This window comes from Aricia agestis, chromosome 1 (genome assembly GCF_905147365.1).
Source record: "Aricia agestis chromosome 1, ilAriAges1.1, whole genome shotgun sequence".
Lineage (NCBI taxonomy): Eukaryota > Metazoa > Arthropoda > Insecta > Lepidoptera > Lycaenidae > Aricia > Aricia agestis.
Window position 1 is genome coordinate 9,444,819 of NC_056406.1, and position 288,358 is coordinate 9,733,176.

Here is a 288,358-nt window from a genome sequence, read left to right on the forward strand (position 1 = left end):
AGTCCGCGCCTACGCCTAGCGCAATAACGAATTGTCGGTTAGGTGTGAACGAAAAAGTGAATATGTAACTATGGAAATACAATAAACTTCGTAACGTTCGCTCACTTTCGGCGGCTGACAGTCAGTTTGGTTTGAACATAGTCTAATGATAAGTACTCACATGCGGTTTTGCTCGATAGTTTCATTCCAAATCAAGTAATAATTACTGTGTGGACCGGAAAACTCACAGCTCGAAGGCTCGCATCGAGCCGGCTCGATAGAATTAAATATTATACCGATTTAGAATAAAACTATCGAGCAATGGGCGATTCCGCTAGAGACGACCCTCAACACGAATTTTTAAAGTATAGCATTTGTTACATTTTTTTATTGAATTATAAATAAAAAGATGTATATTTACTAGCAAAAGAACTTTTATGAGTAAAAATTGTAATTTGAACGATTTAGAACATTTTGAAGTGATATCATCTAACGGCGCGAGAAAAACTGCTTATGCCACACATAATCATTTTTACTCTAAATCACTATCTCGAAGTTGAATTTCATTACATAATATTGACTGTATAACATAATTTTCTATTTCGGTGCAAAAAAAAACAACAATTTTGAAATAGTTTTTAAACATTATTAAAGGAAAATTGCCATGGTTGCACCCGCGATAAAAAAGGTACAGAAGTTTAGTTTTCTCGCTAAAATATGTTGTTAATAATTTAAAACTTTGTGAAAGTAAGGAGAAATGTGAGGGAAATTAGAATTAATCATTGGAATAAACTATTTTATTATTTTTAATAAAAAAACAGAACCTTTAAAGTGGTTGCGCCCGCGATCGAAGCAGTACAATTGGAAATGCAACAAATTATTTTTTGACTATTGTAGTGATTTTCGTCTTATTTCATATTATTAAGGTAAACAATAACGTTAGATTATATTTTTTATTAATACTTTACATGTAATTACAGGATTTATAAAAATTTGAATGGAGTCACATCGTGTTTTATATTTTTCGAAATATTTCATGTATTACTTGACAGATGTTTTAAAATGATGATTCATATTGTTTTATTTTTAAATATTTTAGAAGAAATGCTACAAATGACAGGAAAAATCATAAATATTTAATAATTTTCTTTGAAAATATATTTTTACTTAAAATTCTCCCCTATTCTTTTAAATTATACATATTAATTTTGAATTAAAGGTGTGTTGTAGTTCGGTTTTATAACAATACATCAAAAAAAGTTTGCTTAAGTTACATTATTTAATTGTTTTTAGTGATTTAGATGATTTCTTTTCTCAGATCGATAAATCACTGATAATTAAGAAATAATAAAATTTTAAATAGTATTATAACAATTTACTAATAATATTATGTATTGCATATCAAAAATGTAGAAATTATTCGCAGACTTATGAATAAATTCAATTACTTTAGACTCGTTGCGCCCGCGATATTCTGATGTTGCACCCGCGATCGTGAAAATTGTTAATAATTCCTAGTACTAATTACTTAAATTAATTGCATCTAATTAAATCATTTCTTTGTCTTATACACTTTTGAAATATGGGTTAATAAATTACTAAAAGTTCCACAATTAGCAGTATTCTCAAATAAACTCGTCCGAGTTCTTAATAGAGGACCAGTTTGGTTGCACCCGCGATAGTACTTCAAACATGTTTTGTGGCTTTTCTTAGATTTAATTTTAGTTTTCATTTACAATTTATGATTGAACTAGTTAAAATGTATCCCTTCAAAAGATAATTTATTAAAAAATGTGTTTTATTTTGTCAGTAGGATGCTTTAAGTGCGCCAAAATGTTGCACCCGCGATAATGGAATCGCCCCAATGCTGAATGTGTGGACGAAATCCCGAGCCGCGGGTTTTGCTCGACGTTATTGCTCGATCGAGCAAAACCGTACCGAACCGAGCACATTCAGCATTAAGTGATTTATGAATTCTTGCAATTAACAGGTGATTACTTACTAGCAAACCCGTGAGAAATAGCTTAATGTTTGCATATTTGAAGTGTGTTAAAATTATTTCATTTGATACCCCACAGGCCACACGACACCGTCAGGAAAAATATATTTTTTTGTTCTTTACTGTAAGTCCCCTAAATGGTGCTACAGCCAATTTAACGTGATGTCCTGTAGTCTATAAGCAGCGGACAATCAAGAGCCTTCTAATGACACCTCATTTGTCCATATAAGATAAATAGTTTTAAAGTTACGAGCGAACAGATAAACATCCATAGTCCATACCCACAAAGTACATACATACATACAGATCAAAATCATAACCCTCCTTTTTACTTCGCCGTAGTAGGGTAAAAATTGTAAATTGTGTTTTCGCCGTAATAATATGGAAACATGTTATCTCTCTTATTATTGAAACAGAATAAGTACAAGTAGTTTAAAGTTGAAATTAAATCTACAGTCTGTCAAAAAGTCATGAAATTAAAAAAAGTGGCAACATCGTAGAGTTGTCATCGCTTTCAAATTAATCTAAGAAGAAGTCGGTTAAAAAAGGGATGACACTACGATTTTGCCACTTTTTAATTTCATGACTTTTTTGACAGACTGTACTTTTATCAGGTAGTTTATTTTTAACCGACTTCCAAAAAGGAGGAGGTTATACGTTCGGCTGTATGTATCTTTTTTTTTTTTGTATGTTCAACGATAACTCAGCCGTTTGAGATCCAATTTTCTAAATTATTTTTGTGTTGTATAGGGTCTAACTCGAATTTGGTACCATGTTCAAAAAAGTGGTGATCTGATGATGGGATCCTGGAGGAATCGAGGGGACTCCTTGAAATTTGTATGGAAACATATAGTGATTTCAATTTTTTCTGAAGCATTCGAGGTAAATGCTACCAAAAAGTAAGACTTCGCACCAAGTTATACCCTGGATCCGAAGGTACCCAACAGAACATCTGAATCCTTATAGATACAGGTTCGGGGATTTCGACGTTGTTTAAACAACTGAAAGCATAAGCTTACACATCAATTTATTTAATCATCATCATCAAAATCATAATTATGCCATGGGTCATCACATTATGACCCAATTATTGATGCTTTTCGTGATATTTTGCATCGAAGCAAATGTTTTTGATGATTATTTCGCTGTTTGTGGACCGATTTTCTTGTGTACTTGTGTAGATCTTGATTTTGTATAATAATTACGAAAGTGGTGAGCTGATGATGGGATCTATGAGCAATCCAGGGAAATCCTTGAAATTTATCAAAAGACTCTTAGTGGTTAAAATGTTGTTTCTAGTAACTTAAACATATGTTACGAATATTAAGAGAAAGTTCATACGAAGGTATCTCTTGGTCCAAAGGCACTGAACAGAATTCCTGAACCTTTAAAGATAAAAGTTTTAAATTGCAGCATCGCATAGATAACTGCAAGCATTTACCACAATTTCGCTTACAGTAACATAACGTGAATAGTTAACATTCGTAGTGGTTATTTACGCATAAAGCCTTATCTTGTAGATAACTAAAAAGAGTGAAATTATTATTTTTAACAAAAAATTTAAACCGACTTTCAAGGTAAAAACAATAATAATATGAACTAAAAGGTATTAAATAACTATTACTCTATAATAGTGCCTTTATCAGAATTCGTCTAAATCTCAACTAAATATTTCTGTACATACAGTCTTCATTACTTTGAAGTCGGTACCAGTCCCAAAAGCTTCAGATATTCTGACATTGACTGAACTCACGATAAAATTAGCTGGTACCGACTTCAAAATATAATGAAGATTTTGAAAAAGGCACTATTATAGAGTAATAGTTATTTAATACCTTTTAGTTCATATTATTATTGTTTTTACCTTGGAAGTCGGTTTCGATTTTTTGTTAAAAATAATAATCTCTATGACTACTTAAAATCTAGATAATAAAAAAATACTTGGGGAGTATTGCTGGGTATACGAAAGAGTGACGTGTTTTTATATTATTTTCCTAAAATTGTGTTATTTCGGTTTTTAATGTGTAAAGTTGGTAGAATATTAACCATTAAAATATATTCGTGCATAAGTGTGGGCAATGATACAACTTCAAGAAACGTGCCATTTTGTGTTCCCTCCAAAACTCCGTCGAAAGTTTTAGTAAATAGTCTACCACTTTACTAAAACAACTGACTTGACTCGTTGACTTTACTATAATATATCCATGGACGCTTAACACCACATTAGTCTGGCCCCGTGCTAAGTACCTGAAGGACTTGTGTTACAGGTACCAGACAACGGAAATATATTTAATACTTTTATACTATACATATATTTAAGATTTTTATTATATCATACACATATTTAATACACATCCAGACCCGGGAACATTGAAAACTTTTTGTTCCGTCGGCGGGATGCGAACCCGCGACCCCCGGCTTGAGCTGCCACACACTCAACCAATTGGCCACAGAGGTCATCAAACTATTTTACTGACTACTTTTTTAGACTTTTACTAGACTTTCGACTTGACGATCAGCTAGAAAAATGACTTTAAATTTTGTAAACTTTTCACGATTTTTTTTTCCCGCCATATTTTACTTGACACTGGCCATTGTTAAAAAGCTGAGCGCCATATTATGAAAAAAAAAATACTTGACAGTTTACAATTTACATCATTTTTTATTTATTTTTATTTTATGAATCATATTCCAATATATACTAGTAATCTGTGATCATATTCAGAGTGAGCTCTATGGTGAACTCTTTATTTTATTTATTATTCTAGCTCAGCTGCACTGTTTGCACTTTGCACCAAAGTTTGCACAGTTATTTTGTTGATCATGAATAGTGATTTTTACTACAAACTTACTTATTGTATTGTAGGTATATAATAAGACTTTAGTCTTTACATTTATTAATGCCCATTTGTCAAGCAAGTAATAAGTTATGAAAAGTGATTTGAAGGTATCAGTGTCGACGTGAATTTTTTCACATCATTTCTCTTAAAGCGCGATGTATATAGAAACTTTTGTGTTCTTCGATATAGAAACAACAGGCTTGCCACATCATGAACGAAATCAAACAAAAATTACAGAACTGTCACTTGTGGCTGTATCCAGGAAGGACATGGAAGTGACTCTACAGGGCAGATTGCCATGTGTCAACAAATTATCCTTATTATTCAATCCTCAAAGAAGAATTCAAGCAGAAGTTGTGAAAATTACAGGATTATCAAACAGCACACTACAAAATCAACAAACCTTTAATTGTAGAATTAAAAGCATAAATTCATTTCTAGACAACCTTCCAAAGCCAGTATGCCTGGTGGCACATAATGGAAACATTTTTGACTATAAGATACTTAGAGCTGAGTATATTGATGCAAATGAAACTTTACCATCTAATATTTACTGTGTAGACTCATTGGTGGGTTTGAGAAAAATACTGAAAGAAACAAATATTTCCTACAATACATTATATTTTAAAGACAATATTGAAGAATATTTTACAGATGATGAGGATGAGTGGCCTGAACTCAATACAAGCATTGAGGAATGGCAGGAGATAGACGAACTTGTCTGCAAAATGAGTAATGTAAGTCAAAATGATTCTCACAATAAACAAAATATTAAAACTGACAAAGCTACAAGAGAAAAAGTATGTTGCACACTAGCCGCATTGTATAAAAGGCTACTTAACAAAGATGCGGTTGAAGCTCATAGAGCAGAAGTGGATTGTATCATGCTGCTGGAATGTGTCCTTGCTGTGAAATCATATTTTCTGGAATGGGCTGATAGCAATTGTAAACTTATTGATCAGATAAAGCCTTTAATAAGAAAGTAATTATTTTATATCAAACATTTTAAGACTGTTATAGGTTTGCTTTATTATTAAAATCATGTTTTTATATTATTATATAGTTGACATTAAGTATATTATAAACTTGTATAATTACTATTAAAAATTATTGCAAGTATTTACTCAGCGACCACATAACCCAAGTGGTCGCTGTATTTACTATAGATATTATATATAAACTTATATTATTACCATTAAAAACTTCATTATTATGGATAACATGTTGAAAAGTATTAAATAATACCTGACTGTGCCATATAAGGCACTCAAAAAATTAAGAGAAATGGATATTATTTCGAGCTATGTTTAACGAAATAAGTACATATTATAATTTCAAACAAAATAAAATGTTTTTTTTCATTCCCGACTTTAATGTTAATTGAAAACAACATGTCTTTGGTATTTTTTTATTAAATATTAATACAAATTAAATTATACATATATAAATACAGTTCCTATAGTAATTCTTACAAATCCTTAAATGTTTTAAAATAAGTAATAATAAATACTTTAATCATAAAAAAGCAAATAAAAGTAGTTCTAAAATCTCATAAATGTAATGACTAATGAATTAACTATTACATCAAATTGAGCAATTTAATGCTTTGGTCCCTCCCTCGAGTTTCAAAGTTTATTGATTACTGTAAAGTAAGAAATTAAATATGTATTATAATTCAATATGTTTTATGATAAGTGTTTACATATTAAGATTATTGCTAGTCAAAAAATTTATAAATTAAATCAGCCCCCTGGTATTATGTGCTATGTGCTAAACTCAAAAATTCTAAGGACAAAAGATTAATAAATCACACATTTATATATATTTATAGATTATTACGTAAAAAGCATTCCAATATTTTATAACAATAAACTTGCTTGTTAAACATAGAATATGTAGTACACAGATAAAGTTACTGTTATCATTATAGAAACAATAGGAACCCAATATTTTTGTATGATGTTTCTGTCATCAGTGTGCACCAGGACTCTTTTCTCTTTATACTTCTTCTTCCCACTCAGTTTCCACTCATATTCTGCCAACTCTTTGCGATTCCTTTCTTCTTCTAACTGTCTTAACCTTTTTTCCTCCTGCTCCTTTTCTATTATGGCTGCCAACTTTTTATCTTCGCAGGTTTGATCACAAACAATTTTGTATTCTGACTTTCTCACCACATTACAAGGTGCATCTTTCTTCAAATTGCCACAAGGACAAACCACCTTAGTTTTTTTGGTACATTCTTGATTCTGTCCACATTTACCGCTGTGACATAGATTTTTGCACCTATGACCACATTCTAGATTTTTTGGGCACTGCTGTTTACAGCTGAGAGTCTCCTCGGTTACAGTCAATAACTCGAAACAACGTAAATAATTCTCAGTAACACCGCAGTGACAAGGAATCTTTTCTAGAACTCTGCAAGGTGGACACGGTCCGGGATGACATCCTTGTTTGGGGCATTTGTGTGTACACTTTTCTGGACGGTTGACTGAGCACTCTTTATCGCAAGGTTTGCAAAAATAAGGCACATTTGGATAATCAGGATCATTTTCATACAAATGGCACAACTGCATGCAGTTGTGATTACCACATTCTAATGGTTTTCCACATTCCCGGCCACAGGGTCTTCTTGTAGCTGAATGACATGGTTGATTATCAGTTTCGTGTTCACCAAAGCATGTGACTGGTACGGGTGTTTCACATGGAGGACATTCCAATTTCACAATCTTTGTTTTTGGAGGTTGAGCCTCCCAGGGAGTTGCTGGTTTTTCTATCTGTTTAAATGTAGCCAAAACATATTCATGACATACTGCTTTGCAATTATGGCCACATTTGTCATAAACTTTATCACAAATTGCTTTACAAGGTGGACATTCACCAAAATGGCAATTATGTTTGTTTTCCTCAACATGTCCACATTTGTATTTAATTTTGCACAAAAGGTTGCATTTGGGTGGTTTCGTGTGTCTTTCTCTACCACATGGTACTGTTACATAGGTTTCTTTACAGCGGCAAGTTACTTTAGAATCTCTAGGACATGGATAACATGGTCCACGGTGACAGACAGATGTACACTTATGTCGGCCACATTGAAGTGGCTTGTCACAAATTTTCTCACATGGTGGACAGTGTCCACTGCAGCACTTGCGTCCACATCCATGTTTTCCACATGGTCTGATGCCCCTACATTTAGTTTCACATTTAAAGTCCTTACTGCATGGTAACAAGCGAGTATGTGTTAAGCAGTGACACATCTTCTCCACTAAAACTTGACATGGTGGACAATCACCCCTGTGACATTTTTCAGGACAAGTATGCTCACAACCTTCTTTTTTCTTACCACAAGTACTGACACATGTTTCAATTGTGTCGGGACATTTAATATAACGCTCATTGGCTCCACATGGACATGTCATCACACCCGAATTTGGACAGCTTCCACACTCGCCAAAATGACAAATTCTTTCACATTTATGATAACCACATGAAAATTCTCTTCCACATTTCTTTTCACAGTGCCAAACTAAGTCGTTACAAGGCCTTTTTTCTTTCTGGCTGCCGCATTGGCAGGACTGTTCGCTTGTGTAGTTGCACGGAGGACAATCACCTTCATGACAAATACTCTCACATCTGTGTGAATTACACTGTAATATTTTCTTACACTGACTACCGCAGGACCATTTGGAAGCACTGCATCTTACTCTTTCCTTTTCTTTTTCACAGAAACAAAGGCCATTCACAGTTTGAGGGCAGGGGGGACATGGCCCCGGGTGGCATAGCAATAGGCACTTGTGATTACAATTACTAGTTAAAGATAGACTCTTACCACAAACTTCACCACATGTGTGAGGCAGCAACCATGGGTGATATTGAGGGTCATCTGTCCTGCCGCAGAAACATCGGTACTTGCGAGGAATTTCTTCTTTAGAATACGAATGTCTGCATTTGGGGCAACACCATTCTATCTTTTTTTGCTTATATACGGCAATTGGGGCCTGAACTTCTTCACTTCTCAAGCTGACGCTATCGTTGGCCCACTTTTGAATACAAGACAGATGAAAGTAAGCGAAACAATGATCGCAAGCCCAAATAGCGTCCGATCGTTTTATAGATCCAATGCATATCAAGCAAGTTATAGATTTTCCACTTGAAGCTTCTTCTAGTAGAATTTTCGTACGATTCAGCATAAGGTTATCTCCTCCGCCCTTGCAATAGTTTTGAAATATTCCTGCCAGGACATTAGGTTCGAACGGCTCATCGTCTTCGGAAGAAGATAAATCTTTAGTAACTTGTAAGTGTTTTTGGACACTCTGCTGTAGTTTAGCAGCGGCGTCGCGATATCGTCTTGCCATTTTTATGATCTTGGTACATAAAGGAAAATATTACACACCGGTCCAAAACAAAATTTTACAGACTTGTTACCGCAATATAATATAAACTGACCCTGGATACTTTGGAAACATTTTAAATTCCAACAAAATGAAAATCGAAAATCGAAATCTTCCTGCGCCTGGAATGCTCAATGCGACAGGCGACAGCCACGGCGACAGCCGACAGCCGACATCCAGTGTTGCCTACTATTCAAAACGTTTTCCCCCTAAAGCAACTTCAAAACCACTAAATTTCAACCAAAACTCCCCAAAAAATCAAAATAATATTTAAATTTTCTTGGGATATGTTCTACTAAGCGCTCAAAACGCTGAAATACACCTTCAACAGGCCAAACAAACAAACAGGCCAGCAGTTTTTAAATTATGGAGTGTAGATGGAGGAGAACTATCTCTGTATGTAAAAAGTGTCCGCTGAAATGCGTTAAATTAGGGTGGCGCTACAGTAGCAACAGGGTAGATTTTAAATCATTTGGCAGCTTTTATTTCAGCTATTTTAGGTTATATTTTTCAAAGTATATAATTAAAATAAATTTAAATAATATATAGTACCTGGATGACCGAGCTTTGCTCGGTATAGCAAACACTCATTGACTTCGTGTTACTTAATAACGTCTGCTGGTCGTTAAAACAATTAGTTGCTCGTAAAATAGTATTATTATCGGCCAATAGATGTCAGGAAGAGTCATATTTTTCAGTAGACATTTCCTAGAAATGATTTCTAGCTAGATCAATTTATCGCCCTCGAACCCCCTATATACTAAATTTCATGAAAATCGTTGGAGCCGATTCCGAGTTTCCAATTATATATACACATATATATACATATTATATACACATATATATACAGTTTGTATGGGCAAGGGTCCGAGCGTCACAAGTTTCCCCATACAAAAGTGAAAAAAAATGTTGGTCTTTCAGCGCTGCTACTTTCACAGTGAACTCTATACAAGGAACACGTACACACCCTAAAGTATTATCACTTATTTTTGTTACACCCTGTATAATATACAGTATGTAACAAAAACTAGTGATACTTTAGGGTGTGTACATGTTCCTTGTAGAGAGTTCACTGTGAAAGTAGCAGCTCTGAAAGACGAATATTTTTTGTCACTTTTGTATGGGCAAGAGCCCGAGCGTCACGAGTTTCCCCATACAAAAGTGAAAAAAAATTTTGGTCTTTCAGCGCTGCTACTTTCACAGTGAACTCTCTACAAGGAACACGTACACACCCTAAAGTATTATCACTTGTTTTTGTTACAACCTGTATATACGAGAATTGCTCCTTTAAAGATATAAGATATATTATACAAGAATTGCTCGTATAAAGATATAAGATTTATATTTTGTCACCAACGGCTACATTCATTCCATACCCTTTGCTGCAGCTAGCGCCACTCTTGAAGGATTTTTCAACTGTTATTTACTGCGTACAGCTGGACACTTTTTCAAATATCCCTCATATAAGATAGTTCTCCTCCATCTACCCTCCATTTTTTTTTTTTTTTTTTTAATGAAATAAGTTGGCAAACGAGCAAACGGGTCACCTGATGGAAAGCAACTTCCGTCGCCCATGGACACTCGCAGCATCAGAAGAGCTGCAAGTGCGTTGCCGGCCTTTTCAGAGGAAATAGGGTAATAGGGGAGGGTAGGGAAGGGAAGGGAAGGGAATAGTTGAGGGTAGGGAAGGGAATAGGGTAGGGGTTAGGGGATTGGGCCTCCGGTAAACTCACTCACTCGGCGAAACACAGCGCAAGCGCTGTTTCACGCCGGTTTTCTGTGAGAACGTGGTATTTATCCGGTCGAGCCGGCCCATTCGTGCCGAAGCATGGCTCTCCCACGTACATATTTTAAATACATACTTCAATTTTTTTTTTATTACATGTATACAACGACAATAAACATGAGCTGGTACGACTCAAAAGACTATAGCGACATGTGCTTTATGCGGCAGTTCCATCTTAAAGGTGGCTTTCGGATCTATGCCGCGAGTGACCGCGACCGGTAAAAATTCAAATAAAATGCTACTTTATGACATAGAATATAGGTATCATTTTCTACCGACATATTTTGCGTGGCGACCCATGCTGTCGCCGGCGGCGCACACTGGTCCCAAAGTAAAATAAATGGGACATTAAGAATTTTCGGATCGAAGGTCAACGGATCAGGCTGATTTTTTTTTGTAGACAGCTGATGCAATTACAAGTCACTTTTATAGATGTCGTTTTTTTTTCAATATCTACAGAGATAAAAAATAATTAGTTATTTTTTGTATGGACGAAATCATAATTTTGTCATTTTATTCCAAGATTCAAACGTATTCAAAATAAATCATAGCACATCTTATAGAGGGACTCTTGTCGTACATTTTTGTCATAGACACTCAACTGCGATTTTTGCGCCTTTTAGAGCTACAGGTACTTTAATTTTTATTGAATAGCATAATTCATTTTTGAGTATTTGATATGGATTTTAATAAATATTGTTAAGAATAGACAAATAATAATGTTTTCTTTATTAATAAGTTTTTCAAATATGCCGTATATTTGAAAAAAACGACATCTATAAAAGTGACTTGTAATTGCATCAGCTATAAGCTGTGCTTGATTTATTTTAAATACGTTTGAATCTTGGAATAAAATGACAAAATTATGATTTCGTCCATACAAAAAATATCGTCATTAAAAATAAGAAATATCCCCAAAATATTTTACCCCCTAAAAACCCACAAAATTTATTTTTTCCCACTAAATTTGGTGGGAAATCCCCATAGTTGGCAACACTGCCGACAACTGACGTCTGACAAGTCACAAATGACAATTGACAAAATATGACAGAAGTCTTCCCCATCACGATGACGTTGACATGACACGACATCAATTTTTTAATCTGTGGGGATAACACTCTACGATATTGCCAATGATGAAAAACTCATAGCAGATATGTTACTACCGCGCGCGTTGTGAAGATTCAAATACGGCCCAATTGGGCCGTCTGTTGTTTAGTCTGCATTGAGCGCAGTCACGAACGTGCCGCGTCTTGTCTTACCTAAATATATTGAAAATGACGTCGTGCGTGTTTCGAAAATGTATCAATTATGACTCGAAAGAAAACAAAACACATGGAATCTTGATTGCAATAAATACCTCGATTATTTTACATTTTCAATTATTTTTTCGAACAATCTGGAAAAAATCGAATTATCGTCATAGCTCAGGCGAAGAAAGAGACAGCGATACGATTCGACGTTTAAAAATAGAACTGTCTCTTTTATGTAAATGGATTTTCGGATCTTTTGTTTCACTTATCTGTCAAATTTGTCAATGTTTGCAATTTTGAATTTGAAAATTGCTCGGAAAAGATTTAGGCCGGGAAATAGTATGGATGTAACAGATCTGTATAAGTATATCATTGGATAATGCCAATTTTTAATTTCATAACGTTTTTGACAGACTGTATTAAGTATAAAATGTTATCTTCATGTCTTCAAAGTAAAAATCAGCATGTTTTTTAAATTCTTTATTTTTATTAGTACATTCATCATATTTTATTGCATATTGACACGATAATAATATAATTATGACTTATGAGGTTATAGGTTATTTAAAAAATTATAAAAAGAAAATATTATAAATATAAAGCGGGGAATTCACTACCGGGCTGCCCGCGGGCCGCCCAGTCTGGCACAAGTCTGCCGCTTGCCCCTATTGAACACACACAGAACAGGCAAGTCAGTCGAATAGATAGAGGACTACAGCTCGGTCGTGGACTCATGGACTCAATCTTCTTTGTAACAAATGATAGATTAGCATCGTCATTGATTTCTTTGGCTTTTTCAATAAGTTCGCTGTATTAGCGGCATTACGTAGATCGGTGTTCATGTAATCCTTGCTTTTAACTTTCTACTAAACAAGGATAAAATTATTTTTGTTCTTTCATTCCGAAGTTTAGTGTTTGTATTGTTTACAATAATATGTTTTAAATTAATATTTTAAGTGCACTCCAGTCGCTCTCCAAGGCGCGAATGACGACGGGCCGCCCGTCGCGACCATTCATGTACAGCGGGGCTAAAATGGTCACATTTAGCAATTCCTCTCAATCAATTCAGCAAATGAATTGTCAAAACTGTCAAACTGACAAATGTCAAATCAGTACAAAAATACAGAAATGAATTGCAAGCAGAGTTGCATTTTGCAATTTTAGAAAAATGAATCATATTATAATTCATATCATGATTCTTCAAAGCGACCATTTTAGCCCTGCGGACTTGCCCGGGCCCGCGCGGGAAAAATGCGATCTCGCAGGCAGGCTGCGGGCACGGGCCAATGGGCATGTCTGTGCCCGTACCTAGGAATTGACGAACAGAGATGCGACAGACCTGCCCGTGACGGGCGACCCGGTAGTCAATTCCCCGCTTAAGCCGGCCCCTAAACGATCAATTTTATTGAACAAAGTTTATTTCACAATTAATTGAAGGTGCACGATGTTCAATATCAACCCTAGACGGTCAATAATATTACGCAATACTTACGTGATATTGCGCCTTAAAATGCTCGTCACGGGCCCGCTAACACTCGATCACTGCAAATCTGTTGAATCTTATTTTGTAAGGCAAAAGGTCCAAAATATACCTGATAATGTGGCAAACCACGTCTTAACTCCCAAGTCAACGGTTTCTAATGAATTCAGTTAGTTTCATACGATGCTTGTAATCCTTCGACCGGGGATTCTTGGAAATCACTGACATAATATAACTTTTATAAGTAGTAAGTACTACGTACCCCGCTCATGCCTCAAGTGCCACATGTTTTTGTTTGCAATAGCGGCTCTAGTACGTAGTAGCAATTAATTATTAATTTAATACAGTAAGAATTAAATAATCGTAATGTAGGAATTAAAATTGTATTTACAATATTATTATCTATACATTTGGTTGTACACCATTAATTAAACCTATATAGGTACGCCTCTAAATTTAAATGTTTTAGGTAGTTCCTACATAATATTATTTTTCCCCTTTCATTAATTCTTTATTGTTTGTAGAATATTGAGTATTGACATAATTGCGATTTGAGACAAAGCTTTTTGTTAATATAATGAGCGCTTAGACTTAATTATTGATTAAATATAACTGATAACCTCAGCGAGTGGTGACTAAATCTTAAACAGCTGCTAAATTCTAAATCAATATCTGTACGAGTCACTTTTTACAAACCCATTATGTCTTTTATAAGTAATAAACAATCATAGGGCAAAAATTGTAGCATTATTAGACTTAAAAAAAAAACAAGGAACAGCAATATGTATGCAATAGGATTTTCTGTATAGTACCTATTCACTTTTACCTCCTTACTAATATCGTGGGTGGGTCTTTCTGCCGCACTTAGAATGAAACATTAATTTTATCTACGTCTTAAATGTACCTAATTAACTTAAAATTTTGACATACTTAAGCCAGAGCTTAAGCGGTAAGCCCGATACATTATCTGTCAAACTCTTCATTCAATTGAAAGGTTAACTTAATCATAATTCAATGTCTCTGAGTACGGCGGTTAGTCTGTTAAGTATGCAACTGTGTCATTTTAAACGTCATAATAAAATAATAAACTCTTTATTTGCACATACTTAATAAAAATACAAAAAAAAGAGCGCAAACCAGACAACCATATTTATCTATTAGTGAGGAAGTAAAAAAAAGGCCGTTTACCCACTTACTTTTAAAATATAATATTATTGTTAACATATTGAAAAGTACGAAGAACATAAATATAGTAACTAACGGATGTGTGTATAAAATTAATATAATAATATATCTCATTTTGGCAGAGTGACTGTATCTTCGAAGCACTTATCCACTTAATGGAGGTCAGTACTTCGAAGTAATACAACAGGCGATTTTTTTTTACAATATCAGCTGTCAATCGCAACTTCGGTTCCGTAGTCAAATGGCACAAAAACTGAACCTCTATGGATTGGTCATGGCTATCTGTCCGTCCGTATGAATTGCTGTCTCAAAATGCATTACATATTATTTTATAGCGATATAAGGTTTATATTGTGACAAACCGCTCTACAGTTTTACACGTCCATTTCACATTGTTTACATAATTTTATATTAAATATGTTTTATACAAGTTGTAACTTACAAATTATTAACGATGATATTTATATTTTCGTTAGAGTCTAGACTCTAGAGCAGGGGTCACCAAATGGCGGACCGAGCAATTTCGAAGATGAACTAGGTAGGTACGTTAAAAATAAATTTCGGTCTCGACTTACTGATGAACATCTCCAGGATATAATATCAATAGCTTGGATGCCAAGTTTTGGCACCAGTTCCACTTCAAACATCAGATCTCTGTAATTTCAGTAATTACTTACTTTTCTTTAAAAAATATTTTTTTTATAAAATGTGTGGACCGCGAAGGTCAGGTTCATTCCTGAAAATGGACCCCGAGCGAAACTAATTCGTGATCCCTGCTCTAGAGGCTAAAAGCCTTGGATATGTTGTTACGACGCGTTATTAACATAATATTTTCAATTACACGCAAAATGTAAGAGCTCAGCACTTCTTTTCTTCGTAGTTTCGTACTAGATCGACGATTGAGTAGAGCCACTGCAGGGAGGTCCGGACAGTGTGCTCCTCGCTGGCCAAGTTGCGTCTCTCCGTCAACAGATGGCGGGCGCGGTCGGAGTCACGTGACGCCGCGCGCGTGATGTGAGCTGACTCCACCCGCAGCTGCGTGTTTCTCTTGTGGAGCTCTGCCATTTCTTTCTTGCGTGCTGCAATCAAATGTTAAATAGGTCTTGGATTATTAGCCATAACAACAACTTATCATGTTATATGTAAGAACTGCATAATAGATGATAATAGTAATAATAGTTGTGTCAGCATCGTGTTAGCAATGAATCTTGTTGGAGTCGTTGCATTTTCGTCATCATAGCTAGCACCAGTATTTGTAAGACGCACAATAATATTTGCATACTAGATGTCCCGCGCGGCTTCGCCCGCGTAAATTAGGAATTTTACAGAAACCGTACATTTTCCTATAAAAAATAGCTTATGTCCCTACTCCCTTCACTTGGTCTACTCTATATCTGTGCTTAATATTGCCATGAAAATTGCTCCATTATATTTCCTCCGTTTTTCCCACATTTTCCTGAGTTTCTTCGGCCGTATTAGTCTTAGCGTGATAATATTTAGCCTATAGTCTTACTCGATAAATGAGCTATCTAACACTTAAATAAGTTTTTAAATCGGACCTGTGGTTCCTGAGATTAACGCGTTCAAGCAAACATACTCTTCAGGTTTATAATATTAAGAAGGTATAGATTTTTTTTAATTATCGCTTGACAAACTCGAGTCTCGATCTAAAAGACTATGAAAAGTACCAATAACAGGGTCATTATAGGCTCATAAGTCATAACCATGGGACGATGCATGGTATAATATGAAAGTGATGATGATGATGATGATTAATGTAATTTGCATAGTAGCATATGCTTTCCGTTCTTAAAACAACGCCGAAACTCCCAAACTTGTATCTATAAAGAATCAGGAGTTCTCTCAGCACCTTCCGAACCACGGTATACCAGGTATATCTCGGTGCAAAATCTTACTTGTTGGTAGCATATGCTTAGAATACTTTTCACGAAACCGAAGTCACCACATGTTTCCCTATAAATTTTGAGGAGTTCCCTCGATTACTTATGAATCCTTCATCTGATCACCACTTTTGTAAATATAATACCAAATTGGGATGATACCCTATATACCAAAAGAAAAATTTAGAAAATTGGTTTGCAAACGGCGGAGTAATCGTTGAACATAAGAAAACGAACATAACACCTCCCCCATTTTGAAAGTCGGTTAAAATTGTAGCCTATGTGTTATTCTGATGTATAAGCTATATTACTGTAAAGTTTCATTAAAATCCGTTCAGTAGTTTTTGCGTGAAAGAGTAACAAACATCCATACATCCACACATCCATACATCCATACATCTATACATCCAAACAAACTTTCGCCTTTATAATAATTAGTAGATAGTAGATAGTATATAGTAGATTAGTAGATAGTAGATAGTAGATAGTAGGAAGAAGAAGAAGAAGAAGGAAGGATTTTATATGACTAGCTGATATTACTTCATTTAGGTACGGAGCTAGTGACAACAAAAATTACCTATGTCATGTTCTTTATACATTTTGACCAAAGCATCTACTCCTGGCCATGAAGCGGGCTCATCAACTTGGCATGCGAAGTCTTGTGTTCTCTGTAATTCTACGTGGGGTACGTCATCCACACCGGCAGCACAGTTACTGGGCTCGTCCATAGATGTCGCCGGCGCACTCAAAACTGTGCAAGTCGTTTGCTCAGACTTCAGTGATATTATTTTTGAAACATTTGGAATGTTTATGTCTGGATAAAATTTACAAGTGCCTTGAATGTTCTCACTATCGAAACCCGGATTTAGATCTCTTTTCTTTGTATCTTGTCCGCTAAATAGTTTGACGCTTCTATCGGCCATCTTCGAAAGGCGACTTAGCTCTGAAATATTCTTTTCTGCGAGAATTTTAATGCTTTCACCGTTGCAGCAAAATGAATCTATTCTTTTCTTTATCAAATTATTGTTATCGGTAACATGCTTCTTTATTTCTGTAAGGATTTGCAATTGATCGTTTGTATCTATTTCCGATAAGGACTTTTCAAGTTTCGGCAATTTCAACGATGAATTTGTTTTCATAGGATGCCCTCTTCTTTTCCGCTCTTTAACAATTTCTTCCCAAATAGCCTCGTAATCTGGAACACAAAAAACAGAATTTTATACCCTCTTCAAACGCCTTAACTAAAGTAAGTTAAACTTTTTAAAACTATTATTTAAAAAAATTTAATCAAGTTATTCAATAACTAGTTTCTTAAAAAGAAATTAAAATATTATTGTATTGTTTTAATACATACCTGCTTTACTTTTTTCTGTGACGCGTGTTAAATGCAAATTAGTTAAAAAACTTTGTTTTATCTTTTGGTTACTGGTGTTCTCTTCTAGAATAACCTTTCGTTCTTTGTAACTATAGTTATGGTTTTCTTTATTTTCCTTATTTTCTTTTGAAGGTTCTTCAATTGAGATACAATCTAATCGTCCAGCTGCAATATACGCTGACACTACAGCGTCCTTTCTTAATATTCTTTCTTGGCGATCCAATATTTTTTCTGAAACACATAAAAGCGTAAGTTATAAAAACCTATTTAATAACTTTTCAATCAACAAATACTGTTTTAAAAACGACAAAATCGAGTTTAAATATAAAAGTAGTTTGTTATAATAATATTACTAATTTACCTTTATATTGAGCCTGCGTCGCTAATTTAAATATTGCTAAAAATTCTGCTTTGTTAGAATTATCTTGTGCCTCTAGATTTCTAGTACATTTTCCATATTGCGTAATAATTGATTTATATTCTTCAATTTCATCTTCAGCATAGTCACTATCAGTGCCGCTACTTTCATCATCAATATTAACTTTAATCCTCGTTAGTTCTTTGTAAATTTCGGTTTTCATTTTATCCGGTGTAATAATGTTGCGGCCGCTATCTTGAACTTTCTTGACTTCAGTCTTAGGTGATACTGTACTTTTATTTTCACGATTTGTTAAATATTTTAAGCGTCGTAGTCGTTTACGTTTTTCATATATGTCCAAAGAGCTTATTTCTTCAATTTTTGCTATTTTGGGTCTTAAATTTGTTATAACTATCTTAGGTTGTAGCTTTGAATCCATTTGATAGGGACAAGCTATAAAAAGCTTTTCATTTTTGCTCTGCTCAAAGGGTTTTTGGAACTCCTTTTTACTCGGTGGGACTATTTTTGGAAAATCGTTATTTACAAAAGGAGGATTAATTTTGCTATCAGCATCCACAATCATGGGAACTTGATATACTATTTGAGGATTCATAATAACTTTTTGGTTAGTAGTTTGATACACAATGTCTTGTTTTGTATTTTTATTCGGAAATGACTGTAGAATATTATTGTTTGATTTAAGGACATGGATTTCCTTGTTTTGTGTTATGCTCTGGGACTGGGATATAGTGTTTCTCGTATTGCCATCACTAGGATTATTACATATTGTATCGTTTGCTTTATCGTTTGTGATAGTTCTATTTTTATTATTATCACTGCCCATTTTGTTGTTTTTTATCATCATCAAATTAGCTGGGAATTGTACATTACTTAAATATAAAAAATTTGGTTGCAAAACTACATTTTTAGGCTCTACTTGATTCATTTTATCAGTTTTATTCTTAGTTTTTAAACCTTGTTCTTGAGAGGTACCTTGTGATTTCTCCTTCACGACAATCTTATTACCATAAATTTGATTTTCTGTTATTAAATTCTCAAAATCATTCTCATCGCAATTCTCTTGGTGTAACCTTTTTAATGAAACTACTTTGGAAGATGTTCCGTTCTCGTTAACTAGTTCTTCCTTACATTTCTTAGTTTGGGTTGAAGGTCGTGAAGGAGCTTGCAAGTTTTTTGAATCGTAACAAGTTCTTTGTACTAAAACTTGCGGATTTTGTTGTTGAAACGTCAATAACATTTTTTGGTTCGGTGGATTTTTATTTTGTATAAATAATATTTGATTTTTTTGATCAGCAAATGAGCTATCAGTAGTTTTTGTTTCAAAAGTGGTCTTGCTCGTTTCTATATTCATAGGATTAAAAATAGGACGGTGGGATACACTACTAGCTGGAACTGTTACTGAAGAGTCTCTCAAGTCATTTGAAGGATCCGATGTAATTTCTGGTTTCTTAAAATCTGTATCATTTTTATTGATAGCTTCAGCCGCATTTATTAAAGTACTAATACTATTATGAGATACTCCCTTTTGAATTCCACTAACTTCCGACTCTTTTTGTGCACTTTTTATGACAATGTTGCTTTGTATTTCTACTTTGCTATTTATTTCTTTGATAGGAGTGTGGAAAGCTGGATTAAAAGGCTTTTTATTGGCATTGTTAAGAAATAAGGAATCTGTTGTATTGTTAACACATTTTATGTCAATTTTGCTTATAGGTATGCTCGTCTTAAGGCTAAATCTCTCAGGTGGTTTCTTTTTTATCAATTCTTTGTTACTACTTAAAGACGGCATGCTTGCAGAAAGTGACGTTTGAGGTAGAGGTGCTGTATTGATTTTCGGTTCAAATAGCGGTGCACTCGAAACATCTGTAGGAGGTTTCGGTATCGAAGAAATAACTTCCGAAACAAAACGATCTTCAAAGTCAGATTGCGATTTAGCTACAACATTCGGTGGGACATTTTCTGTGCTTTGTACATCCTGTGTTTTGTCATCCAATATTTTTAGGTTAACGTTATCTTTGATAGGCACATGGAGTACGCTACTGTCGGTGTTGGGACTATCTTTTTGAGGTAACGTTACTGATGTCGGCTGCACTATACCAGGATAAGCGACGGGTTGGAAGGCGGAATATCCTGGGACTGAATACATGAATCCACCATAGGTCGGGTAGCCCGGCTCCACTTGTTTTGTTGTGGTGACACTAGGATTTGGATTAGGTATAGAGGACGGTGAAATTTTTGGAGAATGAGAAATGGGTTTTGGCGGTATAAAAGTTGGTTTCTCTAAGATGTTAGCCGTTGAATAAATTGATTTTTCATCTGGTCTCGACGATTCTGAAGTTATTGGAATTACTACAGCTGGTTGTGAAGAAGTGGGAGGAGTCGCTTGCTTATCTTCTTCGCTTACAAGTACCGCTGCTGAAGACCTAGCTGTAAGAAGAATAAGTGTGAGTATTTCATTAAAAATACCTAGGTACTGTAATAAGTAAGAAAATATTTTTATTGCAATGTTTTCCTTTTTATCATCTTGAACAGTTTTGAACACTGGAAATATGAATCAAATCAATAGCGGACTTCAAAGAGTATCCTAAAAAATTTTTTTGCAAAATTAAAAACAGGGAAGTATATAGGCAGGTACAATTACCTATGTAAATAGCATAAAGTTAATAATACCTAGCGGAATAGAGAAACAAAGACCATTTCGGTTTCGTTTGACAGCTCGAGATTGTTCCTCTATTCCGCTAGGTATGTTAACTTTATGGTAAATACTAAATACATAAATTAATAAGACGTACATTATCAGAGCCAGCATGCGCGAAAATATTATAAAGCAAAAGCACAGTATTACATAGCATACTAGAATCTAGATAGAGCAGAAGTATAGACTATGGAGATGTGCAAGTTACTGTTATAGGTGTATCCATGGAGCAGCGATTCTATAAGTATGATCTGGATTCCTCTAAAATGTTTACTTTTGCCCGGTTTCTGAGGGTAAAACCTCCCACTATCTCCAAAAAATAGGTATTTATTCCAGTCAACAACACAACTAAATAGATAAACTACAGGTAAACAGTTTCGGAAACTGATCATAAATGAGTATTAACTAGGTATTTGCCGTTCTGAATAATACCACGGCTAGAAAAGTGTTTTATTCGTAGAAATATTACGTACATAGTTACGTAGTAAAGTACCTAACTACTTGGCTGAGCTACGTAGACTATCTCAAAGATATTTTTTAGGTTCATAACTCTAGCGCCAGTTTAGTACTTACTACCAATGCCCTGGGCGAAACTTTTTATTAGGCGCTATCGCCGTCACTGTCCATGACTGCCTATCGACGGAAAACATAATTTCTTACCTCCGGGCGACACTCTCGTCCCACGAAAACGTCACTTTCGTCTCGCTGCGCTTATTGCCATGGGCGTACCAGGGGGGCGGGGGGGAGGGGGATGTTGACCCCTGGATCATATTGACGTCCCTACTAAGTATATTATCTAGTACTTTTATCTATAAAAATTAAAAAAATGAATTTTGCCATTTGTTTGCAATACTCGTTTCGTTGATGCCTATAATTATACACCTTCTCTTATATTTTCGTAAACCCGAGTCCAGACGAAACTAAGTAGATCATTAATACTTACTATTTAACGTACTTACTTAGTACAGTTTACAAGGTAATGTCTCCCCATCGAGTATGCAGTAGATATACAGTATGTAACAAAAATAAGGGATAATACTTTAGGGTGTGTACGTGTTCCTTGTAGAGAGTTCATTGTGAAAGTAGCAGCGCTGAAAGACGAAAATTTTTTTTCACTTTTGTATGGGCAAGGGCCCGAGCGTCACACATTTTCCCATACAAAAGTGAAAAAAACTTTGGACTTTCAGCGCTGCTACTTTCACAGTAAACTCTCTACAAGGAACACGTACACACCCTAAAGTATTATCACTTGTTTTTTTTACACCCTGTATACAATTATTATACACGATCCATGTTGCTCCCACAGTCCACACCACGTATATATTCCGTGGTCCACACAAAATGTGACTGTGGCGGGTTTCATAGCAAATGTATTATTTTCATAATGTCTATCAGTTATCACTAATGGCCGCAGTCCGCACTCATTGCCGCACTCAGAAACATAATATGCATTAATTACTTACGTAACTGTAATTATAAAGGTGCCCATACACGGGACAATTTGTCGTTTCGATCGATCGTCAAGAAAATCGTCCAATCGATCTTTTGAACGAATCGTTTGCGATATTGCTACACACGTACAATTTGTCGTTCGATTTTAACATCGAGGAGATAATTCGTTACGATAATTGTCCCGTGTATGGCCACCTTAATATGTCAATAACTGTAATTAAATGAAAATTTTGACATGACATTATGATCTGTCAAACTCTTATGAAATTGAAGGTTAAACTTAATCATCATTAAATGTCTCAAAGTGCGGCAGTCAGAGACATATTTTAATGATGATAAACTTAAATTTAATAAGTAGGGCTCGGATTTATATATGTAAATCCATACTAATATTATAAATGCGAAAGTATCTCTGTCTGTCTGTCTGTCTCGCTTTCACGCCAAAACTACTGAACCGATTGCAATGAAATTTTGTACACAGTTATTCTAGAGTCTGAGAAAGGACATAGGCTACATTTTGATGTGGGAAAATATCTTATTTCCATGAAAATGTCGATGAAAATTAAGAGCCCGTACTCTCTTTTCTACTGCTCTCTTCACACTCACGCCCGTCTTTCATATGCCGGGTGAAAAAGGACGATCGCCAAGTTAGCGGGCAGTTATAGGTTTTCTGGTTTTTAAAGGGGTTTTTATATGAAAGTGGTAAAAAGTAATTCTAACATTGTATAGACGACTTTCTCAACAGTATATTGTTTTTTTTTTCATACCGTTAAGACGTCAATACAATCCATAAACAGGTGATATTCTAAACCTTTTACAGCAAAAGTCACAAAACTGTCGCGGGTTTGAGTTGGATTATTTAAAGATACTTAAAAAAAATAAAAAATCTAGCTGCAACATTAGATTATAATTGAAATGATCTTACATGTTGTGCATTAAAACTTATAGACATACTGTATTTTAACTGTTAAATCACGTCTGTAAAATGAGCGAAATCGGCAAAATTTCGCATACGGACTCTTAAGGTGGTGAAATCAAACACACATAAAACTAAGTTTTATAAAACTTAGTTCTCATTGAACGCGTTCATGCTGCGACGTAAATCTCGTTTTGTTTCGATTGGATTTCATAAACATCTTTTGATCGCGATTATTAAATCTAAGTTTACGCGACGTCACGCGATTACTTTACATGTTTTCATCATTTTAAAGCCTTTTCACGTTAATTTAACTACAAAATAGCAAAAAATAATACATAAACTAACAAACGCATGTGTCAAAACTGTCATCTTGACATTTCTTTTGTCTATGTTTTTCGTTCCGCCATGACAGGGCTTGAGCGGGTTTTATGACGTTAAGGGGCGATTTCACCAAACAAATGGAACGCGTTCAAAGCACTCTGAACCGGTTCAAAACGTATAAACGCGATTATAGCATCGAAATGCATTTCACCAGCATAAACTGAACGCGTTCACAGCAAATCCGAGTTTTATCTTTTGAACGCCCAAAATCCGAAGTTTAACATCATAAAACCTGAACGGGTTTCCTGTCATGGCGGAACGAAAAACATAGACAAAAGAAATGTCAAGATGACAGTTTTGACACATGCGTTTGTTAGTTTATGTATTGTTTCTTGCTATTTTGTGGTTAAATTAACGTGAAAAGGCTTTAAAATGATGAAAACATGTAAAATAATCGCGTGACGTCACGTAAACTTAGATTTAATAATCGCGATCAAAAGAAGTTTGTGAAATCCAATCGAAACAAAACGAGATTTACGTCGCAGCAGGAACGCGTTCAATGGGAACTAAGTTTTATAAAACTAAGTTTTATGTGTGTTTGGTGAAATCCCACCTAAAACTTCGGACTTTGGGCGTTCAAAAGATAAAACTCGGATTTGCTGTAAACGCGTTCAGTTTATGCTGGTGAAATGCATTTCGATGCTATAATCGCGTTTATACGTTTTGAACCGGTTCAGAGTGCTTTGAACGCGTTCCATTTGTTTGGTGAAATCGCCCCTTAGTGATGATTAACCTTCAATTTAATGAAGAGTTTCAAAGATAATGTATGGGGCTTATGTCAAAATTTTGAATTAATATAAATAAATTAATTATTAAATTAATTTTAAATTAATGTTCCACTCTAAGTGCGGCAGTAATGGCTGGTTTACACGTATTAAGTAGATAAGTAGTAACTAAATTCTAATTGTCATCTAGTTTAGTACTTACTTACTAAATTTTAACTTGCTACTTGCTACTAAATTGTGTGTATACATGCAATTAATAACTTAAAATTAAGTTAAAATTTAGTTAACTACTTATCAACTTAATACGTGTAAACCAGTCATAAGTGTGTTAAGACTTACCTAAGCCATCCTAAGCTGTAAGCAATTTACTTATACGCTCTCTCTCCTTTAACTTGTTCAGTGTTCTCGTTGCAATGATTGAGTAAGAAAATTTGGGATGATTAATGAATATTAAAGAAACGTAATTTTTATACGGCGCGTTTTTTTTATGAAATAAGGGGGCAAACGAGCAAACGGGTCACCTGATGGAAAGCACAACTTCCGTTGCCCATGGACACTCGCCGCATCAGAAGGCCGGCAACGCACCTGCACCTCGCAGGTGCGTTGCCGGCCTTTTAAGAGGGAATAGGGTAATAGAGGAGTATAGGGATGGGAAGGGAAGGGAATAGGGTGGGTAGGGAAGGGAATAGGGTAGGGGATTGGGCCTTCGGTAAAGTCACTCACTCGGCGAAACACAGCGCAAGCGCTGTTTCACGCCGGTTTTCTGTGAGTGTGTGTGAGAACGGGATATTTCTCCGGCGAGCCGGCCCATTCGTACCGAAGCATGGCTCTCCCACGTCTAATGCATGGTGCTCTAGCAGGCCCCTAGACATATCATAATATTGAACAATATCACGTAAGTAGGTATTGAGTATTAATATTGTTGACCGTAAGTTGATATTGAACATCGCGCGCCTTCAATCTAATTAATAGTCAAATAAACTGCTCAATAAAATTGAAGCGTGATATTGCACAATACGTGCATCATCGTACATCGTATCTCGTAGAATGTAGATATTTGCGACGCGATGCGAATTCGCAGTTATGTGTGGGAGCCCTAAGCTTGAGTCTTGATTTATCATAGCTAGACTACAAAACAACAACTAGACAACATTGATGTTGTTGGACGCGGGAGTCGAACCCACGACTTCGAGAATATCAAATATCAATCAAAGCTACCAGATTACAGTTCCTCGAAGTGTTCTTGTAAACTTGAGACTTGAGTTTAGGTTATAGTAGAATTCGATCTGGGAATAGCAGACACAATAGATTTTCAATTGTTATGCGACAGCCGGCTTTTTGATTGGTTAAAGTTGACGGGGATTGATGGGTTAATTGTAATAACGCCTCCGTGGTCTAGTGGTATAGAGCGCGGCTCTTGACTCGGAGGTCGTGGGTTCGATTCCCGCGTTGGAAACATGTTATTTCCAAGTTTGGTTAGGACAATGCAGGCTGATCACCTGATTGTCTGACAAGTAAGATGATCCATGCGTCGGATGGGCATGTAAAAAGTCGGTCCTGCGCCTGATCTCTCACCAGTCGAGTCGGTCGTCCGTCCCACTGGGTTATGAGGGTAAAGGAATAGAGAGTGCTCTTGTGTACTGCGCACACACTTGGTCACTATAGAAATTACTCCTGCGTAGCTGGCCTGGTTTCAATGAAACCGGCCACCGTCACCGAAACCGGTGTGGGAGCTATTATTATTATTTGTAATAACTTTATTATTCGGTACTTAGCATACCTGAAGAAGCATAGCAAGCACCAGATATCCTAACTGTAAGGATTTGGTTTCCCGATCAGTATTATTTAGTTTTAATTACATGGAAAACATTCGTTTACCTACCATAATATGTATCTACCTATACAAAAAACGCCGCTTAGTTACTTACTACAAAAACAGCTTTAATAAAAATACATACTTACCAATTCTTGGGAAAAGGCTTAAAAGCCACTTACAGCTGTTAATGTGATTAGCAATAGGCGACGATATCCCCCTTTTCTAAAGGGAGTTTGGCTGACGACTGCTACATTGGCTAGCAGTGGTTGTGCAGTGTGCTTGATACTTACCAATTTAGGTTTTGCTCTTGACAGGGCCCAGACACTTAAGATTTGGTTGGGTTGCACCAGAGGCGTGGTTATAGTTAAAGTTAAATATGGCGTCCAAACACCCCATATTCTCATACGACATCTGTCAATTTTTTCCGGTTATAGTTAAGGTTAAAGTCAAAGTTAGTTGGTGCAACCCAGTCTAAATTTTAAATAAGCCATGACATGCGTTCTGTGTATGCAGTCTACATTTTGTTACCTACTTGCAGAGTAGACAGAATGATACTTGTTGCGTAACCCTCAAAAAGAAATAACCAAGAGAATACCTAAATCTGACACAATATTTTAGTGTGTAGATACGTGCAGAATGTAGATACATAAATCATACCTACATGCCAGGAATTCGCAAAGTAGAAATTGTTTTATAAAATATTTAGTGAAGTACACACTTATGAAAACCACAATTATGTATTAATTACTTATGTATAAATCTTCTAAAATCATAATCTTCATATCATGGACATTCCGAAGAAGAATCCACCGACGAAACCAACTGAAAAGCAACTGTTTCTTCTAGCAAAATCGTGGACACTGTTTATTTTGTCCTGAGTGTGGCTTACAGCTTCCATGATGCGGTCCCAGTTTACTTTTATATAACCTAACTCACTGGCAAAGTACAGAAGAATAACGCCTCCACCCAGACCGAATGCAGAGATTTTGCTTAATTTCGTTACAACAACACCTGAAATCCAGCCACTGAATGCACCAAACAGCAAGTGTGTAGTGCTTTTCTTAGGCCTCCTGTTCACAGCCTCTATATCTAAGATATTGTCGTCCTTTGGCAAATCTCTAGCAGACAAATTTCGCAAGTCCAATTCTGGTATCGGTCTGGCCATAGCATGTTTTCTATCAAGTTTTTTCATAAAATATAAAAGTTTGTTATGTTTTCTGTAATTTGTAAATAGCTGTGGAAAATGTAAATATTTTTGACAGAAGAATAGTTTGAAAAAAAATGAAAGACAAGTCAAGTTTTATGTTACCAATTAATTAAAACTTTCATAGGTACTTCAATTTGACCTCTGATAAAATTCATTTTGAGCTAGGATCAACATATTTCCATAGCAGAAATGTGTACCTACTTAAATAATAGAGAAATAGAGGAGAATATACTGTAGAGTGTAGTCGTAAAACATGACTCGTCGCGATTTGCGACGATTCGACTGTGCGCCAGTGTGAGACGAGTGTTAAGGTTGGGTTACCTCCAAAAGCGGCGCCGTCATGCAGCGGCCGCAATACAGCGGTGAACGTTGTCCATAATATAAGCAATATGGCGCGGTTTCCTAGAGAACGGTAATTGACACCGTTCTCTAGGAAACCCCGCCAATCGCTATACCGCCCACATTGACAACATTCCAGTGACGTCATGCACCGCTGCATCATGGCCGCCACACGACGGCACCGCTTTTAGAGGAAACCAGAGCTTTACAGAATTTCTATTAAGCCGGCCCCTAGACGAGCAATTTTATTGTCAATATCATGTATAGCCTACGAATAATAAAAACTAAGGAATCGTAACTCCCATACTATTACCGTTTTAAATTTGGTTCCTTTTGATCTGTCATGTAACGTCAGCCTAGTACCGCTCAAAGTCACCTAAATATTGCAAATGTATTGAAATGTGTAAGGTACACTTTTTTGACAAGTATTGTGTAGCATGTTTTTGACGGAGTTACTTTTCCTTAGTTTTTATTATTCGTAGTGTATAGCGTAATATTATGTTCTTTTGACAGTCTAGGGTTGATATTGAAGTTTGAACATCGCGTGCCTTCAACTAAGGGCGTTTGTGCACTACACGGATTTTTTACCATCCGGCGCGGCGCGGCATCTCGATTTCCTACCTTATTTATATGGCAAACGTGAAAGTCATGAACGCCGGACGGTAAAATTCCGTGTAGTACACAAACGCCCTAAGGCTGCGTTTCCACTGGAGATGAGCTAAGCTGCGTTGCGAGGAATGTGTTTTATAAGAACCAATAGAATCGTTGCGCTGAACGTGGTCAGGCAAATGAAGCGTTTCTATTGGTTCTTAATTAACACATTCCTCGCAACGCAACTTAGCTCATTGTCAAATAAACTGTTAAATAAAATTGATGCGTGATATTGACAACAAAATTGCTCCTCTAGAGGCCGGCTACTAATATTAATTAGGTATATATTTAAATGTCTTGTAGATTATAAAGTGTAGACCGTACGGTACTACATCTCACTAGCCTGCGTGTTCTAATTTTCATATTATTATCGATGATATTTAAGTCTATATTATGTTGTTTTTTGGTGTTAGTCAATACTAGCATTTACAGCCGGCTTCGCTCGTTCTCTATACTTCTGCTCACTAAAATGGCACACAACACATACGCCATCTACATGCTAAATCAAAGCTATGTAAGGGAAGGAAGAGGTGAAAAAATAAAAAAAATGCCACCACAGAGCAGCAAGCTTCATTTCACTGAATGTATTTTCAATAAAATCATAATTTTTTCACTTGTTAGGTATTGTCCATATCATGTCTAACTATATGTAGTATTTACACATCGCCCGCTAATGATTTGCGCGACTTTAAAAAATGAAAAAAGTGAAAAATATTGAACACCTATTAAAAGCTAAAATTAATAATAACTATCTAAGTTAGACGTATAAAGAGGTTTCATATAATATATACTTTTTGTTATAAAACGACACTTCCAATGTTCAAAACGGCAGTCGATCGCCCGGAAACGCGGTAAGTCTTATCACAAATGCAGTAGTCGTGTTTCGCGAAGCGGATTGCACTCGCGGCCCCGGACGGGCCTCAATTAAAAGCCTACTTAAGTTACAAAAAGAAGTTCCGAGCGATCTTTACAATGTTAAAAGTTTCCGAACGAAACTCTTTTCGGTTGAGCAGGGGGCTCGCACCGAGAGCAGTTTCACTCGGAGTTCCTCCTATCGTAGTACTAATTAGTTCAGCCGACGTCCGCGAGCGCGGGCCGGTACTAGGAGCACAGCTTGGCAAAAGAGAGTAGAGAAAATTATGGCGTCACTATCACAATAATTATCGTGACCACCGATATGTCACATACAAATTATAACTATATAATACATATTGCATAATAATGCACCATTTAATTCTAAATAACGATTTGTTATCGTCTAAGCCTTTTCAGGCGTCGACGGAGCTCGAGTCGCGAACGATCACAAAAACTTCGATACAAAGAGCGATGACACATTACTCTGTTACGAATACTCTATTCCCGTAATCTTTTTTCCCAGGCTGTATGCACTATGCAGGCCGCCCGCGGCCACACCCGTACAGTTTAGTTTTAATTCCTATATTATAGTAGCATACAATAATTAATTTTATCAGCGATCAGAGACTTCGATATCGGGGCACCTACGCTCGAGGAGAAAATTCTAAAAAAGAAAATTCTCTCCTCGACTTATTCTCGAATGAAAGACTATCGAATTGGACAGTATTGAAGCGGCATATTATATCGACTTATCAGCTATCGACATCTCGTGGCCACGTATATAAACATCGATTGCACTCTTATCAACTATGTATTCGATTGGTGTTGCCGCTTTACACACAGTAGGAACTTCATCTCTATTGCACTCGAATGTATCGCCGGTTCGCTCTCACTCCGCGAGCTCGATAGAGACGGCGACAAATCGGTTCAGCCCAAGACAAACAGTGTACGATCACACTACATACTGTATAATATTCAAATGACAATCACTACTTAGAAGTACCCGCCGCTTTTTGTACTTACACACTAGAATCATAGAATCATTACACAAATAAACTGCATACCAATACATAACATAACATAAGGAAAACAATCCAATATAATGAATACTATAAGTATTTGAAAACAATTCAAAACGGTGGAATCGATAAGCAATATTTAGGGTAGAAATAAACATAACAACGCTACTAGTAACACTCGGTCTCCATGAACATTTTAGTAGTTAAAGTTTATTATAAATATAAGTGTTAATATAGTTAACGTAGAGAATTTACGGACTCATTTCGGGATAATGGACCCTAGTCGTCGTTGTACTTTTAGCACCCTGGTTAGCGAATAGTAGGAGTAGACCACGAGTGATGGAAGAGTACGGATTACAGATACGGGACTATTATTATCTTAGCAAGCGACGGAAACGGCAGATCTATATTATCATTGTAGCACACTTTTGATCTAAAACTAATAAATTTTTTGCTCGTGGTATATTCTACACAGATTTTTTGTTATAGGGTGATTATATTCCTATTTTTACAATGTACCTAATTTGTTTTCTATAATACTATAGTGAGATGAAAAATAGGAAGAACTCTAAGGTTGCATGTGCGGCGGCAGTCTTACTGTTCAAGAGTTTACATCGAACCGCCCTCGGAAGGAGCTTCGGCCTCCGACCCGCCTTGGAAAATAATAGATTAATTATCATCGCTTGTACGTTTAAGGTCGTTCGGGTCATCGGCGGGCGGGGCTCCGAGCGAGAGGCGCGCGACTACGTGGGGGTCAGACTTTGAGGGGGGGCGGCTAGAGCGGGCGGCGCGGTCAGGCGGGGGCGGGCTGCGGCGTGTGCGGCGCAGGCGGCGCGGCGGGGGCGGCGGGCGCGGGGGGCGCAGCCGGCGACGCGGGGGGCTCACCGCGGGGCTCGGCCTCCGCCTCGGGCTCGGGCTCCGGCGCTCGCGCCTCGTACGCGTACGGCCGATAGGGGCGGTACAGCAGCGGCGGCGGCAGCGCGCGCGGCAGGCCGTACGGCGCGGGCGCGGCGGCGGGCGGCGGCACCACTGCAGCCCCGTGCAGGCTTCTCTCCTTCTCTCTCGCCGCTCTCTCTCGCTCACGTTCACGTTGCTCCTTCTCGCGTTGCTCGCGCTCTCTGAAAAGTAAAGTAAGTAATCGTGTAAAAGTTACGTTGCTCAAATAATATTATGCTCATTACATCGGATAAAGAAAAAATATCTCACCTTTCTCTTTCCCTCTCCCGTTCTCTTTCCCGCTGGAGCGCTATCTCCTTCTCGCGGTCCTCGTGTATGGGGTGGGGCGGGTGGGCGTGCGAGTGCGCGTGAGGGGCGTGCGGCGCGTGCGGCGGGTGGGGGACGTGCGGGGCGTGTGGCGCATGCGCGTGGGGCGCGTGCGGCACGAGCGGCAGGGGCGGGGCCAGCGGCGGGTAGAGCGCGTACGGCGGCAGCCAGCCCACGCCCATGCCGACGCCGACGCCGCCCCGGAACACTCTTTCCAGGTACATTTGCTCTTCCGCCGCTAGTCTGAAGTAAACATAGTTTGTCAGTTTATATTATAATCTAATTCTGGTCGTCACAAAAAAAACATTGAATGTGATCGCTCGAAACAAATATACAAACCTGTATTGCAGCGCTGCGCTGGAGTAGAGCGAGGGATGCGCGTATGGGGAGTACGCAGCCGAGTCCAGCAACGGGAACGTAGCCGCGGGGTGGGATAATCTGAAGGATAAAAGGTGTTCATAGTTACTTAGAAAGTATTTTTTAATTTATTTCATGAATTATTTTATAAACAGACTCCTTTCTGAACACACTTATCGAGGTTACTCCCTAATTTCATCCAGCATAGCTGAAGGCTAATAAAATGGGTGTTAATAGTAACGGCAGGAGGGGACTCACCTATCGTCAGGTCTGTAGGGCTGGAAGCCGCTGGCGGGCAGGTGGTGGGGCGAGGCGCGCTTGGCGGGCGCGGGCGGCGGCTTGTCCTTGTCGCGCTCGGCGGGCGCGCTCGCGGCACCGCTCGTCGCACCTGCACACTCGCGCGGTCAGACCGAATGCTACGTCGTCACACCGACGACGCGAACCACGATATAGCGGCTGACACTACAGTCTCACACCTCAAACGTAGTGTGTTACGTTGCATCTCGCTCTATCGCTTTTACGCGGTTCGCGACGTCCGTGTGCGGTTAACGATATGATATTCACTGAGTACTGTGTAATACCGTATTTATAAAATACTAGGTATAACATTCGCCAAGGCGAAGCTATCGTTATTGCGACTTATCGTGAGACGTGAATCACAATTTTGTTACTCATTAGCAGTGGCGGATTTACAAATTTGCCGCCTGTAGGTTAATTTAATTTTTTGTCGCCCCTATAACTTTCGACCTTTGAAATTCAATACGTTAGTTTATAGTTCACAATCATATCCCACCAAAAACATTTTTTTTAATTTTTGCTGAGACGACCACACAAAGTTTCATAAGGTTTTACTAGTATGTAGAATTTGTTTAAGTTAGGGTCAGTAGAGTTAGGCCGTGTAGATTCAGAAGCTTGGCTCTACATGAGATCTCACATCTTTTTCACAGGATAAACCGTAAACCTTATGTGGTCGTCTCGGCAATATTTTACAAGAAATGTTTTGGTGGAATTTTTTATTTCTGTAAGATAAAAAATGGAGCTAAATTTTCCGCCACTCTAAATCTGCCGCCCTAGGCTCCAGCCTACTTAGCCTATTGGTAAATCCGCCACTTTTTCTACCTACTATTGACTAATGAGTCATTAACTCATTAGTCAATAGTAGGTAGAAAAAGGTAAGAAACTCAGTAACTGACTTTGGCCTTTTATTTGTAACTATTTAATAAAAATATTTAGGTGATAGATGCAAGAATGTAAATGTTGTTAGAAGTCGCGATGACGATATGCTTTTGCGCAAAAGGCATAGAAAGAAGACAATAATTATTAAATATTATTAAAAACAAGGAGTTCACATTAGTAGACAGTAGGTAAAGGTTAAAAAGACAATGGAAATATTATTTTTAACTCTTAAAATAACAATGTTTCATTTTCTATACAAAATCATAGGAGTGTAATAAAAATATACATTACTTATGTTAAGTTTAAAAACAACACAATAAAATTAATACAGAGCAATCTATAAAATAAGTTTTATCATATAATATCTGAAAATTAAAATCGTTAGACAATATCACAATCAAGTAAATAGGTACCTAAGTACAATCCATAGCTTACTATTGAATTTTGATATATATTTTTAACCCTAACCGACACGTAGATACGCAGTTTGTACGTAATATTCGCACTAACAATTAACTTTTTATGGACGGGATAACCCAACAAGTGTAGTTCGTCGTTTTAAAATGAAAACAAAATATTTGAGCAATGTTAAAATATCTAAAAACACCGGCATCTTATCTACGCGGCTGCAGGCAGCGCAGGACATTTACTTGGCACGCTAATTTAAAATGAATTTGGCACGCTATGACAGTAAGAGCCGGGACACAAAAACACGATACGACGTCGTGTCGTACCACGACGCGGCGTCGTTTCACGATGCGACGTCGTGTCGTAAGAATCTACGACGCGACGTCGTAACGTGCCACGATACACCGCACGACGTCGCGTCGTAGAAACTCACGTAGAAATTCAATGATAAGTTTCTACGACGCGACGTCGTACGACGTCGTAGAAGCTCATCATTGAATTGGCCGTGCTACAATTGTCTCCCTTGAGATGGAGACATTGGCATTACTGTTGACGGTGCAGTATCTTAGGTAGCACGAATATTAAATTTGGCGTTAGATTCAAAATATTAGTCATTTGCAATCTAACACAAACTCCTTAGCAACAGCTGTGCTGATGTCGTTTAGATCCGATGCCAGTCTAAGACCCACTTGCGCCAGACTGGGTCAAAGTAAACAGCAGATTGGATATCTCGAAATCCTCCTCATTTGCATTAATAAATGTATCATATTTATAAAAGAGAAGGTATCATAATATGATATTCCCTTTTGTAAATATTATTATTATTTTATAAAGGCTAAGGTTATTTCTACACTGTAACAACTCAGTCTGGCACATGTTGGCCTAGTATTTCAACATTGCTCTTGCGGAGGAGGGAAGGGGGAGGCAAGCGTCACTCACCGTCCTTGGCGTCCGGTCCGGCGTTCTTGGCCAGCGTGCGGAGCGCGGCCGCGAACGGACCGCCCTTGTTCGGGGCTATGTCCGTCCGCTTGGCGATCTTACTCGCGCTCACACCTGGAAAGATGGAGAAACAGACGTTAGTTTTCTAGTTAAGATACGACTTCTTAAAGTAGCTTAAATTACTAAAAAATGTAATTGCTTAGGAGGGGATTGGTTCCTGAGAAAAGTCTACAGAAACCTTACTTAAAGTATTCTTAAAATATCCGTTTGATTGTTTTAGAAGTGAAAACATTTTTATTTACACCTTTATATTATAACTTATACCAAGGGTACCTAGTTCTAGGTACAAAACTACAAACATACTTCGAATACTTCCTTCTAGAAGTTTAGCATTAATTACTGGCGCGGAGCAATCCCGCAGCTTGATGAATTGTGTCACGAAGTACTGAATACCCTCCGGTGGGGTCAGAGGCAATTGACTCCATTGCTATGTGTCGCACTAACTCATCCGACGGTACTCGGTGTAACGTTTCCTTTAGACGTTGACAGAGGGCGGTATTTGAAATTTGAAATCGATATACCTACTCCTAAAGGGCTCTCTCCACGTTAGTCTGTTATGGGCAACCATGATTGCAACACCGACTTATGGCATGCGAAAACGTAAACGATATTGGATAGTAGAGTCAGAAACGAATGTCACTTTTGTAATCGCTTTTCCTGGTTCATAATAATATGCCAAAGTACAGCAGCTGCATGGAATACACACAAAAGGTCTACTCGTGGGATACCCGGTAAAAAAAAACAATTACAAAATCTTCATTGTCTCTTACAAACGCTAAGCAAATTCAAGTGATTCTGAAACGGGTACTCCGGAAGCTTTGTCGCGCAACTCTTAATTGCGGGGTCAGGCGGGCCGGGTCCAATTGACCCCGGCACAATGGACCGCACTAATTCATTGGACCTCGCTAGCCGTCCCCACTCAACGAATGCCAATTTGTTGACACATCCACTCCGCAGTTTTATCAATACCGCCTCGCGCCGGTTTCGCGCAAACAATTCAACGATTGCGAAATTAATTCCATCATACTTTATAGGTACTGTTTGGACGCACAAGGCTCGATTCACAATATGCGTCCCCGCGCGAATGAGCGATTTAACTGTACACCACGAGATCACGAGTAATTATTGATGTGTGTAAATAGCGGCGCGTTCTAAATCGAGCCTGAGCAGATGGCGGTCCTGGAAGAAGGATAGTTTAGTCGGGCTATGTTAAAGACCAGCCGACAGATGATAGTAACATTAAATTGATATAACCCGGCCGAATCATAGAGTCATGCCATCTAATGGTACCATTCATGCATCGTTAACAACAAACGTGACTTTCAAGAAGTTAGTGAATATTCAAATGATTAAAAGCAAGTAATTATTTTCATGCAATTACTTTTTCGTAGCATCGCCGTAGCAGCTGTAGAGGCTCTACGACCTACGATAACACTTTCAAATAGTTCATAAATGTTTGTAATTTTTATTATAAACATTTCGAGCTTGGAACGCTTTCTACCAGATTATGGTGAAACCAAATGTAAGGGTTAGTTAGTGACTTTAACTTTTAAGACAATATTTGTATTAGTTTCATTATTCATATACATAACATAATGTTCAATTGTATCGTTTTACTACGAAAAGTAATGAAGTAAACGGCACCTCCATGATGATGAATACAACAAACAATATGTACGTACAAGTATGTTTAGATCGCATTTATTAATACGGCAGTTCAAACAGTGGTCAGAGCAGTTAACCTCCCGCTTGACTCCATTACGGGGCGCTCCGCACTCCCTAATGAGATGAGAGATATCGTTATGGTCTCCACTCTAATGAACAATTGTACTGATACCTATTGGTTAACCGCAATCAAAAGCCTAAGGAACCGTTTCATTACTTGCTGATAAAGTGCCGGGAGTGGTGGATAGCCTATCCGGCGCTTATCAGGAAGTGGTGAAACAGGCTTCAGAAATTTATAGGCAAAATTATCGATGTATTCTAGGGTTGCTGAGGATTCCTCTTCCTCTTCCTCATAATGAGGAAGTTCCGCAATATTTTGGGTTCCTCAACCGTTACCGCATCCTCATAAATAAAAATACAAAAATCCTCTTCCGCTATCGCTTCCTCAAAATTTAAGAGGAATTTATGAGGAATTTCACTGCGCATGCGCGTCGCGTATCCGATCGGCAACGCACACGCCAGAGCGCGATGCCGGACCGAACGGGCGAGCGAGACCTCCCCTCTCGCCACCCGCGCTGTTCCTTGCTTGTTTGTTTTAATTTGACATACCTATTAGCAAGCGTTGTTTTGTTTACGCATGTACGCAGCTACGCACGCATTGCGAATAATCCAATAATTTGATTTATTTTATCGAAAATCGAAATTAGACCGAAGTGTAGTGCTATATCAGGTGTCCCCAGCCTTTTTTCTCCACTGCCCACTTTGAGAACAAAATATGTTTTAGCGCCCCCATTGTTTCACGGTTCACCTACTCTATTTTCCTAATTTAAAGTAAAAGGCATTTGCCACAAATTTGTCGGTAATATTAGCCCCCCCAGCCTCTACAAAACGCCGCCATTTTTTCTGAGTCCCACACTACCCCCCTTTAGATTCAGCGCCCACAAGGGGGCGTTATTGCCTCTTGACGTACTTCCTCTTCCGCTTCCTCATCCGCATCCTCTAAATTTGCGCGTGACAATTCCTCTTCCTCCTCCTCTTCCTCATAATCACTTCCTCAACAACCCTAATGTATTCAAACTATACTTCAGAGTTCAGCATCTAGTGATAAGTAGTTTTTAATATATTGTATAATGTATTGTAAAATCTCTAAATTCGATTTTCGCAACACTAATCTCCGTTCAGTGAACTTGTTCAATGCGTAGATGTTATTACGAGCGCGCACGAGCAGGACAGCCTGAAAATTGCCCTCTTGTTATATTATGAAAATTTAATTACTCAGCAATCTTCTAATTTAATGCACAAAATTTTATTAAATAGTAATACAATTTTGTGCAGTAAATTAGAAGATTGCTGAGTCAACGCTTGTAAGTCTTAACGACTCTCTTTTTTTCAACACGGAAAACGAGAGGCAACATGATATTATTATATTGACTTTACCAGACGCACGTAAGCAACATAATATTTCGTACCGTAAAGTTTACATATAGGGCAGATTGCCACCGTTGAGTGGCCTCACGTCAATGCACTTCCACTTGCGTTACTTATTTACCTCTGAAAGGAACTTTATGGCAACTACATAAGGGTCATTTTCATAGAAACTGTGTTGAAAGAGCCCTGGACTGTATGAGGGGACGGGTCACGGGACCCATTTGACGCTGGACTGCACTATAAACATAGTATAAGCAGGCCTGTCCCACTCGCGCCTTTAGGTATCGAACTGCAAGTACCCCTTTAAAGGGGCAGATCACAAGGGACTCACAAGCGAGCGGTGACGCGCGCGCAAGATTTTTTCGTCGCATATATCTACGTACTGATTTAACCGCTGTGACAGAATCATTATTAATCTGATAAATATGAACAATTGAAAAAAGTCAAAGAAATATTTCAATAAAGTAATTTAAAACTTCAAAATACAAAAAAAATGTTAAAAAAATACACAAACATAGCAAATAAACCAATTTGTTACAAACAAACCGCATACTACACATTAGTATTTAAACATAGTAACACAAGTTACTATGTTTAAGTTGTAAAAAATTCCTGACCAGCTCCTACACTATAATCGAATATAAAACTATTATAAAATATACGTTGGGTTACTAAAATTTGATTATTACTATAAAAAAGTTTGCTATTAGTAGCTTTAGTAATTAAAAGAAGATTATTTTATTTTCTAAAAGGTGACAATCTTGATTTCGTCAGAAAGGGTACCTCTTACGCGATAGAAAGAGAGCGCACATGTAGGCAAATATAATTGTAGGCACCTAGCACTGCGCGGTCGGAATTTGAAATTTATAGTATCGCAACAAGAGTTGTTATTTTTTTAAACGGGTTTCACGAGTTGGACTTCTGTTGGTACTACTAATATATTATATTCTGTGGTATAAGTAAATATATACAGTAGAGTAACTCAGCCGCATCCTTAAAATCCAACTCGCTCAACATAGAGAGACAAATGACAATGTTAATGAGGTGTACAGCAAAATTGCAATATTTTCGTCATTCCAACGTCTGTATAAAGATGGTCTACTGTACATTATTTATATTGTGCAGTCCCACGCTGTACCAATCATTTGATTGCGGAAGCGAATGTCACTTATGAAGATTGCAATTTAACTTGAGTGTTGCTAACTTTGTTCGGTTTTGTGCCTATGACTACTAGACGTAGCCGATCTAAATGAATTTTGTGGTCACTTATTTAGTTCGCAGTAATTCTTTGCGTGTAACTTATTAATAAAGATAAAGCGAATTATCGCTTACTTGACATTTTATAGTAACGAATAAATAACTAATAATAGCCATTTGACATTCTATAGGACTTTCAACGACATAATATGTATATTTTAATAACAAGGCTACTTTTGCTTTAGCTTCTACCGTTCCTAAACCTATAAAGTCCGAAGTCGCTATATCATAATAAACGGAGTGAGCACGTCTGTACATATCTGTGAAGGGGTTGGAGGAGTAATTAATTCCGTCTGAAGCGCTAATTTCACTGGGAGCACCCTCTGCCCCCGTCTCGACTAACGCGATAACATTATAATATTGCCAGTTCGCGACACTCCACTTGTCATATTCCTGGCATATTATTCAATCTTTATGCCGTAAAAGGAAATGCATATTTTTATGTTTTATTTTAACACACAACCTATAAATAATAATCGGCACTATCAGACGAAATGTCCATAATACTCCATGCCCTACCCACCGATTTCACTAGAGATCACGAAAGTCTTATCTAACAGAGAGAAAAGTTGGAGAACAAATCTAAGTTAAACAATAATAATTAGAGCTACGCTTTTGTTTTTTCTTCATTATTTTCAGACCCAAAAACATCCTGAGCGATTAAGTCTCAAAATAAACAATCGGTAGTGGGAATATGAGCGGGTGTCGCATCTGAAAGCTATAATGTTTTAACAGCGCGCGCGCGGCGGTGAAATCTGTTTATGCGGCATTAGGAACCGCAGACGGCACCGATTTATAATCGGTGGCCCGCCGACAGATCCGCGCCGGGGCTGTTTCACATTGAACGCCTTTTAATACCGACACTGGATTATTCAGATGTTCTTAACTTTACTAAGAATGGTAGATTAAAAGTGTATAAATACTGAAAAATCAAAAGATAGAGATTTCACTCAGGCATTATTCACATACCTTGAAAGACAGGATCATTTAGACACTGCACTCTACTTAGGAGCGATTGAGTATTTAATAACTAAGAACGTAAAAAAACCTCACCATCGCTTGATAAGAGATTCAGATACTTAAACTATGAAACTATTCACATAATATTAGTAAGTATCGATATTTCGAGTGATTACTGATTTTATTTTTCCAGAAAATCCATCTCTCACAATCTCCGAATCGTTACTTATAAATCATCCTAACTGAAGCCACATTCCATCTGTTGTGAACCGCGTTTCATGTTTGGACGGTTGCCTGTAATTTGTCCGTATAACGAGCGCGCGAGTTTTTAACGTGCGCGGGCGCGGCAGTCGGCACTAAAATACTCCGCGACATCTGCTTCGCGTTGACGCCGCTGTCAATCAACCGCTCCTAACTCCATAAAATTCCGTCTCAACGCTGATTTAGAATTTTTTAATGTCCCTTCCAAAATAAAACTACGTGAGGGACGTTCAGTAGTCAGTATGAAACAAAATTAAGATATTTTTGGATTTGTGTGGTCTGTTTCTTGTTTATTATGAAGATGAATTAAATATGCCTGAATAAAATACTAGATAGTATGTAGATATATTACGTAGGTTTCTGACAAATTAAAGCCTTTCCTTTTTATGTAGCGTAAAACCAGTGTACCGCAATTTGTCGTGTCTCGTGAATATGACAAAAGGAAAGGCCCAAGTCTAGACTCGAGTCTGGAGTGCGATATTAAAAATGTTGATTGTAATACAAAACACGGCGAAGGGATGTAGACACACACACACAGCCCGGCACAACAAGTGTGCTGCGGCGGGCGGCCTGCGGGGCGGCGGCGGCTCGGGGTGCGAGCGAGTCGGCGCACGGACACTCTACATACACCGCGGTACGCGTCACGAGCGAAAAGCGGATCTATTTTTATTATTTTCGACTCCTAAAACTTCTCGGGACAATATTTTATTACTATAGCGATTTTGTCATGTAAAACTAGGGCAGAGCAGCCAAGCAGTCGCATGTCTAATCAAAGGTCAAATTGAAAGAACACGAATGACAATATTTGACATTTTCTAACCTAAATTAGGGCGTTTCGTGTTAAATGATACGCAACGCTGTAGTTGAATTCATCTTGTAGAAGACTAAAATAGAGGTTTAAATTAAGTACAAGAATTTTGTAATGGACCTAAACAAGCTAGATCTTAAATTTTCAAAAGAGCTTTTTTTAATCACTGGAAATATTGTGTACTGTAAACTGTGATGTAACATTTTACTATGTTACAGTAATCGCTACCGTTTGTATTTTGTACCACATAAAAGCGGCATCGTCTGCAAATTCCCATTACAAGCCAGCGGCGCACCACCCACCCCACTCGCCACCCGCACGCCAAACAAAAACTCAACAAATTGCTTACTTTTATGCCTACGCGATGAGCGCCTCTCAAATGCTGAATATGAATGGATAGCAAAATACCGTTACTTCATTAAGTCGTGAAAAGTGGTTTATGCTACAGTTTTTTTGCTGTCACGATGAGCGCATTTCCGTTTGTTAATTAGTCATTCAGTAGCGAGAAAAATCGGTCAACGGCAATTTGCGAGGCTCTTTTCAATTTATTATTTATATATGTCGTAGGATGATTTGATAAATCCGTGTTTTCGCGAAATCCCTAGAATTATCGCGAAAATTCTAGGGATTTCGCGAAAACACGGATTTATCAAATCATCCTACGACATATATATGTAAGTTATTTCAACTATCAAGTAATAAAAAACACAATCATGTAAACAGCTATAGGGTATGAAAAACGTTTATGTAAAATTTCGAATACTCTTGAGGCATAAACAGGCGATATAACGCTGCCAACTTCAGCGGGATCGAGTCGATTACAGTTCGTAATCGCCCACCCCCGCCACTTTTACGGAACAACATTTCATGAGCCCCGCAATAAAGTAAACGTCTAAACTACCGAGACCCCGCGCAAACCTCGCGGCCCCGCCGAGAGGGAGCCGAACGTAAACCGGCGCCGTATGCCGACAGCTCTCCCCGTGTTGGATGGGGTCATACGACCTTTCAGTTTGCACGGAATCAATTTCTCCATCGGCACCCTCTCGACGCGATGTCGGCTCTACGACCGCGCGATAGAGATCAATTTTCGTGTTCACGGATTTCTGTAAGATTATCTTTAACTTGTTAGGGTAATACATGATTTGCGGCGTCTATAGGATGAGATTTTGCGCTCGGGTTGAGAGAGGTTTATTTATTACGAGGTCTATTGTTCAGTGTGACGCTATATTTCGGCCGGGGTCAATTAAGCGAGGGTTACAATAGGGTCCGCGTTTCACACCGACAAACTTTAGTATTTTGTTAAAATTGGATCGTTGACAAATTTCTTACTGTTAAGTTAACGAGAAGTTTCGTGAAATGGTTTCCAATAAGGGACGTTTTATTTGTTAACGTCGGGAATTTCGGGCATTGTGATTTTCTCCTGAAACGTGCCGCGGAGGTAAGTAACCTCCTTGTATCACGGCGGTTACTTATCGCATACGGCGAGAGCATTCCCACCCCACCGGTCGGAGGCGAGGGTGGATTTTTTTATCGCCTCCGACGATCCACGGGATAAGGACATCCTTGCCGTTTTATACGGTTATCCGGTCGGGAGAAGGGTGACAACGCAATTTGAGAAAATTGGTATAGAGTGGGGTGAAGATAAAATCTCCACTTATTTCGGACGTCTACATAATAAATAGGTCGTTTTTCCTTTCATTTATTAGCACAAAAAACGACAAAGGACAATCACTGCTTTCGAGATGTTTTCAAGATCTGCTTTTTAAGTATTTCTAAGTAATGTAATCAGGAAAATCTTTTTTGTTTACAAGTGCATTACGCAATATACTCGTACCTTGGTTGTTAAATTGTACATACACGCTAGATTCTAGACTAAACTTTAGTGACAGGATATTTGTACAGTGAATTCAGGGTCATATTATCTAGACTTTTGGATTCTCATTACAACGTTTAGTAGCACAAACTTGATAACAATCTTATAAAAAAGGAATCTAATAAAAATCTCTTAATAAAAATGCGGCGTAACGGTATTAAGACAGAACAATATTAAAATACGAAGATTCCTTTATAAGCGAGGTTGGGGGTGAAACAGTTGACGTTATTAAGATAGACCGGCGTTGTTCGCAGATATTTTGCGGAGCGACTACAATTAACTCAGTTAGCTGAGACTAACGACGTTAGATAATTTAATTATGTTGCGGTATGTAACACGATCCAGAAGCTCGTAATATGATCCGCCTTGCGAGACAGCTGACGGCGTAAATAATTTGGGCGAGCATAATAGCTCGAAGTTAGTTTTTTTTTTATAAGACTAAATGAATCGATCTAAATTATGTACGGTTAAAAAGCTGTGAGTGGTGTGAAAACGCGTAGCGGCGGCAGGCGGGTGGTATAAATCAGCGAGCGGTAATTGGCGGTCGGAGTGCGAGGCGGCGCGCCGCGACAAATCTGACGGCCATTTCCGGCCGCTATCCCGTTACACCCCGCGCAACGTTCCGGCTGCACGAACTTCCGCTAGACAAAACGTAATACCGTGTTTATTGACAAATCGAGTCGATTAATATGTTGGTGTTATTTATATGATGAATATGGCGTAAGCATATTAAATAAGTTTCGTTCAATAAGTATCTATAAAATAATACCCAAAAAATATGTTTTAAGAGCACAGTTAAGTGACCTTTAAAATATTTATTAAAATTTTGTAACAAATATTCAAATTACATAACATTTTACTTCCTAATAACTACTATAAAATCTAAATGTTGTTTCATTTAGTTTTATCGTCGCTTTCCGCTACAAACCAAAACATTTAAAGCAGGAAATAAAAATCGCATACCACTTATGTCTTGTACCGCAGACAACAAAGAGTCGGGACGGTCGGGGCATGTCGGGGTGCGCGCGCACTCCGCTGGGTTACATATTTGTTTATCGTTAGCGGGGACTGTCCCGTCGAGTTTTGTTTTGTACTATACACAATACCGACATTTTTTGGCCTAGAGACAAAGTTTTTTACCGGAACAAAACTGAAAATTTTTTGTGTAAACTTTAATCATCAGCAGAATTTGTTAACGCTACTACGTTTAGGGCAGAGTGGATGAAGTTGTTATATTTGCCCTAAGAGGTCCACCTCTGCCTAGAGACATAATGGATAACCACCATCGCAACCATGATTACGAGAGCTTTTTGTCAACGAAGTTTAGCGAATACGTTTGTGATCGCCTGTACTTATTGGCCCACGGCAAGGGTATCTGAATACTCAACGACACCAAAATATGCCACACACACCAACCTCCGCTGTCACCCATAATCCCACGCTACTAAAAGCTTCCGTCTCTATCTCGATATCATTAATAAGAGTTAAGTTCAGGCGCGACACGTCACAAGCCGCACCGCATCAATCACGGCCGTGCTAATAGCGCTGTCTGCTGCTGCCATCCATCACGACATCTTCAGCCCGTCACACGCCGGCAGGTTCAATAGGTAACTAGATTTGATAAGGTCGATAGATGTAACTAGATTGCTTCCTTGTTTCTTCATTATTTAAAAAGGGAAACCGTTATATTAAGAGTCGTTTGGATGTGCTAATAGCGCTATCTACTGCTGCAATCATCTTCAGTCAGTTCAGCCCGTCACACACCGGTGGGTTCAAGTTGAGTCGCAGTTACAAGATTTGCCATCACTTCCTTCATAGGTGGAACTAGATTTATTTCTAAATTCTAGTAGAGATATACACTAGGTGTAACCATCATCATGAGAGACGCAATCACTATTGGGACAGCCATACATCACATCTTCAGCCTGTCAGACGTTTCGGTATGTTCAAATATTTGCCATCGCTTCTGGTACTTGGCATATCCAACGAGACTCTATCATCGATAATGTTAAGTTTAATCAGTGGAACTATATTTATCGTCATATCTGATGAATAAAAAAACGAAATAGTCATCGACTAGGATAGCTATTTTAGTGACCGCCAGTTTGAAAATGAATGATTTAATGCGGCAATCGTATCTTCTGTGGAATTACGCTTTAACCGAACCAACCAACGTTAGACAGCATTAAAAATGGTCGTATTTTACTCGTACTTAGGCAAATGCGTCTGGAATATTTATAGATGTAGGTGCAGTATTCCGAGTGGTGGGCCATCAATCACTCCGCTCCGGCGCGTCGAAGTCATCCCGCGATGCGCCAATTAACCCGTCTCTACCACACTAGGCATGTACTGGGAACGGTCAATATTATCGATGATAGTAAATGGTAAAATAACGAGGCTAGTCACAAAATTAATAACTTACATTAAAAAAATCATGTGAAGTTTTATGATTCGCCTCGGGCGTTTAGACGAATGTATATTCAGGAAGAGATTTTTCTGAAACGGCTTTTTCCATTTTGTGCATTTCTTTTGTAACAATACCTTTAATTCCTCGGTACGCGCGCGTGAAGTATACTTCTAAATGCATTATATTAGCCAGATCTCATTAATTAGTAAAGTAAATACTCTACTAACTTAATGAGCTGAGTCGTAGTTACAATTAATATGACGTCATTGACGTCCCCATACTCATATTTTTGCACCACGTATCCTGAATGATATGCACTACATAAAATCAATTTAAACATTTACCTGGGTGGGGGTAGTAGGGCGCCCCAGCGCTCATCATCGGATGCGGCGCCCGATAATCCATTTTGCACTAGTCGCACAAACACATCACCGACACTATCGATATACACACATCACTAAACTTTGTCATAGCAACTCAGATACCGTATTATGATGGTTCATTTACAAGACTGAAAACAGAACAACATGATTTTATCTAAATCCAGCTAAGCCCTAGCTGCCCTAACAAAATAAACTATAATTAATGTACGTATATATGTACGTTTTAATATCTTAAATTTATTATTATACATTTATTAAGCTAAGCCTACAAATATTTAAGAATCGAAAGAGTACCAAGTTATGAAATCTTTCCCCTAACTTTTATTTATTGTAGTGTAGTGGTATTTGCAATAAAGCATACCATGTTGAATTAGTGATGTCCCCGTGACGGATGAGAATATATCGATGTTCTCTTTGTGGCCACATTGAAACATTTCATCACGGTTTTGTGCTGTCAGTGTGTGATTTAACGGCGGTGTCTAGATACGAGCATTATTCTTCAGTCTAGTGCGGCATTTTTATCTTCGTGCGCAAATAAATAACCAAATATGTAGAAAATTTATATTTTAACTTTTTTATGGTGTCTTAATTTTTATTATATTATATAAAAATATATTTTATAATATTATCATGCTACATAAAACAAGGACATCGAAAGAAGAATGAACAATATTGTAAACAATAATCCAACTGTACACATTACACAATATGATTTTCGTCTGTATCGCACTGCAGAGCGTAATCCAGCTCCTAATTAATGCAAATCGCCTAATGAATTAGATTACACTGTACACGTTAAGGCTATTCAGCTCTACACACAGTATGTGCTTAGGAATATACAACAATGTAGACTTTACGGATCGTATCTTTGATTGGAAGATAAGATACCAAGAATGCCATAACTATAATAAAAAGCGGTATTGGATGAAATGTATGAGTACAGTTGGATTTTGCAAACAAAGATAATCCTGATTCAGGGATCGGCGCGGTCACCTCATTGTGCGGGTCGTTATCAGATCAAAGAGTTTACCATATCAAAGGTACCGTGTTTATAAATTATTGTGAGGGGATTTCTTTAATATTACTCCTGTATTTATTGTTACGGATCTTTTGTGGAGCTTATAAGGTTTGTTACAGACATTCAGATTTTATGCTGATGTTGTTCGTATTATAAGATTTGGAAACTAATTTTTATGTTACTTCAGCTATAGATGTATTTATCGTAGTTTAATTCTTCTCCCGCAAAAAAAATCCCACTTTGCATTCCCCTTTATTTTCTGCACATTATCAATCACGACTGGTGACACGTCTGTATCCTAATAACGAATGCTACAGAAGAGAGAAAAGCACAAATGGTTCTCCATCACATCTCCATAGTCTTATCGGTATAATTAGGTATTTTACCAAAATTTTCTTCCACTACTTGTTACTTGTCCGTAAGTGAAACAATTTGTAGTCAACGCGCCCCAAGTGTGCGACAGGGCGTCGTAGCTAATACCCCCATTATTAAAACATATACCCTGCCTGCTAGCACTCCACAACCCGACACGGCACAAGTCAAACACTGACGGTGATCGCTTTTACAACAACATCCTACTAGCCTATGTAATATCTATGAAATATAATTTTCTGTTTTAACTTTTTGTATATGACATTAATCATTATGCTTTATGGATAATTATTTTTAATTTATTTTCAAAAAATATTAAAATTTACGCTCGAAATTATTATCAAAATCGAAAATATAAAATTTAATTTGACACTAAACATACACACTCACTATCACATGGTTTTTATTCACTTGACAAAATAAGTTCGGTTACAACTCACAGTAAACTCGACATAATATCGACAAAATCACAACACTACTGCGATAACGCGGCCGAACATCGCAGTGTTTCAACCACGACTGTACAACGCGTCCGATGAAAGGCGCGTGCGCGTTTCGGCCCCCGCTCATCATTTAAATATAAACTCTACTGTAACGTACGAGAGTTCTAATTGGAGTGCGCGGCATTACAGACACCTGTACAAGTGTGCAGGGGTCGGAAGTCCGCGGTGCAGTGTCATTTCCACTCTTTCCACATTGCTTCCCTTAATAAAAATGAGATTTGCCCCGCGCCGGTGAAGCGATTACGTCGGCACGCGCTCGGGGCAGTATAAATAGCTCCCAGTCAAATCGACGCCGATGCCCGATGCACTTGTTTACGGACATTTTAAACGTTCAAATATTTTTATAGCTCTACATCTTTCCAACTACTGTTCGTTTGTTTTTTTATATAGCTCTCGAACGTTTTCTGGAAAGTGGAATCCCACCGTCTTCAATATCCCGATATTGTTTCCCTGTATTATAGAGAAACATTACCAGGATTATGCTAATCATATTGTTAGGAATAACTTCCTTATCTGTTTACTTAACTTAAGAGGGAGTAGAATAACGTATAATTAACCGACTTCCAAAAAGGAGGAGGTCATATGTTCGGCTGTAGAGATTTTTTTACGTTGTAAAAATAAAATTCGTAGTATATTAAACTATTATTGAATATTTTTTTACAAAAACATTTTCTAATCTGACTAAACCTTATTAAATTCATATTATAACAATTAAATCTTACTAAATATCACAGGACACAGATGCCATCCCAGTTGTCACATACCCTTAGCCATAGACGAGGACTATTTAACCGCATTAATTAGTAAAAAGTTAAATTGATACATTATGCCGTCGGAGAAACGTTAAATAACGCCGGAGGTATATCAGTGTGACGGGAGCCAATTTACACGGACGCTACCGGCTGTTGGGCAATTTCAGAAAAACGTGTACAGGGTATAAAATTTCATTTTAATTTTTATGTCAATTTTTTCTTTTTTTCTATAATTTTTTTCTTTAATGTAATAGGAAATATAGTTTATTAAACAAAAAAACAAAAAAGAACGCGGAATTTAAGGCATTTTCCTGATAATATCAAAAATGACCGTAGAAAAAGTCACCCAACGGAGGTCACGTAATGCTACCTGCTTGTTGTTTTAAATTGTTTAAAAATTAACCATCTTATTTAGCACAAATACATTTTTGGTATCAAATACTATACAAGTTTTGCAATGTGTAAACAATAACAATAATGAAAGAAAAGTGATTAATAACAGTAAAACTTGGTCACATACCTGAACAAAGAAATTGAAACACCTGCACTTCAACAACATTTCCGCGCTTTTCACTAGTTAGTTTGCCAGTAAAAACAAAAAGACGTACCTATCGATGAAGAACATACGTTGTTTTGCCAGATCGTGCCGAATAATTTCTAGTATTAGAAGAATATTTGCAAAAACGAGCGGTCACAAAGCGGAATCTTCCGGAAGACTAAAATTTTCGTTTTAAATTCAAATTAATTTTTAAAAGAAATTACATATAAAAATATATAATTGATACTTTCAGCTGATACATTTGACTTTTGAGATTTCAAATTATGTATAGAAATCACTTCAAATACTGGATATTTTTTAAAATCAATCATTATCTCATCTTAGTTGGGAAGGGGACAGGTATATTTGATGGTTTTCAATACTTTAAAACCTTCGTATTTTTTTTATTTAGTAAAGTAACAACAAGACGACAATTTATATATGTATTTAAACATATACTTTTTTCACTTAAATTAATATATTCTGTTAAAAGTTATTTATCTCAACAAAATAAATTAACAAAGTCGAGGGACAAGGCAAAATCAGGGGGTACACATTTTTTTGAAAATGCCCTGTTGCGTTCATCTGATAGGGATGTCACCTCAAATTATAATATATCGATATTCGATATTGATAAAAAAAACCTCCCTTTTTGTATATTTTATAAATAAAACTGTAATAAAATATATTTTTATTTAAAATAGGTATCATGAATACACTTTTTGAATGTCGTAGAAAGAAGGTCGAAACTAAGATGCCTACCACCGGTTCGGGAACTAACTGTACTGGACGGTTTGTCATATTTTATAATAAATATCTATACGTGGGAGAGCCATGCTTCGGCACGAATGGGCCGGCTCGACCAGAGAAATACCACGTTCTCACAGAAAACCGGCGTGAAACAGCGCTTACGCTGTGTTTCGCCGAGTGAGTGAGTTTACCGGACGCCTAATCCCCTACCCTATTCCCTTCCCTACCCTCCCCTATTCCCTTCCCTTGCCATCGCTACCCTCCCCTATTCCCTCTTAAAAGTCCGGCAACGCACCTGCAGCTCTTCTGATGCTGCGAGTGTCCATGGGCGACGGAAGTTGCTTTCCATCAGGTGACCCGTTGGCTCGTTTGCCCCCTTATTTCATAACAAAAAAAGTCTTTTTCAGCGCCCTTCCGTGTTGTCAATACATTTGATAAATTTGATAAATTCACCATTATATACTAATTAATATTATATAACACCAACATGTAACTAGAGAAAGAAAATAAAATTTAAACATAATTAATACTTGCGTATAATATATTTTATTTCTATGCAAATAAAGTCGATTTAATTATTAGCCGATTGTAATAGCTTGTTACCCGTATTCAAAATATAATATTTCAAACAGTCGATAAAAAGTATATATTCCCAACACTAGTGTATGCCATTTAATAATACATCCCGTCGGAACAACGGCAAGCCGAAACGTAGTCTGTTTACTGATATCGAGTGAATGCAGCAGTGCAGTCAAACTGAGAGAAGTCAGCGTTTATTATCTCCACCATTATGCCATTATATTTTAATCCGTAGCTATCGCTAGTAAATTACTGCAATTAAATAAATTGATTGTGATCTGCACGATTGGAATTGCGACTTTGAGTGATATTGTATTATGAAATGTTTAATTTTAGTTTTCCTCGGATTAATTATGAAACATCAATCCTGTCAACTATTTTCAATTGAATGCGTATATTAATACGCGGATTGTTAGAGCCCTTTCATATAATTTCCCCCATTTTTCCACATTTTCCTCTATTTCTTCGCTCCTATTAGTCTTAGCGTGATAAAATATAGCCTATAGCCTTCCTCGATCAATGGGCTATCCAACAGTAAAAGAATTTTTTAAATCAGACCAGTAGTTCCTGAGATTAGCGCGTTCAAACAAACAAACAAACAAACTCTGCAGAATTATAATATTAGTATAGATGAAAACTACATTGTAGCAGGACATAAATAAATCAGTGCGGAGTTCAAGTGAATTCACCTCACACAGGCGGGCCGAGACGGCCGACATATCGACATGTATAGCGAGACGAGTACACCCCTAGTACATACTCGGTAGCTGTTAGCTACGCCGTGTTATCCCTACTAACCACTCGGGTCAACGCATGCGCCTTCGATTTACATAGAGCTTGTAAATTTTTGAACACGACTTATCTTTTAGAGAAACCTTATAAATTTCATACAAGATACTACATAATATTTTGTCCCATCTTGATTTTGGTTATGTAATACAAATAACTACAGAATACTTTAAACATTCTAATTATTTTATAGGAGTGACGTTTATAAAGTGTATGCGCAGAAACTATAGGTTATAGAACTTGTCAAGTATTTACTTGACAATTAGAGTACAAGTTTTATATTGGTGACACCAGTTAGATCCATCTTCTTGGGTATATACCCACGGTCTTTACCTTATCGACAAGAAACAGCAGACCTACATACAGAAGTCTTTATCAACTAATATAATAAAAATACTCGACTCTAAATTTTGCTTTAAAATTTTCACGCCACATCTACCAGACTCATAACTCTATGTGAGGGTAGAGTATCGGTCGGGGTGCGATCGCATTAGCCGCTCGCCCTCCAACACTAATCATAGCGCGCCACCGCCGTCGCCGAGCGCCACCACCGCTACACAGTGGTTGGAAATAGCTTAATAATAGAGATTTGAAAATTTTGAATAACAGTATTAAAAAAAACCGACTTCAAAATTGTACGAAATTAAGAATTAAAATTCCCCATCTCAAAAACTACTGAACCGATTTTTATGAAATGAAATCGGACTTGTAGTTCCGGAGGTATGCGAACACAAACATAAAACATACATACACTTTTGAGACACATTTGTTCAGACGTTGATACTATTCGTATATGTTAGTTAGATGTTAGTCTATACTAACATATCCGAAAACTGGGCAGTTCTGTAAACAATACATACAAACGGGTCGAATTGATAACCTCCTTTTTTGAAGTGGGCTAAAAATAGTCAAGTGCTAAATTCAGTAGCTACTTTAACCCACTGTGCACCGCCGCCGTCAAGCGTCACCGCTGCGTATTTTCGTCGCAAACCCTCCCCACGGAGCGGTTAAACGCCACATTAATACGTCTTATCAACCAATCTCAGATTTGTTGGCTATTTGTCATGGAAATGAACGAAAAGCGTGGATGGCGCTGGTAAAATTTAACGAGTAGCGGATGATATTTATGCCTTAAATGTTGACGATGAGGAACAAATAGGAAATAATGAGAAAGGGAACGTAATGATAGCATTTTACTGACAGTCACTAGACATTAGGGGAGGAATTTAGAGACTTTGATTAAGCCTTGTATGAGATTATATTATTTGTTCTTCTGTATTCTACTTGCCTTTATTGTATTAGAGATAGAGGTACATTATTATGTTGAAATAGATCCTGATAATTCCAAGTACCCTGACAATACCCATTTCATCCATCGACAGTAGTTACCGAAGTAATCCGAGTCAATGCCGATCTTAATTCGAAACTATCGAAGTCGTCAAAGTTAAATAACTGAGCGTAGAAATCTTTTATATTGTTCGCATAGCCGGGTCGACCGCGGCCGGGGGAGACACTCACAGGCGCTGCCGGTGAAATTGTTTGTAGGGATGTGACTCATATTTCACGCGTCAATATTTTGACGATTGGAGTGTAACATAATGCTTTGGGGTGGCGATGGTTTAGTAAAAAGCAATAATCTTACCAGACCTAATTGTTTTGAAGTAGTGTAAGAAATTATTTTTGAAAAACCTGTTTTACTTGAAATTTTATATCATTTTTGAAATCTGACAATCAAACACAACCATATTTAGATCCATTCATATCTATTTTTTAGCAAATCATATTTTGATTTAAGCTTGTCCATAGCGATAATAATTTAAAACCTTTTTTATTTTATTACATTTATCGATAAAAAACTTATGAAAGTCCCAACACTATAGAGCACGAGTTCGTCTAGTTAGGTAGGTCGGCGGGAGCGACAGAGCGGGAACTGTAGTCTGCTAATCACGAGCTAACTTCTGCCTTCGCCCGGGGCGGAGTAGGGATGTGGAGTGTGGACAAATCCTACCGATTATTATTTTATTAAGGATCTAAATACCTTAACATGTTCGTTTTTTGTAACAGTTTATATTTCTAAATTACTTATCTAATTTACCATTTAAAATGGCACACGTTTAAATTGCGATGTAATATAAAATTAAATAGTTCATAATAAACGAATGCACGTGATCGTTTTTGTAATAGAACTTTTAAGATTATTTAGTACCTAAACATCAGTAAACGAGAGCCCATGCTCATACGACATTAAAATATTGTACAACAGAAAACCAAAGTATCGATAACTGATGCGCCATCCCTAGTCACAAGTAACAAGTATGCATTTGGCGAATACAGTCGACGTGAATAATTCCGGTGTAGCGTCTACAGAGTCGGCGCTCGTGGCCAACTTGAAAATAAATTATTTATGCCGCGGTTGCCTTCAAGTGGTATAAATGTAAAAACGTTGAAAAACTTTAACAATGCCCGTAGCCGTGGAAGATAAAAACGCTGCTTTGATAAACTGCAATGTTAATTTTACATGATATGAAAAAGCAATAACTTCTGAACAGTAATAAAACTGTGAGAATACATAACGTTAACATAACGTTACAATGAAATGTATTTTGTTTATAATTCATACTTTAAATGTTGAACCTATTTATTAAATAAAATAGTCTCTCTACACACTTCTTTAAGACAATCGTGGTTTGATATCTTACAGTACAAATATATTATGTATATTTTAAAAGTTTCCAACAGAAAAGATTCGATGTCGCATTTCTTTCGCATCTCTACTTTTGCAGTAAATTGTCGAAGTTTGCCAATTTTACATAAATCTAGCGCTGGCGGGCGGCCGCTTTAATTTATTTTCAATTTATAAGCTGTGTGTTCAGTAACGAGTACTCCATCTGCCAGATCTCGATTCTTTCTTGAAAGCATAGTGCGGTACTTTTATGCAATCTTTTTCTGCCATATAAAAACTTTACAATCTTTTTGTGTCGTATAATTAAAATGTTGGGCATCCATGTTTCGTATTTTCATTGTAATATTTACATAAAAAATCCCTATGGCCTATAGCTTGCAGCATCGAAAGCAATTCAGTGACGGAGGACTTTTCATTTGAGAAATGTGAGGACAGCACAAAGCGAGACCCATCGCCCTGAAGCACCGCGCGTCACAGCGCATGCGTCATGTATCAGCGTTTCCATTGCACGGCGTTACTGCGTCACGATAATTTGATAAATACTGCGTTGATTTTATCGTGAACATGATGGTGACCAAAAATTCTGACAGAATCAAGTTTTCGTGGTGAACAAGAGTTCGCACCAGAAGTCTTTTTCCCTATTGTTGTCAAGAGTGCTAAAAAGATAACTACAGCTACTACTTGTGCCAGTCTGTGGTATTGATATTGATAATTGATATTCTCATCGTTATGTCAATATGGGCTTTACCAGTTAAAAATATATCACAATTGTAAGACAATATTTATCACCGAGTACCGACAATGGAACCGCGCCCCCACGAACAACACCTAAAGATTAAACGCTCGTAAAGAGGCCAGCAGGCGTCTAAGCCAACACGGACACGGGGTCTCGATAGCGGTCACACTCACACCACGGAACCACGCGCCATGTGATCATAATAGGGTTGCGGAGTTACAGGGAAAATCCACGAACATTTTTAATTTGAACAGTTTTACTCGATGTATGTATACCAGTAAGTTTTTAAAACATGATAGAGTTAAATTGGAGATTTACTGTCCTTGGAAGGATCCGAGTCTAAAAGATTGACAAGTCGCTTGGCTTGTCTAAACAGTCTAAACAGCTGTTAGAAAGGTAGCTCTACAAAATACTGTAACTCCTACATAACCTATCAAGGATAGAAGGAACCTCGAACACCGTCATAACTTTTCAAAAAAGCAAATATCACACATACAAAACACAATCCCTTTTGTTGGCAACAGCTCTATTACCGTCCGCCCCCGCGCCCGCGTCCGCGTTGCCGTGCGATTTCCCTTCCGGGCGGGCACGTAAGCGTGCGTGAAGGTTGGCCCGCCCACGACCCCATTAGCCCGAGCCCCTCTAAATTATTCACGTCGCCCAATAAAACTGAACGCGAACCTGATGCTCGGGCGGCAAGGTGTGAGCGACTGGCGAAAATCTGCAAAAAATGGATTGCAGAATGCTTGGCCCTAAAAAGACTGTCATATTATTTTCAGCCAAATAAAATTGAACGTAAACCTCTAGTCGAATTCTATCCCAAAATCCCATCTCCTACAGCAAAAAGATTCAGAGCACCCTGATTTATCATAGTGTATTCACCGCTAATAAATCAACAGTAAATTTTGCCCATTACTCAGGAGCCAAATCTCTCATTTCTCAAAACCGCTACCGCCTGTGAATCGCCCCGCGCGCGAGGTTGGGTCGTAAAGCGAGCCGTCTAATGCATCTCCGTGAGACGTGATCTCCGCTGACACATCCCGTGCCCAAACTACACCGACCGTATTGTCTCCATTTCGCTGGTACTAAATATATTCTTTGTTTGTTTGTTATATAAACACGGCTCTTAGCAAATGTTATCGACAAATATAAGACGTACTCTTTAGACTTTGAAATTTAGAAAATGTTTGAAAAGTAATCTTAATTTATCGAACGAAGATAGATTGCAAAGTACGTCCAAAGTTAAGATGACAAGATGACATCCAATCTCGATGAAAAGCTAAATGTAATTTTTTTAAAGACGGGCTTTCCTCTCCTTTAATCTCCTGTGTCGCTAGGATCGACAACTAAATGTACATCGCAGCCACGGTTCACGGTCGATAAAATTTAATTTAAAATATTAAAGGGCCAGTTAAAATGTTATTAAAGCTACCGATATCCGGATCCGGAGTTAATTCGCATAAATCGAGTCCGCGCATAAGAGGCTTACGGCGGGCGAGGGCGGGGGATTGGCGGGGCGAGAGGGGGAGGGGCGAGGCGTGAGGAGGGGGGAGGCGGGGGTGTAAAAATAAACCTCTACACGCTATTGTCGGCAAATAATCCCGGCGCGGCCACTGCGCAGGCGCTACTGAGGTAAGGCTGTGGACATAACGGTAGGAAATTCGGTGTAAGAATTTTTTTTGTTTGTAAGTACAGCTCAAAATATAGTTATCTTCTTTTTGAGCGTTAATATATTGTTAGCATTAAGTGTCAAAGAAATTATCTGTACAATGCCTCGCACAAATATTATAATATATGCAATTTTATATTCATCACTCTGAAGATTTAACAATAAATAACAGAAAAATCGGATTTCAATTTCATCAAAAATCCATTAAAACCCACTCAACAACCCAACCGACCCGACATTCGCATTCACAATATATTTTGTACACAAGTCATAATAAAAAACAGTACTTAATACAACTTTGCTGCCACAAAGTGGTTAAAATAACGATGTCACAGTTTAAAAGCGAAACAAAAAGTCGGGGAGCCCTCGTCGCGGGATAAAATCTGGTACAGCGCTGTGGACGCTAAACAAAGACAAAGGGGAGTATCGCCGAACATCACTCCGCCACCAAACAAAGACGCTAGTGAGGGCCGCTGAGCCAAATAACAAGTGGTATCGATAAAATGTTTCTTAAACGTCGATATGAAATCTAGTTTTTTTTTTAATTTTATAAAAGTCAGCGTAGATCGCGTGTGCCTCGCTTCTCTTTATAATTTCAAGCTAAGTAGTAATTAATTTAGTCATTGAGATATTCACGACATCTTTCCTTTCAACCTCCCCGAGCCTGCATACAAAATTAATGATAGTAACCCCTGACGTCATACCAGCTTCATATTTTAGCTTAGTGGAATATTATAAATGAAGCTACATTTTCAATTGTTCACTGCACTTTCAATGCACATTTCGCATACTTAGTTTTCAAATTTCAAGCAATCGAAAACTGTTCAGCATAGTCATAATATTTTTTATTACTATATTCCTCGTTGTCATTGTTGTAATGAAAAATATTATTAAATTGACTGAACTTTTAAATACTTAACTTTTACCGTATTGTGTAATAAATTACACTGTTATGAAAGTGATCATGAAATTGTATTTCATAATCATGTTATCGACATCTTTCATCTTAGTGTAAATTATCGATACTCGTTAGTACCACTGCACGCTCATCACTACGGTAGAGCTGCACTCAAGTGGAGTGGCCGTCACAATCCGACTTCAGCGATACGGCTGAACAAACCCCGCTGCCACCCGCCAACCCAGCCTGTTTATACACCGCCCAATATTGCACTTTGATTTATTACTCTACAATCCTTCATGAAATACTGCGGTACATAGCAATACGTTACTATAATAAAATAAAAAGGAGATACTTATTTGAGCAAAATGTATATGTAGATAATATTATCCATAAAATCTAATCTGACCAAGCTAAATTGTTACGGCTAACGTTATATTCAAATAAATGCCTGTGAATCGCATTCTCTGATAGTAAGTACTTATTTACAATTACTAGTACTTGCTTTTCTCGGCGTTGATACAACATCCATCTTTTACACCTTTTTAAGCTATATACGTACTACTAGATGTTTTATTGCAGCACTAAGTGCACAACACGTAGTAAACTAAACGTTGCTGGCGCAAACTTTTAACACGCCAGCAGTCTTCCCCCCACGCTCCCGTAGCGTGGCAATTTAAAATTGTATTTACCTTTAAAAGTTTGTGCGGATAAAACGTAATTTATACGTGGGCTTAAAAGCGGCGACAAACTATAAACCTGCATCACGCCAACTTGCCAACTAAAAAAATATTTTACATTTTTTTTGTATCAAATTAAATTTAATGTCTTAAGCGAATATTATTATTGCTATAGCTATAGCCAAAACAGAATATGCGTAGAAAATTGCATGAGAGATTTTTGTAGCCGCAACTAAATACACTTCTATTATATTCGTAGACGTGCTACGAAGTGCTACGAGATGCTACGCAGTGCCTAGAGCGTAGATTAGTCTAACAAGAGTTACAAGATTGTAATATTAGTGATAAATAATTATTATTATAAAGACAAGAGTATTATATTCTGTTACAATGGTCTATTATGCTAAATACAAGACCAGACCAGAAATTTTAGCCAAACATTTTTAAAGGCGCGTAATACATTGAAGATTTACAAAACTAAGAAAGAATATTCTAATACATTGTCGCGCGTATTACGCAGCAAAATGCCGCTTATTGACCTCGAAGAGTTTGGTATATTGGTGTAACAACGTACGGGGAATACGTGAAATAGAATACATCTCGGCGTGGGAGCGCTACAGCGAATCAATTCACATATCGTACTTTACATTTGGCACAAGTAAGTAGCGTCGAGTGTCGTGTAAATTAAAAATAGTTGTGTGTCAAAAACTCCTGAAATCTATAAATTGATCATTTAAACATTTATAATAACCTATTGAGTCTACTTTTGTATAATATGTTGGAGGTAGGAATCTCGTCTCTATACATCAGACAGTCTCGCTAGTGCACGATCAATTTGTAAAGTATCATAATATTATAACCGATATTTGAGATAACGAATTCAGTTTCAAATTACTGTAAGGAAATAAGTAAAAAGCGAAAGAAGTAACTAACTGCATCTTTTTTAAACTATTATTAGTTTATCAAAAAAAATAACTTAACTTGTCTTCAAGTGGTTTAAATGTAAAAATAGGACAAATTCAATTCATACGTACACTGAGACGACAGCAAAGTAAAAAAATATATTTTTGCAAACTATTCCGCTTATCCCTTATACCGCACACCAAATATCTACGGAATACCAATATGTTGCGATATCCACCTCCCTTTAACCGCCCGCTTTGACGAGACACACAACACGTGCACGCCAATTCGTGTTCTATGTCGTATAGCTTAAGGCGTGTTATGTAAACCACTCGACACGTTCAACACTCGTCTCAAAAATGTTTTCACTTCTAAATTTAATAATAGCGCCTCAAGAAACAGGGCTGTTTTGACAGTTAGCATGTCTCTTCATTTGCTCTGATATGAAACGTACGAGTACATTATACAGCTTTTCATTTATCGAGATGTACGTCTTTTATGTTATATTGTCTTGATTAATTTAATTTATCAAGACAATATAACATAAAAATATTATCATAATATGATGCAAAACCCGTTAGAATAAAGCAATTACTGAATAACGCATGGCCTTAGACGAGTATGTTATCATTATCCGCCCTACTACGGTAGACCTTTAAAAGTCGTAGAGTGCGAAAGCAAAGAGAGACCTAATAAATATTTCTCTGTGGTCCTTTAGCGATACGAAATGGCAATACACAGACAAAATAATAAGTCAAATTGTCATACTAAAGAATCAGAACATGCCCTATTTTTGTTCACCCTTTGCATGAAATTGGCGCGAACCGCAAAAGGAAATTAAACGAAATTAGACATAGCAGTTATCACGTTAGGTTTGAAGGGACTTGACTGTCTTTTAACGCGAATAGACTATAGACAAATGTTATTGTAGTGTGTGCCTCATCTATACTAATATTATAAATGCGAAAGTATCTCTGTCTGTCTGTCTGTCTGTCTGTCTCGCTTTCACGCCAAAACTGCCAAACCGATTGTAATGAAATTTTGTATACAGATAGTCTAAAGCCTGAGAAAGGACATAGGCTACTTTTTTACTGGAAAAAAGCGTTGTAAGGGGGTGAAAATGCGTAAATTTGTTCAAATTAAGTTAGTTCCAAAAATTAAAAATAGATGTCGCCGTGCGTCTCCTACATCGCGCTAACGCTTGCCCAAAAGTCTTTCTATAAGAGTTGGTATTATCTTATATCTGATTTTCGATTTTTTTCGATTGTAATTTTTTTTTTTACGTTATTTAATAAAACAGTACTTTATCTATGCAGTGACGTAACCTTAAACCTATCAATGATAAATAGTTTATGGGTAAAGTTGTGTAATTGGGGGGCTAAATAAGCTTAAAAATTTGGCATAAAATATAAAGTTTAATTAAAAAAAATTAAATATTACGTGCACACTGCACAGCTGTTTTGATTTAAGAGGTACCAGGGTTTTTTTAATAAAAGCTTTTGACACCAATTTTGTTGACATCGCGCGCTATAAACTGAAGTCCACACGGACGAAGTCGCGGGCAACAGCTAGTCTTCTATAAATGTAATCCCATAAGTCAGTCAATAAACATTATTCGCGTACAACACATATTTTCTGGCGACCCTGCCAGGATTCTTAACTTTAAGGGCCGCGCTACACCGGAATAGCAGCAGCAGCGAGGCGAGCACTTTCAGTGTCATATGATTTTAAACTTTATCTTCATTAATGTAATACATAATATTATCGCTTGAGAAATCGCGGTCGCCGGCGGCCACGAGCGGCCACAGGCAGCCGTAGAATTTTCGCCGCTGCCATTCCGGTGTAGCGCGGCCCTAAGTCATTTTAACGCGAATCGACTATAGGCAAATGACATACCTGTATCCTTATCCGTTTTGGCGGGCAGTCTTCTGTCTGCGAGCGCGTTCTGTTTGGGGCTGTTCCGTTTCGTCGTACACCGCGACATCACCAGCGACTGAGGTATCTGCGTCAGATCGTACTACAATTTTATTCCAGCGATTATTCAACGTAAGATAGTGTGGATAGAAACATAAAACAACAACTTAGGTAAAAACCTGAAACCATGACTTAGGTAAGGCTGAAGTATTAAGTCACCACAGCTTAAGTCTTAAGCTATGGTTATCGCTTTTTGCCGTTCGGCAAGCCCTTGTACAATACACGAACAATTCGACTCGTTGCGTTGCATGATATTTCGTGTTGTGTTAATTGAATAGTATTTAATTCATACTTAAAGTACGATCACCAAACATGTAGAAATTCGTTATTTTCATTGGAGCACGAAAAAATTGTTATCGAGCTCTTATCACGTGCCTTATACGGAGCGAAAAAGAACATTTGCGACAGACTAGACAATTTCTACTTTCGCAATTCATGACCGGACCATGCTCTATAGTCTATACTGTATGCATAACGAACATCTTGTGTCGTGTCGCTTTTGATTGTATTACTACCTACTGAATAGATGAGTGTCACAATATCGTCAAACGCTCACCAGCTTGTCGGAGCGGTCGCCGGAGGGCAGCCGCGCGATGGTGACGTCGGCACTGTCCTCGGGCGGCGGCGGCTGCTGCAGCCAGTTGTACTCGCGCTTCTCCGCCGGCACGCCGCGTCGCTCGTAGTCCGCCGCCTGCGTTCTGTGCACACACATCGATATATTTGTACAGTCCCAATTTAAATATTAGCTACTAGTATTATGACGTCATATCTATAGATACCATCGAAGAAGTTGATTCATAGGCATATGGCGGACCTCCATATTTTGGTCGCGTTTTGTCAAACCTAGCGGTCAGATCACGACTTGTATTGAAGTGACATAACCCGACCAAATGACGTAGGTCCGTGAACTGCATAGGAGCCAATTTCTTCGAACGTACAATCATCGACACTACATTAGACTTGCATAGTCAGAATCAAAAGTCTACTAGTATGCGATCAAAAATAACTAGGCATAGCCAGCGCTTTTGGAACGTAGGTAGCGTTTCGTTCCGTTAACGCTTATTGCAGTCTTAATTCTATATTGATTTACATAAGAGAATATGTATATTTAATAATATGTACATTTAAATTATAATTTATATAAGAAAACAGGGTTTGCTCACCTTAAACTTTCATAACAATCTAAACATACTACGGCGTAATCGCCATTTTCTAATAATAATGAATTCTCCGTTCGCCTCTGCATTAAAAATGGAAATTCCTGTAACAAAATACATGCGTAAATTACCGTATCCACGTATAAACATGGGTTTAAAGTTATGGGTAAGACATGATAAAAGGTGTGGACATAACCACTAAAGCCTTATCCAAACCTACGCGACCAAAGCGGGAGCGTCTGCAACGCGGGGCGTTCACGTCAGCAGAGCGGTAATATAATCTAAGGTTTCGCACCGTAGTTGCGCAGGTGTGCACACAAGTTTCGCGTTGCAGACGCTCCCGTCCCGCGTCCCGCTCTCGTCCTGCGGTACTGACGCGTAGGTTTGGCCGAAGCCTTAAGAGTGGGAAGTCCAAAAGGCGAATCGAGGCATGTATGAATTTCGGTGCTCGTTATTTTAAATTATTAAAGTATAGGTATAATACACCCCATAAGGCTTCGATAATAATATACGGAGTTTGACCACAGAGCATAGGAGGTACAGTGCTCCAAAAGTTATAATGCGCATAGGAATTTTCGTCATTGTTCGGCAACGATCGTTTTTCCCGAGTGTCGGAAAAAAAAAGTCTTATTGCGCATGTCCAAATCATGTCATGCCATGATTACGCCAACTGTTTAAGTAACTTGTTGGTGGCGTTGCCATGACATGACATGATTTGGACATGTGCAATAAGAGGTTTTGTGGCGCATGCGCCAAAACTAGAGACTGTAAACATTTATATAAACTATACTTAGTTAAAAGAAAAGTTAGGTTATGTTACCTTAATAGGCAGCGCGCGCACTCTCTTGCGATAAGTCTTGATACCGCACAGATGGCAGTGGTAGTCGTGCGTGTTGTACACGCGCCGCTCCGCCGGGTACCCGCCCAGCGCTTCGTATCTACGTCACAAATATACATCATTAACAGAGTAGATAGAACTAAGGATTAACTCAACTTCAAACAAACGGGCGAATATACGCAAGTTGGGCGCGACTGTCACAGGTCACTTTCAACATGTTTCACAATGCTGAGTAACGCATTAGAACGGCGCGCGCCGGCCGATATGACATACTACGTCAAACGTATAAATACGAGATCTCTTCTGAGTCAGCCTACTCGTTAGCTCTGTTTACTCTGTCATTAATATTATCATCAAAATATCATTATCAAATATTACTAGCAAGGTGCGTTCAATTATCAAGCGAAGCAGGGATATGTTCACCGGTATTTCATATATAACAAAAACCTTAATTTGGGTAGCCAAATTAAGGTTTTTGTTTAAACAATTCGATTGTTACCTACTGCTAAACCAATTTGTTGTTGGCTATTGTGGGCTGTTGGCTACAAGTTGGCTATTAAAAACCAATCTAATAAAAGAAAAGTAAAAAAAATGTAACCGAATAATCCTCACCTTCTCCATTGGCTTAATAACGAGTGGTAACAAAATGTACAGACTAGAGCAGAACCATTTTCACGCAACTGTTCCGCGTTCGGATGACTCTGAAATAAAATAAATATGTTTATATTTCTAGCAATATTAGTAACAATAATTAATTGTATTTTAATCATTAGTTATTTGAGCATATTCGGATTCGATATTTGAAAATTTTTGATAAGTGTTGATTTACATTAACACAGTAATGAGAACGCTAGTAAAATTATATTCCAGCGCACGTTTTAATATTATATAAGCTTGACTTATCTATTCCAGCATCCAGTTGCAGAAGTCCGCTACTATATCAAAGTTAATCGATAACATAGTTATATTAAATTCTTATTTATTGCAAACTAGATGTTAAGACTTAAGCTGAAATGTTTATATAATAACTAGTTGTGCCCGCAACTCCGTTTCCCCAAAATTCATGTACATTTTTCCGGTATAAAATGTATCCTATGTCCTATCCCGGGACACAAAGTATATCCATATTCCATACCAAATTTCAGCAAAATCGGTTGAGCCGTTTGAGCATGAATAGGTAACAGACAGACAGACGCACTTTCGCATTTATAATATTATTTTGGATGGATGTTAGTATTACCTGATGCGTGAGTAGGCACGGGAAGTAGGGCGCGTTGCCCTGCGGCTGGCCGTACAGTATCCGCGCCAGCGTGAAGTCCGAGTGCAGACCGCACAGGAAGCAATATATCGACGTACACGCTATACAACAAAATAGTATGAATAAATTCATGGAAAATCAATCTATGGATACTAAAATATGGTGTCTACTAAAAAGTAAAGGTCGAAATGCGCCGTTATAACCCGAAATTACGACATTATGGGTTGGTCACTGATGTCATTTTTCTGGTTCTGGTTTGTTTATCATTCAGCTTGTCGACGGTAAGCGTCGACGGCAGTCAACTGCCGTCGACAAGTGCCGTTCGTCTGTAAGGCAGCCTAAGCGCTCTTTCCCGCAGTCCGAACTTTACTTGCGCTTATTACTTCTGTTGTAAAGAAGTTAGACGTGAATAAAATAGCAATAACATCTTATCTACTGCTATTCTATTTACATTAAACGTATCACAGTAATTACCACTATTGCTCGCTACAGTCCGGTCGGAGGTGGTGGAGGGTGGGGTGGGTATAACTCGGTCGCCGTTCATCGAAGAGTTCGACGGCAGTGGCGAAGGTATGTTATATCTGCAATACACAATAATATATTATAGCTTTATCGTGCTATAGCCAGTCTTATTTAAAGCCTTTGTCAAATATGGTGTCTTCTCTTTCATTTCAATATCAAAAAGGAAAAATACAACATGATGTTAACTACCGTTTAACTTTAAGCCAGACACAAGCCTTAGTAAGTTTTTGAGATAACGCAAAAAAACTTAAATTAGCTTTAACAGTGCGGTAGACAATTTTCCATTACTCCTTTTCCCGTTAGTCCATTTAGATAGCTCACCTACCGCACTCATAGAAAAATATAAATTACTTCATTGTAATTAAATGAAGATTTTGACATAAGCCTATGGGGCATTATCTGTCAAACTCTTCATTAAATTGAAGTTTAATCATCTTTATGTCTTTGAGTGCGACAGTTAGACACACAAATCTCACCTTCTATGTTCTAACGGCACTCGCTCAGCGTCTAACAGCTCCCACTGTCGCGCTAGATGTCGCACGCACCGCGAGCACGCCAGCACGCGGCCGCCGCGCGACGCGCCTGCACCCGCGCCCGCCAGACACGGGAAGTGCATGGCGTGCGAGTTCATGTACTCCGCCGTCGTCGACAGCCACTCCATGGACTGCTGCGGGAATAGACCCGCGCACACGTAGCACCTGATAAATGAATTAGAACTTAACGAACGGTATATTGATTGTGCTATCAGAGAAGTTGACTCCTAGGCAGATGGCGGACCTAAGTAATTTGGTCGCGTTAAGTCAAACCCATCCAACCGATTACAGCTAACATTGAATAGACACAAGCCGACCACATGATATTGGTCCGTCAACTGCCTAGGAATCAATTTCCTCGATGGTACTTAAAGTAATACACAGTTGCTTCCTACTTGAGAGTTACTTCCTACATCTTTGATGACATGTATGTATATTCATAGGCAGATGGCGGATCTACGTCATTTGGTCAGGTTATATGCCAATTCAATGTTAGTTGTATACAGTGCCACCAACTTATCTGTTCTTATCTGTACTTGAAATATCGGCCCACATTAATGTGTTAGCGGCTTTTTATTTGCATCTCTGTTTTATTGTTTACGTTGTAAGAAATGTAACAAGGAGAGAAACCATATAAGCTGGCTTATATTTTTTTGGCGCCTATTTTGGGCGCTTGACAGATGAGAGGTTATTGTGAATTGTATTCTATCGGCTGGGCTTGACATAACATAACGGATTTCATATTCACAATGCCTTCTACAGTCTGACGCTGCCACCACGATGTCGAAACTAAATAATACGATTTAAATGTGTCCTACATAAAATTATAAATCGTATTATGTTACCCTGCGCCTCGCTATATCGCTAGTTACTTCCTATATCTCAGTTTGTGAAATATATCTCCTTTTACCTATTATGTTTGTCAAAAGACCACGTTTAAGATAGCAAACACAATCCCGTTTCGATAACACTGTAGACGATATAGATATTATTTTAACGATTAGATCTAATACTATCGCTTAAACTCTTCGATATTCGATGAAACAATGTAGTAAACAGCATAATCTGCGTTCGACACGAGGAAAGTGTCCTGTTAAATGATGTAACCGACCTTGAGTGTTTTCCGGTAAATAATTTGCACACAATTTTTTTCGATAAGGGACAGCTTTGGTCATTGCAATGATTTTATACATACTATAATATTATAAATTCGAAAGTGTGTCTGACTGTCTGTTACCTCTTCACGCTCAAACCGCTGAACCGATTTGGCTGTTTGGAATGGAGATACTTGAAGTCCCGGGAAAGGACATAGGATAGTTTTTGTCCTGAAAAATGTATGGTTCCCGTGCGATAAACGAATTTTGGCGCAACGGAGTTGCAGGCGTCATCTAGTTTATCATAAATTCGGGTACTCTCTAACTATAGTCTAGTCGCAGAGCACGTAGAATTTCGTACATTATCTCGTGACTACCTCTTTCTTTCGTTGCGTATAAGGTAAGCGATAGAAGCAGTAGGTCAATGTCCTAATTTCTACGTGCTTCTCGACTGGAAATTTTAGAAAAACTAACATCTGAAGCATGGTCTTACCTATATAAGCCCATTCCGTTCTCTCCAGAAACTATTTGACTATGTGGACTGCTGGAGAGCGCATTGGACGGCCGCTTGGTCGCCTGACCCGACGGACTCTTCATATCATACGGCTTAAATCTGACACAACACATAACCTGATTATATGACAGTAAGTGAATTTATGTGTAATTACTCAAAATCCTATAGTTATCCTCACTACGTTCAATATATGTATACTACGGATACTTCAGAGTTATTTTGTGACTATATTATAAGAGTCCCTCGATTAAAAGTAAAAACTACAAGGTAAAAGAACTCTGAATGGACTAAAACAGTTTTATGACATGGTTTTATGATATAATACTTGTGCAACATTTTCGCATATTTTAAACTGAAGACCCATTTTTGATTCACAAATTTTTATGCTCTAATCAAGACGCCAGTCTTGATTAGTGCTAATCGTTTGAAAATATCACGTTTTCTCTTTCATAAACACGAAGAACGGGTACATGATATTCAAACCATGCTTATGGGTCAAATCAGACCGCAACGCGACACGTAGATTGATTTCTAAAGTACTGAATTGACAGATTTAAATTGCGTGAGACATCTTGCAAATCTGTCAAATCCATACAAATTTTGGAATGCATCTACGCTACGCTTCGCGTTGCAGTCTGAATTAACCCTTACTTAACCTAGACTAGTCCAACTGGGACGATGAAAAGTAAAAGTAAAATAATATACTGACCTAATATTATTATGCGAGTTATTGTGAGCCGGGTTGGGTTCACCATTTTCGCTGTAGGCGGGATACTTGTGGGGAATGCTCTTGTAGCACGACGCGCAGATCTGCACCATGCCTGTACAAAACAGATATGATGTCAGCAAATATTTATGTATTTTTAAAGGTCTATACCTCTCTGAAAGTTTGTAGCGGTACAATCGCATATAATTATTATAATTAGCTCAATTTTAGTAACAGTAATAATTATAATTAGATTTGAGCTACTTTCTGGCATCCTGTTAGCATTTCATTCAGTTTCCACTTGCTATTGTTGTAAATAAATGGGATCCAAAAATTTTTGTGACTTGCTAACAAACAATTAAAATTTGTATGATTTACTACCAATGTATGCCTTTGTATAATACGCTAGGCTTTTACATTAATTGAATCAATGATTTCTAAAACACCATAAGTAACTAAAAGTAAAATTTTCAGGAGACACAAAAACCTGGATAATTTTTGATAATGCAAGTAATTTATAATTATGTATATTATATTTTATATTTCTGTATATATAGCTCCTAATAATGTATTTTTATACATCTTTTTATTTTATTTTAGTATAAATAAATGGATAATAAAGTTTTTCACTTATGTGCTTTTGACATTAAATCTGTTACTTGTGTTGTTTTGATACCCAAGAAACTACTGTAACATAAAATAATAACTCAAATACTCATATTTATTCAACTTTATTAATCTTAAAATCATAACATAATGTTGCTATTGCCTATGCCTACTTTTATAGTTATGCATCATCTCCCACTTCATCTACAGTTTCTACTGTTGTGGTTGGCCAGTCCAAAATTTCATCATAGAAGTCTTTAAAGGTGTCAGGGACATAGGAAATTAATTTTTTGATTTTTTTTATATTTATCGGTACCAAAAGTTCGAAACGTAATGTTGGTCGAATTTATTGCTAATTTACGCCATTGAAGGTCAAACAAAGGTTAAACTTGGGTTAAACGTATTTGTTCAAAAATATAAGTAACTAATGGGTATTTTTTTCGTTTAAATACAGAAAAACGATCACTGACCTTATTCCTCGAAATGTTTTTGTAATGAGCAAAATTTAAAAAAATGGACAATCCCCATTGTATGCACTTGTGTTGTTCTAACAATCACCGAAGAGAAATGTCAGTCAGTTATGTTGTTCTAACACTAAGCGGTATTTTCAGTAGTTCAATTTACATAGAAAACGCAAAGCAATTGTGTTGTTTTAATGCACAATTTATTAATGGTCATAGACTAAATCCAAAATCGCTATAAACTCGATTTCGACAAAAATGTTAGTTATGTTGTTTTAGAAATCATCGATTCAATTGGACACTGAACAACTAATCAGTAACATATTTTATTTAAAGGTGTTTAAAATGTATTTCACATTGACACATGGCAGAGAACTTAATAGACAATTTGTTTATTAATATGAATTTATGCATGGTATACTTTTACAGTAAGACATTACTGTAAAAGTATACAGGGTGTAACAAAACAGTGATAATACTTTAAGATGGGTATGTGTTCCTTGACTATACAAAAGTGAAAAAAATATTGGTCTTTCAGCGCTGCTACTTTCACAGTGAACTCTCTATAAGGAACACGTACACACCCTAAAGTACGATCACTTAGTTTTGTTACACCCTGAATAATGTGTTTTTTTTTTTTGTAAGAAGTGTTGACTCACCCTGCGGGCTGATGGGGCTGGCGTCGGGGTGGGGTTTGAGCGAGGTGATGAAGGGGTAGTAGGGCTCGCGCTCGGGGTTCGCGCAGCAGTACACCAGCCGCAGCTGCGAGCTCGCCGCCGACACGCCGCACACGTAGCACACGAACGACGCCGTCGCCTGACAAACAATATTTCGTCCTTCAAGTTCTAACAACGCGTAAGTAAAAAATAACAACTTTTCAGGTGAGACAAAACAATTACATAATTTTGTATCGATACCATAATAAAGCAGTTTCATTTTAATTATTTTAGGAGTTTTTGTTAAGCGATACCTCCTGATTGGCTGATACGATGCGTCTTCCGGTTTTCTAGTGAATGGCATCAAAATTACAAAAAAGCCAAAAAGTGACTTACGCGGTGTTAGAACTTAACTGACGTTTTGTTTCATGTTTATCACTTCTCTAAAGCAGTCAGTGAAGTTCTAAACCCAGTGCAGTGGGAGTTCACCAAACTCATCATCAACATCACCGAAATTCGCCTTGCACGTTGCAACGTAAACTAACCTTCACACTGGGTTTTGGTATTATTTTGGCATTGTCTGACACCTTAATATTGATATTATCACTTCTCAATGTGCAGTTTAGCAACCATCACTGGTTTTTTTGGCTGTCGCGCCGCTTTACACCGTAAATACCAATTATTATCCCTTTTCCAATGGTCAGTGTAGCCCGATTAATTGATATGATCGATAGTTATATCACTTCACTTATCTGGAGACCCCGTGCAGTGCGGTTTCACAAACTAACTAACACTGGTAACATGTTTTTGGGATTGCTTTGCCGTCTCGGTATTATCGATAGATAAATTATCATATTTTATCACTTCCTCTATGTCTAGACAGCGCAGTGCGATTTCAGGAGCAATGCATTGAGCTCAACAGTGTAGTTATACAGGGTGTAACAAAAACAAGTGATAATACTTTAGGGTGTGTACGTGTTCCTTATAGAGAGCTCACTGTGAAAGTAGCAGCGCTGAAAGACCTTTTTTTTCACTTTTGTATGGGGAAACTGGTGACACTCGAGTCCTTGCCCATACAAAAGTGAAAAAAAATCGTCTTTCAGCGCTGCTACTTTCACAGTGAGCTCTCCACAAGGAACACGTACACACCCTAAAGTATTATCACTTACTAGCTGTTGCCCGCGACTTCGGCGCATGGACTTTAGTTTATAGTTGTTCCCGTACATCGATTTAATAGTTTACGCGCAAATCAGAAAGTATATTGTGTGGGAACCGCACATTTTTCCGGGACAAATGTATCCTATGTTCTTTTACGGGACTCAAAGTATCATTATACCAAATTTCAGCAAAATGGGTCCAGCCGTTTACGCGTGATGTCGTGACCACGCAAAATATAACGTTCCGCGCTTCGCCCGCGTAAATTAGATATTTCACGGACAAATTAGTCCACGAAAAATAGCCTATGATCCTTCACGTGGTCTACTTCTTATCTGTGCCAAATAACAGAAACATTGCTCCAGTAGTTCAAATAATTTCCCCCGTTTTTTCCACACTTTCCTCTATTTCTTCGCTCTTATTAGTCTTAGCGTGATAAAATATAGCCTATAGCCTTTCTCGATAAATTGGCTATCTAACATTGAAAGAATTTTTCAAATCGGACCAGTATTTCCTAAAATTAGCGCGTTCAAATAAGCCCTTTCATATAATTTCCCACGTTTTTTTCCACATTTACCTCTATTTCTTAGCTCCTATTAGTCTTAGCGGGATAAAATATAGCTTATAGCCTTTCTCGATAAATGGGCTATCTAACACTGAAATAATTTTTCAAATCGGACCAGTAGTTCCTGAGATTAGCGCGTTCAAATAAGCCCTTTCAAATAATTTCCCCCCGTTTTTTCCACACTTTCCTCTATTTCTTCGCTCCTATTAATCGTAGCGTGATAAAATATAGCCTATAGCCTTCCTCGATAAATGGGCTATCTAACACTGAAAGAATTTTTCAAATCGGACCAGTAGTTCCTGAGATTAGCGCGTTCAAACAAACAAACAAACTAACAAACTCTTCCGCTTTATAATATTAGTATAGATTTTTGTTACACACTGTATAACTAGAGCCTTTAGCCAAGTTGTTGTTGCTTACTACAACGAAGTTCGACAACCGACATTTTAATGGGATTTGACGTTAGGCGCCTCAATGGCACGTGAGTTGCAACGATGGCATTGTATTAAGATTTGAGATTCTATTTCTAATATTATTGTTTAAGATTCTTTGGTTAGTTATTAATTAAACATTCCGCTGTCGCTACCACATGTTATCTCAGTGATAATTTATATTTTCCCTAATGTCTAGACAGAACACCGATTTGAGGGAAAAACTAGAAATTTAATTTAAAACTAGCTTTAGATAAATGTAATAATTATTGCAATCAGTTGAACTAATCTATTTCTAGATCAACGTGTTAAGGGGATTTTCTTATCTTTTCAATTTCAACAATATTTAATAAAATTCTTTGCGCTAGTATTTAAAACTGATAATATTATGATAACTAAGCGACGATAAAACGTACATAAATACAATTTACACTAAAATCTAAAAGTGACAATAATTATGTTTAAATGACATACGAGAAAGCATTGACCTATGACCTCATAGTCCTCATAGGCACGACATAAGACGCGCACGCAAGATGTACGCTGACCGCTGACGTGAATGCAACATGTAGGCAAGCTTTCTTTTCAATTGCAGTACTAGAGCGTATTATGCTGAACGTTGTTGTTTTAACTACAGAAAAGCTTCGCACAATCAAACGCTCTCAAACGTTGTACGCCGTCCGGGAGCTGGGCGGCCGGAGAAGGCAAGACTGAGCAACGACGGTGGAAGCATCAACAATAGCCGTGTACGCAACGTGCACGCTCATACATGCAACAGCTAGGAAGTTCTGACTTGTGAGGGCGGTCCTAGGGGCAAATGCGGTCACGCAGCGTGGTCGGTGGAGGCGAGGCCTAGCAACGACAAACACTGCGTACGCAGCGCTCGTACCTGCGTGCAGTAGCTAGATAATTTTACCTGTGAGGGCGGCCGTTCTAGCGGCGAGTGCGCGGGCGCGGCGCGGTCAGAGGAGGCGAGGCTGAGCGGCGACGGCGGCAGCAGCGACGGCGGCCGCGTCCGCAGCGTGTACGCTCGCTCGTGCGGCGGTACGCCACGCATCTGAAACAATAAAGCAAATGAGTGAATATACATTTGCAAGAATTCAATTTTTTTTCTTTAAATGTTCAGAATAATTTGAATTTTTAAACTTGTTCATTACAGGTTTCTTTAGAGGTAGGTAGAGACATAGAGGGGCATACATCACTAAACTAATTAATAGAAAACCATCAATTATGTATAATGGTTTTATTTGACATTGCATTTAGTACTTACTGATTAATCTTAATTTTAATGAGTGCTGGAAATTCGCAATTCACAAAATATATTTATAATCAATTCGTTTTTCTTGTGTTTATGGTATATCTGACTGGCTTCGATTCAAAAACCGATAAACGGATTTAAATTAAATTTGTCACACAAGTCTACTCTCTAGATTTCCACATTTCATACCAAAGAAATGTTTTCTTGATTGGTAAGACATATTTATTTTGCCCAAGAGAAGACGCTAGCAACATCTACTTGGAAATTAACGAAATACATGCCACAGTTCCAAAAAGTTAGAGCTGTTCAAATACTTAGATATTTTTATGATAAGATATTAATATATTGTGATATATCAATATAGCGCTAGCGTTGATAAAACTTTTTATACAACACAAATATTGTGTAATGCAAATTGTAATTCACCTTCCATAACCTTAAAACGAAAATTGGTGATCACCGTGTAACTTTTTGCTAATTTTTTTTTAAAGTAAGTACATAATATAATTTTATTTTATAGGATTGTAAGCATAGATTATCGACAAATTATATTCCTCAAATATACATGATAATATTATAGACAAGTATTATCATGTATATCTGAGGAATCGAATACTATAGTCTGTTCGCGTTTAGAAACGACCAACCATTAGCTAACGCAATTACCAACGACGCGACACACCTTTCAAATTCACCAATTACAGTAAGCCATTCAAACATTACAACTAATATTTTGACATTCCACTGATGACGTCACGCTCCTAATTAGTGCTGGCTGCTCACGGCGCGTAATAATATCACGATTCACGAGCCGCGCCGCGCTAGCTCGAGCCACGCGCCGTGTGAAGGGGCTGGCACGAGCAGTCGAGTCCGATCCGATTGAAGTCGGCGCGGCTCGGGGCGGCTCGTTATATTACGCGCCGTGAGAACGGGTAGCGCGGACTCGCCTGTTGGCTCGTGCTCTCTCGTACAAATCGGCTCGGCTCGCGTAAGAAGCCAGTATAACGCGAACGGACTTTAATCTACGTATAGCTGAGCGGCATCTGTACTCTGTATATCTAGAACATTCACACGTGATAGACGGCGATGTGACGGACAAGCCACAGGCTATCTCGGGCCGCACGTTAAGATAAACATAATAATATAATGTAAGGTCAAATGCTGACACCGCGCCCTTTGCTTATTTATACGGCATTAAAAATATAAATATCACTTAATTTATATCCATAACAGCCAAGAGGAAAACTGGAATAAATATTGTTCTTATAAGCGGCGAGAGAGTTAATATTACGTCTTTATCTTGTATAATGTCAAAATGATTTATTCTGCTATCTGATGAATGATGTAAATATCTCTAGTTTAACGTAATATAGGTATTTAAAATTAAAATAAATAATATATTTTGAGCTTTTTCTGATAAAGAGAAAGGATCCTCATTTCCGTAAAGTGGGGTTTTGCTCCAGCACAGAAGAAACTATAAACGTGCCGGTTTTATTCTAGCATTACCAGAGCCTTGGGCGATGTTTCAGTAGCACCCTCTTTGTGTATAAGTTAGTGTCACTCGGTAAGCGAGGGGGCGGTCTCCCAATGTCGCGCCCTCTAACGCCCCTACTGGCACAAAAGACGTAGCTGTCCATAACCATTTCTATCCAAAACCTACCCTTTCTCTATGCATCACATCCATCTAGATCACAAACATTGTTAAATCATAAGTTTAGCAATAAATATAACATTTCAAAACAATCCGTTTTCCACTAACGTCACAGATGTTATGAACTTGTGCGTCTGATTGTACTTTCTTATGTATTTAATCCATATATCAGTTGCTCGTCTCAACCCCACCGGCCGGGTTATCGCGAGCTATCAGGGGTCGGGGGGACAACGAAGTAAACAAAATATAAATATCACGCATTCGCCTTACCATATTTATAATTATTACCATTCTCTTTAAATAGCTCCGTTTTATTATCATCAATAATGATATTGCTTGGTAGGTCTACTTTTTTTCTACTTACTAAAATGTTTATTTTTAGCTATAGCAAAAGTTAGTGTTGTTTAACTCAATTCATTTTATAGTAATCTATTGGTAGTAGCGGCCCACGGCAATCTCATTTTCCACATAATATATTTTTTTTATTAAAAGAAGTAATTTGTGGTAAAATATTGTTGGTAAGAAGTGTATACCTAAGTATGGATTGTATCAAAATATGATAAACGTATTAAAGAAAGATTTAATTCGGTAGGAGACGAAGAATACCGATAGAGAGATTCGGCCAATAATACGCTTAATCCGCTCGATATGTAGGTATACGATAACGTATCAAAATATTTTTCTGCCACATTCATCATTGATAACAAGCAACTCCGTTGATAGTGTAATAAAACTTAATACAATAATACCACTAATCTTATCTTGTCAAGAGTTATTACATGCAAAAATGTATTTATATAATTTATGTTACACATAGTGTACACATGGGCCAAATCGCGTAGGTACGTTAACGGGGAAAGCCGCTCGCCATTATCATGATCATCAATCAGAATTGTGATAATAGAATGTTTCATTACATATTTTTAGGGTTCCGTACCCAAAGTGTAAAAACTGGACGCTCTATAACGCATCTTCGTGGGCGAGTTCGATTCGCACTTGGCCGATTTTTAATTTTGGCAAGGACAGTGCAGGCCAGGCTGATTGTCTGACAAGAATGTCGGTTCTGCGACTGATCTCTTTTCAATAGTGCCAGTTTATCCGACCTACAGGAATATAGGGTTACCTTGTAAATTACACACTTGGGCACTATAAATAGTATATTTTTCATATATCAACCCTAAAAACATTAGGTATTAGCTCTAACTATCCAAAAAATGTTTAATGCGATTATACCAAAAAACATATAAACGTAACAATATAAAATTCAGTTAAAACCGGTCACATATTGACTATGATGAAATTCAAGAAACAGAAATGATAACTTTTATTGCCCGTACTATTTTTGACTGAAAAATACATTAGCTTTATGTTCTTAGTCTAATCTACAATGTTGCACAATTAAGTGAAGTGGTAATCGACAGTACTTATGATTTTAAGAAGAGGTTTTGTGATAAAATTGATAATATAGTAATTGGTTATTAAAGCTTTATATTGTAGCACTGACCTTTCTTATTTACTCTCCAGTATTTGTGTATGTGGAAAAATTTAATTGTTGATAAACTGGTTAAATAAATAACTTTAGTAATGGAGTTACAGAAACGACATAAGTCTCTACATGTATTGCAAGCAAAAGGCTTAAATATATTTTTTTAAATTTATTTTTATTTGCTTCCATTTAGAAGAATATAAAATAGCTATGGAAATATGGTTTAGCCTTTTGCATGGCAGTATGACTTTGGATTAACACATACTTTTATCCCGTTAGGTGTTTCTAATATTGGTATTAGAAGGTATATTATACTTTCTCCTAGATGAGTATATATTTGTTTATGACGTCACGTTCGTAGGGTCAACAAAGCGAATGGAATAATTTCATGTGATACCTTATCACTAATGTCAACTAAGCCGATTAGCTAACGTCTATCAAAATGACCACAATTATAATATCTTCCACTTGCCACAAAGCCCACAATAACATAATATTATATATGATACAGTTGACTATGTTCATAGACAATGAATTTTCTTGGGGCGCGTTTAATAGCATCTGCGTAAGTTTTGTTAAAAGAAGATGAATGTGTAACCAAGTCCTCTGAAATTAAAACAGTGGACAGACAAAAACTAATGGATTATACTTAATAATTATTATGATTCTCATAGTAATATAAAGGTATCTCATAGTAATATACTTATGGTTCTCATATTACTAAGTTTAGATCATAAGTTTTAGAAATATTAAAAACGCATGAAAATTGTGCAAAGTCTCAACCAGATTCATACAGTTTTCACACTACTGTCAAAATATACATTTTAATATTTAAACAAAAGTCTGTGTGACACATTATTTAGTTGTGACGCAAGTGCCTCCTAAATATTAGTACAGCGTTTAGTAAGGCACTACTGCGACGGTTAGTCTGTATGTGACCACCTATTTAAACAGCCTGAACATACACCATCTAGGCGAGAGCAAACAACTTGAATACACAGTTATTGTGGTCGAAAATAAATTTGATCAAATGGTTACATGCACACAGGAGAAATAATTGTCCCTATCACCCACTATTAGCATTTTGATAATCGACTTATGGGCCCTACGTCTCTGCAAAACATAATCGATTTCTGTCTGTTAATTAAAACATGAACAGTCCATTTTTGCGGTATAAACTATTTCTTTTACACACGGACAGTCCAATTTTGCGGATAAGTTGACTGTATCCTTCTCCGTTCGTCGATAATCTAGAATCTAATCTAAATGCAAGCAGGTGGACGAAGGTGACATTATGTCACCCGTCTGCGCAGCACTTTAGGTGAGACTATTTACAAATATACACAAGTATTTGAGCATCACAAGCTGTTGGGCAATCGCAGTTATTCACTGTTGACTTTACCTATATTTACTATCTCGGCTCCTACTTAACACTACTTGCGGCGTCAAATTTCTATTTTGTGACGACACATTTTATTATAGCTTAGGTGCTACAGATAAAAGTATTTTATGCAGGATGTTTGCTACAAAATTAGACGGTCCGCTTTGACTTGCAAAACAGTTTAATGAGAAAAGGTATATTAACAACTTTAAGTAGAGTAATAAAATGTATATCGCCTACGTTGCATATTATTTGCAATATGATATTCTAACTCTGCACAAACAAAGAAATAATCTACATACGGGTCAAAGTCCCTACTTAGATAGACACAAAATATCAAATGGGCTACCTTTCCGGCGACTGACAATTCCATTCCGCACATCCCCAGTTTCTCAACCTATAACATCCAACGGGTTAGATTTCACTCAAAACACACAAAAACCACAAAACACGGTAATTTCACACCATAATCACCTCTTGTCTCACAACATAATCACTTTTGCACTTCATTTTGTCTCATTATCACAAGAACACTTCACTGTGAATTAGTGGTATAATGTCGTGCGCGCACCGTGGCACTGCCGGGGCGAATGCGCGTCAAGATTACGCGTACACTAGTAAAGCGCGCTCGATAGCGCCGCTCCCGGGGTGAAAGTGATAACTGATACAATAACTAATTGCGACGATCAAAAATACTAAAACATTAATAATTTTTATGTAAAGTACTTACAAAAAAACCCCAAATCAATTTTTAGGTATTTTAAGCTATAGCATAGCTTTTATCGCAGGCTTCATGAAATTCCGTAACGAAAAAAAACTAACACCCCCCACTCCTACCGAAGCAGCGGTGTGGCGTTAACAGACTTCAGCACGGTTTTTCTGTACGTGCGACTAGACGTATGCGTATTATAATTGCATAAGTTGATAAAAAATGCTATGGTAAAGCTTTACCGCGGCAGTCCCTGAGTGCCACACGTATTTTTAGGTATTTCTAAATAATGAATAGGTACATAAGGAGAAGCAATAAACTGTCATAGAGATTATTTTTCATATTTACAACGCGATTAGTGCTTATTCCGCCGTTATGGTCTAGTTCTAGTACTATTTCTGACACTTAAAAAAGAGATCTCCAATTAAATTATAGGAAAAAAGGTGATTTTACAGCACGTATAATATATTTTAATGCATGTATTACATTTTTCAATAAATTTGGACAATATTAATTATTATTACATTGCAATTTGTATATTCAGTGATATGCAAATCGTCGATTCTTAATGAATGTATCCTTCACTTTCTTTTCCGTTCCAAATATTAATAGCGAGGTCTACTAATATGCAAAAAATCTCTAAAACTTAAATGGATACCAGTTCGTAGTAGACAAAAATATACATGAATTAATTAAATCTCAATATTCATAGTCATAAAAGAACTATATTTTATTCATAAGATTTTTGTCGGTGTGAACTTTGTAAAAATTAACATGTTTATAATTTAATAATAATTATTATTATTGATAATTATTATAAACATGTAAATTTTTATATATTATAAGTACATAACCTAATAAATATATTATACATACTTAACCTAATATTTATTGGATTATAATATTCTATTATTACCATGTTTGGAAAACAAAATAATAGTTAAAATATGTTTTTAATATAAGGGGGAAATGATAAATAATAATTTAGATAGATAGATACTTTATTATTCACATTAAATTAAATACAATCATGTTAATAGTACTAAAACTAAGCTTAAGAAAACATAAATGTGGGCAAGGGCGGCCGGAGTCTGATGATCAGCCACGAGTTTCTGGCGAAATTAAACACGAATCTAATGCAGATGTTTTGTAATTTTTCAAGTTTGTTGAGCTGTTCTTCGTTGAGATCTATTAAACAAACATCTGCATAGTCGAGGATAGGTAGAAGTAAAATCTGCGAAAGCTCGACTTTAGTCTTCATGGGGAGTAGATTTTTCCAGCAATTTAGTGAGCTCACCGCTGCAAAAAACTTTCCACTTCTTTCTGAGATGTGGTGGGACCATTTTAGGGTTGAGTCGACGTATTTGCCCAAGTTTTTTTGCCACATCGCTGCCAGGTCATACATTGTTAAACGTAATACTGGGCAGTGTATCATAATTTTATATGTATTTATATTAGTTAGTATAGGTTTATGAATGTTTGATTTTTTTTTGTCTCTTTGTGTACATGCCCCCTCTATTACAATACATCCACAAAATTATAAGGTTTGCTAGAAGAGATCTCTTTTAAGAGATAAGTACGCCGATGCATTATTACAAACGCTTAAATGTGTCTTTGTAACCTTGTGCATGAAGAATAAATAAATAAATAAAAAATAAATAATTAGGCCGGTTTATTTGTTTTGAATTACCAATTACAATAACTTGGGTCTTATTGGGATTGACTATCAAGCCATGGCCTTGGCTCCAACGAAATATAGGTGCAAGATCCTTATTGATAGCCATTATTGCAGACTTCAACTCATTGGCAGGTGCATGGGAATAGATTTGGAGATCGTCTGCATAAAGGTGAAAGTAGCAGGTGAGGAGACGGGTGAGGAAATTGATAAAAAGGGAAAAAAGGAGAGGGGATAGGACACCACCCTGAGGAACGCCAGCTAGTATATCACAAAATCCAGATATCTGATCGTTGATTCGTATACACTATACATTTCTGTCTACCAAAAAGATACGAAACCACTCTAACACAGAATCAGAGAATTGAAGCGCGCCTAGCACTGCAGTGAGGATGTCGTAGTCCACGGTACTAAAAGCATTACTGAAATCCAGCAATGCTAGAACAGTAAGTAGATTTTAGTTACAAGTAGGTATCTTATATTATCAATTTACGATGGTTATTAAAACTTTGGACATGTCACATGATAGTATCCAATTTATCGAGCGTTGCTCGATACCTGTAATTTAGGTAAGATAAGAAGCAATTATAAGACAATAAATTATTCTGCTTCTCTTTACAATGATGATGGGTTTGAATTTCAATTTTAGGGTTCCGTACCCAAAGGGTAAAAACGGGACCCAATGACTACAAATGTCTGCCGACAGACTGTCTCCAGGGTGTTCCTCAAGAAAGGTAACAGCTAGAGAGTTAAAATTTTCACGGATTATGTATTTCTGTTACCACTATAAGAAATACTAAAACAAAATAAATTAAATATTTAATACAACAAACGTGATTTTTTGCTCAAACAGGTAGGCACTTGAAATGCTCACAAAATACCCCATTGTGTCTATATACTTCAATGAAAAAACACATTTTTTGCCTATTACTGCTCTATAATGGTACTATAATGGTACGGAACCCTTGGTGCGCGAGTCCAACTCGCCCTTGGACGATTGTTTTTGGGTTATTAATTTATCTACTATCTTCAGTTCCAAATGATAAAATACTAAAATAATAATCATCATAGTCATAAGCGCAAGAATTGTAACCATAACAATTAATAAATTATATTATCTTTAACGTTAATTGCAGATAATTATTTTAAAATTTTTCGACGCTACGTTTTATGATAATATCGTGCAAAAATCGCTTATTATTTCTCGGTTTCTGAAGTTTTGACAGGAGTTTATCTATTCCAACCAATCAACAAATCTATTGGAAACAATTTGACTTGGTAACCTATAGAAGTAGAGGCTGCTTCGCTTTCCACCTTCTTTCTATCCTCGGTACCAGTGTTCCGCAACCATTTTATGTTCAAGGCACAGTTAGAAAAATGAAAAATTTTGGAGGCACGACCGGAATGCTCTGTTCTCAATTATTTTTCTTTTCGTCGATCGTCCTGAGATGTTGGCCTTTTTTGGTTCTTAGAAACTAGGAATCTATAATATATTAATACGTGAGCCAAAAACTTTGTATCCCTTTTGACGAAAAATGGGGAAACGTAGTTGAATGAAATTTTGCACAGTTATAGTTCATATGGTGAAGGAGTGCATCGAGCTAATTATTTTGAAATTATGCTTATATCATACATTTTTTTAACAAATAAAACATTACACACACTGCAACACCACACTAGGAAAAATGACAGATTTTTGAGTGACAAGCCTATACATACGAATTATACTCTTTTATTTATGGTTGTAGTCTGTTGACAACAAGGTGACAAATTTAAAATGGATTATAGTTTTTTTTTTATTGAATCTTAGATACTATTAGACAATGCTTACATGTCCAGTCTGAGATCAGCTGAGTCCCAGATACAAGAATTGAAAAAAATATGATAAAGATTTTTTTACAAAATATAGGTAGTAGTCCTAAGGTCGTTGAAACTAAGGTCGAATTTCGACCATGGGGCGATCTCTAGTATAGGTAAAAATATGTAATTTTTTATGGCACACGGCCACGGTGCCACAAAAAATGCTTGCCGTGGCACACCTTTTGCGGAACACTGCTCTATACCTCCATTCTCCTTCAGAAACTGCTCACAAGTTCCTCCACGTGCTAACACACGATACATTTACATAATTATAATGAATATATTGACAAAAAAATGCTTGTTCCATAAATGTGACATTATGGATCCACGTTTTAAATATTTAATAAGCCGGTTCGACGACTTGTAGACTGGCTTCGAGACATCAGGCTGCAACGTGATTACGATTTATCAATAAATACTATATTGTGGAGACAAATTTATATAATTTCTCTTACATATGGTAATGGTTTGTTGTCATTGTCTGTCGAGCGAGGTTTTAAATGTGTCCATCCGATAAGGACGAACAGAGAAAAACACGCCTTTTTAGGGTTCCGTACCCAAAGGGTAAAAACGAGACCCTATTACTAAGACTTCGATGTCTGTCCGTCTGTCTGTCTTCAGGCTGTAACTCAATAACATTATATTAACAAGTATTTCTGTTGCCGCTATAATAACAAATACTAAAAACAAAATAAAATTTAAATTTAATACCATACAAAAAAAGTTATTTTTTCGGCCTTTTTTGCTCGTAATCAATAATGGCAAGTGGCAACAGCTAGGCACTTGACATTTTCATAACGCCCTTAGTTATATGTCTACTTTAATAATAAAAATATTTAAATAAAATAAAAACTTAAGGGGGCTCCCATACAAAAATATAATTTTTGGCTTATTTTTCGTCTATAACGGTACGGAAACCTTCGCGCGCGAGTCCGACTCGCACTTGACCGATTATTTTAATTTTTTTTTTTTCAAACAGTTTGAACAAATTATTTCCATTGGTTCTTAATACACGGTATGCAAAGTTTCGAATTAATTAGACTACTGGAGATAGGTAAAAATCGTGCTCAAAGATTCCGTTACATACATACAGTCCAAGCTATTAAAAGCGTGTTAAAAATGGCCCACAATCCAAACTACTACTGTACCTACTAAGCCATCAAAATAAATCTAGAATAGTTTTCGTTAGTAATAAACATCCTATCATACTAACAAAAACCTCACAGCAAGGCTCTCTGTCCTTATTCATGCGTCACCGAAACAGCATCCATTAAAAATATAAGAGCCGTGTGCCTCGATAAATATTAAAATATTATAAAGGCCGAATTTAAATTATGAATAATACTTTACATAAAGATCTATGAATGTTATGCATATAGCATTAACCTGCACGCTTATGCATAGTAAGTTTTACAATATAGCATTTTAATTGCTAATTAATTCTTCTGATAATCTGGATTAAATTAGCAAAACGCAAAAATTTTAAAAGGTTAACAGTAACAACGGCCAATAGATCAAAAGACAACTGGGATAAAGATGTCGTTATTCACAATTTTTAAAACGTTGTCCACCTCTTAGTCACAAAGCAGTTTGGTATCATGTAAATTATTTTACCGCCATACATTTTTTAAATGACGTCACATATCGTACTCATACTTATTATAAAGTCAAATTATTTTTCTGTAATAATTTACAAATAAGTTTGAGTTTGTTTATATAATAATATGTTACAAATAGTCTAAAATATAAAAAAATGTTAAAATGTAAAAGAAACACACTTGTTTGAGAAATACCCAAGGTCGTCGTCGTAGACATAGTTATCTAAGAGCGGGCGGAGCGCACTTAGCGACCGCTGCATAATTTTTGCAACAACATCCAGCACACCTCTCACTCACGACTTAACCTCTTAGGTTTGAGCTACAGTGTCAAAGCGATAATATTGAAGCGATGGTTGTAGGTTCACAGTATTTATAACAACATCCACATAGTTGATAATTGATATGCAATAAACATTGGAAAAAGGTCCTTATTCTTGAAAATAGGTAAAGCCCAATTATATTTTAATCAAAAACCTTTTTATGAACTGATTATTATTATATTTACACCAATTTAAGATGCATACTGATATTACATCACTCAGTGTGACACAGTCTTTATCCTAATATTCACACATTTACGGTAACTTATTTACAGAACGAAAACGTAGAAGCAAACACACAAATGAGAGTAAACAAGTGAAACCGAGCTCCGAGAGTAGCAACACGCTAATAAAAGTAAATAGTTTTTTTGGAGGTTGGCTAATGTTCAACTACATATGTATGTATTTTGCCGACTAAATAGGTGAGTAGACAATATTTTGAGTTTGCAAGAACTATACTTTGACTTGAATAATACTTAAGTTTAATAATCAAGAGCCTATTACCACACAAAAATTTCATCAACATTCGCACAGTAACGAGTAGACAAACTCCATATTTTTAAAATAAATTCATCGACTATTTAAATTTCTAATTGTAGCGGGAATCAGGATATCGACAAGGTAAAAATGTGATTTAAAATTGAATTTTCTGTACATACAAAGATTAAGGCTTCTTAATTATTTATGGCCCCCAAGTCCTCAAAGCAATAAGGAAAATCCAATGATTTATTTAAAAAGTATAGCGGAAATATCAACGATATATTTATATAATGAATTCATCTCGGGTTACATGACACTTTAAATCACAAATTATTTTCTAATAATAGAAAATGTTGAAATACCAGTTGAATAATACTTGACCGAATACGGTTGAGAACATAATTAGTGACCTCTACATTTTAAGTAAAATATACCTTTGCAGAGTAAGCAAAGAAAAATGGGTTTCTTTAAAATAAAATATATTTAGTATATTAATTATCTGAAATATTATCATAAAATAGTGTTTAGTTTCAGGGCAACCCACACGTACCACAACCACACCACGTCGCAACGACGAAATGCCGTCAAGCAGTGGTTACGTGTGAATGGTGTCGCTGCAGCTTTTTGTAGTTGCGTTGTGGTACCGACAAAATGTCGACGTAGTACGATTACGAAAGTCAACGAAACGGAGGGGGGAAGAGCGCGGGCGGTGTACGCGCACTGTCATTGCATCGACGCTACGTTGTGGTTGCGATGTGGTCAGCCACTAGTTCCGAGTTCGCTTGTGGTTGCGATGTGGTAGGTATCACACAAGTGGTCGACGACGACTGTCCAGTCCAGTTCATTTACAATAGGAAATATACGTCCGACCACGTGGTGTGGTTGTGGTACGTGTGGGTTGGCCCTAAGAGTTCCGACGATATGAACCGCACCTCCCTACGTTGGTGTTTAGTATATCTTTATGTCCTACGATTCTATCATTTTACCTCCAGCGCTGTGACGCCTTGCTACGCAATATTATGTGGCTGGCCTTTTTCCAAGTTATTACCAACACAACGGAAGAGCTATTGGTACAAAGCTTATCCTTATCAACGTCAAATGGTAAAGTAAGTTCACGCGAGAGGAATGCTTTGACGATTGCTGAGGTGCGAACATGTTCAGAGTCAGGCTATCCTTATTTAAAAACTACTACCCTAAAAAGACTAAAACCCAATTTTACCAACGTCTGTCATTGTTAACAGCTTGTTAAAAAATAAAATGTCATGTCTTCTCTTTCATTCATATGAAAAACAAAAGAGGTAACGTGATACTAAAGGCCTGTTTCACCACTTTCTGATAAAGTGCCGAATATGCTATTCACAACTTTTTTGACAGATTCTCCATACTTCATCTATTAAGTTAATTGGTGGATAGCCTATTCGGCACTTATCAGGAAGTGGTGAAACAGGCCCTTAATCGAGCATTAACTTTAACAGTCGTTGGTGAAATTTTGTCTAATCCTCGGAAATCGACGCACGTAGTAAGGTATGGCACCTAGGTAACACTGAAAATGTTTAGAAAATAAAAAACGGCTTAATGTAGAAAGTTGACAATACTTTCATTGTTTTTAGAAGTAATCTCCGTTCCTCTCTACACATCGTCGCATTCGATGGAACCACCGAAAAAAGCAGTGGGCCCAGTCTTCCTTAGGGATCTCTTCTGTGGCATTTTCGTACGCTTTCATCGCATCTTCAGGGCTCGTAAAGCGAGTACTTCGAATTTTATCTTTATTTCTTGAGAGTAAATTAAAGCCGCAGGGCGCCAGGCCAGGGCTATATGGCGTATGACTCAATATCTCAACACGTGCCATATTGTGCGTGTATTCAACAGTCGGTCTCGCGGATTGCGCTGAAGCATTGTGGTGAAGGAGTGTCCTGCTTCGAGGGCGCTGCTGTCTTTTTTCCAAGACGACAGGCATACAGCGATTGACATACCATTCTGCAGTAACTGTCCTTTCATCTTCTAGCACAACTGTCGCAAAATTACATTTCCGACCAAAGAATGAGGCAATCATCTTTTTGCCTTGACTTCTTCCTTTCTTTACCTTAAATGGCCAAACCTCGAAAGGAAACACCTCTTGAGCTGATTGTCTTTTGGTTTCGGGTTCGTAGAAATATATCCAGCTTTCATCACCTGTGAGGTTGTCAAATACAGCATTTGAGTCACCGTCGTTGAACTTATCTAACATTTGGCGACACCAGTCCATGCGAAGGCGTTTCTGGTCCTCGATTGAAGTATGGGGAATGCATCTGGTACAAAGCTTCCTGACGCCTAAATGTTCATGTAATATTTGTTGAACTTGACTCATAGCAATGCCTAGGCTTGCCCGTATCTGCTGGTAGGTCACCCTTTTATCTTCCTCTATCATGCGTCGCACAACACTAATGTTAACTTCAGTAGTCGCTGTTAAAGGACGTCCCTCACGCGGATCATCAGTGAGATTGCTACGTCCACGTTTAAACTCGTTAAACCAATTGTAAATAGTGACACGAGATGAGGCTTCATTATGATATGGTAATAGCAGCCCATCAAAGATTTGTTAAAGTGTAAGCCCACAACGAAAGTCGTCAAAAATCATTAACTGAAAATTTTCTCGCGTTAAGTTCATTTTCACGTGTAACAAGAGTTTTAGATCTGCCGCCAATTCACCAAAACAAACGACAAATAAATGTAAGATACCAGATTATGTTACCAAAGAGTTCTAAAATTGTAATTTAAAACAAATTTTCATTAGTAATGTTTCTAACTGGCTAGTTCTAAACACTTTCAGTGTGACCCACGTATAACTCAGGACTCGTACCTGGTAGGTGTTCCACTGCTGCTGCAGATGGTGGTGGCAGGCGGCGCAGGCGCGCACGGTGCCCTGCGCGTCCTTCGGCCGAGAGCGCGGCGGCCGCGGGTGCTGCTCCCCGAATATCGGGAAGTACGGCTGCTTGTTCTGGAATTATATGGAATAATATTCTTAACTTTTTATTAATTAATTGTACCATCGAGGAAATTGATTCCTAGGCAGTTGACGACCTACGTCATTTGGTCGGCTCATTTTAATCCAATGTTAGCTGTGATCTGTCGGATGGGTTTGACTCAAATTACTTAGGTCCGCCATCTGCCTAGGAATCAACTTCTCCGATAGTACAGTGTATATCCGTTTGCTTTTCCGGGACTCAAAGTATATACCATAGTTTATTCGGTTAGATCGGTTAAGCGGTTTAAGCAATATTGCTTAAACCGCTCAAAGAGGTAAACAACACAATAATTATGACAGATAGACATAATAATATCTTATATCCTACGAATAATAAAAACTAAGGAATCGTAACTCCCATACTATTACCGTTTTAAATTTGGTTCCTTTTGATCTGTCATGTAACGTCAGCCTAGTACCGCTCAAGGTCACCTAAATATTGCAAATGTATTGAAATGTGTACCTAAGGTACACTTTTTTGACAAGTATTGTGGAGCACGTTTTTTGACTGAGTTACTTTTCCTTAGTTTTTATTATTCGTTGCTTATATCACTATAAAAGTATTCTCATTCCAATTTTGGATTTCCAAATGTGATAGTCGATAGAGTATACGACCTACTTCAAACCAAGAAACAGAGTAGATTAATAAGAAATTATACCGATGTCAAATTATCATTATGTTCCAGTTCGGCTCCTTTATAGAATCCCCAACTAAGATAATGATTAACATTTTGACAATATTGCATCACAATGTGAGATTAACATTTACTATAAATAGAGAGTTGATATAGAACACAAACGTTTGCTTGGTATTTCCTCTGTTTACTAATTTAAACTAGTTATCTTGTGCAGTCATATAAGTTGACGAATCGTTACTCGTTCATAAGCAGCAAGCCAGAAATTTACACGGATGTACTGTATTTATTTGTATAATTAGTAACTTTCAATACTGCCGGTGGCGTTAGTTTTAGACATCTAGAAACTTACTGTAAGCTATAGAATATAGGTTCAGGCTAGGTTACGTAAGTAGACAGTCGAGAAGGTCTCGGTATATATTATAGGTCGTACACTAACCGCATGTGTACAATATCTGTTCATCATATCAATCATTTACCAATAATGATCCGTTTGAGCACGGATTTACTAACAATTTGTCCCTGTGCGCGCACACCCGCCACACCAAAGGGACGCAATCGAACAATGCGCATTTTCCTTTCAGTTTCACTATCTAAAAGCTTATTGAACTTAAGGTTGTGCGTACCCACCCTGATAATAAATCTATTAATAATGTAATCGTGTATATCATTTATTTAACCACGTCTTTTCTTTAGGGCCGTTGAGTATGTAACATTGTAGAGGTGAGATGTGGGTTATAAATTATAACTTATATCTGTCCGACACAAATCAGTTTAAATTTTAATGTAACCTGAAATAGCAGCGCGCCAATTGCTGCGCACCCGCAACAGTATCAGCCAATTAGAGTGCAGCTAGAGCTGCAACGTTTTGACGAAATCTTCATACAACATAGCACAGCCCCGGATCTAGGCGGGGGGCAAGCCGGGGTCTGTGCCCCGGGCGGCAAATTCAGGGGGCGGCCAAATTCATACTTTGCCAATGGACAACTCATCATTGACCACGTAATAAAATATATAATAGCACAAGTACAGCAATTTCATGGTCATATCAACTAGACCGATACCCTGAGCGCGGACTGCGGAGTGAGACGTGCTGCACGAACATTTATTATTCGCGAGGCGCGTAGGCATAGTTCAAAATATTCGCCCGGCTCTCGCACGCTTTTAAACCCTACCCTGTTAATTATATTATACATATTATATCCTACATAATATTGATAGCTGAAATTATATGGATGATAAAGGTAAAAATAAAAATAAGTAGGTAGGGGGGGCGGCATGGGCGTATATAAGGGGGAGGGGGGGGGTCCTGGGGGTCTGTATATACGCCCGAGGGGGGTGCCATTTTTCAGTTTTTGCCCCGCCTGAAAAAAATTGAAGATCCGGGGCTGACATAGCATAATCGCTCTAATAGGTATGTTATTGATGTTTAAGACATTATTAAAATTGAGATGTATGAATATTATAACGGCGATTCACTAAAAATATAGATAACAAACCACCCAACAAAAAATACAGTGCCATCTTATCTCGACGATCGTACTGATTAATACAATGATTTAGATAAAGGGATTTATCACGTGATGTCTGCAATATCAATCATGGATATCGGTAAATAACATTTTCAAAGTGTTTTTCCATTTTAAAGGATTGGTTTCGTATCAGATTAAGCGGTTGTACTATAATCGGATTAGATTCGAGATAGGAATAACACAAAACCTGCATTTTATACAGTGTGTAACAAAAATAAGTGATAATACTTTAGGGTGTGTACGTGTTCCTTGTAAAGAGTTCACTGTGAAAATAGCGGCGCTGAAAGACCAATTTTTTTTTTCACTTTTGTATGGGCAAGAGCCCCAGCGCCACGAGTTTCCCCATACAAAAGTGAAAAAAAAAATTTGGTCTTTCAGCGCTGCTACTTTCACAGTGAACTCTTTACAAGGAACATGTACACACCCTAAAGTATTATCACTTATTTTTGTTACACCCTGTATATAACACGTGACTTTACATTCCGGTATTTAGGTTGTTGCTTTGTTAGTAAGTAAATGACTTATTATGTACCTGTGATTTTTGTATTGTGCAATATTATGCCACGAAACAATAAAACGTTTTTATTGCACAGAATGCCAACTAATACATCACTGAATATGTTGTGTAAACTCTTGCTTACTAATAAAATAAACATTTACAAAGCGCTACAACTATACAAGGACCAAGGTCTACCTGTCTTTGCCTGGCACATTGTAAATGTCACACGACAGACAAAAACGTTCATCACGTCTTTGCAAGTAAGAGTATTAAAAAATATATTTTTCTTAAAATTCACACAGAAACTATAATTTATTTTGCTTGTAGTATAAAATTGCTAAACGTTTTCCTAATGCAGTTTACATAGTAAATCCCCACTTGGCTTATTCACTTATCACGTCTATTGTCGAAATCCAAATATCATGTGGCCACACCTTTCGTCACGCGGCACGCCCACTACGCACGTAACAGCGATCATTGACATCACACAATTTTATATACTTGTATATTTGGTTAATACGTTGGATTATAATTGTCGGACATACGAATCCAAAAAACCCACGTCTTGTATTTATATAATATTTTTGATACCACTATAAAGATTTGTGTTAAGGCCATCCCCTGATGGAACGGGAGCCCTAGAACATTTTTTTTTATTACTATATAGGTAATTTTTGTAAGCAGCTTCGTTTTGATAAGACGAACAACATTTTTATCTGCGAAAAATCTTGAAAGTGGTAGCTAACAGAAATAGAAAGGATTTCATACTTTGACTTAAAATATAGATTGTTCTATTTGTAGGATTCTATTTGTAGGACAATGTTACTCTTGGCGTGTGTTTCAAATAACCGTAATTTGTAATTAATCTAAACTCTAAAAACGGTAAATTACGGCATCTCCGTAGAGCGTCTAAGTGAAACATCTATTAATTATTGAAAATTCTGACTTTCTCATTCTGGGTTTCGAGAAAATGGAGCGTACGGTGGTGCCACTTACTTTTACTGGACTTGTTGTTGAAACTTGACATGTTATCCTGCCGCGCAAGTGTTTATTGACACTGATGCGACGTGGCGTCAGGCGTGGTGTGCGCAAGCCGTATTTCTCGTTGATATTTAATCGAAAAATATTATAACTAAACATGTATCCAATGAATACCCTGTAAAATTTAAATAGTAATCGAACTGACAAAATTATTTTTTGATTGGCTCCCAAGTCCTAAAAAAATTAAAATGTTTTTCAAATCAAAGTTGTTTCGGATTTTTTTTATCGAGTAAAATTATCTGTATTGTATTTCTAACTAAAAAAGTCACAAGTAATTAAAAGATGTATCTTCACATGTACTTACATATTTTTCATTTTTTTAATGACGCTATTTACTTTACGCTTTGATAAAAGAGAACTTTGCCTCTCTCGTCTACTTAATTGGCTTATTAAATTCAAGTAGTTTTAAGTCACAACTGTGGAAAGTTATCATGTTTGACCTGGTGCACTGATAGGCCACCTCTGGCCTTGGACCTGCGTGATAGCCTGCTAACATTCATAATTAAGGTAATCTTATATCGTAACATGTACGACCTTAGAAGACTAATCAACCATATCACGAGAGATCCGGCCAAGAGGGAACTGGACATTCAGAGATTGAGGTCCTGTTTGTTAAAAAAAATCATGTAAAACTCTAAAAACGAACTGTCGCCAGCTGTATTTTCGGACCATTGCGCAAACTCTTAAGGCCCGTTTCTCCACCTAATTTTTTTTAATGTAGAATCTAGTCATTGACAGAAGAAACCTAGTTACTAAAGGGAAGGTGTTAAAATATTGTTTAAAACGGGACAGCAAACAATGGAGAAAGCAATTTTGCAGCATGTGGATTGTGGAATACGTTTATAAGACCCCTTATTTTGACGAAGCATATTCCATTCTAAGTAACTTTACATATAAGTTTCTACGACAGAGAACCCTATATGGTAGGTATAAGTCAGAAGTTTATTTTCGGAAAGTCACAGTAGACCACGCAGTCGATCGAACAAAAAGCTGATAATAATATGATGCATAGGGGCAACATATTATTATCAGCACTTTGTTTTATCTTAAGACAACACTAATTATTGTTAATACAACAAATATAACAAGTTGAGCGTTAATACTTAGAATGAGGCAAAAGTTGCTATTTTAAGTACTTTATACTTCACAAAATATATACCCCCCAAGCATCCTTAGGCTCTAATGATACTAAAGGGAGTAAGTAAAGCACTTTTGACTAAAATACCGCTAAGAGAAGCTTAGCGTTAGGGTCGGTTTAGTAAAAACAGACACTTTTTTTTAATTTATTTATTGATACTTACACAAAAATTAATATACAGTTAACAAATAACAGTGTTAAAAAGCCCATACTGGGCTTGTGCTAACACGGCCTCACGGGATATAATAAGTAACGACTAACGCTACAATGGAAAAATTAAGTAACCTACGACTAACATAATATCTTCTAGTACATATTTTATTACATAAGCATTCACTATTATGAGCTCTTAAATCCATTCACTTTACGTCCTTATACAGTCAGTATAAAGACGTAAAGAGAATGGATTTAAGAGCTCATGATAGAGGCCCTGTTCATCACACTGCATTGCCATTCAGAATACTTGTACCTTTTCCTATTCATACAACGCGTGCGCACGCTATGCGCCCGCAGTACCACTGTGCAGCTACGCGTGCTTACTTGCTATTTGGGTTATAATATATAAAGTTGAATCCTCGATTAAATATTATCAAGCTTTTTATAGCGTTCTACGTAATTATGAAAGATATATATTTATACGTGGGAGAGCCATGCTTCGGCACGAATGAGCCAGCTCGGCCGGAGAAATACCACGCTCTCACAGAAAACCGGCGTGAAACAGCGCTAGCGCTGTGTTTCGCCGAGTGAGTGAGTTTACCGGAGGCCCAATCCCCTACCCTATTCCCTTCCCTACCCTCCCCTATTCCCTTCCCATCCCTACCCTCCCCTATTACCCTATTCCCTCTTAAAAGGTCGGCAACGCACCTGCAGCTCTTCTGATGCTGCGAGTGTCCATGGGCGACGGAAGTTGCTTTCCATCAGGTGACCCGTTTGCTCGTTTGCCCCCTTATTTCATTAAAAAAAAAAAAGAGAAAACATATTGACAAACTATAAAAACATGTTATACGTAACATGCAACATGTACGTCTTATTTGTCTAAGGGCGCTTTTCCTGTCCTAAGTGTCTGGTAATCTTGTCCGCATGCGGATGTGTCCTGGCCGCGCGTGTTGCCCGCATGACAGGAAAAACCATCTATTAAATGAAAGGGTGTGGGCAACTTGCATGCGGATTGGATCCGCGCACGGGCGATGACACGCGTAATAGGAAATCGCCCTAAAACATAATATAAAAATATAAATATTAAACAACTTGTTTTACAATGCATAGTAGGTTTTATCAACAAATCACACCACAAGTTTTATTTCTTTCCCAAGGAGCAAAAAATCTATAATTCACCACCACAATCTAATGAGATTATTTTTTTAATTTATCAACAACTGATGAATGGTTAGTGGTCTTACAAAGTACGAAAAAATATTCGCAGTTTATGTTAACCTCGTATAAGATATAAGGTTATCAGACTTGATATAAAAGTCATACGCCTTAATAAGCCCAGTTTTTACAATGACATCATCGTGCGTGATTTTTGTATGTGAAAACTTATGTAGTGTTGTGAATTAGAGCTCCCACACAAAACTGCGAATTCGCATTGCATCGCAAAAATCTGCAAAAAAAAAAACTCATACTAAAAATGACATTGCGATGCGATACAAATTCGCAGTTTTGTGTGGGAGCCCTTACCTAAGGGCTCCCATATGAAGTATGGTAGTAATAGCTTCATGCGCTGCATATGGAGGCTAGTTTTTATGCTACAGTTTTAAAGCACTACGGAGGAAAATAGGTTTTTAGAGCAAAATCTCAAAGTTATTGTTTGAGAAAATCAGTCTTGAAGTTCAAACTATTAATTCTTATTATTCTTGCTTATTCAGAGAAATGATAATAGCTTAATTGCTTTGCTGTCGAGGACGCATTTAATTTATAGCACTAAGTACGGTACATATATTTCATAAGAAACAAGACACTACGACATTGCTTGTTCTGGGTTTTTAAAAGTCAAAGTAATCAAAGCTCTAGATTTTCCGTACAACAACTGATTTGAGTGACTATTAAAAAATCACTAAGTAGCAACGTTTACAAAACATGACTATTTTTTTTTACTACGACACTAAGAAACCTCAAAAGCATAGTTCAACCGAATGCCTGACAAATGGGCAAGCGGCCAAGCGTCATGACGTTTCCCATACAAAAGTTTAAGAAAGTTACTTTTTCAGCGTTGATACTTTCACAGTGTACTCGAAATAGTACTTATCCCTATAGACAGTCTAAAGTATAGTCACTCAGTTTTGTTACACCCTGTATAAATGTAAGTGCCTCTGTACTAAATTAGTGTAAAAAAAACAACATAACGGAAGTCACATTAACTAACATCGTTGTCCGGTGCGAGCTACGCACTGGCCGATAGCCCGCGGGTCGGGGGCCACCGCTGATATTGCCGATAAGTGCGCGCGTTGTAAGTGAATACGACGGCATTGAACCAAACTGGTATTTGGGTTAAGTCTAGATTTGACGCTACGAACTAAAGGCACTCGCACATTACAAGCCCACTCCAACTCACGGTATAGTATTGATATATTTGTCGCAGCCAACTAGTTAAAATAACCGTTCAATGAAACAGCTAGCCCTTTGACTAAACAGCGCCATTCAATAACACTATAATACTCAATAACACACAAGGCTATACGTCGTTTAGCCGACTTCTAGAATGCAACGTTCAACACTACAGCTAGACGACGCTTAGTCAACTGGTTAAATGGCAAATTAACTAAGGTGACCATTAGTTTAGTAGTTTGAAAGAATAGGAAAACTTTTTGTTATTTCTTGGAAGATTATTCTTGGATTGTTTAATTTATGGAATTGCAATAAATACCTTGGTGATGCATTTCGTAATTCCGTAATTTCTTCTTGAATATTTGTTTCAATTTTGATTCACACGTATAATATGTGCACCCATAATTATTTTTGTCTCTTTAATAACACTTGTAACGTATATTTACTACTTTAGTGGTTACCGGTTACAATATTCCCACAAGACAAGCCTCTATTAATATCAATAAACGAATTTAATCAAACAAATTACATAATTCGTTACGTCACTATTATTAAGCTAGGCAATCCCAATATTATATTTGCGTAACGTATAAACAATAATTAGAGTATCTCTGCTAATTAGCACTGTATCATCTATCTTTACATTCGGGTTAACAAGGACGTAGTAATAAGAATATAACGACTTAACATAATATATGATAAAGTAATTTAGATATTCTACGAGTATACCAATTGAATAAAGTTTGGCTTGAATAAAATTAGTCTCACAGAAAACCGGCGTGAAACAGCGCTTGCGCTGTGTTTCGCCGAGTGAGTGAGTTTACCGGAGGCCCAATCTCCTACCCTATTTCCTTCCCTACCCTCCCCTATTCCCTTCCCTTCCCTCCCCTATTACCCTATTCCCTCTTAAAAGGCCGGCAACGCACTTGCAGCTCTTCTGATGCTGCGAGTGTCCATGGGCGACGGAAGTTGCTTTCCATCAGGTGACCCGTTTGTTCGTTTGCACCCTTATTTCATAAAAAAATAGTCACTGTGGACAACTCTACATAATATTATGTATGTCAGAGTTTTCCTGTCATATACCCTTTTTTATGTGTGCATTCTGTACAACTGTACTTCTGTTGACGACCTCTGTGGCTCAGTGGTGAGCACGTTGGTAGCTCAAGCCAGGGGTCGCGGGTTCGAATCCCGCCGACGGAACAAAAAGTTTTCAATGTTCCCGGGTCTGGATGTATATTAAATATGTGTATGATATAATAAAAATCTTAAATATATGTATAGTATAAAAGTATTAAATATATTTCCGTTGTCTGGTACCTGCAACACAAGTCCTTTAGGTACTTAGCACAGGGCCAGATTGACGTGGTGTGAAGCGTCCATAGATATTATTATTATTATTAACTAGACACATTACTAAGAAACTATGACAAGGATGATATATTGGAGAAATAAACTACGTTATTTATTTTTATTTCGTAAATCTGTTTGAGAAAAAAGTATATGTATGCTAAAAATAAAAAAATGCAATAATTTATGTAGTATGAGTAGCCTTTAATCTTTTGTCTCACATCACAAACTTATTTTACCATATGTTATTCAAACATAATAATTAATAAAATAATAACAGATTAATCAGGATTTGATAATCTCAAAATACGTGGAAATACAATTTGGTATCTTTCAATAAATTGTATTTACCATTAATGATATTTTTATCGTATTAATGGATACGAGAATCTATGCTTAATGTCATGTGGTCATAATTCTTGTAATCGTAAGACGACAATTCGCGATATTTAACCAAAGGCACTCGCAAATATTATATTATCTGAGTTTATCGCCTACGCATTTTAAAAGATCTAATTAAGGGCCGAAACACATAACCTCAAATTCGGCTCGGCCGGCTCGGCTCAAATTCCATCGTCGCAATTGTTGACAATGATTCAGTTTGTTTCTGGGATTCCTAGTGTAATATCAATAAAAAGTAGTAAAATAAATATTTTACTTTACTTTATAGTCAAGCCCAGTATTTCCAAATCAGTACCTAACGGGTTTCCTTCAAATGGTGATATATACTCAAAAATTTTTTTTTCGTCTAAGTATCTTTATTTTTTTATTTGCTTTGTATTTTCGAGAAAAGTACTCGTATATTTAAAACCAAGTAATGTCTTCTTAATAACAAATATGCAATAAGTAAATATTAATTTACTTGTACACAAAATTAAATTCATAATAAAAAATTAAATTCAAAATAAAAGCAATATGTGCCAAATATTATTGTAAGGAAGTATTTATCACTTCCTTACAATAATATTTAGCACATTTTGCTGCCATGATGATATCATATAATTTTTGTCTAGTTACAGTTTTTCCGATTTACAGATTAATAAAGTAAGCATTATTTGACTATAATCATATAATTAGTCAGATAAGAATATCATATCTAAACATTATAATGTATAACCTACAAGTCTGAGCGATATCGACAGAAGATGATTCTCCGAATTGTAAGGTGTGGTGAAATCAACTGCGGATATTTTGAGAACATGATATTATTATTTATACAGTTTCTGTACCATCGAGGAAATTGATTCCTAGGCAGTCGTCATTTGGTCGGATCAATTCAATTCAATGTTAATTGTGATCTATCGGCTGGGTTTGTCGTACCGCGACAAAACTACGTAGGTCCCCCATCTGCCTAAGAATCAACTTCTCTGATAGTGCAGACGCTGTTATGCGAAAAATAATATTGCTAAATTAAAAACATCATATTATTAAAGCCGCGTTCGTCCGCGTTCGTTAAATTTGGTTTGGAGATACTTTGGAGTCCCGGGAAAGGACATAGGATACTTTTTATCCCGGAAAAATGTACGGTTCCCGTGCGATAAACGAATTTTGGCGCAATGGAGTTGCGGGCATCATCTAGTACGATACTAAAAACCTATAACAATAATATTTACTCCGCAGATACTAAACAGGTCATCACGATAGTTTGTGGGGATATTGTATATTTTAATTATACGTATCTAAGAAGATTATGCACGCGCTGTCGTTTTGTAACCATGGCCGATCACTTAGCACATTAAAAATATAATTATCAGTTCTATTCGTTTGATGATACTTATGTAAGCTTTCGCACGTGTATACTATAAGTCAAGAGCAGAGTCCATTTCAGAAAATACACTAGGTATATATGTGTCTCAGTCGACTGGTTAAAAAAGCCATTCAATCAAACAGCTAGCCCTTTGACTGAACAACGCCATTCAATCACATGGCTATACGTCGTTTAGCCGACCTGTTGACTGCAACGTTCAACACTACAGCTAGATGACGCTTAGCCAACTGATTAAATGGTAAATTAACTAAGGTGGCCATTAGTTTAGTGCTTATATATTATTACACAAGCGTAATGACAACAAGCAGATTAATTATAATCTAACTCATTTTGAACACAATTGCAATAAAAACCGTAATTTCATAATCCCGTAATTTCTCCACGAATATTAGTTTAAATTTTGATTCACTCGTACATGTGCCCTCATAATTGCTGACTCTTTAATAATACTTGTAACGTATATTTACGAAAAATATCTTAATACAACCACAAAACACCGGTTAGTTGACGCCATATTGTAAACAATACGCACCTAGCGCCGCGGTGGTGAGCGCTGAACTAATTCAATCAAACGGCGACTTTTGAATCAGCTGTAGTGTTGAACGTTTTGAGCGACTAAAATATTCAATTATAAAAAGCTAGACGTGTGATTGAATGGCGTTGTTCAGCCAAAGGGCTAGCTGTTTGATTGAACGGCTATTTAAACCAGTTGGCTGTGACATATGTAATCATTCTAAAATGTATTTAGTAAATAAATAATATGTTGGCTTTCGTGAGACTAGCTATCTGCTCTTTCATTCGCACACTATATTGCTATCGCATTTATGCAAAAGGAATATGATACCAATTAACTCGTTCGAATGAAATAGAAAGCAGCTAGTATTTTTACGCAAGCGTAGGACATTTTGCGTGCTCCACGACCGCGCTTTGACGCGGTTACAGTGCTGCAGTCCTAACTCGGTGTCAGTAAAATTCGTGCGGGAAGACCGAAACAACCTATATATATTTGTCTCTTTTAGTCACGCTATGAATAGGCTGCTTTCTCGTTGTAAAATTATCCCAAATATCCGCTTTGGAAAAGAGTAGGACTACTATGTAGGAGTTAGGACTACTTTCTGTTCGTATTAAAAAGTTATCTACTTTACGGCAATGCACTGTTTCCTGCTCAATTAAGACGTGATTAGGGTTTTTATGTTTCCAATAGCATTGTTGATTGCCAATTGGTTAACAGTTAGACTTGAACTTAACTCCTTGCAAAGACCTCAGAAACCGTATTTTTCATGTGTGAATTGCATCTCTGTTTTATTGTTTACGTTGTAAGAAATGTAACAAGGAGAGAAACAATATTACGAGCTAGCTTATATTTTTGGCGCCCATTTTGGGCGCTTGATAGATGAGAGGTTATGATAGGATCCAGACTTATTCGAAAAAGCGTCAATATTGGATTGATATACTACGATAGAGGTACTGACTATAGTTTGTGCGTTCTAAGATGATATGGGTGACAGTTCTCATATTTCTTGCAAAGGATTTTTTTTTCAAGAAAACAAAAAAAATATGTAAGTAATAAATTATATTCCATCTACAAAAACAAATGTTTTCTATAATTGTAAATGAATTAAAATGAAAAGTTGCTAAATGCTAACTTATTAATATAAAATTATATTATTATCTGTGAAATAGCGATGCACGCAACAATATCAGATGCATGAAACGGAACCTATGTCAATAGAGATTGACACTGTTGAATCGAAATCAAATCGATAAAAAAGGACGGCCATCTTAAATCGCCGGCACCACTGAAATGTCACTACGAAATCGATAATTTCGATTGCAATTCCTTTACGAAGTAATTCGATATTTTTAAATTATCAATTAATTTTTGTTAGGTAACTTCCCTACTATTGTCAATTATAATGTGTCATGCATGTCATCATAAAACGAACAAACTATAATAGAAGGGGAGCTCAGGGTGCTAATCATGTAGTCACTGCAGCGTCATGGAGACCTAGTGGATTTTTTAAATTAGGTAAAATAATTATAACAATAATAAGAGCGTTTTTTATTTTAGCGGTGAGTTCAGAAATTGCAGCAATTTTAAAGTTATAAAAAAGAAAATATATTCAGAAAATTGATTTTAGACAACAAGGGCTACATCATTTAGTTTAGTGCAACATAAAATATCTGCGAAGCCTAGTTAGGAAAATATGAATCTTTATTTTTTATATTTTAAAATGTTCCTACAGGCAGGCTTACCTAACCTTTGAATCACCTGTGCTTTATATATGGAAGCTTTTTTGGGGTATACTAAACATCCCCTATCTTAATCTGACAGATCCGATGACATATATGCGAAAATAACTTCTTTTTAACCCACCACGTGAGAAATCTGATTTCTTACTTACCATGATAACTAGACACATGTCGGAAGCCAATATAAGCTTAATCTGACACTCTCGAGCTTGTCGCGAAATCCCCTCTTCCCCATCCTAACTATAAAGTCTCACTTTGCAACACTAAGCCCGGGCGCGCACTAGCGGCCAAACCGCAGCGGCCAGGTCGCGACGGCCATCGAGATACTCACCTTAGTATGAAACCGCCATAGACCACGCGCACCTGGCCGCACGGCGGCCAGCGGCCACACCATACTTTCGATGGCTGCCGCGACCTGGCCGCTGCGACCTGGCCGCTAGTGCACGCGTTTTCTCATAAGGCTCCTCAGTGTGTAGGTTATAGAGCATACTGCGCTTGTAGTTGTGACAAAATCGGTCGTTTATCGTTTGTATATTAAATCCTTGGTTTATTTGAAGCTTACATGCTTTGAGAGAGGCCTCCTCTGTTTTCCGGTTATTCTTCCATCTCTTTCTAACGCTATATCTTCTATCCCTTTCCAATTCTACTCCCAACACCAGCAGGGCGCGAGATTGCAGGCTCGGCGCCATCCGCCATTGGCGTTCTGTTTTCCGAAGCGACAAGAACGTATTTAATAAGTGCTTAGTGAAATTTGTTTCTAAAAATAGATTCAAGTTCATTTGTTCGTTTGTGCTGCAACTTGTGAAATCCATTCACGTAAGTTCACACAATTATTTCCATGTTGATTTTAAATTATTTTAACGGTGCTACCGTTCGAATCTAAGCACACATTATTTCTAAATTATTCTAACGCTTTCTAGTTTTGAAATTTAGTTTTCATACTGTAGATAAGTTTAATTTTAACGGTTGTGAATATTCAATCATAATTTCTAAGCATTATTAGTGATTTAATATTTTTTTCGTTTTTCACAACTACCTTCAATTTTTGGTCCAGAAAAGAAAAATTTTTTCAGACAATGGACAACACGGCGGACAATATAGCGAACGATATTTCTGAATCAGGAATGATTCCTAGTTCGAATAAAGCCGATCACAGGCGTCGGATTAGTACTAGTAGCAGTTCTAGCAATAGTTCAAGCTCCTCAAGCTCGTCCGCGTCGTCGGGGTCCGATCGTAGGAAAAAACGATCCAAGCGACGTAGTAATCGTCATCGTCGTAAAAGTAAAAAGAGTAAACGAGATTTCGAGGATAAAAGAATCACTAACTTGACAAATGAAATAATTGAGTTACGTAATCAAATTTCATATCATGGCGGCTTGTCTAACAATTTGTGTGAAATATTGCCGCAGCCGCCCGCACCACCGCGTGGCGAGGCTTATGATAGCGATGTTTTAGACGATAGTGTAAGCGGAATTATTTATAAAGATGTTGACGGAGTTAGTTTGTTACCAGATAATGAACAGCAACAATTTAAATTTGACCTTGAAATAAAATTAAAGGAACCCGCCGTTCCGAAAGCGCCTGATAGTTACATAAATAATTTAAATGAAATACAGTATTTTAATAGGAGCGAATGGAGTGAGGTTAGGTATGCTGAAGTGCAAAAATTATACAATCACACCCCTGGTTTCATAGACCTTGACTGTAATGACGAAGTTAAGGAATATGACCAGTTGAAACACCTAACGTATGCGGACAAAGCATACGCAGCCATTACCTTTTGTGCTCTCAAACAAAGAGAAGCACTTGCTGCATCCTTAACGGACCTACTTGCATGGGCCCGCGAGGAACAAAATGTTAGCCCGTTGGGACTTCAGGAAAAGGTGACACAGCTCTTTTCTCAAGGTGAATTCCATAAGGTCTCGTCAGACCTGCTGCAACTGGTGTGTGGACATAGAGCTGAAGTGATTCAGATGCGACGAGATGGCATCACTAATTATGTCCGTGACCCTCTAGTAAAAGTTGCCCTCCGTAAGATTCCGCCATCGGATCGTCATCTGTTTGGCGCTGAAAACTTTACATCGGCACTTGAGAAGTTTGGGGGTATAAAAAAGGCATTTCGGCCTCTCACCAGGCCTAGTTCGGGTTCTGCTTCGCAAGCAGGACCTAGTAAGGCTTTGCGCCTCCCCTCGCAGGGGCCGGCTTATTTTACAGGGCCCTCGCAGGGTACCAATAAAACCTGTTGTAGTGGATCTTCACATCAACAATACCAGCCCTCGCAGGGCGCATATTACCACCAGTCTTCGCAAGGCTATACTCACGGTTGTTCTTCTAAAGGAAAAAATTTTCATAATGCCGACCGCCGCATGGGAGGCTATAAAAATCCCTTTCGTTCGACTGGAAACAATCAGAACAAGCCCAGTCAAGGTAAAACCAACCGTAAACGAGCTGGAGGCCAGCCTGATTATAACTCCTCGTCAAAAAAACGAAAATTCTGACTCTCGAATCTTCAAGGCAGGGAGGTTGCGGCAGTATCGTCATCGTTGGGCGAAACTAGGTGCCCCTCAGTCCCTGCTTCGTATAATAAAAGGTTACCGTATACCTTTCCATCAAAAACCACCGCTAATGACACCCCAGTTGTTAGGCAACACTTTTGTGACCAGAGAGTCCGAATCAATGACTGCTATAATAAGCACAATGAAAAACCAGGGTGTACTAGAAGTGGCAAAGCCATCGCCGAGCTTCCTGTCCACGATGTTTCTTGTGCCCAAGAGCGACGGATCCGATCGTCCGATATTCAACCTAAAAGCTCTCAACGACTACGTAATTACAAAGCCGTTCAAGCTTATAAACATGTTTCGTGTGCCGGGATTTCTACAGCCAAACGATTGGCTGTGCAAAGTAGACATCTCGCAGGCGTACTTTCACCTTCCAATTGCCACGGGTCACAGAAGATTTTTACGTCTAATCTATCGAGGACAGCTTTTGGAAATGACTTGTCTTCCTTTCGGCCTCAGCACTGCGCCCAGAGTTTTCACATCTCTGACGAATTGGATCGCGGAGACTCTTCGGGACCAAAACCTGAGAGTAATCGTTTATTGCGACGATTTTCTCATTGCACACCAAGACAAACTCATTCTTCAGGGCCACTGCCAAGTGTTAATCAACCGTCTCCAGTACCTAGGCTGGCAGATAAATCAGGAAAAATCTATGACTCAACCCCTGAAAGCTCTAGATTTCCTGGGCATCACGTGGAATCCTTGGAACAATACAAAATGTCTTCCTGTAGACAAAATTCGAACCATCAAACAGAAAATTTCATGTGTATTATCCCTGGGCGAAACATGTTTGGAAGACCTACAAAGCCTAATAGGAATATTAAACTTTGCGACGTTCGTCGTACCCAGAGGCAAGTTACACCTTCGAGCGTTACTCAGGTTCCTCAAACCGTTACTACGCGCACCAGCCAGACGAATGGTGCACATTCCAAGCGAAGTGTCATCAGAACTAAGATGGTGGTTTCAGGAATGTCATCGCACGACTCCAATTCATCTCCCACCACCAACCCACTTCGTGACAACAGATGCTTCCGACGTAGCGTGGGGTGCGCAAGTAGACAACCAGTCGTTGTCAGGAAGCTGGAGTGTTGCAGAACAACATCTTCACTGCAACATAAAAGAAATGCTAGCGATTTTAAAGGTCCTCGAGAGCCACGGTCACTCATTAGCTCAAACAACAACACTCTTCCAGTGCGACAACAAAACAGTTGTAGCTTATCTGCGAAACGAGGGGGGGATGAAATCATTTCCACTGATGACGACGACTTACAGAGTGTTCGAACTTCTGGATCGCTTTCAAATAAATCTGACAGCTCAGTACCTTCCCGGCATGTTCAACAGCACGGCCGATCACCTATCGCGACACAAGATGCCATCCGAGTGGCATCTGGTACAGACATGCACAGAGAAAATTTTCACCAAATTCGGGACACCGATAATAGACCTACTAGCATCGAGTCGAGCCCACGTGGTCTCCAATTACGTATCTCTGGACCTGAACGACAATCAGGCAGTATTCCACGATGCATTCTCCCGGCGGTGGAATTATCACCTTGCGTGGCTATTTCCACCCCCATATCTGATACCGAAGGTGCTATCCCATCTCAACTCAGCGCGGGGATTATATCTGATCGTAGCCCCACGATGGAATCGTGTATTTTGGAGAGCAGATTTGAAGAGCCGTGCGGTAGCGGCTCCATACACAATCAAAAATCTTGCTCAGAACCTGATAGATACTGCGACGGGTCTGCCACCAACCAGATGTCAGGAAATGACTCTAGAGGTCTGGATATGTGGGGGTGGTCTACGAGCTTAAATGATTGGTCTAAGAACCAGGTACATTTACTCAGGTCTTCTTGGAGGTCTTCGACTCTTAAAACCTATGAGGTAGCTTGGAGGAGGTGGATTGACTGGGCAAGCAGTCATAATATTGATCCTCAACACCCTAGCGGACCAGTATTAGCAAGATATCTCGCAGACCTGCACATTGTTAACAAATTGTCATACAGCACAATCTTAGTGCACAAATCTGTGGTATCGACCTTATGCAGCATTGAAGACAATAGTAAACTTAGTTCGCACGTCCTGGTCAAACACATACTAAAATCGATTGCCTTATCTAAGCCTATTCTTCGCAATCGCTTTGTTTGGGATATTGACAAATTGGCAACCTTTCTTTCCAATGTTAGTATAGACAAAAGAAGTGCTTTCTCTGTTTCGAGACATACTGCAACCTTGCTTCTTTTATGTTCGGGTAGACGTGTGCACGATTTGACCTTATTGGCTGTAGATTCAGACCATTTGGTTGAGGATAGTGACAGCTTAATATTATGGCCTCTATTTGGTTCAAAGACCGACAGTGCTAATTACAGACAATCTGGCTGGAGGCTATTATCAAACGCTAATAACCATAATTTAAATCCAGTTTTTTGGGTAAAGACGTTGGTAAATTTGCATCATGAGAAACGAGCATTAAGTAATTGCTCAAATCTATTTCTTACGATTAGGGGCCAAGTTAAAGCAGCCAGCAGAACTGTTATTGCGGGCTGGATTAAGTCTGTGCTAGCTGATGCGGGCATTAGTGCTCCCCCTGGCAGCATACGGTCAGCTGTTGCATCCAAAAACTGGGCTAACAACTTGCCCTTAGATGAAATTCTGGCTAGGGGTAATTGGCGTTCTAGCAACACATTTGCACGCTTTTACAAGAGAGAGATAATGTTAGCATCTGCTAGCAATGATACTAATGTCACTAACAATTTCAATTCTGTAAATTAAAATCAATTAATATTTGTTATCTATTTAATAATAATACTTACCTAGTCCTATTATTGCAATAATATTAGGATCAGTTTTCGACACTGCATTGATTAATATTTTTATTATTGTTGTACCTATCCTAACTATCTTTGATTTAACCCCTAATTTTGTAATGTCTGTAAGTATATTATGGACACTACTACTATTAAATTGCATTTAGCATTATTTGTATAATATGTTTTTCTTTAACTATTGTTGTACCTGAGGTATTCAAACTACTTTAGTGTTGAATTTATTTTATATTTCATCATTAATATAGTTATTACTTTTTGATACCTTTATATTTTCATTTATTATTCTTATTTAACAGTGATTCCAATTCCACCTTAATTAAAGGTTCCTAGGCTCATTCTCAGCCTATGTTAGCATAATATTATAAATTATAATTTTATTTTTCCCCATTGGTAACCTATCACATATGGTTCCAAAATTCACATTGGCGTTCCCCAACACCAGGCGATAACAAACACGTCTCAAAGCATGTAAGCTTCAAATAAACCAAGGATTTAATAGACGCGTTTTTCCTGAAATAAAAACGCATATTAAATACTTACCTTATTTGAAGCTTACACAGTAATTTCTGCCTGGTGCTTTCGACCTCAATGGCGGATGGCGCCGAGCCTGCAATCTCGCGCCCTGCTGGTGTTGGGAGTAGAATTGGAAAGGGATAGAAGATATAGCGTTAGAAAGAGATGGAAGAATAACCGGAAAACAGAGGAGGCCTCTCTCAAAGCATGTAAGCTTCAAATAAGGTAAGTATTTAATATGCGTTTTTATTTCAGGAAAAACGCGTCTATTATGACAATACTACTTTGTTGTATGACAGGATCCAGCTATACCAAAAATGCATCAATACCGGATTAAAATATCAGAATAGGGATACTACTTATTCAGTAATATCATTGTATATTTTATATCATTGTATACTGTATAAGCATTTCCCAAAACCAAAATCAGGGCACTGCCGAAAGACCCAGAACATTCTACAAGGTGTAACAAAACTAAGTGATAATACTTTATGATGTGTATGTGGCCCTTAAGTAGAGTTGAGTGTTAAGGTTGCAGCCCTGAAAGAGCTATTTTTTGTGATTTCACATTTGTCCCATACAAAAGCGCCTGGCCGTCATGAATTTTTCCATAGAAGGGTGACAAAACAGTTACTCTTTCAGCGCTGCTACATTGCACAGTGAACTCTTTATAGCCCGGAAACCCATACAGTTACACCCTAAGATTAAATTCAGAAAGCATCGCGACGCGTAGATGCATTTCTAATTTTGTATGGATTTGACAGATTTAAATTGCGTGAGACGACTTGCAAATCCGACAAATCCATACAAATGAAATGCATCTACGAGTCGCGTTGCGGTCTGAATTAACCCTTAGGTCTATCAGTTATCACTTAGTTTTGTTACACCCTGTATAAACGTTCGACTAACCGTTTTCTCCTTAGGCTCCTTAGTGTGAAGGTTGTACAGCGTTCCGCGCTTGTACTCATCGCCGCACACGTAGCACACCTCCGTCATCGAGTTCTTGTCCGGCATCGACAGGTCCAGGATGTCGCGGTCGGAACTCGAGTTGGAGTTGCCCGAGTACACGGACACTGTTGATCTGGAACATGGTGATGAGGATGTTAGAGGCTAAAATAACACCATTGTATATGCAGTCCAACAGTAAACACATTTTTGTGTAATTAGTGCAACGGTTTAGAGGTCTATTTAAATATTTTATATTTTTTTCAATAAAAGCAAGATAACGAGCATTATATATCTAGTTGAACTAATAATTATCGGCACCTGTGGACTCGCAACAGCTTTACACTTGTAATTTGCAAATTCTCTGGTATTGCGTTCATGACGTGTTCTTAATCCTTTCACACCCTACCTATTTGGCCCTTCCCCACTCCCCAGTCCCCACATGCACTCCACGTAGTTTCCGCCTCTGCTAGTATTGTTAAGCTAAATATAGCTAGGGGACCAGTAACGCTAAGTGCTCGAAAATGCCAGAAGCACTCCGGAGCCTCCGAGCCAATGGTCATTGAGATAATGGAAAGGAATCCCTAACTCTCCCCGCCAGATTTATACCGCTGGAGACGAACATACCTCACAGCACCCAGATATCCTATGGACTCAGAGATGACCCCTTCCTACGTCAGGATTGTTCCACTGGACACCGACATACCTCACAGCGTCCAGGTATCCCACGGGCTCGGAGACACCGGAGTGCTGCGAGCCTACAGGGATGACGGATGGTTCACGCGCGTACAGGGCCATCACGCTTTCCTCCCTTCCTACGCCAGGATTGTTCCACTGGACACCAACATACCTTGCAGCGTCCAGATATCCCACGGGCTCAGAGACGCCGGAGTGCTGCGAGCCCACAGGGATGACGGATGGGTCACGCACGCACAGAGTCATCACGCTTCACTCCCTTCCTACGCCAGGGTTGTTCCACTGGACACCAACATACCTTACAGCGTCCAGGTATCCCACGGGCTCGGAGACACCGGAGTGCTGCGAGCCCACGGAGATGACGGAGGGGTCGCGCGCACGTAAGTCCAACACGCCTTCTTCCTCCGCGCCACCGCCGCCAGCAGCGTTGTTATACCGCTGGAAATTATTAGATTTTTGTTTTATTTCAATTTAACAACATATTTCTTTATCTCTTAATTTTATTACGCATCCTGATCAATGAGAATGCATTAAAACACCAACTATAACTTTCTTTTCATTAAAAGTTTTAATGTAAGATGATTCAATGATATTTTGAGGAGGATGTGAAATGTGAATGTTAAACAGCTGCTTTTCAAGTGCCACTTTACAAGACGTAACGTTAGTTTATTAGAAATAGAAATCCTTAGAAATTAAGTAAACAAAACAACTTTTTAGATTGTATATAAATAAAAAGAAGTGAATCGCACCAATTAATACACTTATCAGAGCTGGCTTGCATCACTTTCATCACCATATTCGACTTACATTATTAAACTTCCCGGTGTGATTGTTTTCCTTTTTCGGCGACGCAGTCCTCGCGGGCGCGTCGCTCGGTCGAGAGGCGGGGCGGGGCGTGGTCGGCGCGGGGAGGGGCGTGGTCTCCTCTCTGCTGGCGTTCGTCTCCGCGCCCAGCCCGAGCACCTGGGCAGCGTACTCACCCTGGAACGACATGTCCGCACCTGAAACATGGTGAGGAAAAGCTTTAATTTTGAAACGTAGAAGTTATGTTGTCAATAAAAATTTAATACCTCGATCGGGGGAATCTCAGACACAATAGATTTTCAATTGTTATGCGACAGCGGGGTGCCGCTTGGGGATTGATGGGTTAATAGTGATTGAAATTAACTAAAAGCTAACTAAAAACCCAACGTAGAAACACTGAGAAAGTAATAACCTCGTCGTTTTGCTAAGAAATAATATGGCAGGCCCAACCTGTGAATAGTAGAATCCTAATTTTAATTACTTTCAGGGTTCAGCGACACTTACCCGGTTCGCGTCTCAAAAGGGATTTATTACGCAAAGGGCAAAGGTTTTATGGCATAAACAAGAGCCTACTAACATTTCAAAGGCCAAAAAGGCTTGTAGGTTAAGCCTTCTGGTAGTGCGGGAATCAGTGGGCGCCGGAAATGACATTTACGTAAATTATGCCGCATAGTAGTACTTGCTCTCATGCTAGGTATTAGTTGTAGTGTCGAATTTTTTCCTTATGTTTATTTGTCCCAAGCCTATCCACACCAGGCAATGGCCATTTGAGCATATGGAGGCACGATATCGGATTGCATATCAGTGTTCCCATATCGGGCGCAGTCCCATCTAGCGGCTGAGTCACGTTCGGGTCGCGACCTCGACACGGTCAGGCGAAAGCGGCACACTTCCAGCGCAATCGGAACCGCTCCTCCACAATGTTTGTGACGCAACAAACCAGATTAGTACGCCGCAGCACAGCAGCTCGCGTCGAAATTGATCGCATAGTTCACACTTCACAGCTACGAGGCGTTTAGGGCCTTTGTTTTTATAAATCGATCGTTTTGATCCATCTCAAATTAAATGGTATGAACAGGCTTCTTCTTCTTCAGATTTACCTCTATAAAAACCTAGGTCCTAGTGTATTTACGATGAATCGAAACGATCAGTCGCAAGTGGATGGCAGCCCTTAGATTTCAGCCTAAAAAGGGAAAGCGTACCTTATTCGCGGAAAACTAGTCCTTTAAAGTTTGCAAAGAATACCTCATAAAAGAGACGCCAAAAAAGATATAAAAGCTACAATAATTGTCGCAAAAATGTCTCATCTTATTCATTTGGATGAATGCCTGTCTATCATCAATTCATCATTCATCAGGCAACAAACACCGGATGTGACGCTTTCGTGTTTGAGATGAAAATACATAAAGACATCCGGTATGATAAATGAAAGTTTTATTATTACAGCAGAGGCTTAAGTATCATCAAAGAAGCGAGATTTCCGGTCGCTTAAATCAAAACAAACATTATTTAAAGTTCTTCCATTCTCAGTTTTCATTTAGGCATCGGATTATAGACAAAGAGGCCTAGAGCCTACTTACTGTAAGTGTACATTAATCGCTATGATTATAGCTAAGAACTAAGAAGACTTTATGATAAGAAGATAATTGTATTAAAACGCGGATTACGGTTAAAAACAAAATATGATACGTATTAAGCGTGGTATTTGTGGGAAGCCCATCAGCACAGAGAGGCGGAAAATTTACTGTTAGGTGGACATTTTTAGATGTGTCTTTTGAAGAAAGTTAAAAATCTATTATATTTAAAGAGTGTTCGGTAGCCACACAATAGTAATGAAATTATCATTGTCTCGGTCACATATTTGATCACCTTAAATCAAAATTATCACCAATGAGCAATTAAAACGCTCATTAAAATTAAAATAGCCGTTAAACCACATTATAAAATCCGGAACCTTTACCACGAACTGTTATAGAACATGATGGTACGGAAATTAAACTGCCCTGTTTTTGATATTTGATACACAAACCTTTGGAAAAGGTTACAGCAGACAATCACAAATGTCGCGTAGCCTGTTCTGTCTATTATTCTGTCTGTGATTTATATTTTGTTGAATGTTTCAGTGAAATTAAAAATACTAATAATGAATATCAATAAAATTGCTGATAACTTGGACTAACCACAAGTCGCGACGTTTTGTTTTAGATCCATGATGATTTAGATTGTAAGCAGGAAACATGCTAGACATAATATTTAGAACCTAATGCTTGTTCAAACAATTTAGTTAGTCAGCCTAGTCTATTTCTTTGTAATAAGTTACTGTTACCCTTACTAACAAAGGCTTTGAAAGGTTCCTACAACTGCATTCCTTTTGGCTTCTCTTAATACCTCGATCGTGGGAATCGCAGACACAATATATTTTCAATCGTTATGCGACAGCCGGGTGCCGTGCCGACATCCATCTAAACAATATTATGCTGGAGCATACATAAAAATACGCGGAATTAGGGCCCGCTTCGGTTTCTTCGTCGCTCGAGAAGTATGCCTTCACGACGGTGCCGCGGTGGTGGAATGTCACGTTCTACATGTACATGACAGCGGGCACGTACGCTGGAGCACGCAGGATGTCACCTTTAGGTATAGCTCGCTTAATTGTCTCTCAAAATTATACAGGTGCAACTTTTATTAGCCTCTTTCTGTCGAAAGATACGGTATGTTTGCATCCAGATTCCAGATGCAATCTTTGTTTGGCATAGAATCATTTTCTTCAAATGTTTGCAGACTCCGTTTGGGAAATCCCCAATAATTTTCCATGTTGCATACAGTCTCAGCAGATTTTCCTACCAGAAAGAACAAAGGGCCAATCGCACGGAGGGGTCCCGTAAAAAGCGGCTAAAACCTTTTGTTGTTTAGGAGCTGGATTTTGTTATAGCGTCAACAGAAATTTAATAAATACAGCCTGGAAGCGGAGAGCGAAGTCTCACTTAACTTAAATAATATGCAACCCAAAAAATATACAACCCAAACTTGCAAAAATGCAGCGGCACCACTAAAGTTCAGTCATTACGAGCTGTTAGTTAAATTGGCTTACCCAACTGGCTCACAGACGTGTGGACACGTCGATAAACCAAAATGTCGGTGCCAATCTTAAAAATAAATGGACTGACACCTAGCACGCCCACGCCTATTAATTAATCGACTCAAGCGATTAAGCTCACGCGCTCATTCTTTAACTTTTTGACAGCTCTCTCTTATTTTAACCGACTCAAAAAAAGGAGATTATTTATTCTATCGCCTCCGTGTTCCAGTGGTTCAGAATGATGTTTTCTTGCGGAGTCTTACACTAGAAAACTGATCTGATCTGGGCCGATCACTTGTTTGTCTGATTATATTATTGTAACTCCAAAAGGCTACTAAAAATGTAACACCTACCTGCCACAACATGTAATTTCAATTTTGCATTATTTAAGCATTTTAATGTTTATTTTACTGAACATAAATCATTGCTTGTCATTCAAAATTTAATACCTTTTATTCATATTTCTGTAACAAATCAAATAACCTGTAACAATAGTATTACTTTCCCACTGTTTCAAAATATGAATAAGCAGTAATTTAATATTAAAGTATGTAAATAAGGCAAATAAATATTCACATTTTCATTCATTTAAAATTTATGTTCACTTGTTTATTGTTTAATTTTGTTTCAACTCAATATCTCAATTTTACGTGTAAAAACGTTTGATGCGAGGTAACCGACGAACCATTAAAACGAATGTTTAGTGTCGACTGTAAAATATAATTCATTTGAAGCTAAATAAGCTAGTAAATTCTCGTAACTCTATTATTTTACGGAAAATGTAATTGTAAAATAAAATTTATAGCCTCTTCGTGTTACATTTCACCGCCACGAGGATAAGGTTTGTAGATTACTACAACAGTTTGGTATTTAATATTCCATCTTCTGAAGTTAAACAAAGATTTGGTCAAATTAGAGTTATTTTGCTTTTAACCTTAGGCAACTATCGAAATATACTAAAAAAGGGTTTAACCCAATTATGACTCTACACTCTACAGTCTTAAACTGAATATATATATATATATATATATATATATATATATATATATATATATATATATATATATATATATATATATATATATATATATATATATATACACAAGAATTGCTCGTTTAAACATATAAGATTAATAATAATAAAATAAAAATGTAAGGGAGCTCCCATACAAAAAAACACAAAGCCTGGAGACACACAGAAAGACAGACGAACAGACATTGAAGTCTTAGTAATAGGGTATCCTTTTTACCCTTTGGGTACGGAACCCAAATAATGAATATCTAATATATTTACGTGTACGAATATCTACTTTTTTTTTTTTTATTAAATAAGGGGGCAAACGAGCAAACGGGTCACCTGATGGTAAGCAACTACCGTCGCCCATGGACACTCGCAACATCAGAAGAGCTGCAGGTGCGTTGCCGGCCTTTTAAGAGGGTATACGCTCTTTTCTTGAAGGTTTGCAGGTCGTATCGGTCCGGAAATACTGCTGGTGACAGTTCATTCCAGAGTTTTACAGTGCGCGGCAGAAAGTTACGCGAAAAACGCACTGTGGAAGACTGCCACTCAACAAGGTGATGAGGATGGTATGTTTTTCGCGTGGGACGATAGCGAAAAGTTGCAGGTGGTATGATTCCGAACAATTCCTCAGAGCACTCCCCGTGATACAACCGATAGAGGATGCAGAGTGAAGCAACATCTCGGCGTAATTCCAGGGGGTCCAAGCTGTTTGAAACACTATGGCAGTCAACAATTCGAGCAGCCCTTCGTTGGATACGATCCAGAGGGAGCAGTTGGTATTTTGGCGCCCCTGCCCAGAGATGAGAACAATATTCCATATGAGGCCGAACCTGCGCCTTGTAGAGTTGTAGGCGTTGGTCCGGACTGAAGTACTGTCTCGCTCTGTTAAGAACGCCAAGCTTCTTCGAGGCTAATTTGGCCTTACCCTCAAGATGATATCGGAACTGGACTTCGCTCGATATGTTGACGCCAAGTATCTCAATGCTAGGGGAGATGGTTAAAGATGTGCCCTCGAAACGAGGATAAACGACCATTGGTGACTTTTTAGTGGTGAACGCGCAGACTTGTGTCTTGGCGGGGTTGAACTGGACTAAGTTACGTCTACCCCATTCAGAGACCTTCTCCAATGAATTCTCCACCTTAGACACAAGTTCGTTTCGACTCTCAGTGACATTTTGCCGAGAAATATTAGGGGAGCCGGTATATAAAGCATCACCTGTACTATCATCCGCATAGCAATGAATGCCTTTGGTTTGTAACATGTCATTGATATGCAGTATGAATAGAGTAGGCGATAGCACACAGCCCTGAGGGACACCAGCATTAACAGACTGAGTTTCCGAGCATTCGCCGTCAACTACGTTCTTTATGCTTCTGTCTGCTAAGAAACTAGTGACCCACTTACATAATTTCTCGGGCAGCCCGTATGATGGAAGCTTTGATAGCAGCGCTTTATGCCAAACCCGATCGAAGGCCTTCGCAATGTCCAAACTAACAGCCAATGCCTCTCCCTTCGACTCAATTGCCTGAGCCCAACGATGAGTCAGGTATGCCAAGAGATCACCAGCCGAGCGACCCTTACGGAACCCGTATTGTTTGTCGCTTAGCAATCCCTGGCCGTCCAAGTATCGAAGAAGCTGGCTATTGATAATGGATTCCATTATCTTCGAGAAGAGAGAGGTTATAGCGATTGGTCTGTAGTTGGAAGGATTTGAGCGATCACCTTTTTTGGGGATCGGGTGCACCAAGGCTGTCTTCCAGGAAGCCGGGACTATGCCAGTGGAATAGGAGAGCCGAAAAAGACGCGTCAAGACCGGAGCCAACTCTGGAGCACACTTTTTCAACACAATAGGCGGGATTCCGTCAGGCCCACTCGACTTTTGGATATCAAGAGAACAGAGGGCTTTTCGCACTGAGCGCTGATGAAACCGTATATCCGACATGATGCTCGTGCATCGCGGTATGGTCGGCGGTTTCTGCCCCCCGTCATCCAGGGTCGAGTTTGACGCAAAGAGCTTGCCCAGAAGATCGGCTTTGTCTTTTGCGTCCTGGGCCAACGATCCATTTCCTACGTGTAGGGATGGTAGGGTTGGCTTGCAGAAATTTCCTTCAATAGCTTTGGCCAGAGACCAGAATGCACGGGTTCCCGAGGGGAGGCGCTCAAGTCTCTTGCCAATTCTATTGATGTGCTGTTGCTTTGCCCGAGTAATCTCTTTCTTGAGGGACCTAGAGGCAAGGTTGTACTCCTTTTTATATGTGCTGGTATTTAAATCCCGAGCAGACACTGCGTTGGCCCAGGATTGGTAAGCCTCCTGCTTCCGGCGAGAAGCTTTTTTGAGGGATGAACCAAACCAGGGACGAAATCTGCCGCCAGTTGGCACTACAGAGGTCGGAATGAAAAGTTCCATCCCCTGCATCACCACATCAGCAACAGAGTTGGCAGTGTTGTCGAGATCATCCGGCGAGAAGCACACGTGCCCCCAAGGATAGGATGCAAAAAACGACCGCATCCCATCCCAGTCTGCTGACTTGTAGTGCCACACACGACGGTATTTAACAGCGCGCTGTCTTAACACCGTCGTAAGTGGCACAGAACTCCTAACAAGGCAATGATCCGATGAACCAAGTGGTGCGGTTACGGATATTTGGTAGCCGTCAGGATTTGAAGTCAGTAGGAGGTCCAACAAGGAAGGATTCTGACCATCCACATCTGGGATTCGCGTAGGCGTAGTAACCAGTTGTGTCAAGTCGTTCGCAAGGGCAAAGTTGCAGACAGATCTCCCCGCGTGATCAGTTTTACTGGAATTGAGCCAGTCGGCGTGGTGGGCATTAAAGTCGCCAAGTATTATGATCTCTGCGGATGGGATCTGCTGCTGCACAAAATCTGAAGCAGCTTGTAGGTGCTCCAAGAGTCGGTCCGTCTCGGGGTCACCACTATGGGACCTATATAGGCACGCATAGACGCGAGGGTGGTCGTCGCAATCTATGCGGAGCCATAAGTTTGATAGGTCCATGACCTCAAGATTGCTGAGGCGGCGAGAGCTGATATCATCTCTGATATACACACACACTCCAGCTTTGGGTAGAAAGGAGTGCTCGAGGTAATACCCTGGGTAGGAAAGGTATGATGTGTCACTCGGAGATGATATCTGCGTCTCGGTTAAAAAGAGCAAAGCCGGCTTTTCCGTCTCAAGGTGGTAATGGACGGCATTAAGGTTGGAGTGTAATCCCCTGATATTACAAAAGTCCATGTTTAATATCGAGGGGGGTGCCTTTGTGTGTTTGCTCTTGCCCCGAGCAGATTGGAGCGCAGTTTTGCCCTCCCCAGAATACGAGGGGCAGCCTGGACGTCCACGTTCAGTTCCAGGGGTTCCTGAGCATGGACGTCCAGAGAGGGATTCTCCAACGCAGTTGGTACCCTCCTGGGGTAACAAATTGTTTTTCAACTGCGGCATTTCTAGGGGGGTAGGGGATCGGGCCTCCGGTAAACTCACTCACTCGGCGAAACACAGCGCAAGCGCTGTTTCACGCCGGTTTTCTGTGAGGCCGTGGTATTTCTCCGGTCGAGCCGGCCCATTCGTGCCGAAGCATGGCTCTCCCACGGACAACATAGGTCTAGTCACGCTGTAGTTGGCCAACGTGTCATTATTGATTTATTACAAACCGAATCAGCCATAGACCGAAATATATCTCACCATTTAACCCACTAACAGACGGCTGTAACTTTAGTTTGGAACTAAAGTAGATAGTTCCTAACTGAAATAATTGACACTTAAGTAGAAAAAGAAAGAAACTTGAAATAAGGAGGTACTTGATATATTTTTAGCTTAGGCACATTTTGGGCAATTTTCTTTTCTGTATCTTCTTAAGATACGATTGAGTGGAAAATGTATCTTCAATTCAGTAAAATGACGCTCATAAAGCAATAGCGAACAAAAAACCTTACCTTTGTTCTTACGATATTCCGCTTTTGTCGGAGCTCCCACAAAAGGTTTTTATCAAAAGCTACGAGAAACCAATTAAATGAAAGGCTTATTCTGTCATTCGATTAAATTATATCACATTAATTGAATATGAAATGAAATCAAAAGCATCACTAAGTAACTCTTAAATTCGTTGGAGGATTACTGCAGGTTATATTATTATATCCATAGTCTATACTCTATTCTATAAATATATAAATGTAATATTATAAATTAATGTGAAAATGTGTCTGTCTTCATGCGCGAATCGCTGTCTATACTCTATTCTATAAATATATAAATGTAATATTATAAATTAATGTGAAAATGTGTCTGTCTTCATGCGCGAATCGCTGTGCCGATTGTGCTGAAATTTGTTACGGAGATACTTTAAGAGTCCCGAGAAGGGACATAGCTGGATACATTTTATCTTGAATAAATGTACGGTTCCCGCGCGATAAGGAGATACTTTAAGAGTCCCGAGAAAGGTCATAGCTGGATACATTTTATCTTGAATAAATGTACGGTTCCCGCGCGATAAGGAGATACTTTAAGAGTCCCGAGAAAGGACATAGCTGGATACATTTTATCTTGAATAAATGTACGGTTCCCGCGCGATAAGGAGATACTTTAAGAGTCTCGAGAAAGGACATAGCTGGATACATTTTATCTTGAATAAATGTACGGTTCCCGCGCGATAAGGAGATACTTTAAGAGTCCCGAGAAAGGACATAGCTGGATACATTTTATCTTGAATAAATGTACGGTTCCCGCGCGATAAGGAGATACTTTAAGAGTCTCGAGAAAGGACATAGCTGGATACATTTTATCTTGAATAAATGTACGGTTCCCGCGCGATAAACGAATTTTGGCACAACGGAGTTGCGGGCGTCATCTTGTTAAAGTATGAAGGCCCCTCTTCACGTTGGATTATAATGGATAGTTATGATTGCCAACATGAGTGCGGAATGACTCTACAAATACTCTACAAGTTTGTTATATATTTGTCCATACTCCATCATGGACCAAAGTGGGGAAGCCACATAAAAGCGCTAGTAGGCGCCGAAAACGACGTAAAGAAAACATGCAACGTCAGGGACACGTCATACACACAAATAAGTCGTATTAAGAGTGTTGTATTTACACTTTACAACATATTACGCATATATCATATTACGCAACACGGAGAATACCGCTTATCATAAATTTACAAAAACATTAACGAGAATGGCAAATATCAAAATTAGCACTGGATCAGGCTGTCGCACACCGGAATATTTTCAGCGATACAGACGACATACACGCATAATATAGTATCTCATGTCTGTTAAAGTTGGACCAAATGGATGACGATGGGTCAAAAGCTTACGAACGTGAAGTGAGACATAAATATTGTCTATGCACTATGATTAGGTACTCACGATAGACGGTAATTGTGCATGTTAGACATCTTTGAAATCATGGTTAGAATCGCGATTATCCACCATGTCCTTTTTATATGGGGAAATGCTTTGCGCATCCCCGGCGGATTGGGGACATCGGCCGGGATATGTTGGACTCCCCGTAGGAGCTACCCACTAAAACCCCACGGTGCTCCACTCTCCGCTAATCTGCTACTTCCTGGGGCTATAGCAATCGAGATTATTCTCGGTTCTTTGTTCCTCGTGCATCGATAACATCCGACTTTTGTCAGATAAACTCATTCCCAAGAAAAGATTGAAGTTCAACGTCAAGTTTTCTGACGTGGGAGAGCCATGCTTCGGCACAAATGGGCCGGCTCGACCGGAGAAATACCACGTCCTCACAGAAAACCGGCGTGAAACAGCGCTTCCGCTGTGTTTCGCCGAGTGAGTGAGTTTACCGGAGGCCCAATCCTCTACTCTTTTCCCTTCCCTACCTTCCCCTATTTCCTTCCGTACCCTCCCCTATTCCCTTCCGTTTCCTTTTTTTTTTTTATTAAATAAGGGGGCAAACGAGCAAACGGGTCACCTGATGGTAAGCAACTACCGTCGCCCATGGACACTCGCAACATCAGAAGAGCTGCAGATGCGTTGCCGGCCTTTTAACAGGGAATACGCTCTTTTCTTGAAGGTTTGCAGGTCGTATCGGTCCGGAAATACTGCTGGTGACAGTTTCATTCCAGAGTTTTACAGTGCGCGGCAGAAAGTTACGCGAAAAACGCACTGTGGAAGACTGCCACTCATCAAGGTGATGAGGATGGTATGTTTTTCGCGTGGGACGATAGCGAAAAGTTGCAGGTGGTATGATTCCGAACAATTCCTCAGAGCACTCCCCGTGATACAACCAATAGAGTTGTGCTACATCTCGGCGTAATTCCAGGGGGTCCAAGCTGTTTGAAACACTATGGCAGTCAACAATTCGAGCAGCCCTTCGTTGGATACGATCCAGAGGGAGCAGTTGGTATTTTGGCGCCCCTGCCCAGAGATGAGAACAATATTCCATATGAGGCCGAATCTGCGCCTTGTAGAGTTGTAGGCGTTGGTCCGGGCTGAAGTACTGTCTCGCTCTGTTAAGAATACCAAGCTTCTTCGAGGCTAATTTGGCCTTACCCTCAAGATGATATCGGAACTGGACTTCGCTCGATATGTTGACGCCAAGTATCTCAATGCTAGGGGAGATGGTTAAAGATGTGCACTCGAAACGAGGATAAACGACCATTGGTGACTTTTTAGTGGTGAACGCGCAGACTTGTGTCTTGGTGGGGTTGAATTGGACTAAGTTACGTCTACCCCATTCAGAGACCTTCTCCTGAATGAATTCTCCACCTTAGACACAAGTTCGTTTCGACTCTCAGTGATATTTTGCCGAGAAATATTAGGGGAGCCGGTATATACAGCATCACCTGTACTATCATCCGCATAGCAATGAATGCCGTGGGTTTGTAACATGTCATTGATATGCAGTATGAATAGAGTAGGCGATAGCACACAGCCCTGAGGGACACCAGCATTAACAGACTGAGTTTCCGAGCATTCGCCGTCAACTACGACCTTTATGCTTCTGTCTGCTAAGAAACTAGTGACCCACTTACATAATTTCTCGGGCAGCCAATATGATGGAAGCTTTGATAGCAGCGCTTTATGCCAAACCCGATCAAAGGCCTTCGCAATGTCCAAACTAACAGCCAATGCCTCTCCCTTCGACTCAATTGCCTGAGCCCAACGATGAGTCAGGTACGCCAAGAGATCACCAGCCGAGCGACCCTTACGGAACCCGTATTGTTTCCTCCACTGTTCCCTTCCCTACCCTCCCCTAATACCCCTTAAAAGGCCGGCAACGCACCTGCAGCTCTTCTGATGCTGCGAGTGTCCATGGGCGACGGAAGTTTCTTTCCATCAGGTGACCCGTTTGCTCGTTTGCCCCCTTATTTCATTTAAAAAAACATACCCTATAGAACAAGTTATTTATAATCCTTACTTAATATTATAAACACGAAAGTGTGTCTGTTACTTCTTCACGCTTAAACGGCTAAACCGATTAAGACGAAATTTGTTGTGAAGATACTTTGAGGGACGGGAAAGGACATTGCATAATTTTGTTGGGAAAAAATGTACAGTTGCAACGACATTTCGGCGCAACGGAGCTGAGGGCGTCATATAACAGAAAATAATATAGTATTTGCCCCGATTTGGGTTCTAGAAACTCGTACGCAGCGAGTTTTTGCCGCAATACATCAGCGTTAATCATAGCCAGTAAGTAATAAAATAATAATAAGTTCCGCGCCCTGTCACACAACAATACGAGAGCGTAGGAGAGAAATCAAATTAACTCCCGTTGGGCACACGCAACGCGCGTTCCCACAATTGTGATAACTGTGGAATATTTTACAGGCAGTGTATACTGTATAATCAGAGGAAAATGTTAAATATACTAACGCTACCTTCTACCTGGTTGATATAAACCATAATATACCATAATCATAATGTAAAATTAAACAATAAACACACAATTTACATAATATTTTGTTCTGAAACTATCAAAACTTACAGTGTTACCAGCTAGATTCAGAAGGCAACTGGACATAATAGTTTTACACATACTATGAGGTTTCTCGGCATCGGCAGTATTTCTACGAAATTCAGTAAGTAGGTACAGTTATGAGTTATGGCGTAGAAAATAAAAAAAATGTTATTTTTATTTTGCCAGCTTTCAACTCCGAACGACGCTCGGTCTTCCGGGTACTAAAAATATTATAGGCACGTAAAACAATAAACGACACCTTCACAACAAAGTTACAGTAACAAGAATACGTGTTTCAGCTAAACTAAGAAACTGCCGCATAAAACGTTACTCGCTCGTTTCCATATAAACGGTCAGCTCTATATTATCAAAACAATAAAAACCCTACGAGTTACAATGTCATATTCCTGTACAAACTGTACGTTGATATATACCTACGTACTTTATTTATGAGACATGCATAATGTATAGCGTTCTCTGTAAAGTACAGTTCGATGGATAAATACATGAAAATCACATGAAATTTCAAGTATCCTTTGAATCTTCTAGAAAATTCACGTAATTTCTTCTGAATATCAATATTTGTAACTAGACAACAGCTAACTAAATAATTTCCCTCTGAGTTACAACTTACAACCTACTGTACATTTCAAAATAGTAAATACTCAAATTAATTTTGTATTAAGCTTTCAATCTACTATTATTCGTAGCTTTCAATAGTGTTTTATCTTTTATGTTCTCTTTAATTTTTATTCAAAAAAAAAAAATATAAAAAAGTTATAAAACACATTAATTAATATTAAGAAAACATTATTTTATTGAAGATTTTATTAGTGTTTTCATGATCCAAGTTCATAAAAAGTATTGCTATTCAAAATTTTTTATGCCCAGATAATATGCCAGTCTGCTTTTATTACTTCAACTCCCAATAGATAAGCTATTGCGTCTAATTTTTCCACAATCGAAGGATTAAAAATAAAACTTTCAATGGATTCCCTACTTACTCAAACTTAGCGGTACCCCAACACTACCTTGCCGAAGCCACGGGACCATTTAATTAAACGAACCGTTTACGTTTTTACTGTAACAACTGTACAGTCGATGGCATGACGGATTGATGTATAACTCGTCTCGCAACATTGCCATATTCGAGAGATATATCGATACTGGCCCAAATGTTATAATTTACTAGCAACACTACGTCACTGTCGAACCGAGCTGGCTGGAGCATGTCATAAATGGAGAGCTTTTTAAAAATATCAGCTTATATTTTGATGCTATCTCGTTTCGGTCCCACTCTCGAGTCACGACTGTTGCCTTACAAGTAAGCCTGAGAGAGCTCGTCTTAGAACTGTCGAAGTACGTAAATACTCGACCAAAGTTAGTTAGTTGCTACACTTTGGGTGTTACGTTACGAGTGTATCAAAGGTAGAGTTCAGTTCTGCGGTTCAGGCGTGAAGATGATACAGACTTACAGAAAAATAGACATACACATACAAATAGAGACACATAGACAGACACAACGCATTCCATTTATATATCAACAGTATTAATTGGATTCCTTCTAAATGCAAACGGTATCTACTAAATGCTACCTGATACATAAAAAGTAAAAACCTACCTCATAAACCTAACAGAAAAATACACTTCAAAAGCATAAATTATTTTTAAAATCTTCAACCATAATCGACAAGTAAAAAGCTTATCTAGTTTTAAGAACGCGGAACGCTCATAGAATTTTCTTCTATGAAAACAAATAAAATGTAATACATTTCCTTTTCTAGTTGCGAGCACAGAACGCCGGGTCGTCTATACTTGAATGGGACATTTCGAATGTCGCCATCAATAAAGTAGCTTTATAAAAATACAGCTGGAGATGTCCAGGCATATTGTATTTCGCGGACACAGGACATACCTGTCACCTGATTTTTACAATCAAATCATATCATCATCTATTTGAGTGCCGAAAACTGCAATAGGGAAAAATGTAATGCTCTATTATATTATAGTCTATCGGCTCAATTGTTTGTAATACCGTATTAATATTATATACATATATTTTTTTTTAATAAAATAAGGGGGCGAACCAGCAAATGGGTCACTTGATGGAAAGCAACTACTGTCGCCCATGGACCCTCGCAACATTAGAAGAGCTGCAGGTACGTCGCCTGCCTTTAAGGATATAGATTTTTTTACGCAGCAAGTACAGGTAAACTGATACCATAGAGCAGATTGTAGAGTATCTGTCACTATCTAGTATAATATCTACTATAAATGTAGCAACAGGAAATTGTGGTTTTCACTTTTACTAAAAACTATTTTAATGTCCACAAAATATGAAATTGTTGGTCACCTGTAAGGGATAAAACGTGAAGCATTCAATGGAATAGATAAAGGAACATCCCCGGGGAAGGCGTGTTTATTGAAGGAAAAGCACTGAACACTTTGTACCCCGTCAAAATCGAGACGGACTTTCTTCATATTTATAACAAAGTGACATCAAGATTAAAAAATCGGCCAAGTGCGATTCGGACTCGCGCACGAAGGGTTCCGTACCATTATAGAGAGAAAGTTGGCAAAACAGTTTTTTGTATGGGAGCCCCCTTAAATATTTATTATTAATTATTAAAGTACAAATATAATTAAGAATGTTATGAGTATTTCAAGTGCCTGCCTGCTACCATAAAATTCAAACAAAATCACGGTTGACTGTATGACAAAATTATTATAACATCAAGAGAACTAAAGTACATAACTGTAGGTCGTACCTTATCACTCATATTATGTTTAGATACATTAGCTAATATTTACCTAGCGATATAAGAAAACACGGCAATGTGACTTTTGTACAAATAACAATTTCTTTGAAAGCTATAATATAACTCGTACAACTTGGTACTCCTATAATAATAGGAACTAGAGATCGCCCAATGGTCGAAATTCGACCTCAGTTTCACCGACATTTTAGGACTACTACTTATATTTTGTAAAAAATATTGACTTTATAATATTTTTTTTCAACTCCTGTCTCTGGGACTCAGCTGATCTCAGACTGGCCGTGTAAGCATTGTCTAATAGTATCTAAGATTCAATAAAAAAAACAATAATCCATTTTCAATTTGTCAACTTGTTGTCAACAGACTTCAACCATAAATAAAAGAGTATTATTCGTATGTATAGGCTTGTCACTCAAAAATCTGTAATTTCTCATGTGTGTGTGTTGTAGTGTGTGTAATGTTTTATTTGTTAAAAAAATGTATGATAAAAGCATAATTTCAAAATAATATTAACTCGATGCACTCCTTCACCATATAAACTATAACTGTGTAAAATTTCATTCACCTACGTTTCCCCATTTTTCGTCAAAAGGGATACAAAGTTTTTGGCTCACGTATTAATATATAGATAGATTACTATTCGTGGAAAAAAAATCGCACCATTTAAAATTTCCATAGTTAAAATAATATTGTTAATCGTTTAACGGAGCTCCGATATAAATCATACTGTCTTCGATCACTAATATACAAGATACACAGTCCGCGGCAAAAAACGACCTCACTAAAAGAGCACCAAATGCAACATTCTGGTGGACTTTCGATTTAGTAGTGCTCGAACGCTCCGCTGGGAAACATGTCCCAGTGCTCGTTCAACAATTGTAAAAATCATACGTTTAAAACGCAAAAAAAGGATGGAATTTCATATTTCCGGTAAGTATTAATTTTATCCTCATATATTTCATACAATTGTATTATAAATATTGGTATTTCGTTAAGAAATCAACAAAAAACTGTTTTAAAATTAAGTTGTAAATAAATCAACACGAGGTATAAACCATCACAATTGCGAATACTCATACTAAAGGTACTTATCGTAGTTTATCATGCCCACTTGAAATGTTCGGGTTATACACTGTGTTTCTGTTCCATTTGGTGGAGTCGCTATTAATTATTATTTATTTTATTGAGGAATATATTTTTTTTTAGGTTTCCTCGAGATCCAGTTAGATGTGGAGATTGGATATCAGTTATAGCACGGCAAAGATGCGAACAATTTTTCAAGCCGACTTTAGCGAGCGTTGTATGTTCTAAGCATTTATATTCAATGTATACACGTATATTTTAGTTAACTATAAAATTAAACATATTAGAACAACATAATATTACAAGTAAAAATAATTACTCCACACTTTATACATTAAACTTTGGAAAAATTAAAAAACCGGCCAAGTGCGAGCTGGACACGCCCATGAAGGGTTCCGCAGCAGCAATAAGGTTTATTTTTATGAAATTAAGAGATTTTTGATTTATTTTCATATTTGAGTGGATTTAATGAAAGTTAAATTAGGGTTTACCATTTATGACGTATAAAAAAAACTACTGGCTAGATCTCGTTCGAACCAATTTTCGTTGGTAGTTTTTGTAGTAATGTACATCATATATTTTTTTAGACTTATCATGCCCCTACTTTAGAAGTTAGAGGGGGGGGGGGACGACACACATTTTACCACTTTGGAAGAGTCTCTCTCGCAAACTATTCAGGTAAGAAAAAAATGATATTAGAAACCTCAAAGAATTGGAAAAAATCCGTTGGCACGTATTAGGGTTGTGCGAGGTCCGAAGACAAGGGGAAGATACCATGACTCTGCCATCGGGTATCCTTTTCTACTTCCGAGAGGGAGATCATACATCCCGGGGCGGCGTGGGATTCCTCGTCAACAAATCTCTCGTTGACAACGTTGTCGAGATCTCGAGTGTGTCGGAGAGGGTAGCGTACCTTGTTTTGAGACTCACCGATAGGTATTCTCTCAAGATAGTACAAGTGTACGCACCAACCTCGACACATTCCGATGACGAAGTGGAGACCATGTACGAAGACATCTCCAAGGTCTTAAATACCACCCCTAAGACCCACTTCAATGTTGTCATGGAAGATTTTAACTCCAAAGTAGGAGTACGAGCTAGCGGCGAATCTTGCTTGGGACAGCACAGTGTTGGGATTTGAAACCGCAGGGGGCAAATGCTGGTCAACTTTCTCGAAAAAGAGGGGCTCTTCTTGATGAATTCCTTCTTCAAAAAGAAGCCCCAAAGGAAGTGGACATGGCAAAGCCCTGACTCTGTGGTAAGGAACGAGATAGATTTCATCATTACGGATCGGAAGTATATATTTAGGGATGTCTCTGTGATCAATAGGTTCAATACCGGTAGCGATCACCGACTACTGCGAGGATCCTTGAGTGTATGCTTCAAACTCGAAAGAGCCCATATGCTGAGGTCTACTCTCCGACCCAACTCCCAACAATCCGTCGCTGACACCCAGAAATTTCAGTTACAACTGAGAAATAGGTTCGACGCTATTAACATCTCGGAAACTACAATGGAAGTTGACGAGGCTTTAAATGCAATTGTGGAGAGCATACGGGTCGAAGGTGAAAGGTTTTGCAGGCCCAAGCATGCGGGCAGGAAATCCAAACTTTCGGATGAGACACTCAAACTTATGAGGGAACGGAGGGAAAACACGGACTCGGGTTCGTCAGATGTGAAACTTCTCTCGAGGCGAATACGGAAACTTATACGTAGAGATCTTCGCCGCTCGAATACGCTGGAAATCACGGAAGCGATTGAGCGGAATAGAGGGTCTAAAGTTTTCGTAAGGCGCCTCGGGAGGAGTCATCTGACGAAGGTGAAGAATAGCTGTGGCCAAATCGTTTCCTCACGAGGGGGGGTTCTGTCCGAGATCGAGGATTTCTATAGCCGCTTGTATACTTCACATGCTCATTCTCAGAGCGGGAGGCGAACCCGTCTTGAGAGAGCTTCGTAAAGTCTTTAATTTTGTCCTTCAACGGGGAGTTTCCCCCGAAGAGTGGCTTAAAAGCGAGGTGGTTCTCTTTTTTAAGAAGGGCGATAACACCCTTCTTAAAAATTATAGACCCATCTCGCTTTTGAGTCACATATATATGTTGTTTTCTAGGATCATTACGAATCGCCTATCCAATAAACTTGACGAATGCCAGCCACCGGAGCAGGCTGGGTTTCGCAGAGGCTTTAGCACTATAGACCATATTCACACCTTAAGGCAAGTTGTACAAAAGTCACATGAGTACAGGCAGCCATTGTGCCTTGCCTTTGTGGACTATGAGAAGGCTTTTGACTCTGTTGAGACCTGGGCTGTTCTGGAAGCCCGGCAACGATGTCAAGTCGATTGGCGTTACGTCGAAGTTTTGAAAGGTCTATATAATGCCGCGTTTATGTCCGTCCGAGTACAGGGGGCCACAACAAGGCCAATCTATTTGCATCGAGGAGTGAGACAGGGGGATATTATTTCCCCGAAACTGTTCACAAATGCGTTAGAGGACGCCTTCAAGACCCTAAACTGGAAAGGACGTGGCATAAACGTTAATGGCAAGTACCTCTCACACCTTCGTTTCGCTGACGATATCGTCATATTGGCAGAATCGTTGGAGGACTTGCAGGAAATGTTGAACGACCTAAATGAATCTTCCCGGCGGATCGGTCTCGGGATGAACTTGGACAAGACGAAAGTCATGTTCAACGAACATGTTCTCCCGAGACCGGTTGCAGTTAGCGGTGTCTTTTTCGAAGTCGTAACGGAATATGTCTATTTGGGGCACATACTGCAGGTAGGTAGACATAACTTCGAGAGAGAAACCGATAGGAGGATACAGTTGGGTTGGGCAGCATTCAGGAAGCTAAGCCACATTCTCACGTCGCATATTCCGCAGAGCTTGAAGACGAAAGTCTTCGATCAATGCGTGCTTCCCGTCCGACCGACGGGGCGGAAACCTGGCCTTTTACACCAGGGCTAGCTCGTAAGTTTTCCGTCGCTCAGCGTGCTATGGAACGCGCTATGCTCGGAGTTTCTTTGGCGGATAAGCTTCGAAATGAAACAATTCGTCAAAGAACTAAAGTCACCGACATAGTGCAGAGAATCAGTACGCTGAAGTGGAACTGGGCTGGTCACGTAGCTCGAAGAACAGACGATCGCTGGAGTAAACTTACTCTGGAATGGAGACCAAGGCTGGGAAATCGGGGTGTAGGTCGACCTCCAACTAGGTGGGACGACGATCTCCGCTTAGTTGCAGGCCCATGTTGGATGCGAGTAGCAGGAGACCGGTCATCTTGGCGTTCATTGAGAGAGGCCTATTGTCCAGCAGTGGACGACTATAGGCTGATATGATGATGAGAAACCTCAATATGATTTTTAACAATCCTCAATATGATCAAAAAACCTCAATATGATCTCAATATGACCTATCCATAGATATCCCACACGCATAGGTTAGATGAAAAAAAAAAATTTTTTGTTTCAGTTGTATCTATGGGGACCCCTAAATTTTTTAATAATTTTTCCATTTTTGTATGAAAATCTTAAAGCGGTTCACAGACTACATCTACTTACCAAGTTTCAATAGTATAGCTCTTATAGTTTCGGAGAAAAGTGGCTGTGACATACGGACGGACAGACAGACAGACAGACAGACATGACGAATCTATAAGGGTTCCGTTTTTGCCATTTGGCTACGGAACCCTAAAAATGGACTATTAAAATTATTACAATCAACAAAAAATTTTGAACAGTTCGACTCCACTCATACTTCACTTCACACTGTTCCAGCGGCGAAGTGCGGCCGTAAAATTATTGAAGTGCTTTTTTGGAATTGTAATAATTTAAACTTTAAGACATATGGACGATGGTTGAATTTAGTTTGAAGCGTGCGTCGTTCGTAAAAATTTATTGCTTTGTAAACACACATTGTACCTACATTGTTTTATAAAAAGATCTTTAATAACTTTTATTAAGGTTGATTTTAGATAAATGTATACTTTTTTAAACACTTTTACTCGGCGACAGATTTTCGAGAGGTTTTGTATGGGACTGTGTATCTTGTATAATATTAGTGATCGAAGCATACTGTGCTCATAATTATAAGACACTTGGAACCATTTCAGTAATGGATATTTAATTGTATTTTAACATCCTGCTGTGAATAATATTATGCTCGGATATTTTGGATTAAATACGTAACGCGACAAAATGAAGGAAAGCATAAGCACCGAACAGGATCTTTTAAAAAGAAACTCGTGTCCTACTTCCTACTGTATTATAGAGTGTACGAAACAGTTGACATCACAAGGAGTTCCGTATACTTAATAGACTTAACGAAATATAAATTAATAAAACATTGTTATTTAAAAATGTTAAAGTATTCAAGCATTCACGGAATCCTTTTTAAATAGTAAAGTAAATTCTTTCTCTGACAAACTTGGCATTGATCTACGGACAACTCGAAATCTGTACACAATATTTTTAACCCCCGACAGAAAAGAGGGGTGTTATAAGTTTGACGTGTCTGTCTGTCTGTTTGTCTGTCTTTGTGTGTATCTGTCCGTGGCATCGTAGCATCCAAACGGGTGGACCGATTTTAATCCAGTTTTCTTTTTGTTTGAAAGCTGACAGTCATGATCGAGAGTGTTCTTAGCTATAATTCATCATCATCAACCTGCTCAGTGCCGAAAAATCTGGGTTTATCTGGTTCGTGAAAGATCGTTAGCAACTTACAGTCATTTGTGAATATATACAGTATACATACACATATTAATGGAAAGTCAATAGGATATCCAACTCCTCGCCAACTTAGAGCAGAGGTTTCGTGTTTGGGCTCATTTTATTTGCGATAACCAGTGAGACGTGGATAAACAGTAAATATTTGCATGCTGCTGCTGCAGCTTCACCTGGATTCTACAGGAGCCGAGCTCCGTTTGAACCCAAAGTGGAGGTTTCGTGTTTGGGCTTATAATATTAACGGCCACATCGAAAAGGACAATTTATAAATGTAATCATGATGACATTATGATCCTGCTGATAGGAGTTATTCTGCACTAAAACTTTCACAAGTTTATAAAGCATGAAATAAAATTACTTAATTCTAATTCCAATAAAATGGAATAGCTATTTAGACGTTACAAGACTTACAAGTCATGACGTTGGACGGTAAGACGGTCTACAATTTCATATGATCACGCTGATTATTATTAAACCCCAAATATCTCGACTTACGCACTCCACCCGCCCGGAATACGATGCCAATAAAATGATTATATAATCCACATACAAATTAACCAATCAAAACAAAGTAATATTATTGAGACTCGATTTAACATTAAAACATTAATTAAAACGCGATCCGATAGCGAATGATATTAATTAATTAGTTTTACTCGTTCCTTTGGTATTACACAACCCTTCGCTTTAATTAATTATTTTTGTGAATCACGACTGTACTAAATTAAATTTACGATACGGCTTAAACGGTCATAATTTACAACACGTTTTTAGAATTAAATTGGCATTATACACGAAAAGCTACAATTTTTTCTGCGCCTTTTATGTTACGACTCGCGAGCGGCAGAATAAATACGTCCAAAACGTAAAAAAGAAATGAAACGTAAAAGGGCGAACCGAGTTCGCTATTAAAAACAAACAACTACCTTCGTTTACAGATAAAAACATAAAAATACCCGCAAAATATATAAATAAAGGATCGGAGGGACGATTTAAAAGTAGCCGTATCGTCGTTTATGCCATATTTATTGATTCTCGGATGAACATAAACGGAAAACGTCGGATTTACGATACAATGCCGCCGTAATAAACCGGAACGCGATACTTTATCGGCATCCGCCTTTGAGGATGTCGCGTTAGGGATGCGACGCACGCCGCACGCGACTTCCTAGTCCCTACACAAAACGACCAGAACGAACATATTATACGTAACCGGAGACCCGGAGTATGTTGGTTGAAACAAGCGATAAGGCAAACAAAAGGAAAAGAGAATAATGTGACGGTGAAAACCTAGTTGCCATATGAAATGTGAAAAATACGAAGCAAGCAATAAAAAGAAACGTAGCGTGATTACTGATTACTGGAGAAGATACATTCATATTTATAATATTATAATATGTGGCTATCTTTTAATCGGATTCCCTAAAACGCGATTAACTACTTCAAACGTTGGATTAATATTGCAGACATTTTATTTTCGTCGTGTAAGTTAGCTCGACTTTTTATGTGTAATTACGTTAAGTGGGTGTTCAACATTTTAAAGGTTTAGGGTTTTGAGCATATTTTAGGAAGGTTTCCTCTTTTTAAAAAAAGTAATGTTTTGCAAAAGTTCTTACGCCCTAAGGATGAACGTGACACACAAAAATTCGTGAAATCTTGAAGGATATGTACCCTTAATAGCCGCTAGGGGATCACTTAGCGTTAGGAGGTGGTTGGTGAAAACAGGCATGAGACTGTTTTCCAATATCAAGTAGGTTTTTTTTTCTGCTTTATAATCCTTACATATTATATTGCTCTCTCTGGGTTTAAGTTATTCGTGTTGCCATGTAATATCTCTGTAGTTCCTAGTGTTTTTGAAAGAGGAGGCATTATTCTCACTTTAGCGAAAAGCTGTAACCCAAACTGGCGCAAGACGCAAGTGTCTAAGTCATGTAAACGGTACATCACAATGTTTGCGATGCTAATTCGAGTGGATACACATATATGAAGTCATAAATAATACTAAATAGTTGGAAATATCGCTAATAAATATCTAACTAGGACAGAAACTGCAAATGATTTACAACTTCCGGCCTCGTTTTATTACTGGACTTGTGCGACATCATTTGCAAAAATTTTGCCAGGACAAAACGGTCTCCCCTTTTACCTCGACACGACATAAATAAGGTTAAATTCGACGAACTTAATGTGGGTTTGACTTTTATTCCATGTGAAACACAATAAATGCTTTAATCAATTCTATTTACAGGAATATTTTCTATTTACAGGAATACCTATTAAAAATTCGAAACGTCTATTGTTAAACGTTTCGAATATCATAATATTATTTTGTTAGACATGTTTAGGAAAATGAATTATTACGGCCAAAACTATTTGGAATTTTTTAAGTTCATACAATTTTCCGATTACGAGCTATCGCAGGTCACCAATTTCCAAGGCAAGACTCTCGTCGAGAGCATGACTGTGCACCACAGAAATAATTAATCATTGATATATATCTGTGCTGTGCACACTCGTTGATAACATTTGAACTGAAGACACACGCGACTATGGACGTGGAATTTGCAACCGCTATTTGTCTGTGTGCCGCGAGCTATTATAATTTTTTAAATATTTACTAGAGAAAGAAAATTTGTAAACCATGGAGAAAAGAGAGATGTGTATGAGAATATGAGAGACCACATAGTGAAACACGTTTCTTCATAACTACTGTCAGCGAGCAACTAATTGAACGAGTATACATACTCGCCCTCTTTTACCTCGCGAGAGCCAACGAGAGTCGAGACCCTTTGACTCGGGTGCAAAAAACCGACAAGTCATCGTGAAATATCGCGCGCGAGTAGCGACCGACAAGCCACCGAGAACGTCCGAGCGCTGGACCTGTCTCGGGGTATCCCGACGAGTGTGTACAGCCGCCATCAAAAATGTCGAATCCTGGTCAAATCACACATTTATCAAGCAACTCACCGATAAAAGGTTTCCCATCGAGCCTCTTCATCCAGTAGAACCGCTGGCTGTGGGGTTTGTTCTCGCGATCGTACTGCTCCCACTGGTGCCTGAGGAAGGTGTAGCAGACACAGCAGCACCGCACCGTGCCCTCCTCGTCGCCGTCTGCGCGGTAGCCCGTAGGCGGCGCGTGCGCACCCAGGAATGGAAAATATGGCTCCGAGCTCTGTAGAAAATGATACCAGAGCTAAGTATTGAAGCAAACCTTAACTAACAGCATAAAATAGCACACTTTTACGAAATTACAGCCAATATTTAGCTAATAATTGGCGAGATGTTGCCCGCTAATAACACGAAAGTTTTCTTTGAGTACAAACGGTGAAAAAATCATGTTTGTTTTAGGACACATTAGATAGGTAAATCCTGTTTTTAATTTTTGTTAAAAGAGCCTGTTACACTGTTAACTATTTTGTAATCTGTGCTGTTACCAACAAATTTGTTAAAACTAAAAGTTTAATCTCGACCTAATACGAACGATACGACTTTAGAGTCGTAACCTAATACGAAACTTTTTTAAGTAGGTACCTCAGGTAGGTACAGATAGTGACAATCTGAACGGAACCCTATAAGCCTGATAATAATCGCAATGAAATATTAAAATGTAGATTGTTGGCTGTAGGCGTTTCTTGGTATGTTCCCTTTGAAACATTCCTTCTTTCTCGGAAAAGATTTTACTGATCCGTATTTTATTATATTTAATGAAAAATGACATATTTTATCACTGTATACTTGGGAATAATCACCTTCGGGACGCAGCAATACATTTGAGATTACCATTTTTAAAAACCGATAAACAATGTTTTATTATCAACGTTTGTATTTTTTTTGTCTAAAACAATTATTACGTTTTTTCCGTGGCTAATTAAAAATCTGTATTGAGTTTACGTATCGTGCGATTGGTAATTACCACGTTATAAATTGTTACTGCAGAAGCCGTGTTAATCGATAAGGAAAACGTACAAGTTAATCGATCACGTTATGGATTTTAATAAGTTTAATTTTTCATAGAAAATCACGTACAAGAGAGGAAACGACCATAAGTTACTTAGGTAACTTGTGAGACATTAAGAGAAGGAAGTGTAGCTGCAAATCTGCACAAGATACCGCAAAACATCCTCGAAATATTTTCACGAAAACGGACGTATCTAAACTCTAAAGTAACATACAGTATATTTTTTTCGGGTTCCGTCTACAAAGCTATGTAACCTAAACAAGAACTGATCACCTACTTAAGTTCTGCATATCCTAAGCTAAGCTAGTTCCTTTATCTGTCTGTGGGCTAACTAAACCTTAAATGTCTAGAAATGAAAGTCAAATGACGTCGAAATACCTTTAGTAGTGTTACAGACTGTAAGGGATGTAAAGTTATTCAGTGCGGTCGACGAATACGCGGCATTTCCGAATAAAATTAGATTTTTAGACGACCCAATACAAAGAAGCCAAGTAAATAACTTACAATAGGATGTCTGTGTACCGAACACGGTTTTCAGTATTTACAAAGGCATTCCATTGTACCGAGACTCGTACGTAAAAAAAGGTTTATCATATTTATGAATAGATGTCGCAAACCCACGCACATTGTGTCGCTATATTTCGCACAATTCTTTAAAATTTTACACGACGTATGATGAAACCTTTTGTCGCGGGGTTTACCGTGCTTGCGCTGTTTTGTTTTTGTTGAATAAAGACATAGATAAAATGTTGTTTGTACCTAATCTACTAATGACTTGTCTAGGAACTCAATGAGCATGTAGTTGTTTTCAACTCTTGACCAAGGTCCAAGACCATTTTCGGCATCCGAAACCGCATCGGAAAGAGCAGCCACTAGGTGGAAAAGCAGTGTTCCAAAATTGTCAAATAGCTTTGTTCACAATGTGCCTTTTTCTGTTCGTCAAAGGCATGCGTTATAGCGCAGTCAACAGCGAACGTGAGGCATGCCCGCGACGCATGCTCTCTGACCGTATCCAAAACTTTGAAAATGACAATATTGGCGTTGCGTTCCTTGACGCATTCACTTATTGAATGCGCCAATATGAGCGTTGATGACGAAAATTGAAGATGAAAGTGCACAGTGTGGACATAGCTAATGCAACACAAAAGAAGAACTTTTAAAACAGTTTAGGGTGGGACTAATTGCGCTGGAATTCCCGGAGCTACACATATTCACTAAATCTCACTCACTTCCCGGAACTCCGAATTTCCGGTGCGTATAGTCCCGGCTTTAACCGCCCTGTAGAGCGCCACGGGGCTGCTGCTTCAGATGCCGAAAGCTTTACTCAGTCACGGGGATGATTCAGATGTCGAAAACTCTACAACTCTACCGTTCGCTTCACCTGAGCTGCCGGAGCTACGAAGCAGCTTCAAATGTCTGAAACTCAACAGTCCACACTCTATCCCTACCTGAGGGTCCGGTTTGACCCGCACTGTGTACTGGACGCTGTAGCTGGGTCCGTCGCACGTGAAGCACAGGCGCTATTCAGGATCGCGAGGCGGGGGCGGAGAGGGAAGGATCTTGGCGGCCGGCAACGAAGCATTCTATCCCTACACTCTATCCATATAGGAGCTACTCTACCTGGGGGTCCGGCTTGACGCACAAAGTGTACTGGTCGCTGTAGCTGGGTCCCCTGCACGCGAATCACAGGCGCTCTCTACCATCGCGGGGCGGGGACGAAGGCGAGCAGGGTCTTGGCGGCCAGGGTCTTGGCAGCCGACACCGCCGCACTCTATGCCTACAGTCTATACACCCTACAATCCATATAGGGCCACTCTCTACCTGAGGGTCCGGTTTGACCCGCACGTTGTGCTGGTCGCTGTAGCTGGGCCCGCCACACGCGAAGCACACCGCTCCTCAGCATTGTGGAGCGGGGAGGATAGGGTCTTGGCGGCCGGCAACACCGCATTCTATCCTTACAATTTCTATCTTTATAGGAGTCGCTCTACCTGAGGGTCCGGCTTGACCCGCACGGTGTACTGGTCGCTGTAGCTGGGCCCGCCGCACGCGAAGCACAGGCGCTCTTCACCATCGCGGGGCGGGGGCGGGGAGGGCGGTGTCTTGGCGGCCGGCACCGTCGCCGTGCCGTTCCCCGCCGGCGGCGGCGTCGCCGTAGCGCCCGCGTTCAGCGAACTCTTTATGTACGCCTTCGCCTTTTCCATTGCCGCAGAGCTGGAACAAGTGAGGGAAATTAAAGAAATTCTCCAGGCAAACATAACGGCCTCCTTCGGAATCCTCACGTCGTCGTCGAAAAAAAAATACAAAACTTTGGGATTTCCGGGAAGAGAGCAAGCTGCTGTTGATAGAGATAGATAATATAATAATACTTTCTAATAGGTCCCTTGCTTGATACTCAGATATAGTGGGTAGGTTGAATATAAAGTGTAATGAAACAACATAACAAGTCATGAAATCAACAATAATTCATATCAGCACTGTACCTACTTATTTTACGGCACATAATAATATTACTCAACGGTTCAATAAAGTGAAATGGAGTGAAAATAATTACGAGTTTTATTGTGTCAGGTATGTGTGATGTAATAAATTCTCAAATTAACAGTCCTTATGCAAAAACGACTAACATGTAAACACACGAAGCGTGTTTCACGTAGGTTTCACACAATTTCCAAGGAATTATTATATCGGCGCGTGTACATTTCGTTTTTGCCTTATTATACACACTTTACTTTATAAATATTAGTACCCGGATGACCGAGCTTTGCTCGGTGTAGCAAACACTTGTTTCGTGTTACTTAACAACACCATCTGCTGGATTAGCTTTAGCTGTTGTTGTGTCGTTAAAGTAATGAGTTGCTCACAAAATAGTTATTATTCGCCAATAGATGTCAGGAAGAGTCATATTTTTCAGTTTATCGATTATCGATAATACACGAATAAAAGACATTTTCTAAAAATAATTCCTAGTTAGATCGATTTATCGCCCCCGAAACCCTCTATATACTAAATTTCATGAAAATCGTTGGAGCCGATTCCGACGAGCAATTCTTGTATATATATATATATATATATATATATATATATATATATATATATATATATATATATATATATATATATATATATATATATATATATATATATATATATATATATATATATATATATATATATATATATATATATATATATATATACAAGAATTGCTCGTTTAAAGATATAAGATTTAAGTAAGCAATAAGATCTGAAAAACAAAACATTTGAGCAAAATTGATGCCAAATTTTACCCGAAGAAATCTTTAGACCACAATCTAATTATGCCTAATCGGTAAAAGCTACAAGTAAAATGCTACAAATATTATTTAGAGGATACATAATATTAACCAAGTAAAAATTTTAAAACTTTTAAAACTTGCCTGCGTGTCTTTACAAAATAAATTAGCTAGAATTTCGAAATTATGTATTTAGAGTTTAGAGCTTTAGACCATTCATAGAACTTCTCTGATAAGACGTGATAACATAACTTTAATCTGGCTCACATAACACATTACAATCTAAAGGTGGCTTTCCGATTCTTGCCGCAACCCTCAAGCGACCGCGACCGACAGAAATTGAAATGAAATGCCACTTCATGAACTAGGCTATAGGTACCATTTTGGTCTACGCCTGTACAAAGGAGGAGCAGCATGGGTCTCTAACTCGCTAGTACACTCGGGGTCGGTAAAAAATTAAACCCTAGTGGCCTAGTCTAATAAAATGGCAAATTTTTGGCGGTCGCGGTTGCTTGCCGCTTCGATCAAAATGGTACCTTTAGATACTATTTCCATTAATCATATTATCTAATCCGGCGTAATGCTTCGTAACACAAAACCTTTACCTCGATTAGTAGTATTTATTACATGTATAGTTTTATGACTAGTCTATAGGTACCACATATATTTACTACACTATGTGTCAGGGCAATGACACGTATCAAGGTATGATCGATTCGAACAAATCCGATAAGCAGTAAGCACACCATTATTGATTGTCTGATAACACTCCAGATACGGCCTTATCAGTATGACAACAATAAACCTATTTCTAGAAGCTACACGGGGCAACGGGGACCCGTCTGGCGGGTTTCAGTGGCGGATTTACCAATAGGCTGGAGCATAGGGCGGCAAATTTTCGGACCGTACATTTTAGGGGCGGCTAATTTGACTTCGTTTATTATTATCACAGAAAAAAATGTTACATATATATGTACAAATAAACGGTGACAAAACATAAATAGTAGCAATTTTAGATGAAAATAATGTTTGATTGTATCGATAGCCAACTTACTAGTGGCTAATAATATAAATCCGCTATAACTGTACTGCCGGACTCGAAACATTTGGAGGAGCAAATCATTACCGTGTTGCGGATCAAAGGGGCGGCCCGCGGCAGGCGCGAAATTGCTGACTCGGGGCATTCTCACCTGCAGCAACAGGCTCCTACCGTTTATATGTCACAACTCACAGTATTAAGGTATGTTCGTATATTCAAGGTATTGTTCGGTCGCTATACTGAGATTCGAAAAGTGATTGCTTATTACTTTTTCTTTTTACTAATAAACTTTACTCCAATCATATTTACAGAGCAAATTATTGATTAAGCGAACAGTAGATTTCGTACACACTATTTTTTTTTTAATGAAAGAAGGGGGCAAACGAGCAAACGGGTCACCTGATGGAAAGCAACTTCCGCCGCCCATGGACACTCGCAGCATCAGAAGAGCTGCAGGTGCGTTGCTGGCCTTTAGAAGAAGAGGGAATAGGGTAATAGGGGAGGGTAGGGATGGGAAGGGAAGGGAATAGGGGAGGATAGGGAAGGGAATTGGGCCTCCGGTAAACTCACTCACTCGGCGAAACACAGCGCAAGCGCTGTTTCACGCCGGTTTTCTGTGAGAACGTGGTATTTCTCCCTTCGAGCCGGCCCATTCGTGCCGAAGCATGGCTCTCCCACGTATAGAATTATATTTAGGCTGTAGGTTAGGTAGGTGCCAGGGGCGATTCCTAATGTCTTTAAAAAGCTGATAGGAATGGAGTTACAGTAACCTCGTCACTGGTCAGAATGAAACGTTTCTTTCAGACTGTTATATTATGGTGATTTGGGAGGAAATTTCATTAAAATCCATACGTATTCGGTATGTAGCGTACACGGTACAACTGGGTGACATATTTATGTCTACCACCTGTATAGTATCTGGTAACTTTTGTCCAGTGTTTACCCTAGCAAAATGGAATATACATGTGTAATTGTATTACGTACATACAAACGTACACCCGGACAATACAATCGATACGTGACCGTGCCTCCTCTAATTGCTGGCTTTGTTGGGGCATTACATATCTCACGCAACATCCCGCCCTGGTGCACAGAACACAAGCACCAATGTCGCCTGCGGTCGCCAGCGTTCGGAGCCCACGTTGATAGACAAGGGCTTTAGGGATTACTATCTGCGTATGTCGGGCCTAGGGACGATATTATTCCGTTTGTTTTAACGAAATGAATAATTATAATTTGGAGCTCAGACGAAAAACCCTATCTATTTGAAACGTTGAACGTGCCAACTGTTTTATCTGTGTTCAATGATATTCTATGTTACTAACGTAACTAGATTGGAAGTTTACGGTAGCAACGCGTTGCCACTTCGAAGATGCCTGCAGGCATATCTCACATACATAATGACATAACGAATATATGACTTGACATTGTCTTTTGAACAAAAAAGTGGTTACGCATTTCTGAGAATCTTTTGTAAGACATTGCTACTCTAGTATTTTAGAAACTCATTGTCTGTGTTGGTCAGAAATCATTTTAAGTGAATTACAGTTTTTAACTTCCCAGATTATTTAAATATTGTTGCGTATTGCATAATACTAGCTACAAGCCGAGCTTTGTGAGGGCTCGCGTCGTCACACCTTGACTGACTGATGACATTAATACATGATCTACATTATTTAAACACAAATCAATAGGCGTGATAGTCTTCTCCGTAAAATGTGACACAAAATGCAGAGTAGCAAAATGTACAGGTTGTGGGATATACTGACTAGACGAGACTATTAATTTATCAATGAGGTATATTCTATCTGCATTCTGCACTTTATCCGCGTTGAGACTCCTGCAATACGCAAGCATAAATGCTACGAATAGCAATTAAGATTGAACACTACGGCTACGAAGGTCTTTCATGAATCCAATGTATGTCTTTGAAATTCGAACGTAGCTCTATGCTCTATCGGTAGATTTTGAGAAGAGATTCCCAGTGCTGTTCAGCCAAATTTAGGTTACAATTATCACAATATGCAGAGCATCCAATATTAACATTAATAGTGCAAAAGTATGTCTAAATTAGCTCTTTGGGTCAAACCAGAAGGTAAATTTAATAATAAAAAGGAAATAAAAGATATTTCGACAAAATTCGGTAAGGTACTATGATCTCCGGGAAAGGACATAATAATATTATAATCATAGTTTTTGTCACAGGAAATTATACACGGTACCCACGCGATAAACTTAACATAAAAGCAGCACAGCACAAAGCACCGTTCCGCGGCTAAAGAATACTAAAGGTATACGATAATTATAGTACGTCTATGTTCTTACGTAACAAAGGTCAATGTGTCTGAACAAACTAATTATTTAAAGTGGGCCGGGCGGGCGGTCATGAATGAACCGAGTCCCCGGCCGAGAGTGAAACCGCCGCGAACCGGATTCGCATTATGCAACTAGAAATGGCCAAGTCTACCAGTGACATCTAAGGCTGGCCGCATATACACAACTTTTTCGTATTCGATTTACGAATTCGTTTGCCGTATTCGGTAATCCGAATGCATAGAATCAGTGGTAAAATACATTAACTGACGAACACTTTCGCTTATTTCCGAACAGGACGAATTCCGTACGTGCGTTTCGAGTGCAAGCCAGCGCCTTCACGTATGACGAAAAACGAACGTTTGCGCTAGTCTTACGGAATTCCAAATTAGAAAACCGAATACGGAATACGTGTGTGTGAGGCCAGGCTAAATGGCCAGGTCTACCAGTGTCGCGGTCGTCTAATTGACATACTTACTGGCCACTTAATTGTTTCGCTCTAACCTGTTATCGTAGGACGTTTACCTTTAACGATCGTTAAATGAGTTAACCTATCAACACGGTAGGTGGAAAACTGATTGAAAATAGATCTTGTACAAATTAAATTCTGTTCCTAAGGGTTATTGCCTTGGAAGGGTTTGAATTCCAAGCGATTGTTGATGTCCATAAGCAAATTCATCATTATTTATTATTATTATATATTTTATCCTACATATTATTTTAAAATAAATACCTCATAAAAACTATATTTTAAAATAATATGTTGTATTGGGTATAAAATTTAAAAACAAGTATATGAAAATATGTAGTAAATTTTAACGCGATAAATAATAAACATTGTAGATTATACAGCCAGGCAGTCTTAAAAAACAATTTCAAACAAAAAATACATCTGAGAGAAAATAATTTAATTACGAGAGCACATAATAAATAAAAAAGTGTTTTTATGCGTCCAATGAATATGCACGAGTAAATCAACATCGACGGGCCGGCTGATTGGTACAAAAGCGAGGGTGGTGTCGGCATTACCAATACCAAGTCGAACCGCCCATCGGCCGGCCAAGGCGCCTATTCTCATCATTCGAATGTCGATTTGAGCGTAAGCTGTCTCACTCAGCCGCACATAGGGCTCCCAGGCGTCCGAATAAAGCCAGACATAGTCAAGCTTTATGATTGCGTGTCCAGCCAACAAGAGCCCGGCCGGTGTATTTCTGAATACAAGATTGTGTAGCTTTGCATCTACAATTTTGTAAGAAATCCTAATAATGTTAGATTTCTGAATGCCGAACCTTTTGATATAATGAGAGTAGAGATGATAGATTAGGTTAGGCTATCTGGCACCCTTACGGCAGCACATTTGCCGTCTCTTGACGCTTGAGTGTGCCAGATTGCGACCGATGCGAAATTCGATGTACGAGGATCGGGCCCCCTGTCGTCGACGATAAATATGCGAACAGTAGCCGAGCAGAGCGCAAACATCGTCCATTTACGATTTCGCGAGAAACATTGCCACTTGAATAACAAACGACGCTACGGGAATAGTGCTCCCTTGGTCTTAACTCTTAGCAGGATTTTTCGAGTATCGATGCATAATAAACAACAAAAAAATTGATAGCATTTATCAATTAACTTTAGTCTGACAAAACATTAGAGTAATTAAAATTGATGATACAAATAAGAATTATTTTACAATTTACACCACATCAATGTTCAAATAATTAATCATTCATATAACCATGGCAACAAGCCAAAAACTACTTTTAATGATGCACAAAGTTATACACGGCCCTTCGCCTCATAAACTACGAGTAACACAGTTGGATATTTTCGATCCTCAAGCACAGAACATTCAACAAAAAGAAAATTACCCAAGAAGGTAAACCATAAATTCACAAAAAACCTTTACTCAGCCTTTAGGAAGTCTGTCTTAAATCAGATGGAAGAAGCGGAATTTTGTAAGTTAAGAGTTATCTATAAGACCTAACTGAAAGTTTATTGTCTCCAAATCAATAATCTGGATCATAATTAAGTAGAGTTAGGAAATATAAGGATGGTCCTTATCCTATCGAAAGCAGTTGTTATTAGCACATCAATTAGGACAACAAGAAGACATCCTATTTATAGAGTCGTCCTAGAAAACTACGTGCAAATATCGTAATGTTTACTTCGGTATCAAAGAATGCAGACAACTTACACACTAGCTGGTATTTACTATATTCTCTTCTCAACTGTTCTTCTATCTGATATAAGAACAGTTGAGAAGAGTAGAGAATATTTAAAAAGAGTTTGTCAGTAACTAACTCAGTAATATCCATGCTAGGTCATTAAAGTAGAGATAGAAATAGGTCGAAAGCACTTATTATAAGCATAGTAATTATGACAAATTACATAAGTTTTAGAGTTTTGGAACGAAGTCCTTATCGCGCGTTGCGGAAGGGGCCTAGATGGAAAAAGTTGTAACGACACATTTTTATTAGTTCCTGCGCTGTAGGGGCAGAGGGCGTTGATAGTATTCCTAGGCGTCAACTAGATGGCGTTTTTGAGAATAAACAGCGACATGACGGGACGTTTAAATAAATTTTATTACAATTCTACAAAAGTGTCGCAGTTAGTATTCCTGGACGTCAACTATATGGCGTTTTATAACTTCGCTCCATCTGGGTGTCCCTTGACACCTCTCAAGTTTTTCCTATTTTTTACTTCGGTATTCAACCATCTAACTTACACACTAAAAGTAGTTAGTTAAAACTTAAAAGAGTAGCATAGAAAAGTAGGGAGTACAGAAGAGTCAGTCATATTACTACTACCTGATTCCTCTGTTTGTGGAGCACTCTGTAGGTACGTTTCAATATTCGCGACACAGCCGCACGTAATAACATCGAAAACGCTCGTGGAATATTATTTTTGTCAATACGATTTTAATAAAGAGGGGTGGATTCAGACGAGAGAGCTCCGAATTACGTTACTAACAATCAATGAACCTGTTCATAAATTTCACGTTGTTTTATTGTAAGTTGGCATTTTGCAAATACGTAGCCTTTTGTGTCGAAATTTTCAGTTTAATTGAGTAAGTTTTCGATTTCATAGCAAGAAATGGGAATTTTCACAAATTTTCTGCGTCGCCAAAGATCAAAGCAATGTAGAGCTAAGAGTTTTCTAAAGAAACAACCGCAGCAGCGCATAAAGCAATAATTATAATAAAACCTAAGTAGTTAATAAAATGTAGGAGGTACCTGTAGAGTGGACATTTGAGCGTTTAACACCTCCACCGTGGGTATCGCAGACACAATAGATTTTCAATTGTTATGCGGAAGCCGGCTGCCGCTTGGGAATTAATGGGTTAAAATTTGGAGACGAAGATTTCCGATAAAGGTACAACCACTCTGAGAATCTGTCCAGTGTCGCAGGCCATGGAGCTATCTAGCCTGCTGGCTCAGATAAAAAGTTACTTACTTACGAGAGAGCCATTCTAAAATGTACCGTATTGCTATAGGCACAAGATAAAAAGCCCTTCCATTAGACTTCGACGAGTGTGCGCATAATTATTGCTAGGGCCGATTGACATTTGATCCTATACCCGCAGTGTCGAAGTTCAAATTCGTTTGATAGCATACAAATGTTCAATGAATCGCTTTTCAAGTCAAAATTAAAAACTTTTAATACATTTTTAAAAGTAATAACTATTAGCCACATTAACTTCCTAACGCGACGTAACTAGAGTAGACAGAATTATAGAGTACTAGCTGTTGCCCGCGACTTCGTCCGCGTGGACTTCAGTTTATAGCGCGCGATGTCAACAAAATTGGTGTCAAAAGCTTTTATAAAAAAACCCTGGTACCCCTTAAATCAATACAGCTGTGTAGTGTGCACACAATAAGTACTTTATTTTTTATATTAAACTATATTTTATGCCAAATTTCAAAGCATATTTAGCCCCCCAATTACACAACTTTACCCATAAACTATTTATCATTGATAGGTTTAGCCCCAATTTCACCAACGTCTGTTAGTGTTAACAGCTTGTTAAAATGTCCTGTCTTCTCTTTCATTCATATGAAAAACGAAACAGCTAACGTGATACTAATTCGATCATTAACTTTAACAGTCGTTGGTGAAATTTGGTCTTAAGGTTACGTCACTGCCTGCACAGATAAAGTATTGAGTTATTTAATACCGTAGAATAGATATAACAATCGAAAAAAATCGAGACTTAAATGTAAGATGATACCACCTCTTATAGAAAGACTTTTGAGCAAGCGTCAGCGCGATGTAGAAGACGCACGGCGCCATCTATTATGAATTTTTTGAACAAATTTACGACCCTTACAACCCTTTTTTCCAGTAAAAAAGTAGCCTATGTCCTTTCTCAGGCTTTAGACTATCTGTATACAAAATTTCATTACAATCGGTTCGGTAGTTTTGGCGTTTGGCGTGAAAGCGAGACTGACAGACAGACAGAGATACTTTCGCATTTATAATATTAGTATAGATTATGTGCACACTGCACAGCTGTTTTTGGGTATTTTGATTAATTAAGGGCCGCGCTACACCGGAATGGCAGCGGCGAGGCGAGCACTTTCAGCGCTGCCATTCTGGTGTAGCGCGGCCCTAAGAGGGGTACCACTTACCAGGGTTTTAAAAAGTTTTTAAATTTGACACAAATTTTGTTGACACCGCGCGCTATAAACTAAAGTCCACGCGGACGAAGTCGCGGGCAACAGCTAGTATATATATAATATTATTATTATTATAATATTATTAAACATCATATTCTAACGTATTAAAAACTATAAACAAAAACATACTAACTAATAAGTATGATTAGTTCTATGTTACAATAAAGTAAAAAATAAAACGCCATCTGTTGAATCGTATTAGAACTAAAATGTTCATTCCATTGATATATTTCTGGATTTTTTATAATATTATACATAAAATATGTTTAAGATTTTTGAAATTTTATTTTAATACACATCCAAGACCCAGGAAAATTGAAAACTTTTTGTTCCGCCTGCGGGACTCGAACCCAGGACCCCCGGGATGAGCGCTGGCCACGCGCAATGCGAATTCATTTTCATCGAAATTTTCATGGAAATAAGATATTTTCCCACATCAAAATGTAGCCTATGTCCTTTCTCAGACTCTAGAATAACTGTATACAAAATTTCATTGCAATCGGTTCAGTAGTTTTGGCGTGAAAGCAAGACAGACAGACAGACAGACAGACAGACAGACAGACAGACAGACAGACAGAGATACTTTCGCATTTATAATATTAGTATGGATACCGACATAGAATTGATGTTGAAATTTTTAAATTTGACGTATTATGACGAAAATCGTCGCTAGGGTTGTTAAATTGTTACCTACGAATTTAAAACTATGACATATTCGCTGGACGTGTTCCTCTTTGGTCGTTTTGTTGTTTGTGTTTTGGCACATATGCGATTAAAATTGTCAGAACCCAATTTTGAAATCTTTATTTTAAATATTTAAAAATAAATTATATCAGCCATTGCGAGGCACATTCCGTTCATAATCCTAGTGAAACCCGACGAATAGGGATGATGACAAGATCAAAGATTAGCGAATTTTGTTAATAAAATAAAGAAATCACGGTAAAAAATAAGTGTTCCCAAAATTTCAGCTTGATAGCATTTGTATTTTTTTTGTTAAGCGCCTTTAAAGTTGGATATTCAAGTCGAATTTTTTTTTCAATTAAATTTCTTAATATTTGTATACAATTCGATAACTTATGCAATTAAAAGCAACTTTTGTTATGAAACCACTTTCATAAACGCAATATTTAATATACCTGTCGAACAAAGTTGTCTCCCGATGTGTACAAACTACGAAAGACTGACATCATACTTTCGTAGCACTTTGTATGGAGCGTTTCGGGCAGGTCTTTTTTATGAGATATTTGAATTGTCATATCTTGGTGAATTTTTAAGCTATCAGAGTCATTCTTTCAACGATGATCTATTTTTTAAGTGTCTTTCAATTACCGATAAGAAAAAAAAATAGTCATCATGCCTATTTGACAGATATTGAAACCTATCCGTTTCTTTGCAGTCGAACTACTGGTAGTTATGTCTATTGTGACGTAACTGTCTAACATTTGTTAACATTCCAGTTAAAATTGTTTTTTTTTATTTCGTGCCACAATCAAGATTGCAGGTATGTCATGGTTATCTATTCGGCGTTTAGTTATTATTTAAATATTTAAGTAGGTAGTGTGTATACTGTGTGACCATAAATTGATAAAAATAATTCTTGTAATGAGATAAAAAAAACAATTCGAATCAAATTCGAAAAAAAAAGAAAGAGAACAATAGAAGTACAGCTAGATGTACAAAAGAAAGATAAAATGTAACAACGGAACAGGGAACATCACATAAATTTCCAGACGTCCTTTACAAACACCGACATAACAACTTGTTTGGTCTACAAATAGCAGACTCCGAAAGCAATAAATATAGAGATTTAATAAAACGCTCCAGGAATACAATAAACAACGGTTAAAAGCAATGAAATAAAAAAAGCAAAGCAATAAAACAAAATGTAGAATAGGGAATAAAAACGCTAGGCATCTAATACACAAATAAAACCAAACGTATCTTTCCATTCTGGCGAGTGAGCAATTTGCAAAAAACACACGACAATTTCGCGTTTCAGTCTAGCTACACAAATATATCTAGATATATAAACGGACGGTGAACTCAGCGAAAATCAATTGGGATATTGCCGGTGACCGTTTGGCCGCTACTACAGCGATCTCATTGCTTTGTTTAAATAAGTTATAACTTTGATAAGGATTGATGGTGGCCGCAGTCAGGTAAGCAAATAAAAGTTTAATTACCTAATAAAGGTACATTAGATCAAATTTAAGCGATACATATCTCTTAGTGCGAATATACCATTAATTTATAATTTTGTTTCAGTAATTTTATTAAAGTCTATATAAAGCACTAGGTTCGTGGCCCCAAAACGCGGCGTGGTACAACACATTTATTGTACAAATCTATGGATGTCTAGGGCGCCTACGTCATATTTAAAACATTGTATCTGCGTTTTGGAGTCCTTAGTACTATGGACTTTACTTTTTTAATGAGGATTTAAACCGGAGCAAATTAATGTGGTATGTCATATGTCCGAGTTCTGACCAATACCAACTTTACACGAGATAGGAGTCCTCCTAACTTCTCAGAAGGACTCCTATCGTGGGTAAAGTTGGTATTGACTATTGGTTTCCGATTCATCAAAAAAAATGTTTGTCATGAAGAGACAAACCATCAAAAATCGAGAAAACATGTAGAGTGAGATATCTCGTTGGCGTATGCTAGGTAGGCTGTGGTTACAATTTACACGTTTCATCGAAATCATATTATAATTGTAGGGCCCGTTTTACGACATGGTCAAACATAATGAAACTTTTAAGTAAACCATTTTGGACCAGCAGATTTTTGACGATGCACTGAAACACGGCGCACACGGCACATCACAGTATACACTGCCCCGAATAGTAAACGTTTGCCAACAGAGATTTCGTTTCCAGTTAAATGTTGGATCGTATTTAATGAAATAACACGAATGATTTTAGAACAGGTTGAGCGGATCGCACTAATCTTTGAGCAATCCGGCGGCTTTACAAATGTTATTTCAGACTTAAATCTATTTACGATTTGTGTTACGTTCCATGTTCAAGTTCCTAATTTATTTTATTGTTAAATAAAATAAATTAGGAACTTGAACATGGAAAATAAAAATGAGAAATATCATCATACGAGGGCTGCTATTTATGTATCCGGAACTGGCCACTTACAAGAACAATATTTAAAAAGTAATTACAACATTTGAAAATAGAACTCTTTGGTTGAAGAATATATTTTGTTTCATGTGACTGTCAATTATTTTTCCATTGTGGCGTCATTTTGAAAATTGCGTGTCTTCATTTGCCATGGATTTAACGCGTGAACATTTTCGTGCAATGATTTACTACGATTTTCGGCGTGGGCTAAATCAACAACAGTGCTTTATTCAACTCACCGCAACTTTTGGAGATGAAGCACCATCAAAAACCACTGTTTATCACTGGTACAGTGAGTTTAAGCGTGGGCGGTCTATGCTCACGGATGAAAATAAAGAAGGTCGCCCAAAAACAGCTGTTGTCCCACAAAATATAGATGCTGTGCGGGAACTAATAATGCGTGATCGTCATGTTACATATCGCGAGATAGAGGCGTCCTTAGGCATAAGTATGACGAGCATACATAAGATATTACACGAACATTTGGCTGTAAAAAAAATATGTTCGCGTTGGATTCCGCACAACTTGACAATCGATCAAAAACGGGCTCGTGTCGATTGGTGCAAAAAAATGATAAAAAAATACAACCGAGGTACGTCAAAAGCCGTTTATAATATCTACACAGGTGATGAATCTTGGATCTATGCATATGACCCCGAAACTAAACAACAGTCAACGGTGTGGGTGTTCCAAGATGAGCCGAAACCAACAAAAGTTACTCGTGCAAAAAGTACTTTGAAGCAAATGGTCGCCTGTTTTTTTGGAATTAATGGACATGTGGCTACAGTGCCATTAGAGAATCGTAAAACGGTTAATTCTGAATGGTATACGACCATTTGTTTACCAGAAGTCTTTGAAGAAATAAGAAAGGACAACCGACAACGCAGAATCATATTACATCACGACAATGCTAGCTGTCACACCTCAGCTGAAACAACTCAGTTTTTGGAGGGTGAAAAGATCGAATTGACTGGTCATCCGCCGTACAGCCCTGATTTGGCACCTAACGATTTCTTTTTATTTCCATACGCGAAGAACAAATTACGTGGTCAACGTTTTTCGAGCCGCGAAGAGGCTGTTGATGCGTTCAAAATGCACGTTTTGGAGATACCTCAATCAGAATGGAAAAAGTGCTATGAAAATTGGTTCCAGCGTATGCAAAAGTGTGTCGATCATCGCGGCGAATATTTTGAAAAGCAATAAAACCATATTAAATGATTTATGTTTGTTTCTTTTTTTAATTCCGGATACATAAATAGCAGCCCTCGTAATAAGTAGGCAAGACAAGGGACATAAAATCCTTGGTTTTAAACTTATTTTGACCAGTAAGTAGGTACCTACTTTTTTGGATTGAATTTCGTGCAACCTTACATTTGTTTTTAAAATCCCAAATTCTTCATGACGACCTCTGTGGCTCAGTTGGTGGCCTGTTGGTAGCTCAAGCCGGGAGTCACGGGTTCGAATCCCGCCGACGGAACAAAAAGCTTCAAAGTTTCTGGGTCATGGATGTGTATTAAATATGTGTATATATCTACGAAATATTATTGATTATTTTTCCGACCCAAATATCGACCAATAGAATTGCACCATTCGACGTCACGTGGTACAACCTACATGGTATTATACTGATATTTTTTTGAAAATTTTCTCTGGTAGTTGCTATATATAAAAAACCGGCCAAGTGCGAGTCGGACTCGCGCACCGAGGGTTCCGACAGCTTAAAGGTATTATAGACCTGAGTATTTGGTATGAATTTCAATTTAATACCTCTACGCGTTTATGAGGAAATGGGTAGTAAGTTTAAAATTATTTAAAAAATATATATTATGTGATGTAACTAAAAATTTATGGTTTTCGTAATTTTTCCTTTATCTATGCTATAAGACGTTGCTTCGTACCAAATTTCAAGATTCTGAGTTCACGGGAAGCACCCTGTAGGTTTTGATTCCCTTGCAAGTGTCGAAAATTTGCGGCATAAACGGCTGTATCTTTTGATTGCGTTGGCTTAGAAGTTTGATTTTTTCACAGCTTCAAGGGACAGTAGACCTGAGTAATTGATATAAATTTCAGCTTCATACCTCCACGCGTTCCTGAGAAAAAGGGTCTTGACAGACGGACGGACGGACAGACGGACAACAAAGTGATCCTATAAGGGTTCCGTTTTTTCCTTTTGAGGTACGGAACCCTAAAAACAAATTCTAATTCTATTGGCCGACATTTGGGACGGAAAAATAATCCCCCGAATACCACACGAGCTTCAAAATTATCTGGCATTTCCCTCAAGGTTCCCTGCAAACAAATAAAGTCGTCAAGTTTTTCAGGAAAAATCACGAGCGCGAAGCGTAAGTAATTTTGAAGCTCTTGTGGTATTATAAGTGACAATTGCCTGTAATTCAAGAATATGCGTAGAATAAAATAATATAGTAGACCAAGCGAATGATAATTATTATTAGACATCGGATTATATGCACGATCAAAGTGCCGAAATATGCATGCAAATATGCACGAAAAAAATAGCCGAAATATGCACAATATATGCACAATCAAAAGTGACTTATTGTTAAAATTTACGGATTTTTAAGATTTTTTCGGTGGTGCCGTTAATAAATGCGCCAAAATTCATGTGCCTGAAGTTCCGAACGTTCAAGTGAACGAATTAGCTACAAAACAAAAACAACTTATCTTGTGTATCAAAATATAATATGCATCATAGTGAGATAAGGGGACACTTTTAGAGGGTGCAAATGTTATTTCTAACTCAAAAAATAGTCACCCCTAAAACCCACCCTTATAATTCCAAGTCGATTTTCTTCCACCCCACAGTGATTGAAAATTCTAAAAAAATTCATGCTAAAAAAAATATTTATAGATCCTACATACGATGGTAATATTTTCAACTTGCGGACTCACCCCTAAAACTTACCCTTAAAATTCAAAGTTGATTTTCTCCCACACCACAGTGATTGAAAATTCTAAAAAAATTCATGCTAGTATACTTATAGATCCTACATACGATGGTAATATTTTCAACTTGCGGACTCACCCCTAAAACTTACCCTTAAAATTCAAAGTCGATTTTCTCCCACACCACAGTGATTGAAAATTCTAAAAAAATTCATGCTAGTATATTTTAAGATCCTACATACGATGGTAATATTTTCAACTTGCGGACTCACCCCTAAAACTTACCCTTAAAATTCAAAGTCGATTTTCTCCCACACCACAGTGATTGAAAATTCTAAAAAAATTCATGCTAGTATATTTTAAGATCCTACATACGATGGTAATATTTTCAACTTGCGGACTCACCCCTAAAACTTACCCTTAAAATTCAAAGTCGATTTTCTACCATACCACAGTGATTGAAAATTCTAAAAAAATTCATACTAGTATACTTATAGATCCTACATACGATGGTAATATTTTCAACTTGCGGACTCACCCCTAAAACTTACCCTTAAAATTCAAAGTCGATTTTCTCCCACACCACAGTGATTGAAAATTCTAAAAAAATTCATGCTAGTATATTTTAAGATCCTACATACGATGGTAATATTTTCAACTTGCGGACTCACCCCTAAAACTTACCCTTAAAATTCAAAGTCGATTTTCTACCATACCACAGTGATTGAAAATTCTAAAAAAATCATGCTAGTATACTTATAGATCCTACATACGATGGTAATATTTTCAACTTGCGGACTCACCCCTAAAAATTACCCTTAAAATTCAAAGTCGACTTTCTCCCACACCACAGTGATTGAAAATTCTAAAAAAATTCATGCTAGTATATTTTAAGATCTTACATACGATGGTAATATTTTCAACTTGCGGACTCACCCCTAAAACTTACCCTTAAAATTCAAAGTCGATTTTCTACCATACCACAGTGATTGAAAATTCTAAAAAAAATCATGCTAGTATACTTATAGATCCTACATACGATGGTAATATTTTCAACTTGCGGACTCACCCCTAAAACTTACCCTTAAAATTCAAAGTCGATTTTCTACCATACCACAGTGATTGAAAATTCTAAAAAAATTCATGCTAGTATACTTATAGATCCTACATACGATGGTAATATTTTCAACTTGCGGACTCACCCCTAAAAATTACCCTTAAAATTCAAAGTCGATTTTCTCCCACACCACAGTGATTGAAAATTCTAAAAAAATTCATGCTAGTAGACTTACAGATTCTACATACCATGGTAATATTTTCAACTTGCGGACTCACCCCTAAAACTTACCCTTAAAATTCAAAGTCGATTTTCTCCCACACCACAGTGATTGAAAATTCTAAAAAAATTCATGCTAGTATACTTATAGATCCTACATACGATGGTAATATTTTCAACTTGCGGACTCACCCCTAAAACTTACCCTTAAAATTCAAAGTCGATTTTCTCCCACACCACAGTGATTGAAAATTCTAAAAAAATTCATGCTAGTATATTTTAAGATCCTACATACGATGGTAATATTTTCAACTTGCGGACTCACCCCTAAAACTTACCCTTAAAATTCAAAGTCGATTTTCTACCATACCACAGTGATTGAAAATTCTAAAAAAATTCATACTAGTATACTTATAGATCCTACATGCGATGGTAATATTTTCAACTTGCGGACTCACCCCTAAAAATTACCCTTAAAATTCAAAGTCGATTTTCTCCCACACCACAGTGATTGAAAATTCTAAAAAAATTCATGCTAGTATATTTTAAGATCCTACATACGATGGTAATATTTTCAACTTGCGGACTCACCCCTAAAACTGACCCTTAAAATTCAAAGTCGATTTTCTACCATACCACAGTGATTGAAAATTCTAAAAAAATTCATGCTAGTATACTTATAGATCCTACATACGATGGTAATATTTTCTACTTGCGGACTCACCCCTAAAAATTACCCTTAAAATTCAAAGTCGACTTTCTCCCACACCACAGTGATTGAAAATTCTAAAAAATTTCATGCTAGTATATTTTAAGATCCTACATACGATGGTAATATTTTCAACTTGCGGACTCACCCCTAAAACTTACCCTTAAAATTCAAAGTCGATTTTCTACCATACCACAGTGATTGAAAATTCTAAAAAAAATCATGCTAGTATACTTATAGATCCTACATACGATGGTAATATTTTCAACTTGAGGACTCACCCCTAAAACTTACCCTTAAAATTCAAAGTCGATTTTCTACCATACCACAGTGATTGAAAATTCTAAAAAAATTCATGCTAGTATATTTATAGATCCTACATACGATGGTAATATTTTCAACTTGCGGACTCACCCCTAAAAATTACCCTTAAAATTCAAAGTCGATTTTCTCCCACACCACAGTGATTGAAAATTCTAAAAAAATTCATGCTAGTATATTTTAAGATCCTACATACGATGGTAATATTTTCAACTTGCGGACTCACCCCTAAAAATTACCCTTAAAATTCAAAGTCGATTTTCTCCCACACCACAGTGATTGAAAATTCTAAAAAAATTCATGCTAGTATATTTTAAGATCCTACATACGATGGTAATATTTTCAACTTGCGGACTCACCCCTAAAACTTACCCTTAAAATTCAAAGTCGATTTTCTACCATACCACAGTGATTGAAAATTCTAAAAAAATTCATGCTAGTATACTTATAGATCCTACATACGATGGTAATATTTTCAACTTGCGGACTCACCCCTAAAAATTACCCTTAAAATTCAAAGTCGATTTTCTCCCACACCACAGTGATTGAAAATTCTAAAAAAATTCATGCTAGTAGACTTACAGATTCTACATACCATGGTAATATTTTCAACTTGCGGACTCACCCCTAAAACTTACCCTTAAAATTCAAAGTCGATTTTCTACCATACCACAGTGATTGAAAATTCTAAAAAAATTCATGCTAGTATATTTATAGATCCTACATACGATGGTAATATTTTCAACTTGCGGACTCACCCCTAAAAATTACCCTTAAAATTCAAAGTCGATTTTCTCCCACACCACAGTGATTGAAAATTCTAAAAAAATTCATGCTAGTATATTTTAAGATCCTACATACGATGGTAATATTTTCAACTTGCGGACTCACCCCTAAAACTTACCCTTAAAATTCAAAGTCGATTTTCTACCATACCACAGTGATTGAAAATTCTAAAAAAATCATGCTAGTATACTTATAGATCCTACATACGATGGTAATATTTTCAACTTGCGGACTCACCCCTAAAAATTACCCTTAAAATTCAAAGTCGATTTTCTCCCACACCACAGTGATTGAAAATTCTAAAAAAATTCATGCTAGTAGACTTACAGATTCTACATACCATGGTAATATTTTCAACTTGCGGACTCACCCCTAAAACTTACCCTTAAAATTCAAAGTGTGTTGTGGGAGAAAATCGACTTTGAATTTTAAGGGTAAGTTTTAGGGGTGAGTCCGCAAGTTGAAAATATTACCATGGTATGTAGAATCTGTAAGTCTACTAGCATGAATTTTTTTAGAATTTTCAATCACTGTGGTGTGGGAGAAAATCGACTTTGAATTTTAAGGGTAAGTTTTAGGGGTGAGTCCGCAAGTTGAAAATATTACCATGGTATGTAGAATCTGTAAGTCTACTAGCATGAATTTTTTTAGAATTTTCAATCACTGTGGTGTGGGAGAAAATCGACTTTGAATTTTAAGGGTAAGTTTTAGGGGTGAGTCCGCAAGTTGAAAATATTACCATCGTATGTAGGATCTATAAGTATACTAGCATGAATTTTTTTAGAATTTTCAATCACTGTGGTATGGTAGAAAATCGACTTTGAATTTTAAGGGTAAGTTTTAGGGGTGAGTCCGCAAGTTGAAAATATTACCATCGTATGTAGGATCTATAAGTATACTAGCATGAATTTTTTTAGAATTTTCAATCACTGTGGTGTGGGAGAAAATCGACTTTGAATTTTAAGGGTAAGTTTTAGGGGTGAGTCCGCAAGTTGAAAATATTACCATGGTATGTAGAATCTGTAAGTCTACTAGCATGAATTTTTTTAGAATTTTCAATCACTGTGGTGTGGGAGAAAATCGACTTTGAATTTTAAGGGTAATTTTTAGGGGTGAGTCCGCAAGTTGAAAATATTACCATCGTATGTAGGATCTATAAGTATACTAGCATGAATTTTTTTAGAATTTTCAATCACTGTGGTATGGTAGAAAATCGACTTTGAATTTTAAGGGTAAGTTTAAGGGGTGAGTCCGCAAGTTGAAAATATTACCATCGTATGTAGGATCTATAAGTATACTAGTATGAATTTTTTTAGAATTTTCAATCACTGTGGTATGGTAGAAAATCGACTTTGAATTTTAAGGGTAAGTTTTAGGGGTGAGTCCGCAAGTTGAAAATATTACCATCGTATGTAGGATCTATAAGTATACTAGCATGAATTTTTTTAGAATTTTCAATCACTGTGGTGTGGGAGAAAATCGACTTTGAATTTTAAGGGTAAGTTTTAGGGGTGAGTCCGCAAGTTGAAAATATTACCATCGTATGTAGGATCTTAAAATATACTAGCATGAATTTTTTTAGAATTTTCAATCACTGTGGTGTGGGAGAAAGTCGACTTTGAATTTTAAGGGTAATTTTTAGGGGTGAGTCCGCAAGTTGAAAATATTACCATCGTATGTAGGATCTATAAGTATACTAGCATGAATTTTTTTAGAATTTTCAATCACTGTGGTATGGTAGAAAATCGACTTTGAATTTTAAGGGTAAGTTTTAGGGGTGAGTCCGCAAGTTGAAAATATTACCATCGTATGTAGGATCTTAAAATATACTAGCATGAATTTTTTTAGAATTTTCAATCACTGTGGTGTGGGAGAAAATCGACTTTGAATTTTAAGGGTAAGTTTTAGGGGTGAGTCCGCAAGTTGAAAATATTACCATCGTATGTAGGATCTATAAGTATACTAGCATGAATTTTTTTAGAATTTTCAATCACTGTGGGGTGGAAGAAAATCGACTTGGAATTATAAGGGTGGGTTTTAGGGGTGACTATTTTTTGAGTTAGAAATAACATTTGCACCCTCTAAAAGTGTCCCCTTATCTCACTATGATGCATATTATATTTTGATACACAAGATAAGTTGTTTTTGTTTTGTAGCTAATTCGTTCACTTGAACGTTCGGAACTTCAGGCACATCAAAATTCATCATTCCATCAAATCCAGGATTTTTGTTTCTTATCTGTACCAATAAAATTTTCTACCCAGTGTTGCGCGAGCAGTCATAGCGGATGCGCGTGTCCTTTCTAAGGCGAACCGTCGTGTTTTGTTTACGCGTGATCTTTTACCTACGCACAAGTGTCTAATATAACGCAAATAGGGTATCTCCTGGCAACAGGAGACCCTATATTTTAAAATGTATTCTACCCCAACGTATTCAAACCCCCCAATGTCTCAAAACCCCACAACGTCTCAATACCCCCCAATGTCTCATCAATTACCTACTGAAACTCAAGTGCCCCAAGCTTCGAATGTCTCAAGTTATGCGAACGTGACATCCACAACAGTTTTCCCCAAAAAGGATCAAGCCATTATCAGGACTCAATCGAAGGAGTAACCCTCAGGGAGTACCTAATTGCGCTGTCATCTATTACACCAGCTTCAACTATACGGTTTATATCCCGCATATCAAATGCTCGAATATGTATTTATTTGGATAGCAAGAAAACCGCAGATTACCTTATCGAAGAAAAGAAAAACGTAATTATAAATAAGAATTTACTTGAAATAAAATCACTAATCAGCAGAAATAAAAGAATAGTATTATCGAATGTTTGCCCTGTTATACCTAATAAAATCATAGAACAAAAATTTGAAGAGTTTAAAATAAAAAATTTGTCTCCTATTACGTTTATGAAGATTGGTGTGAGTGATCCAGGCTTTTCCCACATTATGAGCTTTAGAAGACAGTTATACGTTAGCCCTGAGGATGAATCACGACTTCCGGAATCAATTCAACTATCCTACGAAGGGACCAACTATTGGATATACATCTCTAATGACAGCTTGAAATGTTTTTCATGTAACACAATGGGCCACTTAGCGAAAAATTGTCCCCAGAATGCAGCAATATCACAAGCTGATTCCGGCATAAAAGAAACTGAGATTAATAATCAATTGGAGGAAGAAATTAATCAAATATTTGAAAGAAACGATGACCGTGTATCGGACAAGATATCCACTGTCCAAAATAATATAATAGAACCACCATCTCAATCAATTACATTGTCTCTAAAAGGTAAAAAACGTATTCATTCTTCAACTACTAGTGATTTATCGATACCAGATAATATACAGTTGAAACAGTTCGAAAAGGAGCAAGATTCTGATATCATGGAATCGGAAACCGACGGCACGGAAAGCAATGTTTCTATGGATGATATTACAGTTAAATCGAAACCGAAGAAGAAGTTAAAAAAAGAGGATAAGAGAACTGAAGACGAAGTTTGGAAAGATATCGAAAGAAATATGGCAGAAATAAATAGCGACAATTCATTCCCTATCAATTTAGATCAATTTATTAGTTTATTGGATAATGTAAAAGGAAAACAGAATGTAAAAGAATTAACTTATGACTATACAAATAACATTCACGGTTTAATTAAAATGTGTAATAAAATTCATAGTAAGTTAAATAAGAGCTTAAAAAATAGGTGCTCTCGTTTATCTAAGAAATTACATGAAATATTGATTAGTGACTCGACAAAACCTACATTATAAGATAATTAGTAATAATAAACTAGGTTGATATACTTATATTTAAAAAACAGATTGTTTAAGTTTACATATTTATTATATTATATTCAATAATTTCATGGATTTAATACAGTGGAATGTAAATGGTTACTTTAAAAGATTGGAGAATATTAAACTATTGATTAATCGTTTAAGTCCAACATGCATATGTTTACAGGAAACAAACTTTACTTCAAATTACTGTGCTTCTATTAATGGGTATGTACACTTTTTTAAAAACCGTTTACAAAGTAATAGGGCTAGTGGCGGCGTTGCAATATTTATCAAATCGTATACTTTTCCAGAATTAATTGATATAAACACTAACTTAGAAGCAGTTATAATTAAAATTAAATTTCCTTTCACTGTTACTATATGCAATATATACCTTCCCAATAGCTGCACACTTAGTTTAGGTGATTTAAATAATTTACTTAGTCAATTAACTCCCCCTTTCATAGTTATGGGTGATTTTAATAGCCACCATTTTTATTGGGGATCCGATAAATGTGACACCAGAGGTAGATTAATAGCTCAATGGCTCGATGACCATAATGATTTGTTATTGTTAAACAATGGACAACCTACACATTTCAATAGTAATAATGGTAGCATGAGCAATATAGATTTAACTTTGGCTTCACGAGATATATCATCATATTTTGAATGGAACGCCTTAGATGACCTATATGACAGTGACCATTTCCCAATTTTTATTAAAACGTTAATTAATCAAAATTCACAACATGAAATGTGGTTACCAAAAAAATGGAAATACGATAAAGCAGATTGGTTAATGTTTTCCGAAATAGTTAATCAAAATATTCTAGAATTATCATCTTTAATTTCTTTGCCTCACTGTTCTATTAATGACATTGTTGGAAAATTTACTAAAATTATTTTAGAAGCAGCGAACTTGTCCATACCTAAGTCTACTGGTCGCATGAGAAATAGTAATTTACCTTGGTGGGACGATGCTTGTAGAATTGCTCTAAGGGCAACAAAAAAGGCCTTTAAACTTTTTAAAAAACACGCAAAAAATGACCCCCATTCATTGTATAAAATTGACTACAAAAAAGAGAGCTTTTTATAGGAGACTTTTAAAAAATAATAAAAAGAAGTATTGGGAAAAATGGGTATCCTCAATAAATAATCGATTCTTCTCGATTCGATTCGATTCTCGATCGATCTTATTGGCGATGTTTGGAAAAAGGTACATAGGTATTCTTAATAAGTGCAATATTAGGCTTGATAAAATTGTTCTTGAGAAACCGAATGGTTCATTTGCATCTGACCCAAAGGAAATATCTAATATTTTAGCAACTACTTTTGCGACCAACTCTTCCTCCTCCAATTACGATGACCATTTCATTCAGTACAAAAATTTAGAGGAAAGTGAACACAATTTTGATTTTTCAGATAATTCTGATTCAATTAATAGTATTATTTCAATGAACGAAATGAGACTAGTGTTATCTCAAGTAGGAAATTCAAGTCCAGGACCTGATAACGTTTCAAATATTATAATAAAACATTTACCGGAAAGTGCCCTAAGTTTTTTACTTCTGTTATATAATTTTATTTGGCAAAAACAAGTTTTTCCTGACAGTTGGAGAGAAGCCTTAGTGGTTCCAATATTGAAACCTGGTAAAATTCCAAAATTGAATACCAGCTATAGACCTATTGCCCTAACATGTAATATGTGTAAAATATTAGAGAAAATTATTGCCAAAAGAATGAGATGGTACGTTGAAAAAAATAACTATTTATCTCCTTTTCAATACGGATTTCGCCAATTTAGATCCACTACAGACCTTTTGATGAATATTGAGAGTGAAGTTATTGATAGTATTGCTAATGAATTTTTTATGGTAATAGTTGCGATTGACATAGAAAAAGCGTATGAAATGACATGGAGACATAAAGTTTTAAAATCACTGCAAAAGATAAATATTAATGGAAATACTTTAGCATTCGTTAAAAATTTTCTTACAGCGAGATCAATTAAAGTAAGAATTAATGACACATTATCAAACCCTGTTTCCATAGAAAACGGTCTTCCACAGGGCTCGGTGATTAGTGTTTTATTGTTTTTAATTACAATTAATGACATTTTCTCTTATATAATAAGTCCTGTAAAAGGATTCTTATTTGTTGACGACCTAACGTTGACATGTTTTGGTAGAACATTAAAACCTATATTTACATTAATACAAAAAACCTTAGACAGTTTACAACAATGGGCCGAAAAATCTGGTTTTAAATTTTCCATTACTAAATCTGAATTCTTAATTTTAACTAAGAAGAGAAATAAAACAAGAAATTTAAGGTTAACTTTAAATAATGCACAAATTAAAGAAGTTAAAAATTTAAAAATACTTGGTTTGACTTTTGATCGGAAATTAACATGGGTAACTCATATAAATAAACTTAAATCTGAATGCTACAAGAGACTGAATGTTATTAAGGTTTTGTCATCGATTTCTTGGGGCTCTGAACGAAAATGTTTAATAAATATTTATAATGCTTTTATTCGACAAAAATTGGACTATGGATGTATCATCTACGATTCCGCAAAGAACAGAACTTTGAATTCTTTAGACAGTATTCAAAACACTGCTCTCCGCCTATGCATAGGTGCGTTTAAGACTAGTCCTATAAAAAGTATTTTAGCTGAAGCCGGAGAAATGCCTTTAGAAATAAGAAGAAAGCAATTAGTAATCGTATATACTGTTAACATACTATCTCAGCCTCAAAATCCTATTTACAATTATTTTACAAAGTTTTCATCAGTAGATGCAGTGTATCGTTTGCAATCTAGTCTTCCCCAACCCTTACGCATAAGATCTGCTAAATATCTGGAGGAAGTTAACCTTAGTATCCCAGCTATATTAAATAAGAAAATATTGTCATGTGCTCCCTGGGAAAATCATGAATTTCCTATTAATTTGGAACTGGCAAACAATCTTAAGGATAATACACCGCGTGAAGTTTATATAAATATTTATAATGAGATTAATAGTAAATATAAAAACAGTAAACTTTTCTTTACTGATGGGTCAGTTGTGAATGAGAGATCGGGTTTTTCAATAGTATCAAATAATTGTTGTTATCGATATAGAATTGGAGACTACCACTCTATTTTTAGTTGTGAATCATTAGCTGTGCTCAAAACTTTAGAAATTATATTTAATGAACCTAATTCTATAATGTACTTAATTTATTCGGACTCTAAATCATGTCTTACAGCTTTGCAGAATAATAACAATAATAACCCATTAATAATTGAAATTAAAGAAAAAATGTTAAGCCTCCTGAATAATAACTTCAACTTTCAAATTGTATGGATCCCGAGTCACATAGGAATAACTGGGAATGAATTGGCGGACTCTGAAGCCAGAAATGCAATAAATAAAATGAAATTTACACAGAAATAAATTCACCCCCTTCAGAAATACAAAAATACTGCAAATATAAGGTTAAAATTTTTTGGGATGATTATTGGAAAACTGATAACACTAGTAAATTAATAAATATTAGAAATTCTATTTTTGAAGAGTCCCCCATTTCATTCAGCAGAAACGATCAAGTTGTAATAACGAGACTTCGCATTGGACACACTAACTTCTCACACATACATTTAATAACAAAAGATGAAAAGAATAAATGTAGGTGTGGGCAAGATATGAGTGTCTCTCATCTTTTAGTGGAATGCTCAGCTTACAATAGAGAAAAACAATTATCTTGTTTACCAAATAGTCTTAAGGAATGTTTAAATAAAAATGGCTGTGATCAGACCTTAACATTTTTGAAAATGATTGATGTTTATAAATTAGTTTAGATGTACCTATTTGTTACATTTTAAGTTCTATTGTCTTCTATTGTTAATTATTGTGGTCGTTAATGACCTTTATTGTTAAAAAGCGACCTTAAATAAATTAATTAAAAAAAAAAAAAAAAAATTTCTACCAACATTTTCAGATTGAAATCTTAGTCCATTTCTACCAACATTTTCCGATTGGAATCTTAGCCCATGGAAGTTTATTACCTACTTTTTTTCTAATGTTGTTGTTAAATAAAGTTAATAAGGATGGGCCCACATATTTAAAGTATTTTAATTTTTGATCTATCGTACCTCTATTTCGTGACATCGATGTGTATTATGATAGCTAGTTTGGAGACTGCGGGGGCCTCAAACTACTGAAATATGCACTATCCACGAAAATTTGCCAAAATATGCACTAACGCCAAAAAAGTGCCATTATATGCATTTGCATATGCAAGTATGCAAATGCATATAATCCGATGTCTAATTATTATGGATAATTTATTGTCCCCGATTAAAAAGCTGGCGATTTGGCGCCACAGTCAAAATATAATATTATAATCTGGTACTTGGTAATGTGATTAAAATACCTACTTTAGTCTTTATCTTATTAGGTAATCGGCATTATAAAGATAGCAGATAGGGAATTGCTTAGTTCCTACATAAGTACAATCTGGTGCTGATAAAATAAGCCACGTTAGCTGTTCTAGCATTATTATGATACTAACTTAGAAGACGCCCCCGCAACTCCGTTGCTCAGAAATTCGTTTTTTTTTTTCGGGACAAAAAGTATTCTACGTCCTTTCCCGTGACTCAAAGCCGTATCAAATTTCAGCAAAATCGGTTCAGCGGTTTGGGTATGGAGACGTAACAGAAAGACAGATACATTTTTGCATACAGTATTTAATAGTATGTATATTATAGTACGTTTTTGTATGGATTACGGTGATAATATCGGGGGCAAAAAGTTCCGTCCCAATCCCGTCAACGGTGCCAAATGTATTGTAAAAACAAGCATCATTAACTTTTGGTAGAAAATGCTCGCAGAAGTACCCAATAGCCTTGGCAGCGAGGAGAATCGCACAATGGATTTTGGTTGTGCAAACGCAAAAAATACCGTTAGGCGGTACCAGGCAAATGGTATTGCAAAAAATTTCACTTTCAGCCATCGATGTTACAAATCAATGATTCAGCATTGACACGAAAAACTAATCTGCCCAGAAAAATGTGTAACTGATCTTTGCTATATATATTCCAACTTCTTCAATGATAATAATAATTAATAATTATTGTTAAGTGTACCTATGAATCGAACAATTATGTGCCTAAAACCTACAGATATAATAAATTTAATTAAGTGAATTAGTAAGTAAATGTCTATTATTTATTAATATTCAATGTCAGGCCAAAATTGTTTGAGGCTTCTGTGGGTTGTCGGAGCAGTTAGTACAATTGTTCCTTAATAACAATTATTATTGTGCTAAAGTTTAGAACATTATTGAGAAATTGGCAACATTTTTCACAACCCATACGAGTACATTAAAGCGTGTATATCTGTCTGTTACCGCTTCAGGCCCAAATCGCTAAACCGATTTTACTGTTTTGTATGGAGATTGGAGATACTGTGCAAGTCCCGGGAAAAAACATAGTCCGATACTTCTTGTCCCGGAAAAATGTACGGTTCCTGCGCGAAACGAATTTTGGCGCAACAGAGTTGCGGGCGTCATTTAGTTTCTAATTAGTATAAAAGATAGCAGGTTTCTTCTGGAAAGATTATTGCAATTCGTTTTATCAGTCTTATTTAAAAGTTACATTAAAACAATCAGCTGATGTGGCCCTATAATATAATATTACGTATTCAGAAAAGAAATCAGCGTCTTGACTCTTAGCGCGTGTTCAGACCAAACTGACTATACGCCGCCGAATGTGAGCAGGCTCACTGTGAGCCCCAGTGTGAACGTGAGTGAACGTGAAAATATACGGTATCAAATGTCCGCGCCTACGCCTAGCGTAATGGCGTATTGTCGGTTAGGTGTGAACAAACTGCGTAACGTTGGCTCACATTCGGCGGCTTACAGTCGGTTTGGTGTGAACGGCCTTACTTAGCACACTATTCTAAAGTTACGCGCCGAAATTTCCGCAGCTTTTAGTTTCGGAAGTTTGGAATATTTAAGAAAAAACATTCAGCAAACATCTTAAAGCAGTGCTATTAATCTCGTTTGAAACAATGTTAATTTCGGCCGCATCTTGATATAAAATCAATTCAATTAAAATTATATACAGTATAGTATACAAGCCGTTCCGTTTATAGATGCAAAATATTCGCGTTTCAATTTATTCATTGACCCAATTTTATACCCGCAACCAAAACTACGCAGGTCCGCTGTGATTGTTTATTGATTTTAGATATTGTTTTAAAATTTTATCTACACTTTCCCAAGTTGATTGAGCGCGACAACAAAAGATTGATATTGGAATGCCTGTTGCGGTTGCGATACGTTAGATACCGGAGAACGAAATACGTTTTTTTTTTAATTCTTTATTTAAAGGCTTGTGTCGAATCCGACAATGCCAGCCTCATGAAAATCAAAATTACAAAATTCACATGCGTAATAATGAACAGAGATACTAATCAGATCTACACTAATTATTAATAAAATATAAATTACGTAAAAATTTACTAGCTCCCAGCAAACAGGATCTTTTGGCTGAGCGAGAATGGCGCTCACACAACCGAGTTGTGTCAGCACTCAGCGCCACCCCCGCATCAGCCTCAAACCTGCGCCTCTCTGACTCCAGTCTCCACCCGGGCACACTCCACCAAAGCATGGTAAATATCTTCCCGCTGATGACACAAACCACCATCTGGCGAATTACAAACTTTCATCATATACCCAAATGCATTGAGTGGAACATGCCCGGAGCGAAGTCTCATGAGCGTCGTTAGCCTAATCCTGTCTGCTTTTATAGAAATGAACCACGGGATCTTAGGTGGCTCATTACACAGAGTTCTATACCAGATAAATACGGGGTTTACAACACTTTATTATGCTGACGGCTGACCGCATGTAACACACGTTTACCGCATTACGATTTCCGAATTCGTTTTCCGTAAATGTAATTCCGTGAGACTAGCGCGAACGTTCGTTTTAGTGTTCCGTACCCAAAGGGTAAAAACGGGACCCTATCACTGAGACTTCGATGTCTGACCGTCTGTCTGTCTGTCTCCAGGCTGTATCTCAAGAACCACTATAACTAGACTTCTGAATTTTTTACAGATTGTGTATTTCTAGTGTCACTATAACAACCATATAAAGTGAAAACCAAATAAAGTTAATACTCAGGGGGGGGGGGGGCTCCCGATACAACAAACGTGATTTTTTGGCCTTCATTACTAATTTTATTTTGTTTTTAGTATTTGTTGTATAGCGGCAACAGAAATACACAATCTGTGAAAATTTCAGAAGTCTAGCTATAGTGGTTTTTGAGATACAGCCTGCTGAGAGACAAACGGACAGACAGACAACGAAGTCTTAGAGTAATAGGGTCCCGTTTTTACCCTTTGGGTACGGAACCCTAAAAAAGGAACGGGTGCGCTAGACTCACGAAATATAAACAAATCAATATTCCGCATAATAGAAATCGAATACGGAAAACGTGTGTATTTTGAATGCGGCCAGCCTATTACGATTAGATACTAGGTATAGTTAAGAACCAAATACGAATCGACCTCTAGTGTTCGATTTCATCTATATTGTATTAGAGCAGAGTTGTAGTCATGTAGAGACTCATGAGAGTTGTAGTTTTCCCTCAATTCCAGGATTCCGGTGCCCTCGAGTCGCAATAGCTCTCAAGTCACTGATAACCAAATTAAAAATGTATATAATATATAGCCCGGGTGTTGTTTATTTATTACAATATTAGGTTTCGGTACAATATTGTATTACAGCTGCTGTAAATTCCATAATACTAGCTTAGTGGGCGTCCATAAATAACGTGAGATATTTTTGTGTAAACCTAACCTAATTTCGTCGCGTCTTGATAAAATTGGTTACAATAAAGTTACAATAAAGCGGATTCCAGGAAATGCTATTGTATTCTATTGTTGTCGCGATCACCGGTGCTCTTAAATATCTGAGATGGGGCTTGAAGAATTAATCTCATCTGAGATTGAATTTGACCCCGTCCTCCCTAAATGCCTTACGTAATTTATGGACGCCCCTAGTGTCCATGAAGCATGATACGTCGGATCTCGATTTAATCCGTCAGTGTCGGCCTTATGATAAATAGCTCTATTCGCAATATCAAATGTTTCTGTAACAAAACTTAAAAGTATCGACGGCGCCTTATTATGACGTCCTATTATTACCTACTGAAACGTTCGAGGTGCCATCAAGGTTCACACACTTTTACCTATTTTTCTCTTATGAAACATTCGTCATAATCTATAGAAATCTGTCTACTGTATTTTCCATTCGATTAGGTTAAAGCTGCCTGCTGTTCCGGCCCACATTTAACTCAGGCAGCCAGGTGGCTTAAATAAAGGGCAGGTGCACCTTTGATCATGAATTTCTACGTGATCGCTATTTTAAAATGGTTTATGTACAACCTCGACAAAATTCTTTTTTTTTTATGAACGAAGGGGGCAAACGAGCAAACGGGTCACCTGATGGAAAGCAACTTCCGTCGCCCATGGACACTCGCAGCATCAGAAGAGCTGCAGGTGCGTTGCCGGCCTTTTAAGATGGAATAGGGAAATAAGGGAGGGTAGATATGGGAAGGGAAGGGAATAGGGGAGGATAGGGAAGGGAATTGGGCCTCCGGTAAACTCACTCACTCGGCGAAACACAGCGTAAGCGCTGTTTCACGCCGGTTACTTGCGGTACTTGCGGCTACTTTTAACAAGGCAACCCAACATTAATCCATTCTATACGTTCTAAAGATTATTTTAAAATATATATTTGATTGAAAAAAACGATTCATGCAGAATTTTACGGTCGGATCGTAGAATATTACAACTTTTTAAACTAAAGTACCACATCGAATTTTTTACTTTGTGCGACATTTCTTAAAATAAATATTATTAATCTTGGACTCGAATATGTTCCCTAGAAAATTTTTTGTACTATATTCCGTTCCAAGTAGGTGCGATTTCACCAAAGAAATTAAACGCGCTTAGCGCACACTAAACCGGTTCTAAACGTATTTAAAACACGTTTTAAATAACACTCAATTGCATTTCACCAACATAAAATAAACTCGTTCACAGCAAATCCGATTTTTATCTTCTGAACCACGGACGTAAAAAAAATACGGACGTAACCTTCTCTAATCACGAGTGAAGCCTAGTTATGGCCGCCCGTGTAGGACTTGTGCGTGATATGAGGGTTGCCATATAAATCATAAATTTGTAAAATTTCCCTACTTTTTTTTGTAAACTCAGACAAGTTAAATGTTATTTTTTATACTTAAACATATTTTTATGTTTTTTTCGCTTCAGAAATGTAAGCGGTTGTTAAAGATGTCATAATGAAAATATAATTTTTATGACACTATAGATAGAAAAAAAAACACATGTTACGTACAGAGAAGTATATTATTTACATAACATTACAAGTAATAATGATTATGTATAAACATTTACAATAATAAAATTATTACTAGCTATTTGACCGAGCTTTGCTCGGTATTCGATAAAACATGAATAAAATGACATTTTCTAAAAATAATTCTAGCTAGATAGATTTATCGCCCCCAAAACCTACATACGAAACCTATATACGAAAAGATATAAGATACTTAGGTCCCGTAACCCGTTTCATCAAAAAATCAAGCAATGTTAAATAAATAATGGCTTGTTAAATCAGTTAACGGCCTGTTAGAGCTATCGAGAGTTCTACCATGCGCTCACGTCAAATCAAATCACCTAACATGGTGTTAAATTTTATTCCTGGTCTAGAGGTCCATTCAATATTTTCATTCCTACTAGGTCTCAATGACGCTCGGGTGACTACACAAATAGCACCTTCCCTCCCCTACTACTGAAGAAAATCTAAGACAACAATTTTATAATATAATATCTATGGACGCTTCACACCACGTCAGTCTGACCCCGTGCTAAGTACCTGAAGGACTTGTGTTACGGGTACCAGACAACGGAAATATATTTGATACTGTTATACTATACATATATTTAAGATTTTTATTATATGATACACATATTTAATACACACCCATGACCCAGGAACTTTGAAAACTTTTTGTTCCTTTTTTTCCAACTTTTTGTGATTCGAACCCGCGACCCCCGGCTTGAGCTACCGACAGCCCACCCACTGAGCCACGGAGGTCGTCAAACAACAATTATATCCACTTTTGTAAGTTAAGAAATTAATAGGGGTGTAGACTATTTTTAGGAAATATATTTATTTTACAGATGTACATATTTTGTTACACCTAAAAATTTGTATAAAAAATAAATACACTCTTATTTCAATAAAAAAACCACTTATTAAATTTCGTTTTAAAATTTCCCGCTAAAGCGCTAAATGTCATGATGGCGTCGCTATGACGTCACGGTACTCCAAACAACAAAAATCTTTGTATGGGTTTGACATCGAAATGTCACTGTCACACACAATGTTTTAGAGATCGTGATGTCACATCCTGTCATGGTTGTTTGCGATCACATGATAATACAGATTAAATATAAAAAATATTATAAAGTTGTTAAGTAAAATATGTCCATTTTCGGTAATTCTATAATACAAACTCTCAAAAAAACAATAATTTGTTTTAGATTTCGTTTACTGTCTACACCCCTATTATTGTATTCCTGCCTAATTACTGGTCAATAGTAGGGGAGGGCGGGGTTGAAAGTGCCCGGGGTAAGTTGTGCCGATGCAAATAGCTAAAAAACAGAAAGAGATAGCTGTATGGTCGTATTGCGTCCGAGGCTCTGGCAATCTACCGCATGCGCGGCGGCCATTTCAGTTGCGCCCGAGACGCGGACCTAACGGCTGTGTGTGTTATGATCCTGCAGCACCACGTGAGTAAATATTTTTCCGTTCATACTTTTTGGTCTCAAGTCAGTATTTTTGGTGCTATGGTTATGGGATTTTTGCTCATGTTTTTGTAATTTATCGAAAAATATTAATAAATGCAATTTAAACACTTTGTACAAATCGTTTTTTTTGCATATGATAAAATGTCAATGTCATTGAAACGGGGTAAAAAGTGCCTTACGATTGGGGTCTTTTGTGCCGCGGCACAACCAGCCCCCAGTTAACTTTTACTAAGTTTTATTGTTTTGTTTCATAGGATGAGAACATACAAGAGAAAAACACAAAGGGGAACTACTTCCCAGGATCTTCTACAAAGGGCGGCAGATGCGGTAATTAAGGAAGGGCGCAAATTAAAAACCGTTGCGCGGGAATTAGAAATTTGTCATACGACGCTACAACGGTATGTCAAGAAAATAAAAAGCGGAGTCACTCCTACGTTTGGATATAAACCAAGACTGATTTTCAATGAGGAACAAGAGACGTTAATGACGTCGTATATCCGAAAAAGCGCATCTATCTACTTCGGGCTTTTGCCTGAAGAAGTTAGACAACTTGCATACCAGTGTGCGACGAAATTTGGTGTCCAAAACATTCCACCTTCTTGGGCTAAAAATGGTCAGGCTGGTAAGGATTGGTTGACAAATTTTTTGAAAAGAAACGCAACACTTTCGATAAGAACACCGGAAGCAACGAGTGCAGGACGCGCGACCTCCTTCAACAGACCTAACGTTAACCAATTTTTTGAGAAACTTGGTGATCAAATAACAAAGTACAATCTCACGCCTTCACGTATATGGAATTTGGACGAGACTGGAGTTCAAACTGTGCTGAAACCAAAGAAAATAGTGGCTGAAAAAGGATTAAAGCAGGTAGGAGCTATTGTATCAGCAGAACGTGGCACGCTAGTCACAGTTGAGTTGGCAGTAAATGCCTTGGGAAACACAGTTCCACCAATGTTTGTATTCCCTCGTCTAAAATATAAAGATTTGTTTATTCGTGATGGCCCACCTGAATGTATTGGTGCTGGTAATCGCTCAGGTTGGATGACAAGCACAGAATTTCTGATTTTTATGGATCACTTCATAAAACATACTAAGCCTAGTCCTGAAGAGCCAGTTCTTTTACTCCTAGATAATCATTCATCCCATGTGGATATCGATGTGATTGAAAAAGCCAAAGAAAATTCAGTAATATTACTATCATTCCCACCACATTGCACCCACCGCCTCCAACCACTTGATGTTGGAATTAATGGTCCCTTCAAATCATACTGCTCTAAAGCTCAAAGCAACTGGCTTCGAACTAATCCTGGGAAGACTATGTCAATCTACGAAATACCAGGCATAGTAAAATACGCTTTCCCGTTGGCAGCAACACCCACCAATATTTCTAACGCGTTTAAAAAGGCTGGTATTTGGCCCTATGACTCTACAGTTTTTACTGAGGAAGACTTTGCACCGTCTTACGTCACCGATCGCCCTATGCCAGATAATCAACCCTCACCAGTTATGCATAATTTGCCTGGCCTCTCAAGCATTCCAGAAAGGACCCCTGACGATCTCCATGAATCAACTAATCCGGTTCGCAGTGTTGAGTCTAGTCCATCAATAATTCAGCCTGATTATCAGCAACACCAGTGCAGCAGTATTGACTGTATAAATGAGCCCGGTCCATCAGGTATTCAGCAATCAATCAATATTGACTGTACGAATGAGCCCGGTCCATCAGGTTATCAGCAACTAGCGACACGCTCGTACAGTCCAGACCTTATCCCTCGCTCACATTCTCAAGCAGCTGATCGCATCACTTCTGAAATGGGAGGTAATGATCCAACAATATTTTCTCCGGAGCTAGTTAGACCGTTACCTAAAGCACCTCCCCGATTATTTGGAGTTAATACACGACGTAAAAGAAAGTCAGCTGTTCTAACTGATACTCCGGAAAAAAATCTTCTAGCAGAAGAACAGGCTAATAAAAAAAAGAAGGAAAGTAAAACTACAGAGAAGAACAAAGGGAAAGGAAAAGGTACTAAAGGAAGAAAACAAAAAAAGACGAAGGCCAAAAACCCTGCTAGAAGGAAAGTTCTACAAGAGAGTGATAAAAGTACTGATGAAGAGAATATTACAGAATGGTTCTGCATCCTATGCTGTGACTCTTACTCCAACTCTGCGCCTGGAGAAAAATGGATTGAATGCAGCGTATGCAAGAATTGGGCTCATTTGCAATGTGTAGATGATGAAGAAAGAATAACATTTGTTTGTCCTAATTGTTATTCTGATCAGTCGTCTGAAGACTAAGTTTTGTTTTTGATTTTTTGTTATTTTTTTTTTCAAATATGAGACTGATTGATAGTTTAATAATTACCTAGCTGAAGTCTGAGTTACATTAGGTATTGGGAGAACATTTGAGTAATCCCAGTACCAACTATAGTTTGTAAACAGTTATTTTTCATAACACTCTCTAATAGATCTCATTTATATTAAAACGATTAAGTAAAATATTAATGTTAAAGATTTTTTTTGTATCTGATAGACAGAAGAGTCATTTGTTATTTTTTTCTGATTTTTAGTAGAAAAGCTACTCAAATTTATAAAAAATGTTGATGTTTTATAAATTTAATTTAAAATAAAAATAAATCAATAAAATGGTACGGTTTTTTTTTTCTAAAATTCATTTTAATCCCTGTAAATGGCCGAGTAATAAGAATGGCACAACTGACCCCAGCTGAGGCACAACTTGCCCCAGCGAGGGGTCAGTAGTGCCCTACGACCACTGTCTAAAAATATGATTTTCTATATAAGACTGTTCAAAAAGCACTAAAAGTGGATATTAACCTAAAATCTATATTAAATTTCACCTAAGATTGACTAGAGCTGTTAGCCCTAGAATTTAAGTTACGCGATTTATCTTGGGATTTGTCAAAATCGGCACTTCCAACCCCGCCCTCCCCTATGCTAAATACTTACATGATACTAATAAAAGACAATAAAATTAATTATTTAATTATTTAAAAATAATTTAAAATTTTCCCCGGTTTGGGGAAAATTTCCCCACTTTGTTATGGACATTACTGACCTGTTGAAGTTGAATTAATATTTACATTATTTTATCAAAATACTTTAAAAATATGTTATCTTACCTATGAAAGGTTATTCCTTGATGTTTTTTGTGTAAGGTTGTATTGTTTTTGCACCATTTTACAACACAAGATGGCATATTTATTTTTATTTATGAATTACAAAGACGTTACACCGCGATGCAGTCTAATTGCGTAATGGCGGTACGATCAGCTTATTACAGTGCGAGTGTGTGTGTTAGATGTGTACGTATGATCGCCTTGGCTTATTAAGGGTGCTTCACTCATTTCTTAATGGCGATCCGTCCGTATTTTTTTTACGTCCGTGTTCTGAACTCGAATATTGGGCATATTCGAGTTTTAACTTCATAAAACACATATTTGTCAGTGTAGTGTCATGACAGATCGAAAAACATAGACGAAAAAATTGTTAAGATGACAGTCTTCACAGATGCGTTTGGTTAGCTTATTTATCGTTTCTTGCTATTTTGTTTATAAAACAACGAGACAAGGCTCCAAGATGATAAAAACATAAAAATTATCGCGTGACGTAACGTAAACTAAGATCCATTAATCGCGATAAAAAGAAGAATGTAAAATCTATTTGAAACAAACGAGATTTACTTCGCCATAATATAAAGGCGTTCATTATTCAATGAGAACTTAGTTTATAGTGTGATTGGTGAAATTCTTTAATGTATTACAACGAAGGATTACCCTAAGAAACAAGAGCAGAAGTTATTTCAAGTCATTTTATTTAGGTGCGATTTCACCTAAAAAATAGAACGCGCTTAGTGTACATTAAAACGGTTCTAAACGTATATGTCGCAGCCGATTGGTTTAAATAGCCGTTCAATCAAACAGCTAGCCCTTTGACTGAACAACGCCATTCAATCACACGTCTAGCTTTTATATTGAATATTTTAGTCGCTCAAAACGTTCAACACTACAGCTGATTCAAAAGCCGCCGTCTAATTGAAGTAGTTCAGCGCGCACCGCTGCGGCGCTTGGTGCGTTTTATTTACAATATGGCGTCAACTAGCAGGTGTTTGTTGGTGTTTGTGGTTGTTTTTCGGAAAGAAAGTAGTTAATAAAAGTTACAAGTGTTAATAAAGAGACAAAAATTGTTGAGGCACATACGAGTGAATTAAAATTTCAACAAATATTCGAGAGACAAATTACGGGATTATGAAATGGATGGACGCAGCCTCCCCGAAAGGGGGGTTCGGGGGGCACAGCCCCCCGTCAAAACAAACACAATCCAGAAAGTCCAAAAGTTGGTTAGGTTAGGTTAGAACTTAGACCACAACACAGAGGGAGCCGAGCGAGCGCAGCGAGCGAGCTGCGGCAGCAGCCGGCGACCGCCGTCAAATAAAAGGGGGGCACGGGGGGCGCGGTCCCCCGCCAAAACAAAAACAAACCAGTTGGCTAAGCGTCGTCTAGCTGTAGCGTTGAACGTTGTAGTCAACAAGTCGGCTAAACGACGTATAGCCGTGTGATTGAATGGCGTTGTTCAGTCAAAGGGCTAGCTGTTTGATTGAACGGCTATTTAAACCAGTCGGCTGCGACATATATATAAACGCGTTTATAGCACCAAATTGCATTTCACCAACATCACGTTCACAGCAAATCTGAGTTTTATCTTCAGAACATCCAATGTTGTACGGTTAAACTTGATAAAAGCCGTTAAAGTCCTGTCAGTATAGTCTCATGGGTCATGGCGAATCGAAAATCATAGACAAAAAAAATGTCAAGATGATAGTTTTGATAGATGCGTTTGGGTAGTCAAAATAACTTAACTAGACTTCAAAATGATACAATGTAAAATCATCGCGTGACGTCCCATAAACTTAGATTTATTAACGACGTACTACTGAAAACACAATCAATTGCAGTATATTATTTTTATGGGTCAAACATGGATACGACCGCGGTAGAAGTTCAAAACGAAATTACTAAGCAAACTTGCAGTTGACGTCACATTTTTTTTTCTCCAGAAGGCGTTTTGCCACAAAACTTGAAAAATATACTGAGGGATGCAAGATTAGATTAGATTCTAGCAGGGTAGGAACGGTCTAAGAGATTGCGTGTCCATAGTTAAAAGTTAATTTTAAATATTTAAATAAAACGCGTGGTAAAAGGAAAAGAGTGAGGCGAGATGATTTACTAGATAAATCTGAAATCTCGCAAGATATATATCCTAATATATCACAGTCAAACAAAATTCTTAAGTAAATAAAGTTCATACACAATATATATATATGTTATCAATTTATCATAGCATTTACTAAACCGTTTGTTTGGGAAACATTGTAAAATACTACGTAATTTGCCAACAGATATATGTATATTAAAAAGGCCTGCGTTTGTCGTAGAAAATATAAAATTCAATAATATTATAATTTCGATAACAATAAGTTTAGAATGAAAATAAAACGAAGTGCTAATTTTTGATTTGGGACTAATCTGGAAAATATAATTTCAAAATTCAAACACGATTAAATAGATGGTGGCGAACTGAGCCGGGGCCTCGCTGACAACAAGCAAAAAAAGTTAACTGCGAAGTTTACTGAACGACGCATGAGTTTCGGCTGTATTTTGGCCGAAACCGAAACTAAGGCCGAAACTAGATTTTTTGGCCGAAACTGGCCCGAAACCGAAAGTTCGGTCGGTCACTACAAAAAATACTAAAAACAAAATAAATTAAATATTTAAGGGGGGCTCCCATACAACAAACGTGATTTTTCAAACATTTTTTGCTCGGTATCAATGATGACAACAGGTAGGTACTTGAAATTTTCACAAACGCCTTAATTATATGTGTACTTTAATAATTAATAATAATATTTAAATAAAATAAAAATTTAAGGGGGGCTCCCATACAAAAACCACAATTTTTGTCCTATTTTTGCTCTATAACGGTACGGAACCCTTCGTGCGCGAGTCCGACTCGCACTTGGCCAATTATTAAAGGATTTCATTTCGCAAGTATCCAATGCTATGAGCATTTAGTGCTTTACTCAAGTGTGCAAATATTAGTGCGGCGAGTGAGAAGCGGGCGGGGCGGAATGTAAACAGTCTAGGGGAGATCGCAGACGGCACACTTTTTGTGTGATCGAGTCTGCGGCGCACATACAGTCTGCATGGCCGCGCCGCACAGTGGATCGAAAATCGAGTTTCATAGACATAGGAACTTCAATTTCCAGATGTCATTTTTATGGGTTGAAATATGTTCTCCTAGTTGTTATTACATAATAAAATGTAGAAAGACTCAGCTACGTGTAATATTAAGGGAGTTATAATTTTTTAAAGAAATTTTTGTATGGAGCCGACAGGAAAAATGAGCATATCTTTGGAATCGCATGGTTGGCCGTTATATCCTTGCACACTATTATAGAACTAATTATTACTCACATTTTGGCATATTTTGTATTACGGCACCATTTGCGATTTTTTTCTAAAAATCGTCGAAATTAAAAATATTTATTCTATTTATATTTGTTGCAAAAGTTTATATTGTAGTTAAAGGAGTCTCTTTCATAATATTTTAATACCATAGGATCACATAATTGACCAAGTGCGAGTCGGTCTCGCGCACGAAGGGTTCCGTAGAGCAAAATTAGGCCATAAATTGTGTATTTTCTATGGGAGTCCCCCTTAATTTTTTATTTTATTGTAATATTATGATTAAATGTTAAAGTACACATTTAATTAAGGATTGTGTAAAAAATTCATGAATCTATCTGTTGCCGATACTGATAACTTAGAGCAAAAAAGCCCAAAAATTATGTTTTTTGTATGGGAGCCTCCCTTAAATATTAATTTTATTTTGTTTTTAGTATTTGTTGTTATAGCGGAAATAGATATTATTACATAATCTGCGTCCTGCGAAAATTTCAACTATCTAGCTATATTACCGTTCTTGAGTTATAGCCTGGAGACAGACAGACAGACGGACAGACAACAAAGTCTTAGTAATAGGGTCCCATTTCTACCCTTTGGGTACGAAACCCTGATAAATAGTTTAAACGATCAACAACACTGTACTTAACTTTTTTTTAACAAAAAATTAAAACCGACTTCCAAGGTAAAAACAATAATAATATGAACTGAAAAAGTATTAAATAACTTTTACTCTTTAGTGCCTTTTTCAGAATTCGTCTAAATCTCAACTATTTCTGTACATACTACAGTCTTCATTACTTTGAAGTCGGTAACAGTCGACAACAACAACAATCAGCCAATTTCCAAACTTTTATCATTAAAGGTTCAGGAGTTCTGTTCAGTGTCTCTGGGTCCAGGGACACCTTCGTATGAAATTTCACTTATTTGTAACATATGTTTAAGTTACTAGAAACAATTTCTTAACCACTATGTGTGTTTTAATAAATTTCAAGGATTTACCTCGACTGCTCATAGTAGTATAATTTAACTTTTATCCTATATAATAACACAATAGAATTTAAAAAATCGGTCCACAAACAGCGAAACAATCACCAAAACATCAGCTTCGATGCAAAATATCACGAAAAGTACCACTAATTGGGTCATAATCGGGTGATGATGACGATTAATCAAATTGACATATTGGCTTATGCTTTCAGTGGTTTAAACAACGCCAAAATCCCCGAACCTGTATCTATAAGGATTCAAAAGTTCTGTTGGGTACCTTCGGATCCAGGGTATAACCTGGTGTAAAATCTTACTTTTTGGTAGCATGTGCCTCGAATACTGCAGAAAAAATTGAAATCACTATATATTTCCATACAAATTTCATGGAGTCCCCTCGATTCCTCAAGGATCCCATAATCAGATCACCACTTTTGTGAACATGGTACCATTCCATTCGAGGTAAACCCTATACAATACAAAAAGAATTTTGAAAATCTGACCACAAACGGCTGAGTAATCGTTGAACATACAAAAAAAAGATACATACAGCCGAACATATTACCTCCTCCTTTTTGGAAGTCCATCAAAAACGATATCATGGAGATTAAAAAATTCGTTTAAAAAACAAAAAGAATACATAGCTTAACTATGGAAAAGAGAACTATGGATAAGTACTACATTTTTAGGTTTTCGTACCAAAAGGGTAAAAACGGGACCTAACCATAAATAAGACTTCGATATCTGTCAGTCTGTCTGTCTCTAGGCTGTAACTCGAGAAAGGTAATATAGCTAAATAGTTGAAATTTTCGCAGGACTCAGATATTTCTATTTCCGCTACAACAACATCGGGTAGTTCCCGAACCGGTGGTAGGCAACGTAGCTTCTTCGTTCGAATTTCAAAAAGTGTATCATGATACCCATTTTTAATAAAAAGATATTTTATTTTATTATTATTTATTTATAACAAATACTAAAAACAAAATAAAATTAATATTTTAGGGAGGCTCCCATACAACAAACATGATTTTTTGGACTTTTTTGCTCTTAGATATCAATAATGGCAACATATAGGTTCTTGAATTTTTTACACAATCCTTATTTAAATGTGTACTTTAGCATTTAATAATAATTCTACAATAAAATTACATTATTTACATGAATAACATAGGCTTATTTTTATTTTGGAAAATATAGGGTTCCGTAAGATATTTTAGTTTTTCGGAAACAACCAGAAAATTTACTTATTTTGCGTATGCTGCCTAAACTATAAAAGATAGATTCATACAATGTTCTAAGTAAATAAAGATCAAAGACACTATACCTATCTATGTCAAGTGAGGCACAACAACCATTGTTTTGTTTAAAAATCTTGATTTTTTTTTTTGGACTACATTTAAACGCATTTATTTTATTCATGCTAATAATCCTTATCAAAATAAATTATTTCATCATTAAGTAAATTTTATGTAGTTATTTGGTCTTTGAATGATTAAAATTGGACGTTTGGTTTAGAAGTTATGGCGAAATTAAAATATTACGATAGTGGGCGTCAACAAGGCGAGGCAAGGTGCACATGCGGGAGGAAGACAATCTGTGCAGTGTGCAGCCTGCGTAGTGCGTAGGTACCTATAATGACTGTGTCACAGTATAGAAATATGACATATCTAATATTATTGCTATACTGTGACTGCGTTGTCGTCGATTTAGTGTCGGAGTCTGTGAATTGACCTGGTAATCATTTTGCTGACCGAGTCTTAATCCTGGGCATCCTTTTTTCACCGGGCGGAGCCGCGGGCGACCGCTATAATGAGTATAAATCAAGGGTTGGCATTTGAATCACGCATTATAGGTAGAGAGGAGGGAACGGTGGCATTTTATAGGGGTTAGTTACTCCTTTCAAATGACACCTGATTTGTGTCTAGGGGATGCATAGGTTTTTTTAAATACGTGCTTGAAGTTACGTGTGACGGAACATAATTTTTTGTTAACATGTCTATAATATTAATTTTTCACTATAGTTACGTTTTGTTTTACGCGTAATTTGTTGTAAAATGTCATAAATATAAGAACAGTATACAATTCTTAGGTAATTAATTACAGCAATGTATCCCTTCTGCTGAATCGATTTTAATCATTTTTTCAGTGGCTATTTATATTTTATACCCGTGCGAAGCCGGGTGTTTGATATAAAATAATTTAGGTACATCAAAATATTTATCAAAGCTACTCTGTAAATAAAAAATCTAATAAAAGATGAAACAGAGTTGAAAAATCAAGTGAAGAAATACTTCAACTCTAAATAATAAAATTTACAGTAAAAGAGCATAATTTAATGGTTGTTCAATATGTTTGCATGTTTACTGACCATGATTATGATACATACTTGTGATGATATCGCAGTAGATTGGCCTAATGGGACATCAAAACAAGATACACAGTAGACAACAGCAATCATATGGTTAACTTCAAAACAACCACATATATTTTATGATAAATAAATAATGTAACTCGGGCGGTGCCTGCGTGTGAACAGAACAGCTGTGTCTCTTACACCGCCGGCAAACCGGCGCCACTTATTACCACGCCACATTAAAATACCTGATATAGTCAAATAGGTTACCACCAATGGAACATTATACAAATCGTTTGTTTCGAATGTGTACAATAAAAATGATTCTTACTTACATGATATCACAGGTATCATCCAATAACAAGCATAATTACAGCCCAAAAAGGACTTCCACTGTGTAAATAACGATCACAACGTAACACTGAACATTTTTTATGCTTTTCAACGCAATATTGCACAGATGATTTTATAAACATTGATTTATCATAACAAATTGCACAAAAACACATTCACAAGACTAGTATTATTCAAATAAAGTTTGTAATACAAATCCAAAGTGAAGTTACTAAACAAACGTATATCACTTTTCTACTCGTCCTTGCATTCTCATAAATTGGCAGCCATCTTGCGTTCGTGCAAATTAAAAGTGCTTACATGTAAAAAAATTATTTTCCCATAATATTATTTTGAAAATATCTGTTAAATTATTAATATTTATTTTAAAATAAAATTTGAAATATAAATACATAAAATCATTGAAAAAAGTAAAGCTAATAAAACGTATTTTTGTTCCGTTTCAAAAATGTTTCATTACCATTTTCTGTCAACTTGTTTTTTTACATGGCTACCTACATAATTGAATGTAATTGATCTCTCATTTTCTACAAAAATCATGAAAATATCCTTTTTACAGAGCATAAAACTCAGCAACTTAAAAAAACTTGAGGTTTCGAAAAGAGTTATAATATTCAAACATTGATAATTTGTAATCCGTCAAGAAAGTGAAGAAATTAAAAAGTGGCAACATCGTAGTGTCATCCTTTTTTCCTTAAATTGATTTGAAAGGGATGAAACTACGATGTTGCCACTTTTTAATTTCTTCACTTTCTTGACAGACATATTTAATATATAAAAAAATAAAAGGCAATTTATATATTATATTATAAAAAAGTTCCATTTGATGATAAAAACGATCAAAACGCTCAAAGTAGTAGTAAAACATCAAATGTAAAATGGAACGCGGGAACGCTAGTAAAAAACTTCAAATGTCAAACTGTCAAATGTCAATGTCAAGATTTGAGACCAGTGTTGCTAGATAAGTGGATTGTCCACTAAAGCAGGTGGTTTAAAATAATATATTAGATTTCCACGGAAAAAAATTGTAAGCTAGGCGATTATATTTAATATTGTATGCAACCGGTTGGACGGCAGAAATACCTCGATCGTGGGAATCGCAGACACGATAGATTTTCAATTGTTATACGACCGCCGGGTGCCGCTTGGGCATTAATGGGTTAAGTTGTTATTCCATTTGACGGAATTTAGACGTCTAAATGATTTAGTAACTAAAATTCAAGTGAAATAACATTTAGAAAGCTAGGATTCTAATTAGTGCATACTAAATCGGAGTGGCTTCTGACTAACTAAATCAGTGTTGCCAGATGGTTTCAACCTTTTATCTGTAGTGGGAACTGCTAAATCTAATACTCTCTGGTGGCTCTGGTCTGCTGGTTCCAAGTATTGACTTTTTACTTCGACTTTGACTAGACTTTTGACCTGCGGAGCTAAAATGGTCGCTTTAAAGAATTATGATATGAATCATAATATGATTCATTTTTCTAAAATCGCAAAATGCAACTCTGCTTGCAATTCATTTCTGTATTTTTGTACTGATTTGACATATGTCAATTTGACAGTTTTGGCAATTCATTTGCTGAATTGATTGAGAGGAATTGCTTAATGTGACCATTTTAGCCCCGCTGACGATATTTAAAAGAAACGATGTTGAAAAACGTATGCAACAATGCCAACATTCAACAATACTGTTTTCCCGCCATTTATAATACTTGACACTAACCATGGTTTTTTTGTCGTTAAGTTTTGAATGCAGTCTTGTTCTAAATCATGTAAAGAACATAACTAATAAATAATAAAGATATCACGTGGTAGAGCCATGCTTCGGCACGAATGGGTCGGCTCGACCGGTGAAATACCACGGGCTCACAGAAAACCGGCGTGAAACAGCGCTTGCGCTGTGTTTCGCCGAGTGAGTGAGTTTACCGGAGGCCCAATCCCCTACCCTAATCCCTTCCCTACCCTCCCCTATTCCCTTCCCGTCCCTATCCTCCCCTATTGCCCTGTTCCCTCTTAAAAGGCCGGCAACGCACTTGCAGCTCTTCTGATCCTGCGAGTGTCCATGGGCGACGGAAGTTGCTTACCATCAGGTGACCCGTTTGCTCGTTTGCCCCCCTTATTTCATAAAAAAAAAAAAACATAACTCAATACGTAATTTTTGTGTGGGTTAGTACACGAATGCTTAACAGCGTCCATATAGCCAAAGTGCCATAATAAAAAAAAAGACTTAAGTGTCAAATGTCAACCAGTGTTGCCAGATCAGGGGATTTCTACCTAGATTTAAGAGGTTTTTGACCAAGTTAGGGGCAAAACAGGGGGAAAACATATTTGGGGGATTTTTAGGGGAAATACACGTCAGTTGGGAATGTTATTATTCGACAAATTTACTATTCGAATAATTCGAATATTTTAAAAAAGTTTTCGAATAATTCGAATATTATTCGAATAATTCAAAATTTAAAAAAAATGCTAAAAACTCTAAACAAAAGTAACAAAAAATTTCGTACAACCATGTACAACCTATTTTGTTAATACTACGAAGTAAGCAATTCTAATTTTTACTTTTATCAACATAAATCTTTGTAAATGATATTGTTAATTTTTATCGTTAAACACTTTAAAAATGTATACTTAGTCTGGCCCATGACTACTGTTACTAGTAAAAATAAACAAAATATTACATTTGAATTTGGATTCTGTAATTTTTAGGGTTCCGTAGCCAAATGGCAAAAAACAGAACCCTTATTATATGTTTGTTTATTGTGTTTTCTCATTTTGGCGCCAATGTGTTTTACAATATTTTGCGATATTGAAATGGAGTGGGGTGATCAAAAGAACCAAATCGCTGTGATTGCATCACACAAAGTAGGTATGGAGTCCAATGTCATTTTTAAAACTCTCCATACGCTTGATATTAGTAAAATGTTTGTGTACCGCTGGCCGATTCTGTATCGTACATTTGTGAGTTAATCACTGAGTTAGTAACGAAACGGAGGAGTGAGCAACGGAAAGTCTCACTTTTGTATGCAAGTGAATACAATTAGGCAAAATCGTTATTTTGCCTAAAAACATGTAAATGAATCTATTAGACGTTTCTAAAACATGGTCAACGGCGACGCTGAATGGTCGTATACTCATTAGTTAGACTAAAAACAGATTTATATTATATAATAATTATACTAGCTGTCCCGGTGAATTTCGTGTCACTTTAAAACCTTCCCTGGACTTCTACGAATATTTTAACACTAAAATTAGCCCAATCCGTTCAGCCGTTTTCGAGTTTTAGCGTTACTAACACAATTGAAAATCCATTTTTATATATACAGGGTGTAATAAGACCACTTCCGATAACTTTGGGGTATGATTATACTACATTTTCTGATTACGAATATGTATTTTTTTTTAATTTTTTTTTTATTTTTTTAATTTTTTATTCTTTATTTTTTTATAATTAAAACCCTTTAAACATGATAATAAACCACATAGAAAAATATTTTAAAATATTTTTTTTAATTTTATTATTTTTACATATATTTTTACATTTTAAAATCCCAAACTACAAATTCTACCACACGATGCATCCAGACGGCACGGCACACGGTGGATCTGCTATTCTAATAAAAAATAATATACAACACCACGAGCTCGAACCATTTATATCACCTGAGATCCAAGGCACTAGCATCTGCATTGAAGACTGGAGAGGACATCTGAATGTCACTTCAATTTACTCTCCTCCTAAACACAATATAAAAAAAGAAGATTACGTTAAATTCTTTAAAACCCTTGGTCCAAGATTTATAGCAGGTGGCGATTACAATTCTAAAAACACAAGATGGGGTTCACGTTTAACTACTCCTAAAGGAAGGCAACTAGAGGCAGCCTTAAATCACTTACACCTTGATACGGTTTCACATGGAGAACCAACCTATTGGCCGAGTGACCCTAAAAAGATTCCAGATTTGGTAGATTTTTGTGTAATTAAAGGAATTCCTCGAAAGCATTTCCTCTGTACATCACTTCAAGACCTCTCGTCTGATCACAGTGTAGTATTACTAGAGGTGACCCAAGAAGTAAAGACTATCCAACCGGCGCCAAAGCTTCATAATAGTAGAACGAATTGGGATAAGTTTCGATGTTTGGTGGAATCCTCTATTGACCTTAACCTGCCCTTGAAAACGCAAGAAGACATTACGAATGCTGTAGAACATTTTAACACTTGTATTCAAAATGCAGCCTGGGAAAGCACTCCACCTGATAAAAAGCAAACGGAATCGTGTTGCTCTAAACCGGTCCGAGAACTAGTAGCTGAAAAAAGAGAAGCACGTAAGAAATGGCAAGCCACCAGATTTCCAGGTGACAAAACTCGTCTAAACTATTTAACTGCAAAACTCAAACTATTGCTGCGTTCTGAAAAAAATGCTCACATTGAAAACCAGCTACGTAACCTAGATGCGACTGCCAACAGTGACTACTCACTCTGGAAAGCTACCAAACGACTTAAAAGGCCTACAACTTCCAATCCACCTTTAAGGAAAGAAGATGGCTCCTGGGCTAAGAGTGGCTCAGAGAAGGGCGAAGCTTTCGCACACTATCTAGCTAATGTATTCACACCAAATGACTGCGAGTCGAAGAATAAACACCAAGAAATAAGCAATTTTTTAGCTGAACCTTACCAACTTGACTTACCAATTACAAAAATTAGTAAATCTGAGGTCATAGAAACCATTTCCAAATTGAACCTAAACAAAGCCCCTGGATACGATTTGATAACTGCTAAAGTACTCCGAGAGCTACCAGAAAAAGCAATTTCTTTTATAACACACTTGTTCAATTGCATTTTGAAGCGAGCAATTTTCCCGGAACAATGGAAGGTAGCTCAGATCAAAATGATCCTCAAACCAGGCAAACCTCCAGAAGAGGTATCTTCATACAGACCAATAAGCTTACTACCTTTAACATCAAAGGTGATGGAAATACTATTCTTGAAGAGGCTGAACGCAGTTCTTACAGAAAATAAAATCATACCTGATCACCAATTTGGGTTTAGGAAAAAACACGGCACAATAGAACAAATACATAGATTAGTAGAAGAGATACACAAAGCCTTCGAAAATAAAAAATATTGTTGCGCTGCATTTCTAGATATTTCCCAAGCATTTGACAGAGTCTGGCATGAAGGACTACTTTACAAACTGAAAAAACTACTTCCACTAAACTATTACCTCTTCATAAAATCATATCTCGATGACAGATACTTCTACGTCAAGCAAGGAGAATCATCAACCAAACTATATAAAATTTACGCAGGAGTACCCCAAGGAAGTGTTCTCGGTCCGAGTCTATACCTAATATTTACTTCAGACTTACCTCAGTCAGATGGCGTATTGATCGGCACCTTTGCAGACGACACGGCCGCATTGGCTGTTGATGATGATCCGACACAAGCAAGTAGCATACTGCAACAATCGCTGGATAAGATCACAGAATGGTTAAAGAATTGGCGAATAAAAGCTAACGAATTTAAATCGGCACAGGTAACCTTCGCTTTGAGGCGTGAAAACTGCCCACCCATAACTCTAAATGGTATCCAGATACCCCAAGTGACCGAAGCTAAATATCTGGGACTATATCTGGATCGACGCTTGATCTGGAAAAAACATATAACAATAAAAAGAAAAGCTCTTGGAATCCAACTAACAAAAATGTACTCGCTACTTGGCAGCAGATCACAGCTATCATTAGAGAACAAACTACTAATTTATAAATGTATTCTTAAACCAATCTGGACATATGGATTACAGCTCTTTGGAACAACCTCAAATTCAAATCTAGAAATACTTCAACGATTCCAATCAAAAATACTACGAATTATTACAAAGGCTCCTTGGTTCATAACAAACAAACAACTTCATCACGACCTTAAAATAAGAACTGTACAGGAGGAGACAAAATATATAATTGAATCATACAAGCAAAGGTTAAACAATCATCCAAACATACTTGCAACACAGTTAATGAACATTGATACAAAATTTCAAAGGCTCAAGAGAAAAACCCCTAGAGACTTATAGGGAAAGCCACAATTAGAGGGAGCAGCCACTGGGCTAGCCGACCCTACAAGATTAAATACATATTTAAACTTTTGCTGAATGTTCGATGAAACAGATTGCAGAAACACATATTGAAAAAAAATATATATATATTTTTACCCCAATAAGCATTTGCAAGCGCGCGGTCAACGTTCTCGTGTTCCGAGTACAAACCCGAGAACGTTGACCGCGTTAATCAGCTGTTAGCTCCGCCCTACGCACGCTAAGTCGAAAGGTCGTATGCGACGAATGACGATACACTACGAGTTACGACTTACGACAGAACACACAGAAACCCTAATTTATGTCTTTTCAATTTCAAACCCATGAAGGTCACCATGACGTGGAACTTAGAACTCTGACCTCTGACCTCTCATCTAAGCTACTTGCAGTGTTAAGAGTTTAATGGTAGCTCATGTAGAAAACTGTAAGTAACTGTCTGTGCATGTGTAACAACTTACGACAGTATGGCAAACTTCTAAGATTATTAGACTCGTTAAAAAGTTCATCGTAAGTAACGAAACCTATGCGGATGAACTGTTTATCCGCAATCGTCACTTATCAATCGAAATAACAGATGATACACGAAAAAACCTCATACATAAAACTGGCAATTAACTTACGTGAAAAATGTTGAGTTCAAGTGTTCTTACTTCTTTATACATTTTGAAAATAGTCCTTAACACCAAGCAATAAGACCAGTCACCACCAAGAACGTCAAAAAAACTTCTCGTTAACGAAATGTATCACACCACAAAGTATCTTATTACAACTGAAATAATAATCAATTATTAACACTTTACACAATACTACCACGTTTTGATACTTGAAGTAATTGTTAAAAAATCAAACTTATCTCCTAACAACTCTAACAACCTATTACCTCAATGCTCAAATGGCTACTAAATTAAAAAATCTATTTTAATTTTTGAAATAATGTTCGTCGTGTATCGACTTTCGGAAGTAGTCAAAAGACACCGAACGGCGGCTTGCTTTGATCGCGGCGCCGACAAAGCGCGCCGCTCTGCAGGTGCCCGACGCACGTGTCGCTAATCCATTTCAAGGACAATCTAAGTGTTGTACCCTATAAATTCAATACTATTTAGTCGATATTTAAATTACCATTAAATAATAAAAATTATAACTATTATTTAGTAGATCTCATCTCATTTTTTAAATTCGATACCTCCATTATCGTGATAAAGTGATTGTTATACCGTGGTACGCGTTATGCGCGTCTAAAATACTTTAATACCTAATTAATTAAATAACTTTTAATTATTGTCGCTTTTCTTAATATTGAGTAGGTATTTGTTTATTTTTAGTTTGACAGTAATCAATACGTACTCGTATGTAAAACAATTAATACGATTTATCGATAAAAAAATTATCGATTACTCAAAATATTCACATTGCACAGGGATACATCCCTATTATTTTACAAAGTTTTTTCTTCAATTTTGTTCAGTCGGCTGTCTAACACGCGTCGTGCTGGTGTAGGTACTGTGACGTTTTTGTTTAAGTTTTGTAATTTTACGTTTAGATGTTGTCATATTATTGCTTGTTTTGTGTATAGTTAACTATTTTTTTTTATGTTTGTAATTAATAACGGGCCGTGACAAGATACGTCCGATGAATGTGCGATGCTTTAAGGAACAGGTGAACATCGTCGTCGATAGACGATAGTGCGGTTTAAACAGTGCAATAAAAAGTGTTTAAAGAATTGGAATGTCTCCTGTAATTACTTTTGTTAAGTGTTGAATAACTCTGCAATCTACATCGAGTTAGATGGATCATGGAGCACAGTTCGAACTGCATTTCATAAAAGCAGACAGCTGATCACAGGTCAGTGAACATGTTATCACGTATGTTTTCCATTGATAGGTATTGATAGGTGCAGTAGGTAACTGTGTATGTATTTTTACAGATGTGTAAATCGGATGATGATCGGATGTGAATTATGATTTCTTTTCCTTTTTGGCCGGAAATAAAAACTGAGTATTTTTGAGTAAAAACCTGAGAAACGGTAATTAATAAATTGTAACATTTTGTTAAATCGTGAAAACTATTGTAATTTAATAATCATTACAATATTGGTAGTTTATTCACTACCTACGGGCTAGGGTACGGTATAGGGCACACCACGATCAGCTGTTTTGTCTTAACTCATGACTAGCGCAGAGCCGCGCGCACGGTATTCGGCGCGGGCGGCGCGGGGGGGCCGGCTCGGCCCGGGGTTTCATTCATCGGCGGCGGGCGATATTATCGCGCATTAACTGCACGCATTATACATTGCGTGTTGAAAATTTTGACTATTTTAAAAACTGGCGATTACATGAAAATTTCTTGCACCAATGGATATATCTCATGCCCTATAATAACCCCACGAAGTTATCGGAAGCGGTCTTTTGACACCCTGTATAGATTATCATTAAAGATGTAGAATATTCATAAATAATATTATTTTTCTGAAATAAACTTAATTATATTCTTATTCCATGTTAATTTTATGTTTTATAGCATTTTAAACAAAAATAAAAAATATTTTTACTATTCGAATTATTCGAAAAATAATTTGGCGAATATTCGAATAATAAAATCGTCGAATATTCGAGTAAAACGAGTATTCGAATATTCGAATAACATACCCTACACGTCAGTAAAAATACAGTTTTTTTTACCAAATTTCACGTTCCTAATATTTTTTTATCATCTTTAAATTACTTGAGCGCCACAACAACTAATCGAGGTCTGTCAATCAAAATCAAAGCCTTGTCGAGCTGTAATGAAGTTTAGTAATATATTTTTATTTAAAACTAGCTGTTGCCCGCGACTTCATCCGCGTGGACTTCAGTTTATAGCGCGCGATGTCAACAAAATTGGTGTCAAAAGTTTTTATAAAAAAAACCCTGGTACCCCTTAAATCAATACAGCTGTGCAGTGTGCACACAATAAGTATTTCATTTTTTTATATTAAACTTTATATTTTATGCCAAATTTTAAAGCTTATTTAGCCCTCCAATTACACAACTTTACCCATAAACTATTTATCATTGATAGATTTAAGGTTACGTCACTGCACAGATAAAGTACTGAGTTATTTAATACCGTAGAATAGATATAACAATCGAAAAAAATCGAAACTTAAATGTAAGATGATACCACGTTTTATACCACGTATTTTTTTATTTCGACTTTGGAGCAAGCGTCAGCGCGATGTAGAAGACGCACGGCGCCATCTATTACGAATTGTTGGGACTAACTTAATTTGAACAAATTTACGCATTTTCACCCCCTTACAACCCTTTTTTCCAGTAAAAAAGTAGCCTATGTCCTTTCTCAGGCTTTAGACTATCTGTATACAAAATTTCATTACAATCAGTTCGGAAGTTTTGGCGTTTGGCATGAAAGCGAGACTGACAGACAGACAGACAGAGATACTTTTGGCGTTTGGCGTGAAAGCGAGACTGACAGACAGACAGACAGACAGAGATACTTTCGCATTTATAATATTAGTATAGATTATGTGCACACTGCACAGCTATTTTGGGTATTTTGATTAATTTAGGGCCGCGCTACACCGGAATGGCAGCGGCGAGGCGAGCACTTTCAGCGCTGCCATTCCGGTGTAGCGCGGCCCTAAGAGGGGTACCACTTACCAGGGTTTTAAAAAGTTTATAAATTTGACACAAATTTTGTTGACACCGCGCGCTATAAACTAAAGTCCACGCAGACGAAGTCGCGGGCAACAGCTAGTTATGAATAAAAACAATATTATATAGTAAAGTGTCAGGATATTGTAATATAGCAACACCGCTGTTAGGATATTGTAATCTGTGAACTACGCACTTCCGTTTTCTCGCTCCGCGCTCGCCCTCCGCCGATGTGTAATAAAACGTGAATAAAACGTAATGACTAAATTATTATCTTTTAATGAACAAATCCTGAAGCCATCCACCTACCAAGCATAACATGGTGTCAGAAGTGGGATTTCAAGAATCCAGAATCCAAGGCAACGTTCATCAGTCGAAGACAAGAAAATAGCCAAGCCGGTGAGTGACCGCGCAATTACATTCCAATATGTCGGACGAAAACTCTAAACAAGTAGCTGGGTCAGGCCTAAAACCTTTAAATATTAACTCCAACAACATGCCACTGGAGTGGAAAAACTGGCTAACACAATTAAAAATTTACCCACGAGCAAACATGCTTGAGGACGTCAAAGACTCACGGAAGGTAGCCATTTTGCTTCATCATGTTGGCAGGGACGCCTTGACTATTTTCTACTCATTTTCCCTAGACATTGACACAGTAAAGTTCCAGGAGCTAATAGATAAATTCGAGAAGCATTTCCTACCGCAAATTAATGTTACAATCGAGAGACACAAACTTTTCAACAGACGACAAGGCGAGGACGAGCCCATTGAACAATATGTCACGGACTTGAAAAATATTGCAAGTCAATGTGACTTTGGGGAGCTCCAAGACAACCTCCTACGAGACATTTTCAGCTGGAACTTGAATTCTAAAAACCAATTCATTAAAGAAAAAATTATACAAGAAAAACCGTCTACACTGGAAAAAACAATAGAACTCGCCAAACACCAAGAAATGTCCAGACAACAAGCCAAAATGCTAGAAAACTCTTCATCATATGTCATAGGTGAAGTAAATAGAAGACAATTAACTCGAACAAGATATCCATCCAGGCCTAGACAGTCATCGCAGCCAAGATACAACAGTCAACCAAGACATACATCAGCAAGCAGGCAGCCACAACAGAATCGTCAAACAAACAAAGAAACATGCACACGCTGTGGACAAGTGCATAGATTCAGATGTCCAGCCGCTGGAATCAAATGCAAGATCTGCAACAAGTTTAACCATTTTGCTGTCATGTGCAGATTTAACAAGTCCGTCAAAGTAGTCACACAAGAAGTCCTTCAAAGCAACGAGTCTTCATCAACATTAGATGGTAATAATTTATTTATAGGCACAGTCAATAGTAATAATTTAGATGAAGATAGTAAGTGGATGGTAGACCTTATTATAAATAACAAAAATGTAGAATTTCTAATGGACTCTGGGGCCGATGCTAACATAATATCTTACAACACTTTTACATACCTTAACTTAAACATCAACAACGTTCAACCAAGTTTATACAAACTTTCTACATTTAGTGGAGAACTATTACCAACTGTAGGACAATGCAATATCAATGTCACATATAAAAATACAAACCACTTAATTAACTTCTACATACTCGATATCAATTGTCAAAATACTTTAGGCAGGAAAACATGTAAGATGCTCAATCTCCTGAAGAAAGTAAATACTGTTAGTTTTTCTGATCAAATCTGTGGATCTGAGTTTGTCATTAATAGCAATAGTGATCTGTTCCAAGGACTAGGTTGCATTCGAGATTTTGAGGTGAATCTTACCTTAAAGCCAGATGCAAAACCTTCCATCGATGCATGCAGACGTGTACCGCTGCAACTCCAAAAGCCTCTCAAGGATGAACTAGCGTCACTGGAGAAGAGTGGAGTCATACAACGTGTCGAAGAGCCTACTGAGTGGGTAAGTTCAATTGTTTTAACTACAAAGAAGAATAAAATGTTACGCCTATGTATAGACCCTCGGAAATTAAACCAAGCCATCATGAGACCTCATTACCAGTTCCCTACTCTAGATGAGATAAAGTCTGACTTGTCTAATGCAAAATATTTCAGTACACTTGACGCCAATAAGGGATTCTGGATGCTAAAATTAAACGAACAGTCATCTAAACTTTGTACTTTTATTACACCATATGGTCGATATAGGTTCACACGCTTACCATTTGGTATAAATGCAGCGCCCGAGATATTCCATAGTGAAATGGTAAAAAGATTTGGTGATCTTCCCGGTGTTAAAATAATGATGGATGATTTTTTAGTCTATGGCAAAGATATAAACGAACATAATGAAAATTTACAAAAAGTCCTACAGAGAGCCCGAGAAATAAATCTCAAATTTAATAGGGAAAAGTCGGTTATTTGCCAAACAATGGTAAAGTACTTAGGGCATATATTTAGCAGTCAGGGAGTCAGTGTTGATGATAGTAAAGTCGAAGCCATATGCAAAATGCAAAGTCCAACTTCAGTCACAGAGCTTCAAAGGTTGTTAGGAATGGTGAACTACCTTGGTCCATTTATAAAAAACTTAACAAAAGAAACCACTCACTTAAGAAAATTACTTCAAAAAGACACAGCTTGGATATGGATAAATGATCATGAAAAAGAATTTCATAACCTTAAAAAACTAATTAGCACAGCACCTGTTTTAACTTATTATGACCCTAACAAACAATTACTTCTGTCTGTAGATTCTTCAAAAGACGCCTTAGGAGCAGTCCTGTCACATGGTAGTCAACCAATTGCCTATGCTTCAGCCACATTGACCAAAAGCCAGCAGAACTACAGCCAGATTGAAAAGGAACTGTTAGCTGTATTGTTTGGTGCAACCAAATTTCATCATTATACTTACGGCAGACAGGTAACAGTAGAAACCGACCACAAACCTTTAGTAACATTATACAAAAAAGCTCTCTATGACATTCCACCAAGACTTCAAAGAATCATGCTTAGATTACAACCTTATGAGTTACAAGTAATTTACAAACCTGGTAAATACTTATTTGTTGCTGATACTTTATCACGAGCTGCTTTACCAGATAATGCACTCACATGCCTAGAAAAAGATATAGATTTACATATTAACCTTGTCAAGTCAACTTTGTCCGTTAGTCCTGTTATGTTAAAAGAATTAGAAAATGCAACTCTTAAAGATCAAACCTTAAGTCAAGTCATGCACTATTATTATAATGGTTGGCCGGAACATAAAAAATCTCTTAGTCAGTCAGTCAGAGTATTTTTCCCTTTCAAAGACCAAATTCATGTTATCGATAACATAGTCTTCAAGTCTAATTGCATTATAATACCAGAGTCAATGAGAGAAAATATCTTGAAAATTATTCATCAAGGCCACCAAGGCATTAACAGTTGTATTAAATTAGCAAAACATAAAGTTTTTTGGCCAAATATAACCTCGGATATAGAAAAATATGTTAACCTATGTAATGTTTGTCTTACCTTTCGTAGAAGCAACTCGAAAGAACCAATGATACATCATGACTTTAAACTACTTCCCTGGAATAAAGTGGGTACTGATTTATTTGAATTGGATGGTACCAAGTATCTAATTGTTGTAGATTATTTTTCAAAGTATATTGAAATTGCATTGTTACACTCAGGCACTTCTGCAAAACACATAATTACACACTTGAAATCTATTTTTGCCAGACACGGTATACCTTCAATATTAGTCTCAGATAATGGTCCTCCATTTAATAGCCAAGAATTCAAAGACTTTACTACTCTTTGGCATATACAACATATCACTTCAAGTCCCTACCTGAGTAGATCGAACGGTATGGCAGAAAGATCAGTTGCCATTATAAAGAACATGCTTAAAAAATGTAAGGCTGATAAATCTGACCCTTATCTTGCACTTCTCACATACCGTAACACTCCTAAAAATATAGGATTTTCACCTTCACAACTTTTAATGAATAGAAAACTTCGTACTCAACTTCCTAGTACTGATAGTCAATTACAGCCGGAAACTGTTGATACTACTCTGATAGAGAAAAAAATAAAAAAAGAAAGAGTGAAACACAACATTTATTATAACCAACACACTAAACAACTTAAACCACTCAACATAGGAGATAAAATTTACTATAAGAAACATCCCAATAGTACATGGACACCCGGTACTATAACACAGTCTGGTCCACAACCACGTAGCTACATCATACAATCTCCTGAAGGTACTTTTCGTCGTAATCGTCATCACATTTTGAAACCGAAATATTCTTTGTCACAGTCTCCCAGTCCGAAACCTGATACCCCTACCCAATCTCCCAGCCAAGTTCAATGTCCATTACAGTTGTCGCCGATGTCTTCTCAGTCTGATTGTATTCTTCAACCTGAAACGAAAACAAACAACACAAATTATCAAAATATAAATACACAAACAGATAATAACACTAATATAAAATACTCATCGTTTGGTCGCCCCATTATTAGACCCCGTTATTTATATGAATAAATTTGTTGTTCTGTATGTAATGTAATGTAAAAAAACATTGTTTAAGTACATTGTAAGTTTTTATGTATTAGATAGTTCATTGTAATATGTAACTTCTTCTTCTTCTTTTAAAAATGGCCGCCTCGGTGAGTTGCCAATGTCAGAGTGGCTTAAAGGACTTTGCTCTAATTGTAATTTACTATATTATTTTCCTGAAACTAAATGTCAGTTGTCACATGTCATTAATATATGTCGTTATGTCAGATGTCAACTTAATGTCAAAGTCAAATTGAAGTGTTATTTTTTTTTTTATAAGCAATGTTTTAAGGCAAAGTAAAATGTGTACTTACGGTTCAGTCCTAGATATAAGTTTAAGGTTAATGTCAAACTGTAAGAAATATGTTTTTATTTTGCGAAGGGAGATGTCAGGATATTGTAATATAGCAACACCGCTGTTAGGATATTGTAATCTGTGAACTACGCACTTCCGTTTTCTCGCTCCGCGCTCGCCCTCCGCCGATGTGTAATAAAACGTGAATAAAACGTAATGACTAAATTATTATCTTTTAATGAACAAATCCTGAAGCCATCCACCTACCAAGCACAACTTTATTATTGTAACAGAACTAATCAACATAGGTATGATTAGTTCTGTTACAACTTACAATAATAAAGTAAAAAATAAAACGCCATCTGTTTTCATATATTAGAATTAAAATGTTGATTGCATTGATATATTTTCTGGATGGAATATAGGCCAACACGGTACACTCGAACTCCTTTATTTTTTGAGCGCCTTCTGTTGTCAACTTGTCACATATATTAGAAATGCAGTAGGAGTTCTATAAGATAAGATAGATTGATTATTATTATACCAAGTGATTATATTATTAAACATAATATTCTAACGTATTAAAAACTATAAACAAAAACATACTAACTAATAAGTATGATTAGTTCTATGTTACAATAAAGTAAAAAATAAAACGCCATCTGTTGAATCGTATTAGAACTAAAATGTTCATTGCATCGATATATTTCTGGATTTTTTATAATATTATACATAAATTAATACATTTAAGATTTTTGAAATATTATTTTAATACACATCCAAGACCCAATAACATTGAAAACTTTTTGTTCCGCCTGCGGGACTCGAACCCAGGACCCCCGGGATGAGCGCTGGCCACGCGCAATGCGAATTCATTTTCATCGATATTTTCATGGAAATAAGATATTTTCCCACATCAAAATGTAGCCTATGTCCTTTCTCAGACTCTAGAATAACTGTGTACAAAATTTCATTGCAATCGGTTCAGTAGTTTTGGCGTGAAAGCGAGACAGACAGACAGACAGACAGAGATACTTTCGCATTTATAATATTAGTATGGATTAAAAGAAAAAGTAATCTCCCCTAGATTACTTTTTCTTTTAATATTAAATAAAAATATATTACTAATTCTAGGGGGAATTTCTAGGGGGAAATCAAATTAGTTCAGGGGTACGGCGCCGAGACCATCTGGCAACACTGCTGTCAACCGAGTACCGACATAAAACATTCGACAACATCGACAAAAATAAAAATTCAAAAGTTGAAAGTATTCAGAATAATTAAAAGTTTTTTATTTTAAAATTTATTTTATTCTTACTGATAATTTATAATACGAAAATGCTAGCATTTAAACTACAGGGGGGGGGCAAATTACCTACGTTCTGGGCCACGGGGGGGGGCAAATCAGATTTTTTATCCTATCCTAACACCTAGCTTGTGTTTATAAAGAAAAAAAAAATAATTTTTAGTTGTAAAAATATAGTAAGTATTTCAAACAAATGGCAAAATTTCGTTTTCTTAATTATTGATTTTTATAGATAGAAGTACTAGATAATATACTTAGTAGGGACGTCAACATGATCCAGGGGGGGGGCAGCTGCCCCCCCCCCCCCCCCTCGGTACTGGTAATGTATTAGGTAATACTTAAGTCTGACCCAGACTGATGGGGAGAATGATTGTGTAACCTTGTGATTGATGGGCTGATCATTTCTTTATTTTGTACTTTCCGGCCATCATCATCATTCCGTCGTCTGTCTCAGACCGATGGACTGAACTGATGCCAGACTGACCGTGTAACCATACCTACTCTAATAAATAAGGATAAAAACAAAGGTAATACTTAAAGCTGCATTGTGACCAGTTTTGTTCAACTAAACAATGCAAGAACTCATAAAAGTGAAAGAAAAACTGGTTGTTCTTTTTCTAAGGCTGTCCCAATTTTAGTGTTTAAATAACTATTATTATTACCAATTTAAAAGGTAACTTATTTATAAATCAATAAAGTTATAAAATACAATGTCGTAAAATTGGACTCCAATTCTATACTACAAGGCATACAAAAGCCTTTTAGGGTGCCCACTGCCTGCCCAGTGCTGTCACTGTGCTACCACTTCTTACTCTAAAAATTCTAACATTTTATTTTCGGTCCATGGGCAATTTTTAAATTGATTCTACCAATTTTGAATTTTTAATTTAACAGGCAGCAGGGTGGAAATGAAACAAAATATATTAAATATACAACCTTTTAATTTCTGTAATGTATACTGATACACAGAAAACACTTATAATAGACCACAGGTCTTACTCTTACTTAATATTGGATCAAAAATACACATAAAAATGCATTATTAGGGTAGGCTGTCCATGTTTTGTTGTAACTTAAGGTGTTATCAGGCAGCATGAACTGGTCTGAGGCAGTTTTCCCTATTTTTTCTACCTTCTAATCGAAAATGAAGACGCTGTGGTAAACATTGCATAAATTAGTCATGAGAATAATTCTAATTAAAAAATACAACTTTAGCGCCTTCTAAAACGAAGGAAAGTTTTTATGGTAAGTATAATTAGTTGTATTAATACTTAAAATAAGTAAACTATTGGAATATAAGTACCAAACATTTCCACACTTGTTTTATTATATTTAGCATTTGGAATGATCTGTTGCCAGACGTTAAATTCCATTTTGAAATCAAATGAACCTTTAAAAATAAAGTCAATCAATTACTTAAACCAAAAAATTAAAAGTAGTAAGTAACTACATCACTAGGTAGTAATGTATATAAGTAAGTACTACTTTTATTTCTTGTATGTACCTAATTGTAAGTTTTTTATTTACTTATTTTTTATTCTACTCTATTTGGTGTCGAGACTGTGTCTAGTAATAATCTGGCAACACAGAAATGGTAGGTATTATTCTTATTTCCAAAACAGAAATGCATTTTATTTATTTTGACTAGACATTCACACACTCACTTATATTTAAGGTCACTTATGTGTCTACAAAAAATAAAGTGACAAAATATCAAATCTTAGGAGTTTAGGACTATGATGCATCTAAGGCACTTATTGTCCCTGTCTATTGGTAGACTGCGCTATGCTAGTCATGTCCATAGCAGTTTTTACACTTGTAATTTATCCATCTTGAGTAAACTCTTCCTGCACTTATTTATGTTTTCATCCATGTTCATATCCATGACATGCCATTATCATCATCTTCACTCACTCATCAATCTAATTAAATCCGTGAACGCCTCCGTGGTCTAGTGGTTAGAGCGTCGCTCTCGACTCCGGAGGTCGTGGGTTCGAATCCCGCGTTGGAAACATGTTATTTCCAAGTTTGGTTAGGACAATGCAGGCTGATCACCTGATTGTCTGACAAGTAAGATGATCCATGCGTCGGATGGGCATGTAAAAAGTCGGTCCTGCGCCTGATCTCTCGCCAGTCGTGTCGGTCTTCCGTCCCACTGGGTTATGAGAGTAAAGGAATAGAGAGTGCTCTTGTGTACTGCGCACACACTTGGGCACTATAAAATTACTCCTGCGTACCTGGTCTGGTTTCAATGAAACCGGCCACCGTCACCGAAACCGGTGTGGGGAGTATTAATTAAATTGACATAATATCAATTATAAGGCAAGTTAATTGACGAAGTACCTAGGTAAGTACCTATTGCATATGGTAAAACATTTATTCCAAATCAGCTTTCGATCCCTTGTCTGATTGCATATTTTGTCATACCCGGAGTAGGGAGGAAGCATCAAATGAGAATGGCGCTCATTTTATTATGATACCCGTACTCTGTGAGTACTCCACTGGTAGAAATATGTGCATTAGCTTCTCTATTTCTCCACGACAAAGTGGGCACCGCTCACATCTGTAAATAATAAATATAAAATTGAGTTATAACATAAAGATTACAAAGACGTTAACTATGTGTGGATATTGAAGAACCATTTACCATAGTACAAGGTTTAAAGCTACATTAAAGATTCTACGGAGGATAAGTAGAATTGGGTAGTACTATATTTTGTAACTGATAGATGGCGTTAATTTAAATAAATCGCGCTTTAATTATACAGTTGTATTTAATTTCATTTGTTTTGGATAGATGGCGTTAATTTGATTAAATCGCGCTATATTTAACCGATTCAATGCGGCGCACCTTTTTGAAGACTTTCAGTCGTGGTGGCATACAATTTTCCCATGACACGGCTACCGTGTCATCCGCCACGTTCAAAAAGCTTTATGGTTTTTTTTTGGTTTTTACGCTTGTATTAACTTAATTTATTTAATTGAACCCAAACTATTGTTGTTGACGGAAGGCTACGTTGTTTTAAGTTGATTTCGAGTAGTTTTACTAAGTGTAAACCTGAAAATGGCAGGTAAGCGATTTTTTTATTCAGATGTTGCAAACCTTTTGTAGGTTTCAAAGTTAGAAAAATGAGTACCTACCTATATTAAATAGATCTGGGTTTCCAAAGTAAATTATACGTTCGTAGATAAATTTAAAGAAGTTCGTAGTTAATATTTTTTATCCGACTTCCAAAAAAGAGGAGGTTATACGTTTGGCTGTGGATATTTTTTTATGTGTGTTCAACGATTACTCCGCTGTTTGTGAACGGATTTTCAAAATTTTTCTTTTGTTGTATAGGGTATTTGTTCCGATTGATCCGGTTCCGAGTTGGTGCCATGTTCACAAAAGTGCTGATGATGGGAACCATGAAGACTCCCAATATTACTTCTTTATTTTCTTAAAAGTTTACTATTTAAAAGCCCTGCCGCACATTATCCGAATTTATTATCAGAAAAAGTCGGACGCTCATACATTTTGACACGTCAGAATTCTGATAGTATGCGGGGTCCACAACAAAATGTATGAACAGAGTACGTTCCGGCGGGCGCACAGTGTTTTAGAAATCCCCAAAATCAGACATGACTAAGTTAATGCAATAAGTCGATGGCGTCTTATATTTCAAATGCAAGAGTAGAACTCCCGTGTCGCATTTTACTTAGTTTTTGAGAAAATCAATTTTTAAATTAGTCATTGTTTGACTCCCTGAAAACGAAATTCTTTTATTTAAATTAATTACGAGGGTTTGTAAACTTGCTACCCAGTTGATTAGATTGATCATTAAGAGATACAAATTTTGTACTTTATTTCATTCCTACAATTCAATTAGTTCCTGAGATTTTAATGTTTTTAAATATTTAGACTTTATTTTTTTTCTGCTTTCCTATATGATTTCCGCACCGTCTGTCAAAACTGAAAAATACTTTGGTATAGTCTTTACACTACAATATTTTAGATTTTTTGTGAATCGCGTCTCATACAAGAGATTTACGAATTTCTAATTTTTATTCGCGCCTTAAAAATTTTAAAAGCAAAGTTTTCACTTCTAAAGTGTAATTTGAGGGAGATACAATCGTTTTTCAAATGACACGGCTCCCGTGTCATACGCCACACGTTAAAAACGCGTATGACACGGCTCCCGTGTCATCCGCACTGAATCGGTATGAATGTAATTCCGATCCAATTTTTCAACAATAGACATTAATTGATAAAGAAGTTTTCAAAGGTGACTGACCTGGGTGCACAGGTAGCACAGCACAGCAGATGGCGGCACGGAAGGAACAGCGTGTCGATGTTCTGGTCCATGCACACGCGGCAGGCCAGCGCCGAACCGCTGCCGCTGCGGGATCGCGACCGCCCGCGACTGGACTCCTGAAAAAACATGATTTGGTGAATACAAAATATGATGCAACTTGTAAGCTACATTAATTGGCTTATGGTAAGTAATTTGAAGCTAAAGTATAAAGCAGGAAATAATCTCTTGCCTTGTCCATCCCAGAATATAAGCCTCTTAAATAAGTTAACATGGTCTCAATTATTATTCTTCTATGGAAAACCATACTTTGGCGAAATACAAGGGTGAAATAACCCCTACAATATGGGTCGTTAAGTGAGCAAGATCCAAAGAGGATAGTGAATAATTTACACCAGAGACGCATTTGCGCAACACCAAAATTTATGAATAAGTATACTTATGAGCTATTTAGTACATACTTTCCAACATTTAAATTAAAAAATTATCTGACGATGTTGAACATGGTGTTCTTACCTCTTGTACAGCCCGTGGCGTGGTTCGGCGTGTTTCTGCCAAGTGTGCATCGCGTCGCGCCCTGTCGTGCACCTCGCGGCATGTGCGACGTATGTCGAACACGTACCTACGACCCAGAGTCGAAGAGTCGTTGAAGATTGAAGCTATGGTGCCCTGGAAGTGAGACAATCCGTAAGTAAAGTTGAAACAATCAAGTACAAAACGGATAGTAAAATTATGCATGAATAATATGGATGGTTAAATAGAGGAGCCTTTGAATAGGTACTTTAAACCCAAATTCTCTTGTAGGTCGAATACTGTTCAACTCTTTAAACAAATGCGCATTTAAAGTAAATTTTGCAATGAAGTAGGTGAAAACAAAGTCAGAACTCAGAACACACGAGGTTAAATTACTTTCGTTCGGTTCAATGTTTTTGAGCAAGTTTTGCGAAAGTAATATTGGGATCCACTAAAGTTGATAGTAATTTTGTAACAAAACGGTTATTAACAATCAAAATAACAAGCCTGACATTTAAAAGTCATTTTTCATAAGCTTGAATATGCGTCTTACAAAATACGATGCCCGCCATTTTCGTAAAGATTTCATTAGCTAAACCGGTCCATTATGATAGACACACCTCCTTTAACGCTATAAAATCAATATGGTACTCGTAATTAAGAACAAGGAAAACATATTCAGTAACTTGCACTTTGCCCGCAGATTACTAATGAAGTAGGTAGGTGCTCGTTAGCCGTTTATCATAACATGAATGTTAATATACGTATTTTCCAGTCTTTTACTTCTAAACCAAAAATAGTGAGGGCCTGTTTCACCACATGCTGATAAAGTGCTGGATAGGATATCCACCACTTTTTTGACAGATTCTCCATACTCTGTCTGTTAAGTTAAGTGGTGGATAGCCTATCCAGCACTTATCAGGAAGCGGTGAAACAGACCCTGAATGTAATTTACTACTGCTTGGGAAGGTAATTGTAATAACCATTAAAACTAACCTTCAAATCTCTGATGAACTGTTCTGTGACGTCACTGCGTACAGTCTCGCAGCAGTAGAAGGCGTGCTTCTCTGTGACGGCGCGGTAGAGCGCGGCGGCCTGTCCGGAGGTAGCCATTTTGACGTGTAGTGTGGCCTCGTTTCCCTCGCCGGTTACGTACGACATTTGGAAGATGCGCCGGAGTGGTTGCGCGCGGTGTATCGCCGTGTATGGAATGCTGGAAAGCAGAAACACTGTCTTTGATTTGATATTCCATGAGTAAATTGATGAGTTGCAGTCTGCAGATGATGAAAATGCAACGTCTGATTGGTAAATCAATGAAGAGCAAATCGACAAAGAAGTCGGTTAAAAAGTTAAGATAAAGAAGAGCAATAATGTTACATAAACAGCTGTCAGCTCTAGAACTCCGCAAACGTCGACTGATTACTAAATATTATTTATTGTGCTCGCAAATAGACCGTCAACATAATATAATAAAAATAAAAGAAAGTGTAATTGGGATTTATTTGATTATAATATACTAGCTGTTGCCCGCGACTTCGTCCGCGTGGACTTCAGTTTATAGCGCGCGATGTCAACAAAATTGGTGTCAAAAGCTTTTATAAAAAAACCCTGGTACCCCTTAAATCAATACAGCTGTGCAGTGTGCAAACAATAAGTACTTCATTTTTGTATGTTAAACTTTATATATTATGCCAAATTTTAAAGCTTATTTAGCCCCCCAATTACACAACTTTACCCATAAACTATTTATCATTGATAGGTTTAGCCCCAATTTCACCAATGTCTGTTAGTGTTAACAGCTTGTTAAAATATCCTGTCTTCTCTTTCATTCATATGAAAAACAAAACAGCTAACGTGATACTAATTCGAGCATTAACTTTAACAGTCGTTGGTGAAATTTGGTCTTAAGGTTACGTCACTGCCTGCACAGATAAAGTACTGAGTTATTTAATACCGTAGAATAGATATAACAATCGAAAAAAATCGAGACTTAAATGTAAGATGATACCACCTCTTATAGAAAGACTTTTGAGCAAGCGTCAGCGCGATGTAGAAGACGCACGGCGCCATCTATTATGAATTTTTTGAACAAATTTACGACCCTTACAACCCTTTTTTCCAGTAAAAAAGTAGCCTATGTCCTTTCTCAGGCTTTAGACTATCAGTATACAAAATTTCATTACAATCGGTTCGGTAGTTTTGGCGTTTGGCGTGAAAGCGAGACTGACAGACAGACAGACAGACAGAGATACTTTCGCATTCATAATATTAGTACAAATTATGTGCACACTGCACAGCTGTTTTTGGGTATTTTGATTAATTAAGGGCCGCGCTACACCGGAATGGCAGCGGCGAGGCGAGCACTTTCAGCGCTGCCATTCCGGTGTAGCGCGGCCCTAAGAGGGGTACCACTTACCAGGGTTTTAAAAAGTTTTTAAATTTGACACAAATTTTGTTGACACCGCGCGCTATAAACTAAAGTCCACCCGGACGAAGTCGCGGGCAACAGCTAGTTATGAATAAAAACAATAATATATAATAAAGTAGGTATGATTAGTTCTGTTATAATAATGAAGTAAAAAATAAAGCGCCATCTGTTTTCATATATTAGAATTAAAATGTTGATTGCATTGATATATTTTCTGGATGGAATATAGGCCAACACAACACACTCGAACTCCTTAGAAATGCAGTAGGAGTTCTATAAGATAAGATAGATTGATTATTATTATAGCAAGTGATAATATTATTAAACATAATATTCTAACGTATTAAAAACTATAAACAAAAACATAATAACTAATAAGTATGATTAGTTCTATGTTCCAACGAAGTAAAAAAAAAAGCGCCATCTGTTGAATCGTATTAGAACTAAAATGTTCATTGCATCGCGTCGATATATTTCTGGATTTTTTATAATATTATACATAAAATATATTCAAGATTTTTGAAATATTATTTTAATACACATCCAAGACCCAGGAACATTGAAAACTTTTTGTTCCGCCTGCGGGACTCGAACCCAGGACCCCCGGGATGAGCGCTGGCCACGCGCAATGCGAAGTAATTTTCATCGATATTTTCATGGAAATAAGATATTTTCCCACATCAAAATGTAGCCTATGTCCTTTCTCAGACTCTAGAATAACTGTGTACAAAATTTCATTGCAATCGGTTCAGTAGTTTTGGCGTGAAAGCGAGACAGACAGACAGACAGACAGACAGACAGACAGACAGACAGACAGAGATACTTTCGCATTTATAATATTAGTATAGATAAGTATACAAGGTAAACACTAGGACATCTAGAGCAGATAAGGATATTGTGTTGTGTGCAATAGATAAGATATCCATGTGTACTTTTAAGAACAAAGATGTATTTGTGAGCCAATTTATCTATGTTTACAATAATACTTCTAAGTATAAAGTACATACAAAACTCTGGTAACAATTTATTTTAGGCAACGCCTCAGTGATGCTTAATGAGTAGTATAAAACGAATTAGAATATCTTTAAAGATTTGAAGAATGATAAGGGTTGACACAAAAAAAATGCGCGAGCCCAACTCGCACTTAGACGATTTTAGATTATTTATACAGATTATAATAATTCTTAATTAGTCTATTACGCTTTTGGCTACTTTAGTCAGAGGTGATAAAGTTAATTCGTGATTATAGATTCCACTGATATGTAAAAATGTGACACGCCCTAATTTTAAAACCTAATTTCAACTCTTGCGTTTGTTTTTAAACAAAGAACATGCACCAATTTAACAGTAATGATCTATGAAGCAATTGGCACTTGGCAGTGTTAAAATGTCATATTTTAAATCATTACATTCTTCATAATGAATATTTTAGTTTATTATAATTTTAAATAACCGACGGCATGAACTATAGCGTTAACATTAACTATATGGACTATGTGTCTGAATTAATAATTAGCTGTAAGTAATTACTGTTTTTATTGTTTGGAATTTCTTGTCTGATCTTGTCTTTTAATTCAAATTACATAAATAGTTACTCAGTCATATGTTAGAGATACTGGGTGTGTTGGTTTATTAATGTTTTTGAGGGCTTTGTTTAAACACTATACCTACAACATTATTTCACATCTTAAATTGATTAAGATACTTAATTGAGAATTTAAATTAGAAGAAGAAAATTGATTACAACCGGTGAAAAAAGGATGATAAAAACTTGAATCATAGCCCAAAGGTTCAGTCACGAATTTTTAAATCGCCACTTGACAACGGACAATATATAGTATATCTTTTGACGTCAACGATAAAAGCATCCGCCTACAATCATGATTAACGTGGATTTGGCTTAGATAAGACAAATTGCACTCAGACATCATATCATTAATTATATTATGTTGCTAAGTAGTAGTTGACCTACGCGACCGGTTGATTATGGTGTGTCACTCTTTCGTGGCTTTGAGGTCGAAAATATTGTGTTCTTTATGTTACAATGATGCAAAGGCCCCAAGGTGGCCTGCTATACGTGGGTGTTTTAAAGCAATTCGCAACTTGGTAAAGTTGCAAATCATTAAGTCAAATCATGATCATGAAAAATGTTATTGCTGTCTAATGTCTATTTCAATGCCCGCAAACTATTAAACTACTAAGTTGCAAATCATTAAGTCAAATCATGATCATAAAAAATGTTATTACTGTCTATTTTAATGGCCGCAAACTATCCAAATCACCATTATTTTCCAAATTGTACCGTGTACGTAACAAGTAACAATAATAGAAACATAAAATTGCGCTCCTAATGCAGACTTGATTGGATAATGTTTCCATCCGGGTGAAATTATCCGACTAAGAGGGAACCAAACCTTGAAATTTATTAACAGGGCTGGAACCCCTGTTAATACGTGGGAGAGCCATGCTTCGGCACGAATGGGCCGGCTCGACCGGAGAAATACCACGTTCTCACAGAAAACCGGCGTGAAACAGCGCTTGCGCTGTGTTTCGCCGAGTGAGTGAGTTTACCGGAGGCCCAATCCCCTACCCTATTCCCTTCTCTGTCCTCCCCTATTCCCTTCCCTTCCCTCTCCTATTACCCTATTCCCTCTTAAAAGGCCGGCAACGCACTTGCAGCTCTTCTGATGCTGCGAGTGTCCATGGGCGACGGATGTTGCTTTCCATCAGGTGACCCGTTTGCTCGTTTGCCCCCTTATTTCATAAAAAAAAAAAAAAAAAAAAACCATTAAGACTGATGATTGTTAATACCCAGTTGATAATAATAAACGTTCAAGTATTGATAAAGATATCTTGTAAACCCAAGGTGTAGGTTTTAATAATGTCAAGCATTTAAATAACAACGCGACGTAATTATCATATTATGCGCATTAATCCTCATTCTAAATGAAAAACAAGTCGCAAAACGGAATAGGTAAATTTTACTGTATTTTATATTGTGTTTTTTACATTTATTTTACATTAGGTACTTTGAGTGTGATTCATGATTGTCGATTAAGTTTTTTTTAAAAAGCTTTTTTTTTTAAATATTTTTCAAAAAGCTTTTAAGTAAGTATATAACATGTATACGAATGTATACAAGGCGTAACAAAGTTTTGTTAGTTTTGTAACATAAGACTAGTAATTAAAATGAATGTCAGATATGAAATAATTTGTAAACACATAATTGGTTAATTTTTAATCTATCGTACCTAATCACCAATCAGGCAAGTTTCTCTCGATGCAACAGTATGAATTACGTAAACAACTTTCACTGAAACTCACCTCTGTTTTTCGACACCAATGTCCTGCTCCCCGTTGCACGCGGGCCGATACACGACGAGGCCGTGTGGCCCCACTCCCAAACATGTGCTGAGCCTGCACCCGCAGCCTCCGCCGCTCTGACCTGACGTTAAACATCCTACAGTTGCACTACCATCAATTTCTTGATCGTCCCTCGCCCTCGGTTCTTCGACTTGCTGCCTATGATAGAGCAAGTGACTGTACAGGTTATGGGCGTTATTGTTTTGTGTTATGGGCTTGCAAAAAAATAGTTCTTCGCCGAAAGATTCAAGTTTCGATATTTCTTTCAATAGTCTATATTCGGCTTGAGATGCCTTCATTCCAGCAATCTCCATATGGTACTCAATGATCTTATTGATATGGTCATCAGGTTTTTCACCCTGAGGTCCAATTTTATTGCATTCTTCGTAAACTTGTGTCGGTACATCTGGATCGCAATCCCCGGTTTCGGCTTGCGCGATGTAGGCGATCAACCTTCTGGCCACTTCTTGGTCCGCTACGACTAATCTACCTTCGATGAGATCTAGTTTAGCGTGGAGATAGAATTGATGTCGGGTGGGTTCGTAAATTAGAAGGTGTGGAGGAACCCAGAATTTGACTCTCAATTCTAGTCGTCCGCCTGGTATGCGATGTGGATCGAGAGGGTTCCGGAGATTTAACCATCTTCCAGGTCCTGATCCTGAGCAAACTCGTAGGCCGAAGTAATCTGCTTCGGCTCCGATCTCCAGTTTTTCGCATACCTGTAACAATATAAAAAATACGTTAATAATCTATTGTATATAAAACTCAAAGGTGACGACTGACTGATTGACATAGTGATCTATCAACGCACAGCCCAAACCACTGGACGGATCGGGCTGAAATTTGGCATGCAGGTAGATGTTATAACGTAGGCATCCGCTAAGAAAGGATTTTGATAAATTCCAACCCCAAGGGGTTCAAATAGGGGATGAAAGTTTGTATATAATAATACTTCTTAACGCGAGCGAAGCCGCGGGCAATAGCTCGTAGTTATATAAATTATTATGAGGTTTAATAAATTAAAATAAAAACGTACACAATAATTATAATATGTACATAATATTGTCTAGTGTCTACCGGGCTATAATTTTGTTATTTTGTTTACCAAAACTTACGACGCCATCTGTGTATTGCATACATAATGCATAAATATTGCAATACTTACAATAAAATACCTAGCTATATTTGCATCGAAAAGCAGAACAACAACATAAAATACAAATTTATTATGCGCTGTTGTTAGTAACCTCCACTCATGACTCAACAGAATAAAAGAAAATATTTACTGCGTAATGCTTTAAGAAAATATATAGGGAGTAGGGACTAAGCTTTAACTATACAATGTGTCCCGACACCGGTATCCGATCCTTTAATGTCATGAATTCATGATGTATGGCATATTTAAGACCGCCAATTTGCGCAAATCCTTTATTTTTTTAACTGTGTAAATAAAGAATTACATATTATTATTCTTATTTAACTACTAACTAGGTAAAGCCTGTAGCATTCTTATTCTTTATATTATTTTGTATTATATCTTTTATTATAGCGTTCGACAGTAATTGAATTATTTACAATTACGGTACTGTCGAACGCTATTACAAAATATTTGAAATATCGATTTGAAACAACCTTCAATCTGTAAAGGTGACCTTCTGTAGATTGTTATTCGAAAACCATTGTTATTATTTTATGATAACATCTCGATAACCCATAAACCATAAAATATTTTTTTAGTTTACGAAATTACATTTGAGAGCCTGATATAATCTGTCTGGCGTCTGGAATCATCACAAAACGCATCCTTCGATCATGGATTCTTGGAAATCTATTGTTATTCTATTGTGTCTCGCTCACAAGCCTGAGCCTATGGGGCTTGATGGGTTAAAAAGTAACATTTGTTGCGGCAACCTTCATTTGCATTTAGTATTGACAACTTGACTACCCTGAAACACTTACAAGCAGAAATTTTCGCCGGTTTCGCGACTTGAGGCTGTCTTGATCATGTAGAGTTCGGGTGTATAGCCATATACACCCGAACTCCTCACGATACAGTAGGTGTGCAATTGACTCCATCCGACTATGTTGAATAACAAAATGATGGTCGACCTAATGACAATCATGGTTCTATTCGCAACATTGTAATCTGAATATTGTTCTCGAACCGTATATATGTGATACGTTCATTGAAATTATATCACTCCACATGCTTGTAGTAGGTACTCCAGTTGTAGTAAACAAAGTACATATACATACGCGATAATATACCACAGTAATATTCTCGAATTTCATAAACGATCGTCTACGTAAAATGTTATCGTGCATACAGATTTCGCTCACTTCTTTGGATACATAAATAAATCATTTTCTGTAAATCAAATATTATAACTAGAGATCGCCCAATGGTCGAAATTCGACCTTAGTTTCAACGACATTAGGACTACTACGTTTAATTTGTAAAAACAATATTGATCATATATTTACTATATCATATGTTTTTTTATACTACTTTATATATACATATATTTTATACTACTTTATCATATATTTTTTTCAACTCTCGTCTCTGGGACTCAGCTGATCTCAGACTGGCATGTAAGCATTGTCTATCTAAGATTCAATAAAAAAAACTATAATCCATTTTCAATTTGTCAACTTGTTGTCAACAGACTTCAACCATAAATAAAAGAGTATAATTCGTATGTATAGGCTTGTCACTCAAAAATCTGTCATTTCTCATGTGTGTGTGTTGTAGTGTGTGTAATATTTTATTTGTTAAAAAATTGTATGATAAAAGCATAATTTCAAAATAATATTAGCTCGATGCACTCCTTCACCATATAAACTATAACTGTGCAAAATTTCATTCGCCTACGTTTCCCCATTTTTCTTCAAAAGGGATACAAAGTTTTTGGCTCACGTATTAATATATAGATGCTAGTCTAGCCTAACGACACCATTCACGTTACAGAGTCTATTAAATCTAAGTGTATGTTTGCGATAATAATTATTGTCTATAATGCAAACACGTTATGGAGTCATTATGAAAACACGCGCGCAACTCGTGAACGCCTCCCAACGTTTCTAATAATATTCACTGAGGTATAATATTATGTTGTATGAAATGTACGTTATGAGTTATGAGTTATGACACAGATATAGGATTCACTGACCCTGTGACGCAATCTTTTGATCCAGAATTAGAATTTATAACGTCACGGGAGCGGGACTGTAAAAAAATTTAAGTTGTTTAAGGACGCCTGAAGGTGAATCGTTCAAGTCCCTTAAATCAGTTGGCTTCTCGTTTAATATTTTTTGTAATTTGCGTTAATAGTAAAATAAATAATTATCAACTACTCAATCGTTTGGTGTAGCAAAAATGCTACTAATTTAATTAAACAATATTGTTACAACAATTGTGTTATATTTATGTAGTAAGTATGTAAGTATAATGTATTTATTTATAATATTCAATTAGGTAATTGAAACGGCAATATTTCATGCAATAATAATAATTTGTTAACTGTTACATCACCAACTGTAGTTGTCTTTGTGAAACTATTATTCTGCTAATATTGAGAACTTATCAAGTATATAATAATATAAGCCTTTCATTTGGCAAGTTATAGTGTCTAGAGACAAATAAAGAAACTTTGTATTCAGTGCCTTAGGTTCATTGCCATATTATTATTATTATTGTACTTGAGACGTAGCATTGTCCCCGCCTGGCTGGGTACAAATAATATTGAAGGCTTTTAAGAATACAAGCTTTTTTATTAAAGTCCCCACAGACTTTATATCGGCTAATAGGTACATGCTTTTAGTTTAAATAAAAAAAAATACAAAATATAATTTACAACTTTCATAGATGTTCATACTGATTGGAGCCCGTAAATTTTTAGTTCCAGGGTCTCTTCCTACCTGTAAAGAATACGTTTAGGAAACATTTTTGTAACGCCGCAATAATTGTACAAGAGAGAAAGTCGTATCTCCGGTCGTTGAAAATAAACGTAATTATTAATAAATATTATAATTTCGAATAAAAAAATGTCTACATTGAATTCGAAAATATTTTAATTTCGAATTCAATGTAGACATTTTTTAACAAAAAATTTAAACCGACTTCCAAGGTAAAATCAATATTCTTAAAAATATGATCTAAAAAGTATGAAATAAGTAATTCTTATTCTTCATTGGCGCCTTTTTCGAAATTTGACACCTCAACCAATTCTTTTATCAATTTTGTGTTGTGTTCTTCGGATCCAGGATTTAACCTGATGCGAAATCTTACTTTTTGGTAGCATTTACCTCCAATGCTTCAGAAAAAATCGAAATCACTATATATGTTTCTATACTAATTTCAAGGAGTCCCCTCGATTCCTCATGGATTCCATCATCAGATCACCACCAAATTCGAGCTAAACCCTATAAAAAAAATTGAAAATCAGACGATAAACGGCTAAGTAATCGTTGAAAATACAAAAAAAAAAAAGATACATACAGCCGAACGTATTACCACCTCCTTTTTGAAAGTTGGTCAAAAAATAGACTTTTCACTACTCGTATCGCTTTAGTTTACCTACATGTACCTACAAAATTAATACGCCCATATTTGTTATTGTGGATGTAAAAATATGTAAGTACATAATATTATATCAGCTAATCAGAGTACCTACAATTTCAATTCACAACAAAGGAAGGGACGTTCGAAGAAAAATTAAAATAGCATCAGGGCAGGCAAGAACTCTGCGTGATGCGTCCTTATTTACGTATGTTTTCTCTGCATCTCTTTCTATCTTATTTAAGCATCTCGCTCACACCTAAGCATGTGGGTATCACGATCTTGGTGCGTGATCCAAAGCATTCAAACCGTGAGTCGACTAATCTACAGACCGATACGAAAAATGTCTGAGAGATCTCGCTAGTTGGCTAACACACTATTTACTACTGCTGCCAAAAATAAATTGATCCTTGGCGACTGCCTGATATTTATAACAGTGCTACAAAATCTTGACATTACTTATAAGTTTATCCCTAACTATTACATGCAAAAACGTAATTTCGCAATTTAAGAATAATTTGATAGTTGCAGAATTATTTTACTCTAAAATTTTAATTTTATGTTATTTTCTTCAAAGAGATACTGACTATATACTTATATGAAAATCGGCCACGTTTTAATTTGTTATTTCTATTTTGAATTTTTGAAGCTAGGTTAATTATTATATTCGTTCAGTTTAAACTTTAAAGTCATTTAGGTTACAGAACTGGGTAATACTTATTGATGATTTCTCATCAAACTAAGACACAAAGAGACTTGTAGAAAAAAATTCATTAATTAGTGATACATTTCAGTTCGCTGATACCTTATATCTATGGTGATAAGGAGTGTTTTGGCACTTGTATTTTTGTAAAGAGGTCACTAATCGGCCATCTTGAAAGGTGAATGCACTTTCGAATAATAAGCACTACGCCACAATAAACATAACTACCAGTAGTTCGACTGCAAAGAGACGGACAGGTTTCAATATCTGTCAAATTCGTCGGGTTTCACTAGGATTATGAACGGAATGTGCCTCGCGCTGGCTGATATAATTTATTTTTAAATATTTAAAATAAAGATTTCAAAATTGGATTCTGACAATTTTAATCGCATGTGCCAAAACACAAACAACAATACGACCAAAGAGGAACACGTCCAGCGAATATGTCATAGTTTTAAATTCGTCTGTTGTCAACCCTAACGACGATTTTCGTCATAATACGTCAAATTTAAAATTTTCAACATCAGTTCTAAGTCGGCATACTCTATAATTCTGTCTACTCTGACTACGCACCCGCTTTCACAACAGCTGTTTTTCTTTAGAGGGGAAGAAGGTGACAATAAGCCAAACTTTACTTATGTCATTTGTAAGCACATTTTTATAAAAAAGTCAGGAAACATTCTGAAAATTATACTAGGTAGGTATTCTAAATAACAAAACGGAAACCTGCTCAAAGCAATCTTGAAGCAGGATAAAAAATCTAGACTTCCTTTTACGTAATATAACATGACTGTCTATTGTCTATGAATACAGAAAATCTTAACTAAGTATTTATTACGAGGGCTGCTATTTATGTATCCGGAACTGGCCACTTACAAGAACAATATTTAAAAAGTAATTACAACATTTGAAAATAGAACTCTTTGGTTGAAGAATACATTTTGTTTCATGTGACTGTCAATTATTTTTCCATTGTGGCGTCATTTTGAAAATTGCGTGTCTTCATTTGCCATGGATTTAACGCGTGAACATTTTCGTGCAATGATTTACTACGATTTTCGGCGTGGGCTAAATCAACAACAGTGCTTTATTCAACTCACCGCAACTTTTGGAGATGAAGCACCATCAAAAACCACTGTTTATCACTGGTACAGTGAGTTTAATCGTGGGCGGTCTATGCTCACGGATGAAAATAAAGAAGGTCGCCCAAAAACAGCTGTTGTCCCACAAAATATAGATGCTGTGCGGGAACTAATAATGCGTGATCGTCATGTTACATATCGCGAGATAGAGGCGTCCTTAGGCATAAGTATGACGAGCATACATAAGATATTACACGAACATTTGGCTGTAAAAAAAATATGTTCGCGTTGGATTCCGCACAACTTGACAATCGATCAAAAACGGGCTCGTGTCGATTGGTGCAAAAAAATGATAAAAAAATACAACCGTGGTACGTCAAAAGCCGTTTATAATATCTACACAGGTGATGAATCTTGGATCTATGCATATGACCCCGAAACTAAACAACAGTCAACGGTGTGGGTGTTCCAAGATGAGCCGAAACCAACAAAAGTTACTCGTGCAAAAAGTACTTTGAAGCAAATGGTCGCCTGTTTTTTTGGAATTAATGGACATGTGGCTACAGTGCCATTAGAGAATCGTAAAACGGTTAATTCTGAATGGTATACGACCATTTGTTTACCAGAAGTCTTTGAAGAAATAAGAAAGGACAACCGACAACGCAGAATCATATTACATCACGACAATGCTAGCTGTCACACCTCAGCTGAAACAACTCAGTTTTTGGAGGGTCAAAAGATCGAATTGACTGGTCATCCGCCGTACAGCCCTGATTTGGCACCTAACGATTTCTTTTTATTTCCATACGCGAAGAACAAATTACGTGGTCAACGTTTTTCGAGCCGCGAAGAGGCTGTTGATGCGTTCAAAATGCACGTTTTGGAGATAACTCAATCAGAATGGAAAAAGTGCTATGAAAATTGGTTCCAGCGTATGCAAAAGTGTGTCGATCATCGCGGCGAATATTTTGAAAAGCAATAAAACCATATTAAATGATATATGTTTGTTTCTTTTTTTAATTCCGGATACATAAATAGCAGCCCTCGTAATAAGTAGGAAGAGTGTCACAATCACGTCTAATGAAATAAATTCTGCACAATTTTAAGTAACACAAAAATCCCTAACATTTAGTTAGCTGATAAGTAGTAGCTATCAACACTACAGATTATTTAGCAACTGAACAAATATAAGACCCCCCCACTATTCAGTTAAAAGTGACCTCCCTTTAGCATCCTGTCAGGATATTTTAATTAGGCTTCCTAAAGCATTAAATCTATGTTTTCAAACTGCCAGCAAAGTACTAACATGTGACTTGTTGCTCTCACCAAAATATAAGACTTGGATAATATATTCCTCTATATGCTAATCTATAACATAGTAACCTACGAATAATAGTAGATAGTAACATAATAATCTAAAACATAGAATAAAGAAAATCCTGGGCTGAGCTTTATCTACCATGAAGGTTGAAGCGGGAATCGTGTAGGCGTAACGGTAGCTACTGGAGTGGAAGTGAAGGCAACAGTGCAGTGGTATACGTGACTAGTGCAACGTTCGATTCCTAGCACACGGTGTGCCGCAAGGCTAAAGTAAAGGCCCTGTTTATTACAAAAAATATGATGTTGTTAAATTCTACCTCGGCGATAGATGTTTTAACTTTTATATAACAATATCGACAAGGGCTTAGTTGTTGAACTTTGGATATTAGTTAATGACTTAGAGTGAAGACAAACAGTGAAAGACAAACAAAGAATATTATGTAAAAAATAGCTTACCGCGTTTCATTTTGATTCTGTTGCTTATGGCAACAGATGAATCGTGGGAATATTCGAGAATCTTTAAAAAAATTACAATTTGCCAAAGTAAGACATTTAAAACTGACAAAAAATCACAACAATAGATTAGCTCATAATTATAATTCATAATTATTTAAATATATATTGTAAGTTGTAACTAATTGTTGTCAGTTGTCACGTAAAATAACTTCTTTTGACTACTGTCTGGGTCTCATCTATTGACATAAGAAACAGGGTCTTTAATCTCATCACATTTGAAACACAAGAGCCACAGGTTACGTTTTTGTACCCATTACAGCCGGTCATGTAATTATTTATAGCGGAAAACTTCCAATAAGGATAAATCAGGTTTCAAAATGGCTGTCGTTTTTGTTTTCAAAAGATATAAGGTCAGGTAACAGGATAAGGGTTACACGTGTAGAGCTGAAATATTTACACAAGAATTAAGAAATTAAAAAAAAAACGCCAAACAACTTTAAAAAGTAATGAATTAATATTTACTGACTTTAAGTTTTAATAATTCCTAAATGTAAAGTGATATTTGACTCCATAATTATTGTTGTCACGGTGTGTTGGTTACCGCCAACAGCGACTTTAGCATTTTGTATCGCCAAGTCACTGATTGTCTCGATTCGGTACGCTGTGAATTGACCCATAAACTATAATGTTAATATTGTGAAATCAAACATCTACATAAGCGGTCCCCCGACACACCTTTACTGTTTAACTACAACTTACTAGTTGTCGTAATAATTAAAATGAGCCCAAACACGAAACCATGATTGCTCTAAGTTGGTGAGAAGTTGGGTATCCTATTGATTACCAGGTGATGCTGCAGCAGCAGGTCAACTTTGCAATAATGTGTAAATACTTAAGTATTCATAAATTTCACGAACTAAAATACAAAATTAATTCATGAAGCCCTAAAAGCGGCCGCATCCGGCCGCGATAACAATAGATAAGCTATTGTGTCTCGTTATTCCAAAGCTCACCAATTACCAAACGAATACAAGTTGCTAATCGGCCCTTCACGAACCAGATGAACCGCGATTTTCCAGCACTGAGCAAGCCGATGATGATGAACTATTAGCTAAGAACACGTTTAATCATAACAGCTTTCAAACAAAAAAAAAATAGATCAAAATCGGTCCACATGCCACAAACAGATAGACAGACACGTCAAACTCATAACACCCCTTTTTTTGTCGGGGATTAAAAAAGGTAGGAACAGCGAAAAATAAATGGATAATTTAATACGTAGAATGCTTAAAAATTGTGATTTATATTATAATATGTATTACATTTTTCTTTTTTCTTAATTAAGTACGAAGAAAACTTTTTTGTGATCCCTCAGAAATTTGAATGTCAATTATGTAATTCATATCTCGTATTGCCCACTGTTGGACATGAGTATTCCCACGTTTAGATAAATAATATTGAATGACCGCTGTTTTGCGTTATCAGTGACCCCGGGACCTGTTGTCGAGTGTTGTATTAGTTGTTATTAATAACCCCTTTGTCACCATGTGGCGGGTAAAATTTTACTGGTGATAAGTTTGGCTGTTTAATTTCCTGTAAATAACTAAGATAAAATTTTGCGTTTGATTTTTATAATATATTATAGCGTTCTTTAAAAATAATACTTTTATTGAGAGTAATAAAATATATTTTTTAAATTAAAATTAACTTTAATTTATACTTAAATAACTATTAGTTATTTATTTTAGTGCCACCTTACTCTAAAAGTATTTAAAATAATTAATAATTTTATAATACTTAGACGCTCATCTAATTTATGTACGGTACCTAATACCTATTAAATTATAGTATCGCGGTGTCGGCTGCGAAACGAGAATTTTTTTAACTCTTCCGAAACGGTTGGACCGATTTTATGTACTTATCCCATAGTTCTCAAAACCACGACCAACATCTTTATTTCATACTCGAAATACCATATTTCGAGTATAAATAAATAAATAACTTAATGAAATAAAGCTAAACTAGGTTTTCCGGGTCTGCTCTGCTAGTAATCATAATTTATTACATTCAATAGTTTCGTACATTGTTTATGCTGTTTCTTTTGTTTTCGAAGAAAGTACCACTGTCATATTGCTATACTGTGAAAGTACTAAGCTCACCTGTAAGAATATTAACACGCTTTTTTGTTTCCTAGCTGGAAATACCCCAAAACTAGGTGCTATCTAGAACTAAATTTCTAGTACCTAGTACCTACTAGCTACGTGCTCAGGCGCATGGCAATTGGCAGCTAAACCTTGGCGTATCTCGGTCAATATCGTACAATTTTAAATTTACCTTACTGATGATTTTTAGGAACATTTTTAGGGTTCCGTACCCAGGGTCCGTCTGTGCGTCTGTCCGCCTGTCTTCAGGCTGTAACTCAAGAACGGTAATAGCTAGAGAGTTGAAATTTTCACAGATATGTACATCTGTTGCCGCTATAACAAGAAATACTAAAAACAAAATAAAATTAATATTTAAGGGAGGAAAAAATCACATATGGGAGATACGTGATTTTTTTTTGGCCTTTTTTGCTCTATTTCAATAATACTTGAATTTTTATCAAAGTCCTTAGCTCTTTAAATTATATGACTATTAAATATTAATCTATCAATATACAAAAAATCAGCTCGTTAGAGTTCCGTTATAGGGTTCTGTTATCAACAAAACTTATTTCATATTTTAGGACAATCAAGTCAAAGTATGAAATCGTTTGTATTTCTTTTAGCTACCACTTTCAAGATTTTTCGCAGATAAAAATGTTGTTTGTCTTATTAAAATTAAGCTACTCAAAAATTTTTGCTTAATAGTAATAAAAAAAAATCTAGGGCTCCCGTACTATAAAGCATAACAAGTAATTAGATTTTGTTATACTATTATTATGCTATAACATTCATTTAAAAAAATACTCTTGTCTTTACACTACAAGTCACAACTTCACAAGTTAATTACAGACCATGAAGTTTAAGACGTATAGTATAATAGATCGTACCCCGTGATAGCTGATTAAATTTTCGCAATGTCGGTTTTGCAACGTGAAAGCTAGTTTACCAAAAGTGAAAGTTTTATGGGCTTGCCAAAAATATAAACATTCAAAGTCAATTTTAGCCCGATTAGAAAATTATCTACGTATAAGTGTTCTATGTGCATCATTATATGCCACATTTATCATCATCTCTGTTACTCTAACTGTATTATTATTGAAAGCATCTCAATCATCTTCCAATCTTGAAAACAATTGACTTTCAAAAACTTAAAGAGAACGGTTTTAATCACCGTAAAACCGTCACAAAACATGACCTAGTGACTAGTCAATAAGTAGTAAGCATGCACAAGAATATACGTCTTATCACGTATTGACATTGCTTTATCAATATTAATTGACCCCTCGATGGGCCACACGACACAACCTTAGACCTAATACTCCATATTGTAAATTGATTTAATACAGTCCTGAAAAGTATAGCCGGACAACGGCCCTCTTTATTCTAACGTTTCCTTTGTAAATATAATGTTACATTTTTCGGCAGTAGCTTTAGAATTTAAAACTTCTAATACGTCACTAAGCTAACAGATACCTCATTTTTTTTTAATGACGAATGCAATTAAATTGTTTTTTTATAAGATAAATTGCTGGAAAAACCATAACTCGTTTTTATGTAGATGATTTACTAGCTGGATATCTGCATATAACTAGTAGTTTCTATTATTTTTTTGTAGATGATTGGGTTATCGATTAATAAGCAATAAGGTATGTTTGAAATTTAAGCTTATCTATCATTAGTAAAGTCACTGAACCTATGACTGAACTGTGCGCGTTATGCCATATAGTGTAAAAGTCGAACAAATTTTACATTGTCCTGGCTTATAATTTATGTCGACTTTACTAAACATTACATCTATCATGTTGGTTTTAACTTTTATTTAATGGTTTATTAAGTTTATGTTGTTTAAGATGCATTCGTTTCCGGGCTGTTGGTAACAGCACAGAAGATAATTATAGTAACAGTAAGAAGACTATGAAGTCATAGGACAAAGTCCACGCGTTACGGTCAAATACGACTGGTCAAAGAGACGTGTAAAACTAATAACTAAATACACTGTTGCTCAATAATTTGAAACTTCATTATAATATTATGTTTGAACCTCCAACAAAAAGATAAATGACTAGACCCTGACCACCAGATTATTAAATATAAAATTTGGAGCTATTTACTAAGTACATCAAGCATCTTTAAAAATACTAGTAAGTATGTAGTATTTTTCGTGATAATAATAATATGTAAATAGTAATACGTGTAGATAATATTATGATAATAATAAAATTGTGGGAATATTTTAATTCAAGAGAGAGATTTTTAATTAATTCATAATTGTTTTATTTTTGTTACTACATATTTCAGACATCATAATATGACGCGCCTAAACATAATATTCCATTCTTTGTCTTGTGAATGTCCAATCCATCCATACCCTTGTGGTGTTTTTTATTTACTTGAAGAATATGATGATGGACCTATGACTCATGATTAATAATAATGGCTCGGCATATCATTTTCTACTCATTTCAATTTAGACGGAAAATAGACGCGACCTTACCACTCACCACTGAAATAGGTTACGTTATAAATTGGTTTAGACTTTGGATTGTGGACTTTGGACCGTCTATAGCTTTTGCCCGCGACATCGTCTGCATGGGATTTGGGAATTTTATGTACCTTAGCTATTTTAATATCAATATGCTACATGCGTTTTTATGATTGTTATTTCTTTGATTGTTATTGGAAATCTTGTGAGTTTTAGTAATTAAGTAATGGAGTAATTTTGTGTTGTTTTGTTTAACGTTTATTGGTTTTAGTTAACAATTTTAACTGTAACGCAGCTAACAATATAAATTTTATATTTCTATAAAACCTACCACGTGCACTTCTAATATGCCTACAATTTTCGACTGTTTCGAACGACTTTTCCTCATGCGTTTGTTTGTACTCTTCCAACAATAATAGAACGAGGCGGTTTCTTTGTTCGTGTGTCCGCCGTTCGAGTCTCGATCACGCACCGCGCACGTGGAGTAGAGAGTTCACAGCTGCGCGGTGTGGTGGACTTTGGACCCGCGTTACAATCACCGGTGCGCCTTGTTACCGCAAGAATAAACTTCGCCTTCGTTTACACTGATCATCATCTATTTTAAGCATCGTGCAATAAAATGCAACATTACCTAACCTTAATTTTGATGTTTTTTAAAGTGTATTTTACTGTAAAAACTGTTTGTAACTTACAGTTCCACATATTTAAATGCAATACTTACCTAAACTGTTCCTACTGTACAGTCATAATAATTATTACAATCTGAATTTTGGTCGGACCTACTTTACTGTAAAATTAATTTATAAAGTGTTAATAAGAGGTGTTTGATAATGTCTCCTTTATAACCTAAACAAATTTGCTAAGTGTCATTTTATTTAAATTAATTGGGTACATAACTACTTTAGGAATTACTACATTATTTCCTTGTGTAAGGTGCATACGGCATAAATTAAAGTTTTGATTTCAGAGTAATCGCCATAGCTTTCTAAGGCTATGTTTATAGTGCAATTATTACACAAGATATTTCAAATGACGATAAAGTTGTATAAGTGTAAAAACGCACGTTTTTCGATTGATATCAACAGCTTAGGTACTTACTTGTTAGACGCTTATTGTACTTACACAACATAATATTTTCATATTTTATTTTTTCATTAACATCGCCGATTTGTGTATTTTGCGATTTCATCGTGTTATTTTAATAAAATATAAGGTGGGTGGGTATATGGGTTAGATAAATTGGCATAATGCCAAAACTTTGGCTGTTTATATGGTTATAACTGGTTGCAAGTATTCGAAATATTTTAGCGCCAAAATAGGATCATAAATTATAGGTACCTTCATAGCATTCTATTTCTTCAACATATTTTTATCGCTGTCTCTAAGGTCTAGAATTTTGAAATCCATTATAATATTGTAGAGTAAAACGTAGATATTTATTGAGCAAAATATAATCATAAAAAATTTATTACCTCGAGCATTGGTGAAGGTGACTATGAATAATGCTGAGTCCAAAGTCCACAAGGTAAAGTAGATCCGTTACAAATCACAATCTATTGAAAACGTGTATTTTTTTCCAATCGTTTTATAAATTTTAAACCACATGCTAACAGCAATTCAATATATTAAGTATGTAATAGCTTCTTAATTAAAAAAAATATTAAATAGGTTTTAAATTATTATTTTGACGCTTATCAGCAACAATAAGCCACAAAACAGAATTCAAACAAGTACATTTTGCTTAACGATTGAGAACTGCTGAAATGTATTTTTTGTTTTCCTAAAATGCTTAAATTATTCATCAACGTCAGTTATTTTTAGACGAAAATAACTAAATACATATACAGTATAGAATTAACAACCTAAAAATAAAAACAAAACGACCTCATTGCAAAAATGACGTTAATTATAATAATATTAATTCGCTTACCTTTTCCAGGCATTGTTGACCAATTGCATTTGGATCAGCCTTCACTTCCAAAATCACAGAATTAGGTTGACTTATTAACCACATATTTGTAAATTGAAGCAAATCGCCAAGTATGCAAAAATCGGAAAGACTTGTTATATTTTATATCAATTTATTATTAACACTATCTTAACTGTTTATCTCACTCGCGTAAAAAATTTGTTTAAAAATATTTTTCGTAATTCGCTTTGGGATATGTTTATCGCGTATTCTTTGTGGAAGTAAAACTGTGAATACTTCCAAACGACGGCCATACTACGTTAAGCTCGCCACCGAAATGATAAAGAAACTGTGACGTCGCGCGGCAAACAAATATAAATCCCCTCTACGGTTGGCCCGTACGTCCGGATTAAAATAAATGATACATGGCTGCTTTTATTGAATCTGATTTTTCAATTTCCGCGCAAGACCGTTCAATGTATAGTGTTTGGTCATGGATTATTACAAACGCAAATTGCATGTTAAATACAGAGTACGGGGGCAAGCGAATAAGGAATACCTATTAAATCTACAACACGCAAGTGAAAGAAAGAGATAAACTGCAACATTTTATAGGTACACCTTTGCATTACAATATAATACGTGATACTTATAAAATTTTAGTACACGGTAGGTATTGACTATAGGTGGGTATAGAAAGATATACTGTTTATTTAGGTTAAGGCGTATTCCGAAATAATGCGGAATGCTCAGGCCTCAGTAATGAGATGCTAATTTGAAAGAAAGAATGTAAAGGGAAGAGAAAATTTTAATAAGCAAGTAAGAATAATATTGTAAACAGACCTAAATTAACATCAGACAGACCATAAATTCAGTGGCAGCCACAAAATATCCTGCTAAGTTACACATAAGCCCCCTGGAAGTCAAGTCAAGTGAGAAATAAACGTCTATTTTCCTGACAAATAGGAATTACAAACGTGTTACCTACTCTGCGCAAAATGAAGTGTTGGAAACAAGATATCTTTTCAGTCAGATTAAGGCGAGGCCAGTTCGCAGATTCTGGGAAAAGAGTGATTTTTAAGCTTCCAGTCTGAAGAAATTACTTATGTAGAATTCTCTAAACACCAAAATTGATGTAGACTCAAAAAGGAACAAAGTAACAGAATAACGGAACAGAATATTGAATGGCATGGCAATTTTGTAAAAAATCTTGAATATCACCATAAAAATACACTTCAAATTCGAACACAATGATATGATTTAAAAAAGGATAGCTTTTTTATATAGTTCTAACAAAATAACCGAATAGCTGTTATTTCATAAATGATTCGGTCATTAAAAAATTAAATAAAATGTATCATTTTCTCCTATTTCGCCCTATCAAAGACGCGGCGAGCGGTGTAACCGCCACTGTACAAGGCGCGCTGCTATGAATGTTATTTTAATGTCGTTAACGTCGATATTCCTACTGACATACACCTGCATAGTTTAGGGACTACCTGGCTACTACCTTAATAAAAGTAAATTTTCATGATTTTTTGTTTCAATATACCAGACCGATTATCTTCTCGAAGGTACGAGCTGCCCCCCCCCCCCCCCCCCCCTCTTGCTGAAATCCTGGGTACGCCCATGCTCCGCTCCCACTTGCGATAGTATTAAATAAATTTATGGAATAGGTACGTTGGTATTTGGTGGTAAGCGAATACAAGCTCAACAAGCACCTTAACAGAATAGGTGGTAGCATAATGACTTGCAGATTATGCGAAGTGCGAGGAGAAGGAGAGATTGAGTGAGACACCTATCCTGTTAAGGTGCTTGTTGTCTGAGATGCTTTTTGATGCCGATGTGGGCGTAGAAAGCAAGTGGAAACTAGTATGATATTCGGTATTAATATTTAATACAAAAATTAATAGTGATGTACCAAACAAAAAGAATATCTTTCTGGTATGTCATACGACCGGACTTAAGAATAGTAGTAGTAAGATTAGCGCATTGAAAATTCAAATACAAAATTACTTTCCCCTTATTTTTCCACATTCTCCACATTTCATCCATAAAAAACTGTGCTGTATTATTTTGTATTATGTTAAATGTGATTCTGTTGGTGAATAAATAAATAAATTCTTCGCTCTTGTAGGTTGCAGCGTCCATTCGTAAAATATGAAGATTTAAGTGGAAAATTTATCCTTAGAGTCCAGTGTCCCACCCCCCGGCCCCCCCTTCTACCAGGCAGTACCAGCTAAATGGTTGCTTCTGGAAATGTGAAAGAATTCACGAGAGTAGGAAATATGCTGAATTTAAAAGGAAAACTATCACGGCTAAGAAGACTTCATAAGTTATTGAGTAATAGTCGATCAACTAAAAAAATGTATTCGGAGAGGTACAAAGGAACTTAAATTCGTTCAAATTCCTTTAAACGTAACTGAGATGATGTTGTTATAAGTGTAAAACACGTTATAAATGTACATTCATTGGCCATTGCGTGGTGATGATCACCTCAACATTTAAAGAATTACTAGATGTTTGACCGAGCTTTGCTCGGTATCCAATGAAAATGACATTTTCTAGAAATGATTCCTAGCTAGATCGATTTATCGCCCCCGAAACCCCCTATATACTAAATTTCATGAAAATCGTTGGAGCCGATTCCGAGATTCCAATTATATATATATATATATATATATATATATATATATATATATATATATATATATATATATATATATATATATATATATATATATATATTAGGGAATGTTATTATTCGACAAATTTACTATTCGAATAATTCGAATATTATTCGAATAATTCAAAAATTTTGAAAAATTCTGAAAATTCTGAATAAAAGTAACAAAAAGCTTCGAACAACGATGTACAACCTATTTTGTTAATACTATGAAGTAAGCAATCCTTATTTTTACTTTAATCAACATCAATCTTTGTAAATGACATAGTTAATTTTTGTTGTTAAACATTTTAAAAATGTATATTTTAAGGTTACAGCTAGCCAATAAAAGGAAAGGCTGTAAAGTGTAAACCGTTTTCGATCGTAGCACCTTTTACTTTTCTCATGCTTAGTTTTGCTAGGCAGCAGTTGAAATTTAATAATAATATGAATTATGATATTCGATGTAATAATATCTGTTCATCAATACTAAGTATTACTAAGCCAGCTCACCCGTCTTTTTGATATTTTTGATCCATGTTTACCTGGTTCACTTAGTCGGCTTCATCTGTGTCAACGTGGCTCGAAATTATAAAAAAGGGCCACTAGAAAACAAACACCACAAAAAAGAAAAAAATTGCAATAAAGCCCAGGGGGAGGGTGAAACAATCCTAGAGCTGGTGACTTTAGTAACTTGAAGTTTGATAACGCCAATAACATGATATTAAGGAGCCATCGACATTTTTTGATACTGTACTAAATGTTTCAATTATTAGTCGAGGACTGCCGCGGTAAAGCTATTGAATAGCAAATTTTCATCAACTTGTCGAATCATAGATCACATATCGCGAGCTTCAAGCGAGAAGGGCGTATAAAAAATGATCTTTTGTATTTTAACTACATATTTTAAAACTCTCAATATTGCACTTACATCTATTCCCTTCTTAAAAATGGAGTTTGTTCCATATACACCCTTCTGGCGTAATACCTCGATCGTGGGAATCGCAGTTCAATTGTTATGCGACAGCCGGGTGCCGCTAAGGGATTGATGGGTTAAAGCCCGCGATATACAGGGTGTAACAAAAATAAGTGATAATACTTTAGGGTGTATACGTGTTCCTTGTAGAGAGTTCACCGTGAAAGTAGCAGCGCTGGAAGACCAAAATTTGTTTTTCACTTTTGTATGGGGAAACTCGTGACGCTCGGGCCCTTGCCCATACAAAAGTGACAAAAAAATTTTCGTCTTTCAGAGCTGCTACTTTCACAGTCAACTCTCTACAAGGAACACGTACACACCTTAAAGTATTATTACTTATTTTGGTTACACACTGTATAGTTATCATGGTAGACAAAAAATTTGAGAAAGTTTGAAAGAAGCCAATGGATACAGATCGTGGGCGATCATTACTGACGATACCTACTGAAATCTATGACTGAAAGGAGTTTATATCTTCATGTCTTTAGGCAAAATAACGTCTGAAACATAGTCAACGGCGATGATGAATGGTCGTATACTCATTAGTTAGACTACACAGACAGATTTATATATTATTATATCATTAAAGATGTAGAATATTCATAAATAATATTATTTTTCTGAAATAAACTTAAATATGTTCTTATTCCATGTTAATTTTATGTTTGATAGCATTTTAAACTAAAATAAAAAATATTTTTACTATTCGAATTATTCGAAAAATAATTTGCCGAATATTCGAATAATAAAATCGTCGAATATTCGAATAAAAAGAGTATTCGAATATTCGAATAACATACCCTAATATATATATATATATATATATATATATATATTATATAGAAATGGATCCATTTCTGTGGGGACTACCCAGGTTTTGTCAATCTTTTTATTTTATTTCCTTGGTCTGACTTATGGTCACCTCAGGGAAGTGAAATATTTTGTAACTAGATGTCCCGCGCGGCTTCGCCCGCGTAAATTAGGAATTTTACGGAAACCGTACATTTTCCCATAAAAAATAGCTCTTATGTCCCTACTCCCTTCACTTGGTCTACTCTATATCTGTGCCAAATATTGCTATAAAAATTGCTCCAGTACTTCGTAATTTCTAATATTTCTCCCATTTTTCCCACATTTTCCTGAGTTTCTTCGGTCGTATTAGTCTTAGCCTATAGTCTTACTCGATAAATGAGCTATCTAACACTGAAATAACTTTTAAAATTGGACCTGTAGTTCCTCCGATTCCGTTCAAGCAAACATACTCTTCAGGTTTATAATATTAGGTACGGTAGGTATAGATTTTTTAAATTATCGCTTGACAAACTCGAGTCTCGATCTAAAAGACTATGAAAAGTACCAATAGCATGGTATAATATTATGGTAGTGATGATGATGATGATGTTGATGATGAATGTAATTTGCATAGTAGCATATGCTTTCCGTTCTTAAAACAACGCCGAAACTCCCAAACTTGTATCTATAAGGAATCAGGAGTTCTCTCAGCACTTTCCGAACCAAGATATACCAGGTATACCTCGGTGTTGGTAGCATAATTATGCTTAAAATACTTCTCACGAAACCGAAGTCACCACATGTTTTCCTATAAATTTTGAGGAGTTCCCTCGATTACTTATGGATCCTTCATTAGATCACCACTTTTGTGAATACAATACCAAATAGGGATGATACCCTATATACCAAAAGAAAAATTTTGAAAATCGGTTAACAAACGGCGGAGTAATCGTTGAACATAAGAAAACGAACATAATACCTCCCCCATTTTGAAAGTCGGTTAAAATTGTAGCCTATGTGTTATTCTATTGTAAAGTTTCATTAAAATCCGTTCAGTAGTAGTTTTTGCGTGAAAGAGTAACAAACATCCATACATCCATACATCTATACAATATTATAAAGGCGAAAGTGTGTTTGGATGTACCTATAGATTCTATACATCCAAACAAACTTTCGCCTTTATAATATTAGTAGGATAAGTACTGCCTGGCAGTGCAGTCTCTACAATGATTACATCACTTGGTTGGTACTTGGACACTAGGTATAACGATAACATCCCGTGTGGGCTATCTAGACCACCCCAGACCCACACAGGCTTTTCTAGGCCACCGGGGTGGCCTAGAAAAGCCGATATGTTCCCAATCCTGCAAAACATTTCCCCATGTAAAAAAAGGACCTTACATAATAATATTATTAATTATTATCCCATACTAATTGTTTTAGGATTATTATAGCATAATGTTTACCTATGTTGAAATAGTTTGTCCATTGTGTAAGCTCTAGTTGCGCAATCGTCTATGTAAACAATAATTATATTTATCGCTTATTATTTTGATGATTTAGCCACTGTTGCGACCTAGTTTTTAGGGTTCCGTAGTCAACAAGGAACCCTTATAGTTTCGGTCTGTCCATCCGTCTGTCCGTCTGTCTGTCCGCGGCTTTGCTCAGAGACTATAGGACCTACAAAGCTGTAATTCGGTATGAATGCACATATTAATGATGTCGACAAAATGGTATGGTATATAATGTCTTTAAATTTTTTTAAGATACCTCCCAGGCTCCATATACATCAAGCCGGAATTAATTTTTTTTCGCGTCCACCCCACCATGTGTGGTGTCGTTGGATAGGTTTTTAAAAATAATATTATGAGTATTTAAATATCATTTTCCGATTTAAGAATCCATTTGTAAAATATGAAGATTTAAGTGGAAAAAATATCGTTAGAGTCCAGTCTCCCCCCCTTCTACCAGCTAAACGGTTGCTTCTGAAAATGTGAAAAAATTCACGAGAGTAGGAAATATGCTGAATTTAAAAAGAAAACTATCACGGCTAAGAAGACTTCATAAGTTATTGAGTAATAGTCGATCAACTAAAAATATGTAAGTACCTATTCCACAATATGGGAACTAATATTGCTATACTGTGCTGTCTGTGCCTATTCGGAGAAGTACAAAGGAACTTAAATTCGTTCAAATTCCCTTAAACGTAACTGAGATGATGTTGTTAGTAGTGTAAAACACGTTATAAATGTACATTAATTGGCCATTTAAAAAACAGAAACTATAGCGGTACTACGGAACCCTATATTGCGCGTAGCCCGATACTTGGCCGGTTTTTTTATTTAAGTTTTATTTAACCAATAATTATGCTAGTACATATGCATTATTTTAGAAAAATCGATACAACAGCTATTTATATAAGTATACAAATTTATTACAAAGTGCCTTAATGGCATTTTATACTGTTTTTGTGCTTAAAATAGCTAAATTGAACAATTTGCAAATTGCACGTTTAATTACTTAATAATAAATTATTCTGCCAAACCAAAGAGTAGGTATTTAAACTACCTACGTAACATCACAGGTAACATACCGTACTGCGTTACAAATTAAGAGGGCTACTGACCCAAAAAATCAAATATCGCCCTTCTCTCTTCAAGTCTTCACACTCACGCGGCACGCCCGGCTTTCATATGCCAGGTGAAAAAGGACGACGCGGAATCATCGCCAAGTTAGTTTTACTTGAATAAAAGACGAGCTATAATGATTATGAAAAAAGTATACGTAAAAGCATACAAAAGCATACGTGGGAGAGCCATGCTTCGGCACGAATGGGCCGGTTCGACCGGAGAAATACCACGTTCTCACAGAAAACCGGCGTGAAACAGCGCTTGCGCTGTGTTTCGCCGAGTAGGTAAGTGAGTTTACCCGAGGCCCGATCCCCTACCCTATTCCCTTCCTTACCCTCCCCTATTCCCTTCCCTTCCCTACCCTCCCCTATTACCCTATTCCCTCTTAAAAGGCCGGCAACGCACCTGCAGCTCTTCTGATGCTGCAAGTGTCCATGGGCGACGGAAGTTGCTTTCGAAAGTATTTTGAGCAAATTTAGGTTTTATCAATGTCTTTTTAGATAATAAAAAATATTAAAGAAAAGACAGCAAACTTCGAAGATCCAAGCAAAAATGTGTCTGAAACATGGTTTTTTGTAAAAAAAAATATATCGAGCATTTTTTCAGTAATCGTGTTTTCGTCTTGAGCATATTTTAATCTTAATGACCTATACTTGTATAAAAAAATGTAAGTATTCTAGACCTTACAGATTTTGAGATTTAAGTTTAATATGTAGTCAAGTTAGGGCCAAGTGCATTCTTAAAAACAAAATTGAATCAAATTTTTTTTTACAGGAATCAATAAAAACCGGTAAATCACGTAAATGCTGAAACAAATAAGTTTTAAAGGACTTTTTAGGGTTCCGTAGTCAACAAGGACCCTTTATAGTTTCGGTCGGTCTGTCTGTCTGTCCGCGGTTTTGCTCAGAGACTATAGGACCTACAAAGCTGTAATTTGGCATGAATGCACTTATTAATGATGCCGACAAAATGGTACATAAAATCTTTAAAAAAAAATGGTATCATACCTGCCCTACATATCAAGCGGGGATGATTTTTTTTCGCGTCCACCCAATTGTGTGGGGTGTCGTATGATAGGTTTTTTAAAAATATTATGAGTATTTATATGGGAGTAGGAAATAAGCTGAATTTAAAAGGAAAACTATCACGGCTAAGAAGACTTCATAAGTTATTGAGTAATAGTCGATCAACTAAAAAAATGTACCTATTCGGCGAAGTATAGAAGGGGGCATGGGCGTAGCGAGGTACGGGAGGGGGGGGGGCAGCTTCCCCCTACCCTATACAAGAGCGATCGGTTGCTAATACCTCACCTTCAAGACTATTGTGATATACTCATATTATGTTAAAAATCAGGAAATTCCTTCTCAAAATACTGGCGCAAAATCTTACTTTTTGGTAGCTGAAAAAAGGTAGTAAAGCTAAGGTAGGTAGATGAAAATGAATCACAAAAAACTAAAATATCCACAGCCGAACATACAACCTTTACCTTTGGAAGTCGGTTAAGAAGTCGAATATATTTTGAGATTATAATTATTTATTTTTAAAATTTGTTTACCGACACTGGAACCTAGCGTTTTACGCATTTTCACCGGTTCCCATTTTGAGTGCCAGCGCCGGCAGTCGTTGTTTTATATCTCGGCTGCCGGCAGTATATATACCGCTGGTTCCCATTACTGATATTTTTGGGAGCCGGCGCCGGCAGCGGAGGCACTCCCTTTAACATTTTTAAAAAACCTATGCCGCCTAACGACACCGCAGTCCGCACACGGTGGGGTCACAATAGACATAACTACCAGTAGTTCGACTGCAAAGAAACGGACAGGTTTCAATATCTGTCCAATTCGTTGGGTTTCACTAGGATCACAGTGGGGTGGACGCGAAAAAAAATCACCCCCGCATTGGATGTGTATGGTACCGTAATAAAAAAATATAATCCTTTAAAAATTTTTTTTACTGCCGCCGACACATGCCGCCGGGCGCCGGCTGCCGTCGACTGCCGCCGACACATGCCGTCGTCTGCCGTCGACTGCCGCCGACGCGTGCCGCCGACACGTGTCGTTCGTATGTAAGCGCTCTAAGGCATCCATTACACGGTCATGCTCTGGTCAGTCAATTCCATCAATCATGACTTTCGTTTGACCATGGAGGAAATACACAGTTGGTGAGTGTTGGGATTAATTTCACATTACACTGTCATTCTGACTGATTTTTTTTATGAAAAAAGGGGGCAAACGAGCAAACGGGTCACCTGATGGAAAGCAACTTCCATCGCCCATGGACACTCGCAGCATTTTAAGAGGGAATAGGGTAATAGGCGAGGGTAGGGATGGGAAGGGAAGGAAATAGGGGAGGGTAGGGAAGGGAATAGGGTAGGGGATTGGGCCTCCGGTAAACTCACTCACTTGGCGAAACACAGCGCAAGCGTTTCACGCCGGTTTTCTGTGAGAACGTGGTATTTCTCCAGTCGAGCCGGCCCATTCGCGCCGAAGCATGGCTCTCCCACGTACGATTGTCAGTCATAAGCAAAATTTTACGAAGAATACACGTTTTCACGCAAGATAATTATGGATGACTGACTGACTGACGCGTGATTGACGAAATGCCAATTGCCAACCATAGAGAAATATAATGCCAACGATTACTCAAAAGTCATGATTGATGGTTGTATGACATAAAAACCAGAATATCAACTATCTAGATAACTGTCAATCACGGGGCGTTACATATATATAGCTTTGATATGGAGGGGGGGTCCCTAACGTAAAAAAGCAGCCAAGTGCGAGTTGGACTCGCCCATGAATCGTTCTGCAGCAGCCTAAATACCTACTCTGCCTACGGACACGCTCCACAGTATAATAATTATTATTATATTGTAAATAGAAGAAAAATACATGTACTTCGCCGATGAGTACTTAATATATTGTCGATTGGACAAGTAAGATGGATAGTAATGGGGGGGGGGGGCCGGACCCCCCCTTATATGCGCCCATGCTGTCAATCAATTTCATGCAACCATCAGTCACTTCACTCACTGCATTACAATTAACACGGCAGGTTATTCAACACTCACAGTCATGACTCATGACTGTGGTAAAACTGACAGCAAAACCTACCGTGTAATGGATGAATTAAAGTTAAACTGCTTGCCATGGATTCACCAAGGATTCACTTTGAATTTCATGACAAGTACGCAGGTCAGTGCTGTGTAGGTTGTAGCCTGTACGGCTGCAGGTCTGTAGCAATGACTGTGAATGGGCCTCACTGCAGAGTTGGGCATAATTGAAATACTGGTTAATCTAATTAGCAATCTAATTGCAAAGTAATTAGAATACATTTTATTCTAATTACATTGTAATTCAAATACTTTCAAATTTAAATATAGAATTACACAAAGCAATTGATTCCTATGTAATCCAATTTCAAAGAAATCTAATTAATTTGAAATTAAGTTCTTTTGTAATTGAATACTTTGGTTTCGACTAATTACTCTAATATTATTACAGTGTCAACTGTCAGGAGTTAAAAACAGAGTACTGTATCTACTATCTAGAGGTTATTTTTTTACGTCCGTGCTAGAGGTATTATTTTTAGGGAATTACTGTAGGTATAGGTAAATAAAGCATTAAATATGCCCATCAGATCGATACAAGAAGTGGAAAATGTAAATAATAATTTATAATATCATACAAATAAGTAATACAACATGAAGTACTTATGACATTCTCTAAGAAAAATAAAAACATTTACTTTACCAAGAAAAAGCCTTTTCTTTCTGTGGTTTAGGCGTGAAGAGGTCAGACAGATAGAACGACAGACAGACACACTTTCGTATTTATAATTTATAATAAGTATATTTAAATACTTTAAGTAAGTATAGATTTTAAAACTTGGGACATAAAAGTAATAGCCAGTTTTGTTTGAAATTTTGAAGTTATGTACCTACCTACAGCTATGATATTATTACTTATACTTACTTACCTAATTATATTATATACTTACTCATTACAATATTATTAAAAAAAACATTATTGACCTACAGTGTGTATCAGTAAGTACTTATAGTTTTCGTAAAAACGTAAATAATTAATGTTTTAAAAATAATTAAGTATATTCATAAATTCAACGTACCTACTTTACATATTTTTACCGTTCTACATAATAACAGTCCGAAGATAATTTGAGATGAGGATGGTATCCACTCAGTGGGATGAACTTGGACATACCTTTAGGTATAGTATAAAAGCATAGTGCAACAATTCAATACTTAATTATGAAGTTTAATAGTGGTAGTGCCAAGCTGCTAGACCTGCAGTCAAAATGGACAGCGGTAACCGGGGAAATACTACACTCTCATAAAAATAGTGTTAAATGACAGCTTCAGCTGTTGTGTTTTGTATGTTAAGTGAGAGCTGAACACAAAATTTCCTCTTGGTCTGCAGGACACCATAATCCCTTTGTTTTTAGATCTCACTCTTTAAGCTCGGCAAGGCATTCATAATAATTTTTGTAGACTACGGAGCTGCTCAAGCATTTCCTTACCTATAATTATATTATGCTGTTTTGTGCTTGTATGCTACGTTTGTAGATTACAAAAGGTTCGGGTGCAGGCATTAAGATATAAGTACTACATACACAGGTAATAAAACAACACTTTTTTTAAGAAAAACTTTATCATAATTTATAACTTAATAATTATTCTTATTACAATTATATTTATCTAAGATAGGGGCAGGGGCAGGAGTACCCTCATGGCGAGCACAGCTTAGGTACCAAATGATGCTCATAAACATGTGAGCAGCATCCCACTGTTCTTAAGCCTACAATGCAGTAACAGCAATAGCTTTTGATAGCGACCTGACCATTCATGTTTCTTTCTGTTACAATAAATACAAAATAAGTTTTTCCTTCTGGAAAAACTTATTTTGTTGGCAGTTAAATGGCAGGACTTTTTTTAGCTTAAAGCACAACAACACAACACAGGCACAGGCAACTCGAGGCACAACATTTTGCTCAGGATTCATGCATTCTTGAAAAACGCAATGTCCTGGTGTTTCAGCTGCTCTTCTTATATTGAACAACACTATATTTTGTTGGGATCTTTCATCAGCTTCTGGAATATCTGACCTTATGTCTCGAGCTTGGTTCCAACAAACTCCAGAAACTTCATTCATAGATGACATCTGTAAATAAATCATTTGATGAGATGGACAGATATCAAAACAACAATAGTGAAAAACAAATTAAACACTGACATACGTTAATTTGATTATTAGATTAGAGTTTAAACTATATACCTCTTGTTGCTCCAGGAAACGAGTAATGTTTTCAGGATTCCACTCTAAGTCTGAAGTTGTGGTGTCCAGACTGGCCACATACAGTACACATTAAAGCTGATTCCATATATTCAGGTTGAAAGTCCTCAATTACTTGGACTATTCTGGTTCTTCATCTTGAGACCAAAGCTAAAATAAAAATATAATTAGAGAAAAGCTTGCCATGAATCCGGTATTACGCTGAGGAAATAAATTACTTTATTTCCTACTGCAATAATGAATTAAGAAACACTAGTGATGGTACTACATATAAATTTATTTTAATACCTTACTGGTCTCCACAACACAGGGAATCCTAGTATGGAGATCAGTGATTGTGTAAGAATATCCTGTAAAATTTTTATGTGAAAATAAAGATTTGTTTGGTTGTTTGTTTACCTCTCGTGCTTGAATCCAAGAAGATACTATAGAAGCCACTCTTTGTTGTTCTTCATTTGTCCCTTCAATTAAAATTCTGCATCGATTTGCTATTACTATGGATAATCCACATGATACAACACAGATATTATGATGGCCAACCGCTGCTGCTGCTGGACATATTTTCAGTAGATGCATGATACGCAAGTGGCCAGCATGCATGGCAAATATGATCAGTAGGTGTAATCTGGAAATAATGATTGTGATTAGAAGTATTGTTAATTATTCCCTACTTTTTCCTTAATAATAGGTACTTTGCTAGATTAGTTTCATGGTTTAAAATGAAAGGAAAACATTTCAACACTTAAAATTTAATAAAAAGTTCATAGTTAGGCTAACACGTAAAATATATTATTTGAAGTAAACTACTTACATAATATCCAAGATATATCCACAGTCGATTAATATTCACAAGATCTTTACTCTCGTCGCATAAAGCAGGCCTTCTCAGTCAATGATATTCTATGTTAGTATTTTAGAAACTCATTGTTCTCAGTTCTCAATTTGAAAACAACAGAAAATAACTGACAATCACAAGTCACAACTCACAACTGCTACCCAAACAAATTAATAGGTACATGCTGCTACCGTTGATTGTGTTGGATGTTGATTATTGGTTTCATACAAAGAGAATAATATTATAATAATTACTACCGCGAGTTTCATAATATTTGGTTCAAGTTGAGATTTGAGATTTTCTAATGATTTTCATCTGTCTTCTTCTTCTTCTTTATAAATGGCCTCATTAACTGATTGCCATGACAAGAAAAAATATCGATGGAAAAAATTAGAACAAAATATACATTTATAATATGTACAATGTAATGTGTTTTTATGTAATATATTCTTTTCATTATGAGATATAAGTAAATAAGAGTTTAATAATAATTCATAATAAACGTTTCTATAATAACTTTAGTATTTATTAAGTATTTTACTTATGGCAACATTAAAAAAATATAACTTAAAATGATAGGTCTATCTGTGTCTATCTGTGTGAATCTGATAGCAAAAAGTGAGAAAGTAAATTGAGTATTGACTCTAGCAATACCGGGGTAATTGGAATAAAACATTTTGATCCTTTTTTTTCTTATAGCGCCTGATTCTGTGTGTGAAACATGCAAATATAAAAAACTATCTAATGATCAAGGATATTTTTTGATAATCTGCTGCTAAAAATCGCCATCAGATTCTGATAGATCTACATTATAAATACCTATTTAGATAAGTTTATCAAAATAGATAGTCTAATTGCCATAATAAAAATTCTGTTGTGTGTACATAGTAAAAATTCTGTTGAAAAACAACAACAAAATTAAGCTGTATGGATCCTGCCATTTACCTTTATTCGAACCACAATTTAAATATACGTGAGAGAGCCATGCTTCGGCACGGATGGGCCGGCTCGACCGGAGAAATACCACGTTCTCACAGAAAACCGGCGTGAAACAGCGCTTACGCTGTGTTTCGCCGAGTGAGTGAGTTTACCGGAGGCCCAATTCCCTACTCTATTCCCTTTCCTACCCTCCCCTATTCCCTTTCCTTCCCATCCCTACCCTCCCCTATTACCCTATTCCCTTAAAAGGCCGGCAACGCACCTGTAGCTCTTCTGATGCTGCGAGTGTCCATGGGCGATGGAAGTTGCTTTCCATCAGGTGACCCGTTTGCTCGTTTGCCCCCTTATTTCATAAAAAAAATATATTTCTGAGTTAATATGTAATATTTGTGATTATTTTACGAAATGGGAAGTCCTATTGTGAACTGTCAATCCAGGATACACCGACGTTAAACTAGGGTCTAGGACTTATCATTATGAAAAAAAAAAAGTAATTCCATGTATTTAAATTACAAGTAATCTGATTATATTGTAATTAGAATAAAATTTATTCCAATTACATTCGAATCAACTACTGGTTAATTTCAGGTGCACAATTACTTCATCAATCTGATTATTTTGTAATCAGATTAACAACTACAATGTATTTGTAATTGTGTAATCGTTAATCTAATTACTTTTTGCCCAACTCTGCCTCACTGATTGGTTCACACTCGGTGTTTCCGGCCGGCAACACCGAGTGTGAACCAATCAGTGAGGCGGCGTGAATGTGCCTCTCACGAAACAGGTCTGTAGGTACGTCTAGGTAGTGCTAAAAGGGCTGATTCACGGCAGTCCGCCGGCTTATGCAGGATAGTGAATGGGCCACTTAAATCTATGGATATTTAAGGACTGACGGGTTTATAAACTGAATAATATCACAATAGACATAACTACTTCTGTCTACTCTGATAATATCAAAGTTCACTATTTGTGGGTCTTTTTTGAGATAATTATTGAAATTTTAAAAGATCTTTCAATCTTGAATGCCATCTGTGGTTCGTATTTTTTTGTAATGTAAGCACAGGAATGACATAATCTTCATTCCGTTTCACGCAATATTTTTTTGAAACTTTCTATTTTATTTAATCCTTTTTTAATCTCGTAGCATTGGACTGTCTCTAAATCAATAACAATAAAAAATTATACTTTCCTAAATTTTTGCATCGCCTTGACATCATAAAAAAACACTCTTCAATAGAAACATACGTTTCAATTTACGTAAATGAGCTACAGCACGAGTCGACAGTGGCGCCAAATGTGTCAAAGTATCAGAACTAAAATAATCATATGACTTCTTCTCGTCACGACCTATTCGGCTATTGATTTCTGGCTAGTTCTTGATTCTCGCCTAACAGTTTTTGTGTGTGTAAGAAGAAATGGCGAGTCAAACTCAGGGAATCCAACAGCTTTTGGCTGCTGAAAAACGTGCTGCAGAAAAAGTATCAGAGGCGAGAAAGCGTAAGTTATTTTTATGCGTATTTTTGGGCTGATCTACTGTAGTCGTCATAGTCTTGGTCTTATATTAGCTTTGATATTATCATCACTTTCAAAGTTCCAATAGGATATTACGATAATGTTTTGCTCAAAAACTAAAACTGTCTGTTAATTTCATGTATTTGGGCCTTCCTAATCCAAGACCTAGCATAAATTTGCGTTTGTAACAAGTTTGAAGGACACTCCTGTTTTAAGTCTTGAGTAGCACAAAAACTTCATTCTGATTAATATTTCTTATATTAAAATATTATAAGTAGTGATTATTACTATGTTAATTTAGTAAAACTAACATAATAATAAATTAATATAAAAGGGTACTTCTATACTTCTGAAATGTAAGAGAACCAAAAAGTTGAATTTAATTTAGACATGGGTCAATTATTGTTTAATTCTTTGTACTTACCTATTAGCTAGATTAAAAATATAAGGTAATAATAATTCTGGATATTGAAATTATTGTAGTTATACCTTTACACCATCGTGGGTATTGCAGACACAATAGATTTTCAATTGTTATGCGGCAGCCGGCTGCTGCTTGGAGCAATTTGGTAGGTTAATTATGTACTTAAAGATAACAACTTAAAAAATATTGCATTTTAGGAAAAGCGAAACGCCTAAAGCAAGCCAAGGATGAGGCTCAGAGCGAAGTAGAGAAGTACAGACAGGAGCGCGAGAGACAGTTCAAAGAATTTGAAGCCAAGGTAACATTTTTCTTACTCTACTATTTTTATCTATTATCTTCTATAAAACAAGTAGTAGCTTACATAATTAAAAATGTAGATGGTACCGACATTGACGCAATATTGTTTCTAATGTGAATTATTATAATATGCAAGAAGTTTCATTTTGGACTGCCGGAAAATTTTGTGTTGTTTGGTAGTAGTATGGTCTTTCATTGTCTATTAAATCTGTTTTGACTGTCCACAAAGACGTAATTCATTATCTTATTTTTTTAAATTGGTTGTAGTTCTTTATTGATAATATATAACAGTGTTTCCCAAACTTGTCGGGACCGCAACCCATCTGCGGCCCACCTTGTGTCATGAAGACAAAAAAGCAGCGTTACTGACATACTGACCTTCACTGCTGGACTTGGGCCTTTTCTAAAGCATGTTACCACACCCATTTCAATTAAGAAACATATTATGTAAGTACAACAATCGTCCTATAGTTTCAGGGCCCACCCAAAATCTACCCGCTACCCACACTTTACTGATATATATAGCATTTTTACGAAACTCCTAGTTTTTAATGTAAACAATATGTAAAGCTAATGTTAACAATACGTCTATTACAGCACATGGGCACAAGGGAAGGCGTTGCGGCCAAAATCGATGCTGAAACTCGTGTGAAGATTGATGAAATGAACAAAATGGTTCAAGTACAACAGGAAGCCGTAAGTTCTAAATTTATATTTTTAATTTTTTTTTATGAAATAAGGGGGCAAACCGGCAAACAAGCAATCGGGTCACTTGATGGAAAGCAGCTTCCGTCGCCCATGGACACTCGCAGCATCAGAAGAGCTGCAGGTGCGTTGCCGGCCTTTTAAGAGGGAATAGAGTAATAGGGGAGGGTAGGGATGGGAAGGGAAAAGGGTAGGGGATTGGGCCTCCGGTAAACTCACTCACTCGGCGAAACACAGCGCTAGCGCTGTTTCACGCCGGTTTTCTGTGAGAACGTGTTATTTCTCCGGTCGAGCCGGCCCATTCGTGCCGAAGCATGGCTCTCCCACGTATAAATAATTAACACACATACACAAAAAAAATAATTGTGTATGTGTGTTATTGGATAAAGATTTGAGTTAACATCTGTCTATAATGTTTTGTTCATATTATATCATAGGATTCAACTTAGAAACTTGAAACATTATTAAGTAAAATAATTAATTCCATTGTATAGTTTTTAAATTATAGGATACTAAATATTATATACTATTGTATTTAATGGCCAAATTTTTTATATTTCAGGTAATCAAGGACATCCTGAGTTTGGTATATGACATCAAGCCAGAACTCCATGTCAACTACCGCATAGCTTAATACAACAGTATCTTTATGCCTTTAAAGTTCACATAGTAAAATATTTGTGGATACGCAACTAAGATTTAGTTCTTATTGTTAATAATATTCTGTTTTCATAATCTGTAGCCAACTGGGCGTGTGTATGTTTGAATTTGTCAAATTTGACTTCTGTCATAGACAGTGTTGCTAGAGAAAATAGACAATATTTAGATGTTTTAAAAAATAATAATATACCAACACAATTTTTTTTTCTCTTCAGTTATTTCTGATTAAGCAACAGTGTTGTCTTTTGCTGTATATAATTAATTGCTTATTTATTGTCATTTAACCATCTTACCAATGACTACAATCAGCTCGATATCATTCCATTAAATAATGTTGGAAAGTCCGCTTCAGAACACAATAAATGTATTTTAAATTGTATATTATTCAATGTTGTATGTTGAATAGAAATATATGGAGTTAATGAAAATACTTGGAATGTTTTTATTCATTTATTAGAAAAGTTTCTGTACAGTATTAGAATATATTCCAAGAATTTATTATTGTTTTATTTATTAGTAAATTTTGACATAGCTTTTCATGTTAAATAATTTTTTTCGTCTGGTTTAATGAATTTATTATTTTATTATTAAACCGTGACAAGGGCGAGGCACAAAACCTCACATTTAAGGGTGGGTTGCACCAACTTACTTTAACTATAACTGTAACTTTAACTACAATGTAAAATGTCAAATCTTTGGTTAAAGTCAAAAAATGGACGCCATACTTAACCATAACCTTGAGCTCGACAAAGCTTTGAATGAACGTGGCGAAAAAAGGAACTAACGCTGCCATCATACAAAAACGCCAATTTTCACAGTTCTCCTTTACCAGCAGCGCCCCCGCCCACATTCATTTCAAGCCTTGTCGGACCAGCTGTCATCTGTCAAATTCTCTGGTCAAAGTTAAGGTTAAAGTTAGCCTTAACTATAACCATAACAGCTTTGACCATAACTTTAACTTTAACCACGCCTCTAGTGCAACCCAACCTGAGTATACAAAATTATATTATTATGAATTTCCGTGCCAATCAATGCTGCCGGTTGCCACATCTCATGGTCTTGACTTTAATTTTTAATGTTCAAAATCAACCTAGGGTTGCCAGATATACTGTAAAAACAGCAATAAACTGCAAGGTTTATTTTATCGACTCAATCCAGTCCGCTACTCGTCCGACCGTGGAGAACACGGCAGGTTTGTCCGGGTGGTCACAGTACTTGGACGCGAACGATAGCAAACCGACTACCTCTCCACCCTGTATGGCGGCGCCACCCATATCATGCTAAAAATGATACCACAAAAAATATATACAGCCGAACGTAAAACTTCCTTCTTTTTTGAAGTCGATTAAAAACGATGCGTACAGATGAGTTGGCTAATTAGTTGTGTTTTTTACAATAGGCAGGAAATAACCACAGTACATTTTATGTCGTCCACTCAGTGAAAATAGTGTTTTTGTGCTACCTATCTTTATTTTCTAAATTCTAAGGCAATCCAGGTCGAGCTAGTGCTTTCTTATTTTGCTTTAAAAGTTTCGTTTCAATTTTTTTCTTATATCTGCCGGGATACTTACGTATCTGCTGGGATACTTACGTACTGCTGGGATACTTACGTGGCAAATATTCTTGGCCTGGGATATGAACCCCGCACAAAAGTTTGCACTCGTTACCACGTCTCTAAAAAAGATTCGGTACTTATAATTAAACAGTGGTGGCGCAAGACCTAAATTTTATGTGGGCAAATATATTTTGCGAGACCCCCTGATGGATGATGCAAGAAGATGGATTTTGTTGGAAGATTTTTTTGATAACCGTAAATCCTAAAAAAAAACGCGCTGTCCAAGCGGTGCGAGCACAGATATATATTACTAGATGTCCCGCGCGGCTTCGCCCGCGTAAATTAGGAATTTCACAGAAACCTTACATTTTCGAATAAAAATAGCTATAAATACTCCTTTCACGTGGTCTACTCTATATAAGTGCCAAATATTGCTATAAAAATTGCTCCAGTAGTTCGTGAGATAAACCATTTCTAATATTTTCCCCGTTTTTACCACATTTTCCTGAGTTTCTTCGGTCGTATTAGTCTTAGCGTGATAATATAACATAATATAGCCTATAGCCTTACTCGATAAATGAGATATCTAACACTGAAATAAGTTTTAAAATCGGACCTGTAGTTCCTGAGATTAGCGCATTCAAGCAAACATACTCTTCAGGTTTATAATATTTTTTTATAGATTTTTTAAAATTATCGCTTGACAAACTCGAGCCTCGATCTAAAAGACTATGAAAAGGCTCATAATCATGGGACGATGCATGGTATAATAATATGGTAGTGATGATGATGATGATGAATGTAATTTGCATTGTAGCATATGCTTTCCGTTCTTAAAACAACGCCGAAACTCCCAAACTTGTATCTATAAAGAATCAGGAGTTCTCTCAGCACCTTCCGAACCACGGTATACCTGCAGGTATACCTCGGTGCAAAATCTTACTTGTTTGTAGCATATGCTTAGAATACTTCTCACGAAACCGAAGTCACCACATGTTTCCCCATAAATTTTGAGGAGTTCCCTCGATTACTTATGGATCCTTCATCAGATCACCACTTTTGTGAATATAATACCAAATTGGGATGATACCCTACATACCAAAAGAAAAATTTTGAAAATCGGTTAACAAACGGCGGAGTAATCGTTGAACATAATAAAACGAACATAACACCTCCCCCATTTTGAAAGTCGGTTAAAATTGTAGCCTATGTGTTATTCTGATGTATAAGCTATATTATTGCAAAGTTTCATTAAAATCCGTTCAGTAGTTTTTGCGTGAAAGAGTAACAAACATCCATACATCCACACATCCATACATCCATACATCCAAACAAACTTTCGCCTTTATAATATTAGTAGGATATCAAGATGCGAGGCCGCTAGGACCGCGAGGCCGTGGGCTGTCGCCCACACCGCCCACGGCTTACGCCAGCCGGGGAGATAAAATCATAAAACACTTGCCTGAGAAATATTCGAGAGTAGATATCGATAATATGTGGAACTGGAAGTTTTTATGACTAGCCTAATATTACCTAGTGTTTCGGAGCTTGTCAGCTAATTTCCAATAATTATTAATTAATTAATTAGGTATCTAACTACTTCAAGAAGAATATAATATAAGTACTTAAATTGTATTCCCCAAAAGTAAAAAAAATCTTGGCGTGCGGAGTATTACAGAACATTTTAAAAAACTTTTGTAGTTTCTATAATATTAGTAGGACTTAAACCGCTTTGTTCTTTTGGATGTAACTAATAAAAATTTGATGTGGGCAAGATATTTTTTGCGAAGCCCCCTCATTGATGACGCAAGAGGACAGATTTTTTATAAAAATAATATTATGACTATCAAATCTTGTACCTAAACCTGCCTAAACCCTAAAAAAATCCTCGTGGTCCGCGCGCGACGAGGCGGCGGCGGCCCTTAGGAGCGCGAGGCCGTGGCCCGTGGGCGGTCGCTCACATCCACGTCGCCTACGCCTTACGCCGCCACTGCATATTGAAATAGTTCATACTTAGGTTCCTACTGAAAAGATCATAACATACCGTCCATGAATATCTTGACAATCGGCCAGATTATAAACGGGTACTTTGAATTTCTTTAGTACAATAATCTTGCCTCCGTCTTCAATTGCCTAAAACAGTGAGTAAGTAATAAGTACTAGTATTTATAATATTATCTATGTATAATATTATGGCGATTGCGCAAGAATCTCTTGAAGGATCTAACTAGGGGGATTTAGTTTCTACTACACAACTGACAAATCTTAAGAGGATACACCAGGGGCTAGAGAAATGAAAAAAAAGTACGTGTAATATCTATAGCTGTCTCCCTTACCTCAAGCCTATACCGCAGAACGCGATAGAGACAACTGTAGAAAATCCAGAAAATCATCGATTCGTTGTCCCCTGATTCCTTCTCCAAAACTTAACCGATTTAAGTACTTTTTTCATTAAATATTAAAAAAAGGCTTGAGCTGTGTTCCTATGTTTTGCTTTTTTTTGTATAATTTAGCCAAATCTGTTTTCTGGACGTTTGAACACAGCGAAAAATCTGGCCATTTTTTTGGGTTTTTGAACGTTCATATCTTATTTAATAATTAAATTATGAAAAAAAAGAAAACATAGGGACATTGTATTAGTGGCCGTAGATATTCAGGAAAAAAATTATAACTCTACTAGCATTATCCAGGGAGGAAACAGGGGACAACGTTTGTATGGAAAAAAGGGCGGTGTGGACTCCACATTTCCACCTAAATCATTTCAAAATCTTAGTAGCTGGTTTGGCACCATTTGTAGGTAATTAAAATAATGACAAATAAACTCACATAAACTGTCCCCCAACCAACGAATATTATATTATCGTCGTCCGCCGGGATATAAGTCCTATGAGAGTACTTGGCCACGTCGGCATCTTTCATTGTTGCGAAAGAGATATTCCTAGAAATCTTAACAATAGCAAAATTGAACTCCAGGATATGAGGTTTGTAGTTGGGGTGGAAGAATATTTCGCTGGCTTTGTACAGTTTGCCCCCTGCTGTCGCGTTATCTGATCCGACACGGATATTTAACACTTTCACTAGTTCTCGATTAAATCGGTTCATATACTGCCTGAAACGAATTGAGGTAGTAGTTACTGTATTAAGAATAGGTTGTGTTTTAACTTAATTATTTATTATTAAAATTTTGAAGAGGCTTGACAATTTAAAACTACTGGGAACTGAAAACATAGACGTTATACATAGTTATTTTCGATATTTTGACGAGTGTCCAAGAGCAGCGTTATAGAACATCATCTTAATTCCTACATATATACTTGTTTTTGCAGTAGATAATTTTTATGAAAGAACAGTGAACTAAGAATATAGAAACCAACGTCGCAAACCGCGAGAAAATGCTGACGGATCTACTGGTGTCTAAACACACCATGCCGATGCTCCGCGGCGGAAGTTCGGCATGATTCCGCCTGCAATGTAGTTATTTTAAATTACCGATGACACAGTCATCATGTCGAACTTCCGTCGCATTATATTGTATGCGTTTGACATTGCTGACGTAATCATGCCGAACTTCCGCCGCGGAACTTCGGCATGGTGTGTTTAGACACTTACCTAAAGAGCGTTTTCACACTTCGTCCGAATCCGATGAAGGCGTGACAAGAAGTCTGTCGGTCTGGACTGTTTTCTCACGGGTTCGGAATTCGGATAGGTACGTAGACTGAGAACTATTTTCTGATAGTTTAATTCCGTCTCCGTCATCCGTGAATCAACGGATCCATCTGGATTCCGGACGTAATGGAAACTGCTCTGTCAAACACGCATGCTCTTTCATGCGGTTTGCGGCGTCGTCGGTGTGCAAATATCCTACAGTTGCAAACAATACGCGTCGGCCAGTATCTTGTCTGGTGCGATGATGACGCCGGTGCACCACATCTGGTCGTTCATGAGCATCGCCGCGATGTAGGGGTACTCCCTGATGTCGGCATACGTCTGCTCGTACCCACGGTACCGTAGCTCGGGGGACAGGTAACGGTGACCTAAACGGTACGGCACTTAAGGGCTTTAGAAACGAGCTAAGCCGCTTGTTCGTCTCCGAAACCTTAACATTTAACATTTTCTATGTCTTTCTCTATCTGCAATTTTCGAAAACTTAAAAGCCGACTTTTTTTTTTAATTATATTTTTAACTAAATCTGGCCAGACAGTGGCCTGCAAATCTCTAGTACAAAAATTCATTATAATTCGTATATTCGTGCGATAATCGCATATTTTGCCGCAGTAAAAAGTAAAACTACCGAGTCCATCCGTGACTCAAAGAATGTCCTGGATAACAAATTTGAACTTATTTGGTTTTGTGGTTTAATTTTCAACAGATAGACAGACACAACTTCACATTTCTAACATTATTAAGTATTCAGTATGGATATGCAGACGAAGCATAGTTGCTTACTTGTTATGTTGACCGGTTTGTCACCCACGTCACTCCCTGCTCTCCTGGCGGACTCAGGCGCCTCTATCGGCAAACCCTCGTACTGCCACTCAGCTAGACTTCTTCTCATGTTTTCCAAATACACTATTCATATTAAGAAACATAATTTTGGTGATATATTATTATATAATAATATATTATATTCAAACATAACAGTTACGTTATAATATTAACCTAATTGGAAAATGATCTTTTATTCAAATTAAATTATTTAATTAAACCCAAACTTACTATCATCTGAAATCGTGTCTGTATTATCTTCATCCGAGCTGTGTACTTCGCTAGTAGCGACTAAACACATCAGCAATCTGAATATCATTTGCGAAAACTGTATTTTTTACCACTAAATCACGAAAAATAAAGGAGCACTTGATAAAAATAAAACTCAACAAGGCAATAAATATTTTATTAGAAAATCACATTTGAAACGATAACATAAAAGAGAAACAGTAATCGTTGGAGCTACTTCGCAGTTCGAGTTTAGTGGAGACCTAGACCACCTAAGCCGAGGGTGCTTATCAGTGGCGTTTTGATGATTGGTACACTAATGATGGGCTTTATAATCGGGGTGGCAATGATGGGCTTAATGATCGGGGTGATGATTGGAATGGAGGTTATACGGGGTATGGAGTATCCGTGATTGATGATGCTGGAGCTAACGGAAACGGCCGACGGTAACACGAGGGGTTGCGCTGGAAAGAAACTCAACTTCAGTGTGTGGAATACGACAACCTAACCGGTGGGTAGGTTGTGTGTGTTAGGCCGTCTATGCGCGAGGAGAAAACCGCTTGAATCGTGCCGGTTTCTTCATGTGTCCCTTAACTGTAAAGGGAGGTTACTATCAGTTTTATCAGGCCTCTTTTGCTAAATGACTTTTGCTTAATAAATTAGGAATAAAAGGTACCTATATTTTGAGTGTGCCACCGGTTTTAGGACGTTTATTTTACAGTTCACTGAAATGTTTTTTTTTCAAAATGCAAGAACGATGAAAGCAATAGGTATGACTATTTCTTATTAATTTATTCTCGCTTGTTTGTTGGTATTGCAAATAAAATAAAAATAATTACATAGGTGAGCACAATTATTATATTTTATGATTCGATCAAGTATCCACTCTATAGGATGTATGTTGTTGCAAAATTTGTATCTACTTAATAATAAAAAAGTAAGTTAACATTAGGTAAAGGCAAAACCGCACTAAAGCTGCTAAAGCATGGTGCAGTCTTGCCTTTAGTCTTGTGAAAACTGCAGTGTTATGTAATAGTAAGATAAGGGGAGATGCCATGCCGACTATATGGGCGCCGCAGACTCGATCTCACAAAAAGTCTGTCGTCTGCGATCTCCCAAGTTATGATAATAGTAAAAAATGAATTATAAATACATACCTAGGCTGATGCCATATCCCGACGGATGAGCCAAAGCTAGCCCGATCAAAGCAAGTACGATAGCCACCTGGAAAATAATAATGGTAATTAATTATCTTTTTTTTATTTCAGCCCTTTAAGTAGGCAACCATACTACGCCATGATTCAGAATGAAAACACACTTAGCCATGCGTTTTTAATTTTGATCACACTGAACATGCGTGCACAACAGTCTCTAAAATCTGAATCAAAATTGAAAAACACAAATATATTTCAAGTTCAAAATATTCCTCTGGGACGTTATTAGAGAAGATGGGGCCACATGAGCTGAAGATGCCGAGGACTCTACATTTGGTAGATCCCTTTAACAATGTAGTTACTTCAGGTACCTATAAGCGATGCATGCCTGGACGTTAACAGCTAATTGAGGCTTCTTACAGAAAGCTCTAATCGGTATCGTAGGTACTTATAACTATTTTTGAAGGAAGTAAAAACTTTAAGGGCCTGTAATAGGCGCTAAGTTGTCCCGACTCCTAAAGTAAAGGCCCTTTCTTGTAAAAAAGTACTTTACGCATTTCGTAATGCTGTTTTAATTGTAATGGAGCTTTTTTAATAATATAATATTTTTAAAAAGTAAATAAAATACGTACAGCGCACTTCATTTTTCCAGCGATGTATGTCCACTTGTAGGTGAAACTAGATTTCTGAACAATTCGACTGCTATATAAAGGCGCGCATCCTTTCCACGCTTGGGCAGACATTTTACAATAATTCGTTATTTATTACATCACCCCGCTGTATAGATAATTATTGTAGTCCTGTATTATCGTGCAAAGGATATGAGGTGTCAGGAATCTGGTCAGTTGAACGTTTGTTAATGAACAAGATAATAATGAACCGTGATTTAAAAGTCAAAAATGTCTGAGGTTAAACGAATTGTTTGCATTTTTGGTTTATGAGGACGCTGTTTTTTGGACCTTTAAATTATCAAATTATTTTTAATTTTTCTCTCTTTTACCTCTGAGTTACTACATTCAATCAAACCAGCGTAGGAGTAATTAGGAAACATCCTACCTATGCGATCCTTTGTATAAGGAGATCAGTCTTAATTTTTATAGTAAATGAAACAACAAAATTTTAGTTGGTATGAGTGGTTTAATATTTGTTATTATTAATAGTTTAAACGTAAAATAAAATTTCATTCCTTACATAAAAATGAGATTTCTCACAACCAAAAATCTGCTCCTAGGAATGCGGTTTGTCACCCGCTTATATCTGTAACAAGTAGAAAAAGTGATTAAATTTTTGATGATAGATTTGGATGAATTACTTTTAACTGTTTTCAAGAAAAAAGGGAAACGAGCAGACGGATCACGTGAAGGAAAGCGATTACCGGCGTATGTAATTGACGGCATTTTCAGAAAGATATTTTATTGCAACGCATGTGCAAATCTTTAAAGTAGTAGATCAGAATATTTTTTTTTTTTTTTTTTTTTTTAATTAAATAAGGGGGCAAACGAGCAAACGGGTCACCTGATGGTAAGCAACTACCGTCGCCCATGGACACTCGCAACATCAGAAGAGCTGCAGGTGCGTTGCCGGCCTTTTAAGAGGGTATACGCTCTTTTCTTGAAGGTTTGCAGGTCGTATCGGTCCGGAAATACTGCTGGTGACAGCCCATTCCAGAGTTTTACAGTGCGCGGCAGAAAGTTACGCGAAAAACGCACTGTGGAAGACTGCCACTCATCAAGGTGATGAGGATGGTATGTTTTTCGCGTGGGACGATAGCGAAAAGTTGCAGGTGGTATGATTCCGAACAATTCCTCAGAGCACTCCCCGTGATACAACCGATAGAGGATATAAAAAACCCGATAGAGAATATAAAAAAACTCCCACTGGCTGCTGCAGGCCACTACATCCTACTTCAAGTTTTCAAACAAAGATAACCGGATTTAGATAAAGAATACTGGGTACTGTAGATGCTATAATATGCTAATTTATTACCTTCCAGCAATCTTGTTCATAGTCCCACTTAGAAGAGAGCCCGTCAACAGGGTTGACATGTAGATCCAACATTCTACGAAGCTGGGCCTCCCGAGATTCCTTACAAAACGAGAGCGGCAGCTTCTCGTATACTAAAAATGTTTTTTTTCTTCTCTTAATCATATTATTATCGATCTATACTAATATACATAAATGCGGAAGTGTGTCTGTCTGTTACCTTTTCACCAAACCGCTGAAATGATTTTTGCTGAAATTTAGTATGAAGATATACTTTGAGCTCCGGGAAAGGAGATAGGATACTTTTTACTGAGACTTTTATCCCGAAAAAATGTACGGCTCCCGCGTGATAAACGAATTTTGGCATAACCGAGCTGCGGAGTGCGGGTGTCATCTAGTAGATACAGTTCGACAAGGCTTTATTTGAACGTGGGTAACATTGACGGGAGCGCTGCTGGTAAAGGAGAACTGTCAAACACATGTCAAAAATGACGTTTTTCTATGATAGAAGCGTTTAGTTCCTTTTCTCGCCACGTTCAAATAGAGCCTTGTCGAACTGTATTTATTATTTATTTTGCCTGACGTAGAAGAGGACTCGTTGTCGTCGTTCTTTTAAATTGGTATTGTCAGAGAAGCACGTATGCTTTAGCCCGGCCGCACATTGTACGAAATTTCTGATCAGAAACAGTTGAACGTCCGCGCTGTCTCTTACATTTTGTACTGACTACTGAGCCGAGTGAGCTCGAGCTCGCCGGAAGGATATTTCGGATAGTGTGCGGGGTGGCGGGCGGTCCGGCGAAATTCAACTGTTTCTGATCAGAATTCGGACAATGTGCGGCCGGGCTTAAGGTCAAAATATTATTTCACATTTTACTTAAATAAATGTAGTAATGACATTTAATTACCATAGCAGTGGTAAAACATGGCGGACCAAAAGCAATAAGAAGATAAGAAAAGCGCCCATCCAAGTATAAATTTCCACTGTCCTGTTGGATGCTGGAACTCAGCAAAAGTCTGGCAGAAGGATGCTCGGTACAAAGCTCTCTTTTCAGCGCAAGTAAGCAACTTCCAATCACCCTTCTCTTTCTCCCGTAGGGCCTGAAATGACGACTCACGGACTCAATAATCTTTTGAAATATATACTAAGTAATATAATAATAACTCCCGCACTGTTTTCGGTGATGGTGGCCGGTTTCATTGAAACCAGGCCAGTTACGCAGGATTAATTTTATAGCGCCCAAGTGTGGGAAGTATTACATAGGCGTTGGATACTTTACCTATACCCTAATACTAGGTATAAGGTATAATAATATTTTAGTTACAGCTAGTATACCTCTAGTGGATGATAATCCCATCAAAAACATCCTGTAAAAAAACCAAGTCTCGTAACTCAGTTTTTATACCGTAAAAATTTATGAGATCCATGCAATACCAAGTCGGTTAATTTATTCAGTCCTTACCTAGGGGACCTTCTGTCTCAAGTTAGTACGTAAGTTGTTATCATATCAATATTAAAAATCTTTTACGTTTTAAATAAATAGATCGACTTGGACATCGCATGATAAGATTGTTTAGTATAACACTATACAGTATCACACAGCACTACGGGCGTGCATCAATCGCATGGAGCGCAAATTGTAAGATACATTGTGTTTTCATGCGATGTCCAAGTCGATCTATTTATTTAAAACGTAAAAGATTTTTAATATTGATATGATAATAACTTACGTACTAACTTGAGACAGAAGGTCCCCTAGGTAGGGACTGAATAAATTAACCGACTTGGTATTGCATGGATCTCATAAATTTTTACGGTATAAAAACTGAGTTGCGAGACTTGGTTTTTTTACAGGATGTTTTTGATGGGATCTCACTTCTTTTTGTAGAGTCCTACTTTTCTCCTTTTTGATACCTTTTACCTGTCATAAAATAAATCAATAACGATTTTTATAATAAACAAATAAAACTTACAATTAATAATAATATAAGGGCATTTCTTCGGATTTGGATTATTTAGTTGATTCCCTGGTACATTTTTATTTCTGCATATTTTTTAAAATCAATAATCGCATATTATTCTTAAGTGAATTATAAAAATAATTATCTAATTTTTCACTTCACAATTTTAGAAGATATTTTGATTTAAATTTTTTTAACCTAGGGAATCAACAAAGCTAATAGAAAAAAGCTTTTTCAGCTAAATAAACACGTTCAATTTGAATATAAACATGTATAAAATTGTCTTCAAACTAAACTTGTTCGTTAAAACCAAATATAATGAATGGAAAATGAATTTATTTGAAATATTTTGACTTAAAGAATTTTTTTTTTATATATTTTACTTATTGGTGTCATTTATTTGTATCAGTATATGAAGATAATGTAATTTGTTTTAGTAAAAATAAATAGATATGTACCTATTAGGTAAATAAATGTAAAATATTTTGATTCCCTACTTAAAATACCCAAGGAATCATCAAAATGTATGTAGAGGGAATCAATAAAAAGTTAGTTTTTCCTGAGGTGTACAAAAACTGTGCATATAGGTTAAACAATAAATAATCGAACTAAAAACCATACTCATTATCGTCGTTTACATCAGCAAACTTAGCTTTGGAAATAACATTGTAATTAGCGAATAGGGAATCAATTGTGTAAGGAACCAAGGTTGAGGGAATCAGATATTTTCCTTTGCAACTCGGAAATGGAGCAACGAATTGTGTGACCTCCTTCCATGATGTTTAGAGGGCTACCGAACCTCCCGCTCTGCGCACCCGCAACCACGTGCTTCTTATAACTAGGGAGGTACGAGCCTCCAAGTGAAGCGTATAGGGAATCACTATGTGAGCCAGGACAAATCTTAAAATGACTTTTTCTATTTATATAATGATATATACGTTTATATACAATTGTTTTATAAATATTTTGTTTATACTCTTACGATTTATTTACTTTGAAATTAGAATTTCATCGTATTTGTGGGATTTTTTTGGGAATTTATAGTGAATTCTGGGGACAGGACACGTCCAGGGAATCAATTTTTCGACCTTTAAATTAATTTTAATTATATTTACAATTAAGTTTTTCTACAGAACCTAAGTGGCCCAGTTAGATCACACCTTATATTACTATACAAAAAATACAAAGGTCTACATATGTATCTGCGGGTAGTTTATACGTCCGGACAACTAAATTTTGCGGTTTGGAGAATCAGCCATAATCATTATATGTATACAGTATTACTATACTACTTGCCTTTCATGACTACCCAATATCCATACTAATATTATTATAAATGCGAAAGTGTGTTTGTTTGTTTGATTGTCCTTCCTTTACGGCCTAGCGAAGTAACCAATCGTCTTGATGTTTGACGTAGACTTAGTTGAAAGGATCAAGAGTAACATAGGCTAATTTTGGTCTTGGAAAAACGTCAGGTTTCCAAAGGAGGTTTACAAGAATATTCGTATTTTACGCGATTTTTGAATTCCACGCGAGCGAAGCCGCGGGCAAAAGCAAGTGCTTCATGTATATAGATACCTATCTACAACTATTCCTCTCTACTTCATGAATTGCAATTAATGTAACTTTGTAATCTTATGCATGTACTATATGGGATTACAAAGTTATTCATGAAGTTACAGAAAGAAGAAGAAAACTGGACAGTAATTATGAAATGTTTATTAGGTTTTCCCTTAATTAAGACACTAAACACCAGCTAGATATTATCTCTCTACCGACGATAAACCGGAGATATTGATGACGAGTACAATGATTCATAAACCGCAAATGTAACTTTGTAATCATATACATTTATATGGGATTACAAAGTTATTTACGAAGTTAGTGTATCTAGAAAACTGGACAGAAATTTTGAAATATTTGAATTTTTCCTTGATTTAGACACTAAACACTAATTATATTCTAAGTTTGAAGGTTCTATGTCTGCTAGAAGTTCCTTAGACTTTTGGTGATCGGTCAGTCAGTCAGTCAGTGACAAAATTAAGAAACTTTAACAAGTTACAGCTCTTAAACTACTCATTCAAATTGAATAAAATTTTAAATATACCGTGTTTGTACAATGCTTGCTTAACAACTGAAAATTTAGGCTTGTTGGTTTATCCACAATGAAGTTATAGGGGGTCAAAAAGAGCCTGAATTGGTTCGAGAAAAGGATGGTACGGCCGTACCGCTTTTTTGCTCGACTTGGAGGGGACACTGCCGTGCCCCCAGATTATTATGTTATTGCAATAACATAAATAATAATAATGCATTAAACAGTGATGGTAGGAGTATAATACACTCCTATCATCACAGCATAATATTATGAATTTAGTGCATTGTGGCTTTGGTTTTTTGAATCTATAGGCTATCAGCTCAGCTAACAAAATCGTCAGAGAATTTAATAGAGCCGACTGAATTACGTAGATACTAGATTGAGAGATATGCAGTCCATTCGCGAGATTTTGGATTTTCTTCATAGTTCTGCATGATGCTAAAATGAGGATAAGTAGGTATGGAGTCGGTAGATTGCTAGAACTTACGCATATATCTTCGGTATTCTCCTTAAATCTTACAGCGGGGAATGGAAAGTGAGGGTCATCTTTATAGTTAGCAGAACCATTAATACCAAAACCGACAACGTCGCGATTCCCGATTCTGCTTAAGCCATGTATTTTACGAACCTGTTTAAATAAAATTTTGGATAGAGGAGTAAGCATGTTGAAAAATATTTAATGTGACAATTTGCAACCAAAGAGAATGGCCGGCCGTGTTCGTCGGCGTAATTTTTATCGCATTCGCTGCAAAACCTAGTTATTGCGCATGTCCAAATCATGTCATGCCATGGCAACGACAACTGTTTACGACTTGACATTTAACTCAATTGCAATTTGTTGGTGGCGTTGCAATGAACAAACCAGTGGGAGAGCCATGCTTTGGCACGAATAGGCCGGCTCGACCGGAGAAATACCACGTTCTCACAGAAAACCGGCGTGAAACAGCGCTTGCGCTGTGTTTCACCGAGTCTGTGAGTTTACCAGAGGCCCAATCCCCTACCCTATTCCCTTCCCTACCTTCCCCTATTCCCTCCCCTTCCCATCCCTACCCTCCCCTGTTACCCTATTCCCTCTTAAAAGGCCGGCAACGCACCTGCATCTCTTCTGATGCTACGAGTGTCCATGGGTGACAAAAGGAAAAAAAAAAAAACTCGGCTTAGTAACGCTTTGATTTACCGCTAAATGGCGCAAAACTTAACATTTTGCAAAAAAAACCAAGTTTATCTTGTAGTTCACGTTTATTTTAGTTAGATGGCATTGATACCTCAATTTATGAAAAATTTCGTTTAGTAACGGTATTACTTTAAAGGTGCGATATAACAAATCAAAGCTATTGAATATTGACTCTAGAATTTCTAGAAAGCTATAATATAATACTATTAGGGATTTCAATTTTTTTTATTGGCGTGCATTTCAAATCTTTTGCCATGTTGATGCAGGGTTTAAAAGTTATAAAAATCAATACTCTTCCGCTGTCAACTGTCACTTTGTGCATTTGTGTTTTAAATATTTCATAGGTGGCGCTAGTTTCTTTGCAGTTCTGTCATTTTGTGAAAAGTGAACTACAATATTTTGGGAAGGAATATCACAAAAAGGTAAAAATTTACTATATATTTTTAATTTCATTTATATGAATCTTTTCTCTCTCTTGTTATACAATATACATTAGTTTTTAAAGTGTGGCTTTATAAACAATAAGTGTACTATAAAGAAAATAAGGCATTATGTCACTCGATTTTCGTAATTTATTTCGTGAACCTGATCTTTATACATCAATTAATTTGTGTTTGTAAGTCACCGAGGCATGTAAACATTTATTAAGTATTTAACAACATATCTATATCATTGTTTTATAATTTTTCAAAGTTATGTAACATGACAGAATTCTAACCTTACAAATTTGTGTAAATGTACTTAATATATATTGTACAACACGGTCACATTAACTTGACGCATCGCTGGAATGCAATAACATGACCGCTCCATAATGACGTTATCAAATCATGCGTTTAGTTAATGTGACCGTGCTATACCAACTTTACTAGCATCAAACAATCAACCCCTAAGTGATAGTATTTGTTCGGTTGTAATATAGATACATTAAAGGTATTTGAGTGCATGCTAGCTACAATACTCAGTCAATACTATATATTAAGTCTCATAATGTTTATCTTGTAAATGATAGAAATAGATTAAAAAGGTAGGTCACCATTGAAAAACTGATAAGAAACTGTAAGTTTTATTTTGTATATATTTCTAATTCAAAGTGTAGCAGTAGTTTTTATTTTAATGCCTAAATATGTTTTGTTACAGACAATGGCTAACCTTATTCTTCGCCGTGCACTGTTAGATGCAGTCCGGGTACCTGTTGGCACCAGGTCTGTCAGTGAACTTGCCAAGGTAATTTTGTTTCAGTTATTGTAATACTGTTGCTAAAAGCATTCATTTATATGTAACTGTATATATTATGTACCTGTATAGTTGATTCCTAGGCAGTGGACAGACCTACGTCATTTGGTCGGCTTGTGTCAGTTCAATGTTTGCTGTTATCGGTCAGATGGGTTTGACGCACAACCAAATTACTTAGGTCCACCATCTGCCTAGGAATCAACTTCTCTGACTGTACATAGTATATTATAACTATATAATATGAATGTAACTTAAAATGAAATAGAAATTGTTACAAGAATATTTTATGATGAATTTATTATAAATAAATAAAAAAATTCAAATAACTATTGGTATTCTTTTTATTTATTCTGAATGTTATTACCTGAATAGATATTGTGTTATGCAGTAATCATACTGAAAGTAAGAAATATTTGTCTTCTAGATCGGCAACCGGGAGTGGGTTGGTGCTGGTTACAATGGACAACCCACATACGTTGACAGACCCGACTTCCCCATGCCTGCTGTGAGATTCCGAGCCGACACACCTGACATCAAGGTAGTTTTTACCCAGTACAAAAAGATATACTTAATCATTTACCAATGATAATTAATCTATACTAATATTATAAAGCTGAAGAGTTTGTTTGAATGCGCTAATCTCAGGAACTACCGGGCCGATTTGAAAAATTCTTTAAGTATTAGATAGCCCATTTATTGACAAAGGCTATAAGGCTAAATATTATTAAGCTAAGATAAATTGGAGCAAAGAAACAGGGAAAATTGGAAAAACCGGGAAAATTGAAAATTGCTTATTAACTTAAACACTAATAAAACACAACTTTTCCACTATATTAAGATATTATTACAACTTTTAACAAATTACACGACCGGTTTCGAAAAAAATCATAATCAGGTGTAAGTTTAACGTCGGTAGTTTTAATGTTTAAGTGTTTTATTAGTGTTCAATATGAATTTCCACCAAGAACCAACAGTACATATATTAACTTAAAACTACTGGAGCAATTTTTATTTTCTTTTGTCACACATACGGAATTTGGAATAGACCACGTGAACGATAGGCTATTTTATTGCGGAAAAATTTACTGTTTCCGTGAAATTCCTAAATTACGCGGGAGAAGCCGCGCGGAAAATCTAGATTCTAGTGTGTATAATATGATTAATGATTATTATGCATTAGTTAGAAATCATTTTATTGCTTTACTAGCTGTTGCCCGCGACTTCGTCCGCGTGCTTCAGTTTATAGCGCGCGATGTCAACAAAATTGGTGTCAAAAGCTTTTATAAAAAAACCCTGGTACCCCTTAAATCAAAACAGCTGTGCAGTGTGCACATATATTTCATTTTTTAAAATTAAACTTTATATTTTATGCCAAATTTTAAAGCTTATTTAGCCCCCCAATTACACAACTTTACCCATAAACTATTTATCATTGCTAGGTTTAAGGTTACGTCACTGTATATAATATAAAGTACTGACTTATTAAATAACGTAAAAAAGAAATAACAATCGAAAAAAATCGAAACTCGAATGTATGACTTAGAACTGATGTTGAAATTTTTAAATATGACGTATTATGACGAAAATTGTTGCTAGGGTTGTTAACTTGTTACCTACGAATTTAAAACTATGACATATTCGCTGGACGTGTTCCTCTTTGGTCGTATTGTTGTTAGTGTTTTGGCACATGCAATTAAAAAATTGTCAGAATCCAATTTTGAAATCTTTATTTTAAATATTTAAAAATAAATGATATCAGCGCGAGGCACATTCCGTTCATAATCCTAGTGAAACCCGACGAATTTGACAGATATTGAAACCTGTCCGTCTCTTTGCAGTCGAACTACTGGTAGTCATGTATATTGTGATGATACCACCTCTTATAGAAAGATGTTGGGCAAGCGTTAGCGCGATGTAAGAGACGCACAGCGCCATCTAGTATGAATTTTTGGAACTAACTTAATTTGAACAAATTTTCGTATTTTCACCCCCTTACAACCCTTTTTTCCAGTAAAAAAGTAGCCTATGTCCTTTCTCAGGCTTTAGACTATCTGTATACAAAATTTCATTACAATCGGTTCGGTAGTTTTGGCGTGAAAGCGAGACAGACAGACAGACAGACAGAGATACTTTCGCATTTATAATATTAGTATAAATTATTTGTATAGATAATAATTAGGTATACTTACTGTATAGCAAAATAATTTCATGTAACAACCATACAAGAACCACAATCAATAATTAAAGACTTGAGTGGAAGAACCAGATTACTAATATTTTATAACATAATGACAATTACTCATTTTTTTTCTTATAATTTAAATAAACCTTGTAAATTACCTATTTCTTGCTAATTGCTATACATGAAATCCACATTTTTTTGATTTCATATCATTAATTCTGGCCCTAAAGCATTTAAGCAAAAAACTGATTTTTTTTATAATTGTTATTTACCTGCTTCTGCTGCAATCATAATATTTTCATTATTATGCTGTGGTCTACGGCTGTGGTCATATAATAGAAATATGATTAAGCATAGTATTAGTTTTATGATTATTCGTTTGTATGATTTTAGGCTCTCCGTGAGAAGGAAAGGGGAGACTGGCGTAAACTCACCGTAGAGGAGAAGAAAGCGCTGTACCGCGCGTCCTTCTGCCAGACCTTTGCCGAGTTTCAGGCTCCAACTGGAGAATGGAAGGGCGCTCTGGGTTGGGCTTTGATGGCCGCTTCATTGTCCTTCTGGTTCTTCATGGGCATGAAACTCTTTGGTGGGTACTAACTAGAACTAGATATATTATAATGCCTATATGCCAAGCTGCAGACAAGAGTGTGCTATAACCTACGAATAATAAAAACTAAGGAAGAGTAACTGTGTCAAAAATGTTGTCTGCAAGTCTGCAACATGTGACCCGAATACATGCATACTTTCGGCCGAATACATGCATACTTTCGGTACACAATATTGTGTATAAGTTACGCTCAAAGACCGGTGGTCTTTTTGTGATTGCCAGAACGCGTCGTGGCCGTTTTCATTAGAGCCACGACGCGAAATTCGCGTTTCAATGTAACCACAACGCGTTGTGAGCTATTTTTTCGCACACTTAGCGATTTCGGTCTTTGAGCGTAACATATATATAGAAGTGACAATTATTATCTAATTCTTTCGTGAGTGTTAGTGTTTGTAGCTATTGTCAAATTCTAGTGTGCAGAAAAGAACCAAATTCAAAACGGTTGAAGTATGAAAGTTACGTTTTCTTAGTTTTTATTATTCGTAGGCGTAGGGTAATAACTGTCTAAACAATAATATTCTGTAGCAGTTTAATGAGTGCTACAATCTTAAATGCCACTATCAAAGTTTGGCATGACAGTAGAATAAAATCGAAATATAATAAACAAATATATAAAACTTTTATATAATAGGACATAATAAAACTTGATTACTAGTTATAATATTACTTGTCATGTCTTTATTTTTTAAAACAGACACAACACACTAATTTACTTGGCAAACCAGCTCATTATTGAAACAGTTGTTCACAAAGCCTGTTCATATGAAATTATTAATTTTTAGTGTACAACCCACTGCCCGAATCCTTCTCTGAGGAGAGCCAGAAGGCTCAGCTGAAGAGAATGTTAGATCTTCACGTCAATCCTGTGGATGGTCTGTCGTCCAAATGGGACTACGAGAACAACCGCTGGAAGTAAATTGTAAGTAACATAGACTTGCTTCTATAAGCTGTTTAGTGTTTAAGTTTTAACTGTAATTTAATCAAAATGTAAACAAAAAATAATGAACAAATTTATTTCAAAGAGTGGTGTTTGCAAGGCTAAATATTTAATAAACACACGCCACATTCACTCCACTATCAGCCGTAGTAACCCCTCCCAACTCTGAAAGTTTCTTTCCACGATTGGAATAGGAAAAACTTCTGTTTCTCCCACTAACACAAAAGATTTAAATGCGCTTAACGCTATTTTTACCCGCCTACTAACCTCTGTCGACCAAAATACCAAAGCACGCACGATTTCCCATCTTTCCTCGCTTCCTTTACGTTCCTATACTCCATTTTCATTTAAACCAGTCATCGAGGACGACGTTATGAAACATATTAGAGCTATTACGTCTACTGCTGTGGGCGATGATGATCTTAGTTGACGTATGATTTCCCTTGCACTCCCTGAACTCTTGCCAATCCTCACTCACATTTTCAATTATTCCTTGTCAACGAGTTCCTTTCCTTCAGCATGGAAACGTGCAAATTCCCTTACCAAAAACCTCCAATCCTTATCTTTATACAGACCTATATCCATACTACCTTATCTCTCCAAAGTCCTAGAACCAATGATGAAATACTCAAACCAGATATGTTACTACCGCGCGCGTTGTGAAGCTTCAAATACGGCCCAATTGGGCCGTCTGTTGTTTAGTCTGCATCGAGCACAGTCACGAATGTGCCGCGTCTTGTCTTACCTAAATAAATTGAAAATGACGTCGTGCGTGTATCGAAAATGTACCAATTATGACTCGAAAGTAAACAAAACACATGGAATCTCGTACCACATGTCTTGATTGCAATAAATACCTCGATTATTTACATTTTCAATTATTTTTTCGAACAATCTGGAAAAAATCGAATTTTCGTCATAGCTGAGGCGAAGAAAGAGACAGCGATACGATTCGACGTTTAAAAATAGAACTGTCTCTTTTACGTAAATGGTTTTTCGTATCTTTTGTTTCACTCATCTGTCAAATTTGTCAATGTCTGCAATTTTGAATTTGAAAATTGTTCGGAAGAGATTTAAGCCGGAAAATAGTATGGACGTAACATATCTGTATAAGTACAATATCATCGCCTAGAACACATCGTCCACAAGCAGCTCTTCCTATCCAGCAACAAATTGCTTTCTCCCTTCCAATCCGGATTTCGCCCTGGCCATATCACTGTCACTGCTCTGCTAAAAGTCACAGACGATCTGCGGCTAGCCATGGAGGAAAATGCGTCTCCATTCTGGTTCTTCTTGACTTTAGTCGTGCTTTCAACTCAGGTAGACTTTGACATTTTATACTTTCTATCCTTCGTTCCCTTAACATATCCCCTTCAGTGGTAGAATGGTTCGACTCATATCTTCGGGGACGTTCGCAGCGAGTCCGGTCTAATGAGGTTACCTCGGACTGGTGCAGGTGTGATCTCGATGCGGGGGTCCCACAGGGTGGCGTTCTTTCTCCTCTTTTATTCGCAATTTTTATTAACACAGTAACCTTAGTCATATTATTATGTAACTTCCATCTCTATGCAGACGACTTGCAGATTTATACTTAATCGCACATTGACAGGATTAGTTCCGCAGTTAACGACGTCAACTTTAATTGTAATTTAATTTATTTATTTAATTCAGGCATCTTGGCCCATATTATAAATACCTTATAGACTAACATACATACAATTATACTAAAAACTAACACTAACACTAAAACACTAAACACGTATTGCCTGCGACGTGGGGCGCGACGTGTTCGGAAGTCGTCCTCGGAACCTTCTGTAGACGACTCCAATCGGCCAGAACTCCTCCTTCTCGAAGGTCGGTAGATGATGCGTCGGGACTCTCACCACAAAGGAGCTAAAATTCACTTTGTGGCGGGACTCCAAGCGCTCGACCCTCAAGACGAAGTTGGTCTTGCTCCTGATGTAGTCCACGACCTGCTCGACCGTCGTGGACCAGTGCAGTCTGGACACGTACAGCGGCGTCGCGGAAGTCTCACGCCGCAACAGCTGCTCGGGCCCTTCGGGTGCGGTGCCTCCTCTTCTTCCTCTCCACTCTTATAAACCCGTCATCATCGCACTTTCGATCCTTTTCGGAGGGAGGACACTCCTTTGCAGGGGCCTCCTTTTTCCCTTTGTTTTTGGAACGCGGGGGGGGGGGGGGGGGGGGGCTACGCAAGCGGCGACACTTGCGTAGTTCGGCCGCGGCTCCGTTGCAGGCGGGTGGCGGGGGAAGCGGCGATGACGTACTCGTGCGTTGACCCGTCTGAAAGTGCTGAACGAAGAACTGAAGACGGGCTGAACGTGATCGCTTGCGCACCACGTCGGCGAGTGACGAACGCGGCATCAGGTGACCTACATATTGAATTACCACTCTTTAATTGTAATAATTTATTACGTAGATCGCTGATCGTAGACTCCGATGCCTGCAGTCTACCTCGAACTTCGGCCAACTCTTCTTTTAGGAATCTGATGTCCTTTAAGAGTGTGACGACGTCGACGTGGTCCAGCGTCACGGGCGGCAGCTTGTGCAGTTTTTTCGCCACAAAAGCCGGCACCTCATCCGGATCCGTCTGCTTCAGCAAGGATATAATATCCTGCACGCTTCTTTCAGTTCCATCCCTCCGTCGCGATGGCATACTCGCGCTCTGGCCGAGCGTCTCGTAGAGCAAATACTTCCCCTGGCAAATTTCCTCGCTGGTGAAGGAGGACTTGCAGATATGCATTATGCTAACCTCTTCCATTGTGTCGATGGCGTGCTGGATAAACGCCAGCAACTCATTCGCCACGAGCGCCATGGTGACGTGCAGCGGCAATTTGCCGCACGATTCGCGAAAATAATATTAATTAATAATTAATAATATTTGCTGCGTGTGCATAACGTGGAGCGCGACCGTCCGCTGGCTCGACACATTACACACTTGCTGATCTATAGCGGATTGCAGAATGGGCTAACTCTTTTGGTCTCTTGGTGAATCCAAAACAATCACACACAGTCACAAACCATCATCATCGGTAGTAAATATATGACACAGCGCTTGTACAATGTTCCCAAGATCATGTTTATTGATTATACGAACGCAGTGACAAATCTAGGTATAATGGTGGATAATAATCTGTCTTGGAACGCTCAGGTCAATGAAGTTAGCAAAAAGGTGTATCATTCTCTGCACATGCTTAAGACCCATCAAAATTTCCTGCCCTTGAATACAAAACTCCTTCTAGTTCAAACCCTTATTTTCCCTATCCTTGATTACGCGGACTCAACAAAAAAAACAAACAAAAGAAAAAACAGAGCTTGCGCTGTGTTTCGCCGAGTGAGTGAGTTTACCGGAGGCCCAATCCCCTACCCAATTCCCTTCCCTACCCTCCCCTATTGCCTTCCCATCCCTACCCTCCCCTATTACCCTATTCCCTCTTAAAAGCCCGGCAACGCACCTGCAGCTCTTCTGATGCTGTGAGTGTCCATGGGCGACGGAAGTTGCTTTCCATCAGGTGACCCGTTTGCTCGTTTGCCCCCTTATATCATAAAAAAAAACTGGAACGGTTGCAGAATCTCTGCATCCGTTTCGTGTTTGGGCTAAAAAAGTACGACCATGTATCATCAGCTTTCCGATCGAAATTAAAGTGGCTCCCGATCCAGCTCCGGCAAAATACCCATATTCGCTCCCTCCTGTACAAAATCCTTTACAATCCTATATCTCCCTCTTACCTTATAGATCGCTTCAACTTTACTCGACCTCTTGACATCCCGTGCAGGTCTAACGTGAGGACGAATCTATCCCTCCCCTCCCATCGCTCCAACTTCTCCTATTCCTTTACCGTTCATGCAGTTACTTTTAATTTAGGTAATGTTAATAATATATAGTTCTTTAATATTGTTTCAGATTTATTTGGTGCTTTGCTATCGACAAGCTGGCGATAGAGTAGAAAATGTTATGTAAGCAAAAATGTAAGATAATTAAATTGTGATTCCATGAATTATTATAGTTTTATTTAAAACAAATGCAATAAGAGGTGCACTCACTTTGACTGGAACCTACTAACTACAGCATTTAAATTTTCTTATAAAATACCTACCTTATTAAAAAATTAAAAATTATTACACATACATTTGCATATTATTGTTCATAGTAATCTATATTCTCTCAAATTCAAATTAAGATAACTAGAATTATCCATATCTAGCAAAAACTAGGGATAGACAAGATATTAATGCACATTACTTAAAATATTTGTGTTGTCGCATATTTCGTAGAAACTAGAAAGTTTATATACCTGGTGGAATAGAGAAACAAAGGCCTGAGCAAGCGAGATGTCACTATCAGTAACACTGCGTGGTAAAAAGAGACGTGTGATACATGACAGCAGAACTCTTTTTTGACGTGCAGTAGGCACTTATCGGCACGCTGACAATTTAATCTCATAGAATCTTTGTTCAATCATGCTTGTGTAATTGTACGTAGTAAGTACACACTACACATATTTTTACACACAGATGTAAACCAATTTCGGTTTCGTTTGACAGCTCGAGAGTTGCTCTATTCCGCTAGGTATATTAACTTTATGTTAGAAACTAATAGTAACCAACTAGGGCGAACCAATACCACGCGTGCCACCATCAGTGCCACGTGAAATATAATTTGGAGCACGCTATTGATCTCAAAACTGAACAACCAATGAATCAACAATGAAGGTTATAGTGCCTCTGCATAGTGAGGACTAAATTTTGAAATACGCACCGAATCGTAATATTATAAAAATAATCAAATGGCAAGTTCATGACTTCTTCATAAATATTTCTTCAGAAAAGATAGGTTCGCCATCCCTGCTTTAGGGGATTACCAAAATAAGCTTTTAGAAACCAGAAGCTTCCTTGTATGCTTGCTAGGCGAGACATGCGATTTTGTTATTAGTCAGCGGATGGGCGACTACAGAATAGGTACTTTATAGCTCCCACACCGGTTTCGGTGACGGTGGCCCGACTACAGAATAGGTACTTTATAGCTCCCACACCGGTTTCGGTGACGGTGGCCGGTTTCATTGAAACCAGGCCAGCTACGCAGGAGTAATTTTATAGTGCCCAAGTGTGTGCGCAGTACACAAGAGCACTCTCTATTCCTTTACTCTCATAACCCAGTGGGACGGAAGAGTGAAGACCGACACGACCGGCGAGAGATCAGGCGCAGGACCGACTTTTTACATGGCCATCCGACGCATGTATCATCTTACTTGTCAGATAATCAGGTGATCAGCCTGCATTGTCCTAACCAAACTTATAACATGTTTCCAACGCGGGAATCGAACCCACGACCTCCGAGTCAAGAGCCGCGCTCTATACCACTAGACCACGGAGGCGTTAAAAATTTCTTAGGCAAAAATCAAACAACCAGTCGGGAACATTTTTTATTATTTTATATAAAAAACAACATTTGAATCAAATAATAATATACAACGTATCAATCCACTGAATAAAATACATCCATTGGGTGTCATCGTTTACTTAAATTTTAATTTAATGCGAGTTTCTGCAGTGTGGCAACATGTAGACACTTGAAATTTTCACAAAATTCTTAGTTATTTGTATACTTTCATATAAGTAATTATATTTCATAATAAAATTAAAATAAAATAAGTATTAAGGGGGGCTCCCTTACAAAAAGCGCTATTTTCCCCTACTTTTGCTCTATAACGGTACGGAACCCATCGAGCGCGAGTCCGACTCGCACTTGGCCGTTTTTTTCTACCTCTAGTGCTGGCCGCCTCTTCCGCGATAAAATATCCATAGTTTTTGATAGGACGACTAATTAGTTGTGAAAAAGATTAAATTCTAGCTTACGGATCAAAATCAACCAAACAGTCACCAAATCAATAATAACCTGTATGAGAGGTGAGAAAACTCGCATTAAATTTTACTCCGGTATATTTTAGGTTGTACTTAATAATTTTGCAAAAACCTATCTACACCAAAAATAAGACTCTAAAAAATAATTTAGGTAAGGTCCACTGTCTTTATTTAATTATTTTTACATAATCGTGGAATTTGATTGAAAATCAATGAGGTGGGAAGGTCGTAAAAAATAAGCTTGTATTCTAAACACACAAACTAGCAATGCGATCAGACTTGCTGCAGTTGTCTACATTGAAGACAAAATAATCATTTTAGTCGAGAACAATGTCGAGAATGACAATATTTCCACTGGGGTGAAACATTTGTCCACGAAAGCAGTAAAATGAGAACTTATTATGAAAATTTAAATTAAATTTAAATTTCAACAATTCAAACATAAAAAATAAGCAAGCTAGCTAATAAAACAAGTAACATAAATTAATTTTTTTTTCTTGGCATTTAACTCTGGGACTCAAATTAAAACCATTCTTGGGGTTTTTCTTCAGATAAACGTCCTAAATAACCTAGTCATACTCAGTCGACATCAAAATAATATTATTACTAATACATAAGTAGAAATATTATAACATTGGATGTATGGATGATCTAACATTCTCTAGTAATAGGTAAGTGATCTATTTCATTTACATGACATTTGTATCATAAATAGAAGTAAATATTTATATTTAAACATTTAATACGGATACATCAACAACTATTGGTTAAAGCTAACTTTTTACAGGTAGTGCCCGATCATTAGAGCTGATATTTATCAAACTGAATATTAAATAAATATTAAATACAGCTGGAAAAGTCTAGAGTGTATGACTTGCCTCTAGAGTACGGTACACTATACGTACGGCGTTGAAAAATTTAATAACAATAATAAACGAGGCTAGATTTTAGCTACGGCAATGACTAGTTTTTTCGCAACATGGTGCAGGCTTAGAAACTAAAAAATAAAAATTTACCTTTTATTTTTAGATTACCTACTTAATTTTATGATGACTTTAAATTAAATCACTTTTACTCTTCACTTCGATTCATTAAATTATAATTCAAATTAATCTATGTGCACTGTACCAAGGCAAAAAGCGGACTATTAAAACTTTATACTCGTTACAACTTACACCCGTAATCTAGGTCAGATCGGAGCAATATTGATCCGTCCGATAAGAATGGTGTACTCTGACCAGCGCCCCCGTAAGGGCTACTGGCGCCTGTGTGCAAAAAAAGGATTTTGGCGCCCCTTTAGGCAAATTTTTTGGGTCTTGGTTTTGGCGCCCCTAAAGATGGCGATTTGACGCCCCTAGAGGATGGCGCCCGTGTGCATTGCACACATTGCACATATGGTAGCGGAGCCCTGACTCTGACCAAGATCAGTCAGAGTTTCTCGAGTCGTAGTCCTATGCCCAAATCCCAATCTAATCACAACGTTATTTACCTATACTTACAAGTGTAACAAAACTAAGTGATAATACTTACGCACACAGCGTACGTGTTCCTTGTAGAGAGTTCACTGTGAAAGTAGCAGCGCTGAAAGACCAATTTTTTTTCACTTTTGTATGGGGAAACTTGGTACGCTCGCGCGCTTGCCCATACAAAAGTGAAAAAAAAAATTTGGTATTTCAACGCTGCTACTTTCACAGTGAACTTTATACAAGAAACACATACACACCGTAAAGTATTATCACTTAGTTTTGTTACACACTGTATAGAGTTAGTAAGTTTGTATAACTTATTAGTTTACATCGATAAAAGGATTGCGAATAAGGTATGATCTTCGATCAAATAAATATTTGATCGAAGGCTGTTGTACAGTTGTACAGCTGTTGTACAGTAAGTTGTACTAACGGCACTCTACTGACAGTAAAGTAGGAGTAAGTACAGAGAGACTAATCGAAGTAATAAATGCAGTGCTAAGCAATCGGACACTACACCTCGTGACATTTAAAGCGACATACAAATATAGATAAGATGATCGATACATTTACATTAAAATATAGAATTTTTATTCCTTACACTAATCATAAGAAAATCATTTTAGGAGCTTTCGAGCTCACTTAATAGTTTGTGAACAATTTATATTTTGTATACAACTCTTATTCGAAATAGGTATTGATTAACGTTTAAATAAAATAGTAAATATTTTATCTTAACATTTCAGAGTTTTTTTTTTAAAGAGTTTGTTTAGAACATAAAGTAGGAACCTCGCAATTTGTGTTTTTGTTGTTTTTTCTTTTTAATTTTAATAAGTGGGTAAGTTATAACAGCACAAGTAGATTTGGTAATGATTGAATAATGTTTTAGTATTACTTAAGGTATCTTCACCATTATCAGAGTGTATCATAAATAGTAGATAAAAACGATATGTTAATATGCTCGTAGATATATCTTTACAAAACATTTTTATAATAAACAATAGCTTCTGTCATCTGAAGAAGCTACGGGGCTTACCTGCAGATGACATAAAATAAAATTTAAACAGATAAATTGTTTGAATTTTGTTGATTAAACTGTTCACTAACTATTGCAACATTAATGCTAGTCTACATTACATCGAGGTTTGAAATTTTCTCATATGGCCAGCAATAAAAATTAGGCTTCAACATAAGTCATAACACCTACAACATCTTAAACAAAATACCTACTAAGACACTGCCTGGTACGAAATTCATGTCGCAGCCATCTAGTTGAGTTGGCTAGACAATACGCAAAGTAACAGTTTTTTTATTAAAGCACGTTCGTAAAACGCGTTCGAAAATAATTAAATTCAAGCCTAGATACTTTTTCGAAATTGGATGTCTTTGACAGCGACTTTGGTTAAGTATGTGAAATAATTAGGGCCTGTTTCACCACTTCCTGATAAGTGACGAATAGGCTATCCACCAATTAACTCGACAGATCAAGTAAGGAAAATCTGTCAAAAAAGTTGTGAATAGCCTATTCGGCACTTTATCAGAAAGTGGTGAAACAGGCCCTGAGAGTTTTTTTATTAGGGTTTCTATGCAACTCATGAATAGTCAAGGCGTCAAGGTAGCTTCCTATTTCAACTAAATAGTTTCGATACATACATAGGACGCTAGTATGAGCTGAAAGTAGTTTTAGTTGCGAAAATGAACCAAAACCTCCTACAAATAAAGTTTTAGCGAAAATTCTTTGAGTCCCATTTAATAATTTTAATGACTAGATAGCATATTGATTTCTTAGGTAGGTAACTAAGTAGTACTCAGAATTTATTGGGGTTTACTTAATGTTTTACATTGTTTTTTGTCTGAAGTACAATTGTTTTTTTGCACACAAAGATTTCTCTATGAATTTTGATATGAGTGCCCATGAAAAATCTAAAGGTGCCCATACACGGGACAATTTGTCGTTTCGATCGATCGTGAAGAAAATCGTCCGATCGATCTTTTGACCGTAAAATCGCTTGCGATATTGCTACACACGTACAATTTTTCGTTCGATTTTAACATCGAGGTGACAAATCGTTACGATAATTGAAGTGTGGTGTATGGCCACCTTAATACTTAAGTAATTTATTCCATGGTCACAATTATTATAGTTTTATGAACGGAATGTAGTATGTAGTTTCAAAAGAGTATTTGAAAATAATAAACAAATCCCAATATATTCCGTAAAAAGTAGATTTAATGACTAGATAGCTAAACCCATGAACGACAAAGCTTAAATAGTTAGAAAGATTAAGATCTATGAGTTTCAAAGATGAACTACCATTACATTTCTACGATTTTCTTCGAGATGTTAAAACAGCAAGAGTTCTAAGAAACGGCAAAATTTGAGACACTTGGCAGTTTATCGTCGATGTTATAGGATTTTAAACATTATGATCTTTATTAATGTTTATTTTAAATAGCACATTTTCTTTTAAAATTCATGGTTACTTTTAAAAATCAATATTAATGGTGTTCAATAAAACCGTCTTGAAAATCCATCGCTTCGTTCCTGGCGCCATCTTTCCCTTAAACATTTAGAATGTCTTTTAAATATAATTTGGCCGAACCTTTAATACTTCCATTTTGAAATAAATAACCTCCTTTCCTGTAAGAACCTCAACTTCTTCTATTCGTTTGTTTCAACAGGGGCACGTCTCCCCTTTACCTAGCGACTAATCTCTGAACGGGAACAGGCCGCCCATTCCAGCCGCGTCCCAGTCCGCTACCTCCACGGGACCAAAGCATTCCTCGAAAAACTGTTCCATCGTCTTATGAAGATGCAGGTTTGACTTTTCAAAGTTATGCCCTTCGTCTGGATACACCTGAAAATGTAAATCATGTGCATGAGTTTCAGGTCGCATAAACAAGCAAAATGCCAATCTTTCAAAATTTCCATTAAAATGTTTTTTGTCAAAAGTACCGGTTTTAACGCTACACAAACACAGAACAATAATAATTATTATGTCTTAGAAATTTCATTGATACTTATTTCTTTAAAATATAATAACCTTTCTTGCCAATATAAACAAATTAAGAAGTTTGAAAAACCCGTGATAAAAAAAGCTCTAACTACTCGTAGATAAAATCCTAATGTTTCTGCTGTGAACGAGTTGATGTTGGTGAACTATTGCTTAGATCACTCTCCATCACCTCAACTGTCAAACAAAAAAATAGATCGAAATCGGTCCAGATCTTTGGATGCTACTCTGTCGCTGTGCCACGAAGAAGAAAGATACGTCGAAGTTCGAACTTATAACAATAATACGGGGGTTAAGAAACTGTATATACGTAACCTACCTGATGCGTATAAAGCGCGGACGCCTTCACCAGCGCCCGTGCCAGTGCAAGCGCGTGTGCTGGCGGCGCGCGCAGGTCGGCGGTGGCGTGCGCCAGCAGCAGCCGGCGCGGGGGGAGGTTGCCCGCGCGCCGCCATACCGCGCCGCCTGCCGCCACGCCGTGCGCGCCGCCGTAACGCTCCGTCCAGTATGAGTCTGAGAGAGGAGTTGGTTTATGTTGGGTCATGGTGGACAGTCATTGAAAGGGGTGACAGACGTGCGAGTAAGTACGCGGACTTATGGCTCGACGATCTTAATCGCCTGAGCATAGAGCCGCGAGCCGCGGGCCGAGAGCCGCGAGCCGCGAGCCTGGGGGCATGGTAATCCAGTGTGAAAGGCCTGATAGACGTACGAACTTAAAGCACGCGGGTTTTAATTTCGCGAACTTACTCGGCTCGCGTTGGTGACACACGAGAATCGCTCACACTGGATCAGGCCTTTAAGATGACCAGTGACGGATTAACCCTTAATCAATTTAAGAAATTGCCTAGGGCATCACGTCTGAGCGGGTAGAAGAGTAAGTTTAAAAGACCTATTCTAGTAACAGAAGACGAGAAACGTCGCTCTTTCTCTGTATTTACCTTATTTTCCTGTTCTGAGGTATTTACACTCCTATCAGGTCTACAAGGATAATACTGACTACCGACTACTTACTATGCTGCCTAAGGTCAGCTAGCGGTGCAGCGAGGGCAATGCAGCGCGTGAGGTTCCGTGCATCGCCCGCAGCCAATGCCAGCGCTGCGCCCGCGCCGTACCCGCGTCCGCACGCGCCAACCCTCGCTCCGTCTACCGCTTTGAGGTTGTCACGGAGATATCTGAAAACGGAGATATCAAGATGTATTTCCACTGTCGTCCTTTAACAGTGACCACTTAAGACTGGGTTGCACCAACTAACTTTAACTGTAAATTTAACTTTAACTATAACTACAGTGCAAAATGTCAAATCTTTGGTTAAAGTTAAAGTATCTGGATGACCGAGCTTTGTTCGGTATAGGCTCATTGATTTCGTGTTACTTAACAACGCCATCTGCTGGAATAGCTTTAGCTGTTGTTGTGTCGTTAAAGCAATTAGTTGCTCACAAAATAGTATTATTATTCGCCAATAGATGTCAGGAAGAGTCATATTTTTCAGTTTATCGATTATCGATAAAACACGAATAAAAAGACATTTTCTAAAAATGATTCCTAGCTAGATCGATTTATCGCCCCCGAAACCTATATATCAAATATATATATATATATATATATATATATATATATATATATATATATATATACAAGAATTGCTCGTTTAAAGATATAAGATATGGCGTCCTTACCTCCGCCTATACGTGAATTTCTCCGGTTAAAGTTAAGGTTAAAGTTAAAGCTAAAGGACGCCATATTTAACTATAAAAATAACTTTAACTTTAACCACGCCTCTGGTGCAACCCAACCTAAGAGAGTTAAGAGGCAGGGTTTTTTGTGGTTCTCAACCTGTACGGTGCAAAAATATCATGCTATTACATTACAGTACTTTTGCTGATTATCGACCTGAAAGCTAATAAACAATTTCAAAATTGTCTGTGCTTCAAAATTGCTTATAGGTACAACCCCTGATTTCGTTCAGGATTTTGCAAAACTGACTGGCTTTCCGTGCTTGTAAACGTATTAAATAACCACAATTTAGCTAATCATAAAAAACTCACGTTAGTACAGCAATTTGATCCTCAACGTCAACTGAAAGTAGTCTCTGATATATTTCTGTACGGAGTTCCTCTCCCTGAAATATAAATTTTTTGTAAAATTTTAATTATCAACTAGCAGGAATCATCAAAGCAAAAAGAAAAAATATTTTTGCTTTTGCTTTGATTTGTTGGATGATTGCTGTTAGCACCATAGCAAAAATAATAAAGAGCTTGGTTTGTAAGTACCTGTCCACCGGAACCCCTGGCATCAATTTCAGCGACGATGAAGTTTCTGGAAGTAGCCAAGTACCAGCTCCAGTCGGGGCGCCATCTTTCTGTCACGAGTTGACCACCAGGTTCCGCAGACCTATAAGAGTAATTTATATTATCATACCAATACGGTAATCAAAAACTTTACAGGCACAGAATTCCAAACAAATTTTGTCATTTTAATAAGTTTTGTGCGTGGATTTGCCGTTCGGATTTTATTCATTTTGTCCATGGAAGAAGAAAAAGGAAACTACTGGTTCCTATTTTGGCTATGTTAACAATTATAGTTTTATCCTTAGTCCACTTACACATGTAACACTAGCGGTAGTGGCAAGTCATCCGTCTCTCGCAGCCCTGGTGGTAGTAGCAGACGAACACGAGCCTCGCGGTGTGCCTGCACCTGTAAAATTAGAAAAGAATGATACAGAATTAATTAGTGTCTATGCAACCTTCCAATTCCCATGCTGTACGGTTGAAAAAATAAACTGAAGCTGTAGAAATAGCTGCTGGTGATAAAGATGACGATAACGCAAAAATTACCCAAACCAAAATTACATATCCAATAAACCAAGTTGCTAGAAAGTTTCTTCCTTTCTGGGGATCTCGTGATAACAGTTATAGAACCAACAGGCTAAATCACTAAGCCACACAGGCTAGAGCTGTTCTTACCTCCACCCGGAAGACTTTCTGCTGCGGCTGCGCGAGCGCTGCGAACTGCTGCCGCAGCGGCTGGCCGTCCCACAGCACGCTGCGTCGCTCGCCGCCCGCCGTGCACACGAATATCGCGGGCGTGCTGGGACCCAGGCACTCCTGAAAGGTTCAATCTATTAAATAGAGAAGCAGGCTATTTCACCCTGATTACTTGTCCTTCACCCCACTATGGTGAAGGAAAATAGAAGGCTAGAGATTTTAGCAGCGTATGCACCTGTATTTATTTATGTGCGTTTATCGTGGTACCGGCTACTAATACATGTGCGATGTCTAAAGGAAATTTTTAAAATAAAAACGTCTTAGCGTTTATTTTTTAACGCTAACTGCACACGACAGTAGATAACAAATTATACCTTCTACTGATGATGATATAGCTGATGTAGTAAACAATATGGCTAATGGCTATAGTTGCTGATATGGCGCTTACGGTTACTTGTATCAAATCCCACCATTTTTAACCCCCGACAAAAAAGAGGGGTGTTATAAGTTTGACGTGTCTGTCTGTCGGTCTGTCTGTCTGTCTGTCGGTCTGTCTGTCTGTCTGTCTGTCTGTCTGTGGCATCGTAGCATCCAAACGGGTGGACCGATTTTGATCTAGTTTTTTTTGTTTGAAAGCTGACTTAATTGAGAGTGTCCTTAGCTATAGTTCATCATAATCAGCCTGCTCCTTGCTGGAAAATCGCGGTTTATCTGGTTCATGAAGGGCCGATTAGCAACTTGCAGTCGTTTGGTGGGCTTTATTGCATTCTAGTTCGTGACATTTATGAATATTTACACATTAATGGAAAGTTGACCTGGTGCTGCAGCATCACCTGGTAATCAATAGGATACCCAACTCCTCACCAACTTAGAGCAATGGTTTCGTGTTTGGGCTCATTTTAATTGCAACAACTAGTAATACGTAGATAAACAGTAATTTTTTGCATGCTGCTGCTGCAGCATCACCTGGATTCTATAGGAGCCTAGCTCCGTATGAACCCAAAGTGGAGGTTTCATGTTTGGGCTCATATTGATGGCCTCATCCAAAAGGACATTCCTAGATGGTATTCATTGGGATATAATATTATGATCCTGTTGATAGGAATTATTCTGCACTATAACGAACACAAGTTTAAAAAGCATGAAATAAAATTAAATTAAGAAATTAAAAAAAAACCCGCCAAACAACTTTAAAAAGTAATAAAATAATATATTTTACTGACTTTAAGTTTAAATAATTCCTAAGTGTAAAGTAATATTTTAGTCCATAAGTGTTGTCAAGGTGTGTCGGGGGACCGCTAATGTAGATGTTTGATTTCACATAACATTATAGTTTAAGGGTCAGTTCACAGCGAACCGAATCGAGACAATCAGTGACAAGGCGATACAAAATGTAAAATACACTGTGGGCGGTCCCATCGACACACCGTGACAACACTTATGGACTAAAATATTACTTTACACTTAGGAATTATTTAAACTTAAAGTCAGTAAAATATATTATTTTATTACTTTTTAAAGTTGTTTGGCGGGGTTTTTTTTTAATTTCTTAATTTAATTTTATTTCTTCGCAGTCAACATTATCTATTAAAGGCTATTTTCTGTTACCTGTACATAGTATGAGAAGTTCTTGCTGAAGATGACCCTGTTGTAGAGGCAGACGGTGGGCAGCGAGTCGTTCTCGTCGGCGACGTGCGGCAGGATCGTCGACGTCGGCCACGCCGGCAGAGATGACGTCGTGTTCTCGTACTCCTGGATAATTGTCAGTTTAGCGACGCGATAGGATAAGGATGAATTTTGTACTACGACGGTACTTAAGACTACTCAACGCATCCTAGACTTCAATAAAATATATAAATGTCATTTTTATCAAGTAGTCATATTGTATTACCTAAGTATAATTTAATTTTTTCCCGTGGTGCTTCCCCCCTTGTTCGGACATCAATGTGATTACAATTTGGCTGTCTCCCGCTTTGCTTGGGGAGGGAAGTTGGATATCTCCTACTCCTCTTTTTCTTCTGATTAATTTCAAATTTAAAAAGACAGATTTACTTAGCTTGTCCCTCGGGCATCCCTGAGATCATATCAAAGGGTTTTCGTGGCTGGTTACCTCTGTTGATCCTGGCGACACAGGAGTTGCAGTATTGGGAACGTGTGGTGGGCCTTTTGCCCGTTAAAAAAAATCCTAGGCTTCAAGTCTATAATATAGTATCTTATACAACAGCTTTAGCGTTCTCTATACATAAAGCGCGAATTTGCGCTTGTGCTTTTGGCTTTTTGACGTAATTCCCAAAGTCTTTTTGAACAAGAAGCGTAGATGAGTTGTTACATACAGAATGATGAATGCTAATCTCTAGGCAAATTATATGGCTTTGACGATTTTCTATGAGACAGCACTGACACATTTAATTGTCCGTACTCATTTTATTTATTTTATTTGGAGTGCATGCATGATGCAGTCAACTCCTAGGACTCACCGTTTCCTCAGTACTAGGCTCCACAGTAGTGTCAGGCTCGTAGCCGGGACAGGTGAGGCAGGCGGGGGGCGGGGGCCAGCCGTTGACGGGCACCGACACCCGGTATAGGTGCCGCTCGCCAGGCTTCTCCGGTGCCGTGCCCATCACGTACCTGGTATATTCGAGAAGAAAATGAGCGAATGTGTATCTATATGTAACCTACGATTAAATTGACCATTAAGCCTATAGTATTAATAATTATGTAGAGAGTATTTTTCAACTACACCTTTAGCTTTCAACAAATTACAGTTTGTCCAATTACGTACCTAACTATAAACCCTTGGAGAATTTAAAAGGGTAAATATCCCTTAAAAAAATAGTACGATTTTGTATAATGTTGTAGTTGTATTTGCCACGTCCGGGCGGAAGAAGACATTATAAAATGGCGGCCACAAAACCCTTTCTATTACCAGGGGGATCTGACGACCCTTAGACGAGAGGAACTAACTCGAGGAGGAATGTCGTTGAGAAATCTACACTTACAAAAGCCGTCTCTTATCGTCCCATCCGACCATCTGCGTGATCTCGAAATTTCCCTGCGTGAGCGTAGTCCGGATATCTTGTGTGAGGTGTATCGCGTGCCTCCATATGCCGCCCTGGTCGGTGATGGGTGTGGATGTGAACACGCCACTGCGGCCGCCCACCAGCGGCGCGCCCCCGCACCACCCGCAGTCCTCCTCCACCGGATCCGAACCCAGACCCGACCAGCGAGTGCCTTCGGATTCGTCTCTGTATATCTGGGACAAAGGATAATTATATTTTGTACTGTATGAACTATGAATGTACTGTATGAACTTGCGCAAGAATTCTCCCATTTCTAGGACCATTGCCTTGTACAATAGCATCTCAGATCAAATTGATATATTTTTTGATAGCCTTTCCAAAATCAAAACTATTGTATTACAGAAATTTAACCACGTTCCAGGATAGCATGATGGTATAAACTGGATTTTATAAATTGTACTTATTCTAAATCACTATTATTAATTTATTTTTATTACCACTATTTGAAATAAACCCTTTTTATTTTAACTTAATTTAATGAATTGTATGTTAATGAATTGTATTTTTTATTATTTTATTTCAAATCTGTATTTTAATATGCATTTTTAACTTAAATTTTACCTAAATCACTATTATTAATTCATTTTTATTACCACTATTTGAAATAAACCCTTTTTATTTTAACTTAATTTAATGAATTGTATGTTAATGAATTGTATTTTTTATCATTTTATTTCAAATCTGTATTTTAATATGCATTTTTAACTTAATTTTACAAAACTTATATTTAAAAAACGTTATATATTTTATTTTACAATTGAATTAAACCCTTGTCATTGTTATTTTAGCTTATTTTAATGAATTATTGTAAGTTAATGAATTGTATTATTATTTTATTTTTTCTTAATTTCAAATCTGTATTTTATTGTAAAAGCATTTTTATAAGTGGATGATTTTATATATCTTATTTTTATTTCTAATTGTGTTTACTGTTTACTTTTTAATGTAATTGCATGCTGTGACCAATTGTAATTAGTTATTGCATGTAGCGTGTATTTTTAAATGTCCAAACCTAATGTTATAATTAATGCAAAACTGTTTTTGGTCCTAAATAAATAAATAAATAAATGAATCCAATCTTCTGTCTTATGTTATAAATGCAAAAGTATGTATGTTTGTCTGCCTGTCGCCGCTTAGCGCTTCAACCGCTGAACCGATGTCGATGAAATATTCAATAAAAATACTTTGAGTCCCGGAAAAAGGTACTATCAGAGAAGTTGATTCCTAGGCAAATGGGGGACCTACGTAGTTTGGTCCCGTTTCGTCAAACCCAGCCGTTTCGTTTCGACCAAATGACGTTAGTCTGTGAACTGCCTAAGAATCAATTTCTTCGACGGTACAATTCCTACCTTGAGAGACCGAGCGTAATCCTCGGTGAGTGTACTTACATCTTGGCAATTGTACGACGTGGCGTTGCAGATGCTGATGATGGACACGTTCTGTGGTCTGTTGAGGAGCAGAACAGCTATCTGTCTCTCGCTTATCCAGTGTGTCCAGCGCACATACCAACCTGAATAGATAAATCAGATGTATATACAATACTAAAAGCTACAAACACAGAGTTAACTTCTAACTAGGCGGATTTTATATTTATGATAAAGTAACTATGCATAAGGTGAGCAGTTACTTTTTTAAAGGTAATGTAAAAATTACCTCGCTTTTGACATAGTATAAGGTTTAACTAAAGGCTCAGATTATTATTACTCACTTGTATCAAACGGTGGGGAAAACTGTATGACTTGTGGGAACAAGAATTTCGGCGTCTTCAAACTGACGACGTAGACAGTCGCCACCGGGTTGTTTGTGTTTACCTGGAGATTAATTTGGTTCGGATATAATATTATGTACATGTACTATCAGAGAAGTTGATTCCTGGCAGATGGGGGACCTACGTAGTTTGGTCGCGTTACGTCAAACCCAGCCGACAGATCACAATTAACATTGAATTGACATGATTCGACCAAATGACGTTGGTCTGTCTTGGAATCAATTTCTTCAATGGCACCATCGAGGAAATTGATTCCTTGGCAGTTGACGGACCTACGTCATGCAGACTGTAGTCGGCTTATGTCAATTCAATGTTAGCTGTGATCGGTCGTATGAGTTTTGCTTAACGCGACCAAATTACTTAGGTCCGCCATCTGCCTAGGAATCAACTTCTCTGATAGTACATACCAAAGTAGGGAACAGTTTTACAACAAACTTTATAAGTCCTTCTATTTATGACCAATAGAAGGACTTATTAACAAATCTGAGCTTGTGAGAAACTTTTTTTTTTTATTAGCCAATGCACATTTTAAGAGTACTCTGAATTATAACTATAATGGATTTTGGAACTTTCATCTGCACCTCGAAAGTAGAATTCTAAATAGAATCTAATATTTAAAATAGACGTCAATGTCTTTGAAACTCAAGCATAACAGATAATAAAAGGCTTCCTCTTCACTTATCTACACAACGCCTAGAAAACATGACAGTATCTAGAACGTGCGGAGAAATTTTACTATCTACCCACATGTATGCGTGACCTATAAAATACGTGAAATAAACAGAAAGAAACGTCGAAACATTCACGTAAAATGTAATTTCTTCGTGTTTTATGGCTCGTGAGGATACAGGTGCTTAAATTTACGCAACGTTATTTGCAGCCGTCATAATACGAATGATATATAGTAGACCATCTTTATACTAGACCGCTCAAATCGGGCGCACGCACGTATAGGCTTGGTATCAGACAGAGCGTTGAAGTGGCAAAAGAAAATCTAACGCTGGTTCGGTTAACTGTAAAACTTGAATACGTCACAAGCGCGATTTCAAAACATTAAAGTATAAAAAAAAAACAATACAGTGCTAAGTTGTAGAAGCGTAGAACTTGAATTTGTGTTTAGCGAATTTAATTTCAAGGACAACCTGTGTTACTCTACTGAATTAAATTTATACTGTGGAGCCATGCTATTACGTGAATGTCGCAATAAGTTTCTCGGCATCAATTTGTATAAGTTTTATTTACTCTGTAATAGCGTATCGTATATTAAAGTGGAAATGCCTGGCAATGTTTTGAAAATCTCATTACGAAGGGTGTAATATAAGTCTGGAGAAAGCATTCACAGCCGTCAACTTTATTGCGTCTACGATCGTCTTTATATTATATCGCTCTGTCCATTTCAATACTCTTAAAAATATTATAATATAACTTCTTATAACTTTCACATTACAGCTTCTTTATTATAACTAGACATCGGATTATATGCATTTGCATACTTGCATATGCAAATGCATATAATGGGACTTTTTAGGCGATAGTGCATATTTTGTACTTTTTTCTTTGATAGTGCATATTTCGGCCATATTATGCCCTCGTTGTCTCCAAACTAGCTATCATAATACACACCGAGGCCACGAAACAGAGGTATGATAGATCAAAATCCTTCAAATATGTAGCCCACCCTTGTTTACAGACTTCCGCAATACACCCGAAGTACAATATCTTTCTAAAAACAAAATGTTTCTTTGTAGTTGGCCACATTTGAAAAAAAAATTGAATAAAGTCGATAATTAACTTCCATGGGCACTAAGATTGTGAGTAAGGAAAGAAGAAAAAGTCCTGGATTTAATGGAATTATGAAAATTAGTGCATTTATTATGAGCAACACCGGAAAACTCTTCCAAAAAGAATACATTTTTATAATAAGTGACTTTTGATTGTGCATATTTTGTGCATATTTCGGCCATTTTTCGTGCATATTTGCATGCATATTTCGCCACTTTGATCGTGCATATAATCCGATGTCTAATTATAACTTTCAATAGTCAACGTTTCAACCACTTTCAACTCTCAAGCGGCCTGATCAGGCCGCGATTACAATTGGATAGCTATTGTGTCTAAATTTCCTACGATCGAGGTAAAATATATTATATTATAACTTTTTTAGTAGTCGCATATAAAATATAGATTGGAGGCATTTCATTTCCACACATTAGGGGATATATGCGAGCGAGGAACAAGCAGGTATATGTCAATATCAAATTATATTAATTTGTTAAAAATTTTATAGATATCAGACTTCTCAGGTCAATTCAGACCGCAACGCGACGCGTAGATGCATTTCTTTTGTGAGACGTCATGTAAATCTGTCAATTCAATGCGATCTGAATTGACACGACCACAAAAACCCAGCGAAGCCTCACCTTGGGATACCGTAAGGTCCGTATAGCGGGGTACGCCGGCGGCTCCTGCTGGTCGAGCCCATACCAGGGGTACTTGTGCTGCTGGACCAGCGAGTCGTTGTACGTCACGTACATGAGCGCCTGGCCGTCCGCGCTGAACCAGAGCGCCCGGTCCAGGCGTAAAACCTCCGTCTCGTAGAGGAAGTCGGGTACGCCGTTGAATATCACGCCGGGTACACCTGGAGATGTTTGATTAGGTTAGTAAGAGTAGAGTAACAGAACTAAGAAGTACCTCGACTTCAAACGGGCGAATATACGCGAGTTGGGTCACTTTTTCCACGCAACCATTAACATTAGAAACAGAGGTCATTGCTTTTAACCATACAGTTAATATACATCGCGGAATAGAGCAACAATCTCGAGCTGTCAAACGAAACCGAATTTGGTTTCATCTGTGTGTAAAAATATGTGTACGTATACACTTACACAAGCATGATTGAACATGAATTCTATGAGATTAAATTGTCAACGTGCGGCACGTGCCGACTGGACGTCAAAAAAAGAGTGGTGCTGTCATGTATCACACGTCTCTTTTTACAACGCAGTGTTACTGATAATGACATCTTTCTTGCTCAGGCCTTTGTTTCTCTATTCCGCTAGCTATACTAACTTTATGCTTTTAACATGTTTTACATTGCTGAGTGACGCATTAGTACGGCGCGCGCCGGCCGATATAACATGTCAAACGTCCAAACGTCCAACAAATTGCGAGATCTCTTCTGGAGCTTGCGTTTACTATTGATTTCATTAGTGATTTTTGACTCATTTGTCAGTCGTTTGGCATGTTTAGAGTTTATTATATAGCTTACCATGGATTAAATAATACTCCTCCCATTTTGTATTTATTAAAGAGAAGGGACGACTGTTGGACAAACGAATAGCAATTTTTTAATGGAGAAAAACCCAGATTGGCGCTAATGGGCATCAGAAAATAAAAATTAAATAACAACTGTTAATATTATTATCATTAACATAAAACTTAATACAATGCTACAAAACAGCACTTTGATTCAAATCAAAATTGCACTTGACAAATCCCAAATCGTTTCAAGGCGAAGGACAAAAGAGAATTTAATACAAAGGCAAAAAGGTCGTGGCATCTGATAACAAGATCAGCGTTGATTAAATTACAAAGACGAATATTTCAGACCTTGTTGTTAGAGCGGCATACCTGCTCAGAGTTATTCGAGCTTGTTTTACTCTATAATTCATTTAACTACTTCATACTTAACGTTCTTATGATATCTTAAGAGTTTTAAATTTCATTGAAGATAAGGTAGCAAAAATGTAGAAAAGAAAGAAATCTTTAGTAATCATTTTACTTCGTGCTACGTGTTGCTACGAGGTGCTACGTCGTAGCACGTAGATGCTCACCGTAGCGTATGTAGCGATAGTTTTGCCTTGGCATAGTACCATATCGTAAAAAGAGGGGAAGTAAGTTATCTTCATACAAAGGCAACGCGCGCGGCTTGTATGTGTGCGCCATAGTATCAAAAAGACCAGGCTCTTTTAGTCAGAAGACTAGAAAAGTTTGAAAATTTCTGGCTGTCTAGTACACGCGCTCCCATTCAAAGTTTTACCGGATGTCGCCTAGTGAGTAGGAGGCCTGATTAATAATATTTTCTAAGATATTGTATGAAATGTCAGATGTCACCGTATTGTTGCCTTTTTATTATAATTTCAAACAATAGAACTCTTATTACCAGAATTCTAAGTAGGCGCTAAAAACGGGGGAACGGAATAAAACGTTCCTCGCTTTATTTTACCCAGGTCTTAAAACTAGGTACAGTCTAAAATTGTATGCCAAATTATAAAGAAATGAACTCAGGGGAATATTACGGAGAGTGTTCATAGTATAAAGGAAACTGTTCTTTTGTGGTGTAACTCGAACCGCGCTGCATTGATAAAACGTGGAAATATTTATGTACCGACATTATTTCACTTCGCGAACAGTGTTGTAAGAAAGTCCCTGTTGGAAATAGTTTGCTCCGAAAAAGACATTATACAAAAAGTTATCGTTTGAAAGTAGGTAAATTACCCATCCTATTTTATTTTTATTGAACTGAGACGTTATATTTTATAAGAGAGGTAAGTTAATTATCATCATTTTAAAGTATTATTTAATGTTAAACTGAAAATAGGAGACAGTATACGCCAAAGACATAGTCTAAATGTAGTAGAGTAAAAATTGGTCTTAAAATTTGGTCAAAAATTGGTTACAAATTATAGAGATACTTTATACAACTGTCATTTAACCTAAACTTTCGTCAGTTTAGGTTTGTGGGGTTAATGCGTGGTGGCCACAAAGAAAGATCTTCCGACCGAGCGAGGCGGTATGCTCGATCAGGCCGGAGCCTACGTGATACATTTCAGCTGTCGTATTATATAGTATATACCGACGCGCTTAGAAAACTTCGATAGCGCGATGCAGGAATGTAAGGCGAATTGTGGGTACCGCCACAGGTTAGTATGACCTCATCCGCGCGACCAAAATAAAGTCAAGCGTTACGAACGTTGGTATCAGGATATTAACTCACCATTGCTGGTAATTCGGCACACCAGCGTCTTGAGGACCTTAGGTTTGTAGTAGATGTCGTTGTCGTGGACGAAGACCAGGCCGGAGCCGACCGGCGCCCACTCCGCGTACTGCAGCAGCGGCGCCGCGCGGTCATCCTCCACGGGCGATATGGGGATTTTGTTCCTGAAACATGGTGATATAAGATACTGTTTCAGAAACATAACGATCATATTTCTGAAACGTAGGGTACTGGGTTTTCTGTTTCTAAAATATGAAGTTATTATTTGTTTCTGGAACTCTATTGGGTATTTTATTAATGTAAATTAGTAAGAGTTTTGTGTTAGACGCACTATGAACGGTATTATGTTTCTGAAACGTGGAGTGTGGTATAATGTACTTTCAACATGATCAGAACAACATTGATATTTGTAAACACCGTGTTTGTTTTGTTCCTGACATGTTTAGTATCTACCCAACATTAGAGAATAGGCTATTCTAGGGTTAATCTTATATAACTACTTTGGGTGCCTAACTTAACCTAATTAGCCTAAATTAGGTGAAGTTAGGCATCCAAAGTAGACTAACAAGGTGGACCATTGTCTAAATCTGTCGTTGAGAATTTTGTGGAGACGGAGATGAAAATCCGGCATCTTTTGTTTGTTGCTGTGAACAAGCCTCCGCTTACACATAAACTTCCTATTCACGTCCGCTTGAATGCGAGCATAAAATTACTTCGCTTCAAATGAAGGACACGGTTTTTCACACTAATATAGTGACTACCAAGGTTAGCATGCTTATGTGTGTGTTTGACTGAAACTTAGTGAAAAACAAGAAATAATGCAAGTTTTCGCGGAATGTTATCATAAACTTTCTATCTCAGTTAGCTACCACTTTCGAGATTTTTCGCAAATAAAAATGTTGTTCGTCTTATCAAAATGAAGCTACTCACGCTACTCACAAAAAATTTGCTTGATAGTAATTAAAAAAAATGTTTTAGGGCCCCCGCACTATAACGCAAACTGACTATAAATATCAATGAGTTTCTAAAATACGTAACATAGAATATCATTGATAAATATATTCAACTCAGTTTAACTTCATTTTAATCTGAATGTAAACAATATAACGTATTACGTTATATTTTTTTTATAAACATGTAACGTGTTAAGGGCATTATCATAATATTGATTTATGTTCAGAGCATAATAATTAAGAGGAACCATAGGAACAATACCTTTTTATTTACTTGGAGAATGCTATGCGAATCCCCGGCGGATTGGGACATCGGCCGGGCTATGTGGGACTCTCTGTAGGATCTAACCACTAAAACCCCATGGTGCTCCACTCTCCGCTTAGGCATAGTTCCGAGAACGATCAGCATAGAAAAAATACCTAGTGATGACGTCATAGACGTGGTACCGCGCAAGGCGCGCGTGCCGCCAGCCCGGCCGCACGTCCGATATCAGCAGCACGAACTTGAAGTCCGCTGACACCTTAAAGTCCACAGCGTTTAGCTCTCTCTGCAACAAAAATGTTCACTTGCAACAAACGATAGATAATGAGATGGGGGGTGCTGGGGAAACTTTGCACACTGGGGATTCACGGCCGAGTACATACTGTATAGTGAGATGGGAAGTGTTAAGGAGACTTTTCACAAATGCGATTTACGGCCGAATTTAGAAAAGAAATGGCGCGGTTATCACAGACCGTATTTTTTGTCGCGCGCTCATTTAGCAAAACATCGCCCTGTAATAAACAGTTCGATTGAGCCCAATAGAAATCCTGAATATATAAATCAAATTAAACCAGGGGTGCTAATCTTTTTTACAATAGGATACAGAGCTAAAATTTAATTTGTTAATAAACTGTTTTTATTAGCTTTATAATATATTATGAACCATTACACTTTCTCGCTTTAATTCATATTAGCACAAACGCTAAGCAATGTTCATAACATTTAATTAAGCGTTTGCTGAAACCTCCAACTGGAGGGAACGTGTGGGAACTAACTGAGGTGACAGTTAACATCTAACAAAGCAAACTCGAGCAAACAGCTCAGGATCGTCAGTCTGTAGATTATATCTGATTGTTTGGAGAGGAACTTTACATTGTCAGCGTGTACAGACAGTATCGTTAGATATTGAAAACTTTTGGCCAGTGAGATGATTAAACCAGTAGATAATAAGTAGCGATACTGTGCTTAAACAGAACAACTTAAACATAATTAACTGAATAATTAGATGGTTTCTCACATAACATGTTATAACTCTATGACGGTCTTTATAAAGACAAATATATATTTTTTTAGCTTTTAAGAGCTAAAGATTAAGTCATAAAAAGTTTGAGCATCCTGAAAATATCATAATTCATAAATAACCATTGATAAATAAAATATAAATAATGGCAGCACCAAAAGTATTTTTAATACAGTTCAATAAAAATGATTTGCGGTACAGGTATTTCAGAGCCATCAAAAAACCTCGTACGTGAAGCAAAACTGTATCTTCCTTTCACCAGCTTATCGAAGTATTGATAAAAGATAAACGCTTAAGCTTTTACCGTGTAGCGAATTCCGAAATGAGGGTTCAAAGATTAGTTCAATCTAGGATATCGTAGCGGCATTGTGCTCTTTAGAATCGTGAGCGCCATTGTTAGTGTTAGTACGTGTTGGAAAATTCTTATTAACGATTACCTATTGAGTTTCCAATGAATAGAACATGAAGTTCGAATAAAGAATGCGAACGTGAATAGAATATATTCGTAATTTTACTTTATTACCTTTTTTCTCTGCATAACGTCCTAGGATAATGAGGTGTCCCGTACCGGTTGAATAGGTTTTATTCAATTTTATCGAAATATAACTTTACTCCGTTGCGCCAAAATTCTTTTATCCGAACCGTAAATTTTTCCGGGTAAAAAAGTATCCTTTCCTGGGACTCGAAGTATCTTCATACTAAATTTTGGCAAAGTCGGTTAACGTGGTTTAGGCGTGAAGAGTAAACCGACGGACAGACAGACACAATGTTCGCATTTATGATATTATTATAATATAAGTATGATTTTTTTATTATATTACACAGTATAATAATTGTATTGCGCAGAATTACTGGGGAACCAGGCAATAATTATTACAATAAATTAGGTCATTAATTTTGGCCGTGATCCTTAAGCTCGTTTTGTACATGCCTGAGACCAGATACCCCTTCATTTATTTTTTGGACCATACCTATATATAGATTAATTGGGTACAGACTAATCCGATAAAGGCTTGAGTAACAACGGCTATAAATTTATAATGACATTTCCAGGGAAAACGCCCGCTTTTAGATGATGATAAAATTTTTTGGCGGCACGTGATTTGAATTATCTGTTCGAACTTCGAAGTTGAAAAAATATCGTTAAATAAATTACGTCAAAATATGTTTTCAAAATGTTATATTTTAAGATGTGAATAGAACCGTGGGCACAATAGACATAACTACCGTAGTTCGACTGCAAAGAGATGGACAGGTTTCAATATCTGTCAAATTCGTCGGGTTTCACTAGGATTATGAATATGAACGGAATGTGCCTCGCGCTGGCTGATATAATTTATTTTTAAATATTTAAAATAAAGATTTCGAAATTGGATTCTGACAATTTTAATCGCATGTGCCAAAACACAAACAACAATACGACCAAAGAGGAACACGTCCATCGAATATGTCATATTTTTAAATTCGTAGGTAACAATTAAACTTTTTAATCGGGACTTAACGCGACTTATTTAAGTAGTAATGCTTGTTCCAAATTGTATTGGTAAGAAAAATCCTTGTTCCAAATTGTATTGAAACAAGCGTACCAACTACCAATAGATGCTTGCGAGTTGATAAAATTCGAGTCTAGCAATTCGATACGAAGTGAATACACAATACAAGCTTTAGTTTATGCAACGGGAAAATAAGCTCATGAAAGCTCGTATTGTACTCGTAGTTGGACCAAGGACTCCCTAGTATGAAATACTATCCTTTGTAGTGTTATTCATACTGATATCTATACTTAATATTATTAAACGGAAGAGTTTGTTTGTTTGTTTGTTTGAACGCACTAATCTCAGGAACTACTGGTCCGATTTGAAAAAATATTTCATTGTTAGATAGCCTACATAGAGGCCTACGAGAAAGGCAGGCTATAGGCAATTTTAACACGCTAACTGCCGCACTCAGAGTGGAACATTATTTACTTAATTGTAATTAATCCAAAAGTCAAAAAAATTTTTTTGACATAAGCCCCATACATTATCTGTCAAACTCTTCATGAAATTCAAGGTTAATCGTAATTAAATGTCTCTGAGTACGGCGGTAAGACTAATAGGAGCGAAGAAATAGAGGAAAGTGTGGAAAAAACGGGGGAAATTATTTGAAAGGGCTTATTTGAACGTACTGGAGCAATTTTTATGTTATTTGGCACACATTTAGAATATACCACGTGAAAGGACATAGGTTTCTTTTTTGCGGAAAAATGTACGGTTTCCGTGACATTCCTAAATCACGCGGGCGAAACCGCGCGGAACATCTAGTATATTATAAAAGTATTTCAAATGAGTCGCTGTTTGAAATCCAGCGTATCCTAAAGAAAGATCTTCTGATTTAAATATTCATGGAATGTTCTAGAATCTAGGATATCTCTTTCTGGGGCTCCTATTACGCTCACGGGGAGACTGTGATCGCTCTAGCTTTCGGAACTTGCAATGCTGAGTCCTCGATAAATGGCCGCTCTTTAGCAGCTCCGAGTTTATCCCGCGCAAATGTATTTGTGTAGTTTACGGTACAGTAAACATGAGAGCGCCGGGACAAAGAATGAATAGAACCTCCGCAAATATGGGCAGCTTCCGTTCAGTTGTTTCTGTTGGCTTGAAGTCAGAATTACTAAATTAGTGATAGCATTTTCTTTATAGCTCTCTAAGTTCATAGGTAAGAATAACTAAATCTAGAATTTCTTTATAGATTTGTCATCTTATATATAAAAATAAGTCGGGTTTTCCTTCCTGACGCTATAACTCCAGAACGCACCAACCGATTTCCACGGTTTTGCATTCGTTGGAAAGGTCTCGGGCTCCGTGAGGTCTATAGAAAAAAAAAATCAGAAAAAACTTCAAAAGAAAAGCAGGAAAACATGGAAAATCATTTTATGGCAAAACAACATTTGCCGGGACAGCTAGTAAGTTTAAAAAAAAAAACTTTATTTTCTCAAAATAGCCATTACATCAAAACATGAGACCTCCCCATTAAGTTAGTAACTTGTGTTACTAACTTAAGTTTATAAATGTGTTTTTATGGTTAATGTGTAAGCATCATTAACTTTTTGTCGAAATATCTTTTTTTAGAGATACTATTTTTCCACAACTGTATTTACTCTATTGGGAGCAAAAATTGCTATCCCAAACAATGCATAAACTTTTATCATTTATTTTCTGACCAACTTTCGCTTTCAAAGTAATGCTGAAAATAACTATGTACATTAATATTCTTATTTATTTACCTACGCTCTATAGTTTGACGTCGTTTTTTGTTGTTTCATATACATTTTCCTTAGAGCAAATCTTTCGTGCAAAATTACAGTCGAGGAAAACGTTTGAAGTTGCGCAGTTGCCGAAGGTCAACGTCTGGAATTTATTCGAGAACTTTGGAAAGTAAACTGAAAACATTCTCGAGAGCGTTTCGAAGTCAGTGAGGTACTTGCTTTGGAATATGGATAACATAAATTAACTGTATTTTAGGCAGCTCTAAGTGAATTGTACGACTTGTTAATATTATCTTTTCCTTTTTCTTAGCTTTGACAATGAAAAAAAATTAAAAAAAGTGCAAGTGAAAACCCACCCAAGCCCAAGCTCGTATCTGATTTGATACTTTATAATTTATATAACTTGAATAGCAAAACAAAAAGAACAAAACAAATGCAAAAGTATGTTCTGAACGCAAAATTTGTTTCTGCTTTGCAAGAATTTGATTTAAAAAATACGGCAAAGTTACGCTGCTATATAATTATATAATGTATAATACCCCCACATACATAACACAAAGTACCCAATTTTGTGACTTATTTCTTTACATTTGCATTATTAAATCATAAGCTGAATTAGGGTGTGCATTACGAACAAGTATGAGCGCCCGATGTGCACTGAGGTAGCCTTTAAGCAGCCAGCCTTCTTCATGTAGAATTTTATACAGGAATTTGAAACGCGCAAATCACCGCTTTCCACTCACTAACACGGAACACCTAATTAATCCCCGCAAACACGACCATAACTCTGGTATTTATCGAAACACGTCGGATCTTTGCGGACGCCTGTCCGTTTCAGAGGAATTTGAACAGGCTTGGCGGTAGACAGGCGGTGGGAAATTTCAGAAATTTGCCTGGTTTGTACACTGATGTAAATATACTCAGAGATTCTAGCGGTTGAGGGCAAATATTCGCATAGTATCCTTATGCTCGGAAATGTGGGTACTGTTTCGACGAATTTAATACCAAGCCATTTTCATTAAAACTTGGCAATCACTTTTTTTAATTTTGTAAGTATAGGTCTACCAGAATCGGATGACAATTTTTGACAGCAAATTTTCAAAAAATATCCTTGATCATTGGATAAATTTTTATATTTGCATGTTTAACACACAGAATCAGCCGCTATAAGAAAAAAAAGGATCAAAATGTTTTATTCCAGTTACCCCGGTATTACTGGAGTCACTTTTTGCCATTGTTGTCTCACTTTTTCCCATCAGATTCTGGTAGACTCCAGCCCTGAATAATACTATACTATAGTATTTATTTCAAATCTTCAATAGTAATAATAATCTATTTGAAATGAGTAATAGGAATTTCAGAACCATTTCGAAATCGAACATGCGGGTTACGGAAACACAACACTGTCAATAACTCAAAGAGTATTAAAGTTTCCGGGCAGCTCCCCATTAGAGTCGGGAAGAATAGCTGGAAATATAAACTCTAAGACATTGCTATTATTATTAGTATACTTTTTAGTTTAGCCAATAAGTTATCAGTTCATTTACTTAACTGTTCGTTGACCTCATTGACCTTTTTATTGGCTTGTTTACTTGGCACTGAAAAGGGGAAGCGCCACCAAATTGTATTTCTGCTCAATAAATACTATATACTATAATATAGGTATAGTTGTTATCTCTGTTCTGTTTATTCTCTATCTAATGTTATTATATATGTTTATAGCCTGGTCAGTGAACGCGTACACGTCATTTACTTAGATGGCATAGAGTATAGACATATTGCTACGTCTTGTCTTACTCCCTCACGGGTTACAATTAACTTCTTCTGTCATTGATGTCGAATTCTCAGATTGATAATATATTGCTTTGTCTTTTTCATTCACTCGTGAAAATACATCGTGCCCCTGTTATAGATACCTGTGAATAGCAATCTATAACAGGGGCATCAGGTATCTATAACAGGGGCACGATGTATTTTCACGAGTGAATGAAAAAGACAAAGCAATATATTATCAATCTGAGAATTCGACATCAATGACAGAATTTCTACGCACTCAATGACCGGGCTATAGCATTTCAGAATATTATAAAATTACATGATTTATCGTTCAGTTAAATCACAGTTTATCAATTCCTTGGCATCGGTAGTATTGAATACTTACAGGAATTTATTGCATTTCTCGGCAAATAAAATAAAGCCGACCGTACACTGGGATTGGCAACGAATGAGCCGGCTCAGCGCGGAGTGGGACACGTTTATTGTGTACAGTGATATATCACGTTCATGGTACGCGTGAGTGTGCTTTATATAGCTTTGTTTGCATTTACATACAGTTTATTTTTGGCACAGATTATCTTTTATGATTTTGTATTTTATGAATACAGGCATAGAGATATTTAAAAATACTAGAGATCGCCCAATGGTCGAAATTCGACCTTAGTTTCAACGACATTAGGACTACTACCTATATTTTGTAAGAAATATTGACTTTATCATTTTTTTTCAACTCTTGCCTCTGGGACTTAGCTGATCTCAGACTGGCCGTGTAAGCATTGTCTAATAGTATCTTAGATTCAATAAAAAAACTATAATCCATTTTCAATTTGTCACCTTATTGTCAACAGACTTCAACCATAAATAAAAGAGTATAATTCGTATGTATAGGCTTGTCACTCAAAAATCTGTCATTTCTCATGTGTGTATGTTGTAGTGTGTGTAATGTTTTATTTGTTAAAAAAATGTATGATAAAAGCATAATTTCAAAATAATATTAGTTCGATGCACTCCTTCACCATATAAACTATAACTGTGCAAAATTTCATGCACGTACGTTTCCCCATTTTTCGTAAAAAGGGTTACAAAGTTTTTCGCTTGCGCATTAATATATAGATAAAGGCTAAAGCCTGGTTTCACTATGGCGTGAGATACTAGACAGATGTGAAATATCGACAAAATTGTGGACAATGGTGCGATATAAAATAGCGATCATAATATTAGAGTTATTAGACAGGTGTTTTTATACTGCAGACTTACGAAGATATTTCACACAAACTTTAACGTGTAACGAGACTCAGAAGACTCAGAATCTTCAAACACGTCGTGACGTCTGCTGCTTCAAACAATCTGGGGCACAATTCTCATACCTCCGATCTCGGTTTCATTCTCACACAGTATCACTCACGAACGTAAAATTCATGTTGAGATTAATAGGTCTCTCATCCCAGAATTACATGAGAACACCAGTCTTGCGTAACAACCCTATTTAACCTGTTACAGGAGAAGAGTGACGGGAAGGAAAAAGCGTGATGGTAGGGAAGAGGAAGAGCGATGCCTATAAGTGAGTGTGATGATTGGCAAGAGGTTAAGTTATGATAGGCAAGAAAAGAAGTAATTACAGGAAAGAGGACACGGTGACAGGAAGTAAGAGTGAAAATGGGGAGGAGCGCTTAGTGAAGTACGTTTACTCACAAAAGTGGAGTTGTTCATGAGCAGCCTGGTGGTGAGGTTGCGGACGTTGAACAGAGTCAGCCCGCCCCACCGGTCGCGGAACACCAGCTCCTCGTCTGAAACAACATGGCGCATCTTACTAGACGGTTATTAACTGTTTTGCTTCATCTATAGTACAGTA

At 37.0% G+C, this 288,358-nt stretch overlaps 11 protein-coding genes and 1 long non-coding RNA gene across 15 annotated transcripts in view; 4 read left to right on the forward strand and 8 right to left on the reverse strand.

The window, feature by feature from the left end:
- The first annotated feature begins 4,688 nt into the window (after window positions 1–4,688).
- On the forward strand, window positions 4,689–5,878 carry LOC121725306 (three-prime repair exonuclease 1-like). The gene is made up of 2 exons (XM_042112199.1): window positions 4,689–4,716; window positions 4,845–5,878. The coding sequence occupies exon 2, from the start codon at window positions 4,974–4,976 to the stop codon at window positions 5,802–5,804; it is 831 nt and encodes a 276-aa protein (XP_041968133.1). The 5' UTR covers window positions 4,689–4,716; window positions 4,845–4,973; the 3' UTR covers window positions 5,805–5,878.
- A 485-nt stretch (window positions 5,879–6,363) lies between these two features.
- Window positions 6,364–9,351, reverse strand: LOC121727671 (NF-X1-type zinc finger protein NFXL1). Its single transcript, XM_042115638.1, has one exon. It carries the CDS (start codon window positions 9,168–9,170, stop codon window positions 6,699–6,701), a length of 2,472 nt encoding a protein of 823 aa, XP_041971572.1. The 5' UTR covers window positions 9,171–9,351; the 3' UTR covers window positions 6,364–6,698.
- A 5,980-nt stretch (window positions 9,352–15,331) lies between these two features.
- On the reverse strand, window positions 15,332–27,770 carry LOC121731483. The gene is made up of 5 exons (XM_042120916.1): window positions 27,334–27,770; window positions 18,548–18,928; window positions 18,166–18,417; window positions 17,389–18,006; window positions 15,332–15,989 (listed from the first exon to the last, which is right to left on the reverse strand). Exons 1-5 carry the CDS (start codon window positions 27,743–27,745, stop codon window positions 15,769–15,771), a joined length of 1,884 nt encoding a protein of 627 aa, XP_041976850.1. The 5' UTR covers window positions 27,746–27,770; the 3' UTR covers window positions 15,332–15,768.
- Window positions 27,771–31,417: 3,647 nt separating this feature from the next.
- On the reverse strand, window positions 31,418–177,873 carry LOC121731492. The gene is made up of 25 exons (XM_042120927.1): window positions 177,581–177,873; window positions 134,308–134,530; window positions 131,329–131,533; window positions 107,742–107,935; window positions 107,233–107,372; window positions 106,197–106,374; window positions 90,749–90,755; window positions 86,467–86,606; window positions 72,126–72,266; window positions 69,062–69,218; window positions 67,339–67,450; window positions 66,609–66,728; window positions 64,965–65,186; window positions 64,441–64,547; window positions 63,949–64,067; window positions 63,321–63,409; window positions 62,691–62,808; window positions 61,877–61,974; window positions 61,270–61,411; window positions 60,636–60,756; window positions 34,768–34,881; window positions 32,503–32,632; window positions 32,227–32,325; window positions 31,831–32,130; window positions 31,418–31,742 (listed from the first exon to the last, which is right to left on the reverse strand). The coding sequence occupies exons 2-25, from the start codon at window positions 134,518–134,520 to the stop codon at window positions 31,418–31,420; spliced, it is 3,591 nt and encodes a 1,196-aa protein (XP_041976861.1). The 5' UTR covers window positions 134,521–134,530; window positions 177,581–177,873.
- A 16,700-nt stretch (window positions 177,874–194,573) lies between these two features.
- LOC121727804 lies at window positions 194,574–209,322 on the forward strand. Its single transcript, XR_006035726.1, has 3 exons — window positions 194,574–194,697; window positions 204,912–204,917; window positions 209,308–209,322. It is a non-coding gene; the product is annotated as an uncharacterized LOC121727804 (long non-coding RNA).
- Window positions 195,763–219,068, reverse strand: LOC121727797 (E3 ubiquitin-protein ligase MYLIP). The gene is made up of 6 exons (XM_042115795.1): window positions 218,736–219,068; window positions 204,019–204,776; window positions 199,263–199,479; window positions 198,270–198,422; window positions 197,736–197,872; window positions 195,763–196,024 (listed from the first exon to the last, which is right to left on the reverse strand). Exons 1-6 carry the CDS (start codon window positions 218,817–218,819, stop codon window positions 195,925–195,927), a joined length of 1,449 nt encoding a protein of 482 aa, XP_041971729.1. The 5' UTR covers window positions 218,820–219,068; the 3' UTR covers window positions 195,763–195,924.
- An 11,442-nt stretch (window positions 219,069–230,510) lies between these two features.
- LOC121728310 lies at window positions 230,511–231,669 on the reverse strand. 3 transcript variants are annotated; one of them, XR_006035780.1, is made up of 2 exons: window positions 231,072–231,083; window positions 230,511–230,957 (listed from the first exon to the last, which is right to left on the reverse strand). XR_006035780.1 is itself a non-coding variant. In XM_042116464.1 (2 exons), exons 1-2 carry the CDS (start codon window positions 231,663–231,665, stop codon window positions 230,655–230,657), a joined length of 480 nt encoding a protein of 159 aa, XP_041972398.1. In that variant the 5' UTR covers window positions 231,666–231,669; the 3' UTR covers window positions 230,511–230,654. The 3 variants fall into 3 exon arrangements, 1 of the variants encoding a protein (XP_041972398.1); XM_042116464.1 differs by lacking the exon at window positions 231,072–231,083 and adding an exon at window positions 231,489–231,669; XR_006035778.1 differs by lacking the exon at window positions 230,511–230,957 and adding an exon at window positions 231,489–231,669 and having other exon boundaries at window positions 231,079–231,239.
- A 2,517-nt stretch (window positions 231,670–234,186) lies between these two features.
- On the forward strand, window positions 234,187–236,894 carry LOC121728333 (V-type proton ATPase subunit G). Its single transcript, XM_042116495.1, has 4 exons — window positions 234,187–234,363; window positions 235,000–235,100; window positions 235,697–235,795; window positions 236,367–236,894. Exons 1-4 carry the CDS (start codon window positions 234,282–234,284, stop codon window positions 236,436–236,438), a joined length of 354 nt encoding a protein of 117 aa, XP_041972429.1. The 5' UTR covers window positions 234,187–234,281; the 3' UTR covers window positions 236,439–236,894.
- Window positions 236,895–237,587: 693 nt separating this feature from the next.
- Window positions 237,588–250,591, reverse strand: LOC121731509 (transmembrane protease serine 11E-like). Its single transcript, XM_042120951.1, has 12 exons — window positions 250,411–250,591; window positions 246,775–246,967; window positions 245,873–246,003; window positions 243,890–243,956; window positions 243,048–243,196; window positions 242,736–242,832; window positions 242,466–242,588; window positions 241,885–242,053; window positions 240,846–241,128; window positions 240,064–240,152; window positions 238,075–238,138; window positions 237,588–237,744 (listed from the first exon to the last, which is right to left on the reverse strand). Exons 1-12 carry the CDS (start codon window positions 250,585–250,587, stop codon window positions 237,601–237,603), a joined length of 1,686 nt encoding a protein of 561 aa, XP_041976885.1. The 5' UTR covers window positions 250,588–250,591; the 3' UTR covers window positions 237,588–237,600.
- LOC121728323 lies at window positions 242,897–244,799 on the reverse strand. Its single transcript, XM_042116484.1, has 3 exons — window positions 244,519–244,799; window positions 243,890–243,956; window positions 242,897–243,196 (listed from the first exon to the last, which is right to left on the reverse strand). The coding sequence occupies exons 1-3, from the start codon at window positions 244,627–244,629 to the stop codon at window positions 242,985–242,987; spliced, it is 390 nt and encodes a 129-aa protein (XP_041972418.1). The 5' UTR covers window positions 244,630–244,799; the 3' UTR covers window positions 242,897–242,984.
- Window positions 250,592–251,399: 808 nt separating the features above from the next.
- On the forward strand, window positions 251,400–260,072 carry LOC121728302. The gene is made up of 6 exons (XM_042116455.1): window positions 251,400–251,519; window positions 252,238–252,324; window positions 252,758–252,871; window positions 254,909–255,101; window positions 255,905–256,041; window positions 259,982–260,072. Exons 2-5 carry the CDS (start codon window positions 252,241–252,243, stop codon window positions 256,036–256,038), a joined length of 525 nt encoding a protein of 174 aa, XP_041972389.1. The 5' UTR covers window positions 251,400–251,519; window positions 252,238–252,240; the 3' UTR covers window positions 256,039–256,041; window positions 259,982–260,072.
- A 5,447-nt stretch (window positions 260,073–265,519) lies between these two features.
- Window positions 265,520–288,358, reverse strand: part of LOC121728265 (dipeptidyl aminopeptidase-like protein 6) — a 214,033-nt gene continuing 191,194 nt past the window's right edge. For both annotated transcript variants that reach the window (XM_042116416.1, XM_042116407.1), the window contains 16 exons: window positions 288,199–288,293; window positions 280,621–280,748; window positions 279,248–279,411; window positions 276,672–276,889; window positions 274,192–274,294; window positions 273,872–273,993; window positions 272,403–272,656; window positions 271,881–272,031; window positions 271,012–271,155; window positions 269,383–269,523; window positions 269,022–269,113; window positions 268,690–268,810; window positions 268,465–268,538; window positions 267,431–267,591; window positions 266,739–266,932; window positions 265,520–266,263 (listed from right to left, as the gene is read on the reverse strand). In XM_042116416.1, the coding sequence (XP_041972350.1) occupies window positions 266,114–266,263; window positions 266,739–266,932; window positions 267,431–267,591; window positions 268,465–268,538; window positions 268,690–268,810; window positions 269,022–269,113; window positions 269,383–269,523; window positions 271,012–271,155; window positions 271,881–272,031; window positions 272,403–272,656; window positions 273,872–273,993; window positions 274,192–274,294; window positions 276,672–276,889; window positions 279,248–279,411; window positions 280,621–280,748; window positions 288,199–288,216 (2,235 nt within the window). In that variant the 5' untranslated portion in view covers window positions 288,217–288,293 and the 3' untranslated portion in view covers window positions 265,520–266,113. The remainder of the gene's footprint in view (window positions 266,264–266,738; window positions 266,933–267,430; window positions 267,592–268,464; window positions 268,539–268,689; window positions 268,811–269,021; window positions 269,114–269,382; window positions 269,524–271,011; window positions 271,156–271,880; window positions 272,032–272,402; window positions 272,657–273,871; window positions 273,994–274,191; window positions 274,295–276,671; window positions 276,890–279,247; window positions 279,412–280,620; window positions 280,749–288,198; window positions 288,294–288,358) is intronic.

Coding starts and splice junctions, on each gene's coding strand:
- LOC121727797 (XM_042115795.1), bottom strand. CDS start 218,819: ATGTGGTTAATAAGTCAACCTAATTCTGTGATTTTGGAAGTGAAGGCT. Junction 204,777..218,735: donor GTCAACAATGCCTGGAAAAG/GTAAGCGAATTA, acceptor ATATTGTTACAG/GTATGCGAAAAACTGGAGAT. Junction 197,873..198,269: donor CGCCACGGGCTGTACAAGAG/GTAAGAACACCA, acceptor ATGTTTTTTCAG/GAGTCCAGTCGCGGGCGGTC.
- LOC121728333 (XM_042116495.1), top strand. CDS start 234,282: ATGGCGAGTCAAACTCAGGGAATCCAACAGCTTTTGGCTGCTGAAAAA. Junction 235,101..235,696: donor TCAAAGAATTTGAAGCCAAG/GTAACATTTTTC, acceptor CGTCTATTACAG/CACATGGGCACAAGGGAAGG. Junction 235,796..236,366: donor TTCAAGTACAACAGGAAGCC/GTAAGTTCTAAA, acceptor TTTATATTTCAG/GTAATCAAGGACATCCTGAG.
- LOC121728323 (XM_042116484.1), bottom strand. CDS start 244,629: ATGTCTGCCCAAGCGTGGAAAGGATGCGCGCCTTTATATAGCAGTCGA. Junction 243,957..244,518: donor CTGGAAAAATGAAGTGCGCT/GTACGTATTTTA, acceptor ATTATTTTCCAG/GTGGCTATCGTACTTGCTTT. Junction 243,197..243,889: donor GGGATATGGCATCAGCCTAG/GTATGTATTTAT, acceptor GTTTCTTTCCAG/CGCAACCCCTCGTGTTACCG.
- LOC121728310 (XM_042116464.1), bottom strand. CDS start 231,665: ATGCATCTACTGAAAATATGTCCAGCAGCAGCAGCGGTTGGCCATCAT. Junction 230,958..231,488: donor CTTGGATTCAAGCACGAGAG/GTAAACAAACAA, acceptor ATTTATTTACAG/ATGTCATCTATGAATGAAGT.
- LOC121727671 (XM_042115638.1), bottom strand. CDS start 9,170: ATGGCAAGACGATATCGCGACGCCGCTGCTAAACTACAGCAGAGTGTC.
- LOC121731509 (XM_042120951.1), bottom strand. CDS start 250,587: ATGCTTACTCCTCTATCCAAAATTTTATTTAAACAGGTTCGTAAAATA. Junction 246,968..250,410: donor AGAATACCGAAGATATATGC/GTAAGTTCTAGC, acceptor TCGTCATTTCAG/GCCCTACGGGAGAAAGAGAA. Junction 238,139..240,063: donor TGTCAAGATATTCATGGACG/GTATGTTATGAT, acceptor AATCTTTTTTAG/AGACGTGGTAACGAGTGCAA.
- LOC121725306 (XM_042112199.1), top strand. CDS start 4,974: ATGTATATAGAAACTTTTGTGTTCTTCGATATAGAAACAACAGGCTTG.
- LOC121731483 (XM_042120916.1), bottom strand. CDS start 27,745: ATGAAAAAACTTGATAGAAAACATGCTATGGCCAGACCGATACCAGAA. Junction 18,418..18,547: donor GACGCAGGCTCAATATAAAG/GTAAATTAGTAA, acceptor TATGTGTTTCAG/AAAAAATATTGGATCGCCAA. Junction 18,007..18,165: donor CACAGAAAAAAGTAAAGCAG/GTATGTATTAAA, acceptor TTTGTGTTCCAG/ATTACGAGGCTATTTGGGAA.
- LOC121728302 (XM_042116455.1), top strand. CDS start 252,241: ATGGCTAACCTTATTCTTCGCCGTGCACTGTTAGATGCAGTCCGGGTA. Junction 252,325..252,757: donor CTGTCAGTGAACTTGCCAAG/GTAATTTTGTTT, acceptor TTTGTCTTCTAG/ATCGGCAACCGGGAGTGGGT. Junction 255,102..255,904: donor CATGGGCATGAAACTCTTTG/GTGGGTACTAAC, acceptor ATTAATTTTTAG/TGTACAACCCACTGCCCGAA.
- LOC121731492 (XM_042120927.1), bottom strand. CDS start 134,520: ATGGAAAAGGCGAAGGCGTACATAAAGAGTTCGCTGAACGCGGGCGCT. Junction 72,267..86,466: donor AGCAGTGGAACACCTACCAG/GTACGAGTCCTG, acceptor TTATTGTTTCAG/ATGCGTGGCGTACCGCCGCA. Junction 63,410..63,948: donor CGTGCCTACTCACGCATCAG/GTAATACTAACA, acceptor ATTTTATTTCAG/AGTCATCCGAACGCGGAACA.